We start from the raw sequence: 249,681 nt of genomic DNA on the forward strand, positions 1-249,681 counted from the left end.
TCTCATGAAACGCTCTAGCTTTCCTAGTAATATCCTTTGCCATGAACAATAACTCATCCTGTTCATACAATTCTATCCTTTCCAAAGGTAATGTTCCATCTATTATCTCGTCAACATCTGATTTTAAACTAGTAACATCAAGCCTTTTTGCCTTAATTTCAGCTTTCAAGACACTCAATTTAGCTCCTCCATCCGCATCTCTCCCATCCCAGCTCCGAGATCTACGTTTAGGTATTGGTGAGTTATAGGGAGTCCTCCCCTGTTCCCATCTCTCTAGGTCCCATGCCTTTCCATCTTCTCGGGGTGGGTGGTGAAACACTCCTTCATGCCTCCTAGCCTCTCTCTCCCCATCCTGGCTAGTTTCACGGGATGCAGGGCAAGATGTTCCATTACTCCCTCTTTCTTCCTCATGCATCTGTGACCTCCGATCACTCGATGTATGACGTGACCTTTCACTGTTCCCTCTCTGCCAGTGCTGTACATTTTCCCTAGGTGCGTGTGAGTGATGGGTGCACCTAAACCTATCTCTGTACTCTTGCGTTCTTTGATCTCCCTCTGTTTGCGTGAGGCGAGACACTTCCTCACACTCCATACTCCTCGTATTCTGTTCCTGCTGTTCTCTCTGATTTGTAGGACATGCATCCCCTCTACTCTCGGGACTTCGGCCTTCCCGACCCTGACTGCTTTCGCTGGCCCCACAGTGAGATACAGTCCCGTTACCCCTGCTTTCCCACTCTGGTTCCGTTCTTGTCCTGTTACTCAGGGATACTGTGGACCCGTCCCATTCCCTCAAATCAGCTCTTAATTCTGAATAGGGTCTTGGCCGCGGTCCCCTTAGATCCATTGGTCCTCTCGGACCTCCCTGTTCTGAATTGGGACCGACAGTTGTGTCTAATGGGGTATTCCATGTTACTGATCCTGGCAATTGTTTCCATGCATTTGTCACGTTATTCCTCCTTTCCATCTCGATCCTTTCTCTATCTAATTGCCTCTGTTGTTCCTCTCTATCTCTCTCAGGGTTATAGATCGAAACTATAGGTCCTATGGTAACAGGTACTTGAAGAGCATCTGGCAATCCAAAGGACTCAACCCTTTCGATGGCTGGCGTTTTCTGCACCACAAACCTTCCCACTACACTCTGTGCTGTACTAGGTTGAGGTGTCTCCCCACCTTTGATAGGTGTCCATTCCGATATAGGGAGTGGTGTATACCCCTCTATGGCATTCCCATCTTCCCTTGCAAGCCCTCTATCTTCTATTTCCTCAACTCTCGGAGGTGGTCTATCCATTAACAATCTATTTATCAGATTGTCTTCCGACTCGCTTTCCTCGTCTTCTTCCATGAGGTTTCCTCCTCCTGACACCTCCCTCATCGGATACATTTTTTCCACCTCGATAACCTGTACCCTCCACCGCTTTGCTTCCTCATCCCATTTAGAATCTCGCACTGCTCTTACCGATCGCGTCAGTCTTTGTTGACGCCTGTTCAAATTTCTGTCGTGTGCCGCCCTAATCCATGCATTAAGGGCCTCAAACTGTGTAGGTCTGGGCGAGGGTTTCAATGAGGACATGGTTGCTTTTAGCCGATGTAACACCTCTAACTTAAACGTCCCGTACCTCGGGAACTGCATTTCCTCATTCCCTTCCGTAAGCTTATTCCAAGCCCCAATCCATAATATGGTATGCAGCCCCACATTCGTTGCCATATAGTGAGCTGGTGTACCCTCCGGCGGAGCCTCTTCCCCGTAATAATGCTCACTTCGTTTACGTTTAAAAATCCCTTTCAAACACTTAAAACACTTCATGATTTCTCTTTTCTCCGCGTTTGTTTACTTCCTGATGACAATCCACCAATCTCAGCGCCGTTCTTACTAACTGGCCTATCCGTACGCGACTTTCCTCCGACGTCACTCTAGCCGCCCAACCAGAGCGCGGCTCTAGCTAACGTCACGCCAACCGCTCAATCACAGCGCGGCTCTAGCCGACGTCACCCGTCCCCCTTCGCAGCAGTTCCCCTCCTTTCTCAGCTCGTCTCCTCGGTCATGCACGCGTCCCATTCATACTCTGAAAAATGATTACTTCCGTCCAAGCGATCACCTTTCTTGACTGTACGCCCACAGTCTTTCTGTAGTTGTCACCTTAACTTAGCGAACTATCTTTCCGTTTACTTCCAGACAATCGCCTTCTCCGATAGGTTACTCACACACAGTAACTTTCGACCAGCGTCCGTTACTCATACACTCACTCTTACACTCCCCCTATCTTGGATCCACGGCGGTCAATGGTACCTCGTGACCTCCGTACTATGGTCGACAACTACCCTGGATGTTCGATACACCCAAAACCACTTAAGCTCTGGCCTGAACTTAAGATTTCACCAGTTCACCCGTTTACCAGGTAACCAGTTTACCAGGTTGCGCGCGCTCACAACCTTCTCTCATTCACACTACAGGCATTCAATTCCGCAAGACATTACAATACAAATACAACATAAAACACCGCAATCTGTTCACGCATGACCCTTTTTATACTCACTCTCCGATACTGCTGCTTTTCTCGCACCGTCTGCACCTTTCGGCACACGATTCTTCCGCTGCTCGTCTCTCGACGTCTAGGGGCCTTGGGGTAAACTAACCTCTCTAGATTACCTTCCTCAAGAAGATAACCATCCTCACTCTGCTACCAACTGCTAACGCGGGATTACTGGTTACTAGTTACCTTACCAAATCCCAAACTATGTCGACTGAATCGTTGGTACCTGTCATTGAGTAAAAGGTAATCTTACAATAAATCAATCAATTTAAGAACTTACACCACTCTAAATGACCACTGACCAAATTTTAAGTTTCAAAAATTTAATATAAAGTCAAAGATAACTGAAGATACAAACTTCTCAAAATGAGATTAAGAAGATAAATCGGTATCACTATGAACATGAACTTTTTGAATAGTCTAAGTCTGAAAAACAGAATAATAAGTACAAGCTCGAAAACCATCAGGGTTGCCAAAATGGATACAAGTTGCAACCTCAAAGTCATTACAGAAAAGAAAATTAAGGTTAGTCTGTCCCTACACTACACTAAGTGACATCCCTACTTAACAAGATCTTTACCCCTCTAGGTGTCAGCCGTGGTGACTTCCTAAGAAGATCACGCACTTCTCTTTGTCTCTCCTCTGATAATGGGTCTCTCCTGATCAGTCTATCTGCCTACCCATCCGCTTCCTTAGGCTCCCAAAATCATCTGCTCTGCTCTCCTCCCAGGTCGCTTTCCCTAATACCAAATCACATTTTCGATAGGAACGCCCCTTGGGACGCCCCTCACGTGGTACATCTTTGCGCGGTAAACTCCATGATGGTACTCTTGAAGACCCTCGTTAAAGTTGACCTTGGTTCCCAGGCTTCTTCTCCAGTGCGCTGATACCCCCTGAAATTCCTGGAAACTCCTACAGGCCTGCTCCAAGCGCCACTGAACAAAGCCCCTTTCATTCTAGCTGATTAAGACCCTCGCACCTGCATACAGCCCGTCCTGCAGTGGGCCTCAAATTCCAGACTCCACCATATCTATAGGTCATAAAATATAAGCGAAGCTCTGTACTTGGCACCTCTCGACTTCTCCTCTAACGAGCACATGGCACATCAAAGGAGATGACATTATCAGTTCAGGCCTACTTGATTTACATGAAGCGAGTCCCTGCACTCTGAAAACATTTTACTTGATTTAAACAGCATTCTTAACTAACATACATTTCTTAAAGTACACATCTATAAAGCATATATTTCAAACTAAATTCGATAGTACATTTTGGAAGAACCACGTTAACCCCATCCCACATTATTTTAGCAGCACGTTTAGATTTGCTTGTGAATTGCCATGAGGCCTACACAATATACTGGATTTTTAGAGTTACATTCAACTCTTACATTATTCCTTTAACATGAGAACGTGAGGTTTTCATATTCATCCCAAACATCTCTACATTAGTCTCACACAGTTATGATTATTGTTACTCTACTCAAACATTCTATGCATTTCACTACTGAATATAAGACACTCTGTGTATTTCACTTCTAAATATAAACACTCTGGTGCAAAGTACATGTTAACTGACTACGTGCTTGTAAATATGGTACACTTATACATTTTTTCAAACTTGTGCTCTCTCACTTGCAGCAGAATCTGCCTGAGGTGGGGAATTACGACATATCGGAAAATCACCCCAAAAGACCACCACTCACAAAATTTAAATGCAGAGAAGCAAAAAAAGGTACACAACTTAAGGTGTTTTCATTTGGTGCAGCAAAAATGTAGTGTCTTATAATATTCACTAATCAAATGTTAATATGTGTGTTAATGTATGGCTTTATACATGTAAAGAAGCCACACTTTGTAAAATCGGAGAGAAATCAGTGGCAGCTCCTCTGCTAAGGCGGAGGAGCTTCGCCCCACTGCCTTCAAGTTGGAAAAGAAAGGAAAAAATAAAATGATAACAACGTAATGTTATTATCATTTTATTTTGTCCTCCTGCTGTGGCAGCTCTCGTGAGGGGGCGTGCGGGGCTGCAGAGCAGGTGAGGGGTGGTACAACCCTCGTAAGTGCACAATGACTGTTTGGTCGGCCCTCTCGGGCGACCCAAAACAGTCATGTGCACTTTCCCTGTACTACATGCAGGCTGCATTACAGCCTGCATAGAGAACATGCCCACCCATCCAGCCCCTGGCTGAGTGCCATGTCAAATCGCTCAGATTGGCTGGGGGGGCGTGGGAGCCCTGGTGCTTCCTATTCCCGGAAGACGAGAGCAGGAGCAGAGACGCGGGACCCCTGTGGAAAGGTACATGCTTTTTTTTAAATTGTGACCTGCACCCTCCCCCTCCAGCCCCCATGCACGCCCGCCACCCATGAGCCGTGCCAGCAGCCACTGACTATAATCAATAGCTTATAGTATATTCATGTTTAACCAAATGTGCATTCTTGACGTTGGCCTAATCGCAAGTAAGCCTCAGTTGCTGAAAAGGTCCTTTCTGTGGTCCGTGGGTGACGCTGGTCACTTATTTATCTCCAAGTTATTGCCTAATCGGCCCCAATGCTCATGCTGTGGTGAGTCTTCAGAAAATGGTTTCCATTGCTCCAAGAAAAGCCACCTCACTCATTCCAGTTGAGAATTGTGTGCCAAGGGTGCCAACAGAGGTTACTGTGGCTGAGCTGATAGCTTTTGCTGGAATGATCATTGGTATTGGAGTAGTTTGACCAACACTGCTTGTGGTGAAAGTGCAGGTGGTGTCATAGTAGTAGCCCTTGTGGTTGATGGCTACAGTTGTTGTTGGTGGTCATACTTGTTGGCAAGCATTGCAATTGATTCTGACTGAAGCTACACCTGCAGATGTTGATACAGTTATGGAGGGATGGTCTGTTGTCTTCCTTTTTTCTAGCTGCATTTTAGTCAGTAGTATATGGCTAGTGTATGGCAGATCCACATTTTCCCCATCATCTTCTCGCATGTCTCATGCAAAGCGCAATATGTATTTTAGGTTTGCATACATTTGACCATGTCTGTTTCACATTATACACTGAGAAACACCGTGGCATATAGTAGGATATTACAAGAGGTGTTTTAGCCTCTGTGTGAGTGGGCTTTGTGGTACAATGAACCTGCCCATTCAGGGTTCTACTATTATTGAGGCCTGGGTGTGAAATTCCGCTCCGCTTGCGTAGAGCGCGGAGTTCTGAAACACTCTGTGTAACAGTGTAGAGTGGAGTTTTTCCTCTCCTGCTGCTCGCCAACATTAATTTTGGGAGTGTGAGTGATGAAAATCTTAGTCCAGATCACCTCCCGGCAGGATTTCTCAACGCGGGCTGTCGCGATTGGTCGTTACCGCTTACATGGAGAAACCTTCCGCTCGGTTTGAGAAAGCTGCAGAAAGAAGCAGCATCCTCTTGCGCTGCATGTGGTGCTGTTCACACTGATTTTACAGCACAGGACAAACACCCGGTGCTAAAAATTAGTTCGAGCAACGCAACGTATCTCACTCTGCCGCTTGCGTAACTCCGTGCGGCACGGCTGTGTTTTTTGGTCACTTCAACAAACTGCGCCAGGACTACTTCACATCCATAGCTTAAAACCCTATGACGCCTGACTCCAGGTAGTACATATTGGACAACTAGTAGCCAATTGAAGGTGGGGAGTCTGGAGAGTGATGGCCCATTCCCTTGCCTGGATCTTCAGCCCTTCCAACCTCAGCCCCTGAAGCCTTGGCCTCAGCAGTGGTGATGTCAGTGATCCTATGCATATTCTCCTTCCATGCTTTTACATTATATTGTGCATTGCTATTCCTCCATATTAGCTGAAAGTACTGCCAGTGGTTTGCAAAATAACCCTTGTATTTGCGATTCACGTGGTTATGTGCCTTGTAAGGCACAATGTCTAGATGTGGTTGAAAAGTCTTCTTGTGAGTTCTAGTGCACAATACATCTTCTCTCATTTGTTCTAGCTACAACTATTTTCAATTGAGTTCTGGAACTGATGTAACTACAGCATAAAAATTAAGACATACATACAGAATTGAGCCTTGGTATCAGCCAATGGCAATTTGCTGATGGTTTCACCTTTTGATTTCGTGACTGGAGGACCAGATGACCTTCTCATCGCAGCTGATGAGACTTTTCATGAGATTTGCAATGAGAGCATCAGAGTCCCAACTGCAGACCGTTAGCAGTCCCATCCGACCCCATGTGTGCGTGCGTTGGTGGTACTGATGGGAACCTACACCCTTTCCCCCAGATTGCCCCTACCTTCTAGCGGTTTCAGCCAATGACATCAGTGCCCCTACTGAATTTCCACTTCACTGCCCAGTCCTGGGTCAAGCAAGTTTGCAATGTCTCATTTCTCTTATCCGTGGAAGGACATGTGACGTAGCTTTCCCAAAGGACAGGGCTTGGCTGCGTAGGCTGAGGGTCCCTGGATTCTTTGGCTGCAGGATGGACTGCAGTCATATCTTTGGTGGCCTTTCTCAGCTCCTTGTCATTCACGACCCATGTAACACCTGCAGTTCTAATCTACCATGTCTCTTTCCAAGGTTTCTCAGGACTCACCATCCTGGCTTCCATTCTTCTGATGATATTTAACAATGCGCCTTGAACCTTGTTTGAATTTTGTAGAGAGGCAACTCTTATGGATAAGGAGGTTTCCAGCTTATTCAGCTCCCTACCAACTTCCACCAAAACGTTTATCGACCCCAGTAAAACTCCTCATAAGGGTCAGTAATTTGATCTTAACCACCTTTACTGATTCTTTTTTACTTCTTGTGTTGGCATAGAGGTAAGAATTTAGGGGGTGCATTTATCAAAAAATCACACAGCGCTGCGTGATAAGGAAAGGGCAGACATTGAACTGCCTAGTGCAAATGCAGGCACCCTTGCACCTTAGTGCATTGTAAGCAGGATTGTTTTTGTGCAGGAAGGGCACCTACTAGCGCAAAAACAATCATGAGTGGCATTTTCATCTTTCTGCAGCACACATAGAAAGAGGAAAAAAGGAGGAGAAATAAAGATACTTCTCCTCGTTATGCCTCACCTGGGGAGGCATAGCATGTTGACGCCAGTAATGTGAAATCTGTGAATGTGCCAAAATCCATTGGTGGATGCATGGAAAAAGCTACGCTTCGCCCATGGAACGCCTCTCTAGGCCAGAGAAATACAACACAGCGATATGCACCGCATTACTCTAGAGTTATCAAGCCACAGAGGGCCTCGCAAGGTGGCCTTGCATGGCTTGATAAATCTTTCTTAATAGTTGCATCGCCCTTGCGCCCCATTGCGTGGTGCAAGGGTACACAACTGCTTGATAAATCTGCCCCTTAATTGTAACTGTAAGTAATATTGTTATAATGCTTCCTACCCCTGACGAGGCATTGAAGCACTTTTCGGCGAATAGCATGCTACTCGGGAACCCAAAAAGGATTAGTGGTGGGTTAGTATATGGGGAAAAATATGTTAATTTGAGTGGTGGACATGTGAGTCTGTTAGTTGGATTAAAAAGAATAATGGATGGATAGCAAAGTAAAGTGTCTAGAAAGTGTTTATTTGTTGATCATAGTAGTAGGAGGAGTTTTAAGATGAAGCGGGGGAGGAGTCTCTAGAAGTGGATGAGTGTATTAATATATAAATATAAATATTAAATATAATATAATATAAATATTAATTAGGCTCTCCCTCTTCAGTGGGAGGTTTTCAGAGATCACCACTGTGAGGCTGTTTGTTTGAGTATAACTTTGTTGTTTAAAGGTACTGTGAGTTTAACCTGTGTTTTTTTCCATTTCTTCATATTGATTAATAATTGCGTGTGCATGTAGTATGCCTGAGCTCCTTAGCAACCTCATACATGAGCAAATTCCTGTGAAGCACCCAACTCCCATGGGATTAATAAAAAATTACAATACAGAGTGAACTTTGCATCAGTAAGAGGATGGTGATGATCAACACCGCACATTTATCACCATGCTGGTGCTCCCACTGACGCCAGGGTTCACCTACATTCCACCTGCAATGCTGTCCTCATCAACAGCCTGTTCTCACATCGCCATTTCCTCCTGAATGGCAATCACGCTCCTTCCCTGTCTCCATCATTGTGGTGTGACTCCAGGTAGCATATGGACAATAGCAGAATCTCGCTCAGAACTGCACCACTGCTAATCCATAGACATTGTTCAACGGGAGAAGAGGAACAATACTGTCCTTGAACGTTGCAGTATTCTTGCACAGTTCATTCGGACCAGGCCACTGTTTAGTTCAGAGTGGCATTTGTGCAAGCCCCTAGCACCACAGAGCGTCACTTTTTTGGGCGCTCCGGTGGTGGTTTGCCCTGCACCATATTTACAAAGTGGCATTTTGAAAATGTCGGAGCGCGGTGCTGCCAGACTTGGCACAGCTCCGTGCTCTGACATTTTCTAGTAAATATGCCCCACAGTGTCTTATGCCTCAGACAATGTAGTAAGAGCTCGACCACCATGCCAAATGAACCCTGTGGGACCTCTGAAGTAGGCCTAAGATGCCAATGATTTTTACAACATATGGACCTACACAACTTTGGAAGAAAAAGAACACGCTTCTTTATGTAGTGTTATTTATATGTTTACCCATTGGCCACTTCCCACATCCACATCTCCAAATTATCTAGTCACACCTGTTCGAACTTTGTGGCTTACCGAACTACGACTCTGACGCCCCAGCAACCCTGAGCTTTTTGCTCGCTTTAACTCCGCAATTGTGTTTGGTGATCCCCATCCCCCTCCCTTCTTGCTCCAGTGATGGCCCTCCCACCTCAACCCTGCTCCGTGGAGCCAGCACCCTGGTTATTTTGTGGATTGGATTTCTTGAGTTGTCCAGCCATTTTGTAACTTTGAAAACAGCGCTGGTGACCCGGTTCCTCCATCTTGGATGTTTCATCTGTTTCACATGCTGCTGGACTACACCCTTTGTCGCCTGACAATACCCTTTACTCTGACTTTACCCCCTTGGTCTTCCTCTTCCCTCCTTTCTTTTACAGTCATCGTTGATTCCGGATGTTGTGACTACTGATCCCACATTTTCACTTTTCGTATTGTCTTCTGGTTCCCTTGGAGTATTTCCCTCCTTGCCGGTACAAACTAGCCCGATCTTCTTTTCTCCCCTTATTCCCCCCCACCTTCCTTACCCCTTTGGACATGTATATATTTTATTTTATGTTATTTTAACTTATGTTTTTTGTTGCAACGCTGTTTTTTCCCTATGGAACTGTTTCTTTTTCCTATGCGCCTGTAACTGAGTTAATTTAGTAACTCGCTGATCCTTATACCTCCGGGTCTAGCCAGCGCTATATAAAACTCTGCAAATAAATAAATCATCTTGTATTAGTGTGCACATGACGTACAAATCAGTGAACCTCTGCTTGAATTGTTTGCCTCAAATAACATAAACTGATACTAAACAATCTGAGTTGTTCTGAATAAATTGAATTTGTGACTAACCATTACTGTTGTCTCTTTCTTAGGGGTTGGTCACTTCACACGATATTTGGAGACTACCAAACTTGTATGACAGCAAGCTTTAATAACCAAATATTTAATTAACAAGAATATTTAAGGAGTGAGATATTGTTAGAGAATGTTAGAGAAATTGCATATTTTTCCATTTCTTTCTCAAAATTACGTTGAGTGACAGCCTTATTGCTCCATGCTATCATGTAAGAGAACCACTCAGGGCTTTATTGGCAGACTTGATTCAAGAGGCAATTTCCAAAGTCGGAAATATATTATATATAGTATAGATACATATATCGGAGAGTATAGTGTCAATATCAATGGTCCTCATCCAGGGGCGTAACACAGGCCCGCAGCCCTGCGGTGCGGGGTGCCCAACGCTTCAGCAGGCCCCCTCGGCACTGCACTCTGACCAGAGAGCTCCTGATTGAGCCTGGAGGGCACCCCCTTCATACCGTGCAGGGAGACCCCTCAATTTTCGTTACGCCAGTGTCCTCATCTGTTTTTGGGAGGTATTGCACAGTGTGACACAGGACAGCAGGGCAAAATAACACAACGACCCTTCTGTTTGATATCGCAGTGCATGACAGGGAGCTAAACACAGCCCTGGAAAATGTTTTAATCCAAGCCCCTTATGCACTGAGTGAGCGCGGCTTGAAAGTTCAATCTTCTCCAGGAAGGTGTGGGTTATCCCACCAGCAGAACTGGGGGCTTAAGGATTCATTTGACAGCACAATTTTCAACAACTATTTTTTGGGTGGAAATCAATGTGCCCAATTAAATAAAACAGTGAAAAGCTGCACCCACAGTTTTCCGACCTCTTAAGGGTGTTGTACCCCTCAGTCAACTAACCTCCCCACCCATCTGCCCCTGCTTTGTTAGTTGGGAAATTGTCAGTGGCGGCTCCTCTGCTAAGGTGCCGGATCGACGCTCCACTGCCTTCAAGTAGGAAAAGAAAGGAAAAAATAAAATGATAATAACGTAACGTTATTATCATTTTATTTGTTCCTCCTGTGGCAGCCTGTATGAGGGGTGGGCGGGGCTGAAGATCAGGGGAGGAGGGTACAACCCTCCTAAGAGCGCAATGACTGTTTGGTCGGCTCTATTGGGCCACCCAAAACAGTCATTTGCACTTTATCTGTTCTCCATGCAGGCTGCATGGAGAACATACCAACCCCAACAGCCCCTGGTCGAGCGCCGTGTCACGGCGCTCAGACCAATCACAATGCTGCATTGCAGTGTTGTGATTGGTCAGTTGAGTGAGCCTGACTGCCTGCTTCCTGTTCCTGAAAGACGAGAGCAGCAGCAGAGACGCGTGGGACCCGGACGGAATGTACGTTTTTTTTTTATTGTTGTGGCCTGATTCGGGTTGCTACACAGCCTGAAAAAGTTCCTTCCTCTGCTCTTCTTTTCAGCTAAAAAAAAACAGTCATTCAGGCTATTATGACGTCCAGAATGGACTATGGAAATGCTCTATATTTGAATCTACCAGATTACCTCCTTAATGGACTACAGGTTGTCCAGAATTTGGTAGCTTGAATTGTTTTAAATCTACCCCCAAGGTCTCATATTTCCTCCCACGTGAAGGCTCTTCATTGGCTCCCAATAAAAATAGGATTCTTTTTAAACTTCTCATCCTTGCTTACAAAACATTGCAGGCCAATGGGGCAAGCTATCTCAGGGAAAGGATTAAGAAATGTGGGGCATATTATCAAGGCAGGCGAAATGAAATTATCGCCGCTTTTGCGGCTGTTTCCGGCCGCAAAGCTGCGATAATTCCATTGCCCTATTAGCAAGCTGTCTCTAATATCAGTTAGCGACAGCTTTTAGGTGATAGCGAGCGGTTTGGGGCCCGCTTTGCATGTCAGCGATATTTATCGCTAATGACATGCAAATTGGGCGTACCCAACCAGTTAGCGACTGAAAGCAGGCGCTAATGTTGCTATCGCCTATTAGAAAGGCAGGCGTAGTGATAAAAAAATTCCCGCTAAGCGCGAATATCGTTGAAAACTGACGCCTGATCAGACCAGTTCTTAGCCTGTATATCCAATAGGAGGTGGACATTCAGGTTAAGACCCTATTGGCGATGATGCGTGAATATCACTGGTTTTCCAGTGATATTCACGCATTTCGCCGCTATCGCCGGTTATTTTATCGCATTGGAGATAAACGTTGCTAATAGCACGTTATCTCTGCGATAAAATCCGGCGATGCTTGGCGATAAAAAATATGTTGCTAAGCTTCTTTAGCGATAAATATCGCTAGTTGTCGGTAATATGCCCCTATGTTCCTTCTAGAAGTCTCCAATCTTCTACTGGTCGGTTGGCTAAGATCCCAAAGATTAATTGAGTGAGAATTGGAGGCAGGCCCTAATTCTATCTCGAGTCGGTTGCCTGGAATAACTTCATCTAGAACTACGTGCAACAGCTGAGACATCAATGTTTGAGAAAAATGTAAAAGTTGGATGTTTCAACGGGAATAGTGTAACTGCTTGCCTGTGCAGATTGTATTGAAGCTAGTGCGGAGACACCCACCTGATTAGCCGAGCGCTTGATAAATCTCTTATCATATCATATCAGAGGAGCGTGAGAAGGGCTATAATGGAGAAGGCACACTGTTGTGTCATTTACAATGGATTTAATTCAAAAGGACTAATATCTGAAAAATCTGGGCCAAATTTATTAAAACTTTTGCATCGCCATGCACCACACAATACCTAAAATGTCATTCAGCAAGCCATGCCGGCCAACTTGCATGCCCCTGTGTGGCGTGGTAAATCTAGAGTAATGCAAGGCAGCACAAATCGCTGTCTTGTGTTAGTTACTCTGCTACAGGGAAACATGACGTGGATGGATCGTGGGTGTTCCCACGCATTCATCCTTGGATTCTGATACATTCCCAGATTTAGCAACACTGGTAAACCTGGGGATGCATCAGAATTTTACGCCTCCCTAACAGAGGTGCAATGCAGCGAAATATCTTTATTTCTCTTTGTTGTTTCCTCTTTCTACGTGTGCTGCATTGTGCACCTCACATAGAAAGAGGAAAATGCCTCTGATGATAGTATTTGTGCAGGAAGATCTCCCTTCTGCACAAAAACAATCCTGCCTAAAATGCACGCACCCACATACCATTGTGCAAGGGTGCCTGGGTTGGTGCGAGACAGCACATTGTGCGCTAGCACAGTTGTAGATCAGGAATGTTCTGTATAATGTTAAATAAGGAGCATTTGTGCCCCTCCCTTTAATGCAGTGCAGCAAGATGGCTTGCTGTGTTGAGCTGCGTGAAAGTTATATAAATCTGGCCCTCATTTTTTTTTAGTCTAAATGTTTGGGGGGTAAGAGCAATCAGGGTAGAAATAAGGAAAATTAAATCAGGGAAGGGATTGAAAAAGTAATAAAATGTCAGGGTGGGCATAAGGCAGTGGTGGAGAGCGTGCCCTGAATAATCCACAAGAATATTTCTAAGGTGGTGGTGGTCTTGGAGTGTCAGAGTTCATGTGAAACTAAAGGTACCTGCATGGAGTATGTTACAATTGAAGCAAAGGGATTGATACGCTAGGGAAAGGCCAGTGACTTAGACACAGGAAACATTTTAACTACAGAGAGTAGTATTATTTACAGAGTAACTACGTGTTAAAGATGGTGAAAAAAGTTTCCTAATTCGCTGGAACTCACTCATTTAGGGTAGTAGTGCTACGGAAGGAACGGGGGTGGGCATGTAGGTTCTGGAATTGATGAGTCTATGAAGGCAGCAGCCGAAAAAGGTAAAGGGATTTTGCAGGCCCAATTCTTAAGGGTTTCGAATGAATTGGGGATAAGGACAATTGTTCTTCATGTTGTTGTCCAAAAAGAACCTTGCAAGGTGATTCTGTGGTCGTTAAGTTCTGAGGAAACTGCAAAAAAAGGAACATTGGAGCCAAATTTAGCATGGGCGCAAAATCCGTTCCGCTTGCGGATTTTTCGGATTTCCGGTAAATCCGCAATCCGCGAACTCTCGCGGATGTAGCGAAAATACGCAAATCCGCGCGCTGCGGATTTTTGCTTGTGTTCGCACTGCTCGCGGTCCGCGGCGCGGGCAGCAACAATCTCGCACTCGCGAAATTACAAAAATTACAATTGGGGAGGGGTGAAGGAAGTGGCCCAGTCTCCAACTTCCTGTTCCTGTCCAGCAAGCTCCTCCCATAGGGGTGGGGTGAAGGAAGTGCCCCAGTCTCCAACTTCCTGTTCCTGTCCAGCAAGCTCCTCCCATTGCTTAGTCCATTTCCTGGCCACTTTGAATTCGATCTTGACTGGGAAGGATTACTTTTTGTGGATGCTGCTGGAGATTTGGCTTTGAGGCCTTTTGGATTACTTTTGGATTCGAAATTTGATTTCACAAGTAAGTTGATAAGTTGATGTTGTTTGTTTGTGGTGATTTTTGTGTGTGTTTTTCGACTTTTTGGGGTGGGGTTGGGGAGGCGCCCATACTCAACCTTGGTGTAACTCGCACTAGTTCGCGGCTTCCACGGTCGATTTCGCACGACGCCGCGCCTCGCGAATAGCGCGAAATTACCGAAAAACGAGTTTTGCAAAAGCAAAACCAACGAGCAGGTGCAAAAGTTCGAGCTCATCATTTGTAACCATTTCCCTGTAGTGCTTCCTGAAGGGGCCCTCCAGAATCCGGTTGCCTACTTGCAACTATTGTGTGACCCTGCTCTGACAGTCACAGAATAGTTAGAAGTATGCCATTGCATCCTGTTAAAATTTTTTTACATTGCAACAAAAAGGAAAGGGAGCAGACAAGCAGGTGCCAGCCTTCATTAATGTCAGTTGGGGCAGGGCAGGTGTTGTTGTTTGCAAAACTTAAAGCACTTAGCAGGTGTGTTTTGCTTTGCCACAATAATGTACACTCACTGGTCAACCAGAAGGTGCTGTGATGACACCGAGGGTGGCATGGGTGTGCCAGCCAGAGGGTGGCATGGGTGAACCAGAGTGCCAGTGTTGACAGAGGATGGCAGTGCTTTGCTTTGCCCCAATAATGTACACTGGTGAACCAGAGGGTGCTGTGATGACACAGAGGGTGACATGGGTGAGCCAGAGGGTGGCATGGGTCAACAAAGAGAGTGCCAGTGGTGACAGAGGGTGGCAGTGATGAAGAAAGCCTTGCAAACAGGCTGGGCACGTAGAAACAACAAGTTCGCAAAACTAGCGACCCGACAATTAAGTTCGCAATTTGCGAAATTGTACAAAACCCTCGCGAACTTGCAGAAACCCGTGCGAACACACACCCCAAAAAAAATCCGCGAGAATTCGCGGATTTTGCGGATTTTCGCAATCCGCAAATTCGCAAATCCGCAAAATCGCGGATTGCGAATCTGCAAAATCCGCCCATGCTTAAGCCAAATGGGTGTACCTTTGAAGAGTTGGAAGTATATTGGTCCAGGAAAATAGGACGACGTGCCCTATAGTTCTTTACATTGGTAGGGCTGAGGTAGTGGAGGCTAGCCCCAGGCTTGCTGGTAAAACACCTGATGGAACCTGCAGTGGTGTGGACTACTGGCCTTAAAATTAGGAAGTAGATTAAAAGTCATCTGATGGTAGCAGAGAAGAGGTTGCCATCACTGGAAGTATTTTAGACTCAGTTATTACCGTGAAGTGGTTGGATCTGGTCAGCCAATAAAAGGGCATATTTTGGTAGGATGGAATACCTCTGTTTCTTTGTGAATAGAGATATATTTAAAGAAATAACAGTACATTAAAACATGGAAGAAGTTGGTTGGCGGCTAGAAATACCACCTATGTGTGGAGAATTGAAAATCTGCAGGAGTACAATACTGGAAATACAACATTCTGTTGATGCTAATTAAGTTTGCGAGAGAGTTTATTAGCAGGAGGGTTGAGACATACTGTTGCCACGTTTCAGTGAGCAGTTCAGGCTGAGATGGAGACTGGTAAATCCTGAAAGAAAAAAAAAACACAATAGGCCAAGGAAACAAGGTTGCCAGTTGTCCAAGAATGAGGCCACAAGGCAAGTTCATATAAGGGCACCAGTACATTCAGTTTTGATCACATCACAGATTAGAGGCTGGGTAACCACTCATCAGTAAGGACATCTGAGTCCTTGTTCTCTGATGAGCTGACATCGGAGCAAAACGCTGAATCCAGGAGATTTCTGGTTGAAATGAATACTATTTGAATGCATAATGAATCAGCGTTCTGTAAGGCTAGTCATCCCCATCGTTTGCAAGTGCATTCATTATTTGGTGTTTAAGGATGTATTCGCTCCTGTGGCAAAGGAATCAAGGACAGGATTTGTGAGATATGTACTGCCTTAAATAACCACACTTTCCATCACATTTTAAGATGTGTCTGTGAGTGCCTCGCGATGCTATCCAAGGAAGAACACAGAATAATTCTGCCAGTCCAGTCCGACTTTGGAGGACGTGGTTTCTCGTGATGCGATGCACTGAGGCTGTGTGGCTCTGATCTACAGCAAAGAAAAGTCTGCGACTATTGACAGCATCAGTCTCAGTCAATGCCACCAGATGCTGCATCTTTATTTCTGCTCTTGGAACTGTAAAGGCATTGGGACAAAGAAAAACAGATATATGGTTAATTAGTCATTCTCTATAGAGATGAGGATCTAAATGCAACTATTAGTACAGGATCACACTACTGCTTGCAACAATGAAAGCTGCACAGCACTAGGGTTTGAAGACAATCTGTGTGAAAGGTTGCCTGAGGTCATCCTTCATTAGTTGTATCTGTTGATATCTGAAGAGGGGGGCGACATTGTAATGAAGCAAAGGGTTATGGTCGATGCACTAAAATACAACCCTATAAATGTGTTTGACTCGCCTGTGTATCGATGTACGGGATTTAGATGAGCTGTGCCAGCGTAGCTATCACAACACTAATTTAGACTGATCTTTTCTCTTTCAGAATCTCAGAAAGCATGAGAGGAAATTGACTGTGATGCGGGCCAGCTGCCTCTAGTCAGTAGAGGGTTTGTGCTCCTCAAAACCAAATTGAAGTTCCAGCACACAACGCAGAAAAATACTCGAAATCTGTCACTCCTAAGAGGGGTTTCACAATACAGAAAGAGACAAGTCAAATGCTTCCCTTAGAGATATCTTACTGATGAAACGTGTTGCACTGACAGTTTAATAGTCTCCTTTACAGTGTGATTTATTTGTGGTCCTGTAGACATAAGATCAATGATTCGCTGCAAGGGGCTACTGAGAATTTGCAAACTTCATATGTGTAGAACCAGTGAATAAACCTTGTTTTAGAGCCTTTTGTAAATGCTGATGCTGTTGCTCAAAACTGCTAGGAATTCCTGTATATCTTCTCACACTTAAGGACTTGCCAAAACAGACTTTTAGATGTAGTATATTTCTGAACCATGGGGAAATTAAAATACTTATAGGGCTAATCATTAAGATTCATTAGAACATAGATCGAAAGATTCACACATGCTATTGTTATTTTGTGAATCAATGTTGCATTTATTTTAAAGATATGTCCTGATTTTGGTTTTTAATTTACATATGTGTTTTTTGGATATGCTGATTTACGGCACAGGCTTTTTGAAGACTATCACATATACTCAGGTCTTACAAATAGATAAAGCACACTCAAATGTGAAAATTATTTGCATGGAGTTAAAGAAACAATAGTTACGATACATCCTATACCTTTGAGGTATCCGTGTCTACTCCACGGACAAACTAATGAAAAGACTAACCCTCGTGTTTAGTCGGCTTCATTTTGAGGAATTATGGACCACCCTGTGTATTTGTTACCAATGGCATCTCATCTTCAGACCACTGTCGGATGTGCCTCATGTTTTGTTTATGTATGCAGCACCACACTACTCTCCTGGACCAAGGGGGCACCCACAGTATAAACCCCTCACAAGTAGAAGGCGACTACTACCCGCTCACCAGGCTCAATGGAGACTGAGAGATGGTAGTAACTAATTTGGCATGAATGATCACAGGAATGTTTACATGTAACACTCGTGTTGAAAACATATGCCTAACTGTGACCGTTATGTCACTCAAGAGATGTGCTTTGCTACAGTATAAGGTATGGCATGCTTATGTACCGAGTGATGCATGAGCGGCGTCTTCTTGAGGAACACTATGCATGTCCCACAAGATTACTGGTCCATTGGTCAATGAAAGTCCAGCTTCTCTGTCTTGGAGCACTGGTCGGGGCCTGCGCTTCAGGGACCCATGACAACATCAGTCTGTCTAGTTCCAGGACTGCAATTTACATTGAGCACAGAGACCGGTAATGATAACCGGCTGAGACAGTCTGGATGCCTGAGCAGGCTAGTCCAATGATCTGCACAGGAACAGCTTAACCTCATGTTGATACTGTTCCCTCCCAGCACACATCCTCTTGACCATTCACTGCTCCTCTCTGTCTTCAGTCTGTGAGTCCTACTCTGGATGGAAGGAGTTATAACATTTACAGGCATCACTGCTTCTGAGTGAACACTAACTTACTTCCAGCGCAACCTGTTTTGGCTAAGTACTGGCATTTAGTGCTCTTATCTTGCATTGCATTCACTTTGGCTTCTCTTGAGGAATTCTGCAGCACCTGCTGAAAGGATACCAACATGCTCTAATTTGCTTTTCCTCAGAGGCGGCCAATGAAATGTCTAAGACCATGGAGAATCTCTGCTGCTGTGCCCTCACCAAAAACCTGAACCTGAACTGCCCGAATACAAGATGACCCACTAGGTGTGAAGACGAACACATGGCCATGCATGCAGGAAGATTTAATGAGAAACCCTGTCCAAATAATCTCAAAGACTTTTCCTGCTGCCTGCACAGAACATAAAAGCAAAATTTAAATTCACATTTTCAGACTGCTGAGACATATCAGACACCAGTAAAACGGGCATCTCCACCTCAGTATTCTTACCTATTCTAGCAACCTGGTAGTGGATGACTGGGCTTATCACTTGCTGATACCTTGGAGTGTGGCCTGATGATAGGTGAAGCACGCTTCTTTCATCTTATGGTAACATCTGTCGCCCATTGCTCAGCCTGAGGTGCCATACGTGATTTCTCCCTTTTATCCCAGTCCCCAGAATGCTTTATTTTAGGAAAGGCTGATCACACTAGTCACCCACCCTTCTTTAATCTACCTATTGCAGTTTGAAGGACGAGTAGCATTTTAATCATAGACTAGAGAGTTGCTTTGTGTTCCTGGCAGATACCAAACAGTCCATTTTGGGTCCTCACACTAATAGGGGCCTCTACCCATGAAAAACTAAGATATCTGAGATAGAGTTGTTAAAGAATGTGATGCAGTTCAGTTTTCATTGTGATATACCATTCAATTTGGCACCTGGCAAATAATAAACTGTTCTATTGTCCTTTTTGTATGTTAACTCATCACTTTATCCACCGTTCCCATCATTGACAAGGATTGCCTTGCAGACATGTTGACTAAAGTAAAATCGGGCTCTCTAAATGACACCTGCCCCCTAAAAGTCTTAACATCATTATTCTCCAACTTCCCTGACCCAGCCATATCCCCTCTTAATCTTTCTCTTAGCCAAGCTAAGGCACCTAGTTCATCCAAAAGAAAGCTGGCTAAGACCCACTCGCACTGAAATATTTTCGTCACATTTCCCTGCTCCCCTTCTTAGCAAAGGCAGTGGAAGCACATGTAGCACAAAACCTCTGCTCCTTCTTGGAGGAGTCCAAATTTCTTGATCCCTGTCAGGTACACTTACACCCAACTCATTCAGCAGATGCTGTAATCCTCTCAGTAATAGATGACATGATCAAAGAATGCGACAGGGGCGCCACCCAGGCGCTGGTTCTCCTCGAACTATCGGTGGCCTTCAATGTGGTCGACTACAATCTCCTGGAGACCGTGTCAAGGCCACGATGTTGCAGGGCTCAGTGCTCGACTGGATCACTTCCTTCTTGAAAGATCAATCACAGTCAATCGGGGTGACCCAATTCAACTCACCCACAGTTCTTCTAAACAATGGAGTATCACCTCCCTTTCACCACATCTCATTAACTTATACCAACTCCCCTTAATTCACACCCTAAAAAATATAAACCTTAAAATTTAGAATTATGCAGATGACATGCAGCTACTTTTTAACATTGACAACTCCCCTGAATCACAGGTGGTCTTCTTAAAACAAAATGCTCTTCATCTGTGCCTGAATGAACGGCAACCATCTAAAATTAAAACTGAGATTGTCATCAGTAGGAGCAAGTTGGACCTTTGGAAAGCACCATTTTGGCTTTGTGAGATGGGAGCTCCTCCCTCACCCAAGAAATCAGTATAAAGTCTTGAGGTCCTTATCAACTAGGAACTCTCAATTAATCCCCAGCTCCAAGCAGTGATCTCCTCCTGCTTTTTACTACTTCGTAGAATCAGGAAAATGTGAAAATTCCTCACTTCTGAGCCCTCATTCAAGCTGTAATTGCCATAGTCAGTTCTAGAATAGACTACGTCAACTCCCTCTATGTGGGCCTCCCTAAATGCCTCAATCGTAGGCTTCAAATTGTTTAGAAACAGCCAGCCCAATTAATCTTTCGACAACCCAAACATTGCCACGTTGCCCCTTTGATGAAAGGCCTCCACTGGCTTCCGGTGAAACAAAGGATTCTCTTCAAAACTGGATACATTATCTTTAAAACCCTTAATGGAAAAAGTACTGCCTTCATCACATCTCGAATAAAAAAAATACACCTCAAACGAACTCTGCGGTCTGCTCTCATGAACTACCTGATGACACACAATTTTGAAAAGAAGAGAATGGTCAGTTTCACATTCTCAGTTATCACCCCTGCATCTGGACCTCCTTCCTTCGGGAGATCAGAATAACCCCAAGCTACATGAAATTCAGACAATTGTTAAACACGTGGTTATTCAGACAGGTACATTACTAGTGGCTCAATCAATAACTCTGTGAACAGTTCTATCCTTACCCCGGTGCCTAGAAATTGATTGGTGAATGTGCGCTCAATAAGTTCCGGTAACATAACCTAACAATACCAGTAACTCTTTCCCATACCGCGTAACATTACAAGAGGCCTGAAGTCCAGGTACTCCAGATAACTGTGATTGGAGAGTCTGTATCATTTTTCATTTGAAAACTAGTAATTCCCATTGTAGCTCAGGTTAGGATCCCATTTTGGCTAGTGAGATGCTGCGATTGGCACTAGCAGTCGAGTATTGACTCAGGACCTTTGAGCTTGAAACCACTGCCTCAGAGAATCAAAGGCATTGGGCAGAGAGGATATAGCCCTGAAAGATAACAATGGTAACCAAAGGATAGAAAACCCAACTACAAGCAAAAGGATGCAAGGGTTGCGAAGCCAGGAAACACCCTTCTCCATAGACTAAAATAGCCTGCGGGTCCCTGTCATACCGCTTATACTTTTCCAAGTGAAACTGTGCGCTTTCTGGACAACATAGCCATCAGACCTGGGCAAGGATAATTCCACGCACACATCTGTTATGTTAGCTGAATCCTGATAGCTCACATTGTGCCATCTGTACCCCTAACCTTACAGGGTACAAAATGGATGTGCAACCTCTGAAAATGACAACCATGACTCCCCAAGGAAATCATGGTAACAGATCTAGAAACCTTCCGCTTAGTTACTTATGCATACTCAAAGAGACACACAATAAAAACACAGTGAAGTGTTTCAATATTTATGGAAGCATTGTGATTCTTGAGTAAAATACTTGAGCTGCAATAATCAATAGAAGAAAACAGAATATTAGGATTAGCATTACAAGATTAGTGAACAAGATAACCAGTTCAACCATTTTTCTGATTACACAGGATATATGCTTGCATACAAGTACTGCTATATATTGTATTCCTACCCAGCACATTCTAATCTATCCTTAATCCTAAAAATCCACAAAAAAAGACAAGCCTCCAGGCAGGCCAATCATAGCAGCTATAGGCAGCCTGCTAGAAAACGTATCTAAATATGTAGATCATTTCCCACAACTTTTAATAATGATCTTCCTGGCATATTTATATCAAGGACACATCAGACTTTCTGAAAAGAGTATTTGACATACTGTGGGATGATGAATTATTGATGATGTGCTTGAATGTAACCTTGCTTTACACAAGTTTACACCATGAAGATGACATCAATGCTGTGAAATACCTTTTAAGGTCAAGACCTATAAGGTTTTTTGCACACAATGAAATGTTGTTAAAATAATAAATTGGTGTCTCACAAGTAAAATCTTCATATTTAACAATGAGCTTATCCAACAGCTAAGGTGGACAGTGATGGGCACCTGTTTCGCCCCCAGCTATGAAAATTTGGAAATCGGCTGGTGGGAGGACCAAGTGCTCAATGGAACTACAATGCAAAAATGGTCCCCACACATCACTATGTGGGTAAGATATACTGATGATTTGTTTATTTTAATGAAAGGTGATAAGAACTCAGCCAAAGACTTTGTGAACAAAATCAACATCAATAAACTTAATCTAGCATTTACCAGTCGCATTAACATGACCACTAAATACTTTTTAGATTTAAGACTAGAGATTATCAATTCTAAACTTACCACCCTTGTATACAGGAAAGTTACAGAGGGGAGCACTACTCTTCGTGCAAGCAGTTCACGCCCTCCCACCTTGAAGCAGAGCATACCGTATGGTGAGCTTATATGGGTGAAATGCTTGTGTAGTACCAAAAAAGCATTCAGCAATATGTTATGTTATGTTAAACTTTGGTGAAGCGCGACAGCTGCCCCAGCAGAGAGGCGTCCCGGCGCTGGTAAAACACAGAACATCCATGAGGGCAGAGAGCTAGGCAAGGACCTAAAGGGGAGGGAATAGGTGGAATTTCACAGCTCTTCGGAAGGCATACAGATGTTCCAGTGAGCAAGTCTTAAAAGGGAGATCGTTCCAGAGTTTGGCTCCTAGCACTCTGAAGGAGCGTCCGCCAGTACGAGCCAACTTAGTAGGAGGAATCGACAGAAGTTGTTGCCCTAGTGAGCGCAAATTGCACGGTGGCACATACGGTGTAAGAAGAGGCCGGAAGATTTCAGGGTGTCCAGTTTTAAGGGTTTTAAAGACCATGATGAGAGCTTTAAACTTGATTAGGGACTCGATAGGCAGCCAATGCAGTTGACGGATTGTGGCCTTGGCTGAGCATCTGCAGGGGAGTCCGACTAAGGTTCTTGCCGCGGTGTTCTGAACGCGCTGCAGACGCGTTATCTCTGCTTTGTTGGCGCCCAGAAGTAAGACGTTCGCGTAGTCTAGGCGGGACAGAATAGAAGCTTGGATGATCGTTTGGCGGACCTTAGGATCAAAGAATCTGAGTATGGGCTTGAGGCTCCTCATCAGGCCCACACAGGTGGCCGATACTCTTTTTGTGTGGGTCTGGAAATTAAGTGACGAGTCCATCCACACACCTAAGTTTTTAACCAAGGATTTGGGGGATGGAACGATGCCCATTGACGATGGCCACCAGTGTTGGTTCCAGTGACTGGTGTTCTTTCCGAGGAGCAGCACCTCAGTCTTGCCTGCGTTGAGTTGGAGGCAATTATCTGTCATCCATTGGGCTACCGCTGTCAGCCCATCTCTGAACCTTGCCGCAGAGGTGGAGGGACCCTCGGTAAGAGTAATAACCAACTGAGTGTCATCAGCGTATGACACCAAGGAGAGGTCCCATTCTCTGGGAACAGCCGCAAGAGGTTGTACGTATAGGTTGAAAAGGGATGGGCTGAGTGCAGAGCCTTGAGGGACTCCCTGTCCGATGGTGTGGGACTGGGAGAGGAATGGAGGGGCTGAAACCCTGAAAGATCTGTCCTCCAGAAAGGAGCGGAACCATTTTAGAGCCCGGTCTGCAATACCAGCGGTTTCTAGACGATTCAGCAGGATATTATGAGATACCGTGTCAAAGGCCGCGCTGAGATCTAGTAGGATCAGCGCAGCACTTTGGCCGGCATCGAGGATCGTCCGGAGATGTTCTGACGTCGCTAGAAGGGCAGACTCGGTGCTATGGCCTGGCCTGAAACCGTTTTGCGAAGGATCTAAGATGTTATTAAGGTCCAAATGTTTGGACAGCGTGATGTTTACGTGGGCTTCCGCAAGTTTAGATATCCATGGGAGCAATGAGATAGGTCTAAAGTTCTCCAGTTTGGTAGGGTCAAGAGTTGGCTTTTTAATGATAGGAGAGACCCATGCTTGCTTCCAGGCAGTAGGGACAGTGGCCGAGGAAAAGGATAGGTTCAACATAGAAGCCAAGGAAGGAAGTAGAAATTCCAGGGAATCCATAAAGTTGGCCGGTCTCATGGGGTCAGCTGGGGAGCCGGATTTGACTTTCTTACAAAGTGTCGTCAGGTCTTCCTGGGTGATTTCAGGTATAAGCTCCAGCTTGGTGCCATTTTTGGCGGGTAAGGGGGGGCTGAGAGGTGCATCATAGTGGTGCGGGAAGGATTTATAAATGTTTTGCACTTTGTCGACAAAGAAGGAGGCAAGGTCCTCACATTGCTGAGCTGACATGGTATGAGAGGAGAGAGATCTCTTACTTTGTAGCTTGTCCACGAGTTTGAACACCACTTTGGAGGGGTTAGGGCTAGAGCTAATCTTATCAGCATAAAAGGCAGCTCTAGCAGAGCAGATAGCTTTGTGATAAAGCTTTTGTTTGAGACGATACTCAGATTTATCATTGTTGTTATATTCGCGTCTCCATGCTCTTTCTGCAGTCTTGCAGTCTTTCCGCATGGCTTTCAAGGAGTTATTATACCAAGGGTTGGAAGGGGAGCTGCGTCCTTTAGTCCATTTGAGCGGTATAAGGGTATCTAACCCTTGAGTGATCCATTGGTGAAAGGCAGCATATGTGGAATCTATATTTGTAAGCGCCTCTTGGTGGAATTCACCTAAGGTGGCGTGCAGGTCACTAGTAGAAAGTTTGTGCCATGCTCTTTTTAGGTGACGGGGCGGTTCAGCTCCTATGAACGCTTCTTTAATCGGAGTGGTGAATTTGATACGGTGATGGTCCGTCCAGTCCATGGGTTTAGGCAACTCAGCTAAAGTCTCCGGGAGGTTGGTGAAAACGGGATCTAAAATATGGCCTGCCGAGTGGGTGGCGTTCAGAATCAGGGGGTAAAGTTGTAGGGTTGAGAGATCGGCCAGTAGATTTTTAACCGTAGGATCTTGGTGCCGGTCAAAATGGAGGTTTAGGTCGCCTAATATGGTAAAATTAGCCGAACTCACGACTAGGGAGTTTGCTACTTCGAGGAGAGATTCTATGAACTTAGGTGAGGGCCCGGGTGGACGATAAATATAGAGGCCGGATAGAGAGAACTGGGGTCCCGCTATGATCTTGAAGCGTGCGCTTTCACAATTCGCGATGGTTTCTTTAGTGAAAGAGCACAGAAATTGCTTTCTGTATATGACATGCCGCCGCCTCTAGTGTCTCTATTTATCGATTTCATGTGAAAGCTATCGGGTAGCGCGAGATTGATGATACTGGTCATATCGTCTTGTAGCCAGGTTTCGCAGATGAAGAGAATATCGGGGTTTTCTTCTATTAGCAGAGTGTTGACCTCTTCGTGGTGCTTACCGAGCGACCTCACATTGAGTTGTAGGATAGTGAGTGGGGCGGGTTTGTGCCCAGCTGACAGGTGTTTGGGCAGACAGGGCTTAGGTGTAGAGAAGTGACAGGACTTACAGTGGAGGTAGGTCTGTCCGAGACATCTCGATGTAGTCTTACAGTTCCTTCTAGGGTTCAGTGCGATAAGGGAGTCTCTATCATAGCGGATGGGTTCCCGGGTAGATTGGCCAGAGGGACTGGCGAGAGGCGATGTCTTGGCGATGACGGGCGAAGACGGGCTTGCCTTGGGCGCGCCTTCGGCGCGCAGACGGCGCGCCCGCTGCGCCCGTCCGCTGCGCGTACGGTAAATGCACATATTGATAAGGGAGTGGAAAGGGCGGGGCGTGGCCTCAAAGTGGGCGTGGCCTCGCGGCTCGCCAGAGATGGTGGCGGGAAAAGTTTGTTTTCCAAGGGTCCGCGACCAGCGTTTACTCGGCTGTGCGGTGTGCTGGGTCCTAACAAGTGAGTGCTTTAAAATCAGCAATCAGTCAAGTGACATGTATATTTTTCAAATAAAACCACAGAAGAACTCCCGGCTGCGCCTCAGGAGGAATAGTGCATCTAGTCGTGGCGCTGAAGGTCTGCGTTTTAAATAGAGCGTGGCGGGGGCGTGGCCTCAGAGTGGGCGTGGCCTCGCGGCTCGCCAGAGATGGCGGCGGGAAAAGTTTGTTTTCCAAGGGTCCGCGACCAGCGTTTACTCGGCTGTGCGGTGTGCTCGGTCCTAACAAGTGAGTGCTTTAAAATCAGCAATCAGTCAAGTGACATGTACATTTTTAAAATAAAACCACGGAAGAACTCCCGGCTGCGCCTCAGGAGGAATAGTGCATCTAGTCGTGGTGCTGAAGGTCTGCGCTTTAAATAGAGCGGGGCGGGGGGCGTGGCCTCAGAGTGGGCGTGGCCTCGCGTCTCGCCAGAGATGGCGGCGGGAAAAGTTTGTTTTCCAAGGGTCCGCGACCAGCGTTTACTCGGCTGTGCGGTGTGCTCGGTCCTAACAAGTGAGTGCTTTAAAATCAGCAATCAGTCAAGTGACATGTAAATTTTTAAAATAAAACCACAGAAGAACTCCCGGCTGCGCCTCAGGAGGAATAGTGCAATACAGACTGTTAAACAGAGTTCCAGCGAGAGAGTATGCAGAAAATTGAATAATAGAAGCCGAAAGACGTATAGCCACTTGTAAAAGGGACATAGGCTTTTTTGATGTACTATGGAAAGCATTCTACAAAGACTAGCACTACATTCGAGATGATCCTTTTATAGGCAAGGAAGCAGGAAATAAACTACGTATCACTCACAGAAGAGCTCAATCTGTCAAGGATAAATTGGTGACAGAGAAGAAACATTATTTGAAGCCACAGAAAGGCTTTACCAAATGTAGCTGATGTAAGGCTTGTGCACATGTAGAAACATCATGGAGGTGGCCGCCAACCTCATTGAGAAGATACAAATTCAGCACGTCCTGAAATGCACAACAGATTACACTGTTTATACACTACATTGTCCTTGCCCAAAAGATACATTGGCAGTACTAAGCTACGAGTGCACAAATTTATTTTGCAGCACTTGAAGGTTATAAAGAATAAAGATGAAGGGTACTCCACAGCAAGGCAATTCAAGAGTGACCATAATGGTGTTCCGTGCCTGCTTACATACAGTGCAATAGACTGTATGCCTAAGACAACCAGAGGGGAGACGTGTAAATCCTTGAGAAAGCTGGAGTCCAAGTATATCTAAATGACTGACACTATTGAGCCTTATGGACTCAATGTTGATGAAGAGATGTACACACACCCATAATGCTGTAATATTGATCCTTGCAATGTTTTTAACGATCATAATTCTTATTCTTTGCACTGGCGAGAAACCCCATTTTTTCTGTATATTTTTCATTTGCAGGTGTGCTGTCGCAATATGTAGTAGACAGTTGTGGTCACATGGTATATTGAGGAGGAGTTGCACTTTTAACGGAAGTCTACTCAAGATAAGTGAAATGTTCAGCGAAGTGCATAGTAAATACTTGACGTTTTCTTATTTGAGAGCATTAGGTATTGAACTGTCCATACGTTTGCTCATTATTAGTTTACAACAATGAGGTGCCACTACACTTGTGGTCATTTAAGTTTATAATTGTTTCTTTCTTTCCATCTGTTTTATGTGCAACTTGATTCATCTGATGAGTGTTATTTATTTTCCAATCGGCTTTTGCCCACTTGGGCGTAATTACTGCCATATATAAATACTATCCAAACCATTATTACCCACTATAAAATGACGCTGATATTTTTGGACTGCTTAAAGTCCTACTTTTATGTTGAGTCAATTTTCATGGTGTTTGAAAATGACGTGTATTAGCAAAGTCAGCGTCGTGACAAAGGGCAAAAGAAAAACAAGGAGGGGCGGCTGGAAGCGGAAATCAAAAAGCTCCAAGCAGAACCACATGCAACAGGCGAACAAAGAAGTGGAATTAGATAATTTCACAATTGTCAATATAACACCTAGGATTCTCACACAAGCTGAAGAACAAGTGTTGAGATTAGGCCTAACCTTTTGCCCCTCAAAATACCCTGGAATATACTCAAACGAAAATTGATCTTTTCAAATTGACCAGTACTTTAAAACAGTACCTACTTCCCATAAACCGAAAAAACAACTAGTGGTGACAAGAGCAACAGATGCTCTAGTGGGTGAAGATCTTGTAGCCTTAGAAGTAATGCATTCACTACGATTAGACCAAGACACTGACTTTGGCAATGTGGATACTCAAGATGAGGTGATAAGAACTCGGCCACTGGGATGAACACAGGAAAAGGATCAAAGTCAATTCAAACCGACCTCACAATTTTTGCCTCAATTACCTCTGGATGCTATTGATGTTTTTTCAGAGGCAGTTAATAAAGATCTTTTGCCATTACGACAACGAGTAACACATCCAAGGGCTAAATCTGACCTTACCAAAGAACAAAGTGAGGCTATTAACACTCTGAGCAGCGATGAAACACTGATATGCAAACCATCGGACAAAGGTGGTAATATCGTGCTGCAGACAAGAGCGAATTATAAGAAGAAAGCTCTCAGGCAGTTATCCGCTGAGAGTTGGTATCGGAAAATTTCTGAAGATGTTTATTTGGACAGCATTCAGAGGTACCATGAGATAATTAAAGCATGGTTGGATAAATATATGCTGGACATGTAAGAATATTTGTTCCTCAGATGACTTAACCCTGTGGTTCCACATCTCCAAAATTCACAAAAACAGGGATGATCCACCCGGGAGACCAATTGTTTCCTCCCAAGGAGGTCTCACTGAACATTTATCTACCTTCATTGATTCTTTTCTATTTCCTTTAGTTAAAACTCTACCAGCATATATAAAAGACTCACAGGATTTTATGATGCATGTTGAAAACCAACAGTGGAATTCAGAGTATAAGCTAATTGTGTTAGATATCACCAGCTTATACACTAAAATCAGACACAAACATGGTCTGGAAGCTGTGGCACACTTTCTACGAAAGAAACCCTTGAAGTTTGCGGAACACAATCGAATGATTCTTCAGTTCACTGAATTCTGTTTAAAAAATAATATCTTTGTATTTGATGATAATTATTATCATCAATTATCTGGTACATCGATGGGCACCTGCTTCGCCCCCAGCTATGCAAACTTGTTTGTGGGCTGGTGGGAGGAGCAGGTGTCCAAAGCACCAGGCGATATAGAGATGAGTAGGGTGTGGAAATAGATACGCCCAGGCCAGCTAGGTCCAAATGCACTTATATTAAAAGGCATTGGAGTAAGCTAACCCCTTCAGCCATGGGCCCGGTTCTGGACCTGAATAAACCTGTGTTAACTACGGATAGCAATACTAACGTGCTAATATTTAACAACTGGATTAAGAACATGATGGACTCAGTAGCCCCCGCTAAACGCGTAATTTCACATAGGGAGTCTCCATCGGCCCCTTGGTTCTCGGGTGATCTCAGAGCTGAAAAGAAGGCATGCAAAAAACTAGAGAGGTTATGGAGAGTAAGATATGAAGACGCAGAAAGGGACCTGTATAAAGCTGCACTAAAAAATCTACAAAAGGCAGTGAGAAAGGCTAAGAAAGCCTACTTCGCTACCAGTATCCGAGAAGCAGAGCACTCAAGCAAGGAAGTTTTTAAAGTGGTGCAATCTTTTTTTAAACCCACTTGTATAGAAAGAGAGGTTTCCCCATCCTTGGCACTGTGTACCAGCATTTCGGAGTTCTTTGAGTGCAAGATACAAAAAGTGTACGACTCCTTTGGCCCGGAGGTCAGGACGGAGAGATCGGACACTGTAGTAAAAACTGGGCCAGTAGTAGTGTTTGAGCAGTTCCATCTGATTGACCTTGACGCAGTCATTAAGGAGCTCCAAAAATGTAAATCGGGGGCTCCTGATGACCCCTGCCCGCCAAAACTCTGGAAATCTATCACTGATTTCGTGGCCCCCACTCTGCAGTCTATTTGGAATGGATCCATCACCTCGGGATCATTCCCGGACGCCTGGAAGCATGCCACTCTCCTTCCACTGAAAAAAAAAGCAAATGGAGACCCGCTGGATTTGAGCAACCTACGGCCAATCTCTCTCCTAGCAGCCCCCGGGAAAATGCTGGAGAAGTTAATACAGCGTCAGTTGAATACGTTCATAGAAGAAAATGCTGTCCTACATGAGACGCAATCGGGCTTTAGACCGGGCTTTAGCACGGAGACGGCTCTGATTGAAGTAGCGGAATCAGTGAGGTGGTCAATGGATGCCGGGGAATCAGCTATGCTGGTTCTCCTGGATCTATCGGCCGCCTTTGATTCGGTAGATCATGTTAGGCTCATCCAGCGGCTGGCTGAGATAGGGATAAAAGATCAAGCATTGAGCTGGATTCAGTCGTACCTATCACTAAGAACACAGAAGGTGGCATTAGATCAGATTGTCTCAAAACCCTCCAAGTTGAAATGTGGTGTTCCCCAGGGGTCGGCACTAAGCCCGCTACTATTTAATGTTTATTTGGCTCCTCTGTTCACACTTATTTCAAACTGGGGGGTCAAAGCAATCTCATATGCTGATGACACCCAGCTGGTGTTTCCATACTCGGAGGTGTCGGAAGAGGCCTTTGCGACTTTTAAGGGATGCCTCCGAGATGTGGCCAGATGGATGAACGCCAATAAACTTAAATTGAATACTGAGAAGACCGAGGTTATCTTCTTTGGCAAGGGGTTGCCCCCCCCTGCAGAACTTTGGTGGCCGGTGGAAATGGGAACACCTCCGTCACCGAGCCAGAGCGCGAAAAATTTGGGAGTCCGATGGGATAGCAACCTCTCCTTCGCTTCCCATATTCAGCAGGTTGCTGGTTGCTGTCTCACCAAGTTGAGAAATCTACGCAAGATCTTGAGACTACTACCAGTAGAGTGCCGTAAAATGGTGGTCCATGCTACAATAACATCGAGGCTGGACTACGCAAACGGACTCTATCTCGGCCTCCCACGGTATCTAATCCAGCGCCTTCAGACGGTACAGAATGCGGCTGCGAGACTGCTGAGGTGCATTCCTTTCAAACACTCTGTCTCTCCGCATCTACGGGCAATGCACTGGCTCCCAGTGGCCAGCCGGGTCAAGTTCAAAACCCTGACGCTGGCCTTTAGGTCCCTGTTTGGCACTTGCCCTAACTACCTGAAAGTTAGACTCCCCAGGTATCACCAGTCTCGGTCCCTCCGCTCCAACGGGCAGGTGAAGATTGTGATCCCACGAGTGCGAAGGGCACGGCTGGGCGGAAGAACGTTCTCGGCCAATGTGGCGGGGCTATGGAACTCTCTTCCTTCCGCTCTCCAACAGGCCCCCTCAGAAGCCTGTTTTAAACGACTGCTGAAAACCTGGCTTTTCACTCCACAACGTTAAGTATGCCACATGACTTCTACGGCCGTTCTGTTCTTATAGCGCCGGGATACCTCCTTGTGAGGCAACTGTTCGCGCTCTATAAAACTCTTTATTATTATTATTATTATTATTATTGCCTGGTACCAATACATTGATGATTTGTGTATAATCTGGGATGGCTCATATGACTCGGCTTCCAATTTCATCAATTGTATAAATAAGAATGTTGTGAACCTGGAATTCAGTGGGGACATTAGTTCTGAAACCGTAAACTATTTAGATCTTAAGGTTAGTGTGTTTGAAAACTCTCTGCATGTGTCTGGTTAGGAGTATCCCCTATGGGGAATTACTTTGACTAAAACGTAACAGTACCAGGGAGTTGGATTTTGAAATAGCAGCTATAGACAGTGTAGATAGGTTTGCCAAAAGAGGGTATAATAGTGAATTTTTACAAGAGACCCTCAATAGTGTTAGAAAGATACCCAGAGAAACCCTGATGAACAATGAGAAAAAGAGAAAGAAAAATGAATCTAATGATACCAACAAAAATAGTTTTCGAATGAGAACAACTTTTTCAAACAATGCCAATGACTTGAGACAAATTAAGAGACATAATTGGCATATTCTTAAAACTGATAATGTCATCGGCCCCGGCATCCCTCCAGCCCCTTTGATCACTTTTAGAAGGGCTAGATCATTCAAAGACAATTTGGTACGTAACCATTTACATGCAGACAGCAAAAAACTGGGGACCCTAAAGGAGCTTAGGGGTTTTTACCCTCGCAGTAAATGCAAGGCATTTGTCAACATCAAACGTACATTGTCCTATAAGGTAACTGGTCTGTCCAAACCTAAGACAATAACAAAGTTTCTCACGTGCAATACCAGTTATGTGGTATATTGCCTTCAATGCCCATGTGGCCTGTGCTACATAGGCAGTACTATTCATTCGGTAAAAATGAGAATTCTTGGAACATATGAGGGCTATAGCGAAGGGTGATGTGAATTACCCTGTAGCGAGGCATTTCGCTGAGAAACATAACAGCAATAGGGAGCTATTGCGTTATTATGGTTTGGATCATGTCCCACAGAACATAAGGGGAGGGGATAGAGTCAGGAAACTTCGTAGACTGGAGTCACAATACATAATAGAGCTGGGCACAAAGGCCCCTAATGGATTGAATATGAGTGAAGAAATGACAGTTCACATGGGAGATTTAACAATTTTTATTTATAGAGGACTTGCCGATACACAGCCTAATCACTCACAAATAGTAAGTGGTAGCTAACTGAGCCGATACACTGCGTGATTTGTTAGAGACAGAGTAATTCTTTGTCTTTTGGCTAAAGGTGCGGTGTAAACATGATAAAGTTTCCTGCTCCGGGCTAAATGTACAATTTTTCCTGTAATATATATGAAATCAAGGATAATATATAATTGCATTGTAGTGCTATTTGTCATGAATGTGGCAAATCGATAAAGTTGGAATTGTAACGTTCAAAGATGGCCGCTACAGAGAGATTTTGCCAGTCCTCTTTTGAGTATGATGAAAATTCTAATCATGTGCCCCATGTAACGTAAACCTTAAAAATGTCTGCTTTACTGGCGCGTAATTTAAGAAACACAAGACTAAGGCATCGCCGAAACGCGTCTGTTTTTTCATGCTTTTCCGCATATGAAATGAAATAAATACCCTGAAGAATTGCAGTTGACCCTATGAGTGCTTTTTCCTGTACCTGAACTGGTGTGGAACTGAGCGGCTGTACTAACGCGGTATGCACCACCGCGTTTAATGCACCTGTCCTTTAAGTGCGCTGTCGAAAGTTGCGGCTGGAGCGAGGATATATATACACACATATATATATATATATATATATATATATATATATATATATATATATATATATATATATATTAGCTACTAGCAGTCGCCAGTAGGTAATTGTAGTTAGGACCTTGTTTCAATTCAAAAAGCGCATTTTGTTTTCCTGATAACTTTGGCGTCATTTGACGAATGTTTGCGAAATTTTCAAAACTAGTGGGGCGCTCTGGTCAGCTCCTGTCTTGAAAGTTTTGGGGTGATTGGTAAAGCGGGGCAGAGAAACAAGGGAGGTTCCAAAACGCGTTTTCCCCATGTAAATTTCCATAGGAAACTTTAGACAAAGCTCCAGCCCGAACTGCTGAACAGAATTACACCAAATTTGCCAAAAAGGTAGCCCTTGGTTCAGAAAGAGCCCTTTTTTGTTAAATGGTGTTAATCCGTTCAGTAGTTGCTGCGAAATTAAAGAAAGAAAACATTTATATATCTGAGCATCGAGGAGGGTTCACGAACGCTCCCTGGCACGAGCTTCACTCCGATTGGTTGGCAGCACTCCAAACCATGAAGTGTTGGCAACCATCTTATGACTCGGTAGAACTGAGTCACAAGAAAACAGTGAAAAAGAGGTTAAAAAAGAGGAAAAGGGGGCAGGGTAGAAACACCCCGACCCCCTGGGCCTGCTCAGGGGGTCCCACAAGGACCACAGGGCCCAAAAACTATTTTTTTTAACTGGCAAAATTCGCTCTGGGGTCGCGAATCCCGCAGATTTTTTTTAAAAAAAGAAGCGCGGGCTCCTGACCTACATTTTCATGAGGCCCCTGGGCAAGCCTGGTCGCGCGGGCAATGCCCAAAAAAAAATAGCAGCCCCGGGGACCACCACCTCCTGTTTTTTTAAAACAAATAAGAAGTGTGGGGGGGGGGCAAGAGCCCCCCACATGCCTCAGGGGTCCGTAATGGACCCCCCAGCCCCGGGGACCACCACCTCCCTGGGGCTTTCAAAATGAAAGGAGGGGCACGCGGCCTCCCCTCCTGTAGCCCTTGATGGCCCCGGGGATCGCCACCCCCCAGGGCCGGCTCTTACAATGTCCCGGGTTTGCCCACGCCCGGGGCATTGCTATTTGCAATGACAGGGCGGGACCACAGCGGTCATTGCAAACTCTGCTTTGCTTCATGGAAGTGAGAGCAGGAAAACCTGCTCTCGCTTCAATGAAGCAAAGCAGGATTGCTTTTGAGCAAGGGGAGCTGCATGTTAGCAGCTTCCCTTGCTCAAAAGCAATGCCGGCTCCCGCAGGAGGTGGGGAGCCGGCGGGACTGTGGGGGCATTGGGGCTCCCCCACGGTCCCCAACGCAGAGGGCTGGCCCCGGGGGATGGGGTCCTGTGGCTAGGAGTGGCCCGGGAGGGGGACAAGCGACCCACCAACATTAATTAAAAAAAGGAAAAAAGGGCGGGCCCTGGGGGATGGGGTCCACGGGGCCAGAAATTGCCCCTCCCCGGAAATATAATTCTAAAAAACAAATACCAGGCCTGGCCCCGGGGGATGGGGTCCCCGGGGCCAATAGTGGCCAAGGGAAGTGGGCCACGCAGCCCCCTTCTTGTTCTTGTTTTTTTTTTTATAAAAGGAAAGTGCTCAGGCCCCGGGAGATGGGGTCCCCGGGGCCAATAGTAGCCCAGGGAAAGGAGGCTATGCAGCCCCTCTTCCAGAAAGTAAAAAAAAAAGATACCGGCAACTTGCTGGAGGACCCGCCCCCTCCCAACAGCACTTGGCAAACGCACCCCTTAGCACGTTCTAAGTTGAGGGATTAAGTCCCCTTGAATACTGAGGGTCCCTGGGGGCCAACTAGCCCACCAGGTACCGTTAGTAAGCACCACAGAGCTGTATTGCAGAGAGGTGGTCTAGGGCAACACCCCTTTTTACACCTCTCTGCAACGCAGCTCTGTGACGCTTACTGGAGGTGCCTGGCGGGCTAGTTGGCCCCCAAGGACCCTCAGGATTCAGGATGACTTAATCCCCCAACTTACACCTCCCGAGGCTTTCAAAATGAAGGGAGGGGCCCCCCTCCTGGAGCCTTTGATGGTCCGGGAGACAGCCACCCCCCAGGGCCAGCTCCTGCAATGTCCCCGGGTGCCCACCCCAGGACATTGCTGTTTGCAATGTGTGCTCCCGCCCTACCATTGAAAACTCTGCTTTGTTTCATTGAAGCAAGAGCAGGAAAATCTGCTCTCGCTTCAATGAAGTATTGCTTTTGAGCAAGGAGAGCTCCCCTTCCTCAAAAGCAATACCAGCTCCTGCAGGAGGCGGGAAGCCAGTGGGAGGGGGCATTGGGGCGCCCTCACAGTCCCCAATGCAGAGGGCCGGCCCCGGGGGATGCGGTCTCTGGGGCCAGAAGTGGCTCGGGAGGGGGATCCCCCACGTTAATTAAAAAAAAGAAAAAAGGGCGGGCCCTGGGGAAGGGGGCCGCATTGCCAGCCCCCCCCGGAAATATAATTTTAAAAATACACCAGGCCAGGCCCCGGGGAATGGAGTCCCCGGCGCCAATAGTGGTCCGGGGAAGCGGGGTCACGCTACCCCCTTCCCGTTTCTTTTTTCTTTTTTTAAATAAAAAGAAAATGCTCATGCCCTGGGGGATGGGGTCCCTGTGGACAAAAGTAGCCCAGAGAAGGGGGGGAGGGGGGCATGCAGCCCCCCCCACAAAAGAAAAAAAAAAGAAACCGAGCCCACCAGGTCCTCCAGTAAGCACCACAGAGCTGCGTTGCAGAGAGGTGGTTCGAGGCCACGCCCCTTTTTATACCTCTCTGCAGCACAGCCTTGTGGCGCTTACTGGAGGTACCTCGTGGGCTACTTGGCCCCCAGGGACCCTCAGGATTCAAGGGAACTTAATCCCCCAACTTACAACGCACCAGGGTGGCGCGTTTCCACAGTGGTGCAGGGAGGGGGCGGGGCCTGACATAACAAGTGTGCAAATGTGCCGCCTGGCGCGTTGTAAATTGGGGGATTAAGTCCCCTTCAATCCTGCGGGTCCCTGGGAGCCAACTAGCCCACCAGGTACCTCTAGTAAGCACCACAGAGCTGCGTTGCAGGGAGATGGTTCGAGGCCACGGCCCTTTTTATATCTCTCTGCAACACAGCTTTGTGGCGCTTACTGGAGGTACCTCGTGGGCTACTTGGCCCCCAGGGACCCTCAGGATTCAAGGGAACTTATTCCCCCAACTTACAATGCACCAGGGGGCGCGTTTCCACAGTGGTGCAGGGAGGGGGCGGGGCCTGACATAACAAGTGTGCAAATGTGCCGCCTGGCGCGTTGTAAATTGGGGGATTAAGTCCCCTTCAATCCTGAGGGTCCCTGGGGGCCAACTAGCCCACCAGATACCTCCTGTAAGCACCACAGACCTGCTTTGCTGAGAGGTGGTTTGAGGCCATGCCCATTTTTACAACTCTCTGCAACACAGCTCTGTGGCGCTTACTGGAGGTACATGGTGGGCTAGTTGGCCCCCAGGGACCTTCAGGATTCAAGGGGACTTAATCCCCCAACCTACAACGCGCCACGGGGCGTATTTGCACAGTGCTGCAGGGAGAGGGTGGGGCCTGATATAACAAGTTAGCAATACTGCTGTGTGGGACTCACTGGAGGTAATAAAAGGGGTAGTTGGCCCCCAAGGTTGACGTTGGGGGCTAACTATCCCTCCTGTCACCCCCGCTAAATCTCACACAGTGGGATTGCTAAAATGTTTTTGAAGGCCACGCTCACCTTTCTCCACCACTCTGCAAACGCGACTGCTATGTTATAGTTAGAAATACAACGGACGCATGCGCTAAGGTATAGCGCCGGCTGGAACGCCATTCAACCGTGCGGTTTTGAACTTTTCATGCCCATGGTAGATGACAACCTCTCTTTAAATTAATCCGGACTTTGGGCCATCTCCGACATCATTTGCGGGACCTCAAAACGAACATTTTTTCTGACCTTGGGCTCCAACTATCTGTGGGCTTCACCAATTTAGCATGAAGTCTTCCCACCCCCGTTCTCACCGCCGTGAGCCTCTTTAGGCTTTTGAACTGACCTAGATCCGACTGCGCAACAATCACTAATCCCTTCTGACCCTGAAACGATATCTGTCAAACATAGCGGTCTATGTCTCCCATCATGCATTTTTGAATCTCCATTTCAACGGACATTGCTTGAATAAAGATCCTATACTACATGCACAAGACTTATACTGACGTGTTCGCTTAATCCGATGGTTTCCATCACACGCTATTGATCCACACTAATTGATACTTCATTAGGCCCTGAAGAGAATCCCTAATAACTTGGTGGGATTCGAAACGCGTAGGCCCTGCCACACTTTGATCTGCAAGAGCTGCTGGTTATCGAATGAATCCCTCCTGCAGCCCAACGTTGTACATTACCTTTGATTAATAATTTCAATGGGTTTTGATTATTTTGTTTTGTAGGAATGTACTTGGCAAAAATTAATTAATTTTTTCACGTCATTGTAAAACCTTTGCAGATCGTGGCCTTTTCTTCTTTCTATGTATTATAATGTAAATATTGTATTATACGTCGTGTGTTTGTTTTCCAACTTTTTGAGTGAGCAATGTTTGACTGTGATATGCGTGAAACTTTGAATGATTGATGTATAGTTATAGTCTAATGTCTCACGTGTCCCCTTTTTTTACAAGAATTTCCTTTTTGTATGATAAATTGAAGAATTTGTTTGAAATATTCATGTTATAAATTGCTTAAATAAAAAGCTACTAATTAGCAATTCCCGCTCTGGAATTTCTCTTCTAGTTCAGGACGTCTAGTTGTCTACTCCAACTCATTTCTATCAGTACTGGCAATTCTGTTCGTTTTATAAATAGTTAGAAATAAGCATTTGAAAAACCTTTGAAATTCACTAAAAAACCATAGGTTTCAGGGATATTGTAGTTAGAAATTAGCATTTAAAAAACCTTTCCAATTCACTAAAAAAACAAAGGTTTCAGGCATGTTATAGTTAGAAATTGGCACTTGAAAAACCTTGAAAATTCACTGAAAAAACCATAGGTTTCAGGGACTTTATAGTTAGTTAGACATTTCACTCATACAAAACCAGAGAAATTCGGCAGTTATAGTTAGTAGAGCTAACTATAACTCGTGCCCCCGCAATGCACTGACTGATGACGTCACATATTACATCACTCATGACATGGTCAGTGACATCACTGATGACATCTCAAATGACATCACTGATTACATCACTGATGACATCATCCAGTGAATGTATATTTCTTTAAAGTTTAAATATGTTATATATATATATATATATTCCGAATTACCACATCAATGCCAGGTAGGACGCCAAAGATTCACAGGACACGGACCAGTTAGGTGCATATCATTTATTTAAAGCAGAGTATGCCGCATGACATTTCGGCTCCTTGGAGCCTAGCTCACATGACAACGTCCCTAATACATTTGCTCATTTTTAAAGTGTCAGTGACTGATTTGATTAACACCACGTGGCGTGAGGTTCGCATGGATACGGAAGAAATACTTGCAGTTGGATACAATATAATGTTAAGCACAATTCATTGATAAGTTGCAGCTTCCCTATTTGTAATAGAATACTGGTAAAATACCCACACCATTGAATGTCACAAAAGGGTAAATGTAGATGTACATCTATCAAAATTTCCTGGCAATCAATGACAGAATATCTTGCCTTGTTAAAATGATCTATTTCTGTGCAATTAGTCGCAATATGTGCAAAATACTCATTGTAAACATTTTCATACCGCAAAAGCCCATTGTTGTCGTCAAGGATATGAATGCATTTCATACTGTGCAACAAAGCAAATTGTGCAAAATCGCATGAATAAATTTTATATAAATGTGCAAAATACGCAAATAATAAAATAGACATTCATCTTATTTTCATCAACAGATTTGCCCATCTAGGTTTGCTTATAATGTATAACAGTATTTACCTAGAAAGGTAGTGCGAGATCTGTATTATGCAATAATCAGGCTGACAGATGTACACATGCTGCTGTTAACCATAATTCATTCAGTTCCTCCCACCAACTAGAATGGATATGGTGTAACTTGTATCGGTGCTTGGTTTGTTATTTGTTCATGTCAACTGCTTATGCCCATGTCATTACTTGAAAATCATGTAAAGTGAAATATCAATAGGTACTCAACCCAAGTGTAATGTTAAAATCTATAGTGTATTCATAAAAATCTGATCATATCAATCGTAGCAGCAGCTGCACGTAAAAAAACAGACAAGTATATATATGTATATGGAGCAAAACATAGTGGTCTGTAATCTCAATTGTCATCACGGTCAAATACCAGGTGCACCCCAGCCGGGGAACCAAATTGTCATATCAGACCGGTCAGAGACTGATCGCATGGTACCAGGAAGATAACATACATCACAATAGTGTGCCAAATGACTGCGTGGACTGGAAGACATCAAACTGATGGCAGCTGTGGAATTCAGAATCTAAAAGTAAGCTGCCAATCAATAATGAAATTTACATCATCATTATGGTAGACATGTGTACATGTCCTCCGTTATGTTTAGACCACCTGGTGTCTTGGTGTCCACCTGTAATATGTAGCAGGTTTCCAGTCTCCGCAATTTGGCCTCCCTGTCACCTCCTCGTCGACTGGCCTTAACTGAGTCGATAACTTAGTACTTTAAGCTGGTGTTGTTACACCTTGATATCTATATACCAAGGTGTATTGAAGAATGAGTGGGTGTATAAGTGTCTGAATGGATGATTTAGTAGGTAAGTGACTGATTGTATAAGTGACTGAATAAGTGTATCTTACTGAATGCATGGGTTAGTGAGTAAACTGTAAATGTCTGCATCAGTCTGTCAGTTGGTGTATAAGCGGCTACATGGGTTGGTGAGTAGCTACATGACTGTCTATATGGAATATTGATTGATTGTCTGAGTATCTGTATAGGTGCCTGAGTGTCTTTGTGAGTGAGTGGGGGGTGGATGACTCTGTCCATAGATGGGTGATTCACTGGGTCTATGGGTTCAAGAGTGCATCTGTGAAGGGCTGTATGGGTGGGTGAGTGTGTGTATGAGTGTGTTGGTGAGTGAATGTATATATCAGTGGTATATGTGTGAGTAACTTCATATGGGAATAAACATTGGAATAAACTTCCGACGGAGCTACGTTTAGAACCAATAGAAATTAGGTTCCGTGCTAAATTAAAAACGTACCTTTATGTCAGATAGACTGCCTGCCCTCCAGCTAAACTTTCGGCCTCTGCCTCTCTCACACTAGCGCGGGAACACGCCGGTGTGCGTAACTCAGCGCTCTATAAATACCCCTATTATTATTATTATTATTATTATGTGAAAGGCAGTATATGTGAGTGTTGGGGTATATAAATAACTATACGTGAGAGTGAGTGATTGTGAGAGTGGCTGTATGGATGAGTGTCTGCTTGTATGAGTGATTGTATAAGAGAGTAAGTATGTGTTAGTATTTGTATAACTAAGTGAGGTGGTCTGTGTATAACTGTATAGGTGAGTAAATGGGTGTGATTGATTCTTTGATTGACTGAGGAGGTTTGTGAGTAAGGCTATGGATGAGTGGCAGTGTGTGAGTGTATGTATAGGTGTATGAGTGCATATGATAGTGCTGTATTGATGAGTGACTGCATGTATGAGTTACTGTATGGGTGAATGAGTGAAAATGTGTGTAGACCTAAGAAGTAGTGAGTGTGTATGTAGTAACTGGTATTAGTGTGTCTATGGTTTCGAAAATGATAGTCTGTACTTTAGAGTGAGTGTATCAAAAGTTATATTAGGGTATGATGAAGAGCATCAGATTATCACGTGGATGATGTAATCAGTGATGTCATCAGTGATGTCACTGGCCATGTCATGAATGATGTAATATGTGACGTCATCAGCAGTGTATTGCAGGGCGCGAGTTATAGTTAGCTGAACTAACTATAATGGCCGAATTTCTCAGGTTTTGTACGAGTGAAATGAAATGTCCAACTAACTATAGCATTCCTGTAACCTGTGGTTTTTTTCACTGAATTTCTAAGGTTTTTTAAATACGAATTTCTAACTATAACGTTCCTGAAACCTATGTTTTTTCAGTGAATAAATATATATATATATATATATATATATATATATATATATTTACACACACATATATGTATGTGTGTGTGTGTGTATATATATATACGTAAACATATATCAAACACACACACACACACACATACACGTATATTTTACATGGGAGCCTGCAAACTCTATATAAAAGCCTGCCTCTAATTTCCTTATTACAGGTGACTTGTGACACACATAGTTGCCTATAAAAACAAAAATTAAGAAATGATTTGTCACTCAGCTGTAATAAGTTGCATATGTATAAGCAATTACATTATTTAATTAGTTTAACATTATTTCCTGTGCAGTGTTATATTAAGTACATACTGCCATTCCTTTCTATTGGAGTGGACTGCAGTACCTGAGAGTGGCCTTGAGTAGTGTTACACTTACTTCAACGTTGGGCTGGAGTAATTTACTATTGATTTGTCACCTTTAGGGCAGTAGTAACTTTACAAGGGTAATTTATGAATAGTAACAAGCTTACTCTTGTGTGGTGGGTGTTTGTATTATAATGCGCCTCATTAAACCCCTCCTTAACCCTTTCTTATTCCTGCCTAAACCCCTTCCCATTTAGTATTAGATATTCCCCATTTTTCCCACCACTCCCTCAGTGTCTCTCACATTTACTATATGTGTTAAACTTACATGTGCAGAGATCTCTCCATAGTAAATATAAGTGAGGTGGAGGTGGAGATTTTTACTCTTAGGTTTGTGAATTAGATTTTGAAGAAAGTAAGTAGTGCCACAGAACTACTACTTTATACACTACAAACTGCAGTCTGTGAATCGGTCCTATGAAATCTTTAATACAGCTAATGAGTATTCAATTTTTTTACTGTAATATACGGTAAAGTTCAAGTTACTTTTTACCACGAATCATATAGATTAAATTGATTTAGGGGCTGATTACGAATATGGCGGTCCATTGGACAGCCAAACTTGCGGTGGCGGTGCGGGAACTACAAATACGGCAGTCCCACTGCCACAGGACCGCTGCAACCACTGGGGATCGGTGATCCCTCGGTGGGGGTGCGGCGGTCTGGCCCAGCAATATGCTGGCAGTGCCGCTGCAGCACCTCCAAGCATATTTTGAGTTTCCCCACAGCCATAGACCCCCTGTTGCCTCAGGGCAATGGGGTGTATGCAGAGGGGCACATAATGTACCCCCTGTGTGCATGCACCCCAGTTCCTGCACGGGAGCAACTGCAGCAGTCCATGCCGTGCAGAGACAGGCGTTGGTGCTCCAAAGGCTCTGCCTTGCTAAGGCTCATATATAAGTCACATCACCACCGTGGGACTACCAAAGCACCACTTGCCAGACCAGGACGAAACCCCTATTCTGGCGGGCGATGAGTGGACAACTTTGGTGGTGTGGTAGTGGGACGGTGGTGTGACGGACCGCTTCCATACAGCCAAAGTCGTGCTAGCCATGCCTGCAGAGGAGAAGGAGAGATGGAAGAGGAAAGAGGAACAATACATTTTTTTAGAAGGTTGAGTCTGAGATGGAGGTGTCACCACTGGTGGATGTTTTCTAAGCCAAAGCTACAAGATTCTTTCCATTTTCATAAATGAAATATAAATATCATCAAGATGTTAGTGGATTGAGAGACCGAGATCCTTTATCCTTTATCATCTCCCCTAGAGGCTTGATATACATATTGAAAAGTGAGCAAGAATGATCCTCGTTGGACACTGAAAGGGATTTCTGTGGGGTGAAAATAGTCTCGAATTAAGACCAGTTTCAGATGTTTATTTAAGTACATTCCAGACATATTGAGTATATTTCTCCAAAGTGTCTAGTAGTTGTATATCATGGTCAATCGTATCACAAGGTGCTCACATATCAAGCCGCGCTAGGAGACAATTCTCCCTTTTGTCGGGATGAAGCAGCACAACCTGTGAGATGCGGGATGACAGTTTCAGGTGAATACTATTGCGTCTATCAACACGACATGCGGCCTTGATTTTACATTTGTGAATGACAGTGCAACATGTATTAAATCAATTGATTAAAAATGCATACACATAGTATATACTTGTTTTATTTGATTGAGAATAGTAAGGACTGTGGAATGCGCCAAGTCTTCCATGCGTATAGAGTTATTTGTGTGGAGAGAGATCCAGCCTTTGATGCTAACAATATAGAGCAAACACATATAAGTTCTTCCACGACCCACATTCTTTGTAACATATTAAAAAAAGTAATAGAACTTATTTTCTAATAATATTTTATTATTCTTCATACCGGTTTTAAATAAACCACTTATATTATTGTTAATATTATCATTATTAATACTGTTATTATATTATAAGAGAATGTATACAGGAAACATGACACTGTTAAATAATATTTGTTGTGATAAAAGTGTGATTAAATTTCAGGAGTGGTGGAATTCTGCATTGTAAGATACAGACTGAGAAAGATTGTGTGAATACGATTTTGTTAAGGGCTGAACCCAATACAAAATCAGTAGAACTCAAAACAAATTACTGCATGGAGAACTGTTTGTACTAAGCCGATAGCTGGTAAATTGAAGAACCTCTTGTAAAGGTGGTAAATACGTGGAGTGCTGCAGTATGACCAATGAACAACAGAATCCTTTGAACTTAAAGTTTTTGCATTCACTGCTCAAGGAAGTAAGCTGGAGATAAAGTAACCAGTAGCCTTTACCATGAGGAATTCCAGAAAGTTCCAAATGATCCTCGTCTAGCAGGGCGACTGCGCGCCCAGATGGCAAGGATGAAATCATTTGGCAATGGATGGCAGCCAGTATTTCGGGTAACAATGTTCCCAAGCAGAAATCTCCAAACATGCCGAGTCAAAAGGGGTGTTACTTGTTACTTTAAATATCCTCCCAAGAATACAATCCCATGAAGACTCCATGCATTACCCCCAAGCAAGGCAAGGACGGATTTGGACAGGCAGGAGCAGACTTAAAGACCAAGAGCCCAGCAGTCATATCTGGAGCTCCCTATCCCAGGTGTGTTGCAGCAAACAAATGATGGACGGAATGCTGACAATGCAAACATTCTCCCCCAGTCAAAAAGATCTGGGTTAAATCCATCGTTCTTTTGCCCACTACCCCACCCCAGTTTGGACCAGCCATATGCAAATCAGTCTTGACCCTGTGCCCCATGGGAACAGGGTCCCATGAGCTGTTGTGCCTGGCGAGTCCCGTGATGGCCACCCCGCAATGCCGCATGTAAGAGCGGTAAAACTCTTGCCCCCCTTGCTACGCCACTGGGCAAAATGTAACAACATATGACAATATATCTTTTGAATTTGATTTCACAGCACATTATTTTTTAACAAACGTGCTTTAAATGCACACACTTAAAATTGCCACATAAGGTATTTTGTTTTGTACAGTCTCAATAGCATTTGGATATTTAACAAATGTAGCAGGCAAGATTTCATTATTTTCGGATTTGTATGAACAATTCTGATCAAAGTAGCTCAGAAACGAAAGCCTCGTATTCCATTCTGAATGAGAATTAGAAGTCTTATGTTGTAGTCAGAGGTTCCTGCCAGAATACTCCTTGAGTGTGAACATATGGTGCAATGCCTCGTCGGGGTAGTAAAAGCGCTATATAAATAAATGCACGGAAGTTGTTTCAGAGACCTGCTTTTGTTTATCTGGGAAGCAGGGGCTGAAGCAGAAGTGTTATACAACAGGCAGCACATTAGCAATAATTATTTTTTTTCTACTGCTGATTGGTCGGAATTCAGTGGGGCAGCCTTAACACAGCAGGAAAGTGTTGCTGTCTCCCTGAGTGCATTACAATTGGCCTTGTGAAGTTAATGGTAATGCTCTCCTAGTTAGTGATAATTAGTGTGTGGGTGGTTTCTGCCTTTCTGTGCACAGCACAAAGACAGCGGCTGAGCGGGCGCCTGCGTGCACATTAAGGGTCCTTAGCTTAGGAATCGAGTGACTTTGAAGATTACCGATAAGTGATCTGGTCATTACCTCCTCATCCTCATTCCACTTATAAGGCACACAGGATTGGAGGCCGTAGGTTCTCTGTCACGGTTCCACGTGTGTGTAATACGTTCCCCTTGGAAATTAGTGGTACAAAAAAGGGGTGGTGATGGACAGAGCATCAGAACCAATCAAACACTCACACCCAGTCAACAAATCTGGGTTTAATCCATCACCGTTCTTTAGCCCACTCTGCCACCCCAGTTCAGACATGGCCATATGCAAATCAGTCTGACCCTGTGCCTCATGGGAACAGTCCAGCCCGAACTGCCAAGCCATGCCTTCCCTGGACCGGAAGCAAGCTTCCGAGGACCGGTTTCTGGCATTTCAGACGTCTTCAGCCCGGCTTGCTTGAATCCAGTGGCAAAGTGAGCAAGGGACTCACGTCTGAGCATACCCTGCCAACTTATGGCGAACAAAGTGGTACAAAAGGGGGTGGTGATGGACAGAGCATCTGAACCAATCAAACACTCAAACCCAGCCAACAGATCTTGGTTTAATCCATCACCTTTCTGCATTCTGTCTATCAACAGTCTTCTGTCTACACCAAATTTAGGCAACACCTGAAGACTTGGTTGTTTAAACAGGCTTACCAGTATCAAGGACTTATGATATCTCATTACCTAACGCCAAGGGACCGCCCCGGTGAGCGTGCACTCTAGAAATAGCCGCTAACATACCATCTCTTTCCTTGTCCTATTCCTTACGAATTGAGCATTGCAAAAGCAATTTGCACCTCTATCAGCCAATAAGATATCAGAAAAACTGAGCAAGAGTTAAAATAATGTTATGATCATTCTTCCAAACATTTTAATGCTCTTTCAAACACAAAATATATTGAATATAGAAAACATAAAAAGTTAAAGGAAAAGGGTAGAAGTCCTTTGTTTAGTGATGAAACCCAGGATTGTTTGAGAACCAAATTTTAATTCAGAAGCCTGTGCAATGTGCAATCTATACTTTGCAATGAATGTCGAACACGAGGACCAGGTGATGGTCTTACAAATATCCTCAATCAAGACACCCACCCATTTGGCACAAGAAGCAGCCATGCCTCTACCAGAGTTAGCTCTAACTGAACTAGAAATTCCTTTACCCTAATCCTGATAAGGGAAAAAAGCAACTGATTTTATCCACCTAGCCGAGTTAGAACAAGATGTCTTTTCAACCCTCTTTATAGGACTGAAGTTGAGAAACATGGTGTCAGAATTTTCTATATTTAGCTGATGTAGTGAGATACACCTTTACAGCTCTAGCAACATCCAAAAGATGGAGAATAGGATCCATCTTGTCTGTTTCCGGCTGTAAAACAGGGAGACAAATCTCTTGATTCCAGCAGAACTTAAAGTTAGTCTTCGAAAGAAACTTTGAATCAAGAGAAAAAATTATCCAGTCCTCAAGGAGCGTCAAATATGGAAGTCTGCAAACAAGAACTCCAAGTTCCCCCAAACGCCTAGCTGTTGTTATGGCTACGAGAAAAAGGGTTTTATAAGTGAGTAACTTGTCGGCCACTTCCTCTAAAGGCTCAAAAGCAGCCTTCTGTAGGGAGCCAAAAGTAAATGTAGATCTCAAGAAGGAAAAGGACAGAGTACCTTAGGCCACCGAAGATCAAAACCCTTAAAGAGCTTGGAAACTAAGGTAGCAATGGGAGAAATGTCACTCCAGGGAAACATAAATGTCCGACTAGAGGCCCATTGTAGCCTAAGGGTGGATATGGACAACCCTCAATTGAAATTCAAACGCTATTAAATCATATAACCCGGCCTATTTAAACAATTAGACTCCGTGATAGGAATACACAGCTGAATATAATTAATTGGCTGAAAGCCCAAACTCCACTCTGTTTCTTTAAAATTTAAAGTGTAGCGGAACATGTGATCACTGAAAGGGATATATTTATAGGGAGTGAGCTTGAGGCGGTTGTCGTCATCTTCAACCGCCAAGAAGACGCTGCTGGTTACCCGTTGGCCAGACTCGCAGAAAGCCTTATCTCGGTAAGTGCGATGTCAGAACGAGAAGTTCCTACCTTAAGGGAGGAAAGGGTGCAAACATATCATTGAAAGGCAGATTTGATTTTCCGTTTATTTTTCTTTGTAGACTTGACTGCTTAGAACTTGCCTATTAGTAAGACGGCTTCGAGAGAGAATCGTCCAAATTTGTTTCACGTCCCTATCAATGGAACGTTTGAGGCGCTTGTATTTTTAAGGTGAGGAAATGCCGCTTGTGGCTAGTAACTACGGTTGGTTACTATACATTAGGTCAGTTTGATAGATTGAAAAAATAAACCCTTTTTAAACGTATGTTATTATTTTTAGGTGCCTGATTTGAAGGATACCACTACTTCGCAGAATAGAATATTAGCTGGACGTCTCTCATGCGAACATAAGAATTACCACCTTATTATTATATACATTAATGGTAAGGTAAAATTAAATAAATATCCCTTCGAGACCTACGCTGACTACTGACTACGTAGGATATAATTAATAAAAACATTTGTAATCCATCTGTCCCTCAGATATAACATGAAGAGGAGGTATTAATATAAGGAAGAATTAATCCACTTCTGAAGCAGTTATCTACTACAAACTGGTGTGTAAACAGGCGATAAAGTTTTTAATTGGTGAGTGCTATATAACAGACCACTTTTTAGAATCCTTCTGTAAAAAATTAAAACAGATTAAAACAGATAAGAATTTCACTGTTTTAAAATATAATAATCATAAACTTTGCCTACTTCGTTCATTAGGTGCAAGGGTGCAATAGTTGTATCAAGACATTGTGACTGCACTCTATAACGTTAACCTGCCAACATATCTTTGACTGGTCAGGAAAGGCAACAGCTGTGAATTTTAAAAGTAAGTACTCCTTAGAGATAAGAACTCTGAATCTTTTTTGAAAAATCAACTCCCGGAATATATTGGACATTGAAATTTTGTAGTTGCCCCATTGTTGTTGTAATTTTAATACAGGCAACTATTATTTGCCTATGCATTAGCACCAAGATTATGGAATTAAGACAAATAGTACAAATGCAAATGCTCATTAAACTGGCTGTTATCTTGTCCTAAGTATATATTGTAAATAGTATAGAGGATGACTGTTCAATTAAAAAGGGAAAAGGGAAATACTATAAAAAGAGGAGAACAAATGTTTAATTAATAAAGTAAATGTCTAAATTGTGTAATTATCTGTGTGTATTGTTGTATAATTAGTAAATTAATAGCCATAAATTTTATGTTTTTTCACAGAAAAAATCGTGGCTCCTGAAGAAGGCGTTTTGTTTGACGCCAAAACGCGCGTAGAGACTCATTAATGCCACTATTTGATTTTAGATTTTATGTTTAGCCTAAAATTGTTTTCGAGTTTTTATATGATCTGTTATGTATTTATGAATTTGATTATATATGTATGATATGCATTGTTTCTTCTTTTATATATATGTATAAATTAAAAATAACTCAATTTTTAATGAATTTTGTGCCTTGTTTGTTCTCCCTTATGGTGATCCCAAATGTTTCCTTCTGGTTATTATTGAATGCCTAGGGTTATACACATAACAACCCTCAATTGAAGCCTTCCAGACGAAATTGCAGTATATTAGATGTAGAATTAGCAGCCAGGTTCAGAGATGTATGAGACCACCAAGTGTCAAAAGAGGTCTACTGTTGGTCATAGTATTTGTATAAACAATTCTAATCAAAGTAGCTCAGAAACGAAAGTCTCACATTCCATTCTGAATGAGGGAATTAGAGACGGATAAAGACAAATCCTGACTCAGGATACCCTCCCTCTCAACCTCCAAGACGACAATCTTAACCCTAGTAACATCGCTAAGGAAAGGAGAAAATACTAGAGGGAAGGTCAATGTATGAAGAAGCCACTCTGGCCCGTCTTGTAGAAGTCGCAATACAGGAAAGAAAAGTCTCCTTGTCCAAAAAGGTACAATTATTCCCATATCTGCTGGTTCCCCTCTGTAACTGTGCCAAGACTCCCGAAAGTAATGGTATCTGAGGGAAAGCATACAGGAGACTTACTGGCCGAGGTCTGGTCAGGGCATCTATGCCTATTGCTCTCTGGTCATGAAATCTTGAGCGAAACTGGGGAAGTTTGGAATTCTATCAAGAGAAAAACAGATCTTTCTTGGGCCCTCCAATTACATGTACATTTCTTGAAATATATGGTGACTTTGAATGAAGACTTGTGAACTAGGGATGGCCCTGCAGAGGAAGTCTGCCTGAATGTTCAGAGATCCTCTGAGATAAATTCTCCTGAGATACAACAGGTTTTTCTCCTTACTCCATAGACAAATATGCTACACCAGATGATTCAGAGAACTGGAGCCTGTCCCAAACTGGTGGTTTAAGTAGGCTACCATAATCGTGTTGCCCATTTAGACCAATACTGACTTCCCCTTCACTAGATGAGAGTAAGATTCGGAACCATCACAAGCTCTTTCCAATTGTAATATTTGCTCCATTTCACTATGTTCCACTGACCCAGAGCAGTCTGACAATCCAGAACTGCCCACCACCCAAACCCTATGGCATTTGTTTTCGATGCGACTGGGATGAGATTCATGAACTGGGATCCTGTGTCCAAGGAGAGAGGACTTGTCCACAACAACAAGCTCCTGTGAGTCACAGGAGTTACTGAAATTGGATCTTCGTAGTTCTGGTGGTAGGAATGTTAGTATTTCCAGATGTGGAAAACTACCAGACCCACGTAAACATGAGCCCAAGAAATAATATACAGAGTTGCTACATGATAGGAAGAACACACTGAATTGGTATCCCTCCATGAAGAAGATACAGAAAGTGAGTCAGTACAGGGATATAATAAAAACCTCTTACCATCTTTCCCTGCATCTTGAGCCAGTGCCTGGTTGGAGCATCCTGCTTCCCATCATATTCTGTATTGGGGTCATTATGGTCCTCTGTTGAAATCTAGCTTCTGAGAAGTGTGGAGAGAGCATTTCTTACAGCTGATTAGGAATCCAAATTCTAGAAGGGTCTCAATTGTACAGTAATATCTCCCAGAGACTTCGAGGCCTAAGGGAATTAAATGAGAAGATTGTCCCAAGTGTGGATGAGCCATTACCTCTTGAAGATGTAAGAGACCCACAACTGCACTCAGTACTTTGATGAAGACTGTGGGTGAGGGTTATAAGAGGAACTGCAAGACCGGGATCTGCTAGTTGATACCACCCACTGCAAACTTGAGAAATCTCTGATGGGGTAGAGAAATCGGGATATTCAGCTAGACGACTTGGGACTCGATATATGTCAAATAGCCTCCCCTTGGTATTAGAGGACTTTCTTTCTACAGAGTATTCATCTTGAAATGTGTTGTGGGAATTAAGGATTCAGGAACTTTAAATAACAACCCTGACCCCTCGTCAGGTAATAGCACCTCTTTCAGCTGTAACAGAGAGCTACTGTCCCATAGTACTGACCTCTTTATCTGGTCTTGTGGCTGACTTGTCAATAAAAAATGAGGTTCCTGAAAGCCTGGGAGCCCCTCAATCAAATAGCCCTTAAAAACGAGCTATGTCACCCAAGACTCTGACATTGAATCCTTCCATACTTGCTGGAAAAGGAGAAGATGACCTCCTTCCGGATGAGTAGGATATAATGGATAGTCAGAAACCCTGTTTACTGCAGCTTTTGCCAATTGCCTTAGTGGAAAAGCCAGACTGCCCGCCTCCCTTAGCTGGAACTGGAACCTCTTTCTTATGAAGTCATATTGCTTCTTACTACCTTCCTAAGATTTCTGCTTCTAGAGAAAGAGTTAAAAGTGTTTCAGACGTTTAAAGGTTTTTTAAGAACTTGCTCCATCTCTTCATCAACTAGTTTACTAACCAAGAAGGGAATTCTAAGGAGGAGGTTCTTCGGCGCAGCTTCCTTTTTCCAGTTATGAAAATGGAGATGGTGTCCAGCTGAAGTGGAAGCCACAGAGGCCATGGCAGTGGCCCTCAGGTTATCAAACATAATATACAATAAAAGCAAGCATGAATCTCCATTTGGGATAATAATTTAGAGAAATATTTGCCCTCCTTGATGGAAAAAGAAAGAACTTGAACCTCCTTGACAAGGGACTGAGAGGAGTAAACCCCATAAATCTTTGACGTACCAACAGAGGGTAGAGACATTTTAAGTGAACCATCCTCCTTCTTATCAGCTGGATCCGAGAGAACAACGCCCTCAGTGAGAAGGAAAGGTTTGCCAAATAAATTTGTTAGTAAAGGATCTATAACCAGAGACTGGGGAAGATCCTTCTCCTCTTAGCCAATGGGTAAAGTCCCAACATAAATCTGGATACAGAAATTCAGTCAGCATCCTTCCCTTCCTTCTTAAGTAGATTCTGAATTGCAGGGTTACTGGTAACGTGGGAAAAGTTGCTTTTTTTAAATTGGAAAAACAATTCTCCACTGGGCGAAGGCTGATCTTGCTCCGCTAGAAGCTGAAGATTAGTGGAGACAAATGGTATTACAGGCTTAAGGTCCCCCTTTTGAATGTCCTTGCCCAAAGGGTCTGAGGAACCTGCAGCAAATCCTAACTCCTCATCATTATAATCTGGCGAAGCCCAGGATGCAGCAGACAAGGGGAAGATGCTGAGAAACAGAGAGGAGAATCCTGAGGGGGAGGACTCTTCTTCTGGTAATGATTGTAGGCTTCAAACAGAGGTCCTACAATGTCCTGTAAGTCCCCCTCATTCAGGAATCTGTTTCTGACCCCAAAAAGAGAATCTCTCCAAAGAGATAGAAGCGGGGTATGATTTCTTCCGGTGCTTTTCCATAGCGAAATCTCACTCAGTTAGTATATAAAACAATGTGACCCCAGGCAAAGGCTATCCTGAGTCCTTAATTTAGATGTTTCTTTAAATACCCACATGGGAGTAAATGGGAAACTGTCAGGCGACAAAGAAGATTATGATGAAGATGGCTGTACACAAGGAGATGTGTTCAAAACATTAGTTTACCAGGATACTGCAGCTCTCTAATCCACAGAGCACCAGAGAGCAGAAGCTTCCTGTCTACAAAGGTTAGTGTAAAAGCCGATTCGCTAAAATATTACAAGTAGCAAACCGCTTCACAGAGCAATATCAAAATAAAAAGCAGCCACTCTCTTACTGTAAGAAGACTTCAAGGGGCCCCAGAAGCCCAGAAGAAGGATGTTGCCTCTACAAACTCCCACAGCCCCAAGACAGTTCTATAGGGGAGAGGTGGTTTATGAGTAATTTCTACCCATGATGCAGAAAGAAAAAACAGCTTTGGGAAAGTTGACACAGCTAGGGTAAATAGCCAAATTCACTTGATTCATAAAGAATGGGCCGAGGAGGGAGATGAGGTTTAATGATGATTACCGGCAAGTAATTGTGATATTACTCTCAAAGGAATTACCAACCCAAAACATGCTCACGATTATTGAACAAATCCTCTCTTCTAATCATCCTTGACTTGTCATCTGTGTTCGATACGTTTAAACATGGCAGCCTCCTAGACTTACTTAAAAGGAGGATGCGACTTTCAGGGTTTGTTTTAAATTGGTCCTCCCCATTTCTCTACAAGAGAACTCAAAGATTTAAGTTAACCAGTCCCTGTCCAACAGGTTACATTAGGGGTCCCACACGGGTCCTCTGTTTCACCTATGATCTTCAAGCTTTCCATGGAGCCTCTAGCCGAAATCTTGAATTCCTCCAACACCGAATTCCACCTGTTCATGGATGACACACAAGTGCACCTAAAAATCTCTCCCCAGAAGATATTAGTTCCCTCAACACAACCCTCCTAAAAATCTCAAATTGGCTAACCCACAACCACCTCAACCTCAATGCCATTAAAACAGAATTCCTCCTAATAGTCCCACCCAATCACTCAACTGAGATCAATCTATGGATAAATGATCAAACTGCTCTCAACTGCACACCGCGTATTATAGACTTGACAAGAACCTAAACATGCAGGGACATTTCAGTTACAAAGTTAAAGGTGCGAATTACCAAATGAACATTTTAAGGAAATTAAAACCCTTCCTTCCTCAGGACATCTTCAGATCAACAGTCCAGGCCCTAGTCATTCCCAGATTGTACTATGGAGGTGCTTCCCTCTGTTGTCTTCCTCAATCCAAGTTGGCTCCTCTTAGGGCCTCTCTCAGTTCTCTGGCTAGGCTCATTACAGGATCAAAAAGAAAATATTACATCTCCCTGGATCTTAAAGCCCTAAACTGGCTCCCATATGAGGCAAGCATACAGTATAAATTGCCTGCATAAACCACAAAACCCTACATTACAACACTCCAAGATGCCTGGCTCAAAAACTAGAATTATCTGGTGGATGCAGATTATCTAGAAGCAACAGCACCTTGTTACTGAAACCACAAAAAATTGCATATAAAGAAAACTAGCAACAGAGCCATCTCGGGTTTTGCCCTGAGAATTTTGAATTTCCTGATATCACACTGATTCCCTCAACGAGTTCTTTCTAAAGAGAAGTGAAACTTCTACTTATAAACAAACTTATGCCCTGGGTCAACAGTTCAAATCAGGATCTGCACACATGAGGATCATCACTAGACTTTGCGACCATACCTATTTTCTCGTTGATTTGCCCTGGAGACACTAACTCTACATTTCGTAAATTTACACAGATTTCGTGTCTTTCCAATCATTTGAGAAGAGCTCTGATACCTTCACAGGTCATGCTTGCGCTACATAAAACCTTATAAATAAATTGAATATGTCTGTAAAATTCCTGTGTTTCATAAAGACTGGTATAAAGTGTCAGTTACAACTTCCCTAGTAGATTACGTATCACTTCACATAAGTGTGAATGGTTTTGCATTGTTTGTAATTGCTATAAAATTAAATTGTTTACTGTTAACACATGATTCTAACGTGCATTTTACAAGAAGCCTTCAGTCCTGGTCCTAAATTGAAGACTCCAAAGAACTGGCAGTTTACAAGAAAGGATGGGGATTCGACAGAGCTGGTAAAAAGCATGTTTCTCACCCGCTCTCTCGCTCAAGTGACGGCCATGCAGGACGCTGTCTCGCCTCCCGCTGCCTCAACGCCAGGGAGCCTCTCTGTCAGCCCATTATGCCGCAGCGTGTTCTAATTATTGCTGACACCTTACCTGTCCTTTCATCTGTTCTGCAGGTGGAGGAAGACGAGTCCATCACCTTGAAATCCCCAGGGAAGGACGCAAGCAGCGTGAAGGCTAAAAGGGTCTGACTGTCCTAATGTGATGCATGTGCTTTGCGATTCCCTCAGGGACGGGGCGGGGGGTTTGGGGGGGGGGGGGCATGTGAGGGGTGGAAAGGGGGAGCGAAGGAATGAGCAGGCTGCAAAGGGGACAGGTGCAGGAACACAGGGTATAATAGGGCTGAAAAATTAAATGGAAATGAGAACAGTAAGTGCTGGTATATGATAAACGTGTGGAGAAATAATTGAATTGGCAGATTTTTTGGAAGCTTTTGGTGGCATAGAGCAGATGTCCCAACCTAAAAGTACCCCGAAGAACTTTTCTTTCTATTAGGGCATGGGGTGGTCTAGGGCAGTAGTTCTTTGCCTGTGGTCTGGGGACCCTGGGGATCCGCGAGGCCCACTCAGGGGGTCAGGAACTGTTTTACAAAATTAAATAATATTACAATTAATACATTAAAATGAATAAAATATATGCAAATAGAGAAGCAATGTTTTTTACTATATTACATTGGGAATTAACAAAACATTCCAATATTTGAGCATTTGTTTGTAGTGGGCTTGCTTTTGTATTCTTGTTTATTGTTTTGAGGTTGCAATCATAAGCAAGGGTCCCCGGCATCCAATGATGACTCAGTACGGGGTCACAGATTCCAACAATGATTCAGTGGGGGGTCTACAGAAGTCAAAACCTTAAGAACAGCTGGTCTAGGGCATCTGGGCTGGCTGGTAAACTTTGACAGGGAACCACATCATTGCTCAAGGCACTGCAAATTCTTGTAAAGCTGTGTGAATCTCCCTATCTTTCTGCGCCCTATACTAGCCGTTATTTTTTTCTCTAATCATCCCTTGCTTTACTCACCGATCGTGCGTGATGCTGAGTTCATCTAATAACTATGCTACTCTAATAAAAACCCTACCCTAATTACCATCTATCAGACATTTATTTAATTACTTCTCCTGTGCAATAGCTGTGTCTTGCTGTCAACTTTCTGGATTTAAGTGTACATATTCAAAGCAATAACTACTCTGTGTTCCAAAACGTGTTGACATACCTCATGGTTTGATTATAATCTACATTCAAGTAGTAATGTTCAGACAATTCCCTCATCCGGCTTTTGTGTTCCTGATTTTCTGGAAAGCTTTGTTGACAACCAACGCCCTGCTCAAAGTAGATTTCCACTGTATGCTGATGTTATCATTCTAATTTTTTTATTTTAATTACTTCTTTTACTCATGTTATTACATCGCCAGGTGTACTGTTTGGCGACTTGTGTTTGGGGCAGTGCTTTAAATGGAAATCAATAAGTGCAGGTACTCATTATATTGAGCTAGGGCGTGGTAGTGGGCGGGGTTAGTGGCGGGGTGAGAAATGATGATACAAAAACACTTAATTGAGTATTAATTTTGTCCTTGATAGTTGTCTCAAACTTTTCATATGTGCAGAGAAGGGCAATTACACCAGTTGCAGGACATACCAAAACATGTGAGAAATGAATCAATATAAACAATATGTGCTAAATTGTTACACAAAATGAATGTCAGACACCACATGTTAATGTTTCCTGGTTTTGTCATATTTGCAGCTTCTTAATGTCGTACTGTTTCTACTTACTTGCATTTGGCGCAATCCTTTTATATTCAAGAGTGCACACACATACACACAGAACAAGTATTCCACGCATTTCTTTTCAAATACCTCCTGAGTGTCCTGATTCTCTTCCGCTCTGATTTCATTTCTCTCTCACACACAAACATACACACAAACAAGCAAACACTCTCTATCAGTTTTCACATCTCTAACCTCTCGATCCCTCCCCCTCACTTCTCTCCCATTGTATTTAACTTCGTCCCACTCTCTTTACCCCAATTGTATCCTATCACTCTTTACCATCACTCTCTCTATTTCTCCGTACCTCTTGTACTCTTTCCATAGCTGTCTCAATCGCTTCCCCATCTCTATCTGTGCTTACCCCTTCTCTCTATCTTTTCCCCCTTTAAACTCTTCTCTGCTTCGTCTATCTCTGCCCTTTCACTCTTCCCCTTCTCTCACCCCATTATCCGTCCTCTCCTCTGGGCAGAAGGCCCCATGGTCGGTAATTACCGACCATGGGGCAGACAGTGAGCACTGCTGGATCGTGAACATGTGCAGAGGTAAGGGGCAGAACAATACTGGGCCCTGATGGGAAGGTCAGTAGACCGCCTCTCACCTCACCTGGGCACAAGGGAGTCCGCGTCGGTAATCCCCACCACCTCATCCCCCCCATCATGGACTCACATCACAGCAGGCGAGCGGGTGGGGGTTGATTTGCATGGGCAAGTGAGCCAGGGGAAAGACAGTCAGACCCCAGTGAGAGGCCAAGGGGTGAAAATGGCCCTTTTTACCTGGGATCCTAAGTGGCCACTACTGGGCAGCCCCCCACACCCATTCAGTCTGCACACATCACTGTGCCTCAGGCAGAAAATGTCCCATACACTATCTAACAAGACGTCCCAGCATGGAGGCTCGGCAAGGGGCAGTTGAGGACAATGAGAGCTTTCATCTGGGTGGGGAGAGAGCAAAGGCCCACTTGCCACAGCAGCAGGCCGTTCAGGCCCCATCGTGCCGCTTACCAAAGCTGAATGACACAGACAGATGGCAAAACGGCAAACATGCTGCAGCACCGGCCCAGTGCCCACCTTATCAATTCGACCCTGAATACCGGTACTCTCCTTGGCAGTGGAGAAGTGCCGGTACTCAGCTTGGTAAAAATAAGAAGTGCTGGTACTCAGTACCGGTGAGTACCGGCCCATTTAAAGCACTGGTTTGGGTCTGTGCTATTACAGTAAAAAAAAGAAAAAATTAGCAGCCATTTCTTTTCTCTAGGTGTACGACAAAGCATCAAGAAAAGGCTGATTTTTATTTTTGAGCAGGGAACATCATCTCTATAGGAAGCTTGATCTTTATATAATATATATCAAAATGAGATATATTGTGCGGAGAGTCCAGGGGCTCCCTCATAAGTGGACAGGGGCGTGCTAAAGCAATCACAATGTGCTCTAATAGTGGTTAGTGTGACAGAGCAGCCTTCCACTTATCAGAGGGGAGTGTTAGACATTCACAAATAAATACAATAATCAATAAGTGAAACACACAACTCAATAAGGAGATCCACGCTAATTTATCAAAATAACGCATATCTTTATATATATTTAGGTACCAGAAGCTGTTTGTTTATGTAAGTACGTTTTTCAAAAGAAATACTTTTGTATAGAAAAAGTTGACAATGCAATTTTCAGAAGCAGCAATGTAGTCCTATGAGAAGAAAAGCAAGTGCGTCATTCAGGTACAGTTCAGCGGCTTATGGGACCAGTCTCCAGGAGTTAAGGTGAGTGGTGGGTAAGGTCCAAGGCAACACTAGCAGAACACCGCCAGCGGAACTAGGGTGGATGGGTGCAAGGGCACAAAACAGCTTCGGGTGCCCAATGTTACACTAGCGGGATTGGTCTTGTGTAAAGTTGCTGCCGGCTTTGATTGGTAGGCTACCTGGACTGAACCAACGAGGGGCTCAGGCCTCATGATTCTCTGGGACATAGGGACACCTTTGGTCCTCTTCTGCACAACCCTGGGACAAAGGGGGCAGAGGTGTCTTTAGGCATCGGGTTTTCTGAACTCGGAGCAGTCGTGGAAGGGAGGGCCTGGGTGCGGGGGCTGCAGGCAACTTTGGAGAGTTCACTGGGGGAAAGTGAAGGAAACCTGTGATAAAATGTGTTTGCACCAAGCACTGTCTTAACTTACCAAAAAGGGCACAAAATACCACCAGTCAAAAAATGCTTTGCAATCTTGTGCTTGAGTTTCTTGTGATCTGTAAGGAAATGCTGATAATATGCAATGTTATCTTACCATGTTCCACAGTCATGGGGTTGTGTTCAAGTTTATTAACATAGTCAGTAACTCATGGTGGCTCATTCATAGACATATGTGTGCTCCCATTCCCTATCTGTTTTTAGGAGCTGGTGTCAGGAATGCTGAGAGTGAAACAAGTGATAGAATGTTGGTGTGTATTCTGGAGTGGAAATTAGGTACAATGACATTCAGTTGATTAATCAGTGGGAATATATAGAATTCATGGAGCTCCTATTATTCTAAATGCTTCTGTTAATAAATGTGCCTAGTTTCCCATTGTGAGGTTCATTAAGATGGGGAACAGTTTGGCTGGCGATTCTTGTGTACTGACATGTGCCATGTGATTGTTATTGATAATGCATAGGCATGGTAAGTTTCCATCTAGGATGACTCAATTGTTTAAGTGTATGTTAATGGTTGTGGTGTGCTGAATGCTTAGTATTGCTTGACAGGTTGAGAAGTTTACATTATTCAACTGTAAATTGTTTTGGGTGTACAGTGTGGATATTTACTTTCAACCACATGTGCTTTGGTATGATGGAGTCCAGTTAGCCATGGAAGAAAGACGGGGCAGTACCCAATCTGCATGTTGCTGTGTAGATAGGTGCTAGTCGTGTATGGTGAAGTGTTGTGAATGTGGGAAAGAGTAATAACCTGTTGTGAGAAAAACAAGGGTAGTAAACATGTGTGTTGGTGCGAAATGAGGAAAGAGCAATTCCCTATTGCTAGAGGTAGTAAGCTGGGAGTACCTAGTGGTATACGCAGTTGGGTATAAGTAGTACCCTGTTGTGAGAAGTTGTGTAGGGGGGTACCTCGTAGTGTGATAAGTTGGTGAAGTGTAACAGCTATTATGCATATCATGTGAAGTTGGGAAGGAACCGTACCCTGTTTTCAAATGTTACATTGGGGTGTACCACATGGGTGAAACATGGTTGAAGAGAAGTACCATATTGTGAGAGGTTGCATGGGGAAGTTCCTCATGGAGTGAAAATGTGCAGAAGTGTAATACCCCATGGTGTTGTGGGTGATAACCACAAGTTTTGCCTGAGCAGTCATTCTGTAAAAATGGGGAGATCTAACTTGTTTTTCTGCCTGGCACTTAGTCATGTTGGTTTGGCCAGCTAGTGTGTCTGGGTGTGGAGAGTGTTGGAGTCCTGGGTTGTAGATCTGTGTAGTGCAGTGTATTTTCCTCGTGAAGATGAGTGTGTTGCTTGTGAAAATGGAGACAGTCTGAGAGTTTGTTGTGTTGTAGTTTAGTAAAGTGGGATGGATGTCTGGAAACAATGTGTATTGATGTAGTTGTGATGCAGTTCTGATATTGGAGTCTGAGGTAAGGTAATGTATGGTTAAATGCTCAGTTTTTGTTTTGTTTTTCGCTTAAATATGTAGACTTAGGGATGACGGGCAAACTATTTGTGGAAGGAAACTAATTTGTTGCATGTCATGGCTGTCGTGTGAGCGAGCATGCATAAATCTTGTATGGAGTCATTGTGAGTGTGAAGACATGTGGTGGTAGGACTTCATGTCCAAGTAGCTCCTGTTAGAACTGGCTATTTCTGGTAGGCTAAGGCTGACGCCAAAGCCAGGCAGAAACCACCATTCTAGTCAGGGCAAGGGAGTCACACGCCAAGATAACCCCTGCTCACCCCCTTGGTAGCTTGGCACGAGCAGTAAGGCTAAACTTGGAGGCAATGTGTAAAGCATTTGCGCAAGCACACAACAGCAACAACATCCTAGGCACACCACAAAAGGAACTCCACACAAGGTTGTATAAAAATAACTTCTGTATTGTCAAAACACATCAGATAGAAATCACACATGTACATTGTGCCAACTGGCATGGGCAATATTCACAAGGGATTATTTACAAGACAGGGCCACATGGGCCACTGTCAGAATCAGCACTTAGTAGAAATAGCACTTCTAGAACATAGAATATAGGATATAAAATCACTGTAGCCCAAATTAGCAAATATAGCACACAACCAGTAACCACTGGTAACAGGTAAGTACCACCTACGCAACCCTAACCACCTTAGGAGAATGTCACGCAGGGAACCAGGACCTCACTAGGACCCCCTGTACTAGAAAGAACAACCACCTAAGTATCACAATACAATTAGGGGTAGAAGCAAGAACACATTACACATGATGCATCACAACATTCAGAGGTGTAGGGAAAGAAAACACATGATGCATAAAACATACATTCAGCGGTGTAGAACATGGCACATGATGCATCAAAAACACATTCAGAGGTGCAGGGAAGGAAAAACACATGATGCATAAACCAACACATTCAGAGGTGTAAAATCAAGGAAGACACATGATGCATAAAAACATTCAGAGGTGCCAGAACATAACTCAATAGCGCAAAAACACATGATGCATAGAAACATTCAGAGGTGTAAGATTAAGGTGCGTAATCATATTAAATGCATTACATTTCCTAGCACCACATCACATTGCGCAAAACTCACATTAGGCAAATACCATCACATAGATAATCACATTGCGCCTAAATAAAATCACATACCAGCCCACATCTAATAAAGGGACTAAAGAGCCCTGTGTCCAGAATGGCAGGGCGCGCTGCCAATGCAGCGCCAGTCAGGGGTGCGCCACTGGCGCAAAACCTAAACGTTGCAGGTGCCCACTACTTGCTGGGCACCTGGGAACATCACAAGACCTAAACGGTGCAGCTGCCCACTAATTGCTGGGCAGCTGGGAATCAAAAACTGCAACAGGGTCCTCACTGACCCTAGAACAGAACTGTGCCAACTGTTGGAGACACACAGGCTCTGAAAACACTTGTGTCCACGTTGGAGCCACACAGGCTCTGAAATAACACATGCCCCAAACGTTGGAGCCACACAGGCTCTGAAACTAAACAGGTCCCCTCTCACACTGGGGACAGGGCACAGGTCCTCCATATTACATCTGCGCCAAAACGCGGGAGCGACCCGCTGCCATCTGGGGCCGCTCCGGACACAGCGCGGTGCCCTCTGGCACCTCTTCAGGGAAGAAATGGGGCCCTAGGAGCACACTGGCTCCTTAACACTAGGCCCACCGTTGGAGTCCCCCATGGGGGGGACTCAAAGTCACCAAATGCCCACGGAGCCCTTCGTGGACTCTTACAACTACAAGGCCCTTGGTGCTGCTGCGTCCCACTGTTCAGCGGGGAGGGAGAAGGGGGCCCATGTCACGGGGCGGCACCGAAAGCATGCCCGACACACCCCCCAACCGCCTCACTCAGAGCCCCACTCACCGGTCTCTCGGGGGCTGACGTCAGCTCTCTCTCCTCTCTTGTGGGCCGCTGGACTCCTCTGTCGGGAGTCCCGCAAAACTTGGGCTCCTTGCTGTTGGCGGCCCGGGGCTCTCCCTTCTTCACGGGAGCCCCGGGCCGCGGGAGGACGTTCCTCCCTTCCTCTCTTCTTCCCCGGCTCTCGAGGAGGCGGGGTGGGCTCCCGACCTCCTCTCTCTCATGCGTCCCTTTCCGTTTGCCGCATCACTTCCGTCCGGCGGCCCCGCCCACAGTCAGGCGGGCCGCGGACGACGGCGGCATCCCTTGGGCAGACTACGAGGGGTGGGCACCCTCGGTAGGCAAAACAAATGTAGAGGCGAGGTGGGCACTCGCCAAATAATCAAATAAACGGGGTGGCACCCGTAATAAAGAAAACAGCGATATCGGGCATAAAGCAGGGTGACACCTGCAATTCCGCACGCAAAATGCGGGGGCGGAGAAACGCTCCAATAAAGCAAAAAGCGCTCCCAAGCTCTATGAAAGACAAATCAGGCGCTCCCAAGCGATAGCAGACAAAAGAAGGTCTCTGCCTCAAATAAAGCACTCCCCCAGTGCTACCAGCAAGGTCCAGCAGCAAAGGGAAGCAAAGGGTACCCATCAAAAGGTCTCCAGAGTCCAAGATAGGTCCATCAGGTATCCAGGGCAAAGCAAAGTCCCCCTATCAGCCCAGGCAAGGCAGAGGGGTCCCCCAGAAGTCCTCCAGGCATCCAGGGGCTGGGCAGAGCCCACCCCTGGCAGATTCAAGTCAGAAACAAGAACATTTTGTAAGGGGACACAACCCCTTTTTATACAGAGAAATCCTTTGTCTAGCAGGGTGCAGGCAGTGTGAGAACCAGCTAGAACTGGTTAGAGGGAATTCCTTTCACTGGCCAGGCTAGGGACATCAGACGCACCCCAGGGGGTGGAGCCAGCATTGTGTGGGGAAAACCCAGCCTCACTCAGGACCCTCAGACCAGACAGTCAATCTACAAGCAGGCCCAGGCTCACTCCTCCCCTCACATCAGCATGCTAAACACTCCATTCACCACCGGGGCAGACCCTCCCAGACTCTTGGAGCCAGGCTCACCAGCCATCCTCAGCCAATCACACGCCAGACACAAATTACACAAATATGCCAACTTCTAAAAGTGGCACTTCGCACTAGACACAATCATGCCGCATATACCATTGCGCAGCATTCAATCTCACGAGTTCGCACATACCAAACTCGACCCTGCACTCCCCACACATCAGGAACTACCATGGGCATACATATTCCCCATTCATTCCTATGGGAGGGCAGGTCACTCTCACCACAAACACAGAGAGCTCACGCACTTTACACTGTACCACAGTGAAAAAGTGCGTTGAGGCCTAAAATCACCAACACCAGGTCACAGAAACAGGCTAGGGAAAAGCAAAAAGTTTCGGGGTGAACCTGCCAAAAAGGGCCAGGTCCAACACAACCCCCTTCCAGCCAAAACGCAGGGTAGACCAATCACTCCACTGATGGGCTTCCCTGCTTTGGGCGACAAAACACGGACACGGGCCCGCACGGCAGGGACACCCTCCGGTTTTTCGCCACTCTGAACCCACATAGATTTCTCTCAACAAGAGCTCTCTGCCGCAACTAGGATACCCCACTGGTACTCCCTAGTCATCCACGGCCAGGACCAGGCCCTAGGCCATCCAAATATCACTGGTCCTGGCCAATCCACAGAGTGGGGGGCAGTAACCCCTGGCACACAATAGCCATTCTCCACTCTCCCTTCTCAGTGTAGCTACAACTACCACTGATCCTTCAACCTAGGGACCATACCCTCAGGCTGACCAGAGGTCACGGGCAAGCATGCCCCACCCTACCTCTACTTCTGGGTTTCCGCACCCTCACAGGGAAGCACTCACCCAAACACAATTCTCCTACCAGATCAGGACCTCACTCCATCACTGGTCTACCACCTGGAAACTATTTCACTTCTGAGGTACAAAGCACACAGCACAGTTCCTCTTCAAGCAGGTGGGGGGACACAGCACACAGCAAAGTCCCCTTTCAAGCAGGTGGGGGGACACAGCACACAGCAAAGTCCCCTTTCCTCCACCTTAGCGGAAACAACAAACTTCAGGTGAGCCCCAGATCACACAGCAAGGGCAGCCCCCTCAGTCTCTTCAGCTGATCTACCTTGGCAGAGATTCCTTCTTGACCTGGAAGTTTCCTAATCTCCCAACCTAGGATCTAAACCCTCAAGTTGCACCGGGGTCAGAGGCAAGGACACCGTCCCTCTGCACCCCCTTCCACAGGGTCGGATTGGGATCACAATTCGGCCCGGGCACTGACGAAAAAAGTGGCCCACATTCAAGAGGCGTGGCCCATATTTAAGGGGCGTGGCCCACATTCAAGGGGCGTGCCCTTTCATGAAACACCATTTGCACAGACAAGGAATGAAAGTGGGAGGATTCTGTTCTTGTACAGGACACAGGGCCAAGGTGACAATGGCCTACATGCTGAGCAACTAAAAATAATAGCAAGGCCCCTTTCTGTCACAAAATTATTCCAGCCCTCCAGCACAGGAGCACCTGAAAAGCAGCAAAGCCCCTGCTATTACTAACCTACTTAGCCCTCCCCAGACCTTCAGCTCAGGAGCACATGAACAGAGGTAAGGCCCCTGCAATTAGTAAATAATCAGCCCTCCAGGCCTCGGGAAAATGTCCTGGCAGGAGAGCACAAAACACAGCTTTCTGGGTCATCCAAGGTAGCCAGGTAGCCAGGGGGGAGTCTGAGGTGAAGCTGGTGCATGGGAAGTGCCTTCCCAGTGTGTTCTGGCAGTTTGAGTGTTTACCATTTACTGTAGTATTACCCTTGTACCTGTGTATGGTACCCTTTTGTAACTTCACACGTCACTTTTCTCTCATATCACACTGTATGCTACCTCTCACTTTTGTTTGCTTTCGATACTTGCACAAGTGCCACCATTGCCTACGTAACGTTTGTTCTTGTGCTGGAGTGTCTGCCATTTATTGCAGTATTATACCTCTACTTGTACTTTGTACGCTTTTGTAACCTGCACACATATCACTTTTTCCTCCTGTAATGTACCGATTGCTACCTCATGTATTTTGGTTGCTCACTATTGTCACTTTTGATTCATGTAACTTAACGTTTGCTTTTGTAATTTGTCCACTTGTAATTTTTCTCCTCATGTATATTGCTGTTCCTAGTGTGAAGCGCTCTGACACCTTTGGGTAAAGTCCGCGCTATATAAAATCGCATAAATAAAATAAAAAAAATCCAAACATCTACTGGCCCCCACAGCAAGACCCATAGTGCCCACACCATCAGTGCTTGCTTCGCCCTGCGCACATTACACTTACATACCAAGGAAACTCATGAGACATATTTGTGGGAAACCAGTGATGCAGGTTTATTTGCGTACAACACAGGTACTGATAGGTGGGTCATCTTACAGGCGATCCAATGCAGCAGCCTCTCGCTGACCTGCATGCCCAAGGAGCCATCTTGCACGGCGAGGCGATGCTCTGACGGTGCAGTACATTATCACTTTATTTCGTTAGACTCCCGCCCCCCCTGTCGGGGCGGGAGATGAGGCACACCCCCGGTCGGTTCAGGCCCCCCGACCGCCCGAAGGACTAACGGGGCGCCAACGCTGTTTCCTGGAACCCCCTCGGCTCCAGGTTCTTGGCTCGGGCACCCTACTGTGCCAGGCAGAGGTATTTAGACTGTATCCTTCTGCCGCAGAGGTACCCCTACTGTCCATCTGCTTCCAGATCGCCCTGTACTCTGCCACAGCTCTGGAGGAGGCTTCCGTCGATGACAGAGCCCCCCACCCACCTATCTACTTTCTGACACTGTTTCGTGCACCTCTATCATAGTCCCCTTTTGTTTCATGCACCTCTATCATAGTCCCCTTTGCCACACCACTATGGAGATATCTTAAAAACCGTTCTTAGGACACGCTCTAAGTTCCATAAGCCGCACCTCTATTGAGAATTGCGTAGACACGCCCTTAGTTACAGAAGCCGCACCTGAGATGCGTAGGTACAGGTAGAAAAGACACCTTTGTACACAGGGTGCTGTACTTGTTTGAGCCTCAAAGTGCCTTATTACATACTGGATACCCAGTTGTCGCATGGTAACGCCCCATCTGAACCTGCACGCACTTAATTATGCTACAAGGGTAGGTCCCACTCACACAGGACCAGTTACCACAACATTGCTCTCGCCACCTTGGGACCTGAATAACCCATAATTCACTGACTCAGGGCGCCCTCTTAATATGTACCTGGCCCAGGGCCCTCCACCTCTTGTGAATCCTGCAGTTTGCATTAAGCTGTTTGGCATTAGCTGTCAATATCTACAAGAGGGGCCGCTCATCCCGCTTGGTCCTTGCTTCTCTGTTGCCTTCTGCATGTTATTTGCAAGATTTTATTGGATGCTAATGGAAGACCGCTGATACCAAAAGAGATGGGTATGGCAGGCATAACGTTAATGCCTGCAGTGAAAAGCCATCATGTATCAACAGGTGACTGATTAAGTTAGTATTTGTTATAGCTTTACTTGCAGCTCATAACTAGAATCCTTCTAACGTACCACCGTGGACTATGGAGGATATGGGACTCCTGTACCTTGTGACCCTCGCCGTCACATGACACTATGTATACTGCTGTGATTACCCACTTAAGCAATGTATTGTACATGTATAATGAATGAAAGATGTAGCCGAGTGGATGAAGCACAGCCGTCTGAAACTGAATTCAGACAAAACAGAAGTCCTTATCTTAGGTACCTCCCCCTCCGCCTGGGACGACTCTTGGTGGCCAGAGGCCCTTGGAAAAGCACCCATCCCGACGGACCACGCACGGAACCTGGGCGTCATCCTGGACTCCTCACTATCGATGACCAGACAAGTCAACGCCGTCTCATCATCCTGCTTCAACATTCTCCGCATGCTCAAAAAAACATTTCGCTGGATCCCCACCGAAACTAGAAAAACGGTCACCCACGCACTGGTTACTAGCCGCCTGGACTACGGAAACACCCTATACGCCGGTACCACCGCAAAACTTCAGAAAAAACTCCAACGCATCCAGAACGCATCAGCCAGACTCATACTAGACATCCCGTGTAAAGACCACATTTCTGGCCACCTGAAAAACCTCCACTGGCTCCCCGTCAATAAGAGGATAACATTCCGCCTCCTAACCCACGCACACAAAGCACTTTACGAACTTGGAGCCGAATGCCTCAACACACGACTTTCCTTCTACACCCCCTCCCGCCAGCTACGTTCTTCCAACCAAGCCCTTGCTGTTGTACCTCGCATCAACAAAACCACCATGGGAGGAAGATCCTTCTCCTACCTGGCGGCTAAAACCTGGAACTCACTTCCCATTCACCTTCGCCTCACTCAGAACCACCTAGACTTCAGAAAGCAACTTAAAACATGGATATTCGACAAGTAATTCCCCACCCTTCAAGCGCCTTGAGACCCTCTGGGTATGTAGCGCGCTATATAAATTAATTGAATTGAAATTGAATTGAATATAATGTGCATGTTACTAAAAGCGCTCTACCATCCTGTAATGAGAAGAGTAGTGCTATATGAGGAATGAATAGTGCTTCACCAAACGTTATTTGGGTAAGTACAAGGACAGAGAAAGACATCTGGCAGTCTTACAGTGCCTGTACTTATATGTAGGATGAACAAAGTCAAGGCATGACTATCCTAAGTCATTGCCATTTTGCTGCATTATTATCCTTGTACCTGTGTTTAGTACTCTTTTGTAACATGGCACGGCATAGTAGTCATTATGACAATGGATTTCAGTCAATCCTCCTTCCCGTGTAATGTTGTAATTACGGTATAGTTGCTAGAGGCCTTTCAAGTGCCATGACCTCGACTTCATGCTCTATCCTTCCCCTCAGGGAACTTAAGGGTGTTATTTCAAGATGTCATATTAGTACACCTTTCTTACTATCTGCTTAATGAACAAGCGTAAGCTGTTTTCGGCCAGTGCCTATTTGCCTTACTGAATCTGGTGCTGGAAAACCCGTGATATGTGACCAAGCAAGCGAAGCATTATGCAAGTCACCCTGTGATCAGGATTAATTACTTGCTGCGTGAACCCAGTAGCCGAAACAATTATGGCAGTGCATGTCCTGGCTAAACACTGCAAGGTCATTACCTGAATGGTTATAGCATGGCCTGGCAGATACAATAACAGGTGGTGGTACTCCTATCCCTTGTAACCCTCGCCGTCTCATGTAACCCCTCATGTGTACTGCTGTAATTACCCACTTACGCAATGTATGTCCAAGTATCGTGTGCATGTTACCTCCAAGCGCTCCATCCTGCCTTGGAAAGAGTGGTGCAGTCCCTATGAAGTATTTGCCATTTATTGCACTATTATCCTTGCACCTGTGTGTGGTACTCTTTTGTATTTGGCGTGATCTGAAAGAACGAAAATTTACTCGTTGTGCACCCTTTGGTTTGTGTTCCAACTGCCTCGCACGTTCCTCCAACTGCCCATGCTGTTTTCCATTCGTCTGTTTTCAAAGACCAACACATAGATAAATTTGTGTCATTTACAATGCCAATTGCTCTAAATTCTTGCAAAGGCGAGACCGTTGCATTGTACTGCGTGTTATCTCTTCTCATACTTGGAAGACATCAAAATTGTAACTGTTGGGTAAATCCCCCTGATCAGCCACCCTTGCCTGAAGATTGCTTCAAAGGGTGAATCACCATCCTCCGCTCGACCTCCCTGGAGGACAGAAAGGATGGTAGTTAAAAACCCTTTCCTTTCCCACGAGTGATTTATGCTCCGGAAACTGGACTCCGAACACGGGCACTTCACCCTGGTGGAAATAGCCGAATGTCTACATCCCGCAGATGTCACGCGCAGCGCCATACTTTCGACTGCTGCACATTTTCCTGTTCTTTGGGCAATGTGCTTCATGGCGAACGCGACAAGGGGGAATGTCCATCCTGCTTGTTACGGGGTAAAACATGGGGACCTCTACCGGATGTAAGAGGAGGGGCTGCCGGGGACTGCTAAGTACCAGACTGAAATCTGGAGTAGCTAACCACATTGCTCTCGACGCCTGCTCTCATCAGATGGCACCCACATCCCGGAATTCCACCAACGCAAGTTGGATTGTTGGTCCCTTTCGCATAGCGGGCTCGGACCTGCTGCATGGCCAATGCTTGTTTCTAAATCGTTCATACTGAAACTGTGTGTGCGCGCCTGGTGCAGCAACTACGAGCGCAAGGTACCTTAACGATCCCCTTCCAAGCGGGATCGGACCTATTGCATGGCCAATGTTTATTTATACCACGTTCGTCAGCAACTACCCTCTCTAGCCCGATGGGGGACGCATAAAGCCGACTCTAACCGCCACCTTACTCCGTTATCGACGGCCGGGCGTCGGATACACCGCCAGGCGTCGGGTGGATTACCAAACCAATGTATGAAACGCGATACTGAAGCCAGGACCCCTTGCCCACTGAACCCGCCGGATTCTCATAAAACCTGTAGCCTTGGTATCCTAGTGGGATCCAAACCGAACAGGATCGGCGGATGACGCAATTAGACGTCAGATTATGGCCCGACTTGAAAGGGCATGAGCGCGGCATCAGGTGGATGAGTGCTGGCGGTGTGGGCACTTATGTAATCCTAAAGCCTTATGTATTGCAACTGGTTCTTTTGTACAGCGCTCAGACATTTTCGGGTAATGTTCACGCAATATAAACATCGCTTAAAATAAATTAATATATAAGGCCCGTATCGTATCATAATCTGCTAGCTCGCGCTATATAACTTCGCATAAAATAGATTAATATATAAGACCAGTGTCATATCATAATTTGCTAGCATATCTTCATCTGGTTTATTATTTGCAAAATCGCGTTAGATAGTTAATATAGAACCCGTATCGTATCATGATCTACTAGAACATCCTCATCTGTCTCCTCATTTGAGTGGAAGAGTGCTTTGCGAACGTATATATTAGGCCCACACGCGTACAAGGACCCGGCAATGCCGCGTGGCCGGCAATGGCGGCCGGTTATGGCAAACACGTAGCCGGCATGGCGCGGGATCAGGCCCCAGCGCAGCCTTGCGGACTTCACTGTCGAGCGCTCTGACGAAGTGTGACCCCCACCTGCTCCCCGCTTTCAAGGGACACAAGACACCTCGGAGTGCAGTTGACTGTACAAACCCCACATCATTCGTGCCTCATTTAAAGTAACGTTTACATTTGTATTTTGCTCACTTGTGATGCTCTCATGTATCCGTTCCGTTCCTATTTGCCTTTCATCTACTACCATCTCTCATGTTTCTTAGGCAGAATCAAATCCAGGCTGCAGCTCTCAAAACATGGTCTCAAAATCAAATAATCGTTCTCAGATGAATAATATAACTTCCATTTTAAAGCGTTTCTGTCTAACTGCATGAACACATTTAAAATGACGATCTACTGGTTTGGAAGAATCCAGCTCACGGCTAATTAAATAATTTTGTCTGCTTAGGTCAATTGCGGTGCACAACTCTGATGTGATCACTGTGCGACACTATGCCCTGAATGTGAAGGGCTGTGGGCGAGGTGTTAAGACTAACACCGTTTCTGGGCTGCGTGGGCCCCAGGGGGGCCGAGGTGCAAATGGCTCAAAGGCCTGAGAAACCACCTGGCCCCCCGGGAGGCCGATTCTTGCAAACAATCACCCCTCCCCAGCCCAGCATTAGCTTGATTGCTTGGCAGGGCAGGGTTGAAGGAGTGGCCTCAGCTGACAATCGCTTCCGGCCGTGTGCGAGGCTGCTTTCATTTCTCTGTCTCCGTGCACTCTGTGGGCCGTTTTTTTCTCCCCTTTCCTAGTCCACTCTCTGTGGACTGGGACAGGGGAGAAAAAAACGGCCCACAGAGGGCACTGAGGCACCGGCCCTTCGGCCCATGCCCGAATGCCCGCCTTGCCAATCCGCCACTGCCCTTCCAGAGTTCTGCACCCTCCCACCTTGGAGCGGTACCCCTGGAAGCCAAACACCAGGACCGCTGGCGTTCTGGTTACAGACACTCCCCGTCCTCTAGACACAGGAAGATCCTCCTCAAATGACTTGCAAGTACAGCCTAGGCCCCTGACCTGGCGCTCCCTTAGGGGACCCTCCAGGCCCTGAGACAGGGTTTCGGGCCAACGTGGGACACACCGTCCCACACTCACTCCACCTCCACTGAGACCGGACGTGAGCCCCTACACCCCTACCATCCTACTGTGACCTAGCTGGGCTACACATGAACCTCTTCCCCTACACATGATCATCAGATACACAAGCCACTACTTTTAGAATCACTCCCTAATGCCTCTGCAAGACATCTAGCACACCGCTAGAAATCCACCTTCTTGTCCAGTGCCTCTGCAGGACCTCCTGCACACCACCAGAGGTACACCTCCCGTGCAAGCTCCTTTAAAAAAACCTCACACCAACTCCTCTAGTTCTACAGCACTCATCCACACACTCCCCCTCCAGACTGGTGAGAAAGTTCCTCACTGCCCCCGACTCTCAACCTGTACCCCTCTTACTGAGCACCAGGTACCATACTCTGGGAACTGGGAATGGGACTTCACGCACTGGACACATTTTAGCTGCCACCACTGGATCCTACCATATTGGGGAATCCAGACACATACACTACACTCAGGGGATAACCACCCTCCAGATCAAGCCATTTATCCTCCACACTCTCTCTCTTCCATCTACCCACACAGGGACAGGAACAGGGATTGGCCACTGGACCCAGCAAGGGATTCCTAATCTATGGGAACCTCCCCCTCTACTGGCGTCTCGCCCTGTCATTTTCTCTCATCTGCCACTAAACATAAAAGCGCACGAAACACCATTTGAAAATGACACTCTTGAGGAAAAACAAAATCACAACAATAATCCCACACATCTAAAAAATGCAGAGTTTTGTAATGTAGCCAGCTGTCGCTGTGGCACTGCGCAAACACAAGTCCTAATCCGCACCGCTGACCACCAATGTTAGTACTGGCTATTTCTGGTAGGCTAAGGCTGACGCCAAAGCCAGGCAGAAACCACCATTCTAGTCAGGGCAAGGGAGTCACACACCAAGATAACCCCTGCTCACCCCCTTGGTAGCTTGGCACGAGCAGTAAGGCTAAACTCGGAGGCAATGTGTAAAGCATTTGCGCAAGCACACAACAGCAACAACATCCTAGGCACACCACAAAAGGAACTCCACACAAGGTTATATAAAAATAACTTCTGTATTGTCAAAACACATCAGATAGAAATCACACATGTACGTTGTGCCAACTGGCACGGGCAATATTCACAAGGGATTATTTACAAGACAGGGCCACATGGGCCACTGTCAGAATCAGCACTTAGTAGAAATAGCACTTCTAGAACATAGAATATAGGATATTAAATCACTGTAGCACAAATTAGCAAATATAGCACACAACCAGTAACCACTGGTAACAGGTAAGTACCACCTATGCAACCCTGACCACCTTAGGAGAATGTCACGCAGGGAACCAGGACCTCACTAGGACCACCTGTACTAGAAAGAACAACCACCTAAGTATCACAATAGAATTAGGGGTATAAGCAAGAACACATTACACATGATGCATCACAACATTCAGAGGTGTAGGGAAAGAAAACACATGATGCATAAAACATACATTCAGCGGAGTAGATCATGGCACATGATGCATCAAAAACACATTCAGAGGTGCAGGGAAGGAAAAACACATGATGCATAAACCAACACATTCAGAGGTGTAAAATCAAGGAAGACACATGATGCATAAAAACATTCAGAGGTGCTAGAACATAACTCAATAGCGCAAAAACACATGATGCATAAAAACATTCAGAGGTGTAAGATCAAGGTGCGTAATCATATTAAATGCATTACATTTCCTAGCACCACATCACATTGCGCAAAACTCACATTAGGCAAATACCATCACATAGATAATCACATTGCGCCTAAATAAAATCACATACCAGCCCCCATCTAATAAAGGGACTAAAGAGCCCTGTGTCCAGAATGTCAGGGCGCGCTGCCAATGCAGCGCTAGTCAGGGTGCGCCACTGGCGCAAAACCTAAACGTTGCAGGTGCCCACTACTTGCTGGGCACCTGGGAACATCACAAGACCTAAACGGTTCAGATGCCCACTATTTGCTGGGCAGCTGGGAATCAAAAACTGCAACAGGGTCCTCACTGACCCTAGAACAGAACTGCGCCAACTGTTGGAGCCACACAGGCTCTGAAAACACTTGTGTCCACGTTGGAGCCACACAGGCTCTGACATAACACATGCCCCAAACGTTGGAGCCACACAGGCTCTGAAACTAAACAGGTCCCCTCTCACACTGGGGACAGGGCACAGGTCCTCCATATTACATCTGTGCCAAAACGCGGGAGCGGCCCGCTGCCATCTGGGGCCGCTCCGGACACAGCGCGGTGCCCTCTGGCACCTCTTCAGGGAAGCAATGGGGCCCTAGGAGCACACTGGCTCCTTAACACTAGGCCCATATATTAGGAGTCAAGAGGGAAATACAGGACTAGGTCGCCCTCCACTCAGTCAATCAATAATCACAAAAAGACCTGGTCCTAAGGGCAATTAATAGCTAGATGACACCTCACGGGCGCACCACCAATGGGACCCCTGGTTGGTACTCACCAGGATGGCCCTGTTCTCATCATCGGTGTCACCTAGCTTAATGTAAACGTGTCCGAAACCCAAAGGAAAAGGAGACAGTGAATGGTGCAGTGTACGCAAAAACTTATATGTGACAAGGACTAACAACGTTCAACATATAACACAAAAACTACTGTGCATACAAGATACAGAAACCTTTTACTCGCATTCTCTTGTTGCCAACAGTAAACATATATACATAAAAAGGAGAGATGCGAATACTACCTATCGATTCGCACTCAGCTCACAGCCTAGGCTGATGAGAACAGGGCCATCCTGGTGAGTACCAACCAGGGGTCCCATTGGTGGTGCGCCCGTGAGGTGTCATCTAGCTATTCACACATTTTTTCAAATGTTGTCCTTCTAGTGGATGTTTGTACTGTGTTGTCTGGTTACATGTTCATCAGAGATTGGCTACTTTTTATTTTGGCAATAGACTGGAACATGGTAATAATCTCTAGAATCAGAGGTGTGATTGGAATGATCCTTTGGCAATCCACAGATGTTCACAGATCCATAAGATTAATTGCCCTTAGGACCAGGTCTTTTTGTGATTATTCCTTAACACTAGGCCCGCCGTTGGAGTCCCCCATGGGGGGACTCAAAGTCACCAAATGCCCCCGGAGCCCTTCGTGGACTCTTAAAACTACAAGGCCCTTGGTGCTGCTGCGTCCCACTGTTCAGCGGGGAGGGAGAAGGGGGCCCATGTCAAGGGGGCGGTCCCGAAAGCATGCCCGACACACCCCCCAACCGCCTCACTCAGAGCCCCACTCACCGGTCTCTCGAGGGCTGACGTCGGCTCTCTCTCCTCTCTCGTGGGCCGCTGGACTCCTCTGTCGTGAGTCCCGCAAAACTTGGGCTCCTTGCTGTTGGCGGCCCCGGGGCTCTACCTTCTTCACAGGAGCCCCGGGCCGCGGGAGGACGTTCCTCCCATCCTCTCTTCTTCCCCGGCTCTGGAGGAGGCGGGATGGGCTCCCGACCTCCTCTCTCTCATGCGTCACTTTCGGTTTGCCGCATCACTTCCGTCCGGCGGCCCCGCCCACAGTCAGGCGGGCCGCGGACGACAGCGGCATCCCTTGGGCAGACTACGAGGGGTGGGCACCCTCGGTAGGCAAAACAAATGTAGAGGCGAGGTGGGCACTCGCCAAATAATCAAATAAACGGGGTGGCACCCGTAATAAAGAAAACAGCGATATCGGGCATAAAGCAGGGTGACACCTGCAATTCCGCACACAAAATGCGGAGGCGGAGAAACGCTCCAATAAAGCAAAAAGTGCTCCCAAGCGATATGAAAGACAAATCAGGCGCTCCCAAGCGCTAGCAGGCAAAAGAAGGTCTCTGCCTCAAATAAAGCCCTCCCCCAGTGCTACCAGCAAGGTCCAGCAGCAAAGGGAAGCAAAGGGGACCCAGCAAAAGGTCTCCAGAGTCCAAGATAGGTCCATCAAGTATCCAGGGCAAAGCAAAGTCCCCCTATCAGCCCAGGCAAGGCAGAGGGGTCCCCCAGAAGTGCTCCAGGCATCCAGGGGCTGGGCAGAGCCCGCCCCTGGCAGATTCAAGTCAGAAACAAGAATATTTTGAAAGGGGACACTGCCCCTTTTTTTATACAGAGAAATCCTTTGTCTAGCAGGGTGCAGGCAGTGTGAGAACCAGCTAGAACTGGTTAGAGGGAATTCCTTTCACTGGCCAGGCTAGGGACATCAGAAGCACCCCAGGGGGTGGAGCCAGTATTGTGTGAGGAAAACCCAGCCTCACTCAGGACCCTCAGACCAGACAGTCAATCCACAAGCAGGCCCAGGCTCACTCCTCCCCTCACATCAGCATGCTAAACACTCCATTCACCACCGGGGCAGACCCTCCCAGACTCTTGGAGCCAGGCTCACCAGCCAGCCTCAGCCAATCACACGCCAGACAAAAATTACACAAATATGCCAACTTCTAAAAGTGGCACTTCTACACTAGACACAATCATGCCGCATATTCCATTGCGCAGCATTCAATCTCACGAGTTCGCACATACCAAACTCGACCCTGCACTCCCCACACATCAGGAACTACCATGGGCATACATATTCCCCATTCATTCCTATGGGAGGGCAGGTCACTCTCACCACAAACACAGAGAGCTCACGCACTTTACACTGTACCACAGTGAAAAAGTGCGCAGAGGCCTAAAATCACCAACACCAGGTCACAGAAACAGGCTAGGAAAAAGCAAAACGTTTTGGGTTGAACCTGCCAAAAAGGGCCAGGTCCAACAGCTCCCAATACATGCAAGCCTTGGACCGTTGGGCAATGGTAGACATGACCTAGTTGATGTTTGACATGAGGTGCGGGAGCATCATGCTTTGACCTGTTCTGTGACTGATATTTGTTGTCTTTGTGTATCTGCATGGGTATTGGAGAGTTTAACAGGTTGTTGTTAGTTGAATGTGTAAGCAAGAAATGTTGCAGATTAGGTGATTGTGAATGCTCGCCCATGTGCCTTATATGCAAGAGAATGACTGTTCTTTGTTTTGTTGTTTGTAAGAAAGGAAGGTGTGTAATATCCTGTGAAACACCATTTTCTGTTTGCCTGAGCTGGTGTCTGGAACACTGAAAGTGAATGATGTTGTAGAATGTTGACGTGAAGTGGAAGCCAGGAGAACGGGAGAGTTGGAGGGAGGCTGGAGCCCTGACTCGGCCTACATGCTGGTGCTGTAAAGTAAAGGATTAACATGAAAGAAATAACTTATTTCCTACCCGAGTGGCTCCTGACTCTTGTAAGAAGGTCCTCCATCTAACTTCAACAAAAAGGAAACCACTAGGTATGTGAAATAGAGTTGGATCGTAGATCAGATTTTTAGCACCATGACTTCAAGGGGAATTGATGCAACAGTCTATCTGTGAAGTCCACGACAAATTACGACTTCTAAGAGGTTCAAAAGGCACGGTTACTGCTGCACCGAAACTTTTCCCCAATAAAATCACTAGTTAACTGTCTTCAAGTCTTAAAGGGTTGCTTCAGTTTGGGATCAATGTAATCTCATGACATAGTAAGCAGAAAATATATTATTTTCAAATGTTCAGAAACTTCAGAGGCCCATATCTTAAAATGGGCCAACCCCTCAAGGCTCAGGGCCTTGCCTCTGTGGCACAAGGACAACCTATCTGAACAGCCACAGAGGTGTTTGGGGTTCTCTTCCACCAGAGGAGATCGTGTGGGCCTAGATGAGAATCCAGCATCTTCAAATTCGCAATCACTAAACCAAGGAGGCAGAAGCACACCCTCCTAAATGCTAGACCACAAGAACTGGGTATAGAAGTCGACAGAAGAGAGACCGGGCAGGAGAGCTGGTGCATAAATGGGCAACTTCTGCAGCTGGCTTCTTCGTGTGCCCCGGCTTCATTTTGTATCTTCTTGCTTCAAGGTTGCAGGAAATCCCCTGATCTTGGGTGGACACTTACTTCCCAAGCATGTCCTAACAGCAGAACGCAAAAACAACAGTTGATGGACAGAATGCAGAACAATGTCATACATTCACCCAAGTACAGAGATCTGGGCCTAAATCCATCGTTTTTTAGCTCATCATGCCATTCCAGTTTGAGCGCAGCCATATGCAAATCAGTCTTGACCCTGTGCCTCATGGGAACAGTCCAGCCCGAACTCCCAAGCCAGGTCCTCCCTGGACTGGAAACAAGCATCCTAGGAACGGTTTTGGGATTTCGCCCCTCTTCAGCCAGGATAGCTTAATTCCAGTGGCATGGAGAGCACGGGACTCACGTCTGAGCATACCCGTCCCTAAGTGGGAGGGCATGCTCAGACATGGGTCCCTTGCTCAAAGTGCCACTGGATTCAAGCTAGCCTGGCTGAAGAAGGGTGACATACCCTGAAACGGGTCCCAGGATGCCTGTTTCCGGTCCAGGGAGGACCTGGCCTGGCAGTTCGGTCTGGACTGTTCACATGAGGCACAGGTTCAAGACTTATTTGCATATGGCTGGGTCCAAACTGGGGTGGTGTAGTGGGCAAAAGAACAATGAATTTAACCCAGATCTTTTGACTGGGGGAGAATGTTTGCATTGTCAGCATTCCGTCCATTATTTGTTTGCTGTAACACTTTTCACCCTAAGTGGGATGGGTGTGCCCAGATGTGGGTCCCTTGCTCAAAGTGCCACTGGATTCAAGCTAGCCTGGCTGAAGGATGGTGATATACCCTGAAACCAGTCCCAGGATGCTTGTTTCCGGTCCAGGGAGGACTGGCCTGGCTGAAGAAGGGTGACAAACCCTGAAAGCAGTCCCAGGATGCTTGTTTCCAGTCCAGGGAGGACCTGGCCTGGCAGTTCGGTGTGGACTGTTCCCATGAGGGACAGGGTCAAGACTGATTTGCATATGGCTGGGTCCAAACTGGGGTGGGGTAGTGGGCTAAAGGATAATGGATTTAACCCAGCTCTTTTGACTGGGGGCGAACGTTTGCATTGTCAGCATTCCGTCCATTATTTGTTTGCTGTAACACTCACAGCAGAACTGTCAGTTGTATGTATCCAAGAAGAGTACTCAAAAAGTGTGAACTTAGGGCCATATTATCAAGAAAAGGCGGTACATTATCGCCGCTTTTATCGTCAGGAAAATGCCGCTAAAGCGGCAATAAAGGGTTTGATAATATGCCCTTGTGAATTCCCATAGAAGCCCAGGTTAACACCAGAACCTGGGCTTCTATGGGAATTCACAAAGACATATTATCAAGCCCATTAAGTTTCGTGCCGATAAAAGCGGCGATAATGTAGCTCCCTTTTTTGATAATATGGCCCTTAGTCCTAAATAAATTGGGAGCTATAAAGAAGAGGAGGAATACAGGAGGAAAAGTAAAGTGCGACTTACTTACAGGAAGCTGTAAATCATTTCCATTGCATCTTAAGTGGATGCAGCAGCTGTAGTTGCTTCCAGACATGAAAGAGCGATGAGGCACACTGGAGCTGTGTGTGAGGGCTTACAAGATTCCAGAGGTGTATAAGAAGCTTTGCCTGCTAGTCTTTTCTGTGTAGCGCCTCATGGTCCCAAGTCTGGTGGTAATTTTGATGAATGTGCTACACTGGCTGCCTAAGAATTTTATTGTGCAGTCACGTTTTCATTTATTTAATTCTTTGTATGGCACGTCCCAGCCCAAAGGGAGTGATGGAGCTAAACATAGTTCATTAGAGTATATTAGAACATTTGAATGTGGAGAGCTCCGTTGAAGCCAATAGAGTAGCTCCGAGCTTATAATGGCTGGTATAAGCCCAGAGTTTCAACATTCCAATGTTTGTCTTCATGTTTCTCCCTTTTTTATTTAGTACATTCTACCTTTAGCGGGTAGAATGTACAAATAGCCTTATAGCCCTTCTGCATTGTGCTATACCAGTTGGTAAAGGACCTCTCCCTCAGTTATTGGCCTGAGTCGGCAGCTAAGGCCTATAACTAGTGTTCAGAGCCTTTAACTACCAGTATAGCCTTCAGAAGCTGGCTATAAGTCTAAAAAACAGAATACACTGTTTAATGCTGAACAATTATAGACAATGACATATGATAACATCAAAGAGGAAATACATAATGACATCGGTATACTTATAGGAGATATAGTAGATTTACATACGTGGAATAGACAGGGAGAAAGGTCAAGCATGGATTTGATTACAAAAGATAACATACCGGCTGAAGAAGAGGTTGTTTTAACATTACGGTAGCGCTGAAATACTGAGACTACACATCAAATGAAGGAGGGGTGGAGAAGCTAGGAAAGGTGCAGCAGATGGCACTTCTGTTTCGACTTAAAGGTCTGAAGTGAAAAAATAGAGTCCTACACGTCAGGTAAGGGTTTTCCACATTTTTGGGACATAGCCTGCAAGGGAATGCTCATTTTCTTTCCTTACCTTTCTAAAATCTATGTATATTGAAACAAAGTAAATGTAAATCTTTATTGTCAATTAAATTTAATACAGAAAATTGCTAAAGAAATGAGGTAATGACTGTCTGTATGGAAGGTTTTACTAGTATATAGAGAAGATATGTCTTAATAATGAAATGTAAAAATATGACATGAAATGTAAACAGCAGAACGAAATGGTTTTTTACTGATGGGCTTTTGTGATATCAATGATCATGTCATGACATGTTATGCCTAAACTACCTCAATACTATTAATATTTTTGCTCTGAATTTGATGATTGAAGAAATTAACACCGCTACTCTAACTACTTTTAAACTCTATTCTTTTAAAAAATCTAGTGCATTTTATATATTCCCTGATTGCAATGCTTTTTATTAATTGACAGTAAAGATTTACATGTATTTACTTACAAAGTAGAAAATGACATCTGTGTGCTATGGTTTTTCCTGAGATCTGTCGTGTTGCCTTGTAGGTGCATCATGCTACTGTTTTTGTTATAGCTCGAGATTCCAAAGATAATCAATTGAAGGTATCAAGAACTGGAGAGATGTTGGTGGTCAGCTTGGAGGCAGATGAAGCGATTGGTTTGAAGAGGCGAGTTGTAACTTGGGGACTCAATTGAGCAGTGCATTCCTGTGCTCACATAGGATTGGCCGTAGATGCTGGACTTCAAATTCTCTGAGAGGGTGAATGATATGATGCTCCACAGAAGCTTCGATTGGTATTTGACATGCTTAGTCCTTCTTTACAAACTCGCTGGGAAAACTGGCTCCAAATGTCCCCATGGGTAAGATACAAATACTGGGAAATCAGTATTACATAGGATGAAATTTCCAAGGGATTCTGAGTTTTGATCCTCGAAAGAGGTTATAAAAGTGGGCAGCATCTTTTCCTCACCAATTCCTGCATGGTTTTTTTTTAATTTGGATTGCCACACATTTTTCTTACTCTTGGCAAGTAATGGCAGGCATGGAATGGGTCTATCATTAAGGAAACTGGCCTTGACTTCAGGTCTTTTCGGACAAGGGTGGACATGCTCCACTTTAAATGACTCCGGTAAATTAACTTGATCAAAGGAAGCCTTTAAATTTAAAGTTGGAAGGAAATAGCAGATACTTTGTTAGCCATCAGAAGTGGACTAGAAGTGGCATACTATTTTAGCTCCTTAACGATTTGATCTGCTGCATAAAAGATGCTTTTTAGGGGTGTGTATTGGATGTCTGGGATACCTAGGAGCAAGGCATGCCCCCATCCAAGACCATTGCTTTAATGAATGTTCTGAAGTCAGGATTTAGGTATTAACTTTGCAAAGATGGTTGAGGTGGTATCTATGTATCTGATTCTTCTTAGCTATGTGTGGCTTGAAGCTGAGGCCCTTGTGGTGTGTACACTTTGAGCTTTGGCACTGACTATGAGTACTGAGGGTTGTTTCAATCAGGGTTCATTTCAGCGATTCATGCAGGTTATATGGAAAATCTGATTTTATTGTCAATCAAGACAAACTCTGTTTGCAGGGGACAAATGGGGAATTATTCAAGTGGGCAATGTTGTTGGTAAATGAGATATTCGAATAGACCTAAATGTTAGCTACAAAATGATGTATCTTGATATACTTGTCAACCAGAACTCCAAGTAGTTTCATATAAGACTTGAAGTTGACCAATTAAAAGGTGAAGGCCTGGGCTACTCTGCAGGTTTTATGGATTCCCTGTGATCTTGGTGTGATTACCGGCCGAAGCTGATATCCTTTGGTCAGGCAGGAGACAAACCACTGTATGATGAATGAGGTGGATGAAGAGGGTGCCAAAAGCTGTGGACATGCCGAGGAGGATGAAGAGGCAGAGTGATGTGAACCACAAAGATCGTGGCCTTCTATATTCTACATTGGCATACATCCAGATCTAAAATTCTGAAACAGGATATTGGTCTTGATTCACTCATTTTAAATTCTGATGGCAATTTATTAACTAAAAAGGCACCTTTTGGGGTTTTCCGCACAGGGGGGAAAAAGAGGTCGATAAGTCTCAGATGGTCCATTATCCAGGCTTTTGTTGTAAAGTGGATCTTCCTGGCTCTGCTAACATCCACAGGAAATGAGAGAGCCGTCAGACCTGCTTAAGGCTCCATATACCCTGCTGCTAGATGACCGCTAGAGGATGTGCATTAGAGGTCTAATGCCAGAAAGAGGAAACCAGCTTACAGAAGATAAATGGAGTATCTAATGGAGCTAGTTAAACTAGTACACAAAAAAATTTAGGTATTGGGTCCTAGGGAAATCTTTAAAGACCAGGTAGTGTTGAATCCCCACTCTACCACTAAACAACAAATGAAACACTACCGGTCTAACATGCAAGAACAAATATGGAGGCTCTGAGACTACCAGCTGTCTGGGCCAAGGAAGAAAAACAACATCAAGTGCTAAAGAATCCCATCAGCCCACAAGAGTGACTACTCTTTGTCATCTGGGATTAAAGGTAAGTTGCCATATTCGTGCAACCTACCAAAGAAAATGTCAAAACACAGCTTGTTTTGTACCTCAATGATCGGTACGGCCACTCGCCAGTCTTGATATGAGGTACTGATGGTTTGCAGGGCAAAAGGTGAAAATCATATAGTGAAGTGAGTAAAATTGGCTACTGGGACAACTCCTGAAACTTTAATAAATGTTATCACAGTGTCAAGCTTAAAAACAGAACGCTGACAGTTTGAAAGGATAACTGTCACTTGCGATGGAAAAAGGTCTACATGTTTCAGCCGCTAGGCTTTTGTCAGGACCAATCTAGCACTACTGCAAAAAAGTTTTAAATGTGAAAAGCAGAACAAAAACTGGTGGGTACGATACAACCTACCAGTATCCTTTGGCTCCCATAGGTAAGCCTACCTTACAGGAATACACAAATTCATTCCTAAAAAGTAAGAAGGGAAGTGTTAAGAATCTCAACAGTGTCAACAAACTTTTCTTCCAAGAATCAGACAATGCATGAATCCCATGAGCCAAATTTTCACATTAGCTGTACTGGCGATCATGTCCAAACAACTCCTTTCGAGTAACAAGAAAAATTCTAAATAATGAACGTACTTACCTAGCTTTATGTGGGAGTACTCCTCACCTCTCCTGGCGACTGCTCAGGGGATGAGGCCCCGCTCTATAGATAGGTGAATAAAACAGATCACACTGAGCAAAACTGTCTCTGTGGATCAATTCCTAATTAACCTTTATAACTATTATCATTCCCCAAACAACCGACTTAGGCAGGAAAACCCTGCGATATGGTTACAACTAGGACATCAGATCACACGGGCCCTATTGGTATTACAATTATATTGTACCTGTTTTGGCTTTTTGATTAAGAAGACTCAGACGAGAGGCGAGGCTCACTATCTTTGCTCCTCGATTTTCTGCGCAGCTCACAGCTAACTAGGATAGCTTTTAAAACTTTTATTTTCACAAGCGGAGATTACTTCCGTTTTTTTAACATCATCTATCCTGAAATACCTGCATTGTTATTTGTTATTGCTCACCCCTCGAGTGTACTTGGCGCCCTGCAGTCACCTCGGTCCACCGCCAGTCATCTGCTGACTGTTTGTTGTGGAGGGAGACTCCGGGGGACAGCTCGATTGCAAGTCACTCACTTCCTGTCTGTGCCAGGTTGCACCGCCATCTTGGGTTAGCGGTCTAGTAGCTCCGCTTTACCTCACACAGGCACTATAATTGGCGGGAATGGTGCGAGAGCACAGCGGACGCGCGCAGCGGGCGCACGATGGGCGCACCGAAGACGCGCCAAAGAGAAGCCCGTCTGCGCCCGTCCGCGCCAGTACGTCGCCTCTCGCCAGGGACCCTGGCTCTACAGGGAGACATAGACTGGAGTACTCTAGTACACAGCTTTACGATATGAACACTGCAGTGTCTTCCTGTGATAGGACTGCCCCTCAACATCTGCTAGGTAAATCTGTATGTAGGTGTGGTTATGCCTTACCCAAACTTAGCATTCCTGTGCTATCTAGGCCGGCCCATAATCAACAGGAAATTTTGATTGCACAGTTAAATGTAAGATCCCTGGCCAAACACTTTGCTGAAATCCATGATCTTATCATCGATCACTCCCTGGATATTATTTTCCTCACGGAAACGTGGATGCAGGAAGATATGACTTCTATATCCAACTTGGCCACCCCTGCAGGTTACTCTATCCATCTTCTAAATAGACCGGCTAGAGGAGGTGGGATTGCGGTCTTGACTAGATCGCACTACACCTGTGTGTTTACTAGACTCAGTATTGATGGCAGCGAAAGTGCTCGATACACTATTAAGATCAACCCCCACTTTTCGCTGTCAGGCATTCTGATATATAGACCTCCGGGGGCGGACAGCCATTTCATAAAAGCTCTCTTGGAGACAGTCTGCTCCCTGGTAGCAGGGGTCGCCAGTTTTACCATCTTTGGGGACCTTAACATTCATTTTGACCTGTGCAATGATATTAAAATTAACAGCTTGCTCGCTGACCTAGCGGCCTTCCAGCTATGCCAATTAGTGCGAGGTCCAACTCATAAAGGGGGTCACCTTTTGGACCCCATTTTTACTAATCTGGAGGAAGCAGTTGCAAAAGCACCTATTCCTATGACATGGACTGATCATATGTTGGTTATTATGTCCCTACCCAGCCCTAACATTCCCACCCCAGGGCCATTACATAAAATCTATAAACGTCCCTGGAGGAAACTGCGATTAGAGGACCTTCATGCCGTGCTTAAAGCACATCCCTTTATGGATAATGAAGACACTAACCAGGCATATGAAAATTTTTGTAATTGGATTAATCAGGCTCTGGACACCCTTATCCCGGCAAACTGGACTAAAGCCCGTGCGCAGGAATCCAAGCCATGGTTCAACAAGGAGCTTTTAGCTCTAAAAAAGAATGTAAAATCGCCGAACGTAAGTGGCGAAGGGCATATGTACCAGAGCTGAAAAATCTATATGTTGGTATCCAAAAAAAGTACCACAGACAGATCTGTAGAACCCGGGCTGCATACTACACCAGTGAGATAAATGGTAGCCAAAATCCTTCTAAGATTATTTTTAAAATTCTTAAGGAGTTAACTGCAAAAAAAGTGACGACTAACGCTACCAGTTCTCACACATTCTGTGATAACTTGGCGTCCTTTTTTGTTGATAAAATCACTAAAATTTATAGTTCTTTTTCTGCCACACCCACTTTTACACTGCCTATAAACTGCTCAGCACATGAACTCAGGACCATACCGGAGATGGACCGTTAGGAATTTCTTAGACTTTGCTCAAAAATTAAGTCTGGTTCCCCAGCAGACCCATTAAAACCGGAATATTTTAGAGAGGCTGCCCCATTGGTCCTTGACCCTTTAAGAACTCTGATCAATTCTTCGTTTACTACATCTACAATACCTGCCAGATGGAAGCAGGCCTGGGTGTCCCCCATAATTAAAAAACCAACCTTGGACCCCACTAGGCCTGAGAATTATAGACCTATCTCGTTGCTTCCATGGCCTGCGAAGATTGCGGAGTCCTATGTCAATGATGTTTTGACGCAACATCTCCAGTCGGATAACATTCTGGATGCTTCCCAGCACGGTTTCCGTGCTGGACACAGCACGGAAACCGCCCTTCTCAGTGTGACAGAACACCTCCGGACAATTTTGGACTCCGGGCAGACAGCAGCACTGATTTTGTTGGATCTCAGTGCTGCCTTCGATACGGTGTCACACGAGGTCCTGCTACATAGACTGGAAATGTCAGGAATTGTGGGACAAGCCCTGGCATGGTTCAAGGCTTTTTTGACCGGGAGATCCTTTCGGGTCTCCACCCCACCTTTTCTGTCCAAAGAATGTAGCATTGAGCAAGGCGTACCCCAGGGCTCCGCACTCATACCGACACTTTTCAATCTGTATGTCCAACCACTGGCTGAGGTCGCCAAACGGTGGGACCTATCTATAGTCTCATACGCGGACGACACTCAGCTGGTGGTGTTGCTGAGTGACGAAGCCAGGGTAAAAGCGCACAAGTTCAAACAGGGCCTTACTGCAATAACATCTTGGCTGACGGCGAACTATCTCCAGCTTAACGCTGATAAAACGGAGGTGTTGGTAGTCGGAAAAAATGCTGCAGCTTGGAATGAGGACTGGTGGCCAGAAACTCTCGGCAACCTTCCAGAACCTAAAAAGGAAGTTAAAAACCTAGGAGTTTGGTTTGACTCCTCACTAAGTTTTGTGGTCCACACGAAGAAAACTGCCGCTATGTGTTTTGGATTCTTGCGTAATCTGAGGCCAATACTAAAAATGTTTGATCCGCCTACGTGCCAGCTTGTGGTACAGTCTACAATCCTTTCAAGACTGGACTACGCAAGTTCTTTGTTTCTGGGAACTAACCAGACGGAGAAGGCTCGTTTACAACGCGTCCAAAACGCAGCAGCTCGTGCTTTGACTGGACTCCGCCGGTTTAAATCAGTATCTGGCACGCTCTTAAAGCTACACTGGCTTCCTATCGAAAAAAGAATCCACTTCAAGACTTTGTGTCTCGCTTTTAAGATTCTGAAAATGGACTCCCCCCCTATGCTCTGCCCTTTGATGACAAGGTATTCCCCTTGAAGAGCTCTCAGATCGATGGGACAGTGTCTGGCTGTGGTTCCTCGGGTTAAGCTAGCTCTGACGGGAGGACGTTCCTTCCGCTATCTGGCTGCAAAACTCTGGAACACTCTTCCACTACAGATCCGAAATCTAAACGATCTTCTGGCTTTTATAAAGGCCATCAAGACACATCTCTTCTGTCAGTAATTGGTCTTGCTCGGCTTTCTCTGTTTGCTGTGTTTGCGCTCTCTCTTCTGATCTAGCGCCGGGACGCCCATTTGCTGGGGCAGCCGTGCGCTATATAAGAAAGCATAACATAACATAACATAACATAAAATCGAGTGTCATGCTAAAGTAACCCTCTTGGCTCGGTAAATACCTAAGCACTTCTAGACAGTTAACCAAAAAGGTCCATGGCAAACAGACTCTTTCCTAATGACACATACCTAGTCGCCATCTGGCATACAATTCCGTTACCAAGAAACAACAGGTGAAAACCCATTTATGACTCAGTCCGTGCTTATTTGTAATGTAAACGTCCACATAGGCAGGATGGTCTGGTCAACACACATCCTCAACATCAGTTAAAAGTACAGCGTTGTCTACCACAACGGATGTTTTAAAAAAGAGATTGGCAATACATGGGTGTCCCATTACCCTAAACAAGGGGTTCTACCCACTTTGTAGTTAGATAAATAAAAGTGTGTAATTTAAATTGAGGTTTTACATGGTACAAATATAGGCAGGCATCTGGGAAACAAAGCCCAATTTACAAAACGATCTAATCAAAATATTGAATATGCACAGAGCAATCGACAACACATTCAAAGTCTAATGCGCCACAAAACAAGGAGACAGCACAAAAGACACGACATATTAGTCCTCACCTCTCCGTCGGTAACTCGTACCATGCCTGAGCCGAGGGGGAGGTGAGTGATATGGCCCGAAACTCTTTGTTGACATTTACTAGTCATCATCCCAGGGCTTTGCGGGAAAATCTGCCAGTAGGTCAATTCCTGCGGATACGCAGGAATTGTTCAGAGAAGGAAGACTATGAAGCACAGGCTGGGACACTGGCGCTTCAACTAAAAGATCGCAATTACCCGTCACGCCTAGTGAGACAAGCTAGGAAAAGGGCTGCAAATAACAACCGTGAAGCGTTGCTCGAACCACCAGTGAGAAAGCAGGCATTAGACAGACTGACCTTTGTCAACACTTTGTGTACTATCGAATCAAGTCCAGAAGTCAGTTCAGAAACACTGGAAGATTCTTAATGTGGCAACTGATACCATCCCTTTTCCTCTGTTTTCTTTTAAAAGGGGTACGAGTCTAAGAGACAGCCTAGAGCATACTAGACCGAGGACCCAGGCCTCAACTTCTGTTAACACCATTTGGGGCCTACCTTCCGTTCAGGGACACTATGCATGTGGCTCCTGTTCAGCCTGTCCACAGACAGAAACCACAAAATCGGTGGATATAGGCACTGGGAGACCTTGGATCTTAAGAAAGCACACTAATTGTAATTCTGAAAAAGTCATCTATATGATCATGTGTCCGTGCTCTTTAAGATATATACAAAAACAATAGTTGACGGACAGAATGCAGAACAATGTCATACATTCACCCCAGTACAGAGATCTGGGCCTAAATCCATCGTTTTTTTGCTCACCACACCACCCCAATTCAGACATGGCCATATGCAAATCAGCCATGACCCTGTGCCTCATGGGAACAGTCCAGCCCGAATCGCCAAGCCATGTCTTCCTTGGACCGGAATCAAGCATCCTAGGACCGGTTTCTGGCTATCAGCCGTCTTCAGCCAGCATAGCTTGACTCCAGTGGTGTGGAGAGCACGGACCTCACGTCTGAGCATACCTGTCCCACTCGGGGTGACAAATGCAAAAACAACAGTTGATGGACAGAATGCAGAACAATGTCATACATTCACCCCAGTACAGAGATCTGGGCCTAAATCCATCGTTTTTTTGCTCACCACACCACCCCAATTCAGACATGGCAACATGCAAATCAGCCTTGACCCTGTGCCTCATGGGAACAGTCCAGTCCGAACTGCCAAGCCATGTCTTCCTTGGACCGGAATCAAGCATCCTAGGAAAGGTTTCTGGCTATCAGCCGTCTTCAGCCAGGATAGCTTGACTCCAGTGGTGTGGAGAGCACGGAATGCACGTCTGAGCATACCCGTCCCACTCGGGGTGACAAATGCAAAAACAACAGTTGATGGACAGAATGTAGAACAATGTCATACATTCACCACAGTACAGAGATCCGGGCCTAAATCCATCGTTTTTTTGCTCACCACACCACCCCAATTCAGACATGGCCATATGCAAATCAGCCTTGACCCTGTGCCTCATGGGAACAGTCCAGCCCGAACTGCCAAGCCACACCACTGGAGTCAAGCTATCCTGGCTGAAGACGGCTGATAGCCAGAAACCGGTCCTAGGATGCTTGATTCCGGTCCAAAGAAGACATGGCTTGGCAGTTCGGGCTGGACTGTTCCCATGAGGCACAGGGTCAAGGCTGATTTGCATATGGCCATGTCTGAATTGGGGTGGTGTGGTGAGCAAAAAAACGATGGATTTAGGTCTAGATCTCTGTACTGGGGTGAATGTATGACATTGTTCTGCATTCTGTCCATCAACTGTTGTTTTTGCATTTGTCACCCCGAGTGGGACGGGTATGCTCAGACGTGAGTCCCGTGCTCTCCACACCACTGGAGTCAAGCTATCCTGGCTGAAGACGGCTGATAGCCAGAAACCAGTCCTAAGATGCTTGATTCCGGTCCAAGGAAGACATGGCTTGGCAGTTCGGGCTGGACTGTTCCCATGAGGCACAGGGTCAAGGCTGATTTGCATATGGCCATGTCTGAATTGGGGTGGTGTGGTGAGCAAAAAAACGATGGATTTAGGTCTAGATCTCTGTACTGGGGTGAATGTATGACATTGTTCTGCATTCTGTCCATCAACTGTTGTTTTTGCATTTGTCACCCCGAGTGGGACGGGTATGCTCAGACGTGAGTCCCGTGCTCTCCACACCACTGGAGTCAAGCTATCCTGGCCGAAGACGGCTGATAGCCAGAAACCGGTCATAGGATGCTTGATTCCGGTCCAAGGAAGACATGGCTTGGCAGTTCGGGCTGGACTGTTCCCATGAGGCACAGGGTAAAGGCTGATTTGCATATGGCCATGTCTGAATTGGGATGGTGTGGTGAGCAAAAAACGATGGATTTAGGTCCAGATCTCTGTACTGGGGTGAATGTATGACATTGTTCTGCATTCTGTCCATCAACTGTTGTTTTGCAGTTGTCACCCCGAGTGGGACAGGTATGCTCAGACGTGAGTCCCGTGCTCTCCACACCACTAGAGTCAAGCTATCCTGGCTCAAGACGGCTGATAGCCAGAATCCGGTCCTAGGATGCTTGATTCCGGTCCAAGGAAGACATGGCTTGGCAGTTCCGGCTGGACTGTTCCCATGAGGCACAGGGTAAAGGCTGATTTGCATATGGTCATGTCTGAATTGGGGTGGTGTGGTGAGCAAAGAAACGATGGATTTAGGTCCAGATCTCTGTACTGGGGTGAATCTATGACATTGTTCTGCATTCTGTCCATCAACTGTTGTTTTTGCATTTGTCACCCCGAGTGGGACGGGTATGCTCAGACGTGAGTCCCGTGCTCTCCACACCACTGGAGTCAAGCTATCCTGGCTGAAGACGGCTGATAGCCAGAAACCGGTCCTTTGATGCTTGATTCCAGTCCAAGGAAAACATGGCTTGGCAGTTCGGGCTGGACTGTTCCCATGAGGCACAGGGTCAAGGCTGATTTGCATATGGCCATGTCTGAATTGGGGTGGTGTGGTGAGCAAAAAAAGGATGGATTTAGGTCCAGATCTCTGTACTGGGGTGAATGTATGAGATTGTTCTGCATTCTGTCCATCAACTGTTGTTCTTGCTTTAAGATATATAGGCATGACGACACACAAGATTAAACAAAGGATCAGTGAGCATAAGAGCAGGATACGGTGCAAGAAACAATCGACAGGCCTCACTAATAATTTTCTGACTAAGAACCACAAAGCAGAATACATGAAGTGGATTGTTTTGGAACAACCATTTGTTCCTCCACATGTCAGTGATATCACTAAATTTCTGCCTATAAAAGAACAGAAATGGGTATTCAGGACCAAATCGGATAGCCTGGGTCTGAATGATACTATTCCATGGATCACTCTATGATACACACTCTGTTTTTACATATGATTTGCATATGTATTAGGGTAATACACATGGTTTAGGTGTCTTTTTCCGAGTCTGGTTCGTTCTTCGGTTCCTGCCAACTTACACAGTACACAGCTGCACATATTAGAGGTAAAGTGATCTTTTATCCCGATAGTGCTGTATAGCTATCCATACTTGAACCGTTCAAGCTTAGGGCATCACACACTTTAGATGTTGTCCCTGACAGCGAGAGAATTATAGAATAACAAAACCGATTCCCACAGTTGTGACCTGGAACTATCTTTGCACATTTCTAAACTTGTCTATTTTGAGAATGCATGTTGACGCTTTGAAATATCGCTCATATTTCTATTGAGTGATACTAATGTCTAAGAAACATCTATTTTTCAAAAAATCTGTTTATCTTTAGCCAGAGTCTGGCACGGTACGAGTTACCGACGGAGAGGTGAGGACTAGTATGTCGTGTCTTTTGTGCTGTCTCCTTGTTTTGTGGCGCATTAGCCTTTGAATGTGTTGTCGATTGCTCTGTGCATATACAATATTTTGATTAGATCGTTTTGTAAATTGGGCTTTGCTTCCCAGATGCCTGCCTATATTTGTACCATGTAAAACCTCAATTTAAATTACACACTTTTATGGATCTAACTACAAAGTGGGTAGAACCCTTTGTTTAGGGTAATGGGACACCCATGCATTGCCAATCTCTTTTTTAGAACATCCGTTGTGGGAGACAACGCTGTACTTTTAACTGATGTTGAGGATGTGTGTTGACCAGACCATCCTGCCTATATGGACATTTACATTACAAATATGCACGGACTGAGTCATAAATGGGTTTTCACCTATTGTTTCTTGGTAACGGAATTGTATGCCAGATGGCGACTGGGTATGTGTCATTAGGAAAGAGTCTGTTGCCATGGACCTTTTTGGTTAACTGTCTAGAAGTGCTTAGTGATTTACCGAGCCAAGAGGGTTACTTTAGCATGACACTTGATTTTAGCCAAAACAGGTACAATATAATCGTAATACCAATAGGGCCCGTGTGATCTGATGTCCTAGTTGTGACCATATCGCAGGGTTTTCCTGCCTAAGTCGGTTGTTTGGGGAATGATAATAGTAATAAAGGTTAATTAGGAATTGATTCACAGAGATAGTTTTGCTCAGTGTGATCTATTTTATTGACCTATCTATAGAGCAGGGCATCATCCCCTGAGCAGTCGCCAGGATAGGTGAGGAGTACTCCCACATAACGCTAGGTAAGTACGTTCATTATTTAGAATTTTTCTTGTTACTCGAAAGGAGTTGTTTGGACATGATCGCCAGTACAGCTAATGTGAAAATTTGGCTCATGGGATTCATGCATTGTCTGATTCTTGGAAGAAAAATTTGTTGACACTGTTGAGATTCTTAACACTTCCCTTTTTACTTTTTAGGAATGAATTTGTGTATTCCTGTAAGGTAGGCTTACCTATGGGAGCCAAAGGATACTGGTAGGTTGTATCGTACCCACCAGTTTTTGTTCTGCTTTTCACATTTAAAACTTTTTTGCAGTAGCGCTAGATTGGTCCTGACGAAAGCCCAGCGGCTGAAACATGTAGACCTTTTTCCATCGCAAGTGACAGTTATCCTTTCAAACTGTCAGCGTTCTGTTTTTAAGCTTGACACTGTGATAACGTTTATTAAAGTTTCAGGAGTTGTCCCAGTAGCCAATTTTACTCACTTCACTATATGATTTTCAACTTTTGCACTGCTAACCATCAGTACCTCATATCAAGACTGGCGAGTGGCTGTACCGATCAATGGGGTACAAAACAAGCTGTGTTTTGACATTTTCTTTGGTAGGTTGAACGAATATGGCAACTTACCTTTAATCCCAGATGACGAAGAGTAGCCACTCTTGTGGGCTGTTGGGATTTTTTAGCACTTGATGTTGTTTTTCTTCTTTGGCCCAGACAGCTAGTAGTCTCAGAGCCTCCATGTTTGTTCTTGCTAGTTAAACTAGTACCACGGCAGGGAGATCATGTGTCTGTATTTTGGGTCACCATGCGCTTCTAAATGACACTTGACACAGTTTCTGTAAAATTCTCTCTCTTTCTCTCCCCTTCTCCTTCCTCCTCTCCCTCTCAGGATTCCGATTATGAGACACTTGTAGGATTTTACCATGATAACAATAGTATTTCACCACAGGATGGAGAATATAAGACCTACAACAACAGGTGTGCAGCCTCAGTATCGATAACCAAGAATGTCGAGGACACAATATTTTAAATAAAACACTTACGGGTAAGCCTAGATTTTCTATAGCTAAATGTACATTTATGTACCTACGCGTTATATACATCTTAAAGGTATGTAGATGTGGAGATAGGAATAGCCAATCTATACTTCCTTATATGCACGTAGCTTTTGATATTTTGCCCCTCGATATTCTGTCCTTGATTTTAGATTATCACAATATTATTCATGTTGATATGTAGTAGTACAACCACCTGCACAATTAAGAGCTGCAGCCAAACATCACTCTGCACAAAGCCTGGTGAGGAGACGGTAGACAGCCTTGAGTCAGGGTGAGAGCACACATTTGTTGCATTCCTATATTCTAACAGCGTGCAGTGCCAGTAACAGGAAACAAGGGGAACAGTGCTCAGTCGGCTCAAGGCACATGCGTAAGAAAGATACCGCAGGAGAGAATGTGAATGCCACTGGGCAAGAAAGTTGCCTTGTCCAAAAGAATGCACAAAATGGAGGAAGGATAGAAGTTTGTGACATCATGCAAAGAAATTAACATTGAGCACCAAAGTTCTAGAAGTGGTAAGTGGAGCATTTTTCTAACTCGTCGTCAACAGGATGACATGTACACAAATAGAAACTGCAATTAAAAATCACATATTTATTTTAATTATTTATTGAACACTTTTTTTATAGCACTCAGACACTAGAATAGCATATTGTAACGTTGCATTACAAATAAAGAGTACAGCAACATGTTTAAATGTGAAACAAAATAAAATACATGGAATCAGAAGCCATATTTTTTATCTAAAGTAAGAGAAACTGATATGTTATTCATAAGGCACTCAGTGCATGTCTGTTTGAATAAGGACTGAAGACTAGAGCCGTTAGTTGTGTGCGTCTCGATGAATTTAGAGACATCCGCCAGCATGGTGGACATCTCTATGCGTTCAGAGGATCTGCCGCCACATTGGTTCCTCTGAAGGAATTGAATATTTGTTTAATGGCTGCCAAGTTTTCTGCTGCAACTCAGAAAACAATTTGATTTCCTAAGCAGGAAGTTTTACTTCTGTAAAGGAAAAACTAAGGAGATTATTCCGAGGGTGTGGGTGTCATTGTTTTCTCTTCAGGACCAGAAACTTTTACTGGTGGGTCTGAAGAGATAAAAAAGTAGATCTGACCATCTACGCTAAATAAAGTAGGTTGTCTGATGTACTTACACCGACTGTGACAAGTCCGCCAGGCTGTCGGTGTAACGTTTCCACCCACAGAGGCAGTGGGGGCACCACCAGCAAAAACCAAGACAGTCCATCCAACCAGAGGTTAATTTGTAAAAAATAAATAAGTGCCGGGGCTCTCATCAGGAGGCACTTTGCCCATTTCTCCTGTTATCGTCGCCTAAAACAGAACCAACTACTAACCATGAAAGTGTGGAGAGGATGTGGCATAATGGCCAGAGCTGTCGACTTCGGAGCTGGGGAACCAGGTTCAAGTTTCTGCGTGGGCTCAACATCCTGTGATTCTGGGCAAATAACTTCATCTCCCCATGCCTACCATACATGAATGTGTCCTTAACTGGTGCGCATGAAAAGCGCTGGTGTTGATGATTAAGATCCAACTCTAAATACAGCGGGCAGACTGGCAGTTTGGTGGACAGGGTGCTCCTCCTTGTTTGTGGCAGAATTCTCTGTCTGCCACACTCTAAGTGAACACTCAGATTCAAAATTCATTCGTAGCAAGTTCTTGAAGGAGGTAGTTGTATTAGAGAAGGATTAGTGCTTCATGAGGGTTGTTTAGAATCTCAAGTATTCCAGAAGGAGTGCATTCTTGCTTCGGAGTCCTCTTTGACAATCATAAAGTTTACGAAGTTTTGTGAGATAAGGTTGGGTGTTATGCTGTATGGCTTTGCAAGTTGGAAAAGCTAATTAGATCTTTATTTCAGTCTTGACTGAAAGCCAGTGCAAATGTTTGAAGTTAGGGCTAATGGGGTTAAATTTCCTTGGAGACTAAAGGAGTCTGACTGCAGAGTGGAGGGTGGATTAGAGAGGGCTTAGTGAGGTATGAGATAACCCCCCTAGAACAAAGTTACCAAAGATGAGTGCAATCAGATTAAGGTTTAGGCGGAAGTCATTAGACTAGGTGATGGCAATGGCTTAATTTTTTTAATGCCAATAGTAGGAAGTTGACAGATTTGGTGACGTTGTTGATATGCAAGATCATTGTATGAGTGAAATTGACAGTGAAACCAAGGGAGGTCACCAGAGATAAGAGACACAGAAAGAAGTACGCAACTATCAATTGATTAAGAACAGCCCTAACCAAGTTGTTTTTCTATTTCAGAGACAGTAGTATAAGTTATGTTTTGCTAGGATTTAGTTTCAGGAAGTCATATAGCCATCTAGGGTTGCAGTATGACAAGCATCGTCAGCAGAGTGGAAATATTGTGTAGGAATGTGTTTGTTTGACACCGCACCAACATCTGCCTTCTGCCAGATTTTTCCTATAAAAAGATTTTCTCAACTTTGGCAAAAACTTTAACTGTAAAAGACTAATAAAATATTTGACTTAAATCAACAATCAGTCAGAACATCTGAGGTGTGTTAGCTTCCAGGGATATATCCTTTCCTGTGTAACGGTGGTTGGGTTCAGCCTTTAGTTTGAAGTCATTGTGATCATGTGATTCTGATGCCAGTAAAACTCTTGTAGTAATGTGTGGAATGTAGGCACAGGGGAGACTTTCACAAACCTCTCTTTCCATCATCTCTCTTTTCCCATCAGTATGTGTACATACACACACACTTCCCCAGGACATTCCTCTTTAATTATTTGAGATCTTACCTCTTCTTTGTCACTGTGTTCAGCAGCCCCCTGTACAGTGACCTTACCAGATAGCTTTATATGACCTTGTTGGAACATATGCTCTTAAGGTGCAACATCATAATGACTTGGTACCAGGGCAGTCAGTCATTTTAGGATGTATTGGTAGGTTAGCACATATGAATAGCCATTATTCCTGGTGCATGATAAGTCACACATCTGCCTCCAGCTTTATCAGAGTTTCAGATGCCAGGGCCGCTTATCCTCTAAGGAATTAGTTTCCCTGAAGGCCAGTTGAGCTCAATACACGGTGGACGACTCCAGCACACCTCAAGCTACTATGTGTGAGAGGCTGAACTGAGTACAAAGCTAAAGGTGGGAGGAGGGGGGAAGACGATGAAGCCAGTACCCTTGCAGCTCTTGAAACATGTTGATATTCCAGTTGGGATCCATTATTTGCAGACGAGACTCATTCTTATAAAAATATATATTATTTTGAGAGTCTGCAGGGTCAACATTCTGCGGCACTGTTTCGATGTGACAGACTGCACTTCCTTTTAGAGTTTTGGCAGCCTACGAATGTTGTCTTCTTGTGCATGAGATTTGGATCACAAGTCTCCTTATGAGTGTGGTACATGGCTAATGCCTGTTGCTCACAAACAGAATTCTAGCCTCTGCTGGGTAACAATTGTCCACCCAAAGGAATACTCATTTTAAATTTGTATGACAGCCACCCCCATGACCAGACCATGACATAACTAATGGTTGGTGGCAAATGATTATAAATAAGTAACTCAGGGGAGACCCGGCCAGGGGTAACCCCCTTCCATGTATCTCAGTACTATCATGCATGCAAACTGCAGAGAGCTGAGGGGGGTCCATGGAGAGCTGGTAGGCGGTTTCCCCACATAGATGCAGATAAAAATGCACGAAGCCTGTTTGAGGCCCATCTGCTTTCAGCATGCATGGTCATGCACCAACACTGATGTCCATATCAAGCCCATTGGCCTACACACTGCATTGCTGTGCACCTTTACCCCATGCAGCACTGATGATCCTGAAAGGCACATTTGCCTGTGCACTGCATAGCAGTGTAACTTTTCTTCGAGTAGCAATGATGACTATGTGAGGCCAGTGTGCCTGAACCATTCATCGCTCTGCAACTATTCTTCACATGAGATCGATAGCTGGGCGATGTCCTTGTGCCTGTACCCTGCATGGCGATGCTTCTTTTTTCACATGGCATTTATGCCTACATGAAGACTGAGTGCCACACCACCGCATTTCTGTTGCAGAACTTTTACCTATTGTGCTGTCGCTCGGATGCCAAAGGAATACTCTACCATCACCCACTGCCACTCAGTGATTAGTTTGTGCCGGTGGTTTCCAATGCTCAGCCCTGGCACTTAATTGTCAACCCTGGCACTTGTTTCAGTCTGCAATATGGTGGCGGTGTTTGTGTAATTTGGGGATGAGCACAATAGCAGCTGTTTATTAATCTAATATACATTAAAACAACTATTATCTGCCACCCATGCTATTCTTATAGCTTTGGAGGCCTTGCATAGTCTGAATTGTCACACTTGTAGCAGTGTAATGGTTAGTAGTTGTATAGTTACTGTCATTGGCAGAGCTGGCAGGGGCAAAGGGTAGTGCAAGCTACAGTGAGGTCTGATGAGGGCCCTGACTCTTATTTTTTAACACATGAAGCAGTGCTGCCATTGTCCACAGATTCCTGGTACATCTTGAGACTCCTGCCACTTCCCCAGCAACCAGCTCCCACACACTGCGTCACTGCGGCTGATGAGAAAGGTCGGGCAGCACAGTCGCCGAATATAGTTCTCAAGTAGCCTAACTGAAGCCCACTGAAGGGAAAATAAACCGATTTGGAGCTATGCTGGTAAGTACAGGGACATCTTAAGCAGGGGCAGCTGGTGACATTTGAAAGTGGTGGGGCACAAAGTGATTTGCATACTGCACCGTAGCGAGCGAGAGCAGCGAGCGAGCCTAAAACCCATAAGGGGTAATGGGCGGCGAGGGGAAGGGGCTACATGGTGCAGAGTGTGTATCTGATGCAGGTGGGATTGGCTTGTAAACCCGTGTAAACTCCCATGTCTGATGCCAGCCTGCGGGTAGGTTTCCAGGCAACCAGTTTGCGTGTCAGTACGTGCCTCTGGTCCAGGGCTCCCTGACTACTGAGTCAGTAGTCAGGGAGCCCTGGACCAGAGGCACGTGGAGGAGTGGTGTAGAGGGAGAGTGAAGTGGAGGAGCTCAGAATGAGGACGGCGATGCCGTCATGCCGAGACACAATCAGAGTGAGAAGGGAAGGAGAGAGAGCGATCAGAGACAGACGGGGCGATTGTGACTCCCCCACTATTGGTGAAAGCCTTAAGTGCTTTCATTGCTCACCTCTCAGAAGCATGAAGAGCCACTCAAGCTGTAGAATGTTGCATGACACCAGGAGGACAGCAAGTGCATGGAGGGAGTAGCATGATCACACAAATAACGGATTATCCATATTGCGCAACTTGGTAATAAAACAACTAAAATTGGTGACATTTATTACACCAATTCGTTAACCATCTGTCACTCCTCTCTTCCATATCAAGTGTTTTGCTGAGACAAACCCCGTACTCATCATCACTCACTCATCCACTGTTCTCGAAAATGCCATGATCAACTCCCCAACCCCGAGCTCCTTTGTGTGTTGCTTCTCCCCTGAAAACCTCTCCCACTCCCAGTGTTGCTTTTCCCACCCTCGCAACCATCCCATTGCTTCCTGGCTCTCTCTTCATCCATTTTATTTATTCTTAAAGCCCCTCACTTTCCTGCGCTATTTGTAATCTGGGCCTCAAAGTCTGCTCAGTCCCGGACAAACGCGACTGATTAATTAGTTACCCTGGCTGCAGAGTTACAGACACAAAACCTAACTCGTCATGTGGAAAGTGGAGAAACACCTCTCCCTATCAGAAATTATCCCTGGGGAGTCTACAGACAGTACAGAGTGAGAGTGTGCCTTGCAGAAAGTGGCTGGCTATGTTTCAAAAGAGCTCTGGATGTACCCAGCACGCACAGTCTGTGTCGTGTGATACCTTAAAGTTGGCAGATGCGGTCTGGCATTTAGTGTCTACTGTCTCTTACTGAAGTAAGTACTGTAGTCTGGTGTTGATGACGACGGTCACACGGGTCGAGAGGAGAGGAGAGGAGACTGGAGAATCGAGAGAGAAAGCACAGGCTGTGGCTGGCCCTGCTGCATGGTGACCGGCCAATCCTGGCGCTGCATGCAGCACCAGGATTGGCTAGGGGGGCACACTGTTGCTCGCCCTGTCGCCCTTGTTAACGCCGGGGGCTGCCGCCGGTTTAACCAGCACCCCCCTGGTCACTCGCTAATGGGGGAACTTTAATGCGCATGCTCGGGCTAGTTTTAGCCCCAAGCAGCACTTGCGCGCTAAGGTACCTAGTGTCTGCCTGACACAACAAATGTAAGTCAGGTGGACTGATACAAGCTGGGCAGCAGCAGTCCAGACCAGCCCCCCTGCGCGCAGCACTCCCGTTTAAGTCGGGTGCTGCCCGGATTCCCGGCGGCGCTCGGATGAAAATGTTGATTTATTTTTACAAGAATGTGACAATTATTTTCCTTGCAGCCGCGGGTCCATGGGCTAGTGGGGCTACGCCCCTACGCCCCAATGGACGCACCGCGGCTGAAAAGGATTTTGAGGGCCCTGGTCCAAACGTATTTTGGGGGCCCCTGTTCGGATCAGCTGTGATTTTGGCATACATTTCAGCTCTTTCATGCCCTCTTTGGCCAGGCCACTGACAGTGCACATGCACAAGCTAATATTTAGGGATATTGACTTGAGTTTTCAATATTATAACACAACAGAAGCTCACTAATATTTCTGCAAATATTGTCTGTTACACCTTCCCATTTCTAATATGTGAGGCTCCCTTTTGAGCTAAAAGAAACTTTTTTATGAATGTTGCATGAAACGTAAACAAACCTTTCTCTGCCAAATGTTTGTAATAGACTTTCAGATAGCACACACATTACAAATAAACTAAAGAAAAACTGTATTTAAAACCATTGGTTTAAGAATTATTCAACGTCATCAGGGCAAGCACAGAGCTGACTCTATCAGAGGGCCCCCCCGAAAGGCTGGGACCCTGGGCAAGAGCCCACTTTGGCCATGCCTTAAAGCGTCTCTGGGTAAGTACTCTGGTAAAAAGGCATTTGCACTTGACAATAGAGTGGGATTAACCTTAGTGGAGTATTCCCTGATAACTGTACATACAGAAGACCCTCGGTGAGTTACAGAATAATGAAGACACCAATTTCAGATTTATTAATGCCATAACTGGTGTTACATTTACAGAGCATGTCACCCAAATGAATAACACCACTTGGATTGTATATTTTGGGAGTGATACTTGTGCTGGATAGCCCACCCCTCACTACCCTCCATTAGTATGACTTGACTGTTCAACTTTGCAACTCCCTGAAAGTAAAAGCTTTAAGATGGAACACTTGGCAACTCGGCGAGCTCTTCTTTCTAGTATTTCCAAGGACAGACTCAATATTCGTCAAACTATTTGCCTGACTGCCTCTGAGGTACACAGGCCCTGGAGGAATGGCATGAGAAGCAGAATGTATGCTCTACCCCAAAACCCTGTTTCCCTTATCAGTTGTTTCTCTGAAAGACTGAGAAAAAAACCTACACATTTTAGTGGTAAGCCACTTTAGATGAACAACAGTCAGATCAGATTTCGACTGGCATCCAGGAAAAGGGAGTATGCCTGGAGGCATAAGGCCTAGGCGAGTACTTTTGGACAGGGTTAAAGTTAGTCACATAACATGAGATCCTGATATGTGACTATGGGTGTGTGAAATTTGTGTAATATGCTTTTGTATAATGATGCACAATTTCTGAAATATTATGCAAATTTACACATAAATGCATGAAATGCATGTGATGCTATAGTTTAGTGTGAAATGCATCCTCAGTTCTAATTTGGACACAAACAAGAATTTCACACTATAAAATTATCACAAGCGCTGCAAGCAGCAGCCGCTCGTGTTCTGGTGGTCCACGTTGTTCCCCTGCACTATTGATAAATCTTTACTGCAAAATGCGCGTAATTACTTGGCTTAATAGCGTTATTTCAAGATTTTTTTAATAATAGGAGCAACACACTATTTCTGAAATTTCACGAGATTACCCCCAGAGTATAAGAAATCCGTCCATTAGTGTCCAGCGTCGGTAAATCTGATTTATTTGTAATCGTGCCTGATCTGGAAACAGAAGAGGGTCAGTGTCCGAGCTGCTTGGGGCCTGAGACCAGTCCAGCAGGGACAATACATGTCAGGTCGATGTAACATTACAAAGTTGTGTTTATGAGACATTCCGACGATGAGAAAGCGCCAGCAGTAATGAACAGTGTTGGCCGCACTGCAGGACAATGTTCTAGGCAGTGGGAGACTAGTCTTTTCAAACAAATGCAAACGCTACAAATTACTCATAACATACCATATAAGACCAGGGTTTTATTCATACAGTAGACCTTGAAATATTAAAGTGAAACACTACAGCATTGTGCTCATGTTTAAACCAAGATAATGTCAACATTCTGTTACAACAGCTTCGAAACAGTGAACAATTTGGAGAAAAACAAACGCCCCCAGAAATATGTTTTCGCTAAAAGCGGGTGAGCTGTTGCAGCTTAACAATAAGAAGACAAAAAAAAGATGTACAAAAAAGATGTACGCTCCTACGCTTTAAGTGGGACTGTACTGGTTTTCCAATGTAAATTGAGGATTCCAGCCAGAGGGGGCTGAAGACGTGCTAACCCCACTCCGCTGGCCCACAGCCCAGAAAGACAACAACTGTCCCATGGTGTGATCACAGCAGCTGGTATTTTGTACGTAAAAGAAGATGGACGCCATCCACCTGACGAGACATTCACATCATGAAGTGAACCAATCCGCTGAGCTGGGGCAATGGCAAGTGGAGTCCAGGACGAATAAGAAGCCTTGTAGCAGAAATCTAGGAGACAATCGTTTCTTGGCTGTCCAATGGTAGCTCAAAGCTGTAGCCGTCGTTACTGTGCTGGTAGTAGGGTGGGACCAGAGGTGCCTCAATGATCAGCAAGCCTTCTGGAGACAAGGAAGCGAAGACTGTCAGGGGGTCCACCTCAGATGGGAGTCTAAAAACACAAGAAAAGAAAGTAGAATAGAGGTCAGTCATCGTGATCGTGCTCCTAGACTTTTCATTCCATGCTCTTCATCCCTTCTCATTCAACAACTTTTTCAATTTCTTCTTTTGAGCTAACCTGTCTCATTCACTCATCCACTCATTACTATTCTCTTTCCAAAGCCATTGTAAAATTTGTCTTTATTCCTATTTTTATTAATCCATTGATTCTGATTCTCACTTTATTCTGATTTCTGCTATGATCCTGCTCTGAATCTTTAGTTGATTAATCATTACAGATTGTTCTATGATACTGTTATGGTACTAGCTCTATCCAGCATGTTTCTTAGCTTGCCTACTTGCATGTATTTCAGTGTTTTGTTAAGTGATACAAACCTTCTTGTTTAAAGTGATATATGTCCCCCAGATGCAGACATGGCTGCCTCGTATCCTCCCTCATCTTTACAGATCATTGAACTCTGTAACATCAATTCTCCAAATGGATAAAAACTTCGGATTTGTATACATTTAATTACCAGTGACCCAATGCTTCTGGCAGTCCCTGCAGGCTTGTGAGACAGAACAGAGGGAAAGCTAGAAAAGACACTCCTCTCTGGAACTTAGTGAGGAAAGGTTGGAGTGTGACAATTAAGAAAGTTATGCCTGGTGACACCTGTCTATATCCAAGGAGTATGTATGATGCCCATGACGTTGTTGAAGACTACTGACGTTAAATGATCGATGCAGATGTCAGAATATGGTAATCCCTATTCTTGAAAGCAGGTGACACCGGGACATTTTGGAAGTAAATCTATGCAAAAAGGCATGAACACTGCTTAACCAAATTGCCAGGTGGAGAGGCAGAGACATCACACACCATTACACTGAATTGCCATCACAGAATTCACCCTTTGTCCCACCCATAATCCTTTTTCTTAGTCCTATTTGCTGTTGAGGGACTAAGGCAATGACAAAATAGGAAACTAGGGAAAGAAAACAAGTCTCTAAAGGCTCTGTTAACTTTCTCGTCCTGCTGCTGCCTACATGACTTGTGAGACCAGGGATAACAAGTGCAGTGTCAATGGTACCAGAGAACAAGGCAGAGACAGCAGCTTCTTCCCCTGGCTGCCACAACTGGATATCTATGGTGGTTCCTAAGATATAAAAGTAGATGAGACTATCACATGTGTTAGACATTGCAAGTCCATCTTAAAAAAAAGTAAAGTTCTTGGCTACAAACTGGCAGCAATTTGTATCTTCTTGAAATGTTCAATGATCTATCTATGATGTTTGAACAGGTACAGTACATGAATCATTCATATGCAAGATGAAGATACGGATCCTGAGGATGCTCTTCCTAGCAAATCCTTAGAGATGAGATGACATGCTGAGGGTTATGTCTTATAATTTGGGCTCCCTTCGTCAGAGCTGGACCGCCAGATGATGCCCTGGTGAAATGGCTGGATGGACAGTTTCTGAGAGGATAAGGGCTACTTGCTTGAAAGTTTATTAGGGCGAACTTAAGGACTTGACTGATACTTTGAATCAACAGAAACCACACAGCTAAGGCGTGCATATTTCAAACACCTCCCGAAAACCATTAGACAATTGTCTCTTGATGGTAGCACATAATTTGGGTTAAGTCAACTGTGTTGCAAGACAATAATAGCAAACCTTCATCTGGCTCTTGGATTTAAGATAGACAAGCCTGACAGCATCAAGATCATTTATGGCAGACAATGATTTGGCCTAGGTTTTGTGGGCTTGCATACATTTAGATTTGAGGGATTTCATTTCAGGATCATCACTTTTATTTGCATGCTTTGAGGCTTATATGTTGTTGCTGTCCATTATGACTGATATATGGCCCGGGGGACTGTTGTGTCCAAAACGTTTACTTAACCCTTTAAGTTGCATGGAAAGAGTACTTACCGATGTAGGAGGCTAGAGGAGGGAGCCTATTATATCACAAAGTTTCATTTGTAAGGAGCACAGTCACCTAGGCGTATTGGTGCTGTCGGACCAAACAGAATGCTAAAAAAGTGACACGATGTAATTTTAAGGTAAAACACCACGTTTTGACTGTTTCCTAAATACCAACAAGAATGGTTGAGAGCACAGGTGCAGTGGTAGGGAATACTACAACCTAACCTCTGCAATAGGATAAGATCTAGATCCCACCAGTACCTTCTCAGTAGCTGAATGAATTTGTTGTTCAACGAGGATGATGGAGGGAGGAGAGAATTTATCGTCTAGAGAGGTGGGAGACTAAGGGCCAGATTTAGATCTCGGATGACGGGTTACTCCATTACAACAATGACGAATATCCCATCTGCCAAAATATAAATCACATTATGTCTTATGGGATTTATATTTCGGCAGATGGCATATCTGTCACCGTTGTGATAGAGTAAGTCATCCACTGAGATCTAAATCAGGCCCTGAGAGTAGATTGCTTTTGCTTTATAGATGAATTCTAAATTACCTGAGCTGTCAATAAGCATTTTTCTCTCTTAGCTACTGTTTGATTATGGAGTGGATGCTGAAAACCACTATGGATATGCACTTGAATGCTATAGTGCTGTCTGTGCGTTTGTTTAAATTGATCTGGTTTTCTCTTTTTTCCTACCTTGTTCTCTCTTTTCTACCCATTGGTTGGTTGGTGTATGTTTGCTCTCCACCTTTACCCTCTCCAAAAATCTGGTCACAGTATAGATGGGCTAGATGGCTTTGTGTCCAAGGAACGAGTGGAGTGTGTGATGGGAGGAGGGTAGCGGAGAAAGGGATCCTGTAATACTGCACAGGACATGATGTGATAAAGAAACAAAAATATGAAGAAATGCTTGAGAAAATGGTTTGGAACCAGGTTGGATGCCTCCAGATCACGTTCATCATAATTTCTGTGCCATTTCAGAAAGGGTCAAATCCAGGCAGACCAGTCCAACCAAAAAAAAAAGGGGGGGTAAGCTGGCCTAAACTTCTAGGTCACACCACATCAATTCATGACAACACAACATACAATGACCATTATCAGTGAGGTCCAGATTGAGTCTCTACACACCACGGCAAGCAAAGCGTCCACGTCTGGACAAACCCATTCCGTTTATCAAGATCAGCCAGCCAACCAGGGCTTTCCTTGGGCCTTGATCAGGCTGGCTGCCTGTGAGCGTTAGCTCCTATCCCTGGTGTATACATGTGTTGCAGTACTGCTAATTTAGGAAGTGTGGCATCAATGCACATCTCTAGAACTATATTAAACTCCTGACATTGCACACTCTCAAAGCCCAGACTCTCAACACCTCTGTATGATCATGAGTCAGTGATTTTTTAAGTTTGCCTTTAAGTCCATCCAACCCATTGGCTTTGTTTAAACTCTATTTTTCCTGTGCAAAATCTATGTTTTATTGTGCCTTTGGGAGATATTGCTCTCTTTCGCGCCATACAATTATAAGGCACTGGACAAAGAGTGTATCTTGGTCACAGCAATGCACTGATAATGTCAGAGAACACAACCAACTGAAATGCATGTTCCTTTGTTGAAACCACCAAGTCTAGTTTCAATGATCCCCACCAGAGAGAGTGGATGGGATCAAGTAGCTGGATGGAAAGACCCTATGATGTTCTTAAAAGAGCAGTGAAACCTCAAGGGATCGCGGTTGGAGATCTGATCCTGATGTTTTCCATTAGGCACAGCGGGCATGGGAGTGAGAGTCATTGGAAGATATCCTGGAGAACTGTTCTGCATGGTGGCCTTTTGTACCTGCCCTAGGACATACACATCAGGCACAGTGGTGGCATTCACTGGGATGTATGACGTTACAACGCATGCTTTTACCACGCATGCTTTTACAACGCGGTTTTTACAACGCAAACCATTACAACGCATAGCGCTTTGGGGTGCTGGATAGTGAATGGTTTAATTTACTATTCCAACTCCAGTCCCCGTGGACACTAGGGAAGGTGTTGGATAGTAAATTAAATCTATTCCCTATCCTAGAGCGCCCCCCAGCGCAATGCGTTGTAATAGTTTTCATTGTAAAACCTGCGTTGTAATAGCACTGCGTGGTAAAAGTTGCGTTGTAAAGGATGTTTCCCCATTCACTGTTACTATAGCCTTGCTAGGCATTAAGTGTCTGGGCTTGTGCACAAAGCTATCAAGAACAGGCTGTAGCTGCCTAGTGCATGAGTGCAGTGGCAAGAAGGCGCAAACTATAAAGGGCCAATTGCTTCCTAATTGTGACCATTTTACTATTCAAAGGAGGAGTGGGGCCCATTTACCTTGCTTGCATTAATCCCATGGCAACATAGCTGCTCCACAGTTTATGCATCGTCTTTCTAGAAGCCCACACTAGTATTCCAGTGTCCTTCGTCTTCCAACCTTCAAATTACATGTCACTAATGTAATAGGCTATACTGCAAGAATATTGTTATAATTGAATTCTAATCATCTTTAGTGCAGACTTAGTTCAGGCAGCCCCCAGAGCAATCCGATGTTACTGGGCTCAGATTATGACAACTGGAGGCTTTTACCAGTGGTGTCCAGGGCCCATCACAGAACTGGACCTCAAAGTGAATTACCAACTACTTTTCTTAAGCACTCTCCTATCAGTAGCAATGCAGCTAGTTATCAATATTGAAGCAGGTGCAGAGACATTGGGATACAGGGGCTCGCAAGTGCAGTTCATCCCAGTTAATAGCTGTTTACCGCTGCTTTTCGGGGGTGCCGCCGCGCTCTTTGCCAGGGCCGATTTTCTGCCAATTTAACAAAAACGGCCCCCCAGGGGCCCAAAATTGGCCCCCACCCGTGCGGCGCACTGGAGGATTGCCCGGTGCCCGCTACGGCCAGTTCGGGCCTGACCCCAAGTCCTAATAGAATGCTTATACACCAACACAAGGCTATGCACAATGTTCTATCGATGGTTCAGTCCCACTTGCAGTACCAATGTGCTGCCTGCATGAGGCAACTGTCACCAATGACTTTGATGGGGATGTTTTTCAGAATCTTAGCACCGCATTGGATGCAACAGATGTCCCCCGTAGCCAACCAACGAGTTTAGCTGATACGATACTAGTAGAAACGACAGTGAGGGCTAAACAGTTTTGGCACAGAAAACCACCAAATTCAAAAAATGTTCACAATGTTTTTCTTTTTGTCCACTCTGCACCTCAAAAAGGATCCACCGTCCAAAGAACCAGAACTGACAAATGATATTTCAATGACTCGAGGGAGTAGACTTCATTTCATATAAACATCACAGGGTCCAAAATTTGGTGATTCCCAAGTTGTTCTTTTTATTTCAATATCAGTCCAAAACTGGCGACAATATCCACAGTTTATTCCAAACAAATTTCTTTATGTAGAAACAAAACATCAAACAGCCGACGCGTTTCGTCCACAGAAGGACATCATCAGGGCTCCAAAATAGCTTATCAGAAAAACAATTTTCTTTCTCCAGGTCCCATCAACAAATACAATTTTTTGTAAGCAAACAGTCCTTAATATCTATATTTCATATTATTGAGCTCCTGGACATCACTTCCCCATTCCATTTTCTTCCAATGTTTCCTAATCTGTATTCACTATTCCTATTCACCGTTATCAATAAGTGTTTAACTTAACTCTGGATGACTCGATTATTCCCATTGATCCGTACGGATGGTATAGGAGACACCCGTCGCCATGGACTGTGACTTCCCATAGATGAATCGGCAGAATTGATACAGTTTCAGCAAAAGTTGGATGCAAGTTGTATATTGGTTGAGAACAGATATAAAATCAATGGGAATAATCGAGTCATCCAGAGTTAAGTTAAACGTTTTAAAATTGTTTTTCTGATAAGCTATTTTGGAGCCCTGATGATGTCCTTCTGTGGACGAAACGCGTCGGCTGTTTGATGTTTTGTTTTGGATCTACATAAAGAAATTTGTTTGGAATAAACTGTTGATATTGTCGCCAGTTTTGCACTGATATTGAAATAAAAAGAACAACTTGGGAATCAACAAATTTTGGACCCTGTGATGTTTATATGAAATGAAGTCTATTCCCTCGAGTCATTGAAATATAGTTTAGCTGATACGCTTCAAATATCCAAACCTCTTGGAGTCTTGAAGTATGTCAGCTCTGTAACTTATCCTCCGTAGAGTCCCACCCAGTAGAGCAATGGAGTGCCCAATCAATTTGTGGCAGAACACAGTAATTGAAGGAGAGTACCTTACAAAAGCACTGTCCAGTGCTTTAGAACAGGGGTGCAGTTCATGTGAGTCCATGAGTCCAAGCAAGGGGGCAGTGAAGCACCTGCTATCTGGACTTAAGCGGTGGTGCCACTAGGTAGATGAAATGGTTCCTAATGGCCCTTCTCAACTTTGATTGTTGACTTTCAGGTCTCAGGATAGAAGCAAAAGCTAATAAACAACACTGCAAGAAAGAAGGTACTGTGCCACAGCTGTGGTATGGGCAGCAAATAGTGACAATCAAATCTAGCATGACTAGATAAAGAGAAGTTTTTTTATTAGAAGAAAAATGTGAGAGGCGAATGAAATGTGTGTGAAAGTAGGAAAATCAAAAATGCAAAGGAGAAGATTAAAATGAAAGTAAAAAAGAAAGCAGGATGAACTCAAGGTTGGAAGTTACAAAAGAATAGAAAGAATGAAAGAAAGATTGAAATGAGAAAAGAGAAGAAAAGTGAGGAAGGAAGGAAGGAAACTTATCTCAGGGAGCAATTTCAGTAGACCTGCCTAGAAAGTGTCAGAAACGCATGCTTCTCTCACTCACGTGGATTGACATGATTGAAAGTAGGGAGCATTTTAGTTTTCTGGCTGCTCCCTTGAGCCCGAGATTACTTAGGTGGGGAACTGCAGATGAAAACTGGTACACCGCACTGGACAGATTTTAGTTTGCAGAATTAATGTTAATGTTATGGGGAATTTATAAAGCGCACAGCTACTCCAAGGAGAGTCCCGGCGCTAAGAGGTCCCCCTTGAAAGAGAGACAATATGCACTCTAATCCTAACAAGTCCCTATTCCTGATGGGACAGCCAGGTCTTAAATTGGCGCCTGAAAGTAAGAAGCTCTTTTTATTGTCTCAGGGAGAGAGACCACCTGGAAGGAGAATCCCCCTTCCTAGCCTGGATGAATTTAGGCACCGATAGCAAATGTTGGGTTGATGACCTCAAAGTCCTGGCTGGGGAATAGGGTATAATTCTCTATCTGATGTACTGAGCCCCACTGTTATGGAGAGCCTTAAAGGCCAGCAAAAGGGCCTTAAAATTAAACCTACTTTTTCACTGAAAGCCAGTGTAGAGGTAACTATATCTATGATACCACCAGTTGCGCTGAAGTGTTCTGGCATTGGGTGCCCACAGGCCTTAGTCACCATTAATGCCACGACAGCAGCTTTAACAAACACTGAGGTGGAGAGAGGAAATGGGGTTTCAAATCAGTATAGCTTCACAAACATACAACTGTGGTATACCTCCTTTCTTAGTCAATGGGAATTTCTGGAACCAAGTATTGGTCAAGGTGACCAGTACCGATCTTGAGAGTTGGCCAATCATTTCTATCGCAACGTTCAAAATATTGTGGACTTTCCTCGTCAGATATGGCATGATCAACTCATGCCAGGGCCCTGGACAAAAGGAGCCTCTCCTGGGCTAAGGCTATCTAGCCCAGAGATATGTTTACTCAACTCTTGTGACTGAAAGGGCCATGACTTGTGAGACAAATATTGCAAAATATTGGTTTAGGGTTGTGTAGCAAGAAACACCTAGTAAGCCCTGCATTAAGAAATCAGAGCAGGAGGCAAAAAAGGAAACACACTACCTGAATCCTCCAACTGAAGAAGAATAACAGTGCTGTGATGGACAGATCAGATTAAAGCCTAGTCTGTGAAAATAGGGAGTGAAATAAGGGAAGAAAGTTAAGGAAGGAGGAAAACAGAAATATAGGAGAAAAGAGAAAAAATACAAGGAAAACAAATGCAGAAATGGAAAAATTGTAAGAAAAAAATTAAAGTAAGAAACACAGAGTTAAATATATAAAGAGAATAACGAGAAAAATGTAATGGATGGAAAAGGAAAAATAAAAAAAGCATGAAATAAAGAAACAATGGGTTAGGAGAGGGTAGAGAGAAAACAAAGGTAGAAAAATGTGCGGAAAGTTCTTAATTTACGTGTGACAGTAAAAGTGAAACATGGTACAGGAGAAAGGAATACATGGTTTATGAACAGGGAATAAAGAAAGACACATTGTGTGGGAGAGCAGGCAAATTGAGAGAAATGTGCCGATGAGCGGTTGAAATGACAGAGAATAACAGTATGAGGTGTCTCACTGAAGCCAAGCCTCGTACGTCATCGCTTATAAAAGCAAACAACAAGAGAAGAAGACGCAGTTAGCAGCCTCTATTTTACAATAGTGTTTATTTTATGGGAAGAGCTGTACACACCCATCAACAATCTGACATTTATTTTGGCAGAAGGAACAGTCTCCTCTTGAGCAAATAATCTTGAGTCAAGAACACAGGCTTTCTGTGCTCGATTATAGTCTTAAGCAGTAATCAGAGGCTGAAGCTAACTAAAAGGACCTCACTGGGGGGCAGATTTACTACTCCTGGCGCATCTCTGCTAATCAGCAGGGATGCGCCAGAAGAGTTGCGATGCATCTGCCCACCCGTGCGCCACCCCTGATGCGTCGCTTTTACAATGTGGCGCACCGTGACTCACGGATGGGCAGATGCATGTCGCATCACCCGTCGGAAAGGCTGCGCATTGCTGGAGTTGCGTCGCAGCAAGGCTCGGGGGTGCCCTATCTCTAACATGCTGCATCAGTCCTTACGCCTGCTTCAAGCAGGCGCAGGGTTTTGACGCAGCATGGCCTTAAAAGTGACTGAGTGAAATCCTGTAGATTTCACTCAGCCACTTTTAGGAGGCATTCCTGCGCCGGAACGCCCCACCCTGCGCTGGAATGCCAACATGTGGCGCAGGGCTTTACAACATGACACATCCCCCAGATGTGTCACGTTGTAAATACCCTGCAGCATGGCGCTGGCTTAGCGCCGCCGCTGCGTCACAAAAGTGACGCAACTGCAGTGTAAAAGAGGCGCAAGAGGCTTGGAAATCTGCCCCTGAGTACTTTAGAATGCCCAACAATCACGCTGTCTCCTTCCCACCAATCACATTGACATCTGTGGGAGGCTATGCGTCTGACCTCTTTCTACAGAGCTATCAAGCCTCACTGCTCCATCATGGGCAGGTCATGCAGTTAAGGAAAGTTCTTTGAATTCTGGCACTTGTAGTCTTGGTTTTAGGGGCGTAGCTACCTTTGGTGCAGCTGGTGCAATGCGCAGGGGTCCAGGCTGCCCTGCATCGGCTGATGCTATTTTAGAGGCTACATGTTCTAAAAAAAAAATTTAATACACAGTGCATGCCAGGGGCTTGACTGAACTTCCTTTTAAAGGGAAGGGTATGGAGGGATGAAAGGATAAAGGAACAATAAAAAAGAGAAAGGAAAGGGGTGATAGAAAAGGCGATAGTGAGATAAGGGGAGGAGGGCAGGAAAAGTTGACAGAATGAGAGAAGGAAATAGAGGAGAGCGGGCTGGAGATAGGCAGGTGAGAAGGAAAGACGAGTAGAATGAGGAACTTGGAGGCCCGTTACATCAGTGTAGCAGTAAAGTGGCACCAGGGCCCAGATGTGTGACGGACCTCATAGCTGTATTTAACAGCTGTTGGGTGCTTAGTTTCACTGCTTGCACTAGGGTACATGATTCCCCCACCCCCGCCAACCTACACCCCTACCCTCTGGGTGCTGTCTGAAGTCCGCCTTGTGTATTGTTCAGTGGCGGCTGACATGTAATGAGGGTGGTGAGGGGGGACAATAATACAAAAAATATGTTTTTTTAAAAATCATTCCAGTTGCCTTCCTGGTGCCATGTTCTCCTAGCTTGGGTCTTCTCTCCATGCACGCTCCGGGAAACTGCAGTAACCAATCTTGGCTCTTCTCTCATGCTGCATGAGAGCAGTGCCAGGATTGGAGGGAGCGGCATCTCTATCCACTCCCGAAGAGACTGGAGCCCTCTGCTGTCTAGACAGCTGGGTTAGTGAGGTTTAAAATGTGCATGTCTGGCTGGCATCGTAAGATGTCTGGCCAAAAAGACATGTGCACTTAAAACTTAACCCCTTGCGGGCGAATTAAAGAGTGGGCGGGGTTTGCACACGCCCACCGTGACGTCGGTCAGCCGGGGGCCGTCCGAAGCACGCATGGGGTTAACCACATCGGTGCTCGATGAGGTCCGCTCCTGCGCTGAGTTTTTTAAAAACCCATTATTCATGACGAGCTGGGCTCGTCATGAGCGTGCTGGGAGGCTACTGCATGACGAGCCCAGCTCGTCATGAGCGTCGAAGGGGTTAAAGTACCCTGCCTATCACTGCTTTCTGCTACCGCTACCCCCCCACCTCCATCCGGACGCTTGGTTCGGGACAGGGTTTTGAACAATAAAATGGTAATAAATTAAGTTTATTACCATTTTAGTTTTCCATCTCTGGGGGGAAATTTTTTAGTGGGGCGATGCTCCTCCACCTTAAGCTGGATCCTCCACTGGTGGTGTTGTTCATACATTTTATGTGCTGCATTCTGTCAGCTTTCACACAGTGCACACCAGGGGCTTGGCTGTGTTGACTTCTATGGGGGAAGGGGTTACAGAAGGAGGAGAGGAAAAGGGAACAATAAAGAAAAGAGAGAAAAAGTATGAAAGAAAAGGAGAGGGGGAGACAAGGGGAGGAGGGCAGGAGACTGTGACAGCAGGGCCGGCTCTAGGCTCATGGCGGCCCTGGGCAGGGAGCGTAGGTAGGGGGCCCCGGAAGAGGGGTCTGGGTGGGGCGGAGCTCGGAGGCCACTGAAGAGGGGGGGTCAGGATGTTCGGAACTGGAAAAGATCCGGAGGCCGCAAATCCCTGCCAGGGGCCGCCACGCAAATATGTATCCATCCTCACAGGAATATTATATTAAGGATATATATTGGCGTGGTGGCCCCTGGGGTTTGGTGGCCCTGTGCAGGTGCACAGCTTGCACATGCCTAAGGCCGGCCCTGGTGACAGCATGGGAGAAGGAGATGAGGTCAAGTGAGAATGGCGATAAGGATGAGCAAAGTGGGCAAGGGAAAAGGAAGAGAATGAACCAGACGTGAGGAGCGAAGAGAAGATGGGGGTGAGTGACAGACAGTAGAAGAGAGACAGGAAGGGGTTAGAGAGGAGAACATTAAATGGATGCAAGAGAGCAGTGTGTGGGGATAGAGAGGCGAGAATGAAAGACGATAGAATGAGGAACTTGGAGACCTGTAAATTACGTCAAAAACAATTAAGGAGAGAGTTAAGGGAATTTATCCACCTCGAAGTGGACGGAATAATACTCCTGGTCCCCTAGGTTAGGTATCTTAATTAACAAAAATAATAAGGAGTATCACCAGAAAAAAATGCTCAAAGAGCGATTTTCTACGGGATGATTCGTTAACAGGAAGAAGAAAGTCCTTCTTTTATTAGGAACCCCTCACTCACCGACCTGGTCGGTGACATGCTTCATCATCGGGGCCACCCTGATGGCCGAGTGCCATCAAGGTGTGCTGCGACACCTGAACTACAGTGGAGCTGGTATGTGGGTGATGAATGCAAAAAGAAAAATAGTGGGTGAGTTAAAAATTGTCCTGGTATGACTTATATAAAAAAATTTATTATTAAAGCTACTGGACAATATTAAAATATAGAAGGCGATACTGTTAGTGGTGTGATTATGACCAAAAGTATCTGGATAAATGTGTGGTGGGTCTACATGTTTCAAACCGTGTATGGGATTTCCGGTTTTTCTTCAGGACCAAAATCAGGGAAATGGGTGGTCAGGGTACACTAACACCCTGCCGTGCCTGCAAATCCCTGTGCCTTTGCAACAAAATTAGTGGTGCTAGGCGCAAAAGAATAATAATAACCCAAAAGTGGTTATATAAGACAAAAAAACTCCAGTTGGAGAATCACAGGGCAGCACGGGATTTGGGAGGGGCGGCCAGGTTTAGGAAACATATTAGTTTCACCGGCTAGCGGTAGCAATGCACCTACATGGTCCCTCCACGAGCCCGTGAATGATTCAGGACAATTTTTAACTCACCCACTATTTTTCTTTTTGCATTCATCACCCACATACCAGCTCCACTGTAGTTCAGGTGTCGCAGCACACCTTGATGGCACTCGGCCATCAGGGTGGCCCCGATGATGAAGCATGTCACCGACCAGGTCGGTGAGTGAGGGGTTCCTAATAAAAGAAGGACTTTCTTCTTCCTGTTAACGAATCATCCCGTAGAAAATCGCTCTTTGAGCATTTTTTTCTGGTGATACTCCTTATGACCTGTAAATTACTTCAGTGTAGCAGGTGCAGTGACACCGTAGTCCAGGGATTTGATAATGTTTTAATACCGTCTGACAGTCTGGTTTAATTGCCTGCACTAGAGTCCATGACTCCAGGCAATGCCCCACTCCATGGTTTCATAGTGGGTTAAAACGGGACTTTAAAGCACACCCAGCAACGAAAAAAGTGTCTGGCTGAGTTACTGGCTAATTTGAGTTTTCTGTTCATTTTCATTCAGTAGCAAGTAAACCACGAGTGAGGGAGATGGGCGGCGAGCCAGCCTAGGCCCCTGCCTCTCTGCTGGCCTGCCGCCCGGCTGCCGCACTCGCAGCCTCCTTTTGGAAATAAACTCCCCTCCTCGCCGCTCTCTGTTTAAAATACCCTGGCATGGGTGTGAGCTTGGAGGCGCTCGGATCTAAGGCCGCCCCCCGGCCCAGGAAGACAGACGGAAGGACGGAGATGCTATGGAAGAAGGCACATGGCGGAGACGGAGGCTGGACCAGGAGAGACCGATCCATGCCCATACATGGCCTCGTGCGCAGGGCAGGTTTTGGCGCCAGCTCTCTCAGCCGGCGGCGACTTGTGGTAAAAGTCTTTTTGGAGACGCTGGGTCCCACGTCAGAGACACCGAGGCCTTCCGCTGCGTCTGCAATCCTCGCGAGGACGGCAAGATCTGCTAAAGATGCAGTTTCCACAGTAACCTCTTAAGGAGAGGGGGGTTAACGACTGTCACTGTTCATTCACGAGGATGCTCGTCTCTGCTGAAGGAGGAGGGAGGGATGACGTGAATGAGGTAGAGTTTGCCCAGCTGGCTGCCAAATAGGCCTTATGTTATGACCTTCAGTCGGACATGGCCTCTTAGCGAACAGCAATTTGAATGCTGAGACGTTTAGCGTCATCTTTTTCCTTTGCGTGGACCTACAAGTTCCAAATTCAAAGTTCGGTTTCCTAAAAAAAGCAAGATCTGGCCATAAATGACACTCGTGACTTGGGCCCACAGGGCACCTCTGAAAAAAGGGCAACACGGCAGACCTCGCAGCAAGAAGGATCCATACTTCTAATCCCTACCAATGCAGCCCAGGACCAGACTATCCCAAACTCATGGGCATTATTTTTGATTTATGTGCTTTTCTACAGAGCTCTCGAGTTGCCTCTGTTCTTCATGCGCTGGGAACACACCCAGCCCAGTTATTTTCTTGGCGTTATAGAACTTGTATTCCTGTTTGTTCGAATATACAATCAAGACTACAAGTCCCAGAATGCAATTTGCAAAAATGAGACCTGGCTGAGCCAGTCCCACGTGGTTCTTTAAAACGCAAAATCTCTATATTCTATAGGGCGAGTTTTGCCCCTGTGGGACATATAAGAAGTATAAAAAAAACTCAGATTTCACACGTAGATAAAGGATATAAAGTACAAATGAGCAAGGCGTGGGCCATTGTGAGCGCGAGAAGGAATGCCCGACAGCGGAGGATTCTGGGAGTGAATAAGAAAACAGCTGATCATCCAAGCCAGAAGCGCAGATAGGACATAATGGATCACTGTGAGCACACCTGTGTCTTGCTGGCCTGAGTCCAGTACTTGGCGCATGTCCCCATGCCCTCTGGCAAGCCGCGTGACCTTGTGCATACAGTCCTCGAGCTCTCACTTCAGTTGGGTAACACTATAGTTATTGCAATTACCGAGCGACGAGGGAGTGGTTTGACTCAGTAGTACATGAAAACATTAGTCACCAATGGTAACAAAGACTCACAATAAGGGCGCACCGCCGAAAAAATAATAATTGTAAAGAAGAAAACAAGTCCACGCTTTGTCATATGAAACCAAACGATGGGATTTAGGGCGCTCTACAACAGTTCCCAACGTACAGAGGTACGTCAGCAAATATTCAGCATTTTACAGGAATGAGGTAATGCTCCGAAGCCAGGGTTGGAATGAAGAGAATTTAGTTGCGTCGGGAGGATGCAGCTGGCCAAGTGACTCCAGGGGGACAATAAAAGGGACAGCAGGGAGTAACACAGGCCCTTGCAGTCCCTGTGACGCAGCGAAAGCCCGGTCCACCAGCACCCATTCAGCCCAGAGCTTATCTGTGAGATACGGCCGTGTCAGAGGCCCCTCTGCACATTCTCAGGGGCCAGATCTTTTTGCATTACACCACTGGTAGTGTTGCGCCCCAGCCAAAGGAGGAATTCAAGCCTCAGGGGAATGCTATTAAGGCACCAGGCAGCTGGTCCCCTTCTCCAAAGATTACTGCAAGAGCCCGGCTGAGGGCACAGAGAGTACAAAAGGGAGTAGTCCAATGGCCTCGCCTCTTGTCATCAGCGGTTCTTCCTAGGTGCCCAATGAAATAATGATCAGTGATTTAGAATTTCAATGTGAGAAAAGGTGTTAGTCGTAGTAGTAAAAGTGTATTTCGAAAAAACGCATTCCATAAAAATTGCAATCATAAAACAATCCTTTGTAAATAGATGCATACCGTTTTTGTAATTATATCCCAGCACTTAGTCCATTAAAGTCTATCATAAAAGCATTTAAAAAGAAAAACAAGTTTCCAAAAATGTGTACCAGCATAAAATCTCTGCATACATATTCCATTAAGTTAAGGCTACAATCATTATAAAACGATAAAAAGCGGAATATGTGCAAATAGCCAACAATTGATGCACTCAACGCTAGTTCCACCTTTCATCTTGAGGTTAGCTTATAAGGCAGATACTCGAGGCACACTTTAGGGAGCGTTTCAAGTTTCTCCGTATTCCCCTAGAAAATGCTGGGGTTTATCATAATACACAAACTACATCCGTAAGGACACCGCCACGACCTGACATAATGATTATTTACAGTCTGTATAGAACTATAAATCGGTTTATGGTAGCCTAGAATTTAAGGTCATTCGCTTCCCTTAGGAGGCCTACTAAGAATAGAAATTTACTTACAGCAAACACTGTGTAGATGGATGTATCACCCTTCAGGATTCCTAGTGCCTTCAAATACCTCTGCACACCAAGATAATTACACAATGGGCTTTTGGATGCTGGACAAAGAACACAGTATGTGATGCACTGTTTTATTCACTGACTGAGAGCACAAAGCGCAAGCTGCCGGGCCAGCGCACCTGATAGTGTTCCATGATGCCGTAAATGAGCCCAATTCCAGTGTGTCATAACGAAATTTCAAATAAAGCCATTTTGTCAATGGCTGGAGCGGTCGATCGAGAACATTTTCGTAAATGGAGCTATCCTTAATGAGCAGAAATTGATTTGTCAGTATACCATGAGTAGGGCAATGGAGGAGACTTGCCTGAATGTACTTCCAATAGTGAGTTTTTAATTTCAGCTTGGTAGTAACCACCAACGAGCCAAGATCCGACAAAAAGTAACCAAGGTCCGGTCTGTCAAACCAGTGGCGAACGTGTTTGACCACAGAAAGGTGAGGCCCGTGCCAAGGGCTAGTAATTCCACTACTGCCCTCCGACACTGCTGCAGCTCTTCAGTAGTCCAAACCCTCACTAAATATAAACAAGCACTTGCAATGCAATAGGTCTCGCATTAGGAAAGTTTGAGCTATTGGTCTTGTAAATGACACATTTTTTATTTATGTGTTGGTTTTGAAAATTGCGAAATTAATAGCTTTGTCATTTACAATGCCAATACTTTTAACTTTTGCAAATGTGACACCTATACCATTTGTAATGCAACATGTTTTGTATTTACGTGACTTAGATGTATTGATATTACGAATAACAATGGCTTTTAAATTTTTTAAATAATTAATACTTAAATAAAAGTTATTGTAATTTATAATGGCAATAGCTTAAACTTTTGTAAATAACTTTTGTGAAGATTATGTTCAGTGTATTTTATTGTGACGAAAATCCAAGAACAGAAGTGAAATAACATCTTTTTGTGACATTTGTAATAAAGCTTGAAACATTGAGAGAACATATTTGCAGCCGCGGCCCGTGGAAAGAGTTTGGTGGGGCAGGGAGGCGGTGCGGGGGAGGGGCAGGGTGGACAGTGGTAAACACCGGAATATGGACAATTGCAGGTAAGTAAACAATTGAAAAAATAAAACGAATTTCGTAGCGCACCATGCATCGCAAAATGCGATGCAGTGCGCGCTACGAAATTCGTTTTATTTTTTAAATTGTTTACTTACCTGCAATTGTCCATATTCCGGTGTTTACCACTGTCCACCCTGCCCATCCCCTGCACCGCCTCCCTGCCCCACCAAACTCCCTCCACGGGCCGCGGCTGCATATTTGAACCAGTTGTTGTTGAATGGTTGCACAGATGGATACTGTGGTGGCGCTGAGTGTTGTTGTGGTGGCGACGAGTGATGCTGTGGCGTTCAGTGATGCTGTGGTAGCGCATAGTGATGTTGTGGGGCTCTTGAGTGATGCTGTTGTGGTGCGATAGATAGCTAGAGTGAGGGCGATAAATAGCTAGAGAGAGGGCGAAAGATAGATAGAGTGAGGGCGATAGATAGATAGAGTGAGGGCGACAGATAGATAGAGTGAGGGCGATAGATTGATAGAGTGAGGGTGATAGATAGAAGTGTGGTTGTGTGTGTGTGTGTGGTTGTGTGTGTGTGTGGTTGTGTGTGTGTGTGTGGTTGTGTGTGTGGTTGTGTGTGGTTGGGTGTGGTTCTGGGTGTGGTTGTGTGTGTGGTTGTGTGTAGTTGGGTGTGTGGTTGTGTGTGGTTGGGTGTGTGGTTGGGTGTGATTGTGTGTGTGGTTGGGTGTGGTTGAGTGTGTGTATGGTTGTGTGTGTGTGTGTGGTTGTATGTGTGGCTGTGTGTGTGGTTGTGGTTGTGTGTGTGGTTGTGTGTGTGGTTGTGTGTGGTTGTGCCTGTGTTGTGTTTGTGGGTGTGTGGGTGGTTTTGTGTGTGGTTGTATGCAAGGTTGTGTGTGGTTGTGTGTGAGAAGAGAACAGGGAGTTAAAGAAGGAGGAGACGTGGAAGAGAGCAGCAGATCAGCACAGCAAAAGAGAACAGGGAGTTAAAGAAGGAGGCGGGTGGAAGAGAGCAGCAGATCAGCACAGGAGAAGAGAAGAGAACAGGGAGCTAGAGAAGAAGGTGGTGGAAGAGAACAGCAGATCAGCTCGGGAGAAGAGAAGAGAACAGGGAGTTGGAGAAGGAGGTGGGTGGAAGAGAGCAGCATAACAGCACAGCAGAAGAGAACATGGAGGTAAAGAAGGAGGCGGGTGGAAGAGAGTAGCAGATCAGCACAGCAGAAGAGAACAGGGAGTTAAAGAAGGAGGTGGGTGGAAGAGAGCAGCAGATCAGCACAAGAGAAGAGACCAGGGAGTTGGAGAAGGGGGCGGGGTGAAAGAGAGCAGCAGATCAGCATGGGAGAACAGAACAGGGAGTTAAAGAAGAAGGCGGGTGGAAGAGAGCAGCAGATCAGCACAGGAGAAGAGAAGAGAACAGGCAGGTAAAGAAGGAGGTGGGGTGGAAGAGAGCAGCAGATCAGCACAGGAGAAGAGAACAGGGAGTTAAAGAAGGAAGTGGGTGGAAGAGAACAGCAGATCAGCAGGGGAGAAAAGAACAGGGAGTTAAAGAAGGAGGTGGGGTGGAGAGAGCAGCAGATCAGCATGGGAGAAAAGAACAGGGAGTTAAAGAAGGAGGCGGGTGGAAATAAGCAGCAGATCAGCACAGGAGAAGAGAATAGGGAGTTAAAGAAGGAGGCGGGTGGAAGAGAACAGCAGATCGGCACAGGAGAAGAGAACAGGGAGTTAGAGAAAGAGGCTGGTGGAAGAGAACAGCAGATTAGCACAGGAGAAGAGAACTTGGAGTTAAAGAAGGAGGCGGGTGGAAGAGAGCAGCAGATCAGTACAGGAGAAGAGAACGGGGAGTTAAAGAAGGAGGTGGGGTGGAAGAGAGTAACAGATCAGCACAGGAGAAGAGAAGAGAACAGGGAGTTAAAGAAGGAGGCGGGTGGAAGAGAGCAGCAGATCAGCACAGGAGAAGAGAAGAGAACAGGGAGTTAGAGAAAGAGGCGGGTGGAAGAGAACAGCAGATCGGCACAGGAGAAGAGAAAAGGGAGTTAGAGAAGGAGGCGGATGGAGGAGAGCAAAAAGATCATCACAGGAGAAGGCAACAAGGAGTTAGAGAATGAGGCGGGTAGAAGTGAAGAGCAGATCAGCACAGGAGAAGAGAACAGGGAGTTAGAGAAGGGGGTGGATGGAAGAGAGCAGCATATCAGCACGGGAGAACAGAACAGGAAGTTAAAGAAGGAGGCAGGTGGAAGAGAGTAGCAGATCAGCACAGGGGAAGAGAAGAGAACAGGGAGTTAAAGAAGGAGGTGGGGTGGAAGAGAGCAGCAGATCAGTACAGGAGAAGAGAACAGGGAGTTAAAGAAGGAGGTGGGTAGAAGAGAGCAGCAGATCAGCACAGGAGAAGAGAAAAGGGTGTTAGAGAAGGAGGCGGGGTTAAAGAGAACAGCAGATCAGCACAGGAAAAGAGAACATGGAGTTAGAGAAGGAGGCGGATGGAAGATACCAGAAAGGTCATCAAAGGAGAAGAGAACAGGGAGTTATAGAATGAGGTGGGAGGAAGAGAACAGCAGATCAGCATGGGAGAAGAGAACAGGGAGTTAGAGAAGGAGGTGGTGCAAGGGAACAGCAGATCAGCACAGGAGAACAAAACAGAGTTAAAGAAGGAGGCGGGGTGGAAGAGAGCAGCAGATCAGCACAGGTAAAGAGAACATGGAGTTAAAGAAGGAGGCGGATGGAAGATAGCAGAAAGGTCATCACAGGAGAAGAGAACAGGGAGTTAGAGAATGAGGTGGGAGGAAGAGAACAGCAGATCAGCACGGGAGAAGAGAACAGGGAGTTAGAGAAGGAGGTGGCGCAAGGGAACAGCAGATCAGCACAGGAGAACAAAACAGAGCTAAAGAAGGAGGTGGGGTGGAAGAGAGCAGCAGACCAGCACAAGACTAGAGAACAGGGAGTTAGAGAAAGAGGCGGTGGAAGAGAACAGCAGATTAGCGCAGGAGAAGAGAACAGGGAGTTAGAGAAGGAGACGGGTGAAAAAGAACAGCAGATCAGCACAGGAGAACAGAAGCTAACAGGGAGTTAAAGAAGGAGGCGGGGTGGAAGAGAGCAGCAGATCAGCACAGGAGAAGAGAACAGGGAGTTAGAGAAGGAGGCAGGGTGGAAGAGAGCAGCAGAGGGCGTGAGGGCGGTAGAGTGGTAGAGTGAGGGCGGTATAGTGAGGGCGGTAGGGCGGTAGAGTGGGGGCGGTGGAGTGAGGGCGGTAGAGTGGTAGAGTGAGGGCAGTAGAGTGAGGGAGTGAGGGCGGTAGAGTGGTAGAGTGAGGGCAGTAGAGTGAGGTTGTGAGGGCAGTAGGGTGGTAGAGTGAGGGCGGTAGAGTGAGGGCGGTAGAGTGGTAGAGTGAGGGCGGTAGAGTGAGGGCGGTAGAGTGAGGGTGGTAGAGTGAGGGTGTGAGGGTGGTAGAGTGGTAGAGTGAGGGCGGTATAGTGAGGGCGGTAGAGTGAGGGCGATAGAGTGGGGGCGGTGGAGTGAGGGCGGTAGAGTGGTAGAGTGAGGGCAGTAGAGTGAGGGCGTGTGGGCGGTAGAGTGAGGGCAGTAGAGTGGTAGAGTGAGGGCGGTAGAGTGCTAGAGTGAGGGCAGTAGAGTGAGGTTGTGAGGGCGGTAGGGAGAAGAGATCAGGGAGTTAGAGAAGGAGTTGGTGCAAGGGAACAGCAGATCAGCACAGGAGAACAAAACAGAGTTAAAGAAGGAGGCGGGGTGGAAGAGAGCAGCAGATCAGCACAGGTAAAGAGAACATGGAGTTAAAGAAGGAGGCGGATGGAAGACAGCAGAAAGGTCATCACAGGAGAAGAGAACAGGGAGTTAGAGAATGAGGTAGGAGGAAGAGAACAGCAGATCAGCACGGGAGAAGAGAACAGGGAGTTAGAGAAGGAGGTGGTGCAAGGGAACACCAGATCAGCACAGGAGAACAAAACAGAGTTAAAGAAGGAGGCGGGGTGGAAGAGAGCAGCAGACCAGCACAAGACTAGAGAACAGGGAGTTAGAGAAAGAGGCGGGTGAAAAAGAACAGCAGATCAGCACAGGAGAACAGAAGCTAACAGGGAGTTAAAGAAGGAGGCGGGGTGGAAGAGAGCAGCAGATCAGCACAGGAGAAGAGAACAGGGAGTTAGAGAAGGAGGCAGGGTGGAAGAGAGCAGCAGAGGGCGTGAGGGCAGTAGAGAGTGTAGAGTGAGGGCGGTATAGTGAGGGCGGTAGAGTGAGGGTGGTAGAGTGGGGCGGTGGAGTGAGGGCGGTAGAGTGGTACAGTGAGGGCAGTAGAGTGAGGGCGTGAGGGCGGTAGAGTGAGGGCAGTAGAGTGGTAGAGTGAGGGCGGTAGAGTGGTAGAGTGAGGGCAGTAGAGTGAGGTTGTGAGGGCGGTAGGGTGGTAGAGTGAGGGCGGTAGAGTGAGGGTGGTAGAGTGAGGGTGTGAGGGTGGTAGAGTGAGGGCGGTAGAGTGAGGACAGTAGAGTGGTAGAGTGAGGGCGGTAGAGTGGTAGAGTGAGGGCGGTAGAGTGAGGATGGTAGAGTGGTAGAGTGAGGGTGGTAGCGTGCGGGTGGTAGAGTGGTAGAGTGAGGGCAGTAGAGTGAGGGCAGTGGAGTGGGGGCGGTGGAGTGAGGGTGGTAGAGTGGTAGAGTGAGGGCAGTAGAGTGAGGGCGTGAGGGCGGTAGAGTGGTAGAGTGAGGGCGGTATAGTGAGGGCGGTAGGGCGGTAGAGTGAGGGCGATAGAGTGGGGGCGGTGGAGTGAGGGCGGTAGAGTGGTAGAGTGAGGGCAGTAGAGTGAGGGCGTGAGGGCGGTAGAGTGAGGGCAGTAGAGTGGTAGAGTGAGGGCGGTAGAGTACTAGAGTGAGGGCAGTAGAGTGAGGTTGTGAGGGCGGTAGGGTGGTAGAGTGAGGGCAGTAGAGTGAGGGTGGTAGAGTGGTAGAGTGAGGGTGGTAGAGTGAGGGGGTAGAGTAGTAGAGTGAGGGTGGTAGAGTGAGGGTGGTAGAGTGGTAGAGTGAGGGCGGTGGAGTGAGGGCGGTAGAGTGGTAGAGTGAGGGGGGTAGAGTAGTAGAGTGAGGGTGGTAGAGTGAGGGCAGTAGAGTGGTAGAGAGAGGGCGGTAGAGTGTTAGAGTGAGTGGAGTTCTGGACTTTTTGGTTCTGTCCAGAGGTGTCAGGGATAACACCCGAAGACCCCGGAGTTCTACCTGTCTCGGTGCACAAACAAACAGAAACACGGGCTTCTCGATGGTGGCGTCAAAGACCAAAAGGTTTATTACTGCAGGGACACAGAAGTCACAGAAACTACACATGGGCAGTATCTAGGAGCCTGTTCAATTTGTACAAAGAGGGTTGTTCCTTATATACTAAATATTCTGCTCGGGGCAAATTCTTTACATGTTACCACAGTTCTAAACATTCGTGTCTTAAACAATAAATATTTGGCGTTGCACAGGAATCGTCAACAGTATCTGATGTCAAAACATTACGAATGAGGGGTTCCCACTATTCCATCATAATCCCATGTCAATTTCTCATTCAAGACCCGGACCGCCTCATCGTAAATTTCGTTACCTCCCCCTAATAAAGGCCCAGAAGGAAAGGAGCAGAGCCAGGTGTAGAAGATAGAAAGACAGGATAAGAGATGTTTGTGGGTCGTAAATGGGCACGGTTACCAGCTTCGGCCGCCTAATCATGATCAGGCCAACGAACACAAGAACCAGTATAGCAGGACTGGCCTCAGGCTGGGGAGGCAGTTCTTGCCGAGTCATGCTGCCACAGCGTTGCTGGCCTAAGGTGCACGTGTCCCTCGCAAGGTGAATCGCCGGGTAAAGCCTACGTGTCCTTAGATGAAAAAGAGGTCATTGCGTGTCCATTGACTATGTGAGGGCAAGGAATACAAAATGGCTTCCGTGTTCTAAGATGGATGCCATGGGTAGAACAGAAATGTGTTTGTAACTGGAGTGCTCTTGCTCGTAGCATAGCGAAAACACCAGGATATACTAAATGGATCATTTGCGGTTCACTGATACCAAAATTATGTATTTACGACAATGTTACAAACACGAGTAAAATCGTCACGGAACCTTATGAGGGCGGTAGAGTGATAGAGTGAGGGCGGTAGAGTGAGGGCGGTAGAGTGGTAGAGTGAGGCGTACAATCACAATTTGGTGAAAAACCTTGTAAGGAAAAACATCACATAGGAAAACAGTAGTACATAATAACCCAATCCTGTGTATCAAAGAACAGTACACATGAATACAATAACATCATGTAAGGAAAACCATAGTACATAATCCCCAAATCCTTAGGTTAAATAACACTACACATGAATACAATTTAATATGAGGGAGGTTGGGGGTCGTGGCTTGAGCAGCCATCATGGCGGGAGTGCTCTGAGTGATCTATGCTCTTTGCCCCGTTTATCCGGTGATTATTCTACGATGAGCCCTGCTCTGTGCCCGCACAGTCCCTTCCCGTGCTTCCTGACTGCCCTGGGGTGCCTGAAGGAGAAGGCACCACTGCGAACAGCATTGTGGCAGGACTGGGGGCCTCATCTACAATGGCTGGGAGTTAGGCTACAGCCCGAGAGGCAAGGCTGCTGGCGCTAAGCTGCTGACATCCGTTGCTGAGAGGTGAGGAGGTGGAGCCGATTCCCGGCTGCAAACTGCAGAGTGGTGATCTAGTGGGCCATGGACTGTGATGCCCTGTGGTGCCGTGACACCCCAGGCTGCCCTATGAAGCTGCAGGGGTGGTGCGATGGGGGTGTGTGGTGGAGCCAAGTGTGGACCATTCGGATGCGCTGTGCATCTACCGTCTAGTACAAACTGCCCGAGGCGCCAGACGTAGGTACTGTTGGGGCTGCTTGTACTGGTGTACCCATGGACACTGCATGACGCTGGGAAGTGGGCCCTTATCTTCTTGAGTGCCTTGACATTAGCTGTGATGGTACTAGGTTGGCATGCTGACTTTAACTGGGAGTGCCCACCCCACCACCTGTGCCACTTGGCTTAAAGGAGCACCGACCCTACTTTTCTATGCACAGATCAATCCTGCAGGAAGAAAATAAAAGTGAGCGGCCGCGCTCGTGAGAAAGCACAAATCGTGGCCACAGGAAGAAAATAAAAGTGAGCGGCCGCGCTCGTGAGATAGCACAGAAGAAAATGAGATTGACGGCACGTATGAAAATGAAACTGATGCCGCCGCGGGAAAAAAATAAAAGTGAGCGGGAAGTGATCGCAGGGATGTGCTGTACGTAAGAAAATGAAACTGACAGCACGGAATAAACTCACGAGGCCACGGGGAAAACAAGCTCTCGGCATTGCTGTGGCGGGGGTGGTGGGTGGAGGAGCGGCAGCCTTTGAAGTCTGATGCGGGGCACAGACAAATGGTGGTGCGCGATGTGCGCGCAGGGGGGTGGGGGAGCGGTAGCCTTTGAAGTCTGATGCGAGGCACAGACAAATGGTGGTGTGACGTGGCTGGCGATGGCGTGCACGCGCATAGCTCACATGAACTGTACGCGATCTGCAAGTTTGGTAGAGTTTTTGAACTGCCAACTATAATCCCGCCTATCTATCCCTGCGGCATATAATAGTCAAGACCTAAAAAAGACTTTGAAAGCCGCCAGCTGACCGGCGTGGCAACACCAAATGCTAATGCGGGAAGATTGAGGAAACGTGTTTTTTTTTCGAAACCGAAGAAGTCCTTCGAATAAAATAGGCACAGATTTGAGACATTAAACATACCCCATTTTCAAGTCGCGTAGCTGACACTATAATGTTTATTTTTCGTGAGAAACACATTTGGAAAAATGGAAAAAAGCTAGATAGCTCCTTTTAAGTATAGAATCATTATTACTGTGAAATCCGTTAAATCGATTTCAGTGGTCAACGTTTGCGCTGTTCAACGTGTGTGTGCGGGTTGATGTTGCATTCGTGACTTAGCTCTAATGTTTCACCAGATGGATCCAGCTGCAAGTTAAGAGGCGGAGAACAGAGAGCCAGAGCCACTGTATTAAAAACACTTCCTTATCTAACAGAAATCACCCATAAACCACCAACGTCTCCGGTCATATTTGACATGCCTGAGGCCAGGCAACACAAGAATCAAAGGGGAATGGGAGGAAATGGGAGGGGGTGAGACGCAGGCTACAGCGTGAAAAACAGATGGCACTGAAAGAAGTGCAAGCAGAGTGAAATAACACTGTAGTTAGGCGCCGCTGTATGGGGGCTACACGGAAGTTAGGAAATCATCAACAGCCAACAGAAAAGGAGATACCAACAACACTACCACAACTAAGCCAATAGGAAACGGAGAGACAAATGACATTAAATTTAACCCAACATACAGATTACTTAAATCTCGCTGAGTCAGGGCACATGCGCTGCCAAACGCGAGACCTAAAAAGGCCTTAGTCTAGCGAGGTTCCGCACTCTTTTTAAATCGACATCCAAGAACATGGGAAATAAATGGGTCGCGTGGGAAGATGGAGAAGCGAGCAAACAAATTTATTTTATCTTATAATAAATGGATCAAAATTCACATAACCCCATTTTTTGGCCCCATATAAGGCAGCAGATTTTGCCTTTAGTTTGAATAGTTCTAGGGCAGGTACTAAGGCTCTCGAAGCTGTTTCCTGAAATGTCCTATAGTTCACTGAGGCTTGATGCTGAATCACAACCCTTCCCTTCTAAATGTGGGGGGGACCACAATAATTTGCTATTAAGCAGTATACCCAAATACTAAAATCAATGGATTCGCTCCAGATTCTCGCTAGCCAAGATCAGTGCTTGCTTGAATGACTTATGCTGTCTAACTGTGAGACATTTTTTTTTGGAGATATTACTCTCAAGGCCCTTGATAGAGCAGAAAGTGTTGAAATTCACTGAACGCTGTTCGTAGCCCATAGGACTCTGGGAGATTAGAAGGGTGCCATCAGCAAAAAGTAGTGTGGGAACCCTAGCCCCATCCAGTTTTGTTGTATCTATAATCCCCTGTGAAAGGCCCCCCCACTACATTAAAGTGCTAATCAGTTATTAAAGCTGCTTGCGGTGGTTATAATTGTTGACAGCTCACAAATACTAGGAGTAGCAATACTAAGTAATTTGCACAAGATCACACAGTTGATCAAAACTGGAGATAGCCAAAATGGCTGTGGCCTGCTGGGCCAACACTGAGGATTCAACCTCACTTCAGCTATAATATTAACATGAGGCTTGAGAGTGAGGCAGGGGTGTTGAAACTGAAAACAGTTAAATAAAAAAAAAGATATTTGTTGGAGTTTTGCGGGGGATAATAAAACAGATGAAAAAAAGACTGTGGCAAAACGTAACAGGACAAAGAATATGCATATGTGATATATACAATTCAAACATAGCTACAAAGCAATAGAGTTCTTTATACAGTAGAGGTGCAGTACAGACAGGTAGGAGCCAGGAGTTGACAGGGCAGGGTGGTGGAGAGAGGGGTGTTGTAGAGAAAGAGAGAACGGTCAGGAATGGGCAAAAGAGTCAGAGCAATAAGGGCATGCATGGGACACTAGAGGGCGGGACGAGGGCAGGGAATTGTGGCTTCTAATTGAGTGCCTCATCTGGGTGGTTATGCTACAGTGATGAGTAGTTTGAAGACATGTTTTCGGGTGGTTCTGGAAGTGGAAAAATGATGGGGTCTGCTGGATTTGTAATGAGACAGTATTCCACACTTTGGGCATGTGGCTGGAGGAAGCTTTTTGTCTTTTCTTTCGTGGGTTTTATGATTTCGTGCTTGGTCATTTTACTACTGTGAGATGTGCATATTCGCTAGGCCTTTATTTTGGTTACAAATTGAAGTGGTGTGTTGGAGTTAGTTGCCTTGTAGACGGTGCAAATGAATTCTGTCAAAGTGATGTCCTGTACTAAGGCAGAGTGCGGCTTCAGTGCGGTTCAGTGGATATCAGGGACGATGACCAACACGAGATGACCTTCAGCCCGGGCATTATATCAATCCAGATGTGTGAGAACCAGAGACTGTGCGGTGTACTATTTTTCAGAAAGCAGGAGCACTGCAGGATGAGTCCACCCAGGGGCCTGTTCTGGGTCGGAGGGAGGTGGGAAGGGGGGGCGGGGGGCGAGGAGGGGGTTTTAGGATCCTCGGGAGCACAAGCTCAAACCATTTCTCGGTCTTAAAAAATGACAGATATTTGTACCTGCAGCTATGAATGAGTTGCATCCTATATGAAAAGCATTTTCTAGATTACTAACAACATTTTGCCTATTTGAGACACAGAGATCAGATTTGGCAGAACTCTAGGTTTACCAACTATAGTGCCGTGTTCCAAATATGGAATTTATTTGTTATATGGGGGGTCACTGAAAGAATAATATATGTATTTAGCATTTTGCAGTAAATATAATTTGTATTTCTGGCTGCTGGGAGCGTAAACAAACAAGATTTGCAACATTTTTATAATGTAAACACTATTTATGCGCGTGAAAAAGCCTGGAAACATAACAATGTCTCAATGAACTAGTGTCTCTTAAAGCCTGCCTAGGCTGGGAAATTCATTCATATGGTGGGGGCAAAGCAATAGTATAGTTGAAGGCTCTGATGTGAGTAACTATCCTTCAAATTTAACTTTTTTCCGGAGATTAAATAAGAAATGGCCTTTTGTCTTTTGGAATGAGACCGCCACAAAATTGGGTTTAGTATCCCCAAAGTCTCTTTACTTCGCAAGAGATATACCTTTGCTATAACGAGGAAATCATGAGGCCCTCTAGGAGCCAACAGACTGTGGGTACAGGGGGGGCAGATTGCTTGTTGTGTTAAATGACATTATGTGACTATTGAACCATATTGCTTTAAAGCTTTTGTTGACTGATTGAATGGTAAGTAGTGGAGCCTGCAGGGGCTGGCAATGTGTGTGTGGGGGGGGTAGGATCGCCAATGGGGACTATGCAGGCGAGTGCTCCTACGCTCCCCTTGGGGGCCTGTGGGTACCCACACAAAATAAGACAGCACTCCGGGGTTGCGGGACCTGTGTGGTCATGGGTAAGTGGTGACCTTTGGCGCATGGAGAGGGCCCTGCAGTTCCAGCCCTGCTGTCCCCCCTCACTTTGCTTACTCCCCATACAGGGGTGACTGTTGCCTCCCCCTCCCCCCCTTGAGAATTCGGGGATCCAACTCCTGTTTCTCTTCGTCCCAGCTAGTTCTGTGGACCATCTTGACCCTCAATGTCTGCTCCCACCGCTGTGGATGGTTTATCTGTTTTCGCTTATGGGTGATTCAAACCCGGTATAATGCACCATATGTGGTTATGAGACACTGTACTTGTTATACTATGACATTATTGAAATGGGATCCTTGGTTTGTAATATTGGTCCAAAAGCAGGATGCTTATGCACGCTATTGTTGGTCGTGAGATGCTGCCTGTCCTTTTCTAATGTACAGTTGTCATGTGCGATGGCATGTAATGTATCCGACTGTGCAACTTCTCAATAAAATCAAGTAAAAAAAAAAAAAGATTTTGTGGAGTCGAAGTATCGCACTAGCAATGATGGCACAGAGACAGACCTGTTTACCTTCTTTCCCGTCACACTACTCTATCCTGCCAAGTCATGTATTCCCTGCCCCTTTTTGGACACCTGCACCCTTCTGGCTCCACTTCTCATCTCACATCAATCACCCACAGAAGTGCATAATACATCAAGCACCCTGTAGACATTGCTAGTTTACCAGATTTTTCATCAGGAAAATCTCTCATGGAGGGACAGGTGTGAGCTATGACAGGTCTATGACTGCAGCAGTGTAGGGGGGATGAAGAAAAGCATGGCACTGAGCTAGTCTCAGGCAATAGCACCTGTTAGCCTCCATCAGCTCTCTGCTGTTGTACCGGAAGTGGCAGGGGGGTACCTTTAAAGCTGGAAAATAACAGTTTGCTGTGTATGAGTACATGGAGAGGAGTGTACTGCTTCAATTCTGCTAGCAATCCACCTGAAACGAGTGCCTATGTGTAAAGGTTAACCTACATTTACGAAACATTTTAAGCAGGTATGGGCGCCATATTCCTGCACTTCGTGTTCATACACTGACCAGTGACATTTAAAGGTATGTGGAAGCATGTAAAGCAGCTACATTCCAGTTCTGGACACCTGACGATCCCACATTTTGTCCCTCTTTAGCCCAGTGTCATGCAGCAGTAAAATACCTAGTAGGTATAATTTCACTACGAAATGCAGCCTCCCCTATGGGCCTACTATGGATGCCACATACTACTGACATGCACCAATCATGATGGAATGGAGTGCAGAAATTGTGTGCAAAGGGCAAAGTCTCTTTCATAACTGGGGCCTCTGTCTCCGTGTCACTGATTGAGCAAGGCAATGGGCACATCCAGCCATTTGAAGGGGTCTTTTGAGGTTTTTGCCATCAAGAGTTTTTAAGATAGTCAAATCATATATTTTAAAGAACATTTATCAACTATTTTACTCGACATATCTGCTGCCTTTGACACAGTTTACCACTAATCCCACCTAGAGAGACTAAACACTAAAGAAACTTGCCAGCCAAGGAACTATCCAGAACTGGACCGTCTGTTACTGCCTTGACAGAATTAGCATCATCTCACTTCCCATGGTTACATCACATAATTTCAGCATTGAATGTGACGTACTTCAAGGGTTAATCATCTCACAACTCCTCTTTAACACCCCCCTCAGCCCACTACTGGATCGTATGAAAACCTAAAATCTTATATGCTATAACTACACCAATGACACTCAGATCATCCTGAAGATGGAAAATCCGATGGACAAACACACTTTAGGACTTGTCCGTTGCCTCAGAGCGATCAATCAATGGATGCTGATAAACAATCTTTAGCTTAACTCTTCCAAAACCAAGAATCTAACCTATGAAGAATGGAGGAGCAACCAGTCTACGTCCATCTGGCCAAAATAATTTAACCCACATCCAGTGACATCGACAGAAGTAAGAAATCTAGGAATTCTCAAGGACACCAGCGTTTAATGGGTACCCCAAGTGGAACTCTTCACAGGAAGTACTTTCGCCGTCAAGCAAATCCTTTCACACTTCTTTCTGCATCTAGTTTTCCCACAACAGCTTCAGGCTACCACTGCCCTTGTCATATCTGATGTAGACTGTACAAACAGTGTCTACCTAGGCACCCAGCCTTTCCTTTTCTGAAGACTTCAGAGTACCTGAAATGCTCCAGCAAGAGAATACCTAGAAATACTCACTAAAGAGCACCTCTGCTCTAGATTGGCACCTTAGCTGACTGTCACTTCCTACAGAAAGGAACGCATGGGTGGAACCTCCTTTACCAAACAAGCAGCAAAACTAAGGAACATTCTCCCGACAAAGACAACAGACATTTAAGTCTATTTGGACTTCAGGAAAGGAGTAAAAATCTGGCCCTTCCCTAACAGTTATTGAAGCAGAAGACCAACCAAAAGGAGCTGGGTTCTGAGCCAGATGGAGGTATGGACTGCTCAGGATCATACCCATCCTAGAACTGGTACCGCTTCTCCTGTATAAGTGCAGCTATCCATTCAAGACAACACAATGACAGCCATAGCCAATTATGTACAAGACCAAAGCTCTCACATACATAGGATACTCTTATATTCTAATACCCTTCACAACACAATACAGGATAAGCTACTGTGCCCTGTTGCAATGTCATCCTGTGCTCTGGACACCCCCATTTTTAGCTGACTGGTACTGGTGGTAACTGACTCTGACTGTCCCTGGGCTCTGCCTAGCAAGACCCAGGGCCAGTGCTATGCTGAAAACACACTTAGAATACAGTGAAATACCTACATACACTAGGGTACACTATGGGTTAAGGTACCCCCATGATTGCAGGACCTACCTTATAAGCTCCTAGTTCATAGTAGGGCAGGGGGATTAAAGCAACCATTAAGTTCCTAATACATAATAGGGCATGGCAGTTTAAAGGCCAGCAGCCCTGACTGCACTTGTACGTGTGCACTGCTGAGAGTCTTAGGTCATTTTAAAAGCAGCCCTGTGTTGCAGAACTGCTTTTAAATGTAAATGGTGCCCAAACTCGATTTTGGTGTTAGGGGCACTTAAAAATCGATAAACTACAATATTTAGGCATATTAGGTACCCCCAGTGCCTGCCTCTCCTGGGTGTCTCAGGGGTGGAGGGTCAGGTACTTATAAGGAGGACCCTTATAAAAGAAGTTTTATATGAGCTGGGGATAGAGAAATTGCACAATTCACTTAACTTGTTATAGTAAAGTGATTCCCCAAATCGACTTTTGTGCTGGGGCACTGTGGAGTGTGGATCTGCATCACTTTTGGATATTCAGGACCCCTAAAGACCCCCCTAGGTGTTTCAGGGGTGGGGGTCATGTAGCTATAATCAGGGTCCTTATAAAATATGTTTTATAGGCCCTGATGCTGGGGAAATTGGACATTTCATTTTCCCCATTGTAGATCACAAGCCACGTAGGTTAACCTTGTAATAGTTTATGAGTTCATGACTACTGCAATGGACTACCAAAAAATATCATTCAGGAACCTAGGAGAATGATATTGATAAATCCAACAATACGTTGTTGTTGAATTTATCCTAAAATGTACAGAAAAGAAGGTTTAAGACTTTCATGTCTGTAAGCCAAAATTCAGCCTTCCAGTGATCTGTCCTGATTGGTCGGAGTTAACAGGATTGGCCAGGCTGCTTTGATGAAGTGATAAACGGCTCCTCCCAGAGTGACTATTTCTTGTAAGAGGACCCTGCTCCACAGGAATTCCTGAGCAGGGTGGAGAGAATGTACAGCATCCGCTTCAAAGGCAGAAGGGGACAGGCAGAGACAGCCATGTCCATCTACCCCCCTTCCACTCTGAACCCAGCCAGATTGCAGGCATTTGGAAGGAATTTGCAGATTTTAAAAGGAGGGGAGCTATAGGACTGAGCCATCCTGGAGGTAGTTTAGCTAGCTCTTGCTCCTCTGATGAGACTTCAGCCATATTACATTTTGGAAGAATAGTGCTCTTTGGGAGACCATTGTGCAACACTTTGGAGTAAGTGGTCATGCTCTGGGGTATTGCCCTGCACCTCATTGGATGGGAGTGCCACCCTGCTTGACCCCCAGAGATCATTAAATAAGTTTCTGAGAAGTGCAGAGCTTCTCATATCTGCTGCTTGAAACAAGAGAAGAAGAAGGGTCCATGCTGGAAGTTTGATTTGCACCAACTAGGTGCTGCACTCGGACTGACTGCACCTGCTTCACAATCTGGAACTAAAGCCCTGTGGAACTAACTTGCTTCAAGAGGAATAAAGAGTGGACTTCCTGCAGGCCACAGATTAATAGAGCTCACCTGAACCATCACCACCAAGAACCTCCAGCCTGGAGTGCGTCCAGTGGATTTGAAAGGGTTTTGTCCAAGCGGATTGTGGGAACTGGAGTCCCAAACTTTCAAGGGCCATCGGAGGTTCCAGACACTTGGATTGTGTTTTGGACACGTTGAAACCAAAAGGAACTTCAGGAAGAAGTTCCACAAGTTTGGAGAAGTTTGATCAACTTTGGAAAAAAGCTACATAAGTGGACCAAGCCGGCGACCCTCAAGCGCAAGCGGGCCTGCCCTCCAGGCCCGTCCCGCTAAAAACCTCAGGAGGTCTGACTTCGACAGTTTGACTGGGAGCTTGTCGAAAGTCAAGCTGGCAAACCCTCACCGAACCCGGCCTGGTGAAGAGCATAGAGGGACCACGGTCGAAAAAGCTCCGTAAAAGTTTCTAAATCCAAAGGTAAAAGACTTGAGCGCCACAACCGCAAGAGTCTAGCTGTCCACCTTCAGCCCCGAGCTGGCTTGGATCCCTGGTTCATCCTACTGGAAAGCTCCGGAGGTCCGACTGCCATAGTTTGCTCGGGAGCTCCATCAAAGGGAAGTCGGCAAAGCCTCACCGAACCCGGACTGGTGGAGATCATTGAGGGACCCCGGCAGAAAAAGCTCCAGGATAGTTTCTAAGTCAGAAGGTAAAAACTTTGACCGAGATCTGCCACGAGGGATTGCCACGCAGGGCTCCATTGTGTTTGGCCTGAAACTTTGGCCCAGTCTAACGTGTCCAGATGTCCCAATAGGCGCAAAAGGTTTATATGTGCTATATAGTGCTAAATCTTTGAAAATTCATATCTCCAGTTCTCTACATTGATTTTTTTTGTTTTGGTGTCATTTTAACCATAAAAATATTTCCTATGTTTATAAATTGGATGTTTTATTGTGTGTTGTGTCTTAATTATTTACAGAATTTGCGTTTTTAAATGCTTTACATACCTGTCGCTGAAGTTAAGCCTGCCTGCTCGCAGCCAAGCTACCAAGGGTTAAGCACGGGAATACTTTTATGAGAGCTATTCTGATCCTAGACTGTGTTAGAGGCCTTATTGCCTGCGCTGCGCTGGGTCACTGAGTCGTCAGGACAGCCAGGTGAAGAAAAAGGCACAGGCCCTTTCTACCCCCACCATGGCAATCCCGATGGCGGCGCCCAGCAATTACACACTTCTGGCCGCCCGCCCGCCAATCGTGAGGCACGGGGGCTGGAAGGCGTTTAGCCAAAAAACAGTTTGTCTGCCCACGGCCGGTGCCCCGCCGGATCGCGAGAGTCCCAGCCTACGGAGGCCCGGGTCCTAAGCGCTGCATCCCCACCCATTTGGGGGTGGACGCTCTGTCCAATTGCCAGTGGGAGATATATATTTTCCACTACTAATAACCCACTTTCCTACCTGCCTCAATGCACTCCATTTCTTTTTTCAGACATACAATAAAATCACAGCTCTAGTCACTACACAATAACTAAACACCTAACGAACAAAAACAGAAGCCAAGACATATCAAGCATCGTGCAGTACACCGCTGTGAGGAAATCGACTTAGCTGCCATGTAAAAATCTAGTGCAGCCTTGCACAAGCAGCAAAAGATTGTGAACTGCTGTGTTTACTACGAGTGGCGAGCCAAAGTCTGACAGAATTTAGGTTTGAACTATAGTGCAAATCCAATAATGCAAACATCTGCACTCTAGGCACACCCTGCAGTACAAATATCTACACGCAAACTATCATTGATTTGTTAATCATGTTATATGTGTCATTTTGCTGAAATTGCACATATGTTTGGAAATATAATGTCAATTTCCATTTACCCACTGTTTGCGCATGTTTTCATTTACAGTTAGGGTTTCACGCTAATTAAGGGTGCCTCACTTTGCATGACTTTAATTGATCAAGTTACCCGGAAATCTAAGGGTTTTTGCCCAGTGCTCACCCCATTACACCAACGGTCATTGATTTATTGGGGGTTTGCTTTTAGGTAATGCAAAGTTTTAGGGCTGCGCTCGAATAAACACTCAGCACAAAAATCCTTTTGTCTGCAAAATTTGTGTAATGTGAGCACTTCGACTAAAGCTAAGTAAATCTGGACCAGGATTTGTTATAACATAAAACATTTACAAGCATAGACATGGCTGCAGAAGAGGCAGTGTGCCTCAGAATGTTATGCTCGAAAAAATAAGGTACAAAAGCACTAAGAAATACCCATAAGAAACTGTAAGACGTGTTTGTTCATCCTTTCCACTTCACGTGGTAAAGGAATGTAAGGTATGTTGTGAGGACGAGGCAATAAAGGCAAGAGTCTAATATAGAGATTCAGGGAAAGGAGAGCTGTTTTATAAGACAGTTTCCCCACTTGACTAAATTGTGTGATCTTGAGAAAAGTCATTCTCACTACCGCGTTCCTTTACCTAAGTAGCTCTCCAGGTGGCATTCCAGTTTGAAAAGTGTGATATTGTACTGTGTTTCTTTCAACAAAGAGCATTTGTTAAGAGTCAGTATTTCTTTAGCTTGACAATGGCATAGAGGATAACTATGAGGATGTGGTTTAAGCTACACCGACATCTCCAGGTGCCTTGGCCCCGGCTGCACCTTACCACACACATACCCACCCCACACCTCCTACCATCATCCAGCCCTGGTCTGTTCCATGACAGGGTCTGACAGAGCTGACTAGAGCTCCTCCACTGCAGGTAGACAGACCCCTTTCAATTTCTAAGGTGCTTGTGTGATTGGCTAATCCATTTCAGGTCTTTGCTTTGTATTCTCTGACCTGACATCCTGATCTTATAACAATTTGCAAAGGATGCAATTAAAAGAAATGGACAGGTTGAGCTACTCATGCATGGAACACTGGGAAACTTGAGAGATCTGGGCTGGCTGTGCTGGTCCACAGTGAATCCCCCCGAGGCTCGGACTCACAAAGGCATCTTAAGGCATCTGCAGCACATAGATGTGATGTTACAAAAATAAAGACGCGGTTCAGAGCACAGCCTGCAGCTACACTGCTCAAATGACAACACAACAGACCTCCACCATCTATGTGGGAATGATACACGTTTGAATAACAATTACATTGGAAGGAAGGGGACACAGTGTTTCACTGAGCATCATGTTGCCAGCTCAGTGAAAAATACAGGGTTTGGAACGAGAAAAGAAAATATGCTGCAGGGTTTAAACACATTTTCCAAAACCGTTTAGTGTGTACTGCATTATTCGAAAAAAAACAAAAAAAAATGAAATTGTTTCTCACATGGAAGTTGCTTCTATTTGCATATCATATACAGAATGTCTTGAAAGTAGAAGCAGCTGTGGGCCACTCTAGGGCACACTGGTGTTGAGCTGAAACAGTTCAGGTCAGCCTTGTTTATTAGTAGTGTGAAAACGTGAAACCTGGTACCTGGCCAGAATGGCCTATGAGGCAAACTGGCAGTGTCCGAAGGGCTGATCTGAATGATCATTTTTTTGGTTGTTTGTGGGCCTGTTTTATGGTCTGGTGGCCAGGTTGTATTGCCAATTTTGCTGGTAATTACCAGACACACTGCCTGAAGCCAGCACAATGCATGCAGTGGCTCACAACTTGTGAAACCCCTATACTGCTTGTCATTAAAAGTGCCCTGATTTGCAAGGCCAGCAACATCTACAGTGACGTATTTTACATCGCCACAATGCGTTTGCAAAATTACAGACACCAAGCAAACTTAGGGACATCTTTTGCAAATAAATGCTTTTATTTCACTTGCAAAATGCGCGCACTTATTTCCTGAAGTTACCGAAGCCAGGGAGGGGGCGTCACTGGAACATTAAATCAAGGGGGGGGGGCAGGATCCCTGTACGTCTCTATTAGCTTCACAACTGGTTCCAACAAAGCTCATTGGTGATGGAAAGGCGTTGAAAAGGGAGGCTGCTGGTGGACTGCATTAAAACGCGCAGAGTAGATGAGCAGGATGAAGGGACAAGGAAAGTCACTGCATCATCGAACACGCAGTTCGTGACTGTCTCCATTTGACCTGTGTATAAATGAATATGCGATGTTACATCGCATGCGATACATCGCATGCCACTAAAACGCCTTCTGCCACCTACAGCAAGTCGTTGTAATGACTTGCATTGCAATGGTTTGTGATGTAACAACACGGTAATTGTAACAACCGCGTTTTAATGGCATGCAATCTATCGCATGCGATGTAAAGGATGTCTCCCATCTACATTGGTAGTTATGGAGGGGAACATTGGTTTCAAGCTTGTTGTGAAGCTGTATGGGTACACCCTTCTCAGTGATCGTCCCAATGTATGGAAGGTAAGAATATCACTTTTTTACGATCTTGAGATCACTTTAAAGTGATGAGGAGGACAGGAGAGGGAAAAAGAGGTCCAGGACAGGGAGCTCACTGAGCTCAAAACTACCCTGGAAAGCAATCTCATGCAATTGGAATTCATGTATCTATTTTTGAATTTTATAGAGCATTATTAAACCAAAAGGTTCACCTACCCTCTTAGAGCCCTGGTGCAACTGCACCTGCTGTACCAATTGAAGAGATGCCCCTTCCACCACAATGGTTTGTGTTAGCTATCATATCTGCGTACCATGCTGTATGCTTTTAGAAAGCATGTTGCCCACGATAAATAAATAAATAGAGAAAAGGATAAGGGAACATGCCCCTCCCCATTTCAGTCTATAGACAGGAAGAGAAAAAGTGTCTTTGGAGAGGGCTCCTTTGAAATCAATGATTATGAGCACATTATTGGGAGTGTCAGGAAGGTTTGCTGGGTGACTGAGATACAACTGACCTTTAAAGGAGGTATCTTGTTGGAAGGGTGATGGTGACTCAAGGAGATTGAAACCATCCAAATAAGTGTGACATACAGGCCGGCAAGATATTCTGATGAATTGTACCCCAGATGTTACTGAAAAACTTTTTCTAAATATTTGTGGCTGCACACACATAGCGATCATGATCGAGAGAAAACTGCTGGGTACTGGATGAAAACTATTAAAAAAGTATTAGACTGTCCTGTTAGGGTGTTAGTATGTCAGATAAAAATCCCATTATAATTCTCAAAATGGGACAAAGGCCAAGTGCTTGACTTCTTTAACTGCGCTTGCAGGGCACTCCATGTAAGGAAACTACACTGCAAAGAGTGCACGAAGGTAAGAGGCATTTTTACTCATCGGAACTACTGGAGCATGCTGGGTCGGGGACAGCAAGGATAAGCTTCGCCTGGTTATTCCCCGGACTAATGCACCAACAGCAGAGAATTGATGTCACCTCATGGTAACAGAGTCCAATCCTGGTGTCCCCATTGAGCCTTTCACCCTTCCCCGGTCACTCAATGAGTACCACGCACTAACTCTGATAACAATCTGCACCCCCTATCCTTATGTTACCTCCTTGAGGTTCTGGTCTAAGTGTCTGCACAGGTGAGGTCTGTGTACTGGGCTTGGCACCTTTCTGATTTAGCTTAATTTGAGTGTTTTGTCAGAACAGTGTTTGACTGTGTAATTGATGGGACTACATTTATCCAGCAGTTGTATTTTGCTTTCTGCATCAGGGATGCTTGTGTCATTACATGTCTTGTGTTCAGCGGTGGCTCCTCTGTCAAAGCGAAGGAGCGTCACCCCACTGCTTCGACTGCAAGCTGAATACAGAAAACAAAGTGGTCATAATGTCCTGTTATTAACATTTTGTTTTTTATATTCTGCTTGCTGTTGAAGGGGCTGGATTGGGCTCACCGCGCCACAGTGAGGAGGAGTTGTGGCCGCAACTTAAGTGCACATGATGGTTTGGCCGACCTTCTCGCCATTACAGAGTGGGTGGAGAACATGCACAGCCTGCCAGCCCCTGTATGAGTTCTAAATCTTGGCGCTCAGTCCAATCACAACGCTGCTGTAAGGCAGCATTGTGATGGTAAACAACGTTTACCACGGAAAGATTTCCCTGCAGGGAATTACAACGACGTCGTTACAATGACCACATTGTAACCACGCATACTATTTAAAATCCAACACCTTCCCTACTGTCCGCACAGACTGGAGTTGGAACAGTAAATTATACTTTTCCAACATCCAGCGCTCCCCCTCGGCAAGTCACTGTTACGACTTGCGGGGTAGTGGTATGTGTCATTACAAAGTGGTCATTGTAACGACCACGTTGCAATTCCCTGTGGGGAAAAATAATGCCTAAAAAAGAGGAACATCACATTGTGATTGGTCAGGGGATTCTGAGACTGTGTGCTTCGCTTCCTGGTTCCTGATGCAGAGAGGACGGAGGAGAGGCGGTAGTCGGTGGTAATAAGGTAAGTGTTTTTTATTTATTACCTTCCCTCCACCCCGCGCTCCATCACCCCATTTGGGTAGCAGCCTCTACTGCCTCTGTTCTGTTTGTTTCACGCTGCTCATTATTAACTTCAACTTAGAAGGAAGCTTTCCACTGTCACACTGTTTATAATTATCATTTGCTAGAGGTAAAACGAGGGAAGTTAGAATCCTGGTTGTGTAAAACCCAAAGACCTACCAGGATTCATATACAACATGCACTAGCACTTCCAGTGATTTAAAAGAAAACATTGTGTTCAGCAGAATTTACTACTTGCAATTTGTCCAACCTGCGGGTCTGTGTGAAATATCCCCTCACCACAGCCATAGATGTCCTGTGGAATTTAGGGTATATAAGCGCTCTTCAATTAATTAAGAAAGAGAGAAACCTGGAGGTTTCGAGCGACATGCTAGGCTAAGACCACCAGGGCTGAAAGGCTCTCAGATGTAGTTCACATTTAAGATCCAAGGTAGCAGCGCAATATAATGCAACAAGTCAAATATGGGGATTAAGCCATTAATGTTGTGTGACAAACCTACATTAGATATATGTGTGTGTGTGTATATATATATATATTTTTTTTTTATAAAGGTACGTAGGTTTGGAGTTAAGAATAGTAAATCCTCTGTTTGCTTCAATTTCAATCTTTTGTCCATCGATACTGTTGTAATGATTTTCTGTCCCACCAGTATTCAGAATTAAATACTCCCTATTGCAATGTTTATCAATTATATTTGGGGTGTAAATTAAATGTATTTTTGGGGAATTTACAAAGTGCACTGTTAAACCCGGAATAGGAAATGTTGCTATTAAAAAATGCCACTATATATCACATCAGAGAAAATTGCCATAGTTAAGGAAGCTTTCTGAATTTAAAAAGGATAGTTTCTTTTTGTAAACCAAAAATATTGCAACATTTTGAGGCTGTAGAGGAGAACACTGTTTTATAAGCTGACTCATTTCAACTTTGGGGTATTTAAAAGGAAACGCCCTTCTAACCTCAGAGACCCTCCGGGTTTATGAAAGGTAAATCTTCCTGCTAGAGAACAGGGAAGGGCTTTAGCACAAGGCATAACGATTTGATTGTAATTTTTTGAGGTGCCGGAAGTCAGTGCACATTTGTCAGTGCAGATCCTAGTGTGTCAAATTTTCTATGCATAAGACCATTCTGCCTGCAGCATTCTCACTATTTGACATTTTTGTGGTTTTTAGAGGGAAAGTGTGAGTTACAATGCATTTCAATAGTCTAACATTAATAACGAATGCATTGTGGATCTGAATTCTCTGACTTGTAGGGAACAGATCGAGCATCCATGTTGATATGTAAACACCTACACTTTTTACTGAATGCAGGGCTTCTGGTTGTTGGCCTAGTGACCATAGCCACATAGTATTGGTCCAGACTGTAGTGTGCTAAAAAAGCGCTAATATTTCTGTTTTTGAACCATTTAGCTAAAGTTGATTTTAGGTCATTCATTTTTCACATTGAATATGGAGTTATGAAATGTTTCAGCCTTTATTTTGGGAGGACTGTCAACCCCCAGAATGAACTTCATGATTGGGGATTGAAGAGACTAGTACTATGAAGGAGGGAACTTGTACGCGATGTGTTGTCCGGTTAAGTCGTGTTGCGGCGTCAGGGCGGGAGTTAATCACCGCAGGGTTCTGTGCCGTGGGGTGCAACTCGCTGTCTCAGTATTTCAGCGTTCTTCCGAGCCAGGAAGAACGCTGAAATACTGAGACAGCGAGTTGCACCCCACGGCACAGAACCCTGCGGTGATTAACTCCCGGACAACACATCGCGTACAAGTTCCCTCCTTCAAAACAACGTTTGGCTTAAAGAAATAACACGGCCACGATGACCTTCTGGAGACGGAGACTTCACATGTAAATAGTACTAGTCTCTTCAATCCCCGACGTCTATTGTACAGACACCGTATAGTGTGATTCATCATATCGGCAGAATTAATCTCTCCACCGCTTTTGAATTACTGTTGAGAAACTTCCTTAAGGAAGCTCACGTCCTGATGATGATCTAAAATACTCTAGATCGAAACGCCGTCGACAAACTCAAGGAAAACTTCCCTATTTTCATTGTATATATTTTCTGTGGGAATAACCTTGTGGTGACATCTTTGTATATAAGTGTATATAACTGTTTTTTAATATTTGTTCACTAAAGTCACTTTGAGCACATTTTGTCACATATGTGAGCACCTGTAAAAGGAAGTAACTATCATTATTTTTTGCATAATATTGTAATAAAATGTACCTATATGGTACCTTGCCAAGACCTTCTCCCTGAATTAATTTCATGAATTAATTTCATAATCTAAAGTATCCTACCTAGGACCCCTTTGGGGCCCACTAAAAACCATTGTAATTCTTACAAATACGTTCACCCCAGGTTCTACTAATGGGGTACCCTTGTTTTCTTTAATTATTATTTGGAGATCATAGCAGCAGTCAGAGGTTTGGGATGTGTAGAAATGAGGGGCGAAGTGTCAGAGGGATGGGTTTAGAAAAGCTTGTTTTGGGAGATCTGAATAGAAAAAGAGGATTGAGATGATGCAAGGAGGACTAAAGGGGGAAGAGCCTAGAAGGGGTTATTTTGGGGATTATACTAGTCAGAGAGTAGAGGTAGAGGATATATTGAGAGAGGTATTGGGTGAGAAATAAGACAGTGGATTGGAGAGAGTAATAGATTGAGATTTGGGATGAGTCATGTCTTCTATGATGCAACCAACATGGATGTCAGCTTGCAATGGGTGAAGTATTTAATGAGAGTGATAAAGTAGGAAAGCTGATTAAACAATGCCTGTCAAAGTACTTTTCACAGTTTGGGGAGTTGTGAAACTTGTCTGTTATTGCCCGAACAGTCCGAGTTGAGGGTGTATAACATTTCTTCAAATCTCTTGGTGCAAGACTAGAGATTAGGGACGAATTAATAATGGATTGAACATGGGCCTGTGACACTAAAAGCATTAATTATGGAATTTTGCTAAAAAGGGATGTGGAGCTGTCCATGAAGCGTTATATACTTTTATCACAGTTGTGTAGTATTTCTCCCATATTGGAGTAAACTGTGTAAAACCATAAGTAATCAGCAAATACATTGCACTTAAATGCTGACTCGGATTAAGGTTGTAGTGTTGCTGTTGCTTTGAGCTCATTTATTGCTGTGAAAATTGCCTTTGACATATTTGGTGCTGAAAGGATTTTCTGTCAAGTACAATGCCTTTGCAGTTTTTAAAGATTTTTAATAGGCATTATTAAACATTAGTCACTCTAATTTGATTTCTGTGGAGTAAGTATGACATTACATGTATGTCTCATCAGTCTGAGCTCTTTGGAAAACCCATTATTTTGTACCATATTTAGGTAGAGACATTTAGGCTGTGTATGAAATTGGAGTATCAGTTGAGGTGGATGAGAACCCACCTTAAATAATAATCCCAATGTTTGCCAGGGTGAACCAGAGAAGTCACTAAATAAATGGACTTAACCTCTGGCAGCTTGACACAGAGCAGTCAGGTTTACCTTAAAGACAATGTGTAAAGTATTTATGCAGCACTCCAGCAGCAATAAAGTAAAAACACAATAAAAGTGCATTCAGTCTTATGGCCAACAAATATGGTCTCGCCAAAAAAAGACACAAATATCTGGGGGAATGCCAAATAAATGATGGTCATTTCCAACAGGCTGTTTACTAATTCTCATAATATTTAATATTACTGAGTTATGGATTAATCAATTATTTTGGTGACAATTCTAACACATATGAAAGACCTTAAATTACACATAATATACACTGGTTCTGAGTATTCATTTAGGTGTTCTGGGGCATAACTCCTCATCAATACCCTGTTAAAGATTCTCTGGCAGATCTGTCATATTTCTAATATCCTCTACATTCCTTTGAGTCTGGCCCAAAAAGTGGATGGGGAGCACCTGCCTGTTATCCTTTTCTCAGCACAGACCAATGCTATGAACACCTCTCTAGGGGCATGGGATATCTACCTGGGTATGATCCCTAAAATGAAGAGTACATGACAAGGTCTATGCTAACAGTTCTTAACCCCTTCGGCGCTGATGACAAAGCCAGCTCGTCATCAACGTTACCTGCGCTGCGCGGATGACGAGCTGGCTTTGTCACGACAAGCCCTTTTTAAAATTCCCGCGCACAGCGGGAAAACGCGGTAGCGCGGTAGGGGTTAAGTAGCTATTTCATTTCACTTAAAGCTCTGAGTGTGGGCAAATGCAACACATATTCAAAGAGGTAGAAACGAGGATTAATAAAGATATATCTTTTCATGCCAACCTTGGGTAGGTGCGCCATTTTGACACAAGCCCCGGTTAAACAGACTTTAGTTAATCTGAGTCTGTATCAACATTCATGGATATATGCACTGGAACCCCAATACTCCACTCATGGAAGCCTCCCTGATGCAAAGTAAAGCAAGGCAGTGCTGTATTTTCCCGTGTTGTTTTTTCTTTCTTTTACAAATCCACGCAAATTTGGCTTTGAAAATTACAAAATATATTTTGTGTCATGGCTGCACCAAAAGAAATAATGCACCAACAATGCAAACATTCATTTTATTAAATATGGGCCATAATCCTCTCCTCACCTCAGTACAGTTTCAATGTGCAGTGGGCCATCATTATAAGTTTACATCACTAATGCACCACAGAGCCACCAGCACTGTGAAAAATAGTTTGGCGTGAACTGGAGAAAAAACAACAACCGTTCCCCGCAGACAAGCGATATTCTTGTCATTAGTAAAAAATGTGACAATCCCTCTATTTATATCTTGCTTTTGTTTTCCAGTAGCTTGTCACCATAAGCTGATAGGAATCTGCTTCAGTGAAAAACACACGCGTGCCCCATCTGCTAAGTAAACAAGCGTCATTGCTTGGAATGCTCAAAGCTGACATTCTAATTCTAGTAAGCTAATAACATTTCGCAAAATACATTTGCTCATACAATAGATGTATTTTGCACACAGGACATTTTCAGTCCTGAGTTAGGACTGGGGCACCATGAATGCAAACTCTCTACATACTAGGTCATGGCTTGACTAAATTGCATCTTTGATTGGCAGCAGCAATAAAGGTTTCGGACCAACATATTGCCTTGAAATAAGGTTAATTGATCATGGCATTTCCTCTAACAATCAAATGCAGTCTGGGAGTTGTAGTCGTGCTTCACTTCGACTGAACCAATTAGACTGACACTTGAAAACAATGACTTTAAAAAAACAGAAAGTGCAGTGATTACAAATCGTGTCCCTGATGACATGGCTCCATCAGGTAATCTGATTTATTTTTTTAATTCTAATGTATCTCCGCATTTTGACAGAGGGAATGGGAAAAGGATCCTTTGCCTAGGGCGCCAAACTTCCTTGAATTAGCCCAACTACTACCACAAATGAGTGGGGTTATATGTGATTAACCTGTTGCAGTTAAAACATTCTCTTTAACGTTTTAAGGCAGTGATTCTTAACCAGTAGTCAGGTTCACAATGCCTATTCAGGTGGTCCATGACTGCTTAGAAAATTAAATAATATTAACAGATTAATAAAGTAGAAATTGAAAATCTGAAAACATTCTGAAAGTGTGAAAGAATTTAAAATTGGGGCAATAAAAATCAAGTTGGCATCCTGATATTGATTTGTAGGAGCAGTGTAAGTACATCAAACAGAATATAGTATGGATGGTGGTGGCATCAATTGAATTTAAAAAAGCCCTACCCTTTAAATTATAATTGAGACTTTTATTTTATAATTTGTGTATTTGTTTGATGAATGCTTGTTTCTGTAATTTTGTTTTGAGGTTCTAATCATCGAAATTTCTAAGCCCAGAGTACCTGGCTGCCAGGTAAGTCTCTGTGGGGTTCCCTGGATTCCAATAATATTTCTGTGGTGGTCCCCAGGTTCCACTAATAGTTAAGATGGGGTCCACAAAAGTCAAAAGGTTAAGAGCCGCTGTTTTGGGAACCTGTGGATAAATGATAAAAATAACACGATAATGAATTTTGAGGCCAATGAGGTTGGCAGAACTTTCTACAGACTCAAATAATTCTCTATTTCATTCAAGCTGATTTCATAGAAACTACGGGGGTACTAACAGCAGCCCCAGGCTGGAAGCACGCAATCAGATGACCCAAGAAATAATCTTTATCTCAACATCAAAATGTCTAAAATGGCGATGCCTGCTTCGTTTTCAGATTTGAAAAGGGGAAATTAAATTCTGAAAGGTGAAGAAGATCTTCTGTGGACCCTTAATAGAAAAAGAGTGTATTTCAAGGAAATGTACCTAGAGAGCAAGCACCTGTTGGCCAGGTTCTATTGTGACTTGGTAGCAAAATTACTACTATCATGGTCTCTAATGTCAGCCTCCATAAACCAACTATCATAATAAGCATTTAAATTTTCCGAAAAGTGAGACTGGAGATTTTCCAAAATGGGCCCACGTCTATGGAGCTCACATGTGCTTCCCTTATGCAAGAACTAAAATTACGTAGAGCTATCAAAAGTCATCTTCTTTAACTCCTGTGATCCCTCCCTACAGCAATCTTTATCTTATTATGGGGGTATTGAACTCATACAGGTCGAATATCTACAAAAAGGATCAATTCAACAAACTGCTAAGACACAGAGAGGTGGTTCATAGTTACTCCCCCATCGAAGTGCTCTTCTTCGAATTGTGGGTAGCGTCAACTCAAATCTAAGACTATAAGCAATTCAGAATATTGGCCAAAGAAACATACATAAGTAGGAATACCTTCCAAGAGGTGTGGCCTATGTAATAAGGGTGTGGCTAAAACATATAAACTAAAATTCTGTGATTCACACAATGTTTCTTCTTACCAGTATTTGGGTACCTCTCTGTGAGTTTTCTTTTACAATGGAAATAACAATAGGCACATATGTAAGTGATCCTCTGTGTGCTCTGCAGCGAGGCCAAGGAATGGATGAGCATGCATTCTGAACACCTTTATTACTCAATGACAGGCACTGCCTTCAACCTCAACTCCAAAGCTCTCAACTGTGCCCTGTCACGAGCACCCACCCACAAACTAAATTAATGTGACACCAAGAAGGGACTCATTTACAGTATGTTCTATACAAGAATCCTTCAATGCATGGATCAAACTACAGATACACTATATCTGGAATAGCAAATACTCTTAGTGGATGCAAGATGAAGTCAAACAAGGACTGCATCCTCAGCAACGTCGGAATCCAGGACAAGGCGCTGGAATGGATCATCTCCTTCCTCGACGGAAGAACACAGAGAGTCCGCCTCCCACCGTACAAGTCAGAGGCATCCGAAGTCATCTGCGGCGTCCCTCAAGGATCCTCTCTGAGCCCCACCCTCTTCAACGTCTACATGAGCCCCCTCGCGGCCATCGCACGCCAACACAACCTCAGCATAATCTCCTACGCCGACGACACCCAGTTGATCGTCTCCCTGACCAACGACCCAGCCGCCGCCAGAGCCGACCTGCACGAAGGGATGAAAGAGGTAGCCGAGTGGATGACGACCAGCCGCCTGAAACTGAACTCCGACAAGATGGAGGTCCTCATCCTGGGCTCTTCACCCTCCGCCTGGGACGACTCCTGGTGGCCTCCCGCCCTGGGCACCGCACCCAAGCCAACGGACCATGCACGCAACCTGGGCTTCATCCTGGACTCCTCCCTCTCCATGACCAGGCAAGTCAACAACGTCTCCTCTGCATGCTTCAACATCCTACGCATGCTACGGAAGATCTTCTGGTGGATCCCCACCGAGACCAGGAAGACCGTCACCCAGGCCCTCGTCACCAGCCGACTGGACTACGGCAACGCCCTCTACGCCCGTACCACCGCCAAGCTCCAGAAGAGACTCCAGAGGATCCAGAACGCCTCTGCCAGACTCATCCTCGACATCCCACGCACCAGCCACATCTCCGGACACCTGAGAGACCTTCACTGGCTCCCCGTCAACAAAAGAATCACCTTCCGCCTCCTCACCCACGCACACAAAGCCCTACACGACCAAGGCCCGAGCTACCTCAACAGCCGAATCAACTTCTACGCTCCCAAACGCCACCTCCGATCAGCCAACCACGCCCTCGCCGCCGTCCCCCGCATCCAAAGAGCGACTACAGGAGGAAGGTCCTTCTCCCACCTGGCCGCCAAAACCTGGAACTCCCTCCCGACCGACCTGCGCCTGACCCAAGACCACCTCTCCTTCAGGAAGAAGCTGAAGACCTGGCTGTTCGAGCAGTAGCGGCACCCCCCCTCCCCCAGCGCCTTGAGACCCCACGGGTATGTAGTGCGCTCTATAAATGCCAGTGATTGATTGATTGATTGCATCCCTGTCCTAGAGTACCTTAAGGGGTTTTGCAGTCATTGTTGATAAATTAATCTGTGTTTTGCCTGTAAAGGTAAGGATCTAAGCATGCAGGCCGTTAGAGACTGCTTCAAAGCTAGTTAATAAATTCTGAGACCTCGCAAGGCCATTCACATTTAACCGCTCTTATTGGACAAATCAGGAATTAGGAGGCAATTTAGATTTTTCACAGCCTGCTGGGCAGAAAATCTGGATTTTATTAAGGACACGGAGGCTAATATTATGCAAATCTCCTTTATTACCACCGCTCAGTAGCAACAATAGAATGTAGAACATCAATGAACATTCTTAGTAAGAATAAAGTCCCTTAGAAACCATCTCTCATCCTTCTTTGTTTAGGAACTGCGAAGAAAGATCAACGTGAGATAAACTTGAGGATCCAAAAACTTGAAGATCCAAATTCCACAGTTAAAATCCAGAATCATGTTATTCTGAAAGAAAAAGTAAACATCATAAATGGGAGGGTATAATAAAGAGGTGGGATAATATTAGCCTCCGTGTCCTTAATAAAATCCAGATTTTCTGCCCAGCAGGCTGTGAAAAATCTAAATTTTATGGCACGACACGGAGGCCATATTATGCAAGTTTAAAGTGCATTAAGAACATTATCAATTACATTAGGGATTGGTCTGAAATAACAAGACTTAAACATACTATCATTAGACCAATCTGCAGCTTTAAGGATATCTTGTAATCCCCCCCCCCATGCAGAATGCTTTTGATGCCGCAGCACCTCTGACAGAATGAGCACCAAAGATAGATACATCCACACCACTTTCGTGCATAACATTCTTTACCCATCTAGCTAAAGTTGGAGAAGAGACTCCTTTGTGAGGGGATCTATTTGAGATTAGAAGTTGGGACTCATTCGATCTTAAATACCTGGTTCTTTTTTCATATTCTTTTAAACATTTAACTACACAAAGTCTTTCATTTCCAAGAAAGAAGGGATAGAAGATAGAAGAAGATAGTGTCTTGGTTCTTTTTTTAAGATAAAAGCAAACCCCTTCGGGTTGAAAGGCTCTACTTGAAATATCCAAGGCTTTGACGTCTGAAGTTCTCCTAAAGGATATTAGACATAATAACATAGTAAGTTTGAAAGAAATTTGTTTAAGAGAAAGAGAAGAATTATCTCCCCAAGATGATAAAGTCCGAAGAACGAGAGTAACATCCCACAAGGAGGTGTATCTGGGACAAGGGGGATTTAAAACCCTCATGCTTCTCATAATCTTTTTAGTTAGAAGACTCTGTCCGACTGAGATCCCATTAATTAAGGAATGACCAGCAGATATCGCAGACCTGTAAACGTTAACAGTTCTGTAAGACAAACCTGAGGTAAAAAGATCTGAAAGGTAATTAATGACATTGACTAGATCAGTTGAAATGGGATCATAACATCGTTGAATGCACCAGCGAACCCATTTGTTCCATGCCAGTCTATAAGCTTTTCTTGTGCCGGATGCCCATGACTCAGAAATGAGTCTGAAAGCATTTGACGAAAGCCCAGGGATTTTCCATTGTCTCCTGAAATCTTCCATGCCGTCAGAGTTAGAAGGCCCTGCTCTAAAAGAGGGTGTATGTGACCCTCTGGATCTAGAAGAATTTCCTCGAAAGAGGGGATTAAAATTGGGAAATCCACGCTCATTTCCAAGATGGTTGGGAACCAAGCTTGGGACCTCCACAGTGGCGTTATGACAACCATGCACTGCTTGTATCGTCGAGCATGGAGAAGAAGGCGAGGTAGCATTGCAAAAGGAGGGAACGCATAAGGTGCTAGATCCCTCCAATCTTGAAGAAAGGCATCCACTTTCAGAGCTTGAGGATCTGGTCTCCAACTGAAGAAATTCCTCAGGTGAGTATTCAGACGGTCCGCAAATAGGTCTGTTTTGAAGGGTCCCCATCTGGACTGGATGGCTAGGAATACATGTCTGTTCAGTCTCCAGTTGCTGGAGTCTCTGAAATTCCTCGAGTACCAGTCGGCTACCTCGTTCTTCAACCCAGGAATGTGTTCTGCAACAACTGAAATACCTTTGCTCAAGCAGTAGTCCCACAGGCCCTTCGCTAGATCTGTTAGATCTTTGGAGTGTGGACCACCCAGTTTGCTGACGTAGCGAACTGCGGAGACGTTGTCCATCCGTAGAGTCACACAGCATTTCATTGAATCTTGAGTGAAACAACGAATTGCAAATGAACCTGCTAGTAATTCCAAGCAGTTGATATGCAGTTCTTTCTCCTGAGGAGTCCAACGTCCTCCCGTTGAGGAGTCTCCACATCTCGCTCCCCATCCTTCTAAACTCGCATCCGATTCTATTATCAGATCTGGTTCCTCCCCAAAAATAGCTCTCCCATTCCATGCCTCTACGTTCTTCAGCCACCAAAGAACTTCGACTCTCGACTCTTGGTCCAGAGAAATCGATTGGGAGTAGGAGAGGTTGGATCTCAAAGATCTTGCTTTTAGTCTTTGGAGTGCCCGATAGTGTAACGGGCCTGGAAAGATTGCTTGAATCGTGGATGAAAGGAGGCCCAGAATTTTGGCCAGTGATCTCAAGGGGAAAACTTTGAGAGTCAATAGTTTCCTGAGTTCCTTCCTCACTTTCCTCACTTTGTCGGAGGGGAGACGTAGTTCCGTTTGTACGGTATCTACCAGGAAGCCCAAAAACTGTGTTTGTTGGGACGGAACTATGCATGATTTTTTCATATTGACAATGAAACCCAAGTGTTGTAAGAGGTGAATCGTGAGATCCGTATGAAGTAGGACGGTTTCCCTCGACTGAGCCATTAGGAGTATATCGTCGAGGTAAATGATCAGTCTCACTCCCCTTTCTCTTAGCCATGCGACAATGGGTCGGAGTACCTTGGTGAAACACCAGGGGGCGGAAGACAGGCCAAAGGGAAGGCTGCAAAATTGGTATAGATGGTTTTCCCAAGAGAATTGAAGGAATCTTTGATGGGGTTCCCAGATTGGTATGGTTAGATAAGCGTCCTTTAAATCTAGTCTCGTCAGCCAGTCCCCTTTTCTTAAGATGTCCCTTAAGAGGTGTATTTCTTCCATTTTGAAATGGTGGTAGACCACCCATTGGTTTAGTCCTTTTAAATTTATGACTGGTCTTTGTTCCTTGTTTTTCTTTTCTACAAGGAAAATATTGCTTAAGAAGCCTACGTGAGTAGTCTCTATAATGGCACCTTTGTTTAGAAGCTCTTGAACCTCCACAGACACCAGTGCCCTGTCTTTTGTGGAAAAGGTGATCTCTCGAGGGGGTGTCGATTGGAAAGGGGTATCGATAAAGTCTATGTGGTAGCCCTTCACTGTGCTGAGAACCCAGGGGTCTTTGGTTATAAGCTTCCAGTTCCCAGCGAATTGTAGTAATCTCCCCCCCACCTTTGGAGGGATATCTGAAAGGTCTAGAGAGGTCCTTACCTGCAGAGAAGGAGCGTTGTCTCCGTTCGCCTCGGAAGGGACGACCACGGGATCTTTGCCTCTGGGGGTAAAATTGATTGAAGCCACTCGAGTTGCTGTTGAATCTCCCGCCTCCGCGGGATAAGAAGGGTCTGGAATTGGAGTTTCCACGGCCGGGGAAACGACCCCGCATTCTCCCGGCCCGTGTAAAAACACGATCTTGAAACACCCTCTTAATGTCTTTTTGGGATTTTTGTATTGAGCTAAACGCTCCGACATACCTGGCCATATCTTTTATAAATTCCTCACCAAAGAGGAAGCCTTGAGTGCTCTGACCACCGTCATTTTTTGCCAGTTCGATCAGTTTAGGATCGATTTTAAAAAGTACCCCTTTTCGTCTCTCTATGGACAAGGCTGTATTTGCATTTCCAATAAGGCATATAGCCCTTTGTATCCATTCCCTCAGTTCCTTTGGGTCGACCTGACGATCCTCCAGATAGGCTGATTCGGCCATTTCAAAGATCTTGGTTATAGGGCCAACCGCGTCGAGGAGGCGGTCTTGACAGGACCTCAAGCCCTTGTCAATCCCCTTTCTTGGGTCACGTGAAGTCTTAGATATAAAGGCCACTACCTTGGGATCAAGTTCAGGTGTTGTCGCTATCTTGTTAGGGAGTGAGGGTCTTGGACACTCAGAGCGAAGTCTAGCCCTGACTTCTTGGGGGATTTCCCTACGTAGCCAGAAGGAGAGATAGTCCCCAACGTGTTGGGAGGGTGTCCATTCTGGGGATAAGGGGTGTTTAATCATATTAGGGTCAAACATGGGGTTTCCAAATGGGTCCAATAGACCGATTTCTTTATCTGGGGCCTTGGATGCCCCTCCTGAGCTCCCCGTTCCCCTTTCTTGCGCCTCTTCATCGGTATTGAAGTCAGAGGAGTATGACAGGTCTATTTCTGGGTCCGAGCTAATATCACTAGTGATGTCAATAGGGGGCTCTGGGCCTTTTTCTTGCCCACTTGGGGTGCCCGAGGCACCATTTCTGTCACCGCCACGAGGGCGTGAGAGGGCGGAGGAAGGTTTGGTCTTTTTAGAATCCTGTCGTTCCTTACCTCCATGTGCCCGTTTCTTCGGAGCCTTGGTCGCTCCTGCTTGAAAATTGCTTGTAGAAGGGCGCGGGGATACTAGTGATTCAAATCTTTTGGTGATAGTGTCATCAATAGATCCTAGTACTTTCTGGAAGGCCTTGTTAACTAACTCTTCCAGGTGTCCCTCAATGTCAGATTGGGGCTCAGACATTTTAAGGTTAGAATTAAGGTTAATTAATTAATTTTAAGGTTAGTTAGTTAATTATAAGAAGGTAGTCTTGGGAAGCACTCAATTGTAACTCTTGATAGTGTCACAGCAGGCACTAATCTCGATCCTACTTTTTTTTTTTTTTTTTTGTAAATGGCAAAACGAACGCTTTAGAATATCAAGGAATAAGCGAAATGGGGAGTCGCTATAAAATGCCACCGGTTCGCGCTATTCCCGAGCAGAGATGAGCCAACTGTCATCTCGGTCGTGGAATCAGCGCGATCCCAGTCGCGCAAAATGGCTGTGCAATGTTGAGTCAATGGGGGCTTCCCAATTGCTCAAAATGGCCGACGCGCACGTAGAGAGCGTGCGTCGGTCGTTGCTAAGGCGGTACCTCTAATACCTCTAACCCGGCCCTCCTATGACGTTATTGTAGGCGCCGAGGGGGTCGAGGAAGTTTGTGGAGCCGGGAGCCGATCACGGAGGCTCCGTAAGGCGAAGTCAAGCAGAAAGGTGACATTTATGGGCTCCGGTTGCGGGGCGCGTTGTTATTTAAATGATGCTGCTCGCGTGACAAAGTGGAAAAACGATAAAGTGGGTACACCGGTCCAAAATAGAACCGGAGGTTAAGGGTGATAATAAGAAAGGCGGTAGGGTCGTAAGGGTGACCACGGTCAGAAAACAAGAGCTTTGAGGTAAAAGAGAGTGAAAAAGGGTCAAATCATTAAATAAATGTTGACACCTAGTGATAATAAGACATTATGAAGCATCTATTCAAGTTATCATGTCAAGCATACCAAGCATTCACCAAAGTAAAGTCACATATACAAGTATCATAATCAAGTATATATAAGCTAGCTGTAGAGATACTTATCTTTCTGAGCAGCAGCAACAAAGAAGGATGAGAGATGGTTTCTAAGGGACTTTATTCTTACTAAGAATGTTCATTGATGTTCTACATTCTATTGTTGCTACTGAGCGGTGGTAATAAAGGAGATTTGCATAATATGGCCTCCGTGTCGTGCCATAAAATCGGAATGAGGACATTAGCGTCTGCATATTTGAATAATTGTTTGAAACCCATCAAGTTGTTCCATCCATGGCGTCACTTGTTTGTTAGCCTTTAGGAAGGATATCTCCGACTTCATTCCACACTTACCAGATGCCTGAACTTTGAAGCTGGAAGTGCACAAATACGTAAGTAAAATCAATTATCCCTTGGGATCTGAAAATAAAAAATTTTTTATCAAAATTTATCTCAATCATACATCCATACATTCACTTCTTGTGTGGCTAATGTTGTTCTATATTCTATATATGAGATGGTGCCCGGTTCACAAACCTCCTATCTAGGGACTAATGAAAGCGCCTGAACAGTATAATAATCCGATTTATACATTTATTGATATAAAAAAATTCATTAAAATCATTACAAAATATCACAATAACACAAATACATTAACAATGTTCAAACAATATAATTAAAACCCAGCAAGAGACCAAGTTCCGTGATTTTGGTCAATCATCGGTATGTCAACTCAAGGGAATCACATAAGGTCCACAATCCAATTGATCAATTCTGGGACCTGGTTCCTTGAATTTGACGTGTATAGCAAATGCGTCGACGCGTTTCGGTGTGTAGTTTTATAAAAACACCTTTATCAAGACCACAATTTCGTCTCTTTCGTGCTTGCAATAATGTTCAGTAAACTTATCTGGTGGGGGACTAAACTCCGTCCAATGCTAAAGATAGCGTCTGGTACGAGATTTCAATTTTCAGATTTTACTCTTTAACGTGTCCTAATATGATATAGAGGTACACGTGCACTTGTAGTTGAACGCGGTATTTCGTGAGTATTACTTCAAGCTTCCAGAGCCGTTTTAAAGAAGCAGCATCAGGTCGCCATATACGGTGGATCCTGGTATCGTATGTGGCCGCGTCTGCTCTGGAGTCAGCAAAGAATGAACCTCTATATAATATTAGGACACGTTAAAGAGTAAAATCTGAAAATTGAAATCTCGAACCAGACGCTAGCTTTAGCATTGGACGGAGTTTAGTCTCCCACCAGATAATTTTACTGAACATTATTGCAAGCACGAAAGAGACGAAATTGTGGTCTTGATAAAGGTGTTTTTTATAAAACTACACACCGAAACGCGTCGACGCATTTGCTATACACGTCAAATTCAAGTAACCAGGTCTCAGAATTGATCAATTGGATTGTGGACCTTATGTGATTCCCTTGAGTTGACATACCGATGATTGACCAAAATAACGGAACTTGGTCTCTTGCTGGGTTTTAATTATATTGTTTGAACATTGTTAATGTATTTGTGTTATTGTGATATTTTGTAATGATTTTAATGAATTTTGTATATCAATAAATGTATAAATCGGATTATTATACTGTTCAGGCGCTTTCATTAGTCCCTAGATAGCAGGTTTGAGAACCAGGCACCATCTCATATATATAGAATATAGAACAACATTAGCCACACAAGAAGTGAATGTATGGATGTATGATTGAGATAAATTTTGCTAAAATTTTTTTTATTTTCAGATCCCAAGGGATAATTGATTTTACTTAAGTATTTGGTACCCTGTCCCTTGGATAGCTGGGCCACTCTCTTTATTTTTCCACATTTGCTGGAAGTGAACATACAGAAAAGACCACTGAAGCAAGGCCACGCTCAGACCTCATTTAGAAATCAAATACTACTCTGATCATTAGAGTGTACCTCATATTCCAATGTGTCCCCTGCTGGATTAAGCTGTCAGGGTAGCTCAGCAAGTAAAATCCATCAACTGACAAATAATGTGATTTAAAATCCCATCAAGGCCGCCTTTTAGCTCTCCAACCTTCTACGGTTGGTCATTTGAATGCCAATGATTATGTGATAGCAATATGTGTTATTACCAGTGCTTAGAAACAGCAGAACCTGGGTATAAAGTGCTCTATATAAAGTTTTCAATACAATACTTATTAATAAGAATAAGAACTACATTGCTTGCTACCCTGGGTCTTTGATGTTCATATACAGGTTACACTTAGGTGGTACCTCGCTGTGTGGAAAGAAGAGTAGGATCTCCAAAGACAAAATGTAGAATTACTTACTGGATTTTCTTGGTGAAATTCTTAGAAACAATCCCTCCTTCTTCTTGCTGTTCTTCGTGTTTTCCTTCAATGGTAAACAAGACAAAGTGCAAAAAACCTGTTAGGACCTTGATTTACTGAGAATCTACTGCATGCACAAAGAGGTCTAGCTCTAGAGCAGGCTTTAGAATGTACACAAACTATACACAAAGCATTTATGTATACAATACACAAAAGTATATATTATATAAATATATATCTCCTAAAGATATATATATATATATATATATATATATATATATATATATATATATATATATATATATACATAAAGGTGTAAATATATATATATATATATATATATATATATATATATATATATATATACATAAAGGTGTAAATATATATGTCTCTCTCTCTCTCTCTATATATATATATATATATATATATATATATATTTAAAGGAGATATAAATATATATATATATATATATATATATATATATATATATATATATATATATATATATATATATATATACTGCCTACGTCCTTTATCTCTGTGATAACTCTTGAAGGTCTATTGACATGTTAACATATGCGTTTCGCAATAAATTGTCCAGCCCTCCAGCCTTTGTTGTAACTTTTCTAATAACCTGGTCAGGCCTTTTGTATCCGACATAAGGACCCCCAAAAACTATGCCCTGTATCCTTTTTCGTTAGCATGTATTGTCGCCATAGCCAACCCAGACGTGTCGGTTTGAGCATCAGCTTCTCCAGCAAGACAACTATCATGAAAACATTTAAAATTGAACACGTGCACACAATTACTGATGACTAAGCAATGTTCAATGCCAATGCAGGGACATATTAAGGATTTCCAGTGCCCTGGGCCAATCGTGTTTTGTGGGCCCATCTTCATAATAACTTTACATTTATGATCAAAGTTCAGCTCTTTCTGGCCCTCTTTGGCCAGATCACTGACGTGGCACTGTGGTCCAAATTCTAAATGTATTTACATCTAATATTCAGGGAAACTGAGGTGTGTTTTCAGTATTATAATTCAGCAGCAGCTCACCAATATTGCTGCTAATAATCTTTGTGACCCCCTGCCATTTCTCATAAGTAAGGGCCTGTTTTAATCTAAAAGAAACAGGTTTCTTTTGAATGTTGCATGGTGTTGAAAAACATACAGTTCTCTGCCAAATGTCTGTTATAGACTCCAATCCATCAACCCCATTCGAAATAAATGAAAGGAAAACGGTATTTAAAGCAATCCGTTAAGAATTATCCAAGGTCATCAGAGCAAGGACAGAGCTGGCTCTATCAGAGGGCCCCCTGAAAGCATGGGGCGCTGGGCAAGGGCCCACTTTGCTCATGCCTTAAAACGTCTCTGTATAAGGATTAGTAGAGTGCACAACGGGAGATTGTGCCTGAATCAGTATTTGTATACAGGTCCAAACTGGAAACCAAACTCGGCCCTGGCAAAGTGCTCGGCCGGCCCTCCTTACCCCCGGGGGGTTGTGGGTGCTGCCGAGCTCTTTGCCGGGGCCGGTTTTCGGCCGATTTTGTTACAGGGCCAATTTTGCAGCGAAAACCGCCTTGTATCAAAAATGGCCCCCTGGGCCCCAAACCGGCCCCCACCAGTGCGGCACACCGGGGAATGCCCGGTGCCCACTATGGCCAGTCCGGCCCTGTTTGCATAGGTGGAGGAATGGAGGCATAAATGAAGAGTACTGGAATATTCTTTGGAAAGTAATGCTGCTTATAAAACAGAGAGAGGACAGAATGAGAGAGTACAGCAAGTATGAGCAAGAAAAAACGTGAACAGAAATAGAAGCAGAGAAATGGCATGCGAGAAAGAGAAACCTTTAAAAACAAGGGGAGGAGAGAGAACCAAGGTCCAAGATGGAAAAGCTCTTAATTAATCACAAAAACAAATTACATCCAACAGACAAGGCCATCCTCGGCGCCGAGGCTTTACAGAGCGTTCCGTGTTTTGTAATAAACGTGTTGAAGGTTTGAAGCTGTTTTACAAGTTCCAACCAGTCCTAATCCTGAACACAGCAAGAAAACAAAAAGTACAAAGTAGATTGCCAAATCTCTCACATCCAACATTTTAAGGTTTATATTTCAAAAGAGCAAGTTAAACATTGTGGCAACGAAAATACGTGGGTAAGCGAACGTAGGTAGAAGCTCTGAAGTGAACTCTACCATCATTATGAAAACTTCCTTTCAAAACAATAATGGAAATTGGCAGGCAAGTGGTGGAAGGATCCTGTGTGTGCATGAACCCTGTAGTCACTATATAAATAGAAAACATTCAGGGTCAGGAGTAAAGAGACAATCAACGCAATGTTCACATTTGTTTGTTGCAATAACAGAATGCTGTCATGGACAGGTTGCCAAATGGCAACCATGAGTTGTTTTCTCCTGGTCACTAATTCGTTCAGAAGTGGCCTAGTAGAAAGTCAGGAGATGTCCAGAAAAGCCCTACCCTGTTGGGGCAAGATGTTATCCAAGGCGCTCATTCCATGAGCAGTGCTATTTATTGTGGTAATTATACACCCCTAGTTGCAGAGTGTACTGGGTGCGTAATTACCACACCTTTCTAGATGTTAGACCGCGGAATGGGAGGCAAGGTGGAAATAGTATGTTTTTGTATATTCACCTTGAGAACTCGGAAAGTGAACGCTTTATGGACACAATTTATGGCAGGTTTAGCCTAAATTGTGCAAGCAAACACTAGCAGGATGAGCTATTACAGCACCACCTAAAATCCCAGATTGTGTACATGCGCATTTCTACCAAAATCGACGTTAGCACGTGTCCTAGAATAAGTACTCATACAAATGGTGGGTGTGCAGACAGCCCCATGGTCCCCTTGTTCAGGGTGCAAGCAAATGATCATGAAAATTAGCTGAAGAACCATAAACTCAAAAGCATATGGCTCGCATTTCAGATGGTGCAGGTATTGAGGAAACTAGCCGCAGGGGTAGGTGACCCTTAGGGAAGTTCTGCTTCTGTGATGCCTCAAACTAAGGGGAGACGGGATCCACTAAAGGTGAGCAAGGAAAGAGGCGGATATCTAAAAGCAGAGGAATATTTTGGTCACTGGGGGCCCAGTGCCAGGTTGGATTTGCCAAAATGTCTGGGGATTAGAAAAGAGAGGGGCGAGGGGGAAAGGAAACTCTCTACATGAAATTGGGCATTGAGGTGGAATTTCCTACTATGGCGGAAACAATCAGTGAGGATCTGGCAAAGGGGATGGATTAAAGTGAGTGAAACTCTCTACTGGGAGGTGGGAAGGTTGGGGAATACTATTCAGGAGAAAAAGCGGGGAGGAAAAGTCCCTCATGGATAAGAGAGAGTGAAATCCCCATTGTGGAGAGAGTATAGGGTTGATCATGGGAATGATGTGAATATAAGTCACAGAACTCTATCATATTCTGACGACGTCTGTAAGCGAAAACGTATGAGTTAATTATAACAGTTTTAAAGTTTTACCTTTTGTTTTACATCATGTTTTCTTTGAAACGACTGGTTATTTTTTGCCTAACTATGCCCGGTCCCTTGTTGGGCGATTGACCACAAGGTTGCATCTAGGTTTTTTTTTCAGCTAAGCATCTTCCCCAGGACATAAGATCAGACTATATTCACCTTAGCTAGGCATCATACCACTTGAGGGATGGAACGCATATATGTAGTAATCATCATTGCTATTAGTAATTAAGAATGATAGGCTGTATTGTTGTTTCTGACAGAGCACTTCAACCAAAGCGGCCACCACTCTTATCCCTTAGAAAACTTCCTGAATTAACACTACTGTTGATCCCTTTGCAATTTTTCACCGATTGGGCTAACTACATGTTGTTATAAATAACACTTTACCTTGAGAATTTTTCTGCCGTTAACACTTTTCAGGTTAGCACCATGTGCGGATCACAACAGCAAACTGTTTTATACTCTTCCAATCCCTAATTTTAGATTAAAGTGTATAATGAAGCATCTACGAATAGCCCTTCTCTGTGGCACTGTTTCTTATTTAGAGGTATAGTCTGGGATGTCTATGATTATTTCCATAGCGCTTAATCTTAACAAAGAAAAGCCAGGTACTAACCAGCATTAAGAGAAAGACATGACATGGAACGATTTGTGTCATGGTGGCTCTCTGAAATGACAACACGCTTACAATCTGTCCCACTTGCTTTGAGATTTTGTTCCCCATAATTTCTGCATTAACAGCAAAAAATCTTCCATAACCATGCACATTTTTGGAATTCCCAGAAGGTGGTATGCGTTAATCTTAAAAGGAACAGTACTAGGTTAGACTATCTTTTTTCTATATCGAGGCGTGTTCATAGACATATTTGTGTGTTTCAACCAACTGTTTGAAATCAGGGTGTATGAAATTTGAAAGTTTTTTATTTTTCGTAAAATGCACAATTTTCTACAAATTATTTGTAATTACACGTCTTACTTGAAAATTGCATATTAGGGCAAACTTTGTGTAGACTTTTAAAACAAGATACAGACAGGAGTCTGGTTCGAGAAAAAATATCTGATTGAGACGTGTTTTAATTGAATCAGTCTCATATGAGCAAAGATCGTGTGAAATTTTAATTTTTGCAAAATGGGGAAAAGTGTACACATAGTGCATATCACACAATTCACAAATTCCAGGAGATTATGCCTGCATAACGGACATTTCACAATGGCCTAGTTTAAAAGTGACCCTGACAATATATATAACCATGGTCACTGGAATTATGCAGCAGAGAAGGACGAAATTATGAAGCAGCATTTACTAAATTATGCAGCTAAAAAAAAGGCAAATTACGAAGCAAAATGTGGCACATTGTGAGGATGTCTTACTGTATCATTGTGTCTACTTTTCTATGCAGCTAGTGTCAATGCAAAAGCAGCCCTAGCCGCAAGGTCACATGATTCCAAATGCCCTTTATTTAACTTCTATATGCATAGAGGTGGAGTTAAGAATATTAAAATTCATCCTTCCTCTATATGCACTTCCCTTTCAATATTTTGTACCTCAATATCCTTTCCATGATATTAGTGTATCATCATATTCTCTCATCCTCGATATTCCGTAGTACAATCGTTGCACATCCAAGCTCTGTATCGCTCTTACCATCTCTGCTGTCACTACCAAGCTGAACTGTAACCAAAGTCATCCAAAAGTAACAAAACTAAAACCACTGTAGGAGAAACCACACTTCTGTCTCCCAGGACCAACTCATTCTAAAATCCACTTCACGGGCGCCAACCACAACTATAGCCCACCCCCCATTCCAGCTTAATCTCTTCCCCATGCACTTGCTTAAGAATGTCACTCTTTTTTAGATAATTCGACCGGCGCTAATATTCCACTTCTTTGTTATTGTAGCGGAAACTTATCACTCCTAAGGGTATCAAGGCGCTGGGGGCTGTGGGGGAGATTAAGTGATCTGTTGCCCAGAGTCACATGATGCTGAGCTGAGCTGCTGCTGGTGATCGGAGTCAGCTGCTCTGGCCGCTGCGCCACTCCTCTCCCATATCACTTGTGCATGTTTGCCTGGGTCTTCAGAAGAGGCGCCTAGGCTTCTGCAGATGAGAGTGCGAGATGATTCTTTAATCTCTGCCTAAATTGTGTGTAAGGATCAATCATCATTACTTATTCATGAGTTTACTGCTAATGTAGACGTAATGGGCAAGCTTTGCGGGAAGTACACAGAGCCCTCCCGGCTGAGTCGTGTTTGAAGTTACATTTCATAGGCCTTTGGAAGACTAAAACTGAGGAATGAGAATAGACTTATGCTACTTCACTTTTGATTTTCGTTGTTGTAGTTGCTGTCCTGTCAACCATTATCAGTGCAGCTTGGGTATTTTTCTCACTTAATGCAGCAAAATTGAACTCTAGCTCAGCACCTTCTTTGCCCACTCGCTACGCGGCATCCACAGAATACTGATTATTGTGTATATAAATATTTACAAATGGCATATGTGGAAAAATACACCCAGATCCAAATTCATTAACATGATGGTTTCAAATCGCAAAATTTAATAGTCTATCAAAAATACAGTCCCAACAAAGAGTTACTAGATCAGAGTGTACAATGTGTTGACAGGCTTTTCTTTGACTCCCCTTGAGTTTTTATTGCCTTCGGACCTAATCCTGTCCAGATTGTGCCACCCTAATTCAAGAGGCACCTGTGAAGTGTGTTCAACCTGCTGCCCACTAATCGCTGGTTCCTTTATTGTCTCCCTTTTAGGGACCTGAACCTATAGCACAGCCCCCAAGAAAGTCTTAAGTTATCAATCCTGGCCTTTCCTTTAGCCTTCTCTTCCAGCGACGTTTGTTGTGGTTCAAGTTTCTTTTCAGCTTCTTTAATGGTCACATGGATTGTTTCTCTTGATGAACGTCAATGGCACTCCGCCATATTTACCACAATCGACTAAATCCATCTGTTTGCAACTACAAACCTAGGGGCATATTATCAAGGGGTTTATCTCCGCTTTTTTGGCTTTAAAAGCCAAGAAAGCGGAGATACAATTATCTCCCTATTACCTAGCTGTCGCTAACACCAGTTAGCGACAGCTAGTAGGAGATAGCGACCATCTTGGGCCCCACTTTGCATGTCAGTGATATTTATCACTAATGACATGCAAAGTGGGCGTGCCAAGATGTTAGCGACTGGAAACAGTCGCTAACATCGCTATCTCCTATTACCAACTTTTGGAGATATCCGCGCTAAGCATGAATATCTCCAAAAACTAACACCTGCCCTGAGCAGTTCTTAGCCATGTTATCCAATGGGAGGTGGATAACATGGCTAAGAGCATTAGCTCGGTAATGCATGAATATCGCTGACTTTTCAGCGATATTCATGCATTGCGGCCGTTTTTTATCGCATTTGCGATAAACCTTGGTAATACCAAGGTTTATCTGCGATAAAAATCGCCGCAGCTCTGCGGTAAAAGTTTGTCTCTAACCAAGCAATAGCGATAATTATCGCTATTGCTTGGTAATATGCCCCCTACTTCCTTGTATACTACCAGACTGAATATAGTTATTTTCTTTGTTCACACTAGCAGACCCACTGCCACATCGTGTGAATCACCTTGCGCACTGAGCACTATGTTCACTATTTTTCACTTCTCACCATTTTCTACTTGATGCAGTATATTGAATAAATGTACTTACATTTCGAGCATATGGCCGAGACTTTGTATGTATTGAATGAAATAGGCTATATGTTGTCTTCTTATGCTGTATTTCTTCTCTTGATTGTCATATGGTACCTTGAAACTAATGCCTCATTAATTGTAGACGACATTAAGTGGCTTTTTTAAAAAAAAAGCCCCTCATTATCATTCTCATGGGGACCATTGTCCCTTATTAGCAAGGTTGCAAGGCAGCAGCTCAAAGGGCAGATACCGAGTCCTTCCTGCAGTCACTCTGTCTACCTCCTAGGCAACCCATGTGTATCCTGTTTTCTCATTTCCAGCACAGCTGCATTTAGGTATCAACTCACAGTTGCTGCAAGGTTCTCAGGAGCAACTCACAGTTGCTGCAAGGCTCTCAGTACCTCCTCTCCCGCCTGTCTTCCACACAAACCTGTCCTAATTTTAATTTACAGACTTGCCAACTGAACACCTCCTTTGAGCTGCATGGCAGTCAACAACGTGTGGCATCAGGTGCGGGCCAGCTTAAACTCTTTCTATTCTGTGATGGAGGGGGGACCACATGTTACAGCCAGGAGAGGAGCCACACAGACAGCCTGAACTCCCAGGCTCCATGCACACTGCCAAGTTGCCCACGTGGCCAAATGCCTTCCGTACAATATATTGGGAGAAGTATATATCACTTCTAAACGAGCAGCAATTCTGTATCTTTCTTGGCACGAGGACCCACATCACCAGATCTTGACCCACATCTTAACTTCTGATGCCATACACAGGACGATGTTTGCCGGCAGTTGGGCCCCTGTCATGTGCGCTATTCTTACGGAAGCCACCCGGCCAGAGTGGAGCTCATCTACACGAGGACAGAACAAAAACAGCAGAACCATCCCTAACTAGGACCACCTTCTGCTTCTCCTCGGGCAACAGGTATGGGTGGAAACCCACTCAGAAGGTGAAGCCTACAACTCTTGGTTGGCTACCAGTTTGGGCACAGATGCCACCAATCTTGGTGCTGAAGTTATTGAATTGTTTGTTGGTTCTTGTTAAAGACAATTCACTGGGAATTTTGTGTCGCCTAGTTCAAAAATCTCTATGTTCCCCCCAAAACCTCACTTATGTTCCGCCATCTTGGAAGTTGGCTCTTTGTCACATTCCTTCTAGCTGCGCACACTGGCTATGACCCCAAAAGAAATAGCCCTAACGTCTTTTCACAGACTCCTCATTAAAGAGCATCCCATCTTCAAACCGGCCTGCATAATTTGTAAATGGATGATGTCTCAGGAATGCTTGATTTGAACAGCAAAAATCAGATGCACCCAGATGTCCGATAACCCAAAAACACAACATTCCCTGGCCCAGAACTGCTCTAGAAATCTGAAACTTGCTTGTAACCGAATTGAGACCTGTCTATGATTCTCTGCATATCAGGAAAGAGTTCAAAAGAAACTTACTCAGACAAATCTTGAATGAAGTGTGACTATCCAAAGCCAGTCAGGAAAATGGGTCTGAAGAATGATCATAATCATCCGCTCACATAATTGTGAGATTAAAGAGCCTGCTGCAGGGACATCTTGAGTATTTTTGGGGCCCCGGACAAGACATGTGTTGGGGCCCCCATGTTCAAACCAACTTTACAGTTAGGGGCTTATTACGATGTCGGGCAGATGTGTTGTGGAAACGGGACCGATGACCTCCGGTCTGCGGTCCTGACCACCAAATTAGGATGCAACATTTCCCTATTGGAGCATGTGCTACTGCCGTAAACTGGCTGTAGCACAAGCTCAAATAGGGAAATGGGAGGTTGTGTTCATTCCTGCACTGCATGGCAGGCACCTGAGGGTGCCCGCCACACGGTGCAGGGATCAACAGGGGGGCACCATAGGTGCCCTCTCTGCCACCTTCTGTTGTTTTCATTAGAAGGTGGGGAATAACAGAAGGGTGGACACAAATGGATGCATCTATCATCCTCGCCTTCTCCTCCTATAATTTTTAGATAGGGGAACCATTTTCCTTTTGAAAGGGGTGGTGCCCCTTATTGGGAATAGTGACCTTGGTGCATCATTTAATTTGTGGGGGTGGGAAATATATTTTTTCCTAATTTTGTAATGTATCATGTCACATGACACGATTTGGGTGATTTAAGTTACCACCGCAGGGCGCTCTCATGTGATCAAGGTCAGTGACATGACCGAAATGCGTCAGGACATGGAATGAGTGAGTTTGAATACATACACTTATAATCTGCAAGAGGAGTCCTTATCTGATTGTTTCTTTGAGCAAGCGACATAAGGGATTTGGAATTTATATATATAATGGCGGTTTGACAATAAAAACTATTGGCAATCACACATGGCGTCGTCATCCTTGTAAGAGGAATTGGAATTGGAATCGTATTCGGACCATCTCTTGCGGGGTTCGTACGGCGACGCGCCCTTCGATATGGAGTACAGCGAGCAGTTTGCAAGGGAATAAACGGAAACAATATATTTATATATATATATATATGTGTATTCTTGCAAAAAAATCACTGATAAAGAAGTTAAGAGGCCACATCAGGGGAAGTTCAGAAGACCTTTATTAGGCAGAATCGGGCATGATGCATTTCGACTGGGTTGCCTTCTTCAGATGCCTCTGCTAACAGGGTCGTGTCTCCAATGTGTATATAGATATGAATGTGTGTGTATATATATATGTATGATTGTGTATATATGTATGTGTGTGTATATATATATGTGGGTGTATATATACATGTATGATTGTGTATATATGTATGTGTGTATATATATATGTGGGTGTATATATATATGTATGTGTCTAAATATATATGTGTGTGTATATATATATGTGTGTGTGTTTGTATATATATATATTTGTGTGTGTACATATATATATATATATATATATATATATATATATATATATATATGTATATATATATATATATATATATATAAATATTTATATATATATATATATATATATATATATATATATATATATATATATTTACTAGCAGCCCGTCCCGACCTTATCCGGGAGCAATCAGGCTTCCCCGATCCCCGCCTGCCCTGACATTGTCCAGCATTTCGGGTCCCCGCCCGCCCCATCCCCCGCCTGCCCCGACATTGTCCCCCGGAGCCTTAAAAATGCGACATATGATAGTCACAGCAGTGCACTATAATGTAAAACCGTCTCACTGTATTGCAGCTATTACTCCAGCCTTCACCTGGAAATTACCATTTCCATGTGTTTAGAGTGGGGATAAACCGAACCAGATTTCCTGGCTTTCCTTCGGGCTGGTTAATTTCCCCGTCCCCGCCCGCCCCGTCCCCCGCCTGCCCCGACCCCCGCCTGCACCGACATTGTCCCCCGGAGCCTTAAAAAGGCGACATATGATAGTCACAGCAGTGCGCTTCGGGCTGTTTGCTTTCCCCGTCCACATGAAAAGTACCACGAAAAGAGGGCACATTTAAACATGGCTCCGAGGTTGACGGATCACTTTCGCCTGTGGGGTCTCTTTGAGCGGGGTTTACCCTTGACGGAGCTCGGCGTGCCGAGATTCCAGCATGGTAACATAATGCCCGCGTGTCAACGTAATGACCCTTAAAGCTGAAATGCTGAAACGCTGAAACGCTGGCGCTCTGCAGTTCAACTTCCTTAGCTGTGTTTGAGGTAAAACTAATGAGCATGATCGTGGTAGTTTGGAGCCTTACATCACCCCGTCCCCCGCCTGCCCCGACCCCCGCTGCCTTACCTCAGCTGCCGCTCCTCAGTCCACCGCTCCTCGCCGCTCGTCACCGCTCCTCCCCCGTGCCATGTCCGCCGCTCCTGGACAACGCTCCTCCCCGTGCTCCTGACGTCAGCACGCAGGTCGCGGCCAGCGCTACTTCGAGGGGACTACTTTTTTTATAATGTAAATTTTTTAAATATAACGTATTTTTTAACTTTATATAGCCTTTGTCCATCTGCACACCCTGAGGATTCCAACGATGCATCGGGTGTGTGGATTGGAGCTGTGGTTCCCGAGTTTACCCGCCTCAAAGCCTCAAAGTTCTTCCTTTATAATAGTAGTATAGATATATGTCTGAAGGTCCAAAGTTTTTAAGTCGAGTGTCGAGTGTCAGCGCGCATGCACTGTCTGCAAGACCTGTTGTACTAACTATACTGAGTGGTTCACTCTTGCATCAGTCCTCTTTGCTGGCTCCTCATTGGTTGGCGCTCCTGAGACATCACTTCCATTTTCTGCTCTGGAGCACCAGCCAACTACAGTTTCATTATGCTGTAGGTGTGTATTTTGTCCTTTGGGGACTACCTTGTGTATTTTCTGCTTAGCAAACAATGGGGAAAGAAGTTTTAAAGTACACATTAACTGCTTTTGTTTATTGCTTGCTTCTTAATCTGTATCCCTTTCAAGATGTCTACTTGTCTTGCTGCAGGGTGTGCAGTCTCAACTTGCACCAAATGTCTCTCATGTGTGCGTCTCGCTCTCTCCGCACTCTTTAGTTGACCAAAGTTTTCGGAGCATGGAGCGGCATGTATGGCTCATCGGTGGTTGTTATGAGCAGATCCTCTTCGGGTACCGAGTGGAGAAGCTCCATGGGCAGATACAGCATGTGTTGGCAAAGCCGTTGTGTTTCTAACGTTTGGCTTGAGCTATGCGTCTCCAGTGTTGAGCTTGCCTGGTACATTTGCCTGTTTGGCTGCCACCAACCTGTTCGTTCTGCATAATCAGGGGCCAGATGTAGGTCGGTCGGTAACGGCCGAAAATCGGTATTTTATGCCGTTACAGAACGGTATTTCAGAAATGGTATGTAGGGGCAATAATTTACAGAATCTGTAAATTTACCGAATCGGTAAATTTACCGATTCTGTAAAATACCGAATCGGTATTTTTACCGATTCAATAAATCTCAGATGTAGGTGGGACTCTTCTGAGTCCCACAAGCCTTACCGCATCGGTATTTTACCATCAAATCCAATTTGATGGTAAAATACCGATTCCGGTGTGCATGCACATGTGTGCATGCACACCTATGCCATGTGACAGGCAGACCTGGATGTATGACGTTATAACGCATACTATTACTCCGCATACCATTACAACGCGACTTTTACTCCGCATACTGTTACAACGCATAGCGCCTTGGGGCGCTGGATAGTGGTAAGTTTAATTTTCTATTCCAACACCAGTCCCCGTGGACACTAGGGAAGGTGTTGGATAGAAAATTAAACTTATTCCCTATCCTACAGCGCCCCCCAGCGCAATGCGTTGTAATGGTATGCGGAGTAAAAGTCGCGTTGTAATGGTAGTGCGGAGTAAAAAATGCGTTGTAACAGGTGTATACCGGCAGACCTGCCCTTAGGGCATGTATGCCTGCCACATGGCACCCGAGCCTGTTTTGGGGGTGCCAGAGGGTGTCAAAGTGACACCCCCTGCACCCTTGTGCAAATCGGTATTTACCGATTCGGTAAATACCGAATCGGTAATGCCCATTCATTCCTATGGGCTTCAAAGGCTTTGAAGCCCATAGGAATGAATGGGCATTACCGATTCGGTATTTACCGAATCGGTAAATACCAATTTCTTCAGAATCGGTATTCCAGCACATCTGGAATACCTACATATCCACCCCTTAGATTTACCGATTTTTAATTACCGAATCGGTAAAATTCGGTAATTAAAAATCGGTAAATCTATTTTACCTACATCTGGGCCCTGTCCTTTAAATATATTTGAAAATCTTACTTCTGGCATATGTCTTTGAGACATTTCTCAGAGGTGCATGTGTATTTGTCACGGGTCATATGCATGTGTGTTTATGCCCATCTATTGTGATTTTGTGTTTTATTGAGCATCTGTACCGAGTGTCTGAGTGCTGTTCAATGCTAACACGTATTCCTGGTCAATTTATACACTCCCCTCTCCATACGTAATAGCTGTTTGGGTTTGGATTGGAGTGTGGACGCGGGAAGAAAGCTTGAATGTTTTCATGAGTTATAATGCACTGTTAGAGAGCAGAGCTGGGGTGTAAGGCTTTTGACCCTCAACCAGCAGTCGAATTGCATAGGAATGGAGACAGTGATCCTGAGAATGGTGGAGGCAGGATCAGATATGTGATTGGTCTCTTACCTACAGGTTCTCGAGTATAAACCAGGTACCTCACATTATGATAATTTTTAAACCCAACAGTGTTGCATTTTATTGCCAGCATTTGCACAACAATTTGTGTTGTACTGTACATAGTCACCGTGGGCATGGCACGCCAATTAGTATCTGAAACTTTAATTGTGTCTGGAGGTAGCAACACTTCTGGAAAGTACCTCAGGAGGCCACAAATGTGACATGGTATGCTGTTTATTATGATAACAGAACTTTAGGATGTAGAGCAGAGACAGCCCTGCATGCCGTTCATCTAGTTGTAGTTCTCTCTGTAATGTAACAGACCGTGCACCGTTTAGCCGGCCACAGTTGGTGCCTGTCCATGGCCCTTTTCTTTAGGAGAGACCCCCCTCTGACCCCACTGTTGTGTTTACTAACTGAGGCCCCCCCATGGCTTCACAGTCTTGTGTTGCAGAAAGCGCATAGAAATCAATCAATCAAGAAATTTGTAAAGCGCACTACTCACCCGTGAGGGTCTGAAGGCGCAGGAGGGAGGGGTGCTGCTACTGCTCGAAAAGTCAGGTCTTGAGTAGCCTCCTGAAGGTTAGTAGGTCCTGGGTCTGCTGTAGGAGGATGGGGAGGGTGTTCCAGGTCTTGGCGGCGAGGTGGGAGAACGATCTGCCGCCGGTGGTCGCTCTTCGGATGCGGGGGACGGTGGCGAGGGCGAGGTCGACGGAGCGCAGCTGACGGTTCGGGGTGTAGAAGGTGAGTCGTCTGTTGAGGTATGCTGGTCCGGTGTTGAGGAGTGCCTTGTGTGTGTGGGTGAGGAGCTTGAAGGTGATCCTCTTGTTGACGGGAAGCCAGTGCAGGTCTCTCAGGTGGGGTGTGATGTGACTGTGGCGAGGGATGTCGAGGATCAGGCGTGCAGAGGCGTTCTGTATGCGTTGTAGACGTTTCAGGAGTTTGTACGAGGCTCCTGCATAGAGGGCATTTCCGTAGTCCAGCCTACTGCTGACGAGGGCTTGGGTGACCTTTCTTCTTGTTTCAGTCGGGATCCACCTGTAGATCTTGCGGAGCGTGCGGAGGGTGTTGAAGCAGGAGGGAGAGACAGCGATGACTTGCTTGGTCATGGAGAGTGTTGAGTCGAGGATAAACCCCAGGTTGCGTGCGTGGTCGGTGGGTGTTGGTGCTGCTCCCAGTGCGGTCGGCTACCAGGAGTCATCCCAGGCTGAGGGGGTAGGGCAGAGGATGAGGACCTCCATTTTGTCCGAGTTCAGCTTCAGACGGCTGTTCTTCATCCACTCTGCGACGGCTTTCATTCCTTCATGGAGGTTGATTTTGGTGGTGAGGGGGTCCTTGATGAGGGAGAGGATCAGCTGGGTGTCGGCGTAAGACATGATTGTGCAGTCAGGGGACGTGGGCGAGCAGTGCCATGTAGACGTTGAACAGTGTTGGGCTGAGGGATGATCCTTGGGGTATGCCGCGGTTGATCTCTGCATTGTGGAGGCATGTGCGTAGGGTGTGGTGGCAGACAGTGTCTAAGGCGGCAGGAGGATTAGGGCCGCGGTTTCGCCATTGTCTAGCAGGGCCCTGATGTCATCAGTGGCTGCGATGAGGGCAGTTTCAGTGCTGTGATTGCTGCGGAACCCGGACTGGGACGGGTCCAGGGTGTTGTTCTCCTCGAGGCAGCGGGTGAGCTGTCTGTTGATGGTTTTCTCGATGACCTTTGCTGGGAACGGGAGCAGGGAGATGGGCCGGAAGTTCTTGAGGTCCCTCGGATCCGCTTTGGGTTTCTTGAGTAAGGCGTTGATCTTGGCGTGCTTCCAGCTCTCTGGGAAGGTCGCCGTCTCGAAGGAGATGTTGATGGCCTTGCGAAGGTGGGGTGCGATGGTGGCGCTAGCTTTGTTGAAGATGTGGTGTGGGTATGGGTCTGACAGGGAGCCGGAGTGGATGGTGTTCATGATTTCAATGGTGTCGTCGTTGTTTATGTTGGTCCAGGTCAGCAGGGGGTTGATGTGGGTGGTGGCCGTGGTGTCTGAGGTGTCGTGGCTGTCGGGGCAGTCAGGTTGTTGAAGCTGTCGTGGATGTCTGCAATCTTGCAGTGGAAGAAGGTGGCAAGGGAGTCGCACAGGTCTTGCGATTATGGGATGTCGTTGGTGTTGGAGCTGGGGTTGGATAGTTCCTTCACCATGTTGAAGAGCTCTTTGCTGTTGTGTGCGTTGTTGTCGAGGCGGTCCTAGAAGGAGGCCCTTTTGGCGGATCTGATTAGGCGATGGTGTCTGTGGATTGTGTTCTTGTGGGCTGTGTAGCTGTCCGGTGTCTGTTCGCAGTGCAATATCTTCTCTAGTTTTCTGCAGGTTTGCTTGGAGGCCTGGAGGTCCATGGTGAACCAGCTGGCTTTCTTGTCGGTGCATCTGTTGGAGGGTTTCTTGATCGGGGCAAGGGTGTTGGCGCAGTCGTTGATCCAGTGGCTGAGGTTGCGGGTGGCGGTGGCGGTGGGGTCGGCGGTTGGGCTTCGGGTGAGGGTGGTGTTTAGCTTGTCTTCAGTGATTTTGCTCCAGCTGCGGCGGGGGATCTGTTGAGTGCGGTGGTGCGTGGTGTGTTTCCGGAAGGTGAAGTGGATGCAGCGGTGGTCGGTCCAGTGGAGTTCAGTGGTGTGGCTGAAGGAGACGTGGGGGCTTGCGGAGAAGATGGGGTCAAGCGTGTGGCCGGTGGAGTGGATGGGTGTTGTGACGAGCTGTCTGAGACCAAGGTTGGCGAGGCTGTTAATCAGGGTGGTGGAGTCAGTGTCGTTGTTGTTCTCGAGGTGGAAGTTTAGGTCCCCGAGGAGGATGTAGTCTGTGGAGGCAAGGGCGTGCGTGCTGACGAAGTCAACAATGGAGTCGCTGAACTGAGGCCGGGGTCCGAGGGGTCTGTAGACAAGAGTTCCTCTGAGGGTGGTGTTGGGATCAGTGTGGATCTGGAAGTGCAGGTGTTCGGCGTTGCTGAGGGTGTCGTCGGTGCTGGTCGAGACCATGAGGGTGTTCTTGTGGATGATGGCGATTCCACATCCTACTCCGTTGGTGCATCTCTGTGGGTGATCTTGTAGCCGTCTGGGATGGCTATGGCGATGTTGGGTGCCGAGGAGGCGTTCAACCAGGTCTCTGTCAGGAAGGCGACGTCCGGTGTGGATGTGTCAAGCAGGTCCCAGAGTTCGACGGCTTGTTTGCGTGCGGAGCGGATGTTCAGTAGTAGGCATCTGAGGTGGTTGCGTCCTGTCACAGTGGGCGGTTTGGTGGTTCGGAAGCTGGTGAAGCTGTAGCTCCGGCATGAAAAGGGTCCTTTGGTGTGCTTCGGGGCAGCCAGGAACCAGGTGTGCTGTCGTCCAGTGTTGAGTGCGTGGAGGGTGCTGGCGGTGTGGTGGCGGCGTTCGGTGTGGCGTCCGCAGGGACCAGGGGGTCTGGCGCTGGGCGTGGTCCAGGTGCGGACGGGTGCAGAAAGGCTTGCCTTAGGCGCGCCATTGGCGCGCCAGCAGCGCGGATGCCATTTGAGGGGAGGTGGGAGGGAGGAGCAGCTGGGAGGCGGGAGCGGGAGCGGGGCGGCGAATGGGCGTGCAGAGGGGCAGGGCCGCAGGGGACGCAGCGGCGGGAAAACGAAGGGTAGAGCGGGCGGAGGATACAGAAGGCAAAAATGCTACAACAGTACAAACAAGCATTGTCTTTTCCAATAGGTCTCACCTTTGGGACCATATAAGTATTTAGTTATGCTGCACAATATCCTTACTGCAACAACATTAACTGTTGCATGGCTAAACACTTATAAGGTTCCAAAGGCGAGACCTATTGGCTATGCCAATGCTTGTTTAGGACTTGTGCCCTGAATATGTATGCAACCATTCCAAAATCAGATTCACTGCTGAGGATGGTGTTTACTCAACGCCACTCTTGATTCAGGCCCTGAGATCCCCCAGAAACTCCAGGCGTGCGGGTTTAGAAAGCATGCCCCCTAGGTGCAGACCTGTGTTATCTGCAGGTGCGCCTGGCATCTATCGAATTAACCGTTTCTATTTTGTGGGGCTGGGTCTGCCTGTCTGTGGTGTGAGCCTGATCGCCCTGGAAGGTAATGTGTGCTGCAAGCGCGAAGCAATAGTGTCAGGGGAGCCACCAACTGTGCCGGTTCCGCATCAGCCACAGAGGAAATGTTACTCGGGTATGATGTAACTCTCGAGAGGGCTTTGACTGGTGTGGGAGGTGGGAGACTGTGCTAAACGTGTGTCCCCAGCCATCCTAATACAACTTTGCTGTATTTGCGCTGCTATCCAGGCAGAGCTAGATTGTGTTGGCATTGTATAAATTGTGACTTTAAGCCCGCCACGCGCCCTGTCCTCTCCAAAATTCCAGGACTAGCAGAAGGGACATCGGTCCCCGTGCACCCTTTGTCGATGACGTCACATGTTTGTCCTTTTTCCCCACCTTCAGGATCTCAAAAATCACTTTCTATGCAGTCGAGTGGCTGGAGAAAGGGCAATAAACGTGAACTTTATAAAGAAAAGGGGATTGTAAATCCGCTAAATGTTTCTGAGGCAACCTCACTACCCCTCACACCAGGCGTAGCACGGGCAGTGACACTTGGTAGCAAAGAACAAGGAGGGGGCAGCACCTGCTACACCTAACTGACATCCAAGTCTGCTCGCGCCTCAACTTTTTTAGCCTAAATAACAAATGTAAAGGTTCCAAAAAATTGTCACATCTCTCAATGTTGTTCAATAATAACAGACACGTTCTATCCCATCGAATTATATGATGTAGAAAACATACTTTACAAGCCATAAACATTTCTCAAAATTATGCAACAAATTGATGCGTCTCACCCTCTGCAGCCTTATTGCTTGACGTACTTGCGTGTAAAAACGCTTGAAAGATTGTTAATAGCACGCAATTGAATGGTTCAAAAGAAGAATGTGAAATTAATCATCTAAAGTGGAAGAACCTGAAACTCAAGGAGACCTGCTGGTGTCTCCAATACAAAAAAAAACAAGTGGGGGAGTACTGGCCGAGAGCAGGGATGCACAGCGTTTCCCTTGCGGAAGCGAGGGCGATAATTGCTACCATATGGCGCCACTCGCTCCTGCAAGGGAATCGCCAAATGTGCACGTGTAGCCATTCTAAGCAATGCAACGCATGCATGTTTTTAGGGCAAAAACTGAATAGTTTACATGAGGTCCCCTCCTAAGCAGCGCATGCGCGCTGCGTTGGCGAGACCTAATAATGAATAGGAGGCGAAATACAATTAAATACAATAGGAGAGCAGAAGCACAGTCACAGCAGGGCCGATAAGGAAAAAAGGGGCGGATCCAGCGCAAAGAGCTTGCGGCCTACCACAGGCCACCAGGGATGAGGCGCAGGTGGTAGCCTGCGGGTGGAGGAGGGCCTCGAACTTCAGCAGGCTGCAGCAGCGGGCTCAGGGACACGGACACCCAGGTGGCGCTGTGCGGCGTGGGGAGCAACCTGCCTAAACAGGGTCAAGGGATGCTAAACTCCAGGCTCATAAGATACATTATTCCACATTTGAGGAGGTTCGCATTTTTATGTTTGTTAAGTTTTTTTTTTTACTCATCAATGTGCTTTTGATCGGATGCTTCAGGATTCCTCGGTGCAGTACCTTATGTGGCTAATAAAGAGCCAGATGGACACCCAGTAACAGCCGGTGGTACAGACCCTTTTCCCTACGTCATGGTTTTTCATTAATTGCTTATGCAGCTGCTGGGAGTCCGAGACTCCCTTGTGTCCGGCACAGTAGAAGAGTTAGAAACCTATACAACCACTTTTCTCAGAATGTTACTGTTTTTTTTTATAGTTGGCTCTTATTTTCTAAATGATCACTCCACTGCAAGCAAAAAAAAGTGAAAACATTGTCATTTAGAACGCCGATAGTTCTAACTTTCACAAACGCGAGACCAATTGCATTGCAAATGCTTGTTCAATAGAGCCTGGGGTTCGTGGAGAGCACTCCGTTAGTTTAGCAAAATATATAATGGTCAATTGGTGCTGCGGTCGTGAAGGGTAGTCAGCCCTTAAGACAATAGTTAGTTATGATGAGTGATAACACTCACCCGATCGCGCACTGTTCACCTGGTGCTCCGCACCTTATTAATTTCAGTTAATTAATCAATCCTTTTCAAATAATGTTTGCCTTTGTTAACACATATTTTTATTCATAGTGTATAACCATATTTCGTTTTTGTGTTATTTATGATTTGCATAACGACATTTCATTTAAACATTCTGTTTTACAAATATTTTTAGAACATACAATACATTTTAACATTATACATTTTATTCATTGCTCTTGTGGAGCCCAATGCATTTCGGCAAACGTGATTGCCTTCATCAGGGGCAATTCTGCAGAAAAATTAGAAATAAAACGAATCATTAGTGTTTGGATATGTGGTGTGCATGGGGGTCTTTTCTGTTGCTAAATTGCATGAATGCCTACCTTTGTGTATCAGCTTTATACCGATATATTTTCAGATACCAAAGCATCCACTGTGTGCTCTGTATGAATGAAAAATGAAGAATACTCTAGAACTGCTTGTAAGTATTAAACTTTAAGGAATTGCTGAATTTTAGACGTATTACGTACCTCACTGGCTTGTGTGAGTATTTTCTGCAACAATGAACGAACATATATTTTAGTGTTCACTGTCTGATGCTGTAAAAATTATTTACTGGGTCCAGATTTGAGGTTAGAAATTAATGACATACCTTAACTTGTCGTGTGTTCTTGCTCTATAAAAAAATCGTTTGAATCACAGGGTTAATACCCATTGTTTAAGCGTGGATAACGTTCAGTTCGAGAATTAAATCCACTATATGTTGTAATACATGGTTTGATATCATTAACACCGAAGTGCTTCAAGAATGTATTTAGCACTTGTAATACACTGTTATCGATACGCGGCAAACACTCTAAAAAATGCTTCAAACCGTGCAATGTTTGCATTCATGACGTACCTTAACTTCTCTTGTGTTCGTATTCTACAAGAGAATAAATATCACTTGATTAGTTTCGAATGTTTGGAATCTATCCATTAACCGTTTGGGAATGGGGTCACTGACATACCTGAAAAATGATCGTCGGTCGTCTTCGACCAAGCCACCCGTTGCCCTGTATTAAGTGCCGAGTTGGACGTGTCGCCTCCGCGAGTAGTACATAAAACTCCATTGGGTCTCACTGGTTGCGGAATCGTAGAAATGAAAAACGGACTCGTTTCGAACGTAGGGCTTTCTAAAAGCAGTTTTGATGGTCGCCATGTTTGTGTGGCAAAAAACAGAATATTACCTGTGCTTCTGATCATAACGCCATATGAACAAACTAGTAATGAAGGCAATCACGTTTGCCGAAATGCATTGGGCTCCACAAGAGCAATGAATAAAATGTATAATGTTAAAATGTATTGTATGTTCTAAAAATATTTGTAAAACAGAATGTTTAAATGAAATGTCGTTATGCAAATCATAAATAACACAAAAACGAAATATGGTTATACACTATGAATAAAAATATGTGTTAACAAAGGCAAATATTATTTGAAAAGGATTGATTAATTAACTGAAATTAATAAGGTGCGGAGCACCAGGTGAACAGTGCGCGATCGGGTGAGTGTTATCACTCATCATAACTAACTATTGTTCAATAGAGCCAGCAGCTGTGTTGTCAAACACCGGGGTTGCAAATACTAAGGCTGCCTAGTTGGTGTTTCACGTCATGCCTCGTCCTCCCCATGCACTCCCTGCCTCCTTATCCCACTGTTGCAGGTTCGTTTCCATTCTAGCCTTCTCTCTTGTTCTCGGTTTTTTTGTCTTTCTCTTCTTCCTTTTCTGCCTTTCTCGTTCTCACTTTACGCCAAAGTCTAATTTTGAAAAATAAGTGCTATCCGACACTGTCCCACTGCCAACACAGGCACAAATTAAGCATAGCTCTGACGATACATGTGCCCCAGGAACACAGCTACCCACATTTCTAACTTTAAATGTGGCATCTCAGGGTGCTTTTAAACCCCTCTGGCTGGCACAACTTTATCTCTAAATTGGCATCAAGAGATGCTGGAAGCTTTTTGTAAAACTAATGCTTTGCCATTTACAGTAAAATTGTTTTGGTCGAGTCTCAAACCAGAGAAAAAGCTCCAGCGGCTTAAGGGATGCACGTTTGTGCTTTTACTTAATTATAAAAAAAATGCCACAGCAGGCAGCATCCCCCTTCCACAGTGGAAAGAATGACTCATTCGTTTTATAATAATGTAATAGGATAAACGTGACCTGCACATCGTTATTTTATCCAAGGCGTTCTACACATAACATTTGTTGTTATTATCTAATGAAACCTGATACTCATTCACGTTATCTCAAAAGAATACAATATGGCTATAACCATCACAAGATCTGGCCCTGCAACCTTGAAGACAAACGTTAATGTCAGGAGTGAGTGTTTAACCCACTAGGTTTTATTAAAACATATACTGTGTTTTAATGAAAAGACCTAAAGAATTAGGGATAAGGACAAATCTGTAATTCGTGAATATAAATATTTCCATCTAGTTTCTCATACCGTAGTCTTCTGAGGTGAATGGACTGAAAATGATACTGCCTTAGACAGAAAAAAGTTATCTATTCCCGATAAAGTTAGGAGTGATACGACGATGTGACGTCCTGAACATCATGACTGGTGATCTCATTGCACGTTGTGTAAGCACATTAGACAGATGCTTACTTTTGTTAAGATTTCTGCCCTGGTAATTATCTTTTTTAAATAAATTATTTTTATTGAAACTTTGCTCTTCATACAGCATGTATGGGAAATGATCACAAATTGTCATGCATCTCTACAGAGCAACGAAAATTGACATTATTGGAGGCAAAACCTGGCCCTGGTTAATATCTTGTTCATTGTGTACTCTGCTGTGTCCTGCACCAGTTACGATCCAACACGCACTTCAGTTGATGTAGAAGTGGATTTATTGGTGCAAACTGGAACAACACCAAACGGGTCCTTCCCTCTGCCCAGCCACCTCCACTGCCCCACTCATTACATTCCACACAGAACTATATGACCTCATAACACTCCACTCACAATGCGTGGACAGCCACGAAAGTAAAACACAATATATCCTTTTTTTTCCAAAAGAAACGGAACAACAATCCACACAAACTTTGACCCTAAAAAGGAAAGGATTAGTATGTCAACAGGTACAATAAACTACAAAAGAAAAGAAAGCATTACAAAAGAAATACAAAACATTTGCTGTGACAAAGAGAAAATAAAAATGTTGCGCAAGATTTGCAAATAATATATGCACATTTTGAAATTCAACCACCCCACAAAGAAGTTTGAATGGGAGTAGCATTAACTTATAAAAAGGTAGAGCTGAAACACTATTTCTTACAATAATCTTTCTTAACATAACCTTCCAAGTACTTCAAACAACTTCTTATCATGTGGTGCTTTGTTTGCCTTAAGTTGGCAGGGTATGCCCAGACGTGGGTCCTTTGCTCACTTTGCCACTGGATTCAAGCTAGCCTGGCTGATGATGGATGTTATCCCAAAACCGGTACGAGGATGCTTGTTTCTGGTCCAGTGAAGACATGGCAGTTAGGGCAGGACTGTTCCCATGAGGCACAGGGTCAAGACTGATTTGCATATAGCTATGTCTGAACTGGGGTGGCGAAGTGAGCTAAAGAACGATGATGGATTTAACCCAGATCAGTGACTGGGGGTGGGTGTCTGAAAAGTTTCAGTGCTCCATCCATCATCTCCTTGTGTTTGCTTTGTTCGCCCTTAGTTGGCAGGGTATGGACAGACATGGGTCCCTTGCTCACTTTGCTTCTGGATTCAAGCTAGCCTGGTTGATGTGGGGTGTGATGCCAAAACCAGTCCTATGATGCTTGTTTACGGTCTAGGGAAGAAATGGTTTGGCAGTTCGCGCTGGACTATTACCACGAGGCACTGGGTCAAGACTGATTTGCAAATAGCTGTGTCTGAACGGGGGTGGCAAAGTGAGCTAAAGAACGATGATGGATTAAACCCAGAAATGTGACTGGGGGTGAATGTCTGAAAAGTTTCATCATCTCCTTGTGTTAACTTCTACTCATTGTGGAAAAGTAAATTTTGCCATGTTATATGTGCCTACGTGTTCCCCATGTTACGTTATATGTGCATGATCGATATGCATGTATTCCCTTCTGATCGATTAAAGACGCAATTACAGTTGTGTCCATCTCTAGTATGCCAGTTTCCAGTTATCGTGAATACAACGAATATCAGGCCTATGTAAAGCTACGTTGCCACGTTTTTCAGTGTGCACGTTAATTCATTGAATTGTCCCCGTTTCTAGGCCTCAAAAGGGCCCGGACTCAGATTCAGCTCCTGTCTCCTGAACCCTCCTCGAGGAGCGATACAGCCCCCACCTGTATCCCTGACCCTTCACTTACTTCATGCCTCGCAGTGCCCGGCTCGGCCTGGCTCTGCCTCCCAGTCTGCCAAGAGTATGTTATGATTCTAGTTATCAGTCCAGCCCTCCTTCTCTGCATTCCTAAGCTACTGAATCACATCAATAGTTTCCGTCATGGTCTAGCCTTTATGTCTCCATGTAAGAGAAATACTGTATTAATATTCATAGAATATTCCTCGCACACACACTACATGTAGAATAATGCATGCCCCAGTCTTAGTGTCTGTTAGCCTTTACCCGGATAACTTTTGGATTCTATCAACATGTTCTCTAAACACGAGATACTAGATAGGCTTTAGGTACATGTCGCTCTGACACTCCAGACTTTCGTCTCCTCTTCTAGCACAGAAGTCATAGCCCCCCAGTTCTCCCTAGTAACACGTCATTGTCAGTTTGCGCGCACCACTAGGTTAGAGGTCCCAGCTGCTCAGGTAGCCCCCTCCATGTTTCCGCCCCATTTATGACATATTCTGTTACGTTTGCATCACATGTCTATGTATACGCCCTGTACACACCTCTTGTTACATCATTTCTGCCCTTATCTTTCGCGACTGCTACAAACTCCGCCTACTGCTACGCCTACTGTATTGAATACAATGTATTTGTTTAACTATAAATATTGTGCACTGTTATTAAAGTTTGCTAGCCATTCCCAGATCCTGCCCCGGCAGCTGCCGGGCCCTGCCATCCTATTCCCATGCAGGCTGTCCTGTTCCAGTCCTTTTATGCCTGATTAAAGCCTGTACACTCTAGCTACCTCGAATCTTGACTCTTATTTATTGAGCTAACCGTTTATTGATTATAGTCAAAAATAGATCAGGTAATTAATTATTTATTTACCACATAATGGCGCCCGAATAGGGACTTGCCCTTTCCCCACGCGCCGGAGAAGCCACGCAGGCCCCCTGATCCTCTGCAGCCGTGACGGAACCATACCGTGCACGTGCAGATATTTCTGCTTCAAGTATCCCTCAGGCCCACGGAGGAGACGGAGGTTGCGGTCCAGCGTCCAGACGAGGCGTTGGAGGAACGCGGCGAGTCCCGACCAGAGCCCAAGCCGAGAGTCCAAGGTCCGAGGTATCCGGAGGCCCACCTGTAACTGAAGTCCGAAGTTCGTCCGTCCGTCGTCGTAGCAGTCCAGTCCAGTCCGAGGCCTTCCGTTCTTGCTCCTCGGTGAGTACCGTTGCTGGGGTAGTATCTAGACAGGGTCAATTAATTTGTCTCTGGTCCGTGGGTTTGGGTACACAGATCCAACACGAAGTGTCCACCTAGGTGGATGCGGGTCCTGACGTGTCTCTTTATGAGACCGGTAAGTTTCGTACTGTTTTAGCAGTGCATCTAGCCATTCTAGTAAGTTCTGTTCTCGAGAAATCCATGTGTTCTGTTTTCAGTATTTCAGATAGTATTCTGCCGAACCGTTATTTTTAAATGTTATTTCATGTGTTTTCAATGTCGTGGTATGAGTGATTTGTTTCAGTTATTATTATTGTGTTTTATCGTGTATTGTATTTGTGTCCAGACTCCAGCCTTAGTTATGCCTCTGTTCACGAAGTTACGTCAGTTAAGAACTAGAAACGGTCTGCTCGAGGAAGCAGTTCCTGTCCCGCCTAGGGACAGTCCAGGTCATTTTATGTATCACAAGCATGGCATAAGTGCCATATTATATCTAGATTTATGGGTAGAGTACACCAAGGAATTAGAAGAGAAATATAGATGGCCTGTATCAGGTACATGGGATGCCGAGTGCATCATGCGAGTAGAAGAAGCATTATGGAAAAAGAAATCCAGACAGTCCCAGAAAGATGCCATCGAGTTATGGCGCAAAGAATCTCACAAAAGAACAGAGAAAGAAATCAGAAAGTCAGAGTTAAGTAGAGAATCCTCAGAAAGAGCCCAAGAAAGGGAATTGATCGAAATAGGTGAACGAGTTAAAACCGAACAGTCAGACAGACAGAGAAATGCCCTTATTAAGGGTATGTATCCTCTTCTTACCGAGGGCTTGCCAAAAGCAACCCCGGAAGCACCATGTAATTTTCCGCCGCCATTAGTTCCGATTAAGCTACGTCACAAACCGACCGCAGCTGATATTTTTCTCTCGTCCTATTTGGACGACACAGTCCCAGAATATTCAAATCCTGTTCCGCCAGCTCCTGTAAATAATGTAATTCCTGTTCCTCCAGCCACCGGGGCACCTGTTACAGCACCTGTTACGGTACCCCCGGTCCAGCCCATAATACAAGTTCCCGCTACATCGGTCACCCTGCCAGCACGAAGAGTATCAGTCGACGATTCCAGTTTAGGGGCCGCGGGGGGAGGTCCTCCTGGTACCCCGCCGCCACACAAACGTGTAACATTAGTCGAGTTACATGAACGTGCGTTACAGCGTACGCCCAAACATCAGTCCGTTGCAGATATCAAGCGAGCTCTTACCGAATGCCGTTATGATCCAGTCCCAGGCGATGATAATATGGTTATATATTCATTGCGTGTAAGGCGGGTGACCGAGTATTTGGACACCCTACCGAATATGAAAGAAGATCTAGACAGAATATATCGTTTCATCCGTACAGGAGAAGATTCAGAAAGTATTGGCGAAATCATGTCTCTAAGGAAAGCTGAGACCCAGCTCATGCTATTAAAATTTCTAATTAATTGTTTAGTAAGGGAACAAGATTGTCCGACTAAAGATCCGACCGAAATGAAAGTCCTGACAAGGTGGAGTGATAATATAGCTGAGGGTAGACACAAGACACTCAGTAGTATAGAAAGTATGTACAAGAAAATTCGTAAGGAAATAATAAGGTTACACGAAAAACGCAAAGCAGCACAAGTAAGCGAGAAAGAAAACGACTCTTCTACTGAAGAGGTAGACGACGAGAATCCTACCAGAATAGCGTATGTAGGTAAAACTAGACTTCCCGACCGACATTCACGTCTAGAACACAAGAAAGTTTTTCATCTTCCAGCACCAGAACAAGATTCGCTAGAACAAGTATTTCAAGCTACCGATCACATTCTGAAATCACGAATCGGTTATAGTGAACTTAGTACCATGCATGAACAAGAACTAGCCCGATCAGCAGTTCGATGGACTACTGATTCTACCACTTTTCCAGATGAAATAGTGGCACAAATGTTTCTGAAACTGCCCCCAGCCGAGCAGCGACTGGTGGGTATGTATATGATCCAGCACCTCATTACACTGTATGAGGGTCAGCATTCTGATCCAGGTCCGTTACATGATGTTCTGAACGAGTTACTCCAGTATAGATGGAAAGGTTTAGGTACCGATTTAATTAGTGTCATTCTAGAACTGCGCCACAAATATAGAACGTTTCTGAATCCGCATTTTGTTCATGTCTCACCTCCAGAAAGTAAATCATTTTACATAGATAGACAGCATCCGTTACGAGAAGTACACCCAGTTAGGACACCGGATGGTGAAATGCAACGAGTATTTGTTTACACCCCTATCACAAAGATGGAACTCTTAGAGATGAAGAAGTTAATTCCCTGTCACGACAAAGATCCAGCAGGGTTCCATCGAGAATTAAAAGACATGCTCCGTATGGGAGAATACACGTATTCAGATATTATTAAAATGTTAAAGGTCCTGTTGCCCGCAGGGGTATATGAGAAACTCAAGGAAAAAGAATGGGAGGTGGGAGAGAAAAAGATAGATTGGACAGCTCTAGAAGCTGAAGATAAAATACGAGTACCAGGTACCGGTCTTGGGGACAAATGTAAAGAATTGCCAGAGTTATTGATTCAAGTTTTGCCAAGATTATTAGCCACGAAAAAGGAAGATTGGGATGCAATCTCAGCATGCAAACAGAAACAGGATGAAGATTCTAGTGATTTTTATTCTAGATTCGAGAAATGTTTCATTATCAACAGTGGTTTGAAGACAGGTAGCGAGTCATACCCTCATCTTTTTGTTACTAAACTAGTCGAGAATTCAAGTCCACAAGTTAAAAATCGAGTTTTGAAAGTCGAAAGTACCTGGCAAGCTAGTACCCCGTCACAAATGTTACAGATGCTCCAGTATCACCAGAACAGAATCAGGGAAGAACAAGAACATGAAAGGAGACGTATGAAAGACACGAAAATGAAGGTACTAGTTGCACAATCTGTTCCACAAGACAGTCAGAAGAGGGGTCCGAGTCAAGCCAGTCATCCTGCAGCTCCCGTTAAAGGGACATGCAATTATTGTAAACAGCCAGGTCATTTTATAAACGAGTGTGCAGTTCTGAAACATAACATAGCAACTGGTAAAACTAAAGAAAGACCACGTCCGCCTAGACAAGAACAAGTTTCACCGACTTCTCAGCCACTACAGAATGCACAACAGACAGTTCCAGCACCGCAGCCTATTGCTGCAACACAGCATGTTACACAGCAGATGTACCAGTATGCCCAGACAGAGTATCCAGAGTATCAACAGTATTCATGAAACAGCCTAGAGAGGGAGGTAGGCTTGCCTCTCATCGAGATACCTGTAGATCAAGAGGGTCCCTATGTTCACAGTCAAGTATTAGGGAAAGACAGAAAGTTTCTGATTGATACAGGGGCAAGTAGGACTACTATCAGTCATGACGAGGTTCCAGGGGCTCCGCTCTCAGGCTCTAGAAATGTTTCCCTTGGATTTTCAGGAAAGCCTATTGTAAACGAGATATCAAAGCCAGTTTCTCTAGAAGTTGGTCCATTGTCCCGAACTACTGATTTATTACTTACGAAATCGTGTCCAGAAAATTTGTTAGGTATTAAAACATTGAAAGAATTAGGTGCAGTTATTTGCTGTTCCCCAGAAGGAATACGATTGTTCTTAAGGGACTTTAAAGGTCACTATGTATTACGCGATTTTGATCCAAGATTATCAAATGTACCACAGCATTTATGGGCGCAAGGTCCAACTGATGTAGGTTTTATGCAAATCACACCCCATCGTGTGACTCTCAAGCAAGGTATAGTCCTGCCACGGATCAGACAGTACAGATTGCCACCTGAGGCTGTAGCAGCTTTATCCAAAATTATTGACGAGCTCATTGCTCAAGGAGTGGTTGTAGAAACTGACTCCAATGTATGTAATTCTCCTATCATTCCAGTCATGAAACGTACTGATCCAAATGCACCTCCAGTATATCGATTAGTGATTGACCTTCAAGAACTTAATAAATGTATCATACCTCAGTATCCAGTAGTCCCAGATATTTCATCCTTATTGACAGCTATTGATCCCGAAGCTACATTTTTTACTGTAATAGACCTCAAGAATGCATTTTTCAGTGTTCCCATTCATCCAGACAGCCAGTACCTTTTCGGTTTTAGTTTAAATGGAAGGAGCTATAAATCACGCGAGCTCCTCAAGGTTTCACAGAAAGTCCTAGTATTTACAGTCAAGCACTTAAGAGACAACTAGACAATATTCACATGCCAACTGACACTGCCCTGCTCCAGTATGTCGATGATCTACTGATCACAGCCCGTTCTGAACGTGACTGCGAGCGAGCGTCACTTACAGTTCTGTATTTCCTAGCCGAGATGGGGCACAAGGTGTCCCCTTCGAAGCTCCAGTTCTGTGTCCAGCAAGTGATCTACTTAGGCCACTTACTGTCCAAGTGGGGTAGGCAGTTGACACCAGACCGTATCCAGTTAATAGCGAGTCTTCCACAGCCCAAGACACAGAAGGAGGTACGTGCTTTTATCGGCCTCACTTCTTACTGCAGACAATGGATTCCTCAGTATGCATTTCTAGCCAAGCCACTGATACAGTTAACGACACAGGAGGCAGCCGTATCGACTGTCCTCCCTTGGACATCTGAACATACACTTAGTTTTAATGAATTAAAGAAAGCCTTATGCCAAGCACCTGTTCTAGCTACACCGAACTACAGTAAGCCTTTTACACTTTTTGTCACAGAACGTAATGGTACTACATTATCTGTTCTCACACAAGATCAAGCAGGACAATACAAGCCCTGTGCTTATTTTTCGAGCACATTAGATCCAGTAGCCCAGGCTTTGCCTGCGTGCCTCAAGTCAGTTGCAGCCACAGCTCTAGCAATCAGACAAAGTGATTCCATAGTATTAGGACACTCCCTGACAGTACAAGTTCCACATTCCGTGGAAGTTCTTTTAAACCGAACACAGACTCAGCACTTGACAATTGCACGTTTAACAGGTTATGAACTGACATTGTTCCAGCCACACATAGAAATCAGACGCTGCACCGTTTTAAATCCCGCTACTCTGTTACCGTCAGTTACTTCAAATCCTGCCACACATGACTGCGTGGAAGTAGTTAACACTATGACTAAGCCAAGACAAGACCTGACAGACATTGCATTACCTAATCCCGACCTGACACTTTATGTGGATGGTTCATGTATGAGATCTAGTACAGGAGAACTAGTAGCCGCGTATGCAGTGACTACTGACATTGAAGTTATTGAAACACACCGTATTGACACCCTGTCTGCTCAAGCAGCAGAGCTAGTTGCTCTGACCCAAGCCTGCATACGTGCCAAGAACCTGAAAGTAAATATATACACAGATTCACGTTACGCATTCGGAGTTGTACACGACTTCGGAGTACTCTGGCAGGAGAGAGGTTTCATGACTTCTCATGGAACCAAGATTCAGCATGGTCTCCTCATTCAAGCTCTGTTAGATGCAATACATTTACCGACAGCTATTGCTATCATGAAGTGCAAAGCACATACGAAAGTTACTGATATCATCTCCCAAGGTAACGATCTAGCAGATCGAACAGCCAAGCTTTCAGCTCAGACACCAGACATTCCAGTTAACAAGACACAGACATCCATTCCAGAACAGACTACTTGTATGACAGTTAAGGACCCTACACAAGATGTCATAGACATACAGTTACATGCTACTCCTGAAGAAATCAAGAAATGGTCCGAACAAGGAGGGGTCCAGACAGATCAGGGATGGGTGACGAAGGGAAAAGCCACATGGTTTCTCCCCGACTCTATGGTTCAAGTCATTATCAAAACCGCACATAGTCCAGCACATCTAGGAGAAAAAGCTATGTTAGACAGTATACAGAACCTTTGGTTCAACAAGCACTTACGAGCTGCAGCCAAGCAGAAAGTCCGTACCTGTATGATATGTTGCCAGTTCAATCCAGGTAAAAGTGTCCCGGTGGAACAAGGTGGATTCCAGCCTCCTGACCACCCTTTTGAAGTCCTCCAGATGGATTATATTCAGATGGAGCGATGTCGAGGTTTCAAGTATGTCCTTGTAGTTGTATGCGCTTTGTCCAGGTGGACAGAAGCATATCCAGTTCCAGATTACACAGCCGCGACCACTGCCAAGCAGTTGGTTCGTGAATTCTTCCCCCGTTATGGACTCCCTAGGGTCGTGTATTCTGATAACGGCCAGCCATTCTCATCTGAGTTAATGAAGCATGTTTCCCTTCTGTTAGGGTACCAGTGGAAGTTCCATTGTGTACGCCATCCTGAAGCAGCCGGTCTCGTAGAGAGACATAATCAAACCCTGAAAATCCGTATTGCTAAGACATGTAAAGAGAAAGGTGTAGACTGGCTAGTTGCCCTGCCAGTTGCTTTATTCTTTATGCGCATGGTTGCACATTCCAGATCAGGTCTGTCCCCTTATGAGGTCGTATTCGGCCGCCCCCCAAACATGTGGGGTACACCTAGACCCCGCAGTATTACAGATGTTTCCAGTAATATGTTGACAAGATTACCTAGCTTCCTTGATGTCTGCCCTACACTCTTGTCGTTCACAGGTTACCGCTGCATTTCCAGATAATACCGAAGTGAAACCGCATGAGGTCATCCCAGGTGACCTAGTACTGGTCAGGAACTTTGATCGTTCAAGTCCGCTGGAGCCCCGCTGGAAGGAGCCGAGACTAGTCCTCCTGACCACCCGCACGGCCGTGAAGTTGGAAGGCCGCAAGGGTTGGGTCCATCTGTCGCATATCAAGAAATTTCATGGAATCCGAAAAAAGACTTTTAATGACAATTCCAAAGACTGTTCCATTTTTAAAGACTGCCTGAAACCAGACTCTAAACCAGACATTAATCTCAATCCCGAACTGAAAGTTCCTCTGTTAGAGAAAACTCCGCAACAGGAGTATAAGTTAAAACTCCGGTCTAGTAAAATAAGTCAGCCAGTTTAATTGTCTAAGTCCCTCTCGGGTGAAACGGTTAGACAGGTATCTGACATGTATGAGATAGACCCCCATAGTGAGAGAGTTAGTCAAAACTCTATCCGATGTATCGTTTTTCTAAGTTTTCTATTGTTTCTAAGTTTGATGGTTACCTGCACAAGTTATGCATTGCATTTATGTTTTCCAATTTCTCATGTAAATAAGTTTTCTAATGCTACAGTAGAGCACACATTTAGTGATCTGCCTCCTCACGAGTTATCCTATCGTCTTGCTATGAGAAATAATACATTTATCAGAATGTTACACTATTCACACCAGACCAGCAATGCCACTAATTGTTGGGTGTGTGGTCGACTCCCCCCTTTCCAGACACCGAAGGGAGTTCTGCCACTCTTTCCTTATCCGTTTTCACATAATGGTTCGTGTGGAGCATGGTCCATGTTAACGTCATCTTCAAATGATATGTCCCTTCTGAATAGAACATGTTTTCCAGACAAGCAAGGTCTCTCCCACAGAACAGGGTTAGATCTAGAAAATGAAGTATATGATTTGGGAAATTATTCTTCGAATTTTATGGTCCTGAATGTTCAGTCTGATACTACTCCAGACTTACCTGCTATTTCAGTACTACCAGTCAAAGGCGAATTATGTGTCAGAAATAATGGTTCCGCACATGTAGGACATAGTGATTGTACTACTACTGTCGAGTATAGTGACAGTGGGAAATCTATTTTCAAAGCCTCACGTCATTCTTATTTTGTTTGTGGTCAGACCGCATATGTTCGTCTGCCCCTCGATTGGGATGGAACATGTTACATTGCCTTTCTACTGCCACCAGTATTTCTAGCCCCATCTGATTATCACAGAAACACACGTCTAGTACACGTCAGACATAAAAGGGAGATCGAGTCCCCAATTGTCGATCAAACTGAAACTGCTCTAGAACAATATCAAGACTTTAATAAAGGTTTTTTCTTCTTTATAGGCCCTGTCCAGAATAGTAAGTTAATCCGTAGACTAACCAGAACCCTTGAAGCAGTAGTGAATGAGACTACTTCTGCTCTAGGTAACTTAACGGAAGAGCAATCTGCTATGAGATTTGTCGTGCTCCAAAATCGTCTCGTTCTTGACGTCATACTGGCCGATAGAGGAGGAGCATGTAGAGTCATCGGATCTAGTTGCTGCATTTTCATTCCTAATAATGCGCCGTCTGTTTATTCAGCTATAACCAGACTTCATAAAATTGCCCATCAGTTACACCAGAATCCAGGCACCTGGACATGGTCCGGTTGGCTCTGGAGTATTATATCTGCCTGGGGATGGAAAGTATTGTCATTCCTAGGTATTGCAGTAATGATCATTTTCAGTTGCTGCCTCTGTATACAATGTGGCCCTGCGATTTGCGGCATTTGTGCTACCTCTTGTATTCCTAGTCCTAAAACCCGTTCCAAGACAATTCGAGACGAGCAAATGATGCTATATGAAATGATAGATGGTATCATGAATATTGATGTTTCCTGATGGAAACGTAGGGCACAAGGAGGGAATGTGGAAAAGTAAATTTTGCCATGTTATATGTGCCTACGTGTTCCCCATGTTACGTTATATGTGCATGATCGATATGCATGTATTCCCTTCTGATTGATTAAAGACGCAATTACAGTTGTGTCCATCTCTAGTATGCCAGTTTCCAGTTATCGTGAATACAACGAATATCAGGCCTATGTAAAGCTACGTTGCCACGTTTTTCAGTGTGCACGTTAATTCATTGAATTGTCCCCGTTTCTAGGCCTCAAAAGGGCCCGGACTCAGATTCAGCTCCTGTCTCCTGAACCCTCCTCGAGGAGCGATACAGCCCCCACCTGTATCCCTGACCCTTCACTTACTTCATGCCTCGCAGTGCCCGGCTCGGCCTGGCTCTGCCTCCCAGTCTGCCAAGAGTATGTTATGATTCTAGTTATCAGTCCAGCCCTCCTTCTCTGCATTCCTAAGCTACTGAATCACATCAATAGTTTCCGTCATGGTCTAGCCTTTATGTCTCCATGTAAGAGAAATACTGTATTAATATTCATAGAATATTCCTCGCACACACACTACATGTAGAATAATGCATGCCCCAGTCTTAGTGTCTGTTAGCCTTTACCCGGATAACTTTTGGATTCTATCAACATGTTCTCTAAACACGAGATACTAGATAGGCTTTAGGTACATGTCGCTCTGACACTCCAGACTTTCGTCTCCTCTTCTAGCACAGAAGTCATAGCCCCCCAGTTCTCCCTAGTAACACGTCATTGTCAGTTTGCGCGCACCACTAGGTTAGAGGTCCCAGCTGCTCAGGTAGCCCCCTCCATGTTTCCGCCCCATTTATGACATATTCTGTTACGTTTGCATCACATGTCTATGTATACGCCCTGTACACACCTCTTGTTACATCATTTCTGCCCTTATCTTTCGCGACTGCTACAAACTCCGCCTACTGCTACGCCTACTGTATTGAATACAATGTATTTGTTTAACTATAAATATTGTGCACTGTTATTAAAGTTTGCTAGCCATTCCCAGATCCTGCCCCGGCAGCTGCCGGGCCCTGCCATCCTATTCCCATGCAGGCTGTCCTGTTCCAGTCCTTTTATGCCTGATTAAAGCCTGTACACTCTAGCTACCTCGAATCTTGACTCTTATTTATTGAGCTAACCGTTTATTGATTATAGTCAAAAATAGATCAGGTAATTAATTATTTATTTACCACATTCTCCTTTCTCATCTTTACCATAGACCAAGATGTCATCCTGAAATACTTTAATCTGGTCAATCCACTCTAGCACATTTAACATGACCCTCTGGAATCATGCTGCCACTGATGCCAACCCAAATGGCATACGGATGAACCGGTAGGCTCCCAGAAGCGTAACAAAAGAAGTAAGATGTTTGGAATCATCACTCAACAGCACCTGGTGATAGGCAGCTGAAAGGTCCATCACACTAAACTACCATGCTCCTTTTATCAAAGACAACTCTTGTCCAATATTCATCAAAGGTTGCCTGTCAACCCAAATGTTACTATTCAGGTCTCTCAAATCAACTCCACATTCTCGAATTTCTACCATTATCCTTGGGTGCCAGAACGACCAGAGCTAGCCATTCTGAGGATTCAATCTCCTCAATCACACCCAACATCAATAATTTGCCAAGTTCTTCCTTGGAAGATCACCAATCTTGCCAAGTTCCTCTTTCAAAGAATCAGATGCTGCACTTTGCTCACCTTGTGCACAATTGGCTTTGCTCCCTCTTTTCAGGACATTACAATGCTCAAAAACATCCAATTGCCCTAAACTGTCTTCAAAAACATCTGGAAATTTCAACACTATATCTGGGTCCCCTGTCCACAATCCAGTAATATCACCTGTTCACATGCATTGGGATTAAGAGTGATTCCAAGATCTCACCGATGCCTAGACCACCAACAAGCAATCTCCTCTTTTTGCCACATACACTTTTCCCCATGTCTTCCTACCTTGGAAATCAATCAACATGGGAACATATCCCATAACATCAATAGTTGCACCACCATACCCAAAAGGCTTGATATCCAGTTCAATGAATTGAATTCCATCACTTCCATACACCTTCTCCCAGGTACGATCACCCACCACGGTGTAAGGTGACCCTGAATCTGCCCAAACCATCAAATGTATACCACCAATCATCACCTCACACTGAGGCATGCCCACACCATCACTGTCACACAATACATCCTTAGAGATTACATCATCCATGCCCTTTCCGTGACCTTAAATGCTAGATTCATGACCCCCTCACTGACCTCCTCAACCTGATGTACCACTTTGCTCTCCCTCCCCATCTTAGATAAGCTTTTGCACACTCTGGCAAAGTGCTCCTTCTTTCCACATTTACGACACACTGCAGTTTTTTCAAAACAGTTTGAGTAATTCACTAAATGCTGTTCACTACCACACTGAAAGCACTTGATTTTGCTACTGTCAAACCTACTCTTTACCTCTTTCATGCTCTTTTCAGCCTTTTTTGTAACTGTGATTCTGGCAATACCCCTTGTATTATAGTCTTCCTTCCACATTTCTTTGACCCAGTCAATGTAGGCATGGTACCCTCTATGATAGCAATGGCTTCCTTCAAACTAGGGTTCTTAGCCAACAGTTTCACTTGTACTTTTACATTATTCGTACAGTGCACTAACTGATCCCAAACCAATACCTCAGTGAAATCCCCAAAATCACATTATTCTAGCCAAATTTCTCAAACATGCTACGCAGTTGTCTATGTGTTCTCGTTTGCCTTGCTGAAGGGCAAAGAATTTGTGACTTTCCAACACTACATTAATCTGGGTACCGAAATTCAGTTCTAACATTCTTATCTACATTTCAAACACATCACTGAGGTCACCTTCTGCACGCCCCACCGCAATATCATCTAGACTTTTATATATATCTCCCTTCAACCCCCAGATTGTGTAATGTACTCCTTGTTTTCTGAATGTTGAAAACTTTTCAGCACCAATGGCCACTAAATATGAATCCGATAGCTTCCTCCATCTAATCCATGGTAGAGTTGGCTCCACCATTTTACTTAAAAATGTATGGAGTTGCATCATCCCTGTAATACCCATAGCTGACATCAAGCCACACTTTCTACAACACAGTAAGCCAAAATAAACAAACTAATACAACAGTCTATGAAAACAAACTAAAACAAAAACCTGCAAGTACAGAAGGACTGTCACCAGCAGAGCTGCCTTCATCACTTCCCCAGGTAGACCAAAGAATTTTCCTCTTGCCTCAGCTCGCAATCCGATGCTCAGAGTTTCTCCAACTAGGTGAGGTTTACCACAAGATGTGGACAAAATGATCCACACGCATGATGAGAACACTCTCAAGCACAACGTATATACCACACCAGTACCGCCTTAATAAGGATATCCAGTGCAGACCACTTGCTGGGAAACGCGATGCACACCAGAATGACAACTGTCACTGGCACATTACCCATATGCGATGCTGGCTATGCAAATCCATCCAAACCAAGACGGCAGCTTTCTGTGTCACAGTCACAATAACATAACACTCCGGAAAATGCCCAATACGGAGCAAGCAGTACACTCTTGCGTGCATAGTGACGAGTCAAAGGGCCACATGTATCATACTTCCGTTTTGCGAATTCCAAATAGCGAATTTTAAGGAATCGCTATTTGGAATTCGCAAAACGGTATGTATGTACAAAATCGCTATATAATAGCGATTCCTTACCATTCCTAATTTGCGATTAGCTAATTGCTAATCGCAATTTACCCATTCATTTCTATGGGCCAGGAGGCCCATAGGAATGAAGGGGCAATTTGCGATTAGCAATTTGCTAATCGCAAATTAGGAATTTTTCCAAGGGTGCAGGGGTGTCTCAAGAACACCCTGCTGCACCCCTGAAAAAGACATTTGGGGGCATATGGCGCACATACATGCCCTAAGGGCATGTATGGGCGTCATATGGCACATTTTGTTTTTTGGAAAAAAGCTTTTATAAAAGAATTCGCAAATTACCACCAACTAGAAGTTGGTGGTAATTTGCGAATCCTTAATGGCATTTTTTGAATATTTTTTGTTTGATACATTGCATTTAAGGAATCGCACAATTTGCGATTCCTTAAGTGCAATCGCAAAATAAGGAATAGCAAATTTTGCTATTCCTTATTTTGCATCAAACATGTTTGATACATACCATTTGTCTAATTAGCAAATGCAAAGGCCTAAATTCGCAGAATTTCGGCCTTTGCGAATGCTAATTAGCTTGATACATATGGCCCAAAGGGGCTAAACTTGGTGATGCAAAAATGCCCAAACTGATGGCCATGTGATGCGCTCGCCTGACCACCGCCTTGCCTGAGCTGCGCGTCAGCAGCAATGCTCACAATGATGGCCACACGATGATGGCCACCTCGCGCTGAGCTGTGTGTCTCTTACTTGTGCAATGGCCAATGGCTTCTCACCCATAAACTGGTATGGTCAGATTTTGTTTCCAAATTTACAATTCTTCGTCACAGGTTCTCCTGCTTCCTAGAGAGTTCAAGTAGGTTGTACCCTGTTGGCTGAGGGATATCGTCCGCAAGTACTTTGTGCTAGGGGTCTATGTTATATAAATCCTGCCTCCTCCGCAGACTCCACAAATCGTCGCCAAATTCCTATGCTGTGTCCTGCACCAGTAAAGATCTAACACACGCTTCAGTTGATGTAGAAGTGGGTTTATTGGTACAAAGTGGAACAACACCAAACAGGTCCTTCCCACTCCCCAGACACCTACACTGCCCCCACTCATTACATGCCACTCAGAACTATATGACCTCATAACATTCCACTCACAATGAGTGGACAGCTCAGAAAGTTAAACAAAACATACTCACATTATAGGCATAAGCCATCGCATTCGGTGTTTGCATTAGATGAGAATAGATAAACAGCTATTTAAAAGACTGATACTGGGTTGCTAAAAATTGAACACACAACATAATCGAGATAACATCATCCTAGATTCCAATTAAACATTATGCTCTGGAATGGATGATACTTGTTTAAGAACGAAAGAAGAATGGAGCAATTGAATTGCTAACCAAGTCAACAGCAAACAATCACTTCCATTGTAATATAAAGGGTGTTAATTAATCAGGGTTGAAAAACATCCAGCTTAGTTTTATTATGTAGGTCCTCCAAATTTATGTGTAGTCGTCTAATCAAATTTGCCGTAGAAGTGTTACAATTATGTGCTCAATAAACAAGCATCATAAAATCATTTCCAATTATATTTAAGTACTATGAATTTTAAGTGGATAAGGAGAAACATGCAGTGTAGTTCATCAGTCATTTAAGGGCACGATACATACGTTTGTGAAAGATTAGCAGCAAAGTGATGTGATATGTTTGTGCAGACCTACTAATGATATAGGATATTTTTGTTGCATACAGCAGACAGCAGAGCTATTGGATCATTTGAATTCGTTATAGCCATGTTTATTATTTGTGTGCACAGCTGCAAGGACTATTCACATTTTTAATAAGAGTTAATCAATATGTTGAAATGTATTATTACACAATACTTGGGCAACAGCTATGGATTCACCCATGCTCAGCAGATATTCTAAGTAGGTCCATGAAAAAATGTAACACAATGCATATTTTAATTTATTAAGAAATGTATATGGCTTTCAAATATCCGCCATTGCAGTGGAACACTCAAACATGAGCTGCATCACAGCTAGCATATCACCTCTTCATACAGCCCACCCGCACTCGTCTTTACCGCTACATATTTGGATATTAAATGGGAGGGTCAATAAACCAATTGGGGACAATATTCCTAAATCAGTGTAGAAGCAGAATCAGAAGGAACTGTAAAATATGTGGATAAAGATGAAATGTAAAGACAATGAACTAAATTGTTGTATTAAATGTACATGTGATATTTGCCCTCATGTGATTGCAGCTGGTGAAAAGGTAAGCAACATTTTGAGTAACGTGTAAGGGTCTGATGTTGATATTTTAACCTGTACAGGTATCACTCAACCCTCTGATGAGTTAGGGATACCTTTTGTTAGATTAACTTACACGTCTAAAGCCAGGTAGTCAAAAAAGTAGTAACCTGTAAATTGAGTGTTTTGCAATAAATGTTCATGCTGAAGGGCAATCACGTAGAAGGACAGGAGAATATAGGATAACATAAGGAAGGAACAATAGACCTTGTTTGCATCAGATTGAGGTAATAGAATAAACTTGGAGACTGCGTACAAGAGCAGAGGCCGAGCCAGACACAGGCTAAGAAGATCTGTGGTATCAAAAACATTGAAAGGCTGCACATTGCTCTAGGAGTGAGACAATTTAGGGAGCATGTCTTAGCAATTGAGCATGTGAGGCAATGAAAAAAGTCTAAAGGGCAAACATTCTATTGAACATCTGACCTTCGGAGGCAGAATAAGAAAATAAAGGACACAAGACAGGATGAGGAGGGAAGAGAAGAAGAAGGCATGGTACTCTAGATGAAAGGTCAGTGATAGAAAGGATTAAAGGACCTTCACAATGCCACAAAGACAAGAAATATGAACAGAAAATTGAAACACTTTATTGGTCTAGACTACAGATCCAAACACTCCAAGGGGCATCTTATTTTAAACGTTTTGGGTCACCAGCATTACATTTTCTCAGCTGTTTTGCCTGTACCACATAAACAGACTAGCGTCAGCAATATTTTAATTTGTGGGAAATTTAAACTTTCGACAGTATATTGACCTGTCTGCAGTAAAAGTCTCATATAAGTTTTGGATTTCACCATATAACTTGTTTTTTCTTGTTGCCAGTGAGATTCTCATAAATGATATTTTACCCCAAAACTCATCATTATTTGCTTCTGCAATGGTTAAATCCAAACACAAATGGCACAACTTTATTTTCATGTTTTTATATAGCGCATAATGCCATAGATCTAGCTTCAAAACACATTCTCTCTACAGTACACCATTCCAATAAAAACATCAGTATAAACCAATTAAGCCAAATAAATACAATATATACTACAGTGAGAAACAATCTCATGTGTCTGTGAAACAACCAATACCGTAGACAAATTCAATCACTGACCACGAAAAATGTATAACATGATAGACTCCTGGGTTGTAATCTTTGACTGTACTAAGTGGAAATACATGTGAAGATGTTACGATGCATAAGATTTCTGAATCACAAAGACTTGCTCTCCAGATAGCAGTGACAAAAAAGATCAAGAGAAACCAATCTTTGTGTGTAGTACTGACAGCTAACAAAGAGGAGATAAAACAGGAAAAGCGAGCTGTAGAGGGCCCCGGAGAGATCAATCCGTATGCAGCAACTAAACTTTCCCTTATTGTTACAGCATGGGAAGAGAGAGGGTGGTTTAAAGATAACAGAAGAAGAATATAGGAAACTAAGATGGAGATGAAAGTTATTCAATAAAGAAGCTGGGAAATCTAAAAAACGAGGAGGGATAGGAAATGGCTGACATGAAGTGCTAACGGTGAAGGGAAAAGTGCAGTAAAAATATTATGGAGCGCAGGCGTGAGAGAAGAGATCCATGATCGGCTATAGGGACCAGCAATACCAACAACGAGTGTCATCCATCCAATTCTTCTACTTTCAGGAGAAGAATTTCAGTGTGGGTTTAAAAGTGTTCCAAAATTCATGGCTATCCAATATTCCAGGGTGGTAAATATTGATAGGATGTGGTGATGAAGATGGCTTTGGTAGGAGCCGAATAATAGCACTACATTGCTTCTGGATCCAAGCTCAGTCAAATCCTTCAACTGTGTCATCACTTTCTGATGGTAGTAGCATTCAAAGCTGGTTCGCACGGCCTTGGGTGGCTGAAGGGCTGAGGTACTATGCTTTGCATAAGAGAGCAGGCTCCTTCTGCTCATGCACCTGCACTGAAAGCAATGCTTGTGTCCATATTTAGGTAAACGAAGAGGGTGTTGATTTACATACAGTATATAATCTAGTCTGATATAGCGATCTTACTTGGGATCGCAAGGATTCGGTGTTAAAAGGCCACCACTTTGAAGAGAAACTCAAGTGCAATATGGTGTTTTAAATAAGAGAATCTCCCTGGTGAATAAACTGAACACGACTACAGTTTTTCCATTTTTCGAAGCCACCATGAAAGACCCAGAAAGCGGCTTGGGGTATGCACTGCACTTGCCATGTCAAATTGCGTGCCTCAGTATCACCCCAACTTCCATGTTATATGTAATTTGGAGAAAGTGTCATGACAGCTGCAGTTCCCACAAGTACTTCCCAACTTCTTGGTGAACCTGTGGCTTAAAATTATTAAATAAATTGCACAAGCAAAGTTGTTGAGGGAGGAGGTAGCCAATTTTGTAAGAAAATCCATTGAGTCATGCCACTTTTTATGGAAAATATTAGGGCTCTATGCTGGCAAATATTAATAATAATCACAACTTATACATGAACAAGTGTACAGTGAATTATATCACTTATGCATTAACCCGTTTTCCTAATAATTTTTTGTAAACTTTTTGGATCACTAACAATATTTTTGCGGTACACATTTCGGACCTAACCAACCCAAGGTCCTTATTGTGACAGGAGGTTCTGAATTTAGTTATTTGAAAAAGTGGCACAATGGCAGATCTGAAGATTGAAGGCCTCAACCATAGTGTGAACTTTCTCCCACACCACCAAAACGTTCATAGCCTCTCTTGTTCTAGGCAAAATTAGCAACAGCAGCAACCCCCTCTATGGTCGGCAGCCAATTAATACAGCCCTAAATTTACACTTGCATCCTATACACCATGGAAGCCTACCTCCTATTCACAAGATGGTTGGCTCACTGAGGACCAATTATTATTGTGGATGTTGCTAGTCTTGTGCTAGTCTTGCGCTCATATCAATACAGTTTTACCACACATCACCTCCTCCAATGCCACAAAAGGCAACCTTGGATCCCAAATCATCCACTGGATTATGGTCCTTAAATGCCTTTTTCTACACTTCGCAGTTTCAGTTCTCTATCAACAACATGCACTCCCTCACCAATGCATGAAGGAACATCCCTTGGCAAGAGGTCTACCAGCTAGAACCTTAGGTAACTCTGCTTCCCAAGCCTCCCAAACCACCTTTGGGCCCTGTGATGATTAGTTTGGTCAACACATGTATTTATGCATGCATGCAAATGGCTATTCTCTCCGGCCTCTTTTAGCCTATATCTTGACTAGTGCAATCATTGAAGCTGATGCTACATAAAGTGTTTCTAATAGTAATGCAAGGGATACATCGAAAGCAAAGCAATACCTACCCACCATGTCCTTCTTATACGCTTTAGAAGAATGTATGTACTTTTGCAGGATTTGAGCACTACGCTTTTAGAGATTAATCTGTCCATTGCGTATAATGGATAGCACAACACTGGTGGTCAGTGTGTGGTAGGCTAGGAAAAGCCTGATTAGTAAAAACAAAAGGCTAATATTACTAGGTCATGCATACAGTTCTTTTGGCCATATCTTTGGCATTTCACAGCGAAGCCAGATGCTTCATCTGCTCAAGGGTAAAAACAGGCAGCATACAGTTCAGACCTGGCAGATTTATTAAATCATGTTTTGTATGTAAGGAAACTAAAGAATTTTGGTATCCATATGATGGGGAAAATAATGAGTGGATGTATATAAGTCAGGAAAATGCAACATAACAGGCAAATCGTTTTTTGAAAGACAACTGGGGATTAGGATATAAAACCAGAAGGAATATGAGAATACTGGATTAACTTTAGAGAACAGTGAACATACGATACAGCCTCAAGTTAGAACTTGTGGAGACAAAACAATTAAATGATAAAAAAAGGTTTAGTATTAAGTACGTAAGGGGACAGACTCACACACACACACCAGTGGCGTAACGAAACTTGAGGGGGCCCCCCTGCAGAATATATAGAAGGGGCCCCCCCACGGTCCAGACCCAGTCAGGAGCTCTCAAGCCAGAGACCTGCTGCCTGTGCACAGAGCCGACTTGAGCTTGGGCCCCCCACATATATATGTTGATAGGTTTCTGCATTGTCTCCAACCAAAAAGGGTAAAAGGAACTTGTCAGGAATTGGAGCACTGGATATTGTGAATCTGACCAGCAATAAGTCATGTTAGTCCTTTACATCTTAGATAGTGTTTCCTTTCTGCCTGGTCAGTCTATTTGTGTCAAGTACGAATGTCTGGAAATAGGTTACTCAATTTATCGGAATCAACAGTTTGCCTAAATATGTCTGGCTTGACCTTTCTCAGAATAAGAGAAGTTTGGTTTGTGCCTGTTGGCAAAATACAAATGTTGTCCTTTAGTTCTCCCCTTCACTGGATGTCTGAAATGAATACATGTTCATGGGTGAGTTCAGCACAACCAAGACAATAACAACCTAAACCACCCAAGGGATCAGCACCCCCAAAAATATAATTTAATATATACCCAGAGCCTCAATTGAATCTACTTTTAAATCACAATATTGGGTTCCACACGTGTACTGACAATGCACAGGTCGCTCTCTAAATAGTAAGAGACCCAACAAAAGAATCAGACACTCTTGATGGTGATCTTTTGATCCCCAAACATTTAATGGGTGCCGATTGGTATAGTCTCAGTGGTGACTAACATTGTTACCAGACCACCCTTACAAAACTCACAAAAGTGTAGTCCCACATAACCTTACCCAGCAGCACCAACTGTGGTCCCGATAACGCCATGGGAACTCTCAAAATCCTTACTAAAAAGAAGCCAAACAAGAGGAAGCATAATACAACAGTATACACAACACAACCACAAACCATCTACACTGGAAACTGCAAGCTTTAGAATAAAGATAGCGGAAGCCAAATTTGGCAAATGAAAATCGTGAAAACATTCTTTACATGGCAGAACAACAACGACCGCAACACCACCACCCTGCTGGACAACCTCGCCAACCTCGGACTCAAGCAACTGGTGACCTCCCCCACCCACTACGCCAGACACACACTCGACCCGGTCTTCTCTTCCAGCAAGGACATCGCCTTCTGCCACGCCATGGGACTCCACTGGACGGACCACAGCTGCGTCCACTTCAGCTTCAGAAGGACCACACTCCACCATCACCAGCAACAGGTTCCCCGCAGAAGCTGGAACAAGATCACTGCAGACCAGCTCGCTACGTCCCTGAGCAAGAACCCTCCCACCAGCACAACGAACCCCAGCCAAGCGGCCACCAACCTCACGAAGTGGATCAGCGACTGCGCAGACGACCTCGCACCTCTGAAGACCCCGCCGAGCAGACCTGGAAGCAAGAAAGCCCCATGGTTCAACGACGAACTCAAGAGCTCCAAGAAGAACTGCAGAGCACTCGAGAAATCCTGGCGCAGAGACCCAACACCGGACAACATGACTGCCCTCAAGCTCGCCACCCGAAAACACCACCATCTGATCCGCGCCACCAAGAAAACTGCATTCAAGGAACGACTGGACAACAACGCACACAACAGCAAGGAACTCTTCAACATCGTGAAAGAGCTCTCCAACCCCAACGCCGGTAACAACGACATCACCCCTTCGCAAGACCTCTGCAACTCCCTCGCCTCCTACTTCCACAACAAGATCGCGGACATTCACAACAGCTTCAGCACTCAACCGACGTACACCACGACCGAACCACCGCCTCCCACCACCACCCTCCGCGCCTGGACCCCGATCAGCACCGAAGACACCATCCGCACGATGAACTCCATCCACTCCGGATCTCCGACAGACCCCTGCCCTCACCACGTCTTCAACAAGGCCGACGCTGTCATCGCACTCCACCTGCGGGACATCATCAACACCTCCTTCGACTCCGCCACCTTCCCGGAGAGCTGGAAGCACGCCGAACTCAGCGCTCTTCTCAAGAAACCATCAGCCGACCCCACCGACCTCAAGAACTACCGCCCCATCTCGCTGCTCCCGTTCCCGGCAAAAGTCATCGAGAAGACCGTCAACAAGCAACTGGCCGCCTTCCTCGAGACGAACGGTTCCCTCGACCTCTCGCAGTCTGGCTTCCGGGCCAACCACAGCACCGAGACCGCCCTGATCGCAGCTACCGATGACATCCGAGCCCTGCTCGACAACGGAGAAACAGCGGCCCTCATCCTCCTGGACCTCTGCGCGGCCTTCGACACTGTCTGCCACCGTACCCTAGTACAGCGCCTCAGCAACGTCGGAATCCAGGAGAAGGCACTGGAATGGATCATCTCCTTCCTCGCCGGAAGGACACAGAGAGTCCGCCTCCCCCAGTTCAGATCGAAGGCCACCGAAGTCATCTGCGGCGTTCCTCAAGGCTCCTCGCTCAGCCCAACACTCTTCAACGTCTACATGAGCCCCCTCGCAGCCATCGCACGCCAGCACAACCTCAACATCATCTCCTACGCCGACGACACCCAGCTGATCCTCTCCCTCACCAACGACCCCACCACCGCCAGAGCCAACTTGCACGAAGGGATGACAGAAGTAGCCAAATGGATGTCAAACAGCCGCCTGAAACTGAACTCGGACAAGACGGAAGTCCTCATCCTAGGATCCTCACCCTCCGCCTGGGACGACTCCTGGTGGCCCCCGCCCTGGGCAGCGCACCCAAACCAACAGACCACGCACACAACCTGGGCTTCATCCTGGACTCCTCCCTCTCCATGACCAGACAAGTCAACGCCGTCTCCTCGTCGTGCTTCAACATCCTACGCATGCTACGCAAGATCTTCCGATGGATCCCTCCGAGACCAGGAAGACGGTCACCCAGGCCCTCGTCACCAGCCGTCTGGACTACGGCAACTCCCTCTACGCCGGAACCACCGCAAAACTCCAGAAGAGACTCCAGCGAATCCAAAACACCTCAGCACGACTCATCCTGGACATCCCCCGCCGCAGCCACATCTCCGGACACCTGAGAGACCTGCACTGGCTCCCGATCAACAAGAGAATCACCTTCCGGCTCCTCACCCACGCTCACAAAGCCCTGCACAACCAAGGCCCAGGATACCTCAACAGCCGCCTCAACTTCTACGCTCCCAAACGCCAGCTTCGATCGGCCAGCCACGCCCTCGCCACCGTCCCCCGAATCCGAAGAGCCACCACAGGAGGAAGGTCCTTTTCCTACCTGGCCGCCAAGACTTGGAACTCCCTCCCGACCCACCTCCGCCTGACCCAGGACCACCTCGCCTTCAGGAAGCAGCTCAAGACCTGGCTGTTCGAGCAGTAGCGGACCCCCTCCCCCCAGCGCCTTGAGACCCTCCGGGTGAGTAGTGCGCTATATAAATGCTTTGATTGATTGATGCCAAAAGAAAAATAATAATAAATCATTCTGAATACCACTAGGAGCTCTAAATTTGCTCATACCACTCCAGTTCTTATGAAGGTCATCTGGCTAAAGATGAATCAAATAAAAAACATGTTATCAAGATTCAGAAGAGCCTATACTTGCATCCCCATTTCAAAAAATGTCCAAAAAGGTGAAAATACATTCTACTACAACATATGACAAAATTCACGTTAGCAGTCCAAAACACAGGGAAGTCTATATAATGTGATTGAGAAGCAATATGTGGAAAAATGCTCTGTACACCGATACAGGGTTTGATTCCTCAACCCTTTTTGCATACATTTAATGTAAATAGCTTTTTTACAAGTGTAAAAATATGTTTCCTATTCAAGCCATTTTTGCACTCATAAAGGGATTCATTCACAGTTTCCTTGTGTGTAAGTGCATAGCTGCCAAGGTTTCAGATTGCTTATGTGTGACATTTTCATAATATTAGTGTAATTATGAGTGACATTCAAAGGCTATGAGTGACACTTTCTCGAGAGCAAAATCGAGCAATGAAGACGTGGGAAACATATAAATATCAGAAATAACATCCTTTTGAGCAACAAGAAACCCTAAGAGGATCTTAAAACTGCTGCAAAGCACCACAAATAGAAGGGCACTGTGGGCCCCAACTGTCCCAAACAGGATGTGAGAGGCCCCAGCACTGATAATCTCAAATGCCTGATAATAAATTACCATAATTACTCAGTCACTACAGTCAGTTGACTTGCGGACTCTGAGCGCTGTCCAGCTCGTCGCAGTACCAGGCAAGCCGCAGGAAAGTGATAGGCTGAGGCACATAGGCTGTACTTTTTTCAAAAGACTTTAGCTTACCTGCTAGCTCTCTAAAATGATTCAAATCAGTTTTACTTTAAGCAATAAGCCTAATCCATTTATTATGAGAAGCTATGAAAAAGTGACTAGGGATATAATCAAGGCCACTGGAATTATGCGTCAGGAGAGGGCCAAATTATGTGGCATAATGTGGCACATTTTGTAATAGTATTACTTCATTATTTCATCATTTTAAACTTGGTAACACTGTATGGTCTTTGATTGCATCTCATTAGTACCATTTTAACACCCAAAAATAGCAATATTCAGTTATAATCAGTTTTGCAAAGGGCCTTCCACTGCGCAGCAACTCATGATGCTGCATTTTAGCACTTTTTTAACCGTTTCAGCTAGAAATAAAAAATGTTTTTGTTAAAATCTGCAGATTATGTGTCAAATGTGGCAAATCAATAATTATGCTAAAATCGCTGCAGCTGCACAATCGCATAATTCCAGTGGCCCTGGATATAACGTAAAATTTCTATTACACTGCAATAAACCCCGCAGAGAGGTATTTTGTTACTCAGAATCTATCATATTACCACAGTACACTCATATTTGCCTCTAGAGATCAGCTTTTGCAATAAAGGTGGTCTAAAAGAAATGAAGAATGTATTTGGTGTGGTCTTTTAACTATAGCTTTTATAAAACGGACCTGCAATTAAAGGTCACGTTTTTCTCCATAACAAAAACATGTCACTTAAAAATCCATACATAGAGTCAGTATTTGTTTGTTTTTATTAGTTAACTCCTGCCACTGTGATTTAATTGATGTAAAGTTTGCCTGGCAATTTGGCGCGGTGCCGTTCTTCCTTCCTTGGCAGTATCTCCGCTTTTCTGCTGCCCCTGGCCTTCTCCTTTCCCGTGGCGACGCCCTGCTCTTCAGAAATGGAGTGGGCGCTTGAAATGAACAGTTACCAGTTTCTGAGGAGGACCAGTTTTTTTTACTTAGTGGTATGTGCTGGGTGGGTAGAGGCCCGTGCAACTCGTTAAAAATAGCGCGAGGCTGCACACCAGACCCCCGGGCAGTGTGCATCTATTATTTCAATTACACTGCTTAACTTGCCCTGTTGGAAAAGCGTGAAGCTACCACAGGGGTTGGAGTTTAAAGTAATACTTTATTTTAGCAGATGTTTGATTTTTTTGTGTAAACCGAGTGTCGCCTTTGAGAGAGTAACGCAAATTGCCCTGGGTTGTCAGTATCTGCGCGCAAAGATCGAGCAGCTGCCTGAAATACGGACTACCGAGATATCTATTGCTATTATGTGTAGGCAGTGATTTTTCAGGTCCGAGCTTTCGTATGTGCTGCGCTACTGGCTCAACTGAAGGAACTTAAATTTAGCTTTTGTGCACATTAGAAACAGAGGCCCACATGCATCATTGTGTCTTTTTGCATTTCTTAATTTGCGAAAAATAAGGAATCGCAAATTAAGAAATGCAAAATGATATACATCAATATTTTCGGTATTCTTGTGGGATTCGGTAAAAATCGCATTTTTTACCGAATCCCAAAGAAATACCGATTTCTTAACTTAATTTTCGCAATTCCCATTGATTCCTATGGGCCAAAAGGCCCATAGGAGTCAATGGAAATTGCGAGTGGCACTTAGAAAATTTCATGGGTGCAGGGGGGGGGTCCAAAGGACCCCCCCATGCACCCCTGAAATGTACTTTTCAGCATAAGTTACATACACACATGTCCTAAGGACATGTGTGTGTGTAACTTTACAGTTTAAAAAATGCATTTTTGTGCATTTTTAATCAATTTCGCAATTTACCACGAAGTTGAACTTCGTGGTAATTTGCACTTCCAATTTTAAAAAACGCATATTTTTCTATAATGATGCATAGCATTTAAGAAATCGCACAATTGCGATTTCTTAAATGCTAACGCAATTTTAGAAATCGTAAAAAAGATGCGACTTCTAAAATGGCATGATGCATCCCAACAAGCACTTTTGCATTCGCAAACGGCCGATTTTAAGGAATCGCACCGTCTGCGACTGCAAAAATGCTTGATGCATGTGGGCCAGAGATACACTCCTCCAGGCTGTCAAGCACACTGGAGGCCCCACCGATGACGGACTTACTTCGGAGTTCGGACAGTCCTGAGCGTGGGCGGGCGGGCCTGGCTTTGTCTACGTTCTTCTCTGTCTTTTTGACTATGGCTCTGCGCGCCCCTGGTGATGCCACACGCCACACCTTACTCAAACGTGTGAGCTCATTGCGCGCAGCGCCGCCAGCGATTGCGCATGTGTTGTACCCCTGGGGCTGCCTGGCATTGTTCACCACTCACCAGATAGTCCTGCCTCCGCCCCCTACGCGCATACGCGGCGGCCGAAAGTGAAAGTCAGGACTCTCAGTCTCTCGGGAGGCGCCGTCATTTTATAGATTCGAGTGGACTGGTGATCATAATAACTGCTCACACAAAAGTGGCTCACTCAGACACTCACACGGGTGACGGGCCCCGGCCGGGGCCCCCCCCCCATTTCGGACTTGACTCTCGGGGCCCCGGTTGGGGGCCCTCCGCACCATTTCTAAGACTCGGGCCCCGGCATCATTTCGAAGACTCCCAGGGGCCCCAGCCGGGGCCCCCGCACCATTTCAAAGACTCGCGGGGCCCCGGCCGGGCCCCCGCACCATTTCAAAGTCTCAAAGACTCCCGCAGGTGCTGGCTGCGCACAATTTTAGAGCCTACAGTGCGTCACAGGTGTATTTATTACGTGAGGAGGGGCCCGGCCGGGGCCCCTTGGAGCGCGAGGCCCCCCCGCAATGCGGGGGCTGCGGGGCCTTGTGTTACGCCCCTGACACACACACACCCACAGATGAGCCCATGAGCGCACCCGCACACACACAAACACACACACACACACATAGTTCCTACTAACATACAGGTATCACATGCTCACTGTAAACAAACACTTGACATTCACAAGAGATGTCAGTGCAAGGTTCTAGGTTTAACATAACAGCAGACCTTCACACAAGAGGGGTCAGTACACCACATTGACACTGACACAGATTAAAACAGGCTAGTCAACTAAAAATCTCAAAATCCAGAATGCTGCCATCACTGCCTTACTTCATACACCCAGCACAGGAACTGTAGTCCACCCTCCAATGAGGGCCGACTTAGTGTGCCCCTCCAGGTCATAAGACAGGACAACAACCCTACATTATCATGAAAAGTCCTAGGCCTCTGGACACACACTACATTAGTGTGGTGCCAGGATCAAAATAAAAGTCAGCTTATATGTTTGACATGCAGTAGGGCACTCGGGACAGGTATACATACAAGTTCACCATGCATAGGACATCCCCACTGCAACAGTCTGGCTGGGGTCAGAGTGAATTAAACTGGCTCAGGGTTTTGCTTCTTTTTAGATAACTATGAAGAATTTCTTACGCCTCTGCAGGAGCAACAGCCCCCCCTGGACTCTCTTAGCACAAAAGCTCTTTATATTTCTATTTCACACCCAGAATGACACAAACTGGCCATCATAAACCTTGGTCTGAAAACATGAAGGGTTTTTCAGAAAAATTAACCCCTACCGTTCACTCAGCTTCAACAACAGAACCAAATAAGGTGCACATTTAGTGAGATAACAATGGCCGTGAAGTCAAACAGTGTGTGTTAACCAGAATAGAGTGTGTAGTAGCAGTTAGCAAGGCAGTTTTCTCTATAGCCCTCCTAAACACATACACAAACACACCACACTCAACAAAACCAGTTTCCCCTGCATATACATCTCACACTTCCTCTCACATTTCATCTCACACTGTCATCATAATGTTCGCCACTCAACGAATACAGATATTCTATACTTACAAAACTCACAATGATCTATTCCTTGCACACAACAACCTAACACTGCTATCATCCCTTCACTCTCATGTAAAACGTCTTGATCTACTTGGAAAACTCATCTGACCTATCCCCCCATCCTGTACACTCAGCTGACACTGTTTTTCTCCACTTTCACACTCGTTTGACACTTATACCCTACCTTCACTCGCCTACATTAGACTTTCACTCTTTCTGTTCTCAATACATACTCAAATAACACAGTCCATATTTCTTGTATACTTACCTTACACTTCTAATGTAAAGTGCTGCAAATGGTGATGGGCGTGTACCCCTGCCCTGAGTGCCCCAGCTGCAACTATGTCTGGATCCCTGGTGTGCATTTTTGTTTTCATGGGCAACCATGGATCATGAATGTGCACCATGACATAAGCCTGCCTAAAGGATTGCTGTCTTGTCGGACCGGGAGAGACCCCCAAAGTGATACTCTCATAGAGGTGAAAAGCTACTACGTTTGCCCGCAGTTAGGTAGCGCGTGGCTGGTGGTGGCAGCATACCATATAGTGATCAGTGAGAATGAAACAGGTTTCATGGGAGTGATGCCTAAAGGTACACTTGTGTAAAGTTCATCTGCTTTGTGAGTCACCTGTGGCCTTTATCAAGTTTTGATGTGGCGCTGTGCAGCGTGTGTGTGTATGTGTTGCATACATCTGCTAGGTGTATGTGTGTCTGTGACTGGTACAATACAAGGATGATTCAGGCCAGGGTTCCATTTTGAGAGACCATGGGCTGACTGCAGTAGTATGAGGAGGTAGAGGAATGCCCCCAGGCAGACTTGTGGATTGCTGCAGCCTTGCGAGCTGGGTGGGACACACACTGGAGGAGGAAGAAGAGTCAGGCTTCACCAGTTCAATTCAAAGGGTGCTCTTTGATTCAGAGAGAAGTCACTGGAATATGGTCTGGTCATATCTAAGGAAGCAGATGAGGCTGATAAGAGAATCATAAAGAGTAGGGCTGGGGTAACTTTTGATGCACTTGTCACTGTGGCCGACATCCAGGTATGAACCTCCAGTCACTGCCTTGGCCTGTGTTGTAGGGTTATCAGATTTGGAGTCACTCCTGTTGTGACAGACTGCTTTCCAGAGGAAGGGCAGAGGAATGGGCACTTCAAAAGGGAGTAGATCCCCAACATAAGGATAAAAGACTCAGACCGTAAATCACATTAGGTGTCTGGAAATGGACTATAAGAATGGAGGCTTGGGGCCCCCAAAATTGTCAACAGTCAAGCTGCCAGTTGTGCTTTGTGAGGAGGAGAAACTGAATTCTGCCTGTGATCAGGGCTGGAGGCTAAGGCCTAGGAACATCCAAGAACATCTTCCCCTGGAGCACTAGTGCCTGCCTGCTTGCCAAGACCAGTGTGCTCTGTGAGGACCAGGAGAGCGCTGTAGGGAGCGAGGTCCAGTGGGGGATCCAAGTAGTGAGGTGTGAGGAGATGGCTCTTGCACAGATCGGGTCGTCGTCGCATATAGGTTCAAGTAGGTGATGCCGTATGCCAGAGGGGGCGCTGTAAACGTAGCCATGGTCAGCATCATTGCTGTGCCGATCGGGCGGTAACCTGAATGAAGTGGAATGAAGTTGGCAACTTCGTTTGCCAAGAGGGGCAGTTGTGAAGATTGCTGGGTTCCAATCAGGCCATAGCCCATGTGTGGAGCAAAGTCGCCAACCCATGTGCCAGGGGAGGGGAGGGGGTCTGCTGTAAAGATTACTGCTATGTGGATTATCCATAGCCCATACACAGAGCAAAGTCTACTACCCCATATGTGGTGTGGGGCCACCGTGAGGATTACTGTCATGCTGATCAAGCCCTTGTCTGTGTGTGGAGTAAAGTCAGTGACCATGTACACCAGGTGGGGCCACCGGAATGGACAATGACTGTTGCCTTGTTTAAGCCATTGTCGTGAGGAGAGCCTCGCCTCAGGATGGGAACCAGAGCAACCTACCACCAAGTGGGAAGGATCAGAGGGACTTCCCTGCTCACTGGAGGAAGCATCGTGGATGCCCAGCCGCTGCCCCTGCAGAACCACGAGTGCTACTCACTAACAGCAGTTTCTGCCACTCCCTGTGGCGACTCTGGTTGCACCATCCTTGCAGAAGCAGGTAGAACTGATCGCAGGGCCAGAAAACCCAGGGGGAACTTGTACTGCTACATAGCTCTTTGAGCACTGGAAATCTTTTGACTTTTATCAGAGACGCAGAGGGACTCCTGAGACTTCTACTACTCATGCTGCCTAATCTTAATGTCGCCTATAGTGAATGGGGAAAAAACACCACAGCTAGTGAGAGAGAAGTGAGATCAGGGACCTGCCTTTTGAACACCAGAGCCCTGATCTCTGGGGGCTATGTCTATTGTTTGTGTATGCTGTATTTCACTTTGTGTTCGTAAATAAATATTACTTTTATCATAAATTAATGTAATTGACTAGACAAGAATGTATTGCTGCTACTGAACGTACTTTGAGGTGTGAGCCTATGGCCACCACCCCCTACAAGAAGACTTGGACTGCTCGACACGCGCTACCACTGAGAATCAAGTACTGGAGGGGTACTTGGTCCAGTTCCTCAGAACCCATAGTAGTTTGGCCCGGGATTTCAGGAGTAAAAAACCTCACCACCCACACTTGGGCCCAGAAGCTCCTGCTTGCCCCGTGGCCCACTGAAAGAAATTCAGATACCTTAACAAGATACACCAGGTGAAATAATTTTCCTACCATTATTCAGTGACCTGACACCTTAACCCACCCGCACACACTCACCTGACACCCTGACAACTCCATCCTCCTTTGCCCAGTCACTTCACAATGCCTTTCTTTACTGTGGCTCTAACATACTTACCTTGAACTTGCACCATTTATTTACACACTCTCCTAACACAAGGCTTTTAGAGCTTTATTCGACTCAGCTGATGATGATGATTCCTTTTCACTTGATTAAGGGTTCCACTCCAATCATTCACAATTAACTATCAGTTAAGATCTGTTGGGGCCTTGGGCCCCTATGGCTTTCTGTTTTTTCTTAATGCCCTGCTTGTGCCTGGGTTGGGGAGCTGGTGATAATGTTTACACAAAAAAGTGCCCATTTAAGTTTAACATTGAAATAATTTATTTTCCAAAGCAGTGACACTGATTTTTCTAAACAAAAATTCATGCATTTCAAAATTCTAAATGATTTGTAATTAATTTTGTTTGAATCTTTTTTCCAACAGTGACGTTTATTTTGTTGTGTCACCTTGGCTCATCGTGTGCTGGGCCCAGGCAATTTCAAGATCTGTGAGGGGAACCACAGTGAAGGAGTAGAATGCAGTAGGTGCATGGTGTCTGGGGTTGAGGCTGCGGATGGTTCTGAGTGTTTACCTGACCAGATTTACTGTTGCAAGGGGGAGAAGGGAAGAAAACCCCTCAGTTTTGAAGTCAGGCAAAAAGCAAAAACTCATCCCTCTCACCAAGCACACTATAACTCACAACCCTTTGCCAAGCTCAACGCATATGTTTGCCACACGTGTGTTTAAAATAAACGCTGTCTACCAACACCAAAACATTGTGGGGGTCGTTAGTTATGATACACGTTGTGCTCTGCATACCAAAACTGGAGCATTTCATTTGCAAGCATGCAGCCACCATTTTCTATTAAAAAACTAAATACCATATGGCGGCAGCGCTGGCTTCACTGGATTAAATCTTACTTTGCACCAGCATTCTTTGGGTCGGCTCTTTGTTGTATATTACTGGAGGTGCACGTTTGTCCACCGGGAGCAACAACTTGTGGAATATATATATATATATATACATATATATATATTATATATATATATATATATATATATATATATATATTACCTACTGGCGGTCGCCAGTAGGTATATATATTTAGGATTTTTTTGAATAGGGATTTCTGAAAATACTATGTTGAATAACTTTGGCGTTGATAGACGGAATTGGCTGTAATTTTCAGGAAAATGGCACATTTTGTTTCTGAGCGTCCCCTGAAAGTTTGGGGGGGGTTTCGTCAAGCGGGGGCCGAGAAAAAAGGGGGGTCCCAAAACGTGTTTTTAACATTGAGTTTTCCATAGGGCGGTTGGACTCACTTTTAGCTCGAACGGCTGAATGGATTTCCACAAAACTTGGCAAAATTGTAGGGACTGGTAGCCCGATGTGCCTTTGCTATGTCTCAAGATATATCCTCCAGTGGTTTTTACGAAAATTAACTTTGTAAAATATATATTGGGCTACATTGGGCTATATATATGTTAGAGCCCAAATGTATCCCAATGTAGCCCAATGTAGCCCAATGTAGCCCAATGTAGCCCAATGTAGCCCAAAGATGGCCACCAGAGACAAAAAAAAACAAATGTAGCCCAAATATCAGCCAGATGTAGCCCAACTATAGCCCAGTGACAGAATGTCCCAGAGTGTTCTAAAGAACAACTAGAGCGCTAACAGTCTTACTTATGACAAAAGTATGGCACACCTGAAGTCATCTTGATTGGAATAAAGTGTTAACACTTAAAACGTTTAATTTGCAAAGGAACAAAATGAGGGGGTTCATTTTGCCATAGAAATTATGATTAGTGCTGAAGAAAGAAAAATTAGGGCACATTTTGAGTGACTTCTCAAATCCTCTTATATTTCATTAAAAAAATTCTGATATGCAGTCTCCCAAGATGGCCACCAGAGAGAAAAGAGCCCAAATGTAGCCCAAATATCAGCCAGATGTAGCCCAACTATAGCCCAATGACAGAATGTCCCAGAGTGTTCTAAAGAACAACTAGAACGCTAACAGTCTTACTTATGACAAAAGTATGGCACACCTGAAGTCATCTTGATTGGAATAAAGTGGTAACACTTAATACATTTAATTTGAAAAGGAACAAAATGAGGAGTTTCATTTTGCCATAGAAATGTTATATATATATATATATATATCTATCTATATATATATATATATATATATCTATATATCTATATATATATATATATATATATATATATATATATAGATATATAGATATATATATATATATATTACCTACTGGCGGTCGCCAGTAGGTATATATAGTTAGGATTTTTTTGAGTAGGGATTTCTGAAAATTCTATGTTGATTAACTTTGGCGTTGATGGACGGAATTGGCTGAAATTTTCAGGAAAATGGCACATTTTGTTTCTGAGCGTCCCCTTAAAGTTTGGGGGGGTTTTGTCAAGCGGGGGCCGAGACAAAAGGGGGGTCCCAAAACGTGTTTTTAACATTGAGTTTTTCATAGGGCGGTTGGACTCACTTTTAGCTCGAACGGCTAAATGGATTTCTATGAAACTTGGCAAAATTGTAGAGACTGTTTGCCCGATGTGCCTTTGCTAGGTCTCAAGATATGTGCTCCAGTGGATTTTGAGAAATTAACATTCAAAAAAATATATATATCTGTGACAGCGTCCCGGTTAGCGCCCCGGTTCGCATACCAGACGCGTAACGGAACTTCGCGAGGAGAAGCGGATTGGCTCTCCGGTGACTGTCAACATTCTAAACAGTCCGGAGCGGCCGCCATCTTGTCTCTCGGTAGGATCGAGAGACAAGAGGTGGAAATAAACGAAGGGGGAAATGAATGAAAGGGGGCAAGGTAGACCCCTCCTGACCCTCTAGGATTGATGTGGGGGCTATTAAAGGGCCCCGCGGGGCAAAAAAATAAATTACTTTTTTTTCGATTTTTCGCGGTGGAAGGGCTACCCGGTACGCGAACCGGGTAGCTCACCGGTAGCGTAACGGGAGTCCGCCATCTTGTGTTTCGGACGAATTTAGTCACAAGATGGAGGATAAACAATGTTGGGAATGGGTATAAGGGGGCACGGGAGACATATCCTGACCCCCTAGGTTTTCTGAGGGTGGCTGAGGAGGCCCATATATGTATTTTTTTCACATTTTCGCACGGTTAGCGCCCGGTCCGCGCACCGGGTAGCGTTCCGGAAAGCGTAACAAGGGGAAAACCAAGGGAAATATTAAAATAATATTTTAGAGTGCTTTGAGGTAGGGTAGCTCTCAATAGAGCTGTTGTGTTGTGTCGGTGATGTAAGTACCAACATGTAGGTACCAATGAAGAGTCTAAAATTCAATGTACACCGTCTCCACTGTAGATATTTTGTATGTTCTAATATGGGTTATTTAAATGTAAATGTGTGGAAAAGCACTTCATGCTTTAAAGCAATTGTATTTTTGAACTGATTGTTCTTTCCTCTTAGTCCTCCTCTTTATTTTTTTTTCCCCACACTCTTCTTCAGCATGATAGTTGATAAATTCGTTCCCTCAAAAAATGTATATACATAAAAAAATTATATTAAATACATATAAAATATATTTTTCCTTTAAAAGAAGAATACATTTTACAGCTTTTGATATTTGCTATTAAAAAACCATTGAAATTCACTGAAAAAACCATAGGTTATAGACCATATATAGTTAGGAATTAGCATTTACAAAACCTTGAAAATTCACTGAAAAAACCATAGGTTATAGACCATATATAGTTAGGAATTAGCATTTACAAAACCTTATTTTACTCACACAAAACCATTGAAATTCGCATATATAGTTAGTTGCACTAACTATATATCGCGCACCCGCAATCCACTGCTGATCATGTCACATATTACATCATTCATGACATGGTCAGTGACATCACTGATGACATCACTGATGACATCTCAAATGACATCACTGATGACAACATCCAGTGACTGTATGTTTCTGTAAAGTTAAAATATGTCTTACATATTGAACAATGAGTGGATGTATAAGTGTCTGGATGAAGGATTTAGTAGGTGCATGACTGACTGTATGAGTGAGTGATTAAATGTGTCTCACTGAGTGCATGGGTTAGTGACTAAACTGTCTTAATTTGTGCATCATTATGTCTGTTGTTCTGTAAACTGCTGCATGTGTTGATCAGTAGCTATATGAGTAACTATATGGGTTATTGATTGGTTGCCCAAGTATTTGTATGGGAGACTGAGTGTGTGTGTGGGTGGCTGGGAGGTGTATGACTCTGTGCATAGATGTGTGAGCAGTTGATTCCCTAGATGTATGGGTTCAAAGTGCATGTGGAAACAGCTGTATGGGCGGTTGACTGTGTGCATGAGTGTATTGGTGAGTGAATGGATATCTCAGTGCTACATGTCAAAGTAAGTACATATGTAAAACACAGTACATGTGAGAGTTGACATATATAAATAACTGTGCATAAGAGCCAGTGAATGTGTGAGTGGCTGTATGGATCATTGTGAACTTGTATCAGGGATTGTATAAGAGAGTAAATATGTGTTAGTATATGTTTGAATAAGTAAGGTGTGTATAACTGTATAGTTGAGGAAATGGAGGTGTGATTGATTCTTTGCAAGAATGACTAGGTGTGTGAGTAACTCCATGGATGAGTGACAGTCTGTGAGTGTCTGTTTACACTGAGTGTATCTAAGGTTATATTAGAGTCTGAAGAGGTTCATCGTATTATCACATGAATGATGTCATCAGTGATGTGATCAGTAATGTCAAATGAGATGTCATCAGTGATGTCATTTGAGATGTCATCAGTGATGTCATCAGTGATGTCATTTGAGATGTCATCAGTGATGTCATCAGTGATGTCATCAGTGATGTCATTTGAGATGTCATCAGTGATGTCATCAGTGATGTCATTTGAGATGTCATCAGTGATGTCATCAGTGATGTCATTTGAGATGTCATCAGTGATGTCATCAGTGATGTCACTGACCATGTCATGAATGATGTAATATGTGACATGATCAGCAGTGGATTGCGGGTGCGCGATATATAGTTAGTGCAACTAACTATATATGCGAATTTCAATGGTTTTGTGTGAGTAAAATAAGGTTTTGTAAATGCTAATTCCTAACTATATATGGTCTATAACCTATGGTTTTTTCAGTGAATTTTCAAGGTTTTGTAAATGCTAATTCCTAACTATATATGGTCTATAACCTATGGTTTTTTCAGTGAATATATATATATATATATATGTGTATTTTTTAGAGAGAGAGAGATTTCACATTGGTTATAAAAGTGCCACCTATGAAGAAACGTTCGCCCCCTCTGGCACAAAAACATTTGCCCTCACTGTTAATTACCACATAATTCACCTAACCAATCACCCATCTGACAATAGCATCCATCCCTCAGACATGCATCTGACACCCCTCACCTGCTCATCTGAAATATTCACCATCCTCTTCCGCACTCTAAAACCCTCTCCTTGCACTTTCGCCTAGTGCTCCCACGTTCTTGCAAACACATGAGACTGATCCTTCACCTCTCACACATTTACCCTCCACTCACACAACCACGTGTCACTTACCTAGCACCTAAAACTTTTCCTTGGAAAATCACCTGGCATTCCAATGCCCCTCCACACTCCCATCACACTTCCGTGATTCCCTTGTATAAAACGTCTATTGTGAACTCACTCGACACTGCCAACTCCCATGACACATTAACAGACACTTCCCATCTTGCTTTGCTCACTGACCCAGCACTGCTCCCTTGTGGCTTGCTCTTCATATGACATGTACATCCTTCTTCTACACTGTCATGCTCACAGCTGCAAAATAGATTAGTACTGTGTACCTGCTCACACACTCACAGCATTTCAACCTTCACTGTGGGGCATTGATATGCCACTGTGTTCAACCCCTCCTTTCAATTTCACCCTCCATTTATGTAGCACTCTACTGTTATCTATCACTTTGACCTGCATATTTTACACTGTAATGTAATGTGAGGTGGATTTGTAGAGCGCTGCTTTATTTATTTATTTATTTGCAAGCTTGTATCGCGCTAGGAATCGACTCTCTAAGGAGTATCTCCGCGCCTTTGGCAACATCTGAGAGCAAAAAGAAGAAGAAGAGGCCCAGTCATATATCCTAATTCCCTAGCCAGAATGCTTAGTAATTAAAAAGGAAAGTTTTTAATTTTTTCCTAAAGGGAAGATGTTCTTTGCATAGTCTAATTCCAATAGGGAGTTCATTCCATAGCTTCGGGCCAGCCACTGATAGAGCCCTTCCCCCTTGTCTTGTCTTCCTGAACCTGGGGACACATAACAGTTCTTGATCTCCTGATCTCAAAGATCTGGAGGGAACGTATGGATTACATTTTTTGGTCAGATAATCTGGACCTTTACCAGTAAGGCACTTGTGAATAATGCAGCAAGTTTTGAACATCACCCTCTGTTTCACTGAGAGCCAGTGAAGCTTGACTAATAGGGGTTTAGAAGGAGTGCGAGCCGGGGCATTGAGAACAAGGCGCGCAGCAGTGTTTTGCACAACCTGTAACCTTGCGATAATCCCCTCATTGGCGGCTAGGAGCAGACCATTGCAATAATCCAGCCTACTCAGTACGAGCGACTGACCCAATGTTCTTCTGGTGGTATCAGGTAACAGGGGGAATACCTTCCGAAGAAGCCCAATGACGTGGAAGCAGGAGCCGACCACTTGATTGGCATGTTGTTTAAGGGCGAGCTCCTGATCCAGTTTAACTCCTAGATCTTTCACAACCAATTTGGGCTCAGGGACTGGGCCTAGATCTTGAGGCCACCAGTCAGGAGTCCACAGGCGTTTGGCTTCCCCAAAGAGCATCACCTCAGTCTTAGAGACGTTACACTGCAAGAAGTTTGCTGCCATCCAGTGGGCCACTTCTTTCATCCCCCGGGCAAAGGAGTTACGTACTTCAGGAGTCATCGTTTTAAACGGGAGGAGGAGTTGAGTATCGTCCGCATACGATACGGGGATGAACCCGTGGGATCTCATGATGTTAGCTAGGGGCGCCACATAGATGTTAAATAACGTTGGGCTCAAACAAGAGCCCTGTGGCACCCCCTTAGAGATCTCCACCTCCTCTGACTGATATGGGCCCAGAATGACTCTTTGAGTACGTTTGATGAAAAAACTCCTTAGCCAGGCCAGCGCCTTGCCTCCCAGACCGATGTCAACTAGTCTGGAGGTCATGATGTCGTGTGACACAGTGTCAAACGCCGCTGACAGATCTAAAAGCACCAAGATAACGGAGTATCCTTTATCCTGTAGCATATGAAGATCGTCAGCGACAGACAGCAAGGCGGTCTCCGTGCTGTGTCTGGGCCTAAACCCAGATTGGGAGGGGTCTAGCCCCCCAGCACTTTTGATGTATTTTGACAGGTGCCGGTTGACAAACTTCTCGGTGAGCTTCCCTAAAAAAGGGAGGAGAGAAATCGGTCTCAAGTTTGTCAATTCGGTCCAAGGGATAGAATTATTTTTACGCAGTGGCCTTACAAGAGCACGCTTCCAGTCCGGGGGGACTTCCCCTGTACTCAGGGACAGATTAACTACCTGCTGAATTCCAGCACCCAGATTGTCAATCAGTAGTGGCATGATGCGTGCCGGGATAATATCTGAGGGGCACCCGCTCTTTATTTGGGTGACTAGAGCAATTGTCTCCTCCATTGATATGGGAGGGAATTCTACAAGCTTGCTAACCTTGTTCCCTGCTGTACTAATGGGTGACTGAACCATATGGTCGACTGTGCCCATATTGTTGGGGATGGTTTTAGAGGCTAGTATCTTAACATAAATGCCCTCAATTTTTCTAATAAAGAATAGGGAGATATTATCACAAAGTTCCTGGGATTCTATCCCCTCAGTCTCACAAGCAGTAGGCTTGATAAAGGTTTGTAAGATTTGATAGAGAACTTTCACGTTTTTACCAGCTGCTGATAATTGGGCTGCTATATGCTGTTTCCGAGCAGTCCGAATAGCTTTGTGATAGCTTTTTAGAGAGATCCTATGGTTCTCTTTATCCTCAGCCTTACGTGTGTCCCTCCATCGTTTTTCTAGCTTCCTCGCAGTTAGCTTTAGTTGTCTGAGGTCATCAGTAAACCAAACTTCTTGTTTTGGAGCAGGCCGGGGTTTGTATGTTCTAAGAGGTACAACGTGATTTATAGTTGCTGTCACAGCTTCATTGAGTTTACATAGTGCAGTGGTAGCATTGTCCCCACATTCGTCCCAATTGGGTTCAGTGTATTTCCCCCTAAAAACCTCTGATGTTAATTTATTCCAGGGCCTCCTAACATCTGCCATGGTCCTCTGAATGCCCTTAGGTTTATAATTGGACCGAGTGTAAAATTCAATAATGGAATGGTCAGTCCAATTCACTTGGATGGGAGGCAAGCATTTTATGGCAGTAGAGTTACACAACACTAGGTCCAATGTGTGGCCTGCTAAGTGTGTGGGCCCCTGATTTATTTTATTAAGTCCAAGTGTGCCCAGATCAGTTAAAAGAGTCTGTGCCTCCACACAGGTAGCAATTTCACTATGGACGTTAAAGTCCCCTACCAAGATGAAATCTGAATTCACCTGCACATGATGTGCCAGAGCTTCAACAAGTTGAATGGAAAAATTCCCACATGGGCCTGGGGGTCGATAGACTAACGCTCCCTTCCTGGTTTCCCTGGAACTAGGGTTGATTGTGAAGATCAGTAGCTCCATCTGAGGGGTACACACTGTCTCGGTAACTGCAATCTCCATCTCCTGTTTAAATACAATGGCTATCCCTCCTCCAGTTTTAATAGGGCGGTCCATCCTCACTATTTTGTACCCTAGCGGCACCCCCAGTGTTATGGCCGAAACAGTATGGGGCTTCAGCCAAGTCTCAGTTAGAAAACAGAGATGTGGGCTCTCAGATGTTATGAGATCCCAAACCTGAGTTGCGTGTGTAACTAAGGAACGGACATTGCATAAAAGGCTCTTACAGTTTAAAAACGGGTCCTTAAGAGGGGTGACAGTCAACTCCACAGGATGTTTAATAGGGATTGACAGCCTAGGCCTTGACAAACGCAGTGCGGTTTCAGCACTGATGGTAAATTGTGTTTGACATCCCCTACAAGAAAACGGCCCTTCCAGGCTATTTCCTACCCTATGGGTGCACAGTGTGGTAACGTACCTGCCCATATCCATTAGGGTCTGGCTGGTATATGTAAGAATGTTGCAATTGGATTTCTCCAAGCACTTAATGCTGTCCGCCATAGCCCCCTGCCCCTAGCCCCGTCCTGACGCGGACGGGCGCAGACGGGCTGGTCTTTGGCTCGTCTTAGGCGCAGGAGTAGGCGCCACACTGCGCGTCAACACTGCGCGTTGAGCCGACGAGTTGCTTTATAGCCCTCGAGTAGGGGAGAGCTGGAGCGCTAACCGCTCGCCTCCCTGAATGTTCCTGGCTCTGCCCCGCCTTCCGCACCCGTGATTGGCTGGAGGGTCGGACCGGGCGTGCAGGCACAGGTCGAGCTACTGTAGGAGCTGGTCCCTCAATGCGTGTGGGTATGGGGTCTTTTTTCACAGAGTGCAACTAGTAAATCAGTTCTGAGCACTAACAGTTTCTATCCCCTTATTAAAACACAACTTTCAAATTTCTGCATAAAAGGCTTGTCGCCTGTCAGGGTATCCAGGCGCCGCATACTAACAGCTACCCTAGGTCTCCTGTCCCAAACACTCACCCAACAATTTAATTCTCTCTCACACACTCAATGTATTCTGCCACCCTCAACCCTACATTCTCACTTTACACTTTTAAGCTCCATTTACACGCACAGAAATGATACCCCCAAGACCGGACCCCTTGCTTTCCATTTACTCCATTCCTTGTGGCTTATTTACAAGCTCTTTCAGCCGCCGGTGCGCAAGGGGCTTGTAAATAAAACCTGTAATTGACAGTTCCACCCTGCTCCTGAACATCCACCAAACATGTCCACCCTCCACTTAGATATCACTTCTATAATCTCCTTCCAGTTTCATCTGCCAATTTCACCCTCTCCTACATCATCAGGTAAACGATCATCCTTCCACAATGGTCAATCATCTGACACGTTCACCAACAAACATCAAAACGACCTGCATTTGCAATTTCTTGTTTTACAGGTACTCCAAACCGAGGATTTGTAAGTAAACAATCCACCACACTCACAGCACACTTTAGGGTGTGTGCTGATACAATCACCACTGTGACCCAAGTTTTTGGGTCACACACACTGTTCTGGTACTGAAACTAGTAGACCAATATTTTAAACAGGGATACTGAGGCACATAATAAAACCCCAAAAGGATCCCATGAATGTTTTTAACCCTTGTCCTAGGGCCCTACTATTAAAACTTTTATGAGGGTTAAACCTAGAGACAATTTTTAACACATAACTGCACTTCACTTATTACTTCACTTTCTTTACGCAAACAACCTGCTCCGCTGTAACTCAGGAGTTGAAGCACAGCTAGATTGCGCTAGGTAATCTAGCTGGGCCCCGATGATGAAGCATGCCACCTACTAGGAGTTGGGTGAGGGGTTTCCTAAAAACTACAAGGAGTTGTTTGCGCTCTTCTCTAAAAAGGTTTTCGCCAGAAATATAAATTCGAAAACCAGAAGAAGGACTTGTCCAACTTTGTTTATAAGGACTACAATTTTACTCACACACAGAGTACAGAATGACAGTGCTTATTAGCAGAGAATTACAGAAGAGGCTGTAAGAACGTTCATAAAATGCTATTTTTAAAGCCAGTAGCATGCCTGTTAATTACATTGACTTCTTATAACAGCAGCAAACTATCCCTGCTTTGCAAAACTTAAAAAGCCTAGCATTTTCAGCTAACCCTCTCTAAAAACCGGGACATGAGCTTAATTGCTTGAAATTTGCCGGGACAGCTCATGAAAAACAGGGACTGTGACGCCTGGTCACCCTACTCACACATTCACTAAATACCTTTATTCCATTCACATATTACCTGACACTTGCTTCATCCTCTGAATCATCGTGACGTCAGAGTGTTGACCCCTTGTCCGCCCCCAGCAAATTAACAGTCTGCTAAAGGAAAATGGTCTGGAAACTACACACATTAAACATCGTTTTAAGCGCTGTCTTTACTTTCTTTACCTGATATTTCATTCACTTTTCCTTACAACATGGCTAAAACGGGCAGGGGGTATGAGTCCGTTACTCCCTCCTCTCACACGACAGTTACTCGCTCACACTCGCCACGGCCGCACTCCACCTGCGCGCACTCACCTGACACTTCCACGAAGCCGTCCTTGGTTTTCACGGTCAGCTCCTCCGCGGTGAAGCTCTGCACGTTGACGCACACCTTCCAGGGGTCCCCCCGGTGCGCGGCCGGGCTCACCGGTTCCACGTGCCCCGTGTACCTGGAACTATACCCCGGGGGAGAGACCCCTGACTGCCGAGGGACCCCCGTCCGCAGCGGGGACGTCGACCACGTGGAGGTAAGCCGCGGCCGTGCCCAGTCGGGCCAGTCCATGGTCAGGTCATCGGAGAAGGGTGACATGCCGAAGTCATCGTCCAGAAGCCGGGAGGCCAGCGCGTTCTCGCGGAAGGGGTCCCGGGCACTCCGCTGTCTGAGCCCGGGGTAATGGCACGAAAAGGGAAGCTGGCTGTCGGCCATCGTGAACGGTGGAAAAAGAAAAGCAGCAACCAAAGCGCCTAAAAGACTTCAAGGGCGCTCCCAGGCACTTGGACCTAGAATCAAGGTCCACCTTTGAAAACAAAATGAGTTACAAAGGATGTTTCTATGCCTATAATTTTTCTCTCCACAAAGCTAAAACGTCATGCAAATTGATGTGCGCGTTGGTGGCAGTCGTGGGCAGAGCAGTGAGCAAAGAGGGTAGGCCCGGACCCTGTCTTGGTGAGTGGCTGCCCTTAAGAGCTCACAAAATAAAAGTCGCCAGACTGTCTCTCCCTCGAATGCTCTGTTCCTGGGAGTTCAGACGTCATGAAAAAATATGTCAGGGGGAGGACGGAGAAATGCCGTGCCTGGTTCCACAGAACTTTTGTTTAGAACCCCTTAAGAAGTGAGAGGTAGGTAGGGAAAGCGGTCTTCGGCCCCCAAGCAGCGTCCCAGACTGGCCCCAGGCGTCCTCCCCGAGGCCTAGAAGTGCTGCTGAAGTAGTCACTGGTCCCGTGAGCGCAGAAAGTTCTCCAAACTTCTCCAGGACTCTGGAAGGCTTCTATTTATAACCTGTCGGTGCTCGGGCCTGTGTGCCTGGCCTGCCTGTCAGCTGAGTATTTCAGAGGCATGAAGCACGCCTGCGGAATCTGCTCTGTTAACAGCTGGTCCTTCCCAGAGGGGGCAGGGACGGCTGACTCTGGGCAGACGCGGATTAGGGTGCCTTCATCACTGGCCCTGCCCTGTCTCCTCCTCCTCCACCCGGTGCCAGGCTCCTCGCCGAGCAGCAACAGCGCCAGGGCATGCTAACTATAGCCGCGCATTCACTGCTGTGGCAGGGTTTGAACGAGGCAGAAACAGCACCCAGGTTCTTGGTCCCACTAGGGTAGCCCGGCCCTTGTGGGCATCTTCCAGTTTCCAGAATGGTCGATGCTGCCTCTGAAAAGATAACAGGACGGGTCGAGTCAATCAATAACTTAGCTTTAAGCCAGTGACTTTTAAAAGCCGGAGGGGTTGGGGGAAGAGGCACTGCTGCTCTATGCTGACTTCAGACCAGTTCCCTGAAAAGCCCTTAGACCTGAGCAACAGGTGGGCTCAGGCAAAACTTCAAACTCAATTGCCTCTGAAAGGCAAGAAGGGATTGGGCAGAGTCAGTTCTGTCAGTCACATGCATGACTTCATGACCTCCCCAAAAGTCGGTTTTGTTTAGCTCCGTCTCCTTTCAACAACAGATGAGCCGAGGCCGACATCTTAATGAGACTTCCCCTGCCCAGCCGACTTTTTTTTAAAACTTCATTTAAAAAAACAATTGTCAGCATCGGTATACTATTTAACACAACAATGGTTAAAATACAAATGTCTCATCATCCAGCACGACCATTGACAGAGGGCTTTTTGGGATTCTCAGCCGACTTTTGACAGAAATAATTAAATTGCCAATTGAAAGATTTCCCATAGACCAGTAAAAGTCCACCTGCCCACCAATGGAACATTCCTTAAAATATTTAGCGTCTTTTTCTGGCCTCAGATCACTTCCAACAATCAAGTTGGATAATGTCAGCTGTGAGATATTATTTAATCATGGATTTTTACCCCTATCCTCTTGCCTTCTGGTACTTGTAAGTCATATATTTCCCCTTTTTAATTTTCAGGATGCAAGTACCAGAATGAAACGTGGCATGCAAACAACACTGACTAAACGTCTCTCACCTGATCTGAGGAGACCCGGACAATGAGATTCAAAAGGCCTTTTCTCACTTTTCCATTTTCCACTTCCTGCGTCGATGTTTATTTTTCAATGAAATATGCTTTTACCGCCGATAAAACATGCTTCAAACAATAACCATATTAGGACTGTAAGAATAAATGCACTGTGGTGTCTAGTTTCCTAGCAAGGCAGGGATTGAGTGTGATTCTTGGAAAAGTGTCGTTTCAGAATTAAGCAAAACAAGCAAATTGCTGGCCTACGGCTTATCCTTAGTCAGAAAATAACTCTATTATCATTCTTAATATTTTGCAGAGTCACATCACCCACTGTTTAGTGCGCACAGCGCTAAAGTATGCAAATTTGTGCAGCCACCAAATCTGCGTTTCTTAAAAGTACAGGCTTTGCAAAGTTTCACTATATAAAAGCTTCACCTGAACCACAAATCACATTGCGACTCCTAATATAGGTGGGGTCTGCTGGCTTAGTGGACTGATGCGTCCCGGGAGGGGCCTGTGTTTGTTCCCGCCAGGGCCGGCTTTAGCGCTGGTGGCACCCTGTGCGACAATGTCTATTGGCGCCCCCCCAATGACCACCTCTGCCACGGATTCCCTCACAAGCACCCTTTAACAGTGCCTCTCAAGTCTCCATAACCACTGTCTCTCAGAATCATTTAGTTTTATAGCACCACTCAAACCAGTGTAAGGTGTCAGAGCACTTTACACCACACTCACCCATTGCACAGAGGCAATCTTATGTGTGTAAATCAGTTTATAGGAACTCTTACATCAGACAGGACTACAAGGTGTAGTGTAGGAGTGACATGTCATCGATACTGGTAGGCAATATAGTTTGAGTTCTTATTCTGGAAAAGCACACATCCAGAATTTAAGACATAACATCATTGTTAAGGGTTCTCTTTCATAATAGGAATTGTTTTCTACCCAAGTGAACCCTTTTCATAAGGTTAGGATGAGGCAAGACTGGGCAAAAAAGCATTTAGCTCTAACATATACCTTGCAGTTTGCATGCAGCTCTGTGATGACAGTTTATAGCTCAATGTTCTAATTAGGATTTTGACTTATAAACGACAAGTAACAAAAAGAGCTCTCTTATAGCAACAGTAACCCACTGACTTATTTACATTATATGCATTTCGTTATCCGCATGGTACATGTTCTTAGGAGCAGGCATTTTAACCCTCTGCACTATCTTAGGATGAGTCAAAACTTCCACTAGGCAAAGCTCCGGTCACTTTCCAGGGAGATGATTAATCACCGGAGTTATCTTGACATTTTAATTAATGTCTGACAATTGCGGGAGGCCAGGAGAGCGTCAGCAGGTGCTTTTAAAATGATAATATATATTAAAAAATGACGCCCCCACCCTATGTTAACGCATGGTGCGGTCACACCCATCGCACCGCCCTAGAGCCGGCCTGGATCCCATGGTCACAGGTTCAAATCCGGGGGGTGTACTTACCCTTTCATCGTTCTGAGCTAGACAAAATGAGTGATACAAAAGGGGATGATGGACGGAGCGTTTGAGCAAATCAAACACTCACCCCCAGTCAACTGACCTGGGTTTAATCCATCACCATTCTTTAGCCCACTCAGCCACCCCATTTCAGACATGGCTATATGCAAATCAGTCTGACCCTGTGCCTCATGGGAACAGTCCAGCCCGAACTGCCAAGCCATGTCTTCCATGGACCGGAAACAAGCATCCTGGGACCGGTTTCGGATTCATAATCCTCATCAGCCAGGCTATCTTGAATCCAGTGGCCAAGTGAGCAAGGGACTCACCTCTGAGCATACCCTGCCACACTTAGGGCGAACAAAGCGATACAAAAGGGGATGATGGACGGAGCGTTTGAGCAAATCAAACACTCACCCCCAGTCAACTGATCTGGGTTTATTTAATCCATCACCATTCTTTAGCCCACTCAGCCACCCCATTTCAGACATGGCTATATGCAAATCAGTCTGACCCTGTGCCTCATGGGAACAGTCCAGCCCGAACTGCCAAGCCATGTCTTCCATGGACCGGAAACAAGCATCCTGGGACCGGTTTCGGATTCATAATCCTCATCAGCCAGGCTATCTTGAATCCAGTGGCCAAGTGAGTAAGGGACTCACGTCTGAGCATACCCTGCCACACTTAGGGCGAACAGAGCGATACAAAAGGGGATGATGGACGGAGCGTTTGAGCAAATCAAACACTCACCCCCAGTCAACTGATCTGGGTTTAATCCATCACCATTCTTTAGCCCACTCAGCCACCCCATTTCAGACATGGCAAAATGAGTACTATAGAGTTGGATAAAAAGAAACATCTGTTATTCAGTGCCAAGATGCCCAGGGGGGAATGTGTGCTTTACAAGTACACATGTTATGTTAATGTGCACATTTGATTTTGTTACGAATTGCAAGTAAAATGGGGTGTGATAGAGGCATTCTCCCTCCCCTGTGATTTGCAATGGAATGTATCAGTGTTTAGCGATTGCAGATGCAGTAAAACACAATTGATCAGATAATGACACCTGAAAAGGGTCAAATCCATTTGTAAAATGGAGGTTGTCCTCATGGTGATGCTAAGCTCAGACCTGTGGTACCCCTTATAATATATATTGGGGGTTGCAAGTGTCTGCATTCTAGAAAGGGAGCATAGGAGATTTACAGGGGCTCTGATTGGTGCAGTTGATTGATAACCCTGCAGCCTACCAAGGTGGGCTCCTGGGCAAGCCGCTCAGCTAATGCCTGACTAAGGGCTTGATTGAACCTGAGCTGTCATAATAGTGTAACTAAATTGGTCATGGACAAACGACGACAACAAGCCACCATTGTGGACCTTTTTTGCAGGTGGTGCGTGTGATGTCACATGAATAGTGCAGGGAGGGTGTGGACAATTTCCATGGAGATAGCCTGCCTTTTTAGGTTTCGCCTGGCGATCCGCTGCGCAGCAAAATCTTTTGGGAACAGCGTATGTGGCTTTGTCCCGCCTCTCTGTTCCATTGGCTAGCTCCATAAATGGAGGCTAGCCATTGGAAGAGAGAGGCGTCCGTCATTGTCCGAGGCGATTCGTGGGCGTTCCGCAGATTCTTTCCCTCTCTGCAACGTCATGAAGATGTGGCCACTGTGGGCGTGTACTTTTTTTTTTTTTACACCGATGTTTGTCTTCATTATTAACTTTGTCCCTGTCCCGCATGGCTGTATCCTGACCACCTTCCCGCTGTCCGTCCCCCCACCCGCTTTCCTTGTCTTTGTTCCCGCCCCCCCCTCGCAGATCACTTTTCCAGCTCTTCCAGGCCCCTTGTTGTTTCTTGATGACAACGCTTCCCTTATATTTTTGTCTAGAACATTCATCACGTGACTTGATTTTATCGTTATACGTGTAACCTTCTCAATATTGTCCTTGCTGTTCAGTTTATTCATATATTTTATCCTTTCAGTTCCTACTCTCCGTCCCTTTCTTTCGGTTTCCCTGCTGGGCTCACGCTGTGGAGGCAGCTGTGCTCTCAGGGCACCCAGCCAGCTGGCAGTCCAAGACAGGGAGCCGCCATGTTGGGTCTGTCGGCTGGTTGCAGGCAGTCCTCGCTGGTCCTGTTCACTGTATTTGCCTGGCTGAGTACAGCCTCAGCCTCGGACTGGCTTTGTGTTAGCAGAGAGAGGGTGGGGGCTTTTGGTTAATGAATTATCGGTGTGTGAGCGCACATCCCAGTGCCATGCTGCAGACAGCCCTTTCCGGAGAGCCCCGTGTGGTGCTGGATGCTGAACTTGGTGCTGCTTAAAGCGGTGGTTTCCCCATCATCACCGGATGCATCCTTCTTGCCTCATGCATCCCACCCAGACACAGTGAGGGAAGCAGCGCAAGGTATCTCGTGCCCTCCAGGAAGGTGAGTCTTCGGCTATACTTAGTGCAGGGTTTGCAACGCTTTACAGATCCGCTATCCGTGCATTCAGGTAGCGGTTTACTATGGAGGCTGCCGTGCCGTGCTCTGCATTTCTTTAGAACACGGGCGCACACGCACTGCATCGCAGAGTCATAGATATTTCGTAATTCTTGGTTGCTCACGGTCCCTTATTATTTATGTATGCATGCATTATTTGACTGCTGGGAGCGCGTCTCGGTGGGTTAATGCATCGACTGCCGAGATCGCTGTATATGCACTGCAGTGAGTTTCTTGTTTCAGTTTTAGACGCTTGTTAATATTCAACAAGAGTTCATCTTCTCGAGGCTTTTTGTATGCACACAAATGTTGTGGTAAATCGAGGTTCAAGGGCATTGTCAAAGACCACTCCAGCGTCCCCGTGTTACCAGATTACACGTTGTAGCACACAAACTTGGCTTCGCAGTTTGGGATCGTGACTGTTGAACTTTGTATTGTAGGCATTTTAGACGTTTGATGTTACTCATTTTAAATCATGTGTACTTGAGAGGTAGCACTGGCTTAATGGACAGCAATGTACATTGAGCCAGGTAATAAACTAGGGCACGCCCACCTCCTCGTATCCCTCTGAGATCCGCACACTTCACAAAGGTAGCCTTGAGCTCAGGGGATGCTTAAGCCAATCTCTGCTACAAGGGAAGATGTTTGTAGGAGATGACCCCCATGTGAGCACTATATAAATGTTAATGTTCACTGTTTATATGTAACTAGATACAAGCATTAGCTTTCGTATAGCGCTTCCTGTTTGGCAGAGGAAGGAATCGAGGAATCGGAAAATGAAGGGATTTCACCACAACTAAACCAACTCTTCTCCCGCCGCCTGAGGTCACCTTGGTTTCTTGAAAAGACAAGGCTGTGCTTGCTTCCCTGCCCCCTCGCTGCGCTTGCTTCCCTGCCCCCTCGCTGTGCTTGCTTCCCTGCCCCCTCGCTGCGCTTGATTCCCTGCCCCCTCGCTGCGCTTGCTTCCCTGCCCCCTCGCTGCGCTTGCTTCCCTGCCCCTCGCTGTGCTTGCTTCCCTGCCCCCTCGCTGTGCTTGCTTCCCTGCCCTCTCACTGTGCTTGCTTCCCTGCCCCCTCGCTGTGCTTGCTTCCCTGCCCCCTCGCTGTGCTTGCTTCCCTGCCCCCTCGCTGTGCTTGCTTCCCTGCTCCCTCGCTGTGCTTGCTTCCCAGCCCCCTCGCTGTGCTTTCTCTCCTAGGTGTGTGTGTGTGGCTCTGGGTGTGTGTGTGTGTGTGGCTCTGGGTGTGTGTGGCTCTGGGTGTGTGTGGCTGTGGGTGTGTGTGGCTCTGGGTGTGTGGGTTTGTGTGGCTCTGGGTGTGTGTGTGGCTCTGGGTGTGTGGGTGTGTGTGGCTATGGGTGTGTGTGTGGCTCTGGGTGTGTGGGTGTGTGTGTGGTTCTGGGTGTGTGGGTGTGTGTGTGTGGCTCTGGGTGTGTGGATGGGTGTGGCTCTGGGTGTGTGGGTGTGTGTGTGGCTCTGGGTGTGTGTTTGTGTGTGTGGCTCTGGGTGTGTGTGTGTGGCTGGCTTTGGGTGTGTGTGTGTGGTAGTAATTGCTGTCTGATGAGCTCGTCCAGTAGGGTACAATAGGTCTTACATTTGAGAGAGATTAAGCTGTTGGCAATGTAAATGACAATGCCATTTATTTATCTGTTTTCAAAACCAACACATAAATAAAAATGTTGTCATTTACAATGCCAATAGCTCTAACTTTTGCAAAGGCGAAACCGTTGCATTGTAAATGCTTGTTCTTCAGGGACTGGCTGGGTGGAGCTGACAGTTACTTTGAGGATGGCCTAGAGAAGCCCAATGACATTGCTCTGGGACTTACTAATGAGACCTAGACAAAGGAATGACCTGACTGCAGTATCTTTTTAATCAGGCATCAGCCCCTCTTAGACTACTGCCACATTGTGGAGGGTGGTGCAGAAGGGGCAATTCATTCTCAGTCTATAATCAGGGACCTTTCATGGAGCATCGCTTCAGCAGAAAGGCCCTGAACAAATAGCCTGCCAGTACGCACTTAGATCAGAGGTGGCTCCTCCATTAGGGCTGAAGAGTGTTGCCCCACTGCTATCTCGCAGTGCGAGAAGCAGAAACATGAAATGGTAAAACTACCATTTTATGTTTCTGCTTCTCGCACTGCTAGAAAGCAGAAGGGTATGGTTGGGGCGGGCGGGTGGACGAATCTGCTGGAGTCCAGGGGCAGAGTGGCTTGCCCACTCTGAGGGCGCTGACTGTTTGGTTGGCCCCAGGGTTGACCAAACCAGTCATACGCACTCTGCATTTTCTCCATGTAGTCTGCATGCAGCCTACATGGAAAAAATGGCTTCCCCATATACACCTTTGTGGTCGGCGTCCCAGCCAATCACAACGCTGCCATTGAAGCGTTATGATTGGCTTAGGGGAGGGAGGCTGACTACTCTGCCTGCCTCCTGTTCCAGGAAAACACGGGATCCACCCGAGAGCTGAAACGGCATGGGTACTGGGAAGGGACGTTTATTATTATATTTTTTTAATATGCCCCCCCCCCACGCGTGACCCACCCACCCAAGAGTCATGCCACCCGCGACTGATTTATATGAGTCCCAGCAGAATTCTTTCTTGCCTCTTGGATTTTGTGCCACATAATCTTGGGTAGATCCTGATTATTTGGCTTCCCGTGGCTCCTGTAATTTTCGGTCTTCCCTCCATCTATGTGGTCTACATAGCTTTCTCTCATTGGAGAGTCTCACAAGAACTGGAAAAGTGGATGCCTGCCACATGGGCTGCATGAGCAACATTTATCGTATGGCTTACAGACATTGGAGAGTGGACAGTCACTAGGAAAATATATTAGAGATCATTTATACTAGCAAAAGGATTGTGAAAATGTGAATCACCCATTGAAATGCATAGCCAAAGTTCAGATTTTCAGGCACACGACCAGCCTTGCATATCCTGTATTAAACTCGGTCTTCTCGAAGGACCTACCTGTACTATGTGAGGACAACCTTGCCATGCCCTATTGTAGACCATAAGAGTATCAGGAGAAAAAATTCAAACCACATGTGTTATTATCGAGGTGACCCATTACAAATAGACACTTTGTGATTTTGGGACCAGGATGTGCTTGGGTTGAGTTACACAGCTATGTCCTGACACTATGATCATCACATTTCTAGCAGAGCACTGTATGTCGCACACAATAGGACAACCGTTCAATGGTATGCCCTGCACATACACTTACATTGTTATTGCCACAGATATATTGCCACACAGCCAGTCACTATCAGGTTCAAGCTGCAGGGCGATATGCTGTTTAAACATTTCACACTCAGTCACAGTATTGGCATGAACTCATAGTCTTTCATTCCAGAAGCTAGAATTGAGGAGAGGAGCACAAACGGTCATATTTTAAAGCTGGAATAGGAGACAGAGAGGGACATGTCTTTATTGTTGAGAGAGTGGGGTGTAAATGCCCACATGTCTATGTCTATGTATGTGTGTTTCTGTGCACCAAGACACAAGTATGAGCATGTTTGCATGTATCTTTGTATCTATGAGTGTTTTTGCATGTGTGCCTCTGCCTCTGCTTCTGTGGCAATGTGAGAGCATTTGCCTGCTCCCTTTGGTATTTTCTTTGTCTTGCAGTGTTCCCCTCAATTGGCCACCTCACCTACCCATAAGCATCTTTAGACAGATGACACCTTATGCCCCTCAGTATCTAGGCTTTGGAGTAGCCAATTTTGGCATATTTATTTATTTATTTGCAGAGTTTTATATAGCGCTGGCTAGACCCGGAGGTATCAGAGCGCTTTACATAAGGATCAGCAAGTTACAAAATGAACTCAGTTACAGGAGCATAGGAAAAAGAAACCGTTCCATAGGGAAAAAAAAGTGTTGCAACAAAAAACATCAGTTACAATAACATAGAATAAAATATATACATGTCCAAAGGGGTAAGGAAGGTGGGGGGGGGAATAAGGGGAGAAAAGAATATCGGGCCAGTTAGAACCGGCAAGGAGGGAAATACTCCAAGGGAACCAGAAGACAATACGAAAAGTCAAAATGTGGGATCAGTAGTCATAACATCCGGAAGCAACGATTACTGAAAAAGAAAGGAGAGAAGATGAAGACCAAGGGGGTAAAGTCAGAGTAAAAGGTATTGTCAGGCGACAAAGAGCGTAGTCCAGCAGCATGTGAAACAGATGAAATATTCAAAATGGAGGAACCGGGTCACGGGCGCTGTTTTAAAAGTTACAAAATGGCTGGACAACTCAAGAAATCCAATCCACAAAATAACCAGGGTGCTGGCTCCACGGAGCAGGGTTGAGGTGGGAGGGCCATCACTGGAGCAAGGAGGGAGGGGGATTGGGGATCACCGAACACAATTGCGTAGTTAAAGCGAGCAAAAAGCTCAGGGTTGCTGGGGCATCAGAGTCGTAGTTCCGTAAGCCACAAAGTACGAACGGGTGTGACTAGATCATTTGGAGATGTGGATGTGTGGCAGTAGAAGATGTATGTACTTGAAAAAATAAGTTGGTGTTTGCTGACCATATGTGTAATTGCAATTAATGTAAACTGGTATTTCAAGACAAAAGTGTGTTTTATCTTCACAAAGACAAGCTTTTATTTGAGGATATTGAGTTTACTTACTAAAAATACAAAGCCGTCAGAAATCACTAACATTGTCTTCTGAATCCAACTGTAGTGATAAACTCTTCCCCCTGTAAGCATATCTCTGTGTAAGCAGCTCCCTTTGTTCTTGAAGGGAAGCGAACCACCGAGAGTCTCCTGTCACTTTGTAGGTCACAGAATAGGGCCAGCCACCCACTACATTTTACTCAATCTGAACCAGTGTTAATTATCCTCCATCCATTTGTCTATTGAACTCTCGACTCATATGTTCATTACATATGTATTCTATCACGATCATGTAAAGCACTCTGACACCTATGTGTCTAGCTAGTGCTATATAAAACTTATATAAATAAATAAAAATAAAAAATCCCTGTACTCTTCTTTTATATAACACACAGCGACCAACAAAATTTGCGTTGCAACCTGATAAATATTCAGCTTCACTGGATCTTATTAGTGAAATCCAACTTCAATAAATATGGTACAGAAAACGTATGACCTAAATCTGGACATTTATCTCCCAGTTATTGAGACATCAAAAACTTATTGGACCCGATTCACAAAGGTATACTGAGACAAAAGTCTATTTTTACGATTTTCGGTTTAAAAAAAGGGCATTTATGAGCAGTAAAGGTAGACTTTTGTCTTAATTAAACTTAAGTTTTGATCTTAAGTTTAACCGAGACCAAAAGTCTAATCATAAAGGGCATTTACGAGTAGTAAAGTTTGACTTTTATCTCAATTAAACCTACGTTTTGCTCTTAAGTTTAACTGAGACCAAAAGTCTAACTTTGCTACTTGTAAATGCCCTTTGTGATTAGACTTTGTGATTTTGGTCTCAGTTAATCTTAAGACCAAAACTTGATTTTAACTGAGACAAAAGTCTAACTTTACTACTCGTATATATCCTTTGTGAATACCGAAAGTCGTAAAGTTAGACTTTCATCTGAGTTTACCTTTGTGAATCAGGTCCAGTGTGTGTAAATACTTGATTCAATCCTATACACTGCCATTACACCTGAGGACACTCCATTCCATCATTGGTAACTGCAAAGATGAGCTAACAGACTGTTACCAACAGGAAACAATTAAATGGAACTCAAACTGACTCGATCCCAAAAAGGACAACTATTCTTATTGTGAGACTTTACACTAAAATATAGTTGACATTAGCCTTGTGTGTGGGTGAATACTTCGCTGTGATGTTGTCCGCCCCCCTGAGGAAGGTGACCCAATTGATCCAACCTTTGAAGGACGCCTTCCCTGTGTCCTTCCAGTTTGTTAGGATTGTTTTGACCACTGCTGTTAGCAGGAGGTCGATCAGGTCCCTCTCCTCTTTGGATTCAAGTTCAGTTGTCATGAAAGCGGTGGCTATCCCTACTAAGTCTGGCTGTATGTTGTGTCCCACTACCTTGTTAATGAGTTCCCACACTTTACTCCAGAATGTCTTAACCTTGGAGCAGTGATAGATCAGGTGTGCAAGATCACCTTTTTCTTTGCCACAGGCGACGAAGGCCTGGTACACAACGGCCACCACACATACTCGGTCCCCCCCTTCCTTGCTGCTCATTCCCCCCTTTCCTCTTCTTCTTCCCACTTTCACTTGCCTCTTCTCGAGGGTAATACAATACTAAGCGTAACACGTCACGCCAAGCATTTGACCTTCAACAGCTGCTCAACCGACTGGTAATTCTGTTTGTCACGCCTATTGTAACCCCAACGGCGTCTGAAACACACCTGTATTGCCCTCACTATATTGGTACTGTACTGTATATACAATAATCTTCTAATAAAATCCTTTGAACTAAAAAAAAATATATATATAGTTGTACAGGGTCACAGACTCTCAGTTGTGTGTCCTACAGTGCTTTGTGAAATTTCCTGTTGACCAGTTACCAATTCTTTCTACTAGATCCAGTCACAACAGCAAGTTTTTTTCGGCCCATATGTATCGAATAGAAAAGAACAGTGAGAGGTAATTTTACTTCTTCAATTTTGATATCAAGTGAAGCAAGCCAACTGACATAAATGTGCATAATAAGCACGATGGCATTACAAAAGAGTTTTAAGCTGCTATTTGGATGGTCTCCATAGGAGGAGATTAAATGTAAAAAATGAGACCTAATTGGTCTAGACGATGTCATTTGTAACCTATATCTTCGCTACAGGTAGGGACATCTGAAGAATACAATAAAACGAGGGATTTTCACAATTGTAAATAATGGCCGTCGCTTAGTTCTTTTTTGACCCTGCATTTAAAACCATTCTGGAAGTTTGTAAGTTGGGGTGGATTTTTGGCAGGTTTCTGTCACACAGATAAAGCACCGAGACACTGGATATGTGGCCAGACAGTGAGCTTTGCGTGATCTCATTCCAGTACAAAGTGTAGACGGCGCAGAGGCAGCGTTGAACAGATATACAGAAGATAAAGCAAATAAAGTTTAACAAACCTGTACCGAAGCCAAATAATAAAAACCGTCGCACAACGGTAATTAAAACATCAATAACCCCACTGAGGATCAAAGTTCATTAACAGCACCTGACTTTACTCTTACTGTCAGTGGTAGATAAGTGATCATGTGGCAGATGGCATGAGTGCATGAAGATGACATCAGAGACTTTCCTACAGGAACCTATCTTTTATTTAGAGTGAAAGATTAAAATAATGCATTATCCCTAAGGCAAATGTTCAACTGCACTCAGTCAAGATCTAAGTAGCTACTGTTGAACTGAAATCACTGATGTCCTTATCCACCTGCCACCACTCCTTTTAAAAAAAAACCACATATTTTATTGAAGATTGTACACAACATGCAGGTCTCTGCACCCCAGAGATAACTGCAGGACTTGTAAGCATCAAGCAATGAAACACAATCCAATTTTAAACGAAATGATCAAGCAACAATTCCTGGAGCCGGAAATAGACAGTACCTCCCCTCCCCCTCCATATACCAACGCCCCCTCCATATACCAACGCCTCCCTCCCCCATCCCCCACCGTCCCTTTCTCCCCTCCCCCCCATCGCATGGTCAACATTCTTAGTTTTTGCTTCCGTACAGCACAACTAAACCCAAGACGCGGAACTATCTGTAGCGTCTCAGCCCACATCAACCAGGGGATCTTGGTCCACCGGAGGCTCAAGCCATAGCCCCTAAAATCAGCCCACCGTTTCCAAATTTTGAAGTGTTTCCGTGGGCAGCCCTGGGCAACAAACACCGGCTCCTCCAGACCCATGCAAAAGTCAAGCCCCCTCTTCCATGCTACGGCCGTAGGGGCTCGAGTATCCTTCAAGGCTCTAGCCACATCCCGCTTAGCCAGGGTGAGGCCCAACAACAGCAGATGCCTTTTGTAGATATTTCCTCCCACCCCTTCCAGTACATGAAGGAGGCCCAGCTGTGGTGTACAGGGGAGTTCCCGCCCAAGCACTTCAGAGAGACAGTCCCAGACCCCTTTCCAAAATCTGGCCAGCGCCGGACAGCTCCAAACCGTATGTAGGAACGTCCCAACCTCCCTCCCGCATCTCAGACAGTCCGGGGAGCTTATCAGACCCGCCCGCCATAGCCGTTGCCTAGTGAAGTACACCGTATGGAAGTATTTGAATTGTATAAGCCGAAGATGCATGGATATAGCTGCACCCCGGGTGCCCGGCCAATGCCTCCCGCCAGTCCTCCTCTTCCACGGCACCTACATCCGCCTCCCAGGAATCCCGTAGCTTCTGCAGCGAGGGGGAACAGTGCGTGACCAGGGATTGATATATACAGGATATCTTTTTAGACCCCAAATCTCCCATAAAAACCTTTGCTTCTAGGGGGCTAAACTCGGGGAGCGACTCCAATCCCACCAAATATGGTGAAAGCGCATGCCGGAATTGAAGGTATTTAAAAAAAACGGGTTCGGGGCATATCGAATTCCCGGCTTAAATCCTGAAAGGACTTCAGTGTCACCCCCGCCAGTACATTCCCCAGTGTGGAAATACCAATGCTATCCCACCCCCAAAGCCCTGAAGCGCAGCCAAGCCAGGGAGTCTACCATTGCGCCAAAGGGGCGTCTCGTCCGTCAGGGTATTCCACCATCCCATACGCCGCAGGGCCTGCCTCCAAATCTGGAATACCAACTGTGTGCTAGGCGGTAGGGTCTGCAGTATCCACGCTGCATAGAGGATAGTATGAAGCGAGTGAGCTCCCATCAACAGACGTTCCAGTGCATACACCGGGTCTCTTCTATCCCCGTACCACCAGTCATTGAGGACAAGGAGATGAGACGCCTGATAGTAGGAGAGAATATACGACATCGCCAGGCCCCCACAGTAGGTGGAGAGAAAGCAAGTATGAACTGCAACCCGTACAGCCCCCCGGCCCGGAGGAACTGTCCCAGCGTCGCATTGACCTGCTGAAACCATGAAGTGGGGATGGGGTATGGATGATTTTGTATCTGATAAAGTAATCTGGGGAGGGCCACCATTTTAAAGATCACAGACCTGCCATGAATGGTAAGCGGCATGCAGGACCACGTCTTGATATCGGCCCTAGCTCGCTCCCACACCGGCACAACATTCCGCTCCCACGCAATCGAGGGAACCTCGGAGATGAAGACTCCCAGGTATTTAATGCTCCCAGTCGCCACTTGTAACGCAGAGGCCCAGGCTCCTGCCCGCGTTCGACCCCCCCAGCTCCCATAAGGAGGATTTGCTAAGGTTCAAATAGAGCCCCGAGGTCTCGCCAAAAATTTGCATGATTTCTAGGATCCGCGGCCCTGATCTATTAATATCTGTTAGGAAAAAGAGGACATCGTCCGCATATAGCGCGATTCTGTCAGAGAGGTTCTGAGTCCATTCGAATCCACGTAACTGCGCGTCCATGCGAACCCACACGGCCAGCGGCTCCATGGCCAGGGCAAAAAGATAAGGCAAGAGGGGACACCCCTGTCGGGTGCCCCTACCAATGTTGAATTTAGCAGAGGTAACTCCTGCTATCCGGACCGAAGCCGTCAGGTCGGCGTAGAGCAGCCACATATATGACAAAAAGCAGGGACCCAGATTTAGACGGGGTAACAAGGCGAAAAGGTAGACCCAACTCAGGGAGTCGAATGCCCTGTCCATATTGGCCAACTGGAGCGCCGCAGGCACTCCGGTGTTCCGGACCGCGCCACCGCCACATGCACCCACCGTATGTTGTGCCTGGTCGCCCTCTGTGGCATAAAGCCAGCCTGGTCGGGGTGGACCAGCTAGGTCACATGAGGTAGGAGACGATTGGCCAGTGCTTTGGCCAGGATCTTCGCCTCCACATTCAGTAGAGAGATCGGGCAGTACGAGGCATGCTGCTCAGGGGGGCGGCCAGGTTTGTGAAAGACCACCACCTCCGCGTGCCTCCAATCTGGCGGAAGGCAGCCCCACTCCCTTGCTTCCTCTACTACCTCCCTATAGAGCGCTCCCAACTGTAGGTGGTGTTTCTTAAAGAATTCACTAGGATACCCGTTGGGCCCGGGCGCTTTGCCTGTATTAAGCTCGCCGAGAGCCGTGCCGAGTTCCTCCTCCGTTAAAGGAAGGTCCAATCGGTCCCGTACCTCGTCCGACACTGCGCGCGGTGGCATATCTGCCAGGAATTTGTCCACCACCTCGGCGGGGAAACATTCATTCGGGGCATATAATCCGGCATAATAGGTGGCGAACCCCTCCTCCAGTGCCGTGGGGTCTGTAATCAACGAACCCTCCTGATCCGTTATCCGAGGCAACGTCTGGGCCTGAAACGTGCCCTGGCAGAGCCGGTGGAGCATCGTCTCCGACTTGTCCCCCCATTGATAGATCGGCTGCGTGTGGCTAACCAGATCTGCTTGGCTTCATCCATCAACATGGATGCATACGACTGTTGCGCGAGAAGGAGCTGTCCCGCCGCGCGTGCTCCCCCTCTGTACTCCCCAATAGCTCTAGGGCCGCTATGTTGGCCTCCGCCCGAACCAGGTTCTCCCTGCGTTTCTTCTTTGCCGCCACACTCCATGCTATGTCCACCCCTCTGAGTGTCAGCTTCATTGACTCCCACACCGTACTGACATCCGCCACCGACCCCACATTCTCGGTCAGAAAGTGGGCCACAGCCTCGCCCAGATGTTTCTGATAGTCCGGCTGTTGAAGATGCCACACAGACAGGCGCCACCTGAATGGCTGCCGCTTTTTATCAAGGCCAATGTCCACCGTTACAGGGGAGTGGTCTGACAGCCCGCGGGGAAGAATGCCCGCCGCCCCTACCCTATGAATCACCTCACCAGGAACAAACAGATAGTCCAACCTAGAGAAGGATTTGTGAACTGCAGAAATATAGGTGTAGCCCCTCGTATTGCCATGTAAGTGTCTCCATGTGTCAACCCAATTGAGACCTCGTGCCATACCTGCCACCACTCCTTTGAACTTCTCTGCTACATCTTACTGTTGCTCCTCTGAGCTCCACTGCCGAACCCTACCATTGCTCCTTGGAGCGCTACTTGACAATCCCTACCTTTCCTCCTTAGAAATCATATGTAACACTGGTCTATCATCCTTCCATACTCCTCACAACATTTGAACATCGCTCTTCTAGGTACCTCCACCACCCACAACCACCTCCTCTGAAATCCTCTACCTTCTTTTCCTCTCAACCCCTATGTCCACCTTTGCCCTCATGCAAGAGCTGACCTCCAAAACCGAGGGTGGTCAGAGGATGCCCATGAAGGTGAAGCCTTTTCAAATCGATACAACCATATCATGGTGCTGCAGATAGTTCTGCTGCCCATGGAGAATTCCACATGGGCTCCTCCTCTCCAGCCCTTTGGCACTGGTAGAAAAAGTTGCTGTGGGGGCACTCCCAGTTTGTGTAACCCTGTGTCTGGAACCGTCGTTTACTCTTATTACCCATACAGGAAACAAAATGAGTAAGGGTGATGTGCCCTGCACAACACAGACTCAGTAATAGCTAAATGGTACATCGATTCTCCAATGCTGTAAATGGCCTAGTACTAATGTTTGCACCCATAATCTTGTATACTAACGGAAATGGTATGGTAGGATGGTTTCTTCAAGCCTGAGGAATACTGAGAGAGGTGAGTTTACTTTTTCTGTAGATTAGCATCCATCTGTGACAGCATTGCCTGGCAGCAACCACTCTAGGCAGAGTAAATATGCAACAGGAACAGACTCCCATACCGCCCAATGCTGTTACTAGTTTTTAGCCCTGTTCTTGACAAACATCTGCCATGTAGAATGGGTTTCTTTTTTTGTCTCAAGATTCCCAGGGTCCACTCACTCCCACTGTGGAATGGATACTTTGCCTTCATACTATACTTCCTGCTACCCTGTGATTGACTGCTGCTAAATATAATCTTGCATCAGAACACCTTTGGTCCCATGGCACTTATCCAGGTAGTCCTAAACTCACCCAAATCTCACACCTGCACCCATTCCTCTCTGGCCCTGCTGGAGTCTCTCCCACTCACAAAACCACACAGGCACTCACTACTGCCCTTCCTCCTGTGCTCTGCTGATTCTGAAGCACAGCCTTCAAAGCATACTTCAAGTGAATGCCCAAAATGACACTTACCTTACCCCATAGTTCAGATCGCCTGCTGAACTGCTTTCCCACCTCAGGTTTTCGACACAGACTCACTTTCTGCTTCAGTCTCAAGTATTTCTCCCAAGAAGCAACAGACAGAAGCCATGTTGCAAGCTTTGGAGATACATGCCATCTTCGAGATCACTAGATCTGTTTCCTCCTTGCTCAGCACCTGCTCTCATCCCTCATTGCTGCCTGTAGAGGAGATGGTGAGTTTTTGTTGTAGGTGGTGTGAGCTTGAGCTGTGAATGTGTGTGTTTCTGTGCATTGTTTGTGCATGTGCACATTTTCCCCTATCCATGTTATTAGGTATGTGCTTGAGTAGGGACTGTGTGTTGGTGTGTTTGTCAAATTTAAAGAGTAAGTTTATTGAAGATATGTTAAGACCAAGAATATAATGCAATACAATAGGAAATATTCATACAATCTACATTATGTACGTAAATAATTTTTCCGGGGAAAGAGGGAGTTGTACATAGTCTGGAATGAGAAAAGACTGGCTTATATATGAATAGATACAATATAACGTATACATAAATCATATTAATAATTATAATGAATATGTTAAGATATTTCTATTAGTAATAAAGGGAAAGTCAAGGAGGCTGAAGAACTTCTTGTTGAACAGGTGAACGCGCAAAGGAGTGTAGCGCTCTATCATCTAAAAACCTTGTAACAGGAGACCAGAAAATGAAATGCTTCATAGCCCGAGATAGAAGATAAGCATATTTTGTATCTAATCTGTGATTATGACAAGCTGCATAAAACCAAGCTTGGAAAGATAATTTAGATAAGCCCTTCCAGATTTTGGTGACCTGCTGAAATGCAGCTGCTGTCAGTAAGTCTAGAATGCGTGTGGTGAGTGAGTGCTCCCCAAAAAGATGTTAACAAATTAAAAAGGAACTGCAGTGTGAAACATTTAGTTAATCTGGGACCAAATGTATTTCCAAAAGTGATGCACAGAGGGACAAGTGAAAAGTAAATGTTTTAAATCAGCATGTGCTAAAGAGTATATTCAGCATGGAACTGAAGTATCAGAATGCATTTTTTGTAAGCACACAGGGGTTAATAAGAGTCTATCATATATAAAGAAAAAAGTCTGTGTGGTGCTTGCTGCTCTAGAGGACTTCCTAATTTTGACCCAAACGTTATTCCACAGGGGAATTAACCATTCTACTCCCAAATCATTTTCCTAAAATAATTCTACATTTATTTAGTCCCTATCAGCAGTGGAGGAAAGTAAATATGAATAAATAGATGTTTTGGGGCATGTATGAAGAAGGTTGTCCCAGCAACCAGTAGGGGATGAAACATAAGGAAGAGAACATTGAAATTGAGCATATGCATTGCAAAGTGCTCTATGTAATATTCAACATTTATTTTGAAAAGAAAGAGGAAAGTTAAAGAGGTCATGAGCTTGTTAAAACAATAGAAATGTATCATGGTCAAAAAGTTAATTTACCCAAATTCCTCCAGCATTTCCAATATATGGGTTCGCTATGAACTAATTTAGACTTATTATGCCAAAATGTAGAACTACAAAAAGTAGTAAGATCTGTTGGCATGTAATGAAGTAAAGAGTCTAATAATTTGCATGAGTATTTAAGAACAGGAGTAGAGGGAGATTGTGGTTTGTGACTGGAAAGATAAGTATTCTTGAAAATAGAAAGGTGAAAAAAAAGACTTTTCAATTTCAACCCATAATGAATAATCTATTAGAGAGTCACACAACGATCTAGAAGTTTGACTAAGTAAAACCTCCATGTGATATTTTGAAAAATCGGGGAAATTTACCCCACCCTCTGACTTTAGACGTGTTAGTTTAAGCATTGACATAGAAAGTTTTTTTTATGATTCCATAGGAATGAGGTAAGTATAGATTTCACCTTTTGAAAGGATGTTAAGGGTATAGACAATAGAATATTAGAGACAGTATATAATATAATCGGAGTTAACAGAATTTTAATGGTGTCAAGTCAGCCTCACCAGGAAAGATATAGAGGGTGCCATTTGTCAGTTAATGTGGTTAACTTATGGATGAAAGTGTAAAGAAATTAAAGTTGTACTAGATTGGGTAAACCATAAACAGAGATATATATAATTTATTTTACCATAAAAGTTTATTGAAAAGAAAACATAGTCATTAAATCAGTCACATGTAGAATGGTACAAGAGAATAAAGGTACAAAATGAATATACTGGTACATCAGCGTGCAATTCGAGATAAGGGTCCAGCTCTGTCCATGGCTAATTCCACCGTCGGAGAGTCACATAATTCGCCACGGTATTTGTTCCAATGTCCCCACTTCTTATCCCACTTTGCAGGGCAACCTCTGAGTTTGTACACTGTTTTTTCGGCGAGCATACAGTGGTCCATCTCCGCCATCCTACCCACCACCAGTGGCTTTTCAACAGAGCCCCATTTTATAGCTATTGAGCGTTTAGTAAGCAGGAAACCCAGCGCCGCCCATTGTAATTCAAGTTCGTTCAAGTCCGTGGCTCCCCATATATTAAGGACACATTCCCTCGGAGACAGCGGGACTGGCTTCCCCAGGGAGCTTCTCATCTTTCGAACATTCCCCCCCAAGAATTGTTGTATTACCAGACAGTCTCACAGGACATGATAGAAGGTACCAGACAGGCCGCAGCCTCTCAAACACAGGTCGTCAGAACGATTGCCGATTCTAGCCAATAACGCAGCAGACATGTAGGCCGTATGTAGCACCTTCAATTGAATCAATCGGAACCTATGATTGATTGCAGACTCTCTAGGGGACATTAGGGCCGCCCGCCAGTCCTCGTCTTCCAGTGGACCTAAATCCGCCTGCCATTTGTCTTGCAGGGACTGAAAAGTATCAGGGAGATTGTTACACAGTTTACGGTAGGTGTAGGAGATGGCCTTGGAGGGGAGAGATCCCGAAAGCAGCCTGTCCTCTAAGGGGGCTGTCTCAGGTATGGAGGAGAGGTCAGGGATAGCAGTGAGGACAGCATGTCTGATTTGGATGTAGCGTAACAATTCTGTTCGTACGAGGGAGTACTTAGTTCTGAGTTCCTCAAATGTCAGTAGCTTGCCTTTGTGTATTAGGTCTCCCACCGTTGAGATTCCTATTGTGTCCCACCGGTCGAATCCCAAGTGGAAGCAAAGGGAGCCGAGCTGTTGCGACGACCACAAAGGCGTCGCTTTGGTAATTTTGTCTGACCAGCCCAGACATCTGTTGGCCCAATGCCAGATTGCAACTGTTTGCGCCATGGGTCCCACGTATCTGTTTCTGACTGGTTTGCTGTAGAGGGCTCCTATGTAACCCTTCTGCCCCGTCTGGCATCTATCTAGATGGAAGGCCGGATTCAGGGGTGACCCATGGATCCCGTGGTTGGTGGCCACCAGCTGTGATGACCAATAATAGAGACGTTAGGCAAGGCAATGCCCCCATCATACCAACTCTGTGTGAGCTTTTGGAGGGCGATGCGGGCCGCCCCGCCATCCCACAGCAAAAGTCGTAAGTCACTCTCCACAGCGTTAAAGTAGGAGTCAGGAATCGGGAAAGGACAGTTCTGCAGGGCATACAAGAAGCGCGGGAGCGCCAATATTTTAAATAAGGCCGCCCTGCCAGGGAGGGGGAGTGGTAGGGAGCGCCAGTGGGCTACGTCACTGTGCAGTCGACGCAGGGGGCCCAGTAAGTTCTGGTTATGGAATAGTGTGGAGTCTGGGGTAACAAAGATCCCGAGGTATTTAAAGCCATCCTGAGCTATCGTTATGGTGAAGCCTTGGAGTAGTCGGGGTGGGGGGCCATGTAGCATGTAGAGTGTCGATTTAGACCAGTTGATCGAATAGCCCGAATATTTCCCGAAGTTGGTGAGGACATGGAATAGGCTGTTAATCGAGGATCGAGGGGAGGTGACATATACCAGTATGTCATCGGCATAGAGGGAGATTTTGTCAGTTGGTTTGGCATTCCACTGGAGGCCTCTGATGGAATCGTCTGTACGGATCCAGTGGGCCAGGGGTTCCAGGGTGAGGGCAAAGAGTAGCGGCGACAGGGGGCAGCCTTGTCAGGTCCCCCTGTGAAGTCTAAACCGGCGAGACGTGTGATTGTTTACCCGCACTTGGCCCAAAAGGTCTGTATATAGGAGCCGTACCCATTGGATGAATTTGGGTCCAAAGCCAAATCTGAGCAGGACCTCAAAAAGGTAGGACCACTCAATCGAGTCGAACGCCATCGTGGCGTCAAGGGACAGAATGGCAGCGTCTTGTTGTAGAATAGGCTGTCTACTTAGAACGTTATTAACTCTCCTCAGGTTTAGGGCTGTATTTCGTCCCGGAAGGAAGCCCGACTGGTCATCATGAATGAGGGAGGGAAGCACGACAAGGAGTCGGTTGGCTAGAAGCTTGGCGAGGATCTTGGCCTCCGCGCTAATCAAAGAGATCGGTCTATAGGAACTGCAGCCGCTATGGAGGCCAATCGTTGATCAAGTGGCAGGATACCGTTGTCCAAGCTGTCCTCAAACATATTCTTAAGATGTGGGATGATGCTGGGGGACATGCCCTTCAGGAATTCAATGGGGACTCCATTGGGGCCCATCGCTTTACCAGAATTGACAGCAAAGAGCGCCGTCATGAGCTCATCTGCCGTGATGTCAGCGTCCAGCGTCTCCTTGTCAGCCTCCGAGAGGGTAGGTAGACGCATCTACACGAGGAGTTGCCTGGACTCCTCCCAGCTGTATAAATGTGCGCCAGGTGGTCGGCGAAAGCGTCTGCTATTTCTTGCAGATCCACGGTTGTCGACCCGTCTGGTCTCACGATAGACGACACCCATCTAACTCCCTGTTCTCACCGTTCCAGCCATGCGAGCATCTTCCCTGCGCGGTCACCGAATTCATAGACGCGATGGCGTGTATGGAGTAGTCGGGCCTGTGTCTGTTCCCGCGCTAGAGCTTTATAGTCAAGTTGTTGGGCTCGGAGACGGCGGGCCGTATCGTCCGAGGGGGCAGTGTTGTGGGACAATTCCAGGCGTGACAAATTAGATTCGGCCTGAAGGATCTGGTCCGTATGCTTCCGTAGGAAACCCATTTTGAGCGCCAGTGCCATACGTTTGATGACCGCCAGGTATGCCTCTCAAATCGTGACTGCAGAATGCACAGAACCAACGTTTTCTGTGAAATAGAAGTTGGTATGTTCTGTCAGGCAGTCCTTAATGTCTGGGATCTGCAGGAGCCAAGGATTGATAATTATGGGGCCTCGGGTGTACTGGTGGTGGTAAGTTAAGTCCACAGTAAGAGGAGAGTGATCAGAAATGCCCCGGGGAAGGCCCTTTGGACGCACGAAATATCCAACGTCCGTTGTGGGGCAGAAGAGATAGTCAATTCAGGACATTCTGCTGTGTGCGTTAGAATAGTGTGTGAAATAGGGCGTGTTGGGGTAGTGGATTCTCCAGATGTCCTCAAGTCCCATAGCTTGTACAAACTCCGACAGATCAGAGCTCTGTCTGTGTGAAGGGCGTCTAGGATGTCGGTCGAGACCGTCATTCATCGTCATGTTAAAGTCACCCCCAATGAGAATTGTACCGGTAGGAAGGCCTGTCAGTCGGGTGCCTAAGTCTCTGAGGGAATCACGACCCAGAGTCGGTGGGAGATACGCAGATATGATGTTCAAGCGACGCCCCTCCCAGGAGGCCTCAACGAGTGCGAACCGGCCCAGGGGGTCAGCCCACGTCTTAGTGTAGGTGAGCGCTAGGTTCTTTTTAACCAGGATCCCTGTGCCCCGTGACCCAGAGGTGAATCCCGCATGAACCAACAGTTTGTAGCCACCTCTCTGGAGTGCCTGACAAGTGTTGCCCAACAAGTGGGTCTCCTGTAGCAATACCATGTCGGGGGAGTGGCAACGTAAGTATTGGAGGACTATGCCGCGTTTGATTTTATGCCCTAATCCGTTGACATTCCACGACATAATCGTGACGGTTCTAGGAAGGGGCTGTGCCATAATGGTGGATGCCGTGAGATCTATGGAGGAGTGGCAAGAGGAGAGTCGACCTGCGGGACTGAGTGGCCGTGACAAGAAGAATCGTGGAATCAGGGGGACTTAGGACCTCCTGAGGAGTCAATAACACCAGACGGGCACAATATGCCATGGCCGGACCCTGCGAAAGATGTGGAGTGTGACAAGAAAGGACCCTGCTGTAAACAAACACTGCAATAACCAACAATAACAATACAAAACCCCCCGGAACCCCCCTCCCTCTCCGCCCAACCCCCCACCCAGCCCCCCTGCCCGCGGACTTGAAACTATCCACTCCCCAACCAGGCAGAGTGCCTGTCGCCCTCCCAAACATAGACAGGGTGTGTGGAGAGCCATGAGTGCCCTCGCCTAGAGTCTACAAGGTGATGGTGCCTAGTGCAACTTAAGTCAATAATGACAGCAACAGCATTTACATATTACAAAAACAAAGAAAGGACTGGACGGACCACAGAGTCGGGATCCTGAAGGGAAATGCATGGAACACAGGAGTAAGTACAAACCAGTCAATACATGATCGGTCAAGGGTAAAGGAACCCTACGTTATGTGGCAGGTCTAGGAGCAAAAACCTGACCGACCAGTGAAGGGGATCCAGACCTTTGAGAACTTCATTGGCCGCCATGAGCCATATCAGTGAATAAGTCCTGGCTCTCCAGAGGTGTGTCCGGGTCGGAGCGGTCGGCCAACCGTCGGCGGCGATTCTGAGTGGTACCAGACTGACGCCACCCCTCGAGCCAGTCCCAAACCTCAGCAGGGGACTCAAAGAACCAAGTCTTGCCTTCCGATTCAACGCGCAGCTTGGCGGGAAATAGCATAGCGTATTTTATGGATTTGGCACGAAGTGCCCTTTTGACTTCAAGAAAACTGCGTCGACGAGCCTGAACTTTCACCGTAAAGTCGGGGAAAATCGTGATGTGAGCATTGTCCAGACGCAGGGGTGGTCTCGTTTGTGCCGTCTGAAGGATGACATCGCGGTCTTGGAAGTTAAACACCCGTGCGATGATGAGGCGGGGGGAGCACCCTGCTTCGGCCTACCCCCCGGGACCCTGTGTGCCCGTTCAATGGTGAAGTAATTAGATAGTTGCTTTGGCTGGAGATGTTGTAGCACCAATTTCTCCACAAAAAGATCAGCAGCCGGCTCTTCCATTCGCTCCGGAACCCCTAAAATGCGGAGGTTGTTGCGTCTTGCGCGCCCTTCATAGTCATCGAGATGTTCCCCCATTTGCAACTGTTGCTTTTGGAGTTGGGCCACCTGCTGTTGGAGGGTGGAGGTGTCGTCCATAAGCACCGTGGTTTTAACTTCTATGTCCTTCACTTTGGTGTCCATTTTGCGGAGGTCCGCCCGCAGCAGTGTAACCTCGATGTTCACAGAGTCTATGCGGGTCTCCAGCGACGAGCGGACCCCAGCGATTGCCTCCATCACGTCCTCCAGAGTGGGGGACCACGCTGCAGGGGGAGGAGTCGCGGTTTTAGACGCAGTCTCGGGGCTAGCATCTTTATTGTCCCCTTTAGAGCCCCACAAGAGCTTGTTGATCTGTCTCTGAGGACTTATTCCCTTTATTAGAGGCCATCGTGGAATCTATGGCATACAGTACGTCCCAGTGATGCAGGGTCAAAGCGTGTGCAGTCAAGAGGGGGCCTCCACCACTCTAGTATGGGTAAGTAGGCACCACACCTATCAGGAAGGCACCAGTGAAGAGTCTCGGGACCAGGTGTGGGCAGGGAAAATTGAACCAATGCGACAGTTGGGCACAGGGGGGTGCGAGCGCTCTACTCACGATGATGCAGGTCACCGGTCACGCACTGTGGCTCCCAGCACAGAAGGGAGCTCCCCTTGTCAGTCCAGGAAGAGTGAGGGGACACACCCCAGGACCAGTTCCCGCCGCGGAGTTCCGAGATCTCTGGACAAGGGCGCCTCTTCACTGCGTCGGGTCGCGAAGTATCAGGGTGAGCCTCCCGTGGGCTCCAGGGCCAGGCCCAGGGCAGCGTCCAGCCGGCACCCGGCCAACAACCTCCAGCCGGCACCCCCAATGCAGGAAATGCAGGGCCCCCCTCAGCGTGGGACTCCCCAGCCCCAGCAGGCTCCAGAAGCCAGGGAGAGCACAGGTGTCCCACGTCAGTCTGTGGATAAGGGGGGGCGAGTAGTGTCTCCCGCGTCACAGAGCCGCGCTCCAGTCTGCTTCGGTCCCCCACAGGCAATGGAGCCCCACAGAGCCAGGGTGCAGTTAGTGGCTCCAGCAGCAGGCCACCGGGGCAAGGGGCAGTTCACCCCGGCAGCACAATAGGCTGTGGTTGAGGCAGGCAGGCCAGGGCGAATCTAGAGCAGCGTGGAAGCGGTCCCCGGCGGTGGGCCCAAAGCCGGGGACTCGCGTAGGCAGTGCCCCGGGCACCAGGGAGGGCTCGATTCTGGCCGCAGTAGTCGACCCCCGTGAGGCCCAGCAGGACGCGGCCACCAGGAAATGAGAGGCGCGCGCCCACCAAAGATCCGTCGATGCCAGATCCTCTAAACGGCGGCACCCAGGGTCTCTCAGCGGCCCCGGAGTCCGGCCAGACATCGGCCGGTGGTATCGGCCGCCATTTTGCGGCCGGAGGTTAGCAGAGCCGCAGGAGCCAGCCATGGCAAGCAGGGGTCCGGGGGCGAACCGGGAACAGATGGGGTCGTCCAGGCAGTGAGCGGTGCCTCACCCCCAAGCACAGGGGTAAAAAAAAAGCACTGGCGCAGGATCAGTGCCAGGAATAGCAGCGAGGGCCAAGGAGCCGCCTTAGAGTGCGGCCATTCCTCTCGGCTGCAGATCACGCCCCCCATAAACAGAGATATTTAATATTATGAGGACTCCACATAAATTTGGATAGTGAGAAATCATCTTTGAAAGTAGATGTAGTCAAAGGCAGTATTTCACATTTCTCATTATTCAATTTATACCCAGATACCAGGCTATATGAGGCTCTTGTAAAAAAAAGCCGGAAGTGAAGATTGAGGCTGGGAGATAAACAATAAAACATCATCAGCATATGCTGCTAATTCGATCTGTTCGTTCTTAAAAGTAAATCCATTGGTGTCTTGATTCTGTCCTAGTTTAGATAAAAAAGGTTCTAATGCTAAATTAAGAAGAAAAGGGGAAAGAGGACATCCTTGACGAACACCTCTACTTAAAGTAAAATAAGAAGAGGTGAGATCATTTGCAAAACATTGCTGCTTTTGAGGCCTTGTAGACAAGGGAGATAAGGGATATAATTTTTGGTTCAAACCATTTAAGTGTGTGAAATATGAAATGCTAATAAACCTGATCAAATACTTGTTTTGCATATAAGACAAATGATTCAGACCGGTTACGTTTTGGATAGGATATCAAAAAATAAACATGTATTATCAGAAATATAGCGTCCTTTAATAAAACCTGATTGTTATTTACCAAGGAATCTAGGAAGGTAAGATTCTTCTCACAAAGCTAAAGCTTTAGAAACATTTTTATAATCAACATTGAGTGGCGAAATAATTTTTGCAGCAATGCGGGTCCTTTCCCTCTTTTGGACTAAGACACATTAAGGCGTCTAAAAAGGAGCCAGAAGATTTACATGAATGTGAAAAGGAAGTTATAAGAGCATGTAATCTTGGGAGAATTAACTGAGCAAAGTGTGCGTAAAATTAAACTGTAAAATCATCTGGACCCGGGCCTTTATCTTTTTTTTGTGTATTCAACACAGTATGTCATTCAGTTTGTAACATATCAAATTCCAACAATGCAAAGTCAATTTGAGTATCAGAGGATTTTTGAATAGTTGAAAGATATTAAGAAATGCCAGAGTCAAAAGGTACGTCCTCCAGTGTACATAAAGACTTATAAAACTGTACAACTTCCTCAAAAATGTCTGAGTCTTTATACTTTGGTATTTGGTGTGTGTCTATAATTGACTCACTGTTAAATTTATTAATCTTGACTTTAAGATAATTCGCTAATAGTTTGCCCAACTTATTCTGACCACCATAACATTTTGCAATAGATCTAAATACAGTGAAGCATTATCTGTAGATTCCTTATTGAATTGAAG

At 45.2% G+C, this 249,681-nt stretch overlaps 1 protein-coding gene across 1 annotated transcript; it reads right to left on the reverse strand.

The window, feature by feature from the left end:
- Positions 1-100,894: 100,894 nt before the first annotated feature.
- On the reverse strand, positions 100,895-222,676 carry HSPB8 (heat shock protein family B (small) member 8). The gene is made up of 3 exons (XM_078667088.1): positions 221,384-222,676; positions 155,812-155,875; positions 100,895-101,566 (listed from the first exon to the last, which is right to left on the reverse strand). The coding sequence occupies exons 1-3, from the start codon at positions 221,772-221,774 to the stop codon at positions 101,407-101,409; spliced, it is 615 nt and encodes a 204-aa protein (XP_078523214.1). The 5' UTR covers positions 221,775-222,676; the 3' UTR covers positions 100,895-101,406.
- Between the last annotated feature and the right edge of the window lie 27,005 nt (positions 222,677-249,681).

Source organism: Lissotriton helveticus, chromosome 11 (genome assembly GCF_964261635.1).
Source record: "Lissotriton helveticus chromosome 11, aLisHel1.1, whole genome shotgun sequence".
Classification (NCBI taxonomy): Eukaryota; Metazoa; Chordata; class Amphibia; order Caudata; family Salamandridae; genus Lissotriton; species Lissotriton helveticus.

What these genes read in the sequence shown, in the direction of transcription:
- HSPB8 (XM_078667088.1), bottom strand. Translation starts at nt 221,774, where the DNA reads ATGGCCGACAGCCAGCTTCCCTTTTCGTGCCATTACCCCGGGCTCAGA. An exon ending in CGGCTTCGTGGAAGTGTCAG is followed by an intron (nt 155,876 to 221,383) that starts GTGAGTGCGCGC and finishes TTACCATTGAAG; the next exon opens with GAAAACACGAAGAACAGCAA. An exon ending in AATTTCACCAAGAAAATCCA is followed by an intron (nt 101,567 to 155,811) that starts GTAAGTAATTCT and finishes TTGTGTTTTTAG; the next exon opens with ACTCCCATCTGAGGTGGACC.